The sequence below is a fragment of the Cynocephalus volans genome, chromosome X (assembly GCF_027409185.1).
Source record: "Cynocephalus volans isolate mCynVol1 chromosome X, mCynVol1.pri, whole genome shotgun sequence".
Taxonomy (NCBI): Eukaryota; Metazoa; Chordata; class Mammalia; order Dermoptera; family Cynocephalidae; genus Cynocephalus; species Cynocephalus volans.
In genome coordinates this window covers 69,704,727-69,993,084 of record NC_084478.1, presented here as the reverse complement: position 1 = coordinate 69,993,084, position 288,358 = coordinate 69,704,727, and the positions used below count along the sequence as shown (strand labels likewise).

Sequence of the window (288,358 nt, the reverse complement as noted above, 5' to 3'; positions counted from 1 at the left end):
CCATCTCACAAGGTTTAGGAAAGAATTAAAGCACCTAGTAGTGTCCAGCACTCAGTAAATGCTCTGTAATTGTCATTTCTTGCCTTCCTTAATACCTGAGTGTTTAATATTACTGTCACTATTGTAAATAGACTCTCCCTTTTCTGTCTGGGTGGCTCTAGGGTATAGGAAGTTAATAGAATCTTTTAGATTTATGTTCTGACACTGCAAAGATTTAGTGTGGGGGAACTGGTGAACTTTTTACATGTCTCTGAGTCACTGGGGGAAAAGCAGCTGGAACTGTTTTAGTTGATGACAAATTCTTACAGCTCACTAGTATCTTCTATCATATAACTTTGCAAAACTCTTTCGTTACCTCTGGTATTTGGGGATATGATTTTCATGGATGTGCAAATACATCATTTGCAAAAGCAGTATTTTTATTTCTACCTCTCCTATATTTCTACTTTTCACTTATTTTTTTTTTTCATTCATTATTAGAACTACTTTAAGATAGAATTTTAGCAGGGGCAATCTCTCATGGATCCTTTTTTTTAACCAGAATTAATCTAATATGAGCTTTTGTTTGGAAAGATGTACTTTTCATGTTAAGCAAGAGAAAAAACAACTGCAACATGCCCCAACCCCTGACATTTGAAGGATTAAGTGAAACTTTGCTTTCTCCATTTGTTCTTTCCTTGCTTCAAATTTTATTTCTCCTTACCTAAACTTGTTTGATTTATTTGTTCCCTTTTTCAGTTTTTTAGGCATGGACTTGACTGTTTCTCTTTTGTACTGATATAGGCTTTAAGGGCAATACATCCTCTAAATAGTGCCTGGCAATCTCCCATAAAGTGTTACTCCCATAAAATCAGTCTTACCAATTTTTCCTTTTGCTTCATGCTTCATTAGGGCTTGGCACAATACTGTTACTGAACCTCTGTATTAAAATTTTTGATATTTTGTTCATCGTGGGGTTTTTTGGGCATTAATTTTGATTTTTCAAAATATTGCATTAAAATATTATTTACCTTGGTTACTGAGTTTTTTGGCCCCTGAGGCAAGTACTTGCCTCACCACAGTCTAGTCCCGGCTCTGAAGTAACCTTCCAGACAAATTCTGCTCACAACTTTCTTTTGAAATGAAGGCAAGAAGACAGAGAAATTGAAACTGTTTGCAAGAGATAGCAAGCCAGTCACACCACCTGCCAGGAGAGAACCATGTTTTCCTCTTTTTCTGCTCCCGTTGTCCCTTTCCTACTATATGCAGGGCTCTCAGCTCAGCAGAAGTCCTTGTCCATTTCCATTTGCTGGCACTAAGCATGGCCACATTGCTATTGGGATGCCAGGGTTTCACTCTCCAGGAATAAACCTCAAGGGCTATTGAGCTCCTGCAGACCCTTGTCAGGGTCCTTGTGGCCCAAAGCATTCCTTTCTCTGCTGGAGTCTGTCAATTAGCTCTGGCAAAAATCAAGTTTCTTTACCGTGAACTTACCTCACTCACACACGTTTCCCTAGAAATTATTCAAAAGAAACTTATTCTTATAATCCTTAAATGTCAGAACTGGAAGGGCCCTTATGGACCATCTTGCCTCAACCCCCCTCATTTAACAGAACATATAACTTCCTTTGCTCTATTTCCACGTTCCAAGGAATCCCCAAGGCCACTTCATAATAAAAATCAGGAGCAAGGTAAGAGCCAAGTTAATCAAAGAAATAAACTACTATGGGACCCAGCTGTGCTCAGGGATGATTGAGTCATTAGAAATGCAGCCCTGGCCTTGGGATTTGTTTATTAAGGATTTTCTTCAAGGGCAAAGAGAAGGATCTGTGGTGGCTCAACTCCAAGGCTTTTCATGGGCTGAGGTGAGACTGGAAAATGTTTGATCAGCTTTCGTCTGGGCTGGAGAGTTTTAAAGGTCCTGCTCTGAAGGGGCCTGCCTTTGCTTCTATCCTACTAATCCAGGCATTGTGAGGAAGTTGGCAAAGTTTGCCTGTGTGCCTTTTACCTCCCCCCAAAAGTGTTTCTCTGGGTCCCATACTCAGAGGATCTTACTTTCAGTTCTGAAACAAATCAAGAGAGCACTCTCAACTGTGCTAGGAGGGGCTTTGAAGGTACAGCTTCCTTCACATATCTGCATTTGTTACAAGATTCACCCTGTGCAAAACACTATCACATCTATTCCACCAGTTTGACCTCTAAATACTGTAATTTTTAGCTACATTTTACAGATGAAGAAATAGGCTCAAAGTCTGGAGGACTGCCTAAGGCCATGCCACTAGTGAGGGCCAAAGCTTTGACTGTTGAGTCCAGAAGGATGTCACATCCTGTGCTTGTTCTACTAAGCCACAGCACCTCAAGGGTGCCAAGGCATGCCATGAGAGCACACAGCAACTAGCTAACAGAGGACCACAGGGATGAAACGACTGTCTTGATTTGTAATGAGTTTTAGCATTGCAGTTAACTTCTGGGAAGCATAGAACAAATCTAGGAACTTGGTTCTAGTCCCAAAGGGGAGGTTGTCCTCATGTCAGGACACTGGGACATTGAGACTCATGAGGAATTTTCCACCCTATAACTTTGTGTTCTGGAAAATTTTTCTTTCAGAGTGGTGGAAGACAAAGAAATCTCAATTGAAGGATATTAGTTATAAGGAAGCTTTACTAACATATGGGGGAAAATCAGATCCCATTGTAGTTCTGGATAAGTATTTAGCCATGTGCAGTGAACACTGCGGGGGAAAGGGGGTGGCAAGGCAGAGCAATGTCCATGGGCAATACACTTTTTTCAATTTGCTTTTCATCTAAGGTAGCCCATCTGCACACTCTTAACGTGAAAGTGGCATCTTTGGGATTAGAAAGGGGATTATCAAATTAGGTATGTGATTCTGGGAGAAACAGGGAGGCCACAGGTGCCAAAACTTTAGACTATGAATTCGAGATTACTTGGACAAACCAGATTACTCAGTGATTTGGACATCATTTATATCCCTGTATCTTGGGTGCTCAGAAAATAACCCAGAATGAGATCTGGACACGAATCCAACACTGTATCACCAGTCCTGGGAATTGGATCTATTCCGTCCCTTGCCTCAGATAAATCTGTCAAGAAAATAATGACACTTCTTTTTTTTTTTAAATTTTTTTTATTCATTTTCTAGCCCAGCTTGTCGGACACCCTGTACTGGCACAGTGTAACTGCTCAGATGTATTAGGAAATACAATCATGCATTGTGCAGTTCACTGGCCTGATGGTGAGGGGGCTCCAGCTGGGATGGAATGCTGCTGGGGGGAGTAGGATGGAGAGGAGTCAAAGGAGTTGTTAGCTCACAGGTTAGTGAGCAGCCAGTCTAGAAGTTGTTTTCTAGCCATGTTTCCCACGGCTTCATCCAGTTGTCGTTCCTTGGCAAACTTCATGACCTCTTGAAGAAGGTCTCCCACACTGTACCCCTTCTCTGCTGCCTTAGCTGAAACGTCAGGAAGCTGTGGAGAGAGCAGAGCTAGCTTGAGTCACCTGGTGCTTTTTGGAGGAAGGACCCGCTGGACAAAGTGAACACCCCACAGCCCTCACTCCTATGATTCTAGGATTAAAGATCTGGAAGGAGGCTGTTGACATAGCTTTCCTTTTTCCTTGAATCTTCTCTAATGACATTATCAAAATGCCAAAGGTACTTTGCTTTTGAGCTTTAAAAACAAACTCTGAAACCAACTGTGTTCATTAAATACTTCTCACCAGATGCTGGACCTTTCGGTTATTCTGTGCTAGTCAAGGTTTGGGGTAGACATTACCCCCGCCTCCCTAAGAAAGTATGAGATTGAGGGTTAGGAGATTACCTGGGTTCATCTCCTGGACTGAAAATAATTTGGTTAAGTATTTGGTTTCTCTGGAACCCATCTAATGTAAGAAATGCAGCTATGGTGTGTGTGTGTGTGTGTGTGTGACACACACACACACAGAGAATGTGTGTATGTGTATGAATAATGCTGGCCTTCATGGGATCTGAGGAGCAGGACGAGGGTGAGGCAAGTGAGGCACTGAGGGCATAAAATTTAAGGAGACAGGCACTTTCTGGGCACTTGTAGGACCTGTGAGTTTTGGGGAGGAATATAGAAGTCATAATGAGACTAGTTTTAAATTGTTTCTGGCCAAAGACAAAATGGGTCCATGACACTTCTATTACCTCAAAGGGGAGGAGCTCCCTTTTTCTTTTTTTTTCTCTCCAAAGTCCTTTGGGGATCTTAAAACTCAAAACGTAAGACTAAAAAATCACTCCCCAATGTTTTACCAAATAGTTTGTTGAAACAGTCACTGATAAAATGAGCAAATCTCAATCTCCTCCTCTTGGTGGAAATACACAGGCCTTGAGGTGTCCACTGCCCCACTTAGCTAGTGGCTCAGCACTTCTGTGTCTTTTTATGAGGTGAAAGTATTTCATGAAGCACATGGTACAGAATAGACTTGAAAAGAAATTGGATCAATCTTAGGCTCTAAGTACAAGGCTGCCTCCCCGCCTCTGCCCATTCTAACCCTCTTTCTTCTCTTGGTTTGATGCATTCCTTACCTTCTCCAGTTGTCCGTCATCATCTCCCATGAAGTAGAGCATGGGCACATTAAACTGGGAGGCTGCAATCCACTGCAGGACAGCCTGGAGCTGCTTCTGCAAGTTACTTGTAGAACACTGATTATTGACGATGACTTCAGGCCCAGGAGAGTCTTGATTGTTCTGTGACATCTCACCATCATGACTACATCTGGCCAAGTTTGCTTGTTCTTCCAATTCAGCAAGGGCTGCGCCATTGCTGCTATACTTAGCCATGATAAGGCACAGCTTCATCACAGATTCTACCAGCTGATCTATAAATTGCCAGCTCATTTGCTTCATCCCCCTGATAAAGTCAAGTTCTTGATTGTCCTGGCATTGTTCTTCCCCTCTGTTAGATCTCTTGGACACAGAAGCTGCTTTGCTTGCCTTCTCAGAACGCTTGTTCTCACCTTCAGATAGATCATCACAGTTGAAGGGGCTCTCACTAAGCAGTTTCTGAATCAGCGTTAGAACAATGTTTGACATATCCAGCTTCTCGGAGTCCAGCTGTTGATTTTCCTTTAGAGAGGTGGATGGTCCAGGAGCTCCATGAGTTTCTAGATGTTTCATTGACATTGCTTTGGCACTTTGGCCACTTCCACACTTTTCATACTGGGCACTCTGAGTCAAATAGTCCATGGTAGAACCAGGACAGTCTTCTTTGCATGTATCTTTGCCCTTGGCCTGCTGAGTCAGATGGTACTGGATCAGCATAAGGGCAGAGACAATTAGGTCCTTGGCCAGTGAATCTGTGGAAGGGCTGATCTTCTCTCTTTTCTCTTCTTTACTGGTACATGCTTTGGTAGTCATCTTACCTTGGTTTCCTTGCTTTTGGTTCCACATGGTCAGGCTCTCCTTGAGAATGTGTTCACCAACTTTCTCAGCACTGGTTAATGACTTGCATGGGTCTGGCTTCGTTTTGCCTTTGTCCTTCCCCTTCATTTCAGCTTTCATGGCTGAGAATTCAAGACTCTGGTTCTTGCATTTAGGATCATGGGACCCAGCTTTCAAAGATGCATATGACAGACTTTGAGACTTAGTCTCCTTCTTCTCGCCAAGAAGGGCACTAACCAGGCGCTTCAGTATGGCCTCCATGATGTCAGCAGCATTTTGTTTTCCATGGTTGAACAGATTCCTCTTGAGAGCCGAGACAAAATCTGAGTCGGTCATCAGGACTCCAGTAATATTATGCAAGTTTTTCATGCAGGAATCAATCAAATCAGACACAATTTCCTTGGTGTGCTTTAACAACACTCTCTTCAGGACCACACAGGCTGGAATTGGCTTGCCAGAACTGTGCACTTTCAAGGTCTTCATAACGGAAACCATCATGTCAGATGCTACCTGATTTGCATAAACCATGAGGCCTTTGCTGATAGAATCTGCAAAGTCTTTGCTATCTCTCTGGCACATCTGCTTGTCTCCACCCTTGTTCTTGTTGGATAATTCACTATACAGAAATGTCCTCTGGTCACCTTCCCTACACTCCTCCCCATTGCCATTCATTTCTGCAGAGGTCGCTTCCACAGCATCACGGGCCATTTCAGAAGCAATCTTGCTCACAGCACTGCGGGGGCTGTTTTTTCCTTTGTCCCCATGGGGTGGATAGATTGAATGATGAAGGCATTTGCTTCCACCTTCTAACTTCTCCTTGATTTCCTTACGGGCCATCTGGATTACCAGAGAAGATAGTCGGTTGACATAGAAGGAAAGGTCATCCGTAGAACATTCTCCTTCAGGGGAGATAACTGCCCTCTGGGTGCTAGGAGACTTGGCAGGAGGAGTCGAAGGACCTTGGTTATTGTTGGTGTTTTTGGTTGCTGTCATTTCTAGATGTAGGCTTTGAGGTCCGTTGGCCACATAATCCATGTTCAGCTGATTGGCATAGACACTGCAGCAGTTCCCAGAGGGTATTTTGTGATATTCGCCATCTGTGTTTCCTATCTTATGTTTACAGCTAGAGGCTGAGGGGCTCAGTGCGTGTTGGAAACCCAAGGCATACTTCTGGAGATCATTGAGAAGCCAATTGAGGACACTCATGGGATCAGAGGGAGTTTGTTTGAAAAGGCATACAGATCCCTCCATCTGAAAAAAGAACATCTAGCTATAAGAGTTTGGGTAGGCTACTTCTTTTCCCCTTATTTCATTTAGTAGATATATCTTCTAAATTGCATAGATTAGGGACTTGACCTTTTAGAATTGGCATGGGAACATAACATTCAATTATATCCATTAGTACACATGTAAGCAGAAGTGGCAGCAACGAAAGCTAACAGTATATACATTTGTACACTTAACTATATACAGGCTGATGGAGTTTGGATGTGTTGTCCCCTCCAAAACTCATGTGGAAATTTGATCCCCATTGTGACAGTGTTGGAAACTGTTTGAGTCATGGGGGTGGATCCCTCATGAATGGATTAGTGGTCTGCCTAGGTGGGGAGAGTAATGAGTGAGTTCTCGCTCTATTAGTTCCCTTCCCATGAGAGCTGGTTGTTTAAAAGACCCTGGCACCTCCTCTCTCTCTCTCTCTCTCTCTCTCTCTCTCTCTCTCTCTTGCTTTCTCTCACCATGTGATCTGCTTGTACCCACTGGCTGCCTGCCGCTTTCCACGATGAGTAGAAGCAGCCTGAGTCCCATGCCAGATGCAGCTGTCCCAGAATCATAAGCCAAATAATTGTCTTTTCCTTATAAATTACCCAGTTTCAGGTATTTCTGTTATAGCAACACTAAACAGACTAATACACGGGTGTTATCAATATGCTTGTCAGTACCGTATGAGTATGTGTGTTTATTTCAATGTGTGAATGTGACTGTTGTGTGTGTATATGTACATTGACATAGGAATTCATTTGTGTGAACATCTCAACAGATGTGAGAATGTATCAGTCTGTATTGTTAGTGTGTGAAAATGTGCCAGTATGTGTATGTGTGTGCATATGTGTGACCATGTGTAAGCATGCGTAATAATGTATTTTGACATTGTTACCCATTGTATATATTTACTGTATAGGTCAAAATGTGCATACTAGTATATCTATTTGTACTTGCATGTGTCAAGATATGAGTGTGTATGTCAGTATGTCTCTGACTATAAAAATGAGCAAGTGTCAATTTGAGTAGTCTATGTATATGTTTATGATATAAACTCACTAGTATGTGTCATGAAGCTATAAATTCATTTATGTATATTAAAGCAGAAATTTACACATTAACATACACATTCATTAATATTATAATAGATTGATACATTATATTAATATAGTATCTATTGATATATTATAGATTAATCTATTATAATATTAATGAATGTGTGTGTTAAAATATGGATATGTGTAAGTAGGTGATTGTATAATGACTGTGTACATCAATGAATTGGGTGCCAATTTATGCTATACTTATATGCTATGTCAATGCTTGACAGTGTGTGTGTCGGTGTTGCACATACCCTGGCATTTGAGTATGTGTGTGAATACATGAGTGGGTATGTCACAGCATTCATGTCAATGTGTGTATCAATGCATACAAACGATTGTGAAAGTGTATCACTTTGTGTAAGTTTCTATGTGTGTGTGTCAGCATGACTGTGTATGACCATACATGTCTTTGCATAGACATGTATATTAATATGTATGTATGCCAATACCTGAGTCCATATAGTCACTGTATTTTGATCAAGGCTAGAGTGTGTTAATGTGAGTGTATATTTATACATTGTGTGTAAGATGGGTGTTTATGTATACTACATGTTGACATGTCACTGCATCTGACTCTATATATGACTTCGTATATCTTTGTATATGTGTGTAAGTCCTTGTATATGAATAGATCAATATATTGAGTTTGATATATCAATGCTTGTATGTGTTCCTCAATCACATGTAGCCAGGCCTGTGTGTATCATTACTTGTATAAATTATCTTTTGTTAATGTATGTAAATGTATATACTGATGTGCGTGTCACTTTGTATAAATTTATATGTGTACATCTATGTCTGTGACTGTGTATGCCCATGTATGGGTATGTGTATATGTATTATGTACACAGTGTGCATTCATCAGTAAATACCATTGCCCTCTTTGCCCCTCGCCTTGCTTCCTCTCTTCTCTTTTCACTGAATTCCTGGAAGTGTGAGGTCATGATCAGGTTGACAAATGGGCTTAAGTTACAATCAAGGAGATCTGCATTGTGTGTAGGAAATATGGGCTGCTCTGTTAAAAATAAACACCAGGTATAATTTATGCTTTTCTTAAGACTCCAAAATGGAGTTGGCCACCCCCAACTAAACCCAAAACTCTTTGGAGAATGTTATGTAACGTTTTTTCCTTGCTCTCACTATAAAGGTCTCTGGGGTCAGAAATGATGTTTTGGTTATTACTTGTTAGCCTAGGGACACAGAACAAGAAATATTTGATTCTTTTGTGCTAAAGCCAAATATCTTGTCCCAATACCAGCGACTCCAGGCTTGTAGGGATGTGGGGGTGACTTGTTGTGTGCTCCAATGCCCTTCCCAAACCTGGAGCCTAACATATAATTTGGGATACTTACACAAAAACAAGAGGATTATGTATGAGACAGTAGTGTGCAAATCTAATTGTTTCTAACTTTAAGTTACCCAACAGCCTGGCTAATCTCTTAGACAACAGAGTGGAGACTAGGCACTCAAATTCTTGGTTGTTATGGATTTTCTCTGCTCCGTATCCCTCCTTCTTTTCTGTTGGATGTTGGGCAATATAGGGCACACAAGTCCATTACAAGCCAGCAAAGAACATTGCAAAAGATCTTGCTTATACACCCACATCTTTGTTAGGGTAAAAATAGCAAAATTCTGATTGGAGTAGGTACCTGAAAATCAGGAAAGGGCATTCTGAACCTCTGTGATTAGTCCCATTATTAAATAACTGGGTGTTGCACTTACTGTGGCCCTGAACTTAGGCCTGTGTTCTCTAGAATGTCATAGTGTTCAAACTAATGGGCCTGTTTGACCATAGTTTTCTTACCGTCTCTGAACCAGAGTCCTCAGACTTAGCATAAAGTATGGTTATTATTTGTGATAATAAACATGTTAATAATATTGATTTGATCAACACACATTGTGTACAGGTGATGGTAGTCAATGTTGTACCCCCTAAAATATGTATAATCCATTGTGCTTCAATTAAAAAAAGAACATTGGTCTTTTGTAATTAGAAGTGGTAGAATCTCAGAGGCTAAGTATACCTTAGACTGGTCTTGCTTCTCAGTGTCCTTGATCACGATAATCTCTTTTTCTTCCAGAGTCTCCAGGTTTAAGTCACCTTCTGAGCTGCAACCAGCAGCACCCTATGGAATTAAAGGGCGAGATTCTTATGAACAGATGCTTTTTGAGATTTCTCCAAGCTACCCCCCTAGGCTACCACTTCATGAATGTCATGTTTCCTATTATCCTTTTTCTTTCTGCAGGAGAGGTAGGCTTGTAATGCTAGCTAGTCTTTGAAGAATAAGACAAAGTTCCCTCCACCAATTACTACTTCCCCCTCCGAAGATGTTTACAAAATCATCAATCTCAAGGACCATATTCCATTAGTCATCATCCTTTTAGACAGGTTTTTTAAAGAACTTTTCTGACAGCTATCTTCCATGTTTTAGTTCTTTCAGCCCTACCATCAACTTAAGTGGCTTCTAAAATGAGACTTTATATCAAGAGTGACAGTAAATTAGGAACCAGGGATCCTGGGATCATGAGAATGATGGCTTTCCACCCTCTGCCACAGCTTTTCCCTTTCCTCATACTTGACTGATAACCCTTCTCAGCATTTTCCCACCCATTCCAACTCTTAGCAGAGAATACCCACCTCGGAGTCTTTATCTTCCACATTCAGGGTAGACACATCGACAAAGCATATCTGTATCAAATTAGGAGGATGAATTTAGAATAACTCTAGAAAAGGCTATTATTTCTCTTTCTGGGAGATGACAACAACAGCACTTACCTCACAGGATTCTTATGGGGATTAATTCAAGACAGTGCATGCAAAGCTTTTAGCGGAGTGCCTGGAACTTAGTAAGTACAGAGTAAATCTTAATATTGTGAGTATTAAGCAGACAGAATCTTAGCATTACTCTGTTTCTTAAATGAGAATACCAACCTGTCAGATAGAGGCCCAAAGTACAGTACCTACATGTAGTAAATGAGAAAACAGAGAAGAGAAGCAGCTTTTCCAAGTGACACAAACCCAAAGTTGAAGCTTGTGTTAGAATCCAGTCTCCCTGGCTTCTAGTTTAGGGTGCTTTCTACTACACTAGTGCTTCTCAAAATGTGATATTTTTACTGTTGATGATGTAGAAAATTTTAGGTGGTACATGTATAATCATTTCTGTGTTTAATAAGTGCATTTTTGTTGTGCATTGGGGAAAATACATACTAGAACTCCAAACCTGTGCTATTATTGGTAATGCTTAGGGTGATGGTGATTTTTAAAATGTAAGTTGATTTTGAAAACATTGCAAAAGCACATATTAAGTGAGTAATAGTATGAGTGGTACTTGAGCATGATAAAAAATATGAAATATTATGTAAATCACTTGAGGTTTGGGAAACTGAGCTTGAAGTATTTTGCACTCCCGAAGGGTCCCAGTGTAACTTACTGATAGTTAGGTGACGTTATTATGACTTAGGTCTTAAGGAATAGGGGTTAGTTATGAGGTAACCACTACTCTTCCCTCCCCTGTCTCCTCCCTAGCCCTCCCCTCTCCACCTCCCTCACCCTGCCCCACCCTTCATTTATCCCTGTATCATGCGTGAGTGTGTTGGCTATGACAGACTTTACTGAGCTTGGTTGCTAGGAGAAGTCACAGTATCACCTTGCATTAGTTTATCTTGGGCCCCAGGATATCTATACCCATATGGCATTTTTTTCTAATTTTTTGGTAGGAGTCCTTTTGTATCTTACCACTTTCCGGTCTTGATCTTTCTGTCCTGTTGGGCTGTAGAGATCTACCTTGCACACGCCCCTGCGGCTGCGTAACCAGTCAATATCATCAGACATCTGGAAAGAGAAATAAAAGAAATCTGAAATGCTTATATAGGGTTTTTAGAAACCGGGTCAGTTTGGATAAGAATCTCTGGAGAGGGTCCTGAACCCATCTCTGTGTTTTATATAGGTTTAGGCTAGGAGCTGGTAGGATGAGTAGTGGGGAAGGACACTGAAATGTTTGAACTTGATGCTCAGGATCATTATCTTTTAGCAAAACCCATAGTCTCCTTCAATTTAGACTCCCCACACCAAGTATTTGGAACCATGGGAGTATCATACTGACTTGGGAGAACATCAGTCAGGAAAAATGGTGGACCAGGGAAGCAAATTTAAAAAGAGGTCTAGAGACTGTAGGGATTACATTTAGTGATTTACTTCTACCCAACTTCATTAACTAAATATCACCTGTCTCCACATTTCTTTACCTACTTTTGGGCACCTTCAAAGAATCAAGCTCACCTCATCGCCCTCTAACTTAATTCTATCTAACTCTAGTCCAACCAGAGTCTCATTACATTGTAGAAAGTGAAATTAGATAAACAGCTGTAACACGTCACTCAGGGTTATTGGAAAAGACTAAAGTAATACCAGTAGCGTAAATAAACAGCCATTTTAGTTAAAACAACACATGAGATTCCAACATATAGAACAAGGTCCTGAATGCTGAGAAAACTCAGTCTAATAGCCATAAATATGCCAAGACACAAGTATCTGAGAGAAAACCAGACCTGATCCCATAGAATCAAGTTCAATTTTATTTTGAAAAGAAAAAATAATCTCTGCCAACTTACTTCTACAACCTTCCCCTGTCCCCCATCCCTACAACCTCCCAACTCAGCCTGGAGCTAAAAGGAAATGGCAGAAGCCAGTGATTGATTTTTGCTAAAAAAGACCTCAGATTTATCCTCGCAAGACACAGTTAAGAGCTCAGTAGACTTGTTTTGGTATCTGGGGCTTGAATTTGGTTTCTTTTTAAAATTTATCAAGAGAAATCCTTTTTGCCAAGTATTAAAGGGCTGTTGAATTCCTTTTTACCCTATATATATATTTTCCCCAAGCCTCTTTCAAAATTTAGACCTCCTTTTTCCTCTAGCCCTCCAAAACAGTCTCATTCTCTTCTCTCCCTTCCTCCCTCTCGCTTCCTCCCTCACCTCTCTCCCTTCTCTTCCCTCCCTCCCTCTCTCCCTCCCTTCTCCCTCTCACTCTCTCTCCCTCTTATTTCTCCCCACAACATTTTTATAGCAGCTATGCTTTCACATGATAATATTACTTTCCTACTCTTTACCATCCCTGCCACCCCCACTCCCAAGATATTTTTGGGCTTACCCTTCAAGAATCTCTATGAAACCTTGAAAAATTATAGGAAAAGCCCCCCCCCCCAAACACCCTCAGAAGAGGGAGTTTCTTTCCTTTTTTTCAAGACCTAGAAAACATTGGCCTAGAAAAAAAAGGAGAGGCATAGAGGTCCCTCATGTCATTTGGATCCAGCCTCAGTTCAAGTCCTAAAAAACTGTAAAAAATAAAAATTATGAACTCATTACCTTGATAATGTTCTTTTCAACTTTTGGCTGAAAATGTGCCACCCTGAAGGGAGATGTGCCCCTTTCGATGGAACTGGGCAGTGCCAAGTTCTTGGGCACCTGCAGCTGGCTGCCACCCCCGTCAGCTGCTGGACCAGAATGATGGGCCAGACACATCCCTGCTGGCTATGACCCTGAAGTATGACAATGCGGTTTGGTGGGTCACAATGCCTGAAACTACAGCAAGCTGAGCAAAGGTATGGCACACTGGCAAACTCAGCGCCTTTTCACATTAAAAGCACATCAGGTTTTCTGCTGCAGGGCAAACTTTTTATGTTATCTCTAGGATAAAACACATATTTCTTTCACACTTTCTTCAGCTCATGACTCCTCAAGATTTCCCTTCTCTTCCTTTTCTTGCTAGACCTCCAGGCCAATCTAATTATATTAGTTAGCAGTTTGGTGGAGATCTGTAGTTTTCACATACAGAATTACCACCAGTTTTTGTGAATAAAACTATTAATTTTCACATGATAGGTTATTTCTCTTTGAGTTTCTCACTAGAGAATCAGACTGTTGTGGCAAGAGATATCTGGATTGATGTAGAAACAGAGAAATGTTGACCAAAGTCTTTTCTGGATATCCCAAATAAAATTGTGAACACAGAAAGTTGTAGGCTTCCTTAACAGTTCTGTGGTTTCACCTCACCATTAAGACATCTCTTTAGCTAGTGAAAGACAAAAGATGTCCCTACCATTATAAGTATCAGAGTAGATTATTACGTAGGACCTTTGAATGATTTTTTCTTCTCAGTTTGGATGCTGTGATGACTCTTTGTCTGCCTCAACATGTTGCATCTTTCCTCAACCCTCCATACTTTTCTAAACCTCAAGTGCCAGCTGGTACCAGAAATTCTACTCCATGACATTACTGTTTCTATAGAGAACAGTGATATAGCAAAGTGTGGGGCTCTATTCTTAGGATTCTAGGTAATTTAAGTGGTCCAGCAAGCTCTGACCTTCACCATGAGACATAAGTAGGCCACAGAATGTCTGATCCAGTTGGTACAGGGTCAGCCTTTCACAGACTCCTCAAGCCATGAAAAGACTTAAGCCCCACTCATTCTTTTACATTCTGGCCAGTGCTGAATTAATTATTGGCCACTGTGTTATACTTTGAGAGGCCTTCAGTTTAGCCCCAGTTTGGAAACATTGGCCCACAGCCAAGTGGCTCTCACTGTGCCAAGTCTCATCTTGTCTTTCCTTGTCCTTTCTCTGTATGTCTCCACTTTAACTCCAGGTATGTGAATAAATGCATCTGAATTAAAAATCAGTTGAGATGATCTCCTAGATAATCGTTTCATATTCTTGGTTCTACCTCCATTTCTTCTCTCATGTTACCTCTGCGATTGCATGTGTTAACCCTGCTGTACAATTTTGAACCTGTTAGCTCATAATGTCAAAGAGAAACAGAGGCAGACATTTGTTAAAGGTGGCAAGACAGATTTTATTCAGGTCACTGCAGTAGGAGAGAGAGACTTTCGATGAGCAGAGCTCAACTCCACTGAAACAAAAGGTGGGGTATGCTAAAGGTATACTGAGGGACATGGGGGGAAGGGGGTGAGATTGGTCAATGTTATTAGGGCTCTGTGTTTGCTAACTGGTGCTTATCAAAGTTAGGCTCCTACTCTCCCACAGAGACTGAGAAACAGGGCCTTATCTTTCTTGATTATATTTCAAAGGGATGGCTCCCAGGTTCTTCAGAAAGACACTCCTGAGTTGTAGAAGATACATCTCAAAGGGACAGAGGAAGGATTTGTTATGGTAAGTTTTCTGAAGTACATGTTCTAAGGAAAAGGAGTCAGGGCCGGTAGTTAGGTTTTGGCTGGAACAAACAGTAAATTCTTTTGGCAGTGTTAAGCTTTCTCAGGCAAGCATTTTAAGGGGGCTGGGGTCATCATCCTAGGGACATGGCCTTGAGCTGATAGAAAGTATATCAGTGTTTTTTCAAGTGTCTTAGTGGGGAGGAGTTGGGAGAGGTGGATGAAATTGTTTGTGCTGAAAGTTGCAGTTTTTATGGGCCAAGGTTAGGGCCTAGTTGAGAAGTCGGCTCAGAAAACGCTGACTTAAGTTTGGTCAAGAAGAGAGTCTTTGTTAATGGTGATCAGCTGAAATTCACAGTACAGGGTACCTGCTTTTCCTATACCACCCTTTTGTCAAGAAGAAACTTCTGTGGTTAAAGACAAAGTTGGAGCTCCTGTGTCTGTATCATCTCTGTGGAATAAGAAGCAAAGGCAGAAAATGTCCATGTATTCTTCAAGCACCAGAACATATATCCCTAAGAGATCACAGAAAACAACAACAAAAAAACAAAAAACAAACTTTTATGTCTCCTGGCCCAGAAGAGAATGACCATGATTTATGCCTGGAAAATATTTTACCAAATCCCCAAATTACAAAGAGAGAACTGCTATGGATGATTAGAGCACTGTCCCATGGCACTCCAATCCTGTCATCCTGGAGGCTAACCAGGAGTAGACAAGCGCAGCATTTGGATGCAAAACCAATAAAGAAAATGTAGGGAAAGAATCAAGGCAGACATGGCTCAGTCATAGGTCACAGCATATCCCCTGTCTCTTCTTTCTCTTAAGCTGCTGAGGCTCTCAGACTGACCTGTACTGAGTGGGGGGGGGGGGGGGTAGGTGGGGGAGAAGGGATATTCAAGTAGTCAAAATAAGAAATACGTTGTAAGTACTGTGTGAATGTGTAAATAGTCTGTACTGAGGCTAGTCTTTAAGAGCTAAACATAGAGATGTTAAACACATAAGCCTTGGTTATCATTTTTTTCTAACCTTCTTCATCCGTTTTCTTACCTTGTTTATTCTACCCAAACATCTCTTTCACACAAACTTGTGAAAAACAGTACAAATCAACACTTTAAATGTGCTTTCAGTTTGTATTTGGCTTGAAAAAACTATTAAGATAATAAAAGTGGGACACACACACACACACACACACACACACACCACACACAATACACACACACACACACACACACACACACACACACACACGCAGCAGAGGGAGTTTTTGGGAGGTGATGGAACTGTTCTGTATCCTGTTCGTTGTGGCACCTACATGAATCTGTACATGTGTTAAAATTCATAGAACTGCAAACCAAGAGAAAAAAAGTCAGTTTTACTGGATAATAATTTAAAAAATAAATTTTAAAAAGGTGAAGGCTCTGGAGCTTCACTTTTGAACTTGCTGGGTTCAAATTCTGATGCCACCACTTACTAGCTGTCTGACCCCAAACAAATAACTACCCTCTGTGCTTTAATTTTTTCACCCCTCAAACAGGGACAGTCATAGTTCCTGCCTCCTAGAGGGTTTGCCGTGCTGAAGATTAAATGAGTTAATGCATATAATGTGCTTAGAACAGTACCTGACATAATAAATAAATACATTTCTATGTTTAGAAATTCTGGGGGTTGTAAATATTATTTAAATCCTATGTTATTTTTTTATCTTATATTTAATTCTGTGTTATTAGATGCTCAATAAATTTCTATGTCCAGTAGACAGTTCAGTATAAGGGCCTGGGATGCAGGAGACTGTTTGGAAGACTGAAGAAGTCACTGTTGGGTGTATTTGGGTGTTTGTAGCTATAGGAAAAATAGCAGCTGTGACCTTATATATTTAAGCCATGCAATCTGCCCAGCCACCATCCTTCCTCACTCCTTACCTCCTTCCAGTTTTCACGCAGTTCCTAACCCATGGTGCTCTCTCCATTTTGGCCTTCAGTTCATTGACTAGTTATGACCTCTCCAAACTAAAGTACTTTTAAAGCTGTTCTCAACTTTGACTCTGATCAAAGTCTCTTGGATATTTTGCAAAACGACTGAACTGTTAAAAAATGTCAATGTTATAAAAGACCAGAAAAGGGGCTGGGAACTGTTGTAGATTAAAGGACACTAAAGAGATATGGTAACTAAATGCAGTTGCATGGATCTTGGATAGAGTAAAGGGGAACAGCTATAGAGACCATTATTGAGATATTTAAGAAAAATTAATCTGAATTGTCTGTGGAAGAATGTCCTTGTTCCTAGGAGATACACAGTGGAGTATTTAGGGTTAAATATCATGATGTCTGCACTAACTTGCAAATGGTCCAGCAAGATAATGATAATTTTATACAATAATTATTATATATACACAATTTTAGTCAGTTGTGTGCTCGATAGATAAAACAAGATGGCAAAATATTAACAATTGGTGAAGGCAGATGGTGAAGCTATATGGGTACTCATTGTTCTAGTCTTATAATTATTCTGAAGGTTTTAATTTTTTCAAAATAAAAAGGGCTAATAGAACATCACTTGCAGAAACTTTGTCTGTTTGGTCCGTTATTGTGTCCTCAGAGTGTAGAACAATGTCTGTTACATAGCAGCTGCCAAATAAATATTAACTGAATGGGGGAGAGGAGAAAAAGTGGTGGACTACTGGGTACAAAACTATGCTATCGACCCTAAGTGAATCATCGTGTAGTACATGCATGTATCGAAACAACATACCATACCCCACAAGGATGTACAAATAAATGTTTAAAAATGTATAAAAAAGAATGAATGAGGTAATTTTGGCAAAAGAGATGCAAATACTGAAAAAAGAAATATAAAACCATCATTTTTTGCTAAAAATATGTCTCCTTACATAGAAAATAACGTAAAATTAACTGAGAAATCGTAATTTATTGAGAACAAAAAGAAAAAAAAAGAATTCAGCAAAGTGGCAAAATACAAGAGCAACATATAATAAACAATATTGTTTTTATACAACAGCAATAATCTGCTAGAAAAAGTAATAGATTGAAAAAATCCAAGTCACAATAACTCCACAACTATAAATGGCCTAGAGGAAAAAAATCTAACAATAAATGTATAAAATCTAGACGAAGAAAAATATATAATTTATTTTTATTTACTTATTTATGTATTTATTTATTTTATCAATACACAATGTAATTGATTTTCGTGTTTCTTTACTGATTCCTCCCTCCCCCTCTCTCTCCCCCTCCCACTCATCAGCATCATATCTGTTCACTTGTCTTAACAAGTTCAAAGAACTGTGATCGCTGTGTCTTCTTCCCTGCCCCCCGTTTGTTTGTGTATTTATTTATTTAAGAAAAATACATAACTTTATTGAAGGACATAAAGGAATATCTGAACAAAGTGATTGATATGTTATATTCCAACATGGTAAAACTCCCTATTGTAAAGATGTCAACTACCTAAAAGTATCTATAACTTTAATTTCAATAAAAAACCTAGCGATATTTTGTATAGAACCCAACAAAATAACTCTAAAAATCATCTGGGATAGAAAATGTTCAAGAATAGCTGAGAAAATTTTGAAAAAGAACAGTGGGAGGAGACTTACCCTACCAAATATGACAACCTAGCATAGAAGTATAGTAATTGAAATGATGTGGTAATGGAACAAAACTTAACGAATAGATCAATGAAACAGAAAAAAGAGCTCAAAACAGATCCAAATATATATGGGAATCCAGTTTTTTACAAGGGAGAAAGGATAAAGTATTCAGTAAATGGTATTAGAAAAATTAGTTATCCATTTAAAAATAAAGTTAGATCTTTACCTTGCAACTTTTATAAAAGTAAATTTTGATAGATTGAAGACCTGAACATAAAACATAAAATAAAAGTAATACAGGAGAGTGTTTTAAAACTTGGGGTAGGGTAGGCACAAAACGTAAAGATATAAGTAAATAAATTTGCATCAAAAATAGAAAACATCGATAAGACAAACACATGAAAACAAAAGTATCTCATAGTGGCTAAGGACCATCAGATTACCTAGTATTTGTTTTTTATGAGTTGAATATTAAAAAAATGATTTTGACAGATTTTCTTTTGTTTCATGCTTTTGTGCCATGAAGAAACAATCTTTGCCTTATGTTTCTTCTAATAGACTTCATTTTTTTAGAGCAGTTTTAGGTTCACAGCAAAACTGAGTGTAAGGTACAGAGATTTCCCATATTACCTTATGATTTTAGACAGCATTGTCTCTGTATGTGGGGACTATTTGAAAATTACAGTATCTATGTTCACGGAGAGAGAATTTTTTGTAACGATTAATAAACAATTGTGGGGAGCTTCAGAATGGCTGAGTAAGAAGCTTGGAAAATATTCTCTCCCCCCAAAAACAATAAAACAGGGAAAAATTGTCAAAAACAACATTAGAAATGTGACCAAAGGCATAACAACAAATTGAGAAGCATTTATTCAAGAAAAACCACGGGGCCTTGGTTAGAACAGTGAGAATCTAGAAAACATTACAGCTAATCTGAGATCTCTGTACAGGTTGGGGTAGGCAACAGACCAGCAGACTAGCTAGACATGTAACAGGAAGATCTGGGGAACAAGAAAGGCCTAGTGGCTTTCACATATCCCTGGTGGTCTATAAATCTGTGTGCTTGCACAAGGCGGCACACTTGCTCAGGAGAGACAGGAGAGGGACTTAGCTATCTACTTATCTCATGCTGAACACAAGGTCTTGCACACAAAGAAAATAAAAGCTTGGGCAGACTTGTAAGCTGCCTGAACTTTGAACGTGTTCACCAAACTACACACAGATTAATTGGCAAATGGTGGAAGTCTTGCTTGCTAAAAATGGTTAAGTACAACTTCTGAACAATCATATGCTGACCATTAAGCTATGTGTACTCAGTGATAACTGCTAGGAAGCCAGGCCATAAAAAAGAATGAAATTCTGCCATTTGCAGTAACAGGGATAAGGTTGGAGAAAATTATGTTAAGTGAAATAAGCCAGGCCTAGAGGGAAAAATACCATATGTTGTCACTCTTAAGTGGGAGCTAAGAGAGAAGGAAGGAAGTAAAGAAAAGACCACAGTGATGTGTTGTTGGTCCTGCAGAGGGAGAGAGCTTACATAGGGTTGCTGGGGGCTAGGGGAGGGGGCTGGAGTTCAGGGACTGGGTGAGAGACATGGCGAATAATAGCAATTTGTGGTAATGGGCATCCTGATACTATTAATCTGGGCATCACAATCTGGGCACAGGTGGTGATGGTCAGCTTTGTACCCCATGTGTATGCATAATCAATAAAATAAAAAAAACATAAAAATAAGGATAAAAAAATACTGTGTGGACATCAGCAGCTATATACCACAGGAGAGATCAACTCTACAAAATGAGTTCAAATAAGTCTAAGTGAACAAACCAACAGGAATGTTAACCACTGCTAGAGATGGGAATCAGAATCCAGACATTGTACAATATTTTATCTAAAATACCCAGTTTTCAACAAAAAATTAAGAGGCATGCATAAAAACAGGAAAGTACTAACCACACCCAGGGGGGAAAGCAGATAAATAAAAACTGCTTTGAGAGAGCCCAGATGTTGACTTAGCAGACAAAGACTTCAAAGCAGCTATTTTAATTATGTTCAAAGAACTAGTAGAAACAATGTTTAAAGAATCAAAGGAAGTATGATGACAATGTCTTATCAAATAAAGAATATCAATAAAGAAGCAGAAATTATAAAAGAAGAGAACCAACTGGAGTTGAAAAGTACAATACTTGAAATGAAAAGGTCACCAGAGAGGCTCAACAGTATATCTGAGCTAGCAGAAGAAAGAATCAGTGAACCTAAAGATAGATGAGTAGAGATTATACAATCTGAAAACAGAGAAGAAAAAATGTGAAGAAATATGAACAGAGACTCAGAGAAACGTGGGACACCATTAAGTGCAACAGCATGCACATAATGGGAATCTCAGAAGGAGAGGAGAGAAAAATGGCAGAGAAAAAAAAATTGAAAAGCCCCAAACTTGCTGAATTTTATGAAAAACCTCTCTATATACAAGAAGCTCAATGAACTGCAAGTAGGATAATTAAGAGAAAGAGATCTATACCAGGATATATCACAATTAAACTGACAAAAGATAAAGACAAAGAGTGAATCTTAAGAACAGCAATACAGAAGTGACTTACCATGTACATGGGATCCTCAATAAGATTAACTATTGATTTTCTCACCAGAAACCATACAGGCTGAAAGACAGTGGGAAGACATCTTCAAAGTATTGAAAGAAAAAAAATAATAAAAAAGCTGTAAACTTGGAATTCTATACCCAGCAAAAAATCCCTCAAAAATGAAAGAGAAATAAAGGCATCATCAGATAAAAAAAAGACTGAGAGAAATTGTTGCTAGCAGATCTGCCTTCAGGCTGAAGGAAATGACACCAGATTGTAACTCAAATCTATATGAAAAAATAAAGAGCATTGGTAAAGGTAAATACATAGATAAGTATAAAATAGAGTATAAATATATTTTTTCTTTTTTTCTCTTAACTGATTTAAAAAACAGTTGCATAAAGTACATATAAAATTATATTATTGGGTTCGAATATATGAAGATGTAATATATATGACAACAGTAGCACAAAGGAGGGTGAATGGAGCAAAGTTTCCTATCTTACTGGAATTAAATTGGCATTAATTCAGATTAGGATGTTTTATGTTAAGGTGCATATTGCAACTCTCAGAGCAAAGACTAAGGAAAAGAACTAAAAAATGTAGTAAGAAAGCAACCACAAAGGAATTAAAATGGAAAACTGTAAAATATCTATTTTACACACAAGAAGACAGTAATGGAGGAACAGAGGAACAAAACAGACTAGAGGCATATTAAAAACAAATAGAAAAATGGCAGATATAAATGTATTCATAAAAATGACATTAAATTAATAAAATCAAATGGCAGAGTTAGGCCTCTGTGGTACTCAGAATCCTAAGATGGCCCTTAATATTCCTACACCTGGTATGCACCCATTATATAATGCCCTCTCCTTGAGTGTGGGCAAAACCTGTGAATATGATGGGATTTTATTCCCATAATTAGGTGACTCTGTGTGACAAAGACGAAGGAATATTGCCACTGTAATCAAGGTTTCTAATAAGTTGAATTCAAGTTAATAAAAAGGGAGATTATCCTGGGTGGGACTGGCCTAATCAGATGAGTCATTAAAAGACAGAGTCTCCTGTTGGCCTTTGATAAGTAAGCTACCATGTTGTGAGAGGATCTATGGAGGAAGCCACATACTGTCTGTTGAGGATGGCCTCCAATTGCTGAGAGCAGTCCCTGGCAGATAGATAGCAAGAGGACAGGAACATCAGCTCTACAACTGTAAGGAAGTAAATTCTATCAACAATTGGTGAGCTTAGAAGAAGACCTTGAGCCTCAGATGAAATCACAGCACCAGCCAATTCTTTGATTTCAGTATGGTCATACCCTGAGCAGAGACCCAGTTCAGTGGACTGTATATTTATGTCCCCTTTGGCCCTGCAATGCATATGTTGAAACCCTAATTTCAATGTAATGGTATTAGGAGGTGGGGCCTTTGGGAGGTGATTGGGTTATGAGGGTGGAGCCTTCGTGAATGGGATTAGTGCCCCTGTAAAAGGAATCCTAGAGAACTCTCTTACCCTCTTTCTGCCATGTGAGGATACAGTGAGAAGTCAGAAGTTTGCAACCCAGAAGAGGATCCTCACCAGAACCCCACCATGCTGGCACCCTGATCTCAGACTCTCAGCCTCCAGAACTGTGAGAAATAAATTTCTGTTGTTTAAGCCACCCAGTTTATGGTAATTGGTTATAGTAGCCTGCACTGACTGAGAGGCACAGCTAACCTGTACCCAGAGGCTTGACCACAGAAACTGTGAGATAATAAATGAATGTTGTTTTGACCTTCTAAGTTTGCAGTAATTTGTTACACAGCAATAGAAAACTAATACAGACTTGAAGTTAGGTCTTTCTTACACTTAGTCTATACACTTAACCACTGCACTCTACAGCAAAGTTCAGACACTGGCTGTTCATGTGCCACAAAGGCCTACAGACATTTTTTGTTTGGCTCAGATGTACTTCAAAACATTTTTTTTGAATTAGCTGCCGATATTTAAATATCAGGATTTCACATACAAGTTCAAATTTCTGGCTTCACTTAAACAATTGGAAGACATGGCATCATTGGCCCATATTGCAACCTAGCGAGAACTGGCTGGAGGTCAAGAGCTCCTGTCTTCTTTAGACAGGAGCCCTGTAGATCAACACCAGCCCCCTCCATCCAAACGGTTTCATTCCTTTAGGTTACCCACATGGCTGCTGTTAGGTATTTGACCATGTAAGTCCTGATATACAAATTCAAGTTTATCATTGATTGCTTCAGTCTTGTTTCTAGTGTAATCACTTTTCCCATTAGCTCTTTTTTCTGAAACAGTGTTACAAGAGTTTAGATTATGAATCTTCTGGGAATGAATGCCCAGATCAGAATTGTATATTATTTTGCTTTGAGAAGAAAAAAATGAATGTAGGTGTTACAGATTAAATTAAGTTTGGTAGAGACTGGTAAACTCATCTTTTCACTAAATTTCTTATTAGTATAAGATTTCAATTTGATTAAAAGCACGCTTTTGGCCTTTGAAGAATGTAAGGTAAAACCAGCAGTGAGGGAGTTTTGGTGTGTTGTCCCCTCCAAAACTCATGTGGAGATTTGATCTCCAATGTGGCAGTGTTGGAAACTGATTGAGTCATGGGGGTGGTTCCCTCATGAATGGATTAATGCTCTCCCTGGGGGAGGAGGGGTAGTGAGTGAGTTCCCGCTCTATTAGCTCCTGTGAGAGCTTGTTGTTTATAGGACCTTGGCACCTCCTCTCTCTCTGTCTCTCTTGCTTCCTCTCGCCATGTGATCTGCTTGTACCCGCTGGCTGCCTGCTGCTTTTCTGCCATGAGTAGAAGCAGCCTGAGGCCCATGCCAGATGCAGCTGTCCCAGAATCGTAAGCCAAATAAACCTCTTTTCCTTATAAATTACCCAGTCTCAGATAGTTCTGTTATAGCAACACAAAACTGACTAATAAAAGCAGCATGTTTTGCTTTTCAGTTTTCGTTTTTCTACTGTGGGACATGTGTAGGAAAAAAAGGTTGAGGGCCAGTAGAAAGGAAGTCCATTGAGATAGTGCATGACAAAGAATGAATGGTTGTTAAGTTTTTAAAATTGGTGCAAATTAACATGAAATATAAAACATTTTTTGGAAGATAGGATAAGTAATGCCAATTGTGGCAACTCATGCTTTGATTTTTACTTTTTAAAGATTTCTGCTCAAAATTAATAGAAATGACTTGCATGAATTCAGTTTAACCCATGATCTTTGCACCTAGTTGTAAGGAAGTCTCTCAGAAAAACAAAAACGTGAGTGTATAGTATACGAAATATTTGTCTGTGCATGTGCAAACCATAGCTGACTTAGAATGGAGTTCTATACGTATTCAGTTTCAGAACTTGTTTTGAGTTTTAGAATTTGTAAAAGGCTGAAAACATTTTACTGTCTATATTAAACATTTTATTATGCTAAAGAGAACTACAAATTAATAAGGAAAAGACCGACATCCCAATGGAAAAATGAACAGAGGATATGAACAGGAAATTCACAGAATAGAAAACTAATAATGATCAAAAGGAATATGAAAATATGTTCAATCTCAATACTAATCAGTGAAAGTCAAATCAAAACAATGAGACTCTGCATTAGATTTTCAATAAGATTTCCAATTAGATTTTCAACCGAGTATTGATGAGGGTAAAGGAAAATGGATACTCTCATACACTGCTGGTAGGTATGTCAATTGAAGCCACTCTGAAGGGCAAGTTGGCAGGAACTATTAAATTTTATGAGAATGTATTTATGCATTACATGTGGAAATAACTTTTAAAATAAAGAGCCCATTCTCTGTTCCTCCAAACATCTCTAGCCACAGTGATAGATTCAGAAACATGATTTCAGCTTTGGCCAAGTCAATTAGCACCTAACAGTCACTTGGCCACAGTGATTGATTCCGGAGTGAGTATATGACAGAAACTGATCCAGTCTCAGAACTTTTGCTAGGAATGCTGAGTGAGGTACAGACTCTCTTGTCTGGCCATTAAGAAGGAAACATGTACTTGGGAGCTACTGACACTGTGTTGGGACCACTGAGGGCCAGCCTGCCTGAGAATGGGGCCAACACCAAGGAAGCACTGACATACCAAGCCTTGTCCAAACCCAACCCTGCCTCTGGTTTTGTTAGTCATATGAGCCAGTAAAATTCTTATTTTGTTTAAACCAGTTCGAGTTTTTCTATTACTTGCAATTGAAAATATCTTGGCTGATACAATAATCCTTGACCAATCGCAATTATCACGGCCCGTGACAGATCCTAAAGATCGACTCACACGATATCCATTTCAATCACCTTATTGTGTGCTTTCCTGTATGTCAGAGGCTGGAAAGCTCAAACCTCTGCTTTCCATATTTCCTTGTAACTGGATTCTGGATGTGACTTAAGTTCTACTAACCAAAACTAGTTCAAAACTTGAATTTGGATGTGAGTTAAGTGGGAGAGAGGCAGGACTCAAGGCCAAACATTTACTAGTGCAGATCATAGCAGAGATGGTGCAGTGTGGGAACGAGCTGCTATGGTGGTTGCTCTCCAGTTTGACAGATAGCTCTCTTCTACGGCAGGAGTAGCAGCTACCTACATAGCCCAGTTCTGTGGTGTGGATTTGGGAGCATTCCTGAAGCTCTACCTAGATCCTTTTTCTTCACTTCCACCAATGTTTTTGTAAGCCACTAAAATGCCATACATCCCTTTCTGCTGAAATTAACTGGAGATGATTCTGTTCTTTGAAAATAAACTCTGATCATACAGGACCCATCCAGCCTTTGATACTACACTCAGGGTTGTGAGAGCCAGATTATGTAGCAGAAATAAACCAAAAAACTTAAAAGTAAAAGTGTGCCTGTTTCTAGACATTTGCAGTTTATGTGCTATCTAGGCAGGTCCTAAGCTGGTCTAGTGTCCTAGTATTAGCCTCTGTACAGTTCTAGTGGCACCCTTTCCCACTAGACTTTTCCTACAACCTCCATCCTCAATGGTATAACAGACTTCTTGATAGAGGGGCATCCATTATTGTTACCAGCAAAGAGAATTATGGGGTAGAAGGACCCAGTAAGATGCCTCTGGAATCTGAATGTTCCCAAGCATGGACCAGACTGTCAATTTTCAGCTCTGCTTGTCTATAAAAGATGACGCCAAACAGTAATTTCCAGGAATCATTGATGCAGACAGTTTAGTAAATTACTCACATAGACCAATTTTCCCTGCCAGAAATTTAGCATTCAATTATGTTTTCAATTTATATTTTGTTTCTTTGTACTCTAGGCACAGGTCAGGGCATGCAATGAACAGTCAATAAATATATCCCAAAGAAATGAATTTTGTACCAGCTCTACATTTTAGGTTGATGGGGCTGATCAGAAAACAAAGTGTTTTTTTGTTTGTTTGTTTGTTTTTTTCTTGGCTCCATTTATTTTTTTATTTTTATTTTTTTTCAATTTAATTTTATTTCGTCAATATACAATGTGGTTAATTATTATGGCCCATTACAAGTTCCTATGCAACAAAACAGAAGAGCAAATTCTACCTATGCAGAAGTTAGGGCAGGTCACTTAGAAAAAAAGAAAAAGGAATCATATTAGCAGCAGCATTTAAGGTCCCAATTTCTAATGGCCAAACCAAGTTCTGGTTTTGCTTCTAACACCCAATATTCATTGATTCAATAAATATTAAGGAAACAAATAGTGTTAATTGGACAGAGCCAGACCTGGGATTTAGCCAACATAGCCAGGCTAAAAATGCAGTTGCACATGAGGGAGGGATGACTTTAATATATAGCCCCAATAAAAGCCTATTGTTCATTCAACAAATGTTTACCAAGTGTCAACCACAAAGTGCTGACGATGCAGAAATGAATAAGGCACAATTCCTCTCAGAAGACGTTCAGTGCAATATTGGATGACACACAGTAAACACCTTATTCCAATTAATTGTGATTGACACAGGGACTCACAAAGTGCAGTGGAAAGGAACCACTAACTCTACCTGCAAGAGTCATAAAAAGCAAGAGGACCCATAGGGATGGGACCAGAAGCCTGCCAGTGTGGCCTCTGGTAACACAATATCACTCACCTAGGGTAATAACTGGGTTACCTAAAGAAATGGGTGTCTAGGGCATCAGCAAAGCAGGGGCATCACAAAATGGAAATCAATTTTACATTACATATAAAATATGGGAAAATCAGAAATTGGTTAGCTTTCATTCCATTTATTTTATGGTTTAGTATAATTTTATTTTGAATTACATAAGGGGTGGGAAGTGGGAACATAACTTTTTCCAAAATGTATGTATTTTGAAAAATAATACACGCACGTAAGAATGCATAAAATGTACAGCTAAAGTCATTATGAAGTAAATGCCATGTGACCAGCACCCAAGAATGAAATAGAACATTTAATGCATCATCCGGGTAGCCCCACCCAGGATGGCAAACTGTCTTAGTTTGCCTTGCACTGTTTCACTTTTAGCATGGAAAGTCCCAAACCCCAGGAAACCCCTCTGTGGGATGTGGAAAGCCTCAGTTTCTGTGATGGGTACAGAAGATTGGGGGAAGAATAGAAAACCCATAAGATAACCCCCCAAATAGGGGTGAAAACAACAGTTTTTAGTGTGAAATGGATATGCCTTAGATTATCTGCCTTCCGTAGTGTCTGTGACCGTTTTGTTCTCCTAACTGCTGACATTGACAACCACGATATCTGGTTCACAATAATAGATTATCCATTGTTGCATCACTGTGAGTGATGCCTCTTTAGTGTGCAACTTAAGTGCATTGAAATCATGAGCTTTAGCAGTCCATCTTTGACTTTGCCTGTGGATCAACTGTTGTGCTATATATCGAGACAGTGCTGGTTTAACCTCTAACATCTTTAATATTGTAACCATGTGTACTAGTTTGCTCAGGCTGCCATAACAGAATACCACAGACTGGATGGCTTAAACAATGGAAATTTATTTTCTCACAATTCTGGAGGCTGAGTCCGACATCAAGGTGTTGTCATGTTTGCTTTCTCTGAGGCCTCTCTCTTTGGCTGGTAGGTGGCCGCCTTCTTTCTGTGCGCTCACATCATCCTTCCTCTGGCTCATGTATTCCTGGTGTCTCTTTGTGTGTCCAAATTCCCCCTTCTTATAAGGACACTGAACGGATTGGATTAGGGCCCACCCCAATGACTTCATTTTAACTTAATCACCCATTTAAAGGCCCTGTCTCCAAATACAGTCACATTCTGAGGTACTGGGGGTTAAGGCTTCAAGGTATGAATTCGGGGGGGGGGGCACAATTCAGCCCATAGCACCATGTTTTGTAAGAAAGCAGATAATGAAAATGAAAACTATTACACATCAATGCCAGAATCACTGAAGAAAAGAAGGCTGAACTACTGTGTTATTTTAATGACAGATGAAGAACACATACAACTGGATTAGGGAGGTAAATGACCTAAACAGAACACACTACACTGTACAGAGAAAACAATTGGGGATTGAGCACTGATGGAGAAGGGTGTGTGAAAGCACATATGGAGAGTAAATCTCACGAGTTCAGCATAAGACCCTCAAGTACTTCTATATCAATTAAAAGTCTCCCTGAAAGATGCCAATGCTCAGTTAAAAATAGTGGCCATGTTGGGACTGGCAGGTTAGCACAGTTGGTTAGAGCACAGCCTTGTAACACCAAGGTCAAGGATTTGGATCCACTCACCAGCTAGCTGCCAGAAAACAAAACGAAAAACTATCAAGGTCTCTGAAAATAGTGGCCAATGAATAATAATGGCCACATACCACACAAATGAACATGCATTATTGTCTTGTTCCCTTGATGGCTCTATGAAACTAAATAAAATTATATTTCCTGATCAGAGGTTGCCACTAAAATGTCCTGCAGGGGGAAATCTTGATGACAGATATGTTGGTCCCTTACACTATAGAGCTGATTCTCTCAGATCTTATCAACGATCATGGTTTCTTACAGTATATCAAAGAATGCATCGCACTGAAGCAAAAAAAAAAAAAAAAAAAAAAAAAAAAGGTCCCATCGCTATTAGATACTTTGATTTTTAAAAATGGAGTTTTGTATCATCTTGATTTCTTGAAGGTATTAATGAAACTGAAGAAAACATGAAACAGTACAAAACAGACTTTGCTCATCTATCTGCATATTAAGCAGACTGTAAAAATGTAAATTTTGGAAAATTCCATTCAGTCTATAAATTTCTTATTAAAGAAATTAAATGATCCCACCTGTAAAGTGTCATGTACACCTTGTACACAGTACACAATCCTGCTAAAAATGGATGTATTTTGCTTACCTGTAAAATCAAAGCTTTCATAATGAAAGTTTTGGGTCACTTTTTAATTTCTTCAAAAAGAAGACTTTTTACTTCATAGAAATGGAAGGAGCTAGCCTCCTTAGACATGTACCTACAAGATGTCTATCATTGTCACACCACAGAAAAAAATGTTAAAATGTCACTCATCATAAAATTATAATTACAAAGTGTGGGATAAGAAGAATGTCCTTCTCTAATTTGGAAATACATTGAGCATGAGAATGGAGGAAAAGGATCACAGTAAACACAAATTTATCTGCTGATCCTCTAAAACTGTCTGAAGGCCTTTGAAGAGGTCATATGGAAGCCTAGAAAAGGATGGACTGACTACAGGTAAAGCAGCAACATGAAGCAGTACTTTCTCAATTTCTTTAATAAAACTAATTCAATAAAACCTCAATTCACAAGTTCAAGTTACCTCTGTGCTTTAGAAACATTTTCCCTGAGAAAGAGAGGTTTGCTTCAGAGTATTTATAAATGATAGGCATGTTAAGACATAGATAGCTTGTATGATGAATTTGTAGACACAACAGGCTTGATTGACAAACAGCTGGTCTACTAAAACAATCCTGTAGACACAGAGTGGCTGGACTTGCCTATAAGTCTAAAAACCTGCTGTTGCTAGTAAGTTAAATCCTAAGTATTCAATGCTCAAACTTTTTTGTTGAAAGGCTATTTAGCTTGGTGTTATCACACTAACCTGACACCAAGAATCAGCATAATATGGGCTTGATAAGAGTAGAGCTGTAGGTCAAAGTGAATTTTATATTTGATTGTATAAAGTTTTACCACTACATAAAAGAAAAAAAAAAATGTCCTAATGGCTACAGACAGTTCAGAGTATTATCAGAATAAAACAAAACAAAACAGAAAGAATAAAAATATCCTACTGTATCATAGGACCAAAAGAAACATATCTTTGCTATTTTTAAAAATCAAATATAGGTAATATCTGTTCAATTAGTCCTATTGTATTTGTGTTCTCTTTTCTAAAAAGTTTTATATTTATGTACATGAGGAACACAGAATAACATGGCCTACAACATTTAAATATCTAGTAAAAAGTTAAAAAAAAGAGTTAAAATAAATTGGTGTATCAGAGGGACAGAAAGAAACATCATAAAGACATTATATTATATTTTTGCCACACATATTATTTGTTTTATTAGTCTTACTATTAACTACTACTAATTACCACTGTTAACTGGTCCTACTACTGTCTCATTTAAACAATAGCATTGGTATACAGAGTAGTAAGCAATAACATAATTTTAAATAAATACCTTTTAAAAATATTTTTATGTTAAGATAATCCATGTATAATTATTTATTATATATCATTATGGGTTTCTTTTTGGGCTTTTATCACTGTGTCCAGGTTGGTTCTGTAAAATGTTGGTCAGCAAACCACCACTACCACCACTACCACTACCCCTGAACTGTAATCTTTATATTATTAGTCTTAATTTGGCTTTGACCTAGGGTTTGAGAGTGGAGGGTGAAGTGTACACTGAAATTTGTCAGGCTAGTAATCTCAGGAGGCAAGTCTATTCCTCTCTCTAGGGAGAGTCCTAATTGTGAGGGAAAAAACAGGAGCTAGAAATCAATACTTGTGACCTTCGGTTCTGCTACTCTCCACCTGAGCTAAGGCTCTGAACTTTTGTGGACTCCATTCTTATATTAGTGAAAGGCAGCTCCCTCCTTCCCTGTGAGAGTGGCAAGGGCTCAGAAATGTAGGGGCCACTCTCTCTTGCTCTTGATCTCTCCCTCCTCAAGTAATATCTCTTCTGCTTGGGGAATCACTAGATGTTTATTTGGTAAGTCTGCAGTGGGGTGAGAGATTTTTACTCCTTAAAAATCAAAGTCTTCATTGTGCAAGGGGACTAATGTTTGTGCAGGTTTGCCTGCAAGGGCTGGGAAGGACAAGGCGGCTAGAGTTGGTGAATAACAGGGATCTAGTTTCTTCCTGCAGAGAATACTCAGATTAGCTAACAGGAGAGTAGCTTACTTTACTGGGTTCCGCCTATAGGGGGGAAATACACTGCAACTTCAGGGAAAACGCACAACCCTTAAGAACCAGTAGCCAAAACGTGGCTGTGGGTCCAACCAGGAAGTTGGACCTTCCCTGCTGGCAGTTCTTCCTTCCAAGCTGTTGCACTTCGCCTACATAGACAGGAGAAAATGGGTACGTCTGAGGTCCTGCTGCCCAGGAATTATTCCTTCCTCAGCTTTCCATGGCACGCTGTGAAGTGGAAAGGCACTGGCAGGGAAGCCGGGAGACTGAGCTTTCCACTTTCTCATTCACTCCCTGCTCACCCCCACCCTATCCTTTTCCTTGCTAAGAGGTATATCTGCAAAATGGGGCTGATAATACAGACCTCACTGGGTTGGTGGGATGATTTGCTGCCATTGTATTTGAAGGGCCTGCACACCAGATGCTCAAGTCCTGTTGGCTGTATGGAAATCAACGATGCCAGGACCATGCCCTTGAACGCCAAGACCTTTGCCCTCCTTTCCATCCACAATGAAGAAAACAGTTTACACTTACCACTTTTACTATATTAATACATTTTAACCCTCTCAACAATCTTATGAGTTAGGAAATATTGTTCCCATTTACAGGGAACCCATAATGTGGCATTTGAGACACAGAGAGTTGAAGTGACCTTCCTAGAGTCACACAGCTAATAAGTGATGGAGTCACTATTTGAACCCAGGAAGTCTGGCTGCAGTGTCTTTTCTCTGGGAGGAGTCCAGGCTGATTGTGCCCCCAGCTCTTGCCCATTTGTGCACAGTTCACTTCCAGGACAACGGCAGTACTTAATACCCCCACCTTGCAGGCAGAAGCATGCAGACTGCCCAGAGGCTCCACTTTGCTGCGCTGGTCCTTTCTGGGCCAAGTAAGCTTATCCCCACCCCCACCCTCACTGCCACCGATCCACGAGATCACAGTTAAGCTAAGTTTTGGGCCCTGGACCTGCCCCAATTCACGTTTGGGTCAAGAAATCCAAGTCCTTGTGGAGAAAAGTGCGGAGGGAGGGAGGTTATGGCTGAGGCTAATAAGCCCCAAGAATGATAAGATTAACTCCTGCTGGTTCCAGACCCTCCCTGGGGCACCAGCGTTCCACCCTCCAGGGTTCCAGCTCCCCTCACCTGAGAAACAGACACTGCGAAGTAGACAAAGAGGCAGGTGGCGGAGGCGATCCGAGATAGCTTTGATTGCAGTGGTGAACCCTAAGGAATTGCACGATTTGGCTCTCCCTCCCCTACTAGGTCCTGGAGCTGCCTCTTCCTGGCCCTCGGCAATGTCCAGCCTGCAGGTGGATGAATCTTCCCTGTGGAACCAGCCTGGCCAGGGTTGGGGGGCAGTGGGTCGTGGTGGGGAGCCGGCTACTGGCTGAACAGGGCTCCAGGGGTGGCCGAACAACCCTCAGACTGAACACTAGCTAGTCCTCTCCTGTGGCCTGCATACCGTTCTACCCACACAGAAGTTAGCAGGGAAAATTAGTTAAGAAGATAAATCTTTGGGGTAGGGAGGAGGAGGGTGTTGGCACAATTGTTCCACGATGAGGAGCTGAGACTACCTAGCACAGGATGAGGCTTTCCTCAGAAAGAGCACCATTTAATAAAGCCTGTACACAGTCAGATGTTTAACAACCCCTTGGAGTAACATTACTAGCGAGCTAACTGGATATAGCCTCCCCTTGGTCTGGAATGAAATACTGATACATATGCTATAACATGGATGAACCTTGAAAACATTATGCTCAGTGAGGGAAGCCAGCCACAAAAGACCACATACTATATGATACCATTCATACGGAAGTTTCCAGTAGGGAAATCCATAGAGACAGAAAGTAGATTAATTGTTCCTTGGGGATTGGGGGAGGGGACAGGGGAACAGGGGAATGATAGTTAAATGGTTTCTTCTTGAGGTGATAAAAGTGTTCTAAACTTGACTGTGGTGATGGTTTCACACATATGCTAAAAAACACTGCACTGTACAGTTCAAACGGGCAAATTGTATGCTATGTGAATTATATTTCAATAAAGCTATTTTTTAGAAAAGAAATCAGGGACAAAAGGTGTGAGAAATACTTATTTAAACCAAATAAAAATGAGCAATAGAAGGCTTTTCATACACACACACACACACACACACACACACACACACACACACACACACAATGCCCTTCCCACTCACTTGCAACACCTAGAATAGGTCCCAGCATACATAGTAGGTGCTCAAGAAATATTTGTTGAATTAATGCATATAGTTTATATCTAAAAAATGGAAGTATTGGGGACGGGCAAAAGGAGTAGTACAGAAGCCAAATGTGTCCACTGGGGGGAAGAATGGTGGCTAGATGGGCCTGGGGTGTGGGGGGTGGCCACTACCGGTTCTCATTCTGCATACATTTTATCAGCCTGGCAGACAACTGCTTCCCTGAAACCCGGGGAAACACTAGTTTCCAGCTGCTCCACTGTAGCCTCAATCACCACTTTTTCTCTAGTCAAATCCTTTTTCTTGCCAGCTGCTCCATCATACTTTGCACCTCCCAAGGCCATCATCTCCTTTTCCCTCTTCCAGTCCCATTACCTGGATGACTCTTGTCCCATTAGAAATAGAGCAGATCCTACAGCAAAAGAGCTGCCTTGTGAGGTAATAAGCTTCATGTCACAAGAGGCGTTTAAGCAGAAGATGGAGATCTACTGTCGGGAGTTCTGGAGAGACAATTCCTGTGTAAGATTCCATCACATCCTGTACAAGCATGGTTGACTCACTTAACATCACTAAATTGCAACCTCCTCATCTGTGAAATGGTTGTATGCATGTGCACACACACCCCACAAAATTTCTACCAGAACTTAGATAGCCCCTGCTTTAAATAAACCCACAATAAAGAATTCTGGGTTTTCAAGCCAATAAACTTTCAAAGTTATAGGAAGGATATAGATTTTAGAAAGGAATAAAAAACATAGTATTGGACTTATACGCCAAAGTATAAAATACATGAGTCCATGCTGATATAAATAAATAATTAAACAAATAAATAAATGGGGGAGATGAAACAAATCTTCCTTACAGAATGATTCCAAATAATATATCTAGACACTCCTTCCAGGAGGTGGAGCTTAATCTCCTCCCCTTTCAGTGTGAGCTGGACTTAATAACTGGCTTCAAACCAATATCTACATAGGATATAAAAGTGTATAGAAATGGAAACATAGTAACTTTATGTGGAGAAACCCAACAAAGACTACCTCGGCAAGGTGATCAAGGTTATCACCTGTGATATCATGTGGATGTCATGTAACCCCTGATACCATGACACAAGAAAGGCACTTCACCTCTGTGTTATTCTTCCTGAAGACCCATAACTTTAGAGATGAGTAAAACATCAGACAAACCCAAAGTGAGGGGCTTTCTTCAAAATGGTCAAGGTCATGAGAACTGAGGAAAAAATGAGAAACAGACAGATCAGAGGAGACTAAGGAAAGACAATGACTAAATGCAGTGTGGGATCCTGGATGGAATTCTGGAACAGAAAAGGGACATTGGTGGAAAAACTGGTGAAATAGGAATAAAGTCTGTAGTTTAGTTAACAGTCATGTAACAATGTTGATTTTTAAAAAATTTTTATTATGAATATTCATGAGATACAAAGCTGATTGTCCCCCCTCCTGCCCATGATGTGGGGGCCAGATTCATATTGGGGGCATACCCATTACCAGAAATTACTTTCGTACCCTTTGTCCCCTTCCAATTATCCCCCAACCTCCCTCCCCTTCCCCCTCTCCCCTCAACTCCAATTTGTAGCCCTAGGAATGTTCCCTCCCTCTGTTGGATCACGGCACTAATGTGGTCTTTCTTTCCTGCCTTCCTTTCTCTCTCAGCTCCCACATATGAGTGAGCACATGCGGTATTTATCCCTCTGTGCTTTGCTTGTTTCACTCAACATAAGTTTCTCCAGGTTCATCCCTGTTGTTGCAAATGGGAGAATTTCATTCTTTTTTTATGGCAGAGTAGTATTCCATAGTGTATATGTACCACAGTTTCCTTATCTAGTCATCCATTGATGGACATTTAGGTTGGTTCTGTATCTTGGCTATTGTAAACAGAGCTGCAATAACCATGGGAGTGCCGATATCTCTTTGACATGATGCTTTCCATTCCTCTGGATATATACCCAGAAGAGGGGTTGCTGGATCATATGGAAGATCTATGTGTAGTTGTTTGAGAAACCTCCAAATTGTTTTCCAAAGTGGTTGTACTAATTTACATTCCCACCAACAGTGTAGTAGTGTTCCCTTCTCTCCACACCCTCGTCAGCATTTGTTATTCACCATCTTTTTGTTTATAGCCACTCTAACTGGAGTGAGGTGGTATCTCAATGTGGTTTTAATTTGCATTTCCCTAATGACTAGTGATGTTGAGCATTTTTTCATGTATCTGTTGACCATTTTTATGTCTTCCTTTGAAAAATGTCTATTCCTCTCCTTTGCCCATTTTTTAATTGGGTCATTTATTTTTTTTACTGTATAATTACTTAAGTTCTATGTATATTCTGGATATTAGTCCCTTGTCAGATGCATAGTTGGCAAAAATTTTCTCCCACTCTGGATAGGTTGTCTTTTCATTCTATTGATTCCTTCTTTTGCTGTGCAGAAACTTTTTAGTTTGATATAGTCCCATTTGTTTATTTTTTTCTTTTGCTGCTTGTGCTTTCAGGCTCATGTTCATAAAGCCTGTGCCCTAACCTCATGCTGAAGTGTTTCACCTATATTTTCCTGTAGTAATTTTACAGTTCTGAGTCTTATACCTAGGTCTTTAATCCATTTTGTGTTGATTTTAGTGTATGGTGAGAGATGCATATCTAGTTTCATTCTTCTGCATATGGATATCCAGTTTTCCCAGCACCACTTGTTGAAGAGGCAATCTTTTCCCCAATGTAGATTTTTGTTGCCTTTGTCCAATATTAGATGGCTATAAGCCTGAGGGGTGATTTCTGGGTTCTCTATTCTACTCCACTGGTCTGAATGTCTATTTTTATACCAGTACCCTGCTGTTTTGGTTACAACAGCTTTGTAGTATGGTTTGAAGTCAGGCAGAGTTATGCCTCTGGCTTTTTTTTTTTTTTTTTTGATCAGGATTGCTTTGGCTATTAGGGGACTTATATTTTTCCATATGAAAGGTAAGATTGTTTTTTCCATTTCTGTGAAGAATGTCATTGAAGAGGATTGCATTGAATCTGTAGATTGCTTTGGGTAGTTAATTCACAATGTTAATTCTTCCGATCCAAGAGCATGGAATATCTTTCCATCTTTTTGTGTCTTTAATTTCTTTCAGAAGTGGTTTGTAATTCTCATTGTAGGGGTCTTTCACCTCCTTGGTTAAAGTGATCCCTAGGTATCGTATTTTTTTGGTGACAATTGTAAATAGGCTTACTTTCTTTATTTCTCTTTCTGTTAATTCATTATTTGAGTATATAAATGCTGCTGATTTATTTTGTGTCCTGCAACATTACTGAAGTTATTAACCAGCTCTAGGAGATTTTTGATAGTCTTTAGGTTTTTCTATATCATCCGCAAATAGGGAAAGTTTGACTTTATCTTCTCCAATCCAGATTCCCTTTATTTATTTCTCTTTCCTGATTGCTCTAGCTAGTACCTCCAGTACTATGTTGAATAGAAGTGGTGAGAGTGGACATCCTTGTCTTGTTCCCATCCTTAAGGGGAAGGCCTTCAATTTTTCCCCATTCAGAGTAATACTGGTGATGGGCTTGTCATAAATGGCTTTTATTGTGTTAAGATATTTTCCTTCTATACCTAATTTGTTGAGAGTCTTTATCATGAAGGAGTGTTAAATTTTGTCAAACGCTTTTTCTGCATCTACTGAGATAATCATATGGTCTTTGTGCTTGAGCTTGTTGATGTGATGTGTCACATTTATTGACTTTCAAATGTTGAACCATCCTTGCATCCCCGGGATGAATCCCACTAGGGCATAGTGTATAATTTTTTAAGTATATTGCTGTATTCTGACTCCTAATATTTTGTTAAGGATTTTAACATCTAGGTTCATCAAGGATATTGGCCTGTAATTTTCTTTTTTTGTTGTTTCTTTATCTGGTTTTGGTATCAGAGTTATGTTGGCCTCATAGAATGAGTTTGGGAGAGTAGCATCAGTTTCAATTGTTTGGAACATATTCATGAGAATTGGTATTAACTCCTCTTTAAATGTTTGATAGAATTCAGCTGTAAAGTCATCAGGACCCAGACTTTTTTTTGTTGGAAGATTGCTAATTACTGCTTCAATCTCCTTACTTGTTATTGGTCTGTTCAGGTTTTCTATCTCTTCTTGGTTCAATCTTGGTAATTTGGATGTGTCTAGAAAATTATCCATATCTTCCAGATTTTCAAATTTGTTGTCATACAGTTGTTTATAATAGTCTCTAATGATTCTTTGTATTTCTGTGGTGTCAGTTGTAATGTCTCCCTTTTCATTTCTGATTTTTGTTACTTGGGTCTTCTCTCTCCTTTTCTTTGTTAATTTAGCTAATGGTGTGTCTATTTTGTTTATCATCTCAAAAAAACAACTTTTAGTCTTGTTGATCTTTTCTATTGTTTTTGGGGTCTCTATTTCATTTAGTTCTGCTCTGATCTTAATTATTTCTTTCCATCTACTAACTTTAGGTTTGGATTGTTGTTGTTTTTCAAGTTCTTTGAGGTGTAGCATTAGGTTGTTTATTTGGAGTCTTTCTATTTTTTTGATATATGCATTTACTGCAATAAATTTGCCTCTTAGTACTGCTTCTGCAGTATCCCACAAGTTTTGGTATGATGTACCTTTATTTTCATTAGCTTCTAGAAATCTTTTGATTTCCTGTTTAATTTCTTCTTGGACCCATAGGTCATTCAGGAGCCTATTATTTATTTTCCGTGTATTTGTATAGTTTCCAGTGATTTGCTTATTGTTTATCTCCAGTTTTAGTCCATTTTTGGTCTGAAAAGATTGTTGGAATGATTTCAATTTTTTAAAATTTGCTGAGGCTAGTGTTGTGACCTAATATGTGGTCTGTCCTGGAGAATGTACCATGAGCTGATGAGAAGAAAGTGTATTCTTTAGCTGTTGGGTGAAATGCTCTGTATATATCTGCCAAGTCCAGTTGGTCTAGGGTGTAGATTAGATCCTGTGTCTCTTTGTTAACTTGTTGCCTGGAAGTCCTGTCCCATACTGAGAGAGGGGTGTTCAGATCACCCACTATTAATGTATTAGTTCCTATCTCCTTCTTTAGGTCTAAGAGTGTTTGCTTGATATATCTGGGTGCTCCGGTATTGGGTGCATACATGTTCACGATTGTTATGTCTTCTAGCTGGAGAGTTCCCTTTATCATTATATAATGGCCTTCTTTATCTTTTTTAATGTTTTTTGGTTTAAAGTCTATTTTGTCCAATATAAGAATAGCTACTCCTGCTCGTTTTGGGATTCCATTTGCATGGTATATCTTTTTTCCATCCCTTCACTTTTAGTCTATGAGTGTCTTTACAGGTGAGGTGGGTCTCTTGAACACAGCATATACTTGGGCCTATGTTTTTAATCCAGTCAGTTAGTCTGTGTCTTTTGAATGGGGAATTTATTTTATTTATTAATTTTTTTTTTTTGTCTTTTTCGTGACCGGCACTCAGCCAGTGAGTGCACTGGCCATTCCCATATAGGATCCGATCCCGCGGCAGGAGTGTTGCCGTGCTCCCAGCGCTGCACTCTCCTGAGTGTGCCACGGGCTCGGCCCTTGAATGGGGAATTTAGTCCATTCACATTTAGAGTAGTTATTGAGAAGTGTTGTTTAATTCCTGTCATTTAATTGCTACTTGTTTAGGTGGTTTAAATATCTTTTGATAATTATTTCCCCTTTTATTTCTCTTCTTCAATGTGAGTTGGGAGTTTGAGGTGGAATGATTTAGCTTCTTTCTCTTTCGTGCTGGCATTTTTGTTTTAACTGTAAGTTTTGCTCTTTCTTGTGTATTTGTGATGATGATCACCATTAATCAGATTCCAGATGAATGACTCCTTTGAGAATTTCTTGCAGGGCTGGTCATATGGTGGTGAACTCTCACAACTTTTGTTTGTCTGGGAAATACACTGTTTGTCCCTTGTTTCTTTTTTCTTTTCTTTTCTTTTTTTTAAAAGATGACCGGTAAGGGGATCTTAGCCCTTAGCTTGGTGTTGTTAGCACCACACTCAGCCAGTAAGCCAGCTGGCCATACACCTATGTAGTATCCGAACCCATGGCCTTGGTGTTATCAGCACCACACTCTCCCAAGTGAGCCACAAGCTGGCCTTTCTCCCTTGTGTTTAAAGGAGAGCCTTGCTGGGTAAAGAATTCTCGGCTGGCAGTTTTTTTTCTTTTAGTATTTTGAATATATCATTCCACTTTCTTCTGGCCTGAAGGGTTTTGGTTGAGAAGTCTGCTGTTAGTTTGATGGGGGTTCCCCTATAAGTGACCTGACGCTTTTCTCTTGCTGCTTGCATAGTTCTCTCTTTGTCTTTGAGCTTTGTGAATTTAACTATAATATGTCTTGGGGAGGGTCTTTTTGGGTAGAATCTGTTTGGGGTCCTTTGAGCTTCCTGGATCTGAAGGTCTGTATCTAGCCCTACAACTGGGAAGTTTTCTGTTACTATTTCCTTGAGTAGGTTTTCAGTACCTTTTCCCTTCTCCCGCCCTTCAGGAATACCCACAATTCGAATGTTAGAGTGCTTGAAATTACCTGCTATGTCTCTTAGGTTTTCCTCATTATTTTTAATTCTTTTTTCCTTTTTTTGTCTGCCTTAGTTATTTCAAAAAGACCACCTTCAAGCTCTGAAATTCTCTCTTATGCTTGCTCTACCCTGCTGCTCAAGCTCTCAGTCATGTTTTTTATTTCATTGAGTGAGTCTTTCATTTCTAGAAGTTCTGCTACACTCTTTTTTATGACATTAATCTCTTTGTAGATTTCCTCCTTCATATTCTGGATGTTTTTTCTTGTTTCATTGTGTTCTCTAATTGAGTCTTCCTTTCTTTCTTCAAGTTTTCTTAAGATCATTGCTCAAAATTCATTTCCAGACATTTCAAGGATTCCCTGTTCCATGTAGTCTGACTTTGGGACATTACTGTATCCTTTTGGTGGTGTCATTTCTTCTTGACTCTTTGTACTTCTAGTGTTTTTTCACTGATACTTGGTCATTTGGTAGGGGGTTTGCTTCTTCTATTACACTAAGGTTGGCTGTGGAGTGGCCTTGGTTGCTACTGTGGGGGGTGAACTGTCTTTGCTTGGCAGTAGGTGTGGTAGTGGTTATGTTAAACCAACTTGGCTCCTGTTTGAGACTCTGTCGTCATAGAATGAGCCCGTAGTGCATGGAGTTCTGCTGGGACAAACTCAGTGGGTCAGATCTGTAGACTGGTGCTCCCCCCTGAGTCTGAGGTGCGATGAGAGGCCACATGAAGCCACGTGATTCTGCTGGCTGGCTGGTGCCAGCATGCTCACTTGCACAGTGGTGGTTCAGGGTGCCAGGGTGGGGCCTTGAGCTCCCCCCTGCCTGGGTCCAAGGCGGCGGGTGAGGGGGCTGCGTGGAGCCATGTGGTAGCGCTGGCGGGCTGGCACTGGCAGGCTCACCTGCGCGGTGCAGGTTCAGGGCGCCAGAGCAAGGCCTGATTTTTTAATTTTGACAAAAGGACCATGGTTATATAACATGTTAACATAAGGGGAAACTGGGTAAAAGGTTTATGTGAATTCTCAGTACTGTTTTTGCAACATCTATGTAAATCTAAAATTATTCCAAAATGAAAAGTTTATTGAAGAGAAAGAAAGAATAATCTCAAGATTTCTTTAACAGGATTTAAAAGACCTCAATTCAACCATATATCCAAGATTATTGTAGAGAAAGGAAGTAGAGCATAATAGTTAAGAGTTGGCTCAATTCCAGCTCTGCTGCTTACTAGCTGTATGACCATGAGTAAGTGACAACCCCTCTGTGCCTCAGTTCACTCATGTCTAGAATGAGGACAATAATAGCAACTACCTCATGGGTCAACACGAAGTTGGTATTTGTTAATGAGTTAATATTTTAAAGTGCTTAGAATAACGCCTAGCACTAGTATATGCTATATAACTGTTTATTATTAAATAAAATATCAAGTAATACTGCTACAAAAATTCCTGATAGGCCCTGCCTGTGCAGCAGCCCATCATATACCTCAGTACACATCCACTGGATTCATACAATATGTTCAGAGTACAATTTAGGGCTATTTATAAAATTAGCAACCTGTGAAGTAGCCTTCATGATCCCAAACAGATGATCAGAGGAGTCACTTTTGAATAACAGGTTGCCTTGGGGACACTGGGCATAGACTGGCAGTTAATTGTAGATGATGGTATGTCAGAGAGAAACCTACCAGACTCAAGTGTGTCCAAGGAAGTATTTGTATTCCATCCTCCACATATTTGCTTGAGTTGTTTTTTGTCTTCCAATGCTTTCCCCACTTACTCTATGATTAAGAACTTCCCTTCCTTTAACACTCAACTTAAATCCTACCCCAGCCTTTCCTCTGAACTCCAATAGTGCTAGCTCATTCCTTCAATGGTGTTTTAGTCTGTTTTGTGTTGCTATAACAGAAATACCTGAAACTGGGTAGTTTATAAAGAACAGAGGTTTATTTGGCTTACGATTCTGGGACAGCTGCATCTGGCACGGGTCTCAGGCTGCTTCTACTCATGGTGGAAAGTGGCAGGCAGCCTGCGGGTACAAGCAGATCCCATGGCGACAGGAAGCAAGAGAGAGAGAGAGAGAGAGAGAGAGAGAGAGAGAGAGGAGGTGTTAGGGTCCTTTAAACAAGGAGCTCTCACAGGAACTAATAGAGCGAGAACTCACTCATTACTCCCCCCTCCCCCAGGGAGAGCATTAATCCATTCATGAGGGATCCACCCCCATGACTCAATCAGTTTCTAACACTGCCACATTGGAGATCAAATTTCCACGTGAGTTTTGGAGGGGACAACATATCCAAACTCCATCAACTGGGCCCCTAAAATATGCTGCCTTATTAATTTCTCTCTCTCCTCAATTAGAACTTGAGTACCTCAAGGGCAGGCACTGCCCTCACAGGCACATTTCTCACAGGACTGGTCTCCCTTCCCCTGCCCCTGTAGGAGGTGAACCAACAATTAGTGTTCAAGACAAAACAGAAAGTCCACTCCTCCTTTCATTCATTGAATACTTACTGAGCCTGTGCTTGGGGTGGGGGAGCTGGATTCATTGTCCTCAGGAAGCCCACATCTTGGATCAAAACTTTACACCCCAAATTCATGATAGTGTTTGCCTCTGCTGGGGGTAGGGAAAATGGGGCAGGGGAAAGGAACAAAGCAGTCTTTGTTTGACTTTATCAGTACGTAATGTTCTTTTATCCATAATTTAATTATCTAGGAAAAGGGAAAAAAAAGTCTCCAGAGGGCATGAAACTGAGGCAAAGGTGGGAGGAAGGGGGAATTCCTATGCGGGGGGAGGGGGGAGAGAGAGAGAGGAATTTGGAGCTTGGGGAGGGAGGTTAGAGAAGCAGGAAAGGAGACATAGGAAGGTTTGACCCTTCTTCCCCCAGTTTCTCCATCTTCAGTAGATTCTGCTCCTCATCCCCATTTTGTTTTTCAAATAAAAGCTTTAATGCCATTGGATTGCTTATGGAAACCAGAGAAAGATATAAAATGCAAAATGAATGTGCCCCGTCTCCGGAGTCCTGCCACTGCAGCTCTGCGTTTATGACTGCCATCTGCATAGAGGTGGCCAGTGGAGAGCCAGGTGCTAGTGATGAGGCAGGGAACATGACAGACAGTGCCAGCCCACCTGAGGCTCACAGTCTAGGGATGAGACTCCTCATGAAAGCGCAAACAGGTAAATCCATAATTGCAGATTGTGATAACTGTTAAGAAAACAGAGAAAGTAACAGGGGAGAGGGTTTACTTTAGACTTGGCACACGGAGAAAGCCTCTCTAAGGAGGAAGTATTTAAGCTGAGACCGAAAGACTAAGTTGCTAGCAGTGCAGATTGGGGTTGGGGGTTGGGGAGAGTGTTCCAGGTGAGGGGAGTGAAAAAGTAGAGAAAGATTTTTTTAAAAAGAAGAAAGCATGAGTAGAAATAGTCAGTAGGAGATATTATGTACACTGAGACTCAGGTTAAATGGCCTGCTCAAGATTACATAGCTAGTCAGTGACAAATGAGAGGATTAATGAGCTCCATCCTGAGAGATAAAATTGAACAGAAATCTTCTTGAAGTTCAAGGTAGAATCTGGCCAGAGTCCCGGGGACAAAACAAGGACAGGAACTCAGAGAAATTCTTTTTAAAAAAAAAAAAAATTAAAAAATACATGTCTGTGTATGTATGTATGTATTTTTATTGTATAAATTTAAGGTTTATAGCATGATGTTGAGAACTTTCTAATATTTTGGAAATTTTTTCAATATTTCGGTGTTAGTGATTTTTTTAAATTCCTTTTTGTTTCTCTTGAAGAGGCTGACAGCAAAACCCTTGAATGAAAATCATGAAAAGTACCAGTAAGAATTTCCCATGGGCCAGGCCATGGCTGTTTGTCTTTAGGGGCAGCAAAGAAGGGAGACCTGTAGGCTTGGATCCCACACCTCAGTCAATCTTGGGAAAGCTGAAGCCTGAGGCAGAGAGTGAGGGCTGACAGCTCCTGAAGGAGAGAAAAGCAAGCTGAATGTCTGGGTTTGTGGAAGAATTCAAAACGTGGTGCGTGGGTGGGTGGGTGGCTGGGGGGCTGGCTAGATATTTGGAGATGTGGTGGGGAGTTGAAGGGATAGAAGGGGCTTATAGTTTGTCAGAAGGCCACGTGGATCTCCTAGAAAATGGCTCAGACAAATCGGTTATCTTGCTCAAGGTCACATAGCTAGCAACTGGCAAAACCAGGAGTGGAACCCAGGTCTGACATGTTCACAGTCTTTCTATTAAATCATCTAAGTTGATTTTCTCTACAACTTTTTCATGTTGCTGTTACATTGTTTTTAGAATGCTATTGTTTTTTTAAAAAAGTGTGTGTGTGAGAGAGAATATGTATTGAGGAGAGACCTAATTAGCATAAATGTGCTTCTGCTCTTGTATTTGTATATTTCCCCCATATTTACTTATGACTTGGTGGAATTATTAGATGAATGTATTTCTTACCGGTGAAACAACCTAATTCCAGAGAATGCAGGGGAATCTCTAAACCTGAAGAGCGGGGCCTGAGGGGTATTAAGAATATCCTTCCGGCCAGACCTTTGGAACCTGAGGACAACTGAGCAAGGGTGGAAGGAAGCATCCAAAGGTGTCCATGGGGAGTGCAGGCTGAGCTTCCATGACTGAGCTTTTATGAGAATAGAAATCTGGAAGCAATGTCAGACAGTGGCAGAGGAAGAGACACTTGTTTACCAGTGTCAGAAAGAGACCAGGTCTGAGTAGCTTGCCATCTTTTCCCGAGTTATCCTTTCACTGTGTGGATTCCGTCAATGGAAAGTGCTATCAACTTCAAGCTTCTCAAACAGCATAGGTGATAAGAGCATGAGCTCTGAAGTCTCTAGTAACCTTGGCAAATCACTTGATCTCTTTGAGCCTGGGTTTCCCCATGTGTAAAATAGTGGTAGTGACAGTACCCACCTCATAGGATTGATGATGAGATTAAGTGGTATGAAAAGCAATGGGAGCAGAGCCTGGCATGCAGTAGGCCACCAGTACATAGTACCTATTACCATCTACATAGTATCTATTATATACTTCTTTGAAGCCAAATTATGGAATCTCTGGGCTGGAAAAAATGTCAGAAATCTGTCGTTCTCTCTTAATTTGACACACAAGGAGCCTAAGACCCAAGGGAGACAGGTGCATTTGAGGAAAAGAAAAAAGCCTGTGCAAAAGTAACAGGTGTGAAAGGGAATGATAAGGGATTCAAAGTGGCTGCAATGCTGGATGAGTGAGTGTGTGTATATGTGTGTCGGAGGCGTGGGGAGAAAGGGGAAAGACTGGAGGGGAAATAAGGTTATTTAAAAAAGCAAAGACCAGAATATATTTGCTCTAGTGTCAAAGTCAGGAGTTTGGACTTTACCTAGACCAGCACTGTCCATTAAGAATATAAAGTGAGCCACATAAGCAATTTAAAATTTTCTAGTAGCCACATTAAAAAAGGAAACAAGAAACAGGTAAAAATCAACTTTAATATTGTAATTTAATCCAATATATCAAAAATTTTATCATTTCAACATGTAATCAATATAAACAAATACTAATGACTATTTTACATTCTTATTTGAATAGTAAGTCATTTTAATTTGAACTAGCCCCATTTCAAATTCTCAAGAGCCACATGTGACTAGGGGCCAGTGTATTTGTCAGTGCAGACCTAGGCAATAAAGAGCTACAAAAGGCTTTTAAGCAAGGGAGTGCCATGGTCTGATGCGTGCTTCAGAACACAACTCTGGGGGCAATGGGAAGGGTGGGTTGGAACATGAGCCAGCTACTCAGAATTGCTACGTGTAGTTGTGCAGGTTGTGTGCTGTACAAGGGGCATGAGTGGGGGCTGCAATCCAGTCCACGTTCCTCTTATCAAGCTAAGTACACTGGCACAACACCGCCAGCTCAGAGAAAAGTGAGCCTTTCTCGGGGAAGGGACTGCCTCTTCAGCAAATGGTGCTGGGATAACTGGATATCCATATGCAGGAGAATGAAACTAGATCCATACCTCTCACCGTATACTAAAATCAACTCAAAATGGATTAAGGATTTAAATATACACCCTGAAACAATAAAACTTCTTAAAGAAAACATAGGAGAAACACTTCAGGAAATAGGACTGGGCACAGACTTCATGAATACGACCCCAAAAGCACGGGCAACCAAAGGAAAAATAAACAAATGGGATTATATCAAACTAAAAAGCTTCTGCACAGCAAAAGAAACAATTAAAAGAGTTAAAAGACAACCAACAGAGTGGGAGAAAATATTTGCAAAATATACATCTGACAAAGGATTAATATCCAGAATATATAAGGAACTCAAACAACTTTACAAGAAGAAAACAAGCAACCCAATTACAAAATGGGCAAAAGAGCTAAGTAGGCATTTCTCTAAGGAAGATATACAAATGGCCAACAGACATATGAAAAAATGCTCAACATCACTCAGCATCCGGGAAATGCAAATCAAAACCACATTGAGATACCATCTCACCCCAGTTAGGATGGCTAAAATCCAAAAGACTATGAACGATAAATGCTGGCGAGGCTGCGGAGAAAAAGGAACTCTCATACATTGTTGGTGGGACTGCAAAATGGTGCAGCCTCTATGGAAAATGGTATGGAGGTTCCTCAAACAAGTGCAGATAGATCTACCATACGACCCAGCTATCCCACTGTTGGGAATATACCCAGAGGAATGGAAATCATCAAGTCGAAGGTATACCTGTTCCCCAGTGTTCACTGCAGCACTATTTACAATAGCCAAGAGTTGGAACCAGCCCAAATGCCCATCATCAGATGAGTGGATACGGAAAATGTGGTACATCTACACAATGGAATACTACTCAGCTATAAAAACGAATGAAATACTGCCATTTGCAACAACATGGATGGACCTTGAGAGAATTATATTAAGTGAAACAAGTCAGGCACAGAAAGAGAAATACCACATGTTCTCACTTATTGGTAGGAGCTCAAAATTAATATATAAATTCACACACACACACACACACATGAATCTGTACATGTGTTAAAATTCATAGAACTGCAAACCAAGAGAAAAAAAGTCAGTTTTACTGGATAATAATTTAAAAAATAAATTTTAAAAAGGTGAAGGCTCTGGAGCTTCACTTTTGAACTTGCTGGGTTCAAATTCTGATGCCACCACTTACTAGCTGTCTGATCCCAAACAAATAACTACCCTCTGTGCTTTAATTTTTTCACCCCTCAAACAGGGACAGTCATAATCCCTGCCTCCTAGAGGGTTTGCCGTGCTGAAGATTAAATGAGTTAATGCATATAATGTGCTTAGAACAGTACCTGACATAATAAATAAATACATTTCTATGTTTAGAAATTCTGGGAGTTGTAAATATTATTTAAATCCTATGTTATTTTTTTATCTTATATTTAATTCTGTGTTATTAGATGCTCAATAAATTTCTATGTCCAGTAGACAGTTCAGTATAAGGGCCTGGGATGCAGGAGACTGTTTGGAAGACTGAAGAAGTCACTGTTGGGTGTATTTGGGTGTTTGTAGCTATAGGAAAAATAGCAGCTGTGACCTTATATATTTAAGCCATGCAATCTGCCCAGCCACCATCCTTCCTCACTCCTTACCTCCTTCCAGTTTTCACGCAGTTCCTAACCCATGGTGCTCTCTCCATTTTGGCCTTCAGTTCATTGACTAGTTATGACCTCTCCAAACTAAAGTACTTTTAAAGCTGTTCTCAACTTTGACTCTGATCAAAGTCTCTTGGATATTTTGCAAAACGAGTGAACTGTTAAAAAATGTCAATGTTATAAAAGACCAGAAAAGGGGCTGGGAACTGTTGTAGATTAAAGGACACTAAAGAGATATGGTAACTAAATGCAGTTGCATGGATCTTGGATAGAGTAAATGGGAACAGCTATAGCTACCATTACTGAGATATTTAAGAAAAATTAATCTGAATTGTCTGTGGAAGAATGTCCTTGTTCCTAGGAGATACACACTGGAGTATTTAGGGTTAAATATCATGATGTCTGCACTAACTTGCAATTGGTCCAGCAAGATAATGATAATTTTATACAATAATTATTATATATACACAATTTTAGTCAGTTGTGTGCTCGATAGATAAAACAAGATGGCAAAATATTAACAATTGGTGAAGGCAGATGGTGAAGGTATATGGGTACTCATTGTTCTAGTCTTATAATTTTTCTGTATGTTTTAATTTTTTCAAAATAAAAAGGGCTAATAGAACATCACTTGCAGAAGATTTTTCAAAATATGCATGTCTAGTTGCAACACAAAACTAAGGAACTGAGAGTTTTCCTGCGTGGGGGCAGGCTGGAAATCTACATTTTAAAAGTTCCAGGACCCCAGGAAAGAAGTACTATTGGGAGGACTCCATCTCACACCTTCCTCTGCCTTCTCTGGTTCTTGATGTCTTTCAGGAACCAAACCCTAGCACTAGTTCCCTTTGGTAATGTCCCACCTGGGCCTGCCTCCAACCCTCTGTAAAGTGGGTGCAGCTAGGGATTGGGGGTGTTGAAAAGAGCAGTGAGGCGAGGATAGATCCTGGGGTACTCCAACATTTATCAGATAGGCAGAGAAAGAGTATTCAATGAGAGAGACTGAGAAGGAAGTGCCAGGGAAGTAGAAAGGAAACCCCAAGAGTAGACTCAGAGGAGAATGGAGAAACATGACAAGTCATTCTTGGTGTGCCTGGTTAGAATTGCATCGGAATGAGGAGAACTAAGTGGCTGTATCAGTTCACAAGTAGACCATTTGGTGCCAGAGATTTCCCTGGCAATCCCCCATTCCCTCTAGCAGATAGTCTGTGTCACAGGACGGGCTGACAAAGACACCTGAAATCTCCCAACAAGATAAATTTCTTTTCCGAAAGCAAGGGCTCTGGAAGCCATATGCTATCAACCCCCCACCCCCCAGAAGGTTAGCAGGTCAGGGTGTTTGCCTTTGCTTCCCCCTCCTGCTGAGTTCTGGCACAGGATTTATAGTTTCTGGGAGGAATTGCGTGAAACCACTTCAGGGTCAGAGAAAATATAGCCATGTGTTACTTGGGAGTGGGAGAGATTCTGGAGTCTGGAGTCCACTGTTCCTGGCATCTGGTAGGAGTGAGAATGGCGAACACAGGCATGAGACAAACTGCAGCCTTAGAGAAGGAAAGTGAAAACCTGCTACCCTCCCTTTCACCAGTTGTGTCCATCATAGCTGGGGTTTCCCAGCCAGTCATAGGGGCACATTTCACCTCCCCCGCCTGCCCCCCAAGGGGTATGTTGGCCCAGGTGTGGAGAGATCCTTTTAACCTAAAGTCCAGTGAGGCTGGCATTGTAAAAAGGAATAATGAAAGGAAGAAAAAAAAAAAAAAACAAATAAAAAGGAAGTCAAAAACAGTTAGTTGAGCAGCAGACCACTCCCTCCAATCCAACCTTCTTACAGCAGACTGAGTGAACCCAAATCTCACTCTGGAACTGAGGGCTCAAAGCCTTCAAATGGTGAACAGTGGAAGGGGAATTATTTTCCCTATAGGTATTTATTAAATTTAAACATATTTTACATCGACTTTGTTGAGATATAATTTGGATAGAATAAAATTCACTTATTTTAAGCATAGAGGTTGATGAGTCTTGAGAAATGTATATACCTGTGTTAAACACCTCCCTTATCAAGATTTATAGAATATTTCCATCACCCTAAAATGTTCCCTAGTGACTCTTGCAGTCAATTGTGGTCAGGTATTGTGTAGAATGTCCCTAAATTTGGGTGTGTCTGATGGTTTTCCATGATTGGCCTGGGTTTAGGGGTTTTGGGCAAGAATGCCAACAAGGCGATATGCCCTTCTCATCACATCCTATCAGGAGATACATGATATCAGTATGTCTTTACTAGTGATGTTAACCTCGATCACCTAATTAACATGTGGCTGACAGGTTCTACATTGTAAAGTTTCTATTTTTCCCTTTGTAACTAATAAATATCTTGGGGGACATATTTTGAGACTATCCCATAAAGATTTAAATTGACATTACTTAAGACCTTTCGTTGAATTAGAGAGTGCTGTTTAGTTTTACCAGTCAGGAGCATAATCCGGTTTTTTGTTTATCTGTATTCCTTTATTCTTCTCATTTGTGTTTCATAGTTTCTTCCTTTAATAAGCATAGATCTGGGTTAATAGATGGTGTGACAGAATGGAAAGAGCACAGTATCTGACATGAGGCAAATGCGGATTTGAATCCCACCTCTCCCACTTACTGATTGTATGACCTTGAAAAGGCATTTAAGCCTGAGCCTCTAAATTCCAATCCATAAAAAGCAGCTAAGAAGAAACCATCTCACAAGGTTTAGGAAAGAATTAAAGCACCTAGTAGTGTCCAGCACTCAGTAAATGCTCTGTAATTGTCATTTCTTGCCTTCCTTAATACCTGAGTGTTTAATATTACTGTCACTATTGTAAATAGACTCTCCCTTTTCTGTCTGGGTGGCTCTAGGGTATAGGAAGTTAATAGAATCTTTTAGATTTATGTTCTGACACTGCAAAGATTTAGTGTGGGGGAACTGGTGAACTTTTTACATGTCTCTGAGTCACTGGGGGAAAAGCAGCTGGAACTGTTTTAGTTGATGACAAATTCTTACAGCTCACTAGTATCTTCTATCATATAACTTTGCAAAACTCTTTCGTTACCTCTGGTATTTGGGGATATGATTTTCATGGATGTGCAAATACATCATTTGCAAAAGCAGTATTTTTATTTCTACCTCTCCTTTATTTCTACTTTTCACTTATTTTTTTTTTTTCATTCATTATTAGAACTACTTTAAGATAGAATTTTAGCAGGGGCAATCTCTCATGGATCCTTTTTTTTAACCAGAATTAATCTAATATGAGCTTTTGTTTGGAAAGATGTACTTTTCATGTTAAGCAAGAGAAAAAACAACTGCAACATGCCCCAACCCCTGACATTTGAAGGATTAAGTGAAACTTTGCTTTCTCCATTTGTTCTTTCCTTGCTTCAAATTTTATTTCTCCTTACCTAAACTTGTTTGATTTATTTGTTCCCTTTTTCAGTTTTTTAGGCATGGACTTGACTGTTTCTCTTTTGTACTGATATAGGCTTTAAGGGCAATACATCCTCTAAATAGTGCCTGGCAATCTCCCATAAAGTGTTACTCCCATAAAATCAGTCTTACCAATTTTTCCTTTTGCTTCATGCTTCATTAGGGCTTGGCACAATACTGTTACTGATCCTCTGTATTAAAATTTTTGATATTTTGTTCATCGTGGGGTTTTTTGGGCATTAATTTTGATTTTTCAAAATATTGCATTAAAATATTATTTACCTTGGTTACTGAGTTTTTTGGCCCCTGAGGCAAGTACTTGCCTCACCACAGTCTAGTCCCGGCTCTGAAGTAACCTCCCAGACAAATTCTGCTCACAACTTTCTTTTGAAACGAAGGCAAGAAGACAGAGAAATTGAAACTGTTTGCAAGAGATAGCAAGCCAGTCACACCACCTGCCAGGAGAGAACCATGTTTTCCTCTTTTTCTGCTCCCGTTGTCCCTTTCCTACTATATGCAGGGCTGTCAGCTCAGCAGAAGTCCTTGTCCATTTCCATTTGCTGGCACTAAGCATGGCCACATTGCTATTGGGATGCCAGGGTTTCACTCTCCAGGAATAAACCTCAAGGGCTATTGAGCTCCTGCAGACCCTTGTCAGGGTCCTTGTGACCCAAAGCATTCCTTTCTCTGCTGGAGTCTGTCAATTAGCTCTGGCAAAAATCAAGTTTCTTTACCGTGAACTTACCTCACTCACACACGTTTCCCTTAGAAATTATTCAAAAGAAACTTATTCTTATAATCCTTAAATGTCAGAACTGGAAGGGCCCTTATGGACCATCTTGCCTCAACCCCCCTCATTTAACAGAACATATAACTTCCTTTGCTCTATTTCCACGTTCCAAGGAATCCCCAAGGCCACTTCATAATAAAAATCAGGAGCAAGGTAAGAGCCAAGTTAATCAAAGAAATAAACTGCTATGGGACCCAGCTGTGCTCAGGGATGATTGAGTCATTAGAAATGCAACCCTGGCCTTGGGATTTGTTTATTAAGGATTTTCTTCAAGGGCAAAGAGAAGGATCTGTGGTGGCTCAACTCCAAGGCTTTTCATGGGCTGAGGTGAGACTGGAAAATGTTTGATCAGCTTTCGTCTGGGCTGGAGAGTTTTAAAGGTCCTGCTCTGAAGGGGCCTGCCTTTGCTTCTACCCTACTAATCCAGGCATTGTGAGGAAGTTGGCAAAGTTTGCCTGTGTGCCTTTTACCTCCCCCCAAAAGTGTTTCTCTGGGTCCCATACTCAGAGGATCTTACTTTCAGTTCTGAAACAAATCAAGAGAGCCCTCTCAACTGTGCTAGGAGGGGCTTTGAAGGTACAGCTTCCTTCACATATCTGCATTTGTTATAAGATTCACCCTGTGCAAAACACTATCACATCTATTCCACCAGTTTGACCTCTAAATACTGTAATTTTTAGCTACATTTTACAGATGAAGAAATAGGCTCAAAGTCTGGAGGACTGCCTAAGGCCATGCCACTAGTGAGGGGCAAAGCTTTGACTGTTGAGTCCAGAAGGATGTCACATCCTGTGCTTGTTCTACTAAGCCACAGCACCTCAAGGGTGCCACGGCATGCCATGAGAGCACACAGCAACTAGCTAACAGAGGACCACAGGGATGAAACGACTGTCTTGATTTGTAATGAGTTTTAGCATTGCAGTTAACTTCTGGGAAGCATAGAACAAATCTAGGAACTTGGTTCTAGTCCCAAAGGGGAGGTTGTCCTCATGTCAGGACACTGGGACATTGAGACTCATGAGGAATTTTCCACCCTATAACTTTATGTTCTGGAAAATTTTTCTTTCAGAGTGGTGGAAGACAAAGAAATCTCAATTGAAGGATATTAGTTATAAGGAAGCTTTACTAACATATGGGGGAAAATCAGATCCCATTGTAGTTCTGGATAAGTATGTAGCCGTGTGCAGTGAACACTGCGGGGGAAAGGGGGTGGCAAGGCAGAGCAATGTCCATGGGCAATACACTTTTTTCAATTTGCTTTTCATCTAAGGTAGCCCATCTCCACACTCTTAACGTGAAAGTGGCATCTTTGGGATTAGAAAGGGGATTATCAAATTAGGTATGTGATTCTGGGAGAAACAGGGAGGCCACAGGTGCCAAAACTTTAGACTATGAATTCGAGATTACTTGGACAAACCAGATTACTCAGTGATTTGGACATCATTTATATCCCTGTATCTTGGGTGCTCAGAAAATAATCCAGAATGAGATCTGGACACAAATCCAACACTGTATCACCAGTCCTGGGAATTGGATCTATTCCGTCCCTTGCCTCAGATAAATCTGTCAAGAAAATGATGACACTTTTTTTTTTAAATTTTTTTTATTCATTTTCTAGCCCAGCTTGTCGGACACCCTGTACTGGCACAGTGTAACTGCTCAGATGTATTAGGAAATACAATCATGCATTGTGCAGTTCACTGGCCTGATGGTGAGGGGGCTCCAGCTGGGATGGAATGCTGCTGGGGGGAGTAGGATGGAGAGGAGTCAAAGGAGTTGTTAGCTCACAGGTTAGTGAGCAGCCAGTCTAGAAGTTGTTTTCTAGCCATGTTTCCCACGGCTTCATCCAGTTGTCGTTCCTTGGCAAACTTCATGACCTCTTGAAGAAGGTCTCCCACACTGTACCCCTTCTCTGCTGCCTTAGCTGAAACGTCAGGAAGCTGTGGAGAGAGCAGAGCTAGCTTGAGTCACCTGGTGCTTTTTGGAGGAAGGACCCGCTGGACAAAGTGAACACCCCACAGCCCTCACTCCTATGATTCTAGGATTAAAGATCTGGAAGGAGGCTGTTGACATAGCTTTCCTTTTTCCTTGAATCTTCTCTAATGACATTATCAAAATGCCAAAGGTACTTTGCTTTTGAGCTTTAAAAACAAACTCTGAAACCAACTGTGTTCATTAAATACTTCTCACCAGATGCTGGACCTTTCGGTTATTCTGTGCTAGTCAAGGTTTGGGGTAGACATTACCCCCGCCTCCCTAAGAAAGTATGAGATTGAGGGTTAGGAGATTACCTGGGTTCATCTCCTGGACTGAAAATAATTTGGTTAAGTATTTGGTTTCTCTGGAACCCATCTAATGTAAGAAATGCAGCTATGGTGTGTGTGTGTGTGTGTGTGTGTGTGTGTGTGTGTGTGTGACACACACACACACAGAGAATGTGTGTATGTGTATGAATAATGCTGGCCTTCATGGGATCTGAGGAGCAGGACGAGGGTGAGGCAAGTGAGGCACTGAGGGCATAAAATTTAAGGAGACAGGCACTTTCTGGGCACTTGTAGGACCTGTGAGTTTTGGGGAGGAATATAGAAATCATAATGAGACTAGTTTTAAATTGTTTCTGGCCAAAGACAAAATGGGTCCATGACACTTCTATTACCTCAAAGGGGAGGAGCTCCCTTTTTCTTTTTTTTTCTCTCCAAAGTCCTTTGGGGATCTTAAAACTCAAAACGTAAGACTAAAAAATCACTCCCCAATGTTTTACCAAATAGTTTGTTGAAACAGTCACTGATAAAATGAGCAAATCTCAATCTCCTCCTCTTGGTGGAAATACACAGGCCTTGAGGTGTCCACTGCCCCACTTAGCTAGTGGCTCAGCACTTCTGTGTCTTTTTATGAGGTGAAAGTATTTCATGAAGCACATGGTACAGAATAGACTTGAAAAGAAATTGGATCAATCTTAGGCTCTAAGTACAAGGCTGCCTCCCCGCCTCTGCCCATTCTAACCCTCTTTCTTCTCTTGCTTTGATGCATTCCTTACCTTCTCCAGTTGTCCGTCATCATCTCCCATGAAGTAGAGCATGGGCACATTAAACTGGGAGGCTGCAATCCACTGCAGGACAGCCTGGAGCTGCTTCTGCAAGTTACTTGTAGAACATTGATTATTGACGATGACTTCAGGCCCAGGAGAGTCTTGATTGTTCTGTGACATCTCACCATCATGACTACATCTGGCCAAGTTTGCTTGTTCTTCCAATTCAGCAAGGGCTGCGCCATTGCTGCTATACTTAGCCATGATAAGGCACAGCTTCATCACAGATTCTACCAGCTGATCTATAAATTGCCAGCTCATTTGCTTCATCCCCCTGATAAAGTCAAGTTCTTGATTGTCCTGGCATTGTTCTTCCCCTCTGTTAGATCTCTTGGACACAGAAGCTGCTTTGCTTGCCTTCTCAGAACGCTTGTTCTCACCTTCAGATAGATCATCACAGTTGAAGGGGCTCTCACTAAGCAGTTTCTGAATCAGCGTTAGAACAATGTTTGACATATCCAGCTTCTCGGAGTCCAGCTGTTGATTTTCCTTTAGAGAGGTGGATGGTCCAGGAGCTCCGTGAGTTTCTAGATGTTTCATTGACATTGCTTTGGCACTTTGGCCACTTCCACACTTTTCATACTGGGCACTCTGAGTCAAATAGTCCATGGTAGAACCAGGACAGTCTTCTTTGCATGTATCTTTGCCCTTGGCCTGCTGAGTCAGATGGTACTGGATCAGCATAAGGGCAGAGACAATTAGGTCCTTGGCCAGTGAATCTGTGGAAGGGCTGATCTTCTCTCTTTTCTCTTCTTTACTGGTACATGCTTTGGTAGTCATCTTACCTTGGTTTCCTTGCTTTTGGTTCCACATGGTCAGGCTCTCCTTGAGAATGTGTTCACCAACTTTCTCAGCACTGGTTAATGACTTGCATGGGTCTGGCTTCGTTTTGCCTTTGTCCTTCCCCTTCATTTCAGCTTTCATGGCTGAGAATTCAAGACTCTGGTTCTTGCATTTAGGATCATGGGACCCAGCTTTCAAAGATGCATATGACAGACTTTGAGACTTAGTCTCCTTCTTCTCGCCAAGAAGGGCACTAACCAGGCGCTTCAGTATGGCCTCCATGATGTCAGCAGCATTTTGTTTTCCATGGTTGAACAGATTCCTCTTGAGAGCCGAGACAAAATCTGAGTCGGTCATCAGGACTCCAGTAATATTATGCAAGTTTTTCATGCAGGAATCAATCAAATCAGACACAATTTCCTTGGTGTGCTTTAACAACACTCTCTTCAGGACCACACAGGCTGGAATTGGCTTGCCAGAACTGTGCACTTTCAAGGTCTTCATAACGGAAACCATCATGTCAGATGCTACCTGATTTGCATAAACCATGAGGCCTTTGCTGATAGAATCTGCAAAGTCTTTGCTATCTCTCTGGCACATCTGCTTGTCTCCACCCTTGTTCTTGTTGGATAATTCACTATACAGAAATGTCCTCTGGTCACCTTCCCTACACTCCTCCCCATTGCCATTCATTTCTGCAGAGGTCGCTTCCACAGCATCATGGGCCATTTCAGAAGCAATCTTGCTCACAGCACTGTGGGGGCTGTTTTTTCCTTTGTCCCCATGGGGTGGATAGATTGAATGATGAAGCCATTTGCTTCCACCTTCTAACTTCTCCTTGATTTCCTTACGGGCCATCTGGTTTACCAGAGAAGATAGTCGGTTGACATAGAAGGAAAGGTCATCCGTGGAACATTCTCCTTCAGGGGAGATAACTGCCCTCTGGGTGCTAGGAGACTTGGCTGGAGGAGTCGAAGGACCTTGGTTATTGTTGGTGTTTTTGGTTGCTGTCATTTCTAGATGTAGGCTTTGAGGTCCGTTGGCCACATAATCCATGTTCAGCTGATTGGCATAGACACTGTAGCAGTTCCCAGAGGGTATTTTGTGATATTCGCCATCTGTGTTTCCTATCTTATGTTTACAGCTAGAGGCTGAGGGGCTCAGTGCGTGTTGGAAACCCAAGGCATACTTCTGGAGATCATTGAGAAGCCAATTGAGGACACTCATGGGATCAGAGGGAGTTTGTTTGAAAAGGCATACAGATCCCTCCATCTGAAAAAAGAACATCTAGCTATAAGAGTTTGGGTAGGCTACTTCTTTTCCCCTTATTTCATTTCGTAGATATATCTTCTAAATTGCATAGATTAGGGACTTGACCTTTTAGAATTGGCATGGGAACATAACATTCAATTATATCCATTAGTACACATGTAAGCAGAAGTGGCAGCAACGAAAGCTAACAGTATATACATTTGTACACTTAACTATATACAGGTTGATGGAGTTTGGATGTGTTGTCCCCTCCAAAACTCATGTGGAAATTTGATCCCCATTGTGACAGTGTTGGAAACTGTTTGAGTCATGGGGGTGGATCCCTCATGAATGGATTAGTGGTCTGCCTAGGTGGGGAGAGTAATGAGTGAGTTCTCGCTCTATTAGTTCCCTTCCCATGAGAGCTGGTTGTTTAAAAGACCCTGGCACCTCCTCTCTCTCTCTCTCTCTCTCTCTCTCTCTCTCTCTCTCTCTCTCTCTTGCTTTCTCTCACCATGTGATCTGCTTGTACCCACTGGCTGCCTGCCGCTTTCCACGATGAGTAGAAGCAGCCTGAGTCCCATGCCAGATGCAGCTGTCCCAGAATCATAAGCCAAATAATTGTCTTTTCCTTATAAATTACCCAGTTTCAGGTATTTCTGTTATAGCAACACTAAACAGACTAATACACGGGTGTTATCAATATGCTTGTCAGTACCGTATGAGTATGTGTGTTTATTTCAATGTGTGAATGTGACTGTTGTGTGTGTATATGTACATTGACATAGGAATTCATTTGTGTGAACATCTCAACAGATGTGAGAATGTATCAGTCTGTATTGTTAGTGTGTGAAAATGTGCCAGTATGTGTATGTGTGTGCATATGTGTGACCATGTGTAAGCATGCGTAATAATGTATTTTGACATTGTTACCCATTGTATATATTTACTGTATAGGTCAAAATGTGCATACTAGTATATCTATTTGTACTTGCATGTGTCAAGATATGAGTGTGTATGTCAGTATGTCTCTGACTATAAAAATGAGCAAGTGTCAATTTGAGTAGTCTATGTATATGTTTATGATATAAACTCACTAGTATGTGTCATGAAGCTATAAATTCATTTATGTATATTAAAGCAGAAATTTACACATTAACATACACATTCATTAATATTATAATAGATTGATACATTATATTAATATAGTATCTATTGATATATTATAGATTAATCTATTATAATATTAATGAATGTGTGTGTTAAAATATGGATATGTGTAAGTAGGTGATTGTATAATGACTGTGTACATCAATGAATTGGGTGCCAATTTATGCTATACTTATATGCTATGTCAATGCTTGACAGTGTGTGTGTCGGTGTTGCACATACCCTGGCATTTGAGTATGTGTGTGAATACATGAGTGGGTATGTCACAGCATTCATGTCAATGTGTGTATCAATGCATACAAACGATTGTGAAAGTGTATCACTTTGTGTAAGTTTCTATGTGTGTGTGTCAGCATGACTGTGTATGACCATACATGTCTTTGCATAGACATGTATATTAATATGTATGTATGCCAATACCTGAGTCCATATAGTCACTGTATTTTGATCAAGGCTAGAGTGTGTTAATGTGAGTGTATATTTATACATTGTGTGTAAGATGGGTGTTTATGTATACTACATGTTGACATGTCACTGCATCTGACTCTATATATGACTTCGTATATCTTTGTATATGTGTGTAAGTCCTTGTATATGAATAGATCAATATATTGAGTTTGATATATCAATGCTTGTATGTGTTCCTCAATCACATGTAGCCAGGCCTGTGTGTATCATTACTTGTATAAATTATCTTTTGTTAATGTATGTAAATGTATATACTGATGTGCGTGTCACTTTGTATAAATTTATATGTGTACATCTATGTCTGTGACTGTGTATGCCCATGTATGGGTATGTGTATATGTATTATGTACACAGTGTGCATTCATCAGTAAATACCATTGCCCTCTTTGCCCCTCGCCTTGCTTCCTCTCTTCTCTTTTCACTGAATTCCTGGAAGTGTGAGGTCATGATCAGGTTGACAAATGGGCTTAAGTTACAATCAAGGAGATCTGCATTGTGTGTAGGAAATATGGGCTGCTCTTTTAAAAATAAACACCAGGTATAATTTATGCTTTTCTTAAGACTCCAAAATGGAGTTGGCCACCCCCAACTAAACCCAAAACTCTTTGGAGAATGTTATGTAACGTTTTTTCCTTGCTCTCACTATAAAGGTCTCTGGGGTCAGAAATGATGTTTTGGTTATTACTTGTTAGCCTAGGGACACAGAACAAGAAATATTTGATTCTTTTGTGCTAAAGCCAAATATCCTGTCCCAATACCAGCGACTCCAGGCTTGTAGGGATGTGGGGGTGACTTGTTGTGTGCTCCAATGCCCTTCCCAAACCTGGAGCCTAACATATAATTTGGGATACTTACACAAAAACAAGAGGATTATGTATGAGACAGTAGTGTGCAAATCTAATTGTTTCTAACTTTAAGTTACCCAACAGCCTGGCTAATCTCTTAGACAAAAGAGTGGAGACTAGGCACTCAAATTCTTGGTTGTTATGGATTTTCTCTGCTCCGTATCCCTCCTTCTTTTCTGTTGGATGTTGGGCAATATAGGGCACACAAGTCCATTACAAGCCAGCAAAGAACATTGCAAAAGATCTTGCTTATACACCCACATCTTTGTTAGGGTAAAAATAGCAAAATTCTGATTGGAGTAGGTACCTGAAAATCAGGAAAGGGCATTCTGAACCTCTGTGATTAGTCCCATTATTAAATAACTGGGTGTTGCACTTACTGTGGCCCTGAACTTAGGCCTGTGTTCTCTAGAATGTCATAGTGTTCAAACTAATGGGCCTGTTTGACCATAGTTTTCTTACCGTCTCTGAACCAGAGTCCTCAGACTTAGCATAAAGTATGGTTATTATTTGTGATAATGAACATGCTAATAATATTGATTTGATCAACACACATTGTGTACAGGTGATGGTAGTCAATGTTGTACCCCCTAAAATATGTATAATCCATTGTGCTTCAATTAAAAAAAGAACATTGGTCTTTTGTAATTAGAAGTGGTAGAATCTCAGAGGCTAAGTATACCTTAGACTGGTCTTGCTTCTCAGTGTCCTTGATCACGATAATCTCTTTTTCTTCCAGAGTCTCCAGGTTTAAGTCACCTTCTGAGCTGCAACCAGCAGCACCCTATGGAATTAAAGGGCGAGATTCTTATGAACAGATGCTTTTTGAGATTTCTCCAAGCTACCCCCCTAGGCTACCACTTCATGAATGTCATGTTTCCTATTATCCTTTTTCTTTCTGCAGGAGAGGTAGGCTTGTAATGCTAGCTAGTCTTTGAAGAATAAGACAAAGTTCCCTCCACCAATTACTACTTCCCCCTCCGAAGATGTTTACAAAATCATCAATCTCAAGGACCATATTCCATTAGTCATCATCCTTTTAGACAGGTTTTTTAAAGAACTTTTCTGACAGCTATCTTCCATGTTTTAGTTCTTTCAGCCCTACCATCAACTTAAGTGGCTTCTAAAATGAGACTTTATATCAAGAGTGACAGTAAATTAGGAACCAGGGATCCTGGGATCATGAGAATGATGGCTTTCCACCCTCTGCCACAGCTTTTCCCTTTCCTCATACTTGACTGATAACCCTTCTCAGCATTTTCCCACCCATTCCAACTCTTAGCAGAGAATACCCACCTCGGAGTCTTTATCTTCCACATTCAGGGTAGACACATCGACAAAGCATATCTGTATCAAATTAGGAGGATGAATTTAGAATAACTCTAGAAAAGGCTATTATTTCTCTTTCTGGGAGATGACAACAACAGCACTTACCTCACAGGATTCTTATGGGGATTAATTCAAGACAGTGCATGCAAAGCTTTTAGCGGAGTGCCTGGAACTTAGTAAGTACAGAGTAAATCTTAATATTGTGAGTATTAAGCAGACAGAATCTTAGCATTACTCTGTTTCTTAAATGAGAATACCAACCTGTCAGATAGAGGCCCAAAGTACAGTACCTACATGTAGTAAATGAGAAAACAGAGAAGAGAAGCAGCTTTTCCAAGTGACACAAACCCAAAGTTGAAGCTTGTGTTAGAATCCAGTCTCCCTGGCTTCTAGTTTAGGGTGCTTTCTACTACACTAGTGCTTCTCAAAATGTGATATTTTTACTGTTGATGATGTAGAAAATTTTAGGTGGTACATGTATAATCATTTCTGTGTTTAATAAGTGCATTTTTGTTGTGCATTGGGGAAAATACATACTAGAACTCCAAACCTGTGCTATTATTGGTAATGCTTAGGGTGATGGTGATTTTTAAAACGTAAGTTGATTTTGAAAACATTGCAAAAGCACATATTAAGTAAGTAATAGTATGAGTGGTACTTGAGCATGATAAAAAATATGAAATATTATGTAAATCACTTGAGGTTTGGGAAACTGAGCTTGAAGTATTTTGCACTCCCGAAGGGTCCCAGTGTAACTTACTGATAGTTAGGTGACGTTATTATGACTTAGGTCTTAAGGAATAGGGGTTAGTTATGAGGTAACCACTACTCTTCCCTCCCCTGTCTCCTCCCTAGCCCTCCCCTCTCCACCTCCCTTACATCACTCCTCACCCTGCCCCACCCTTCATTTATCCCTGTATCATGCGTGAGTGTGTTGGCTATGACAGACTTTACTGAGCTTGGTTGCTAGGAGAAGTCACAGTATCACCTTGCGTTAGTTTATCTTGGGCCCCAGGATATCTATACCCATATGGCATTTTTTTCTAATTTTTTGGTAGGAGTCCTTTTGTATCTTACCACTTTCCGGTCTTGATCTTTCTGTCCTGTTGGGCTGTAGAGATCTACCTTGCACACGCCCCTGCGGCTGCGTAACCAGTCAATATCATCAGACATCTGGAAAGAGAAATAAAAGAAATCTGAAATGCTTATATAGGGTTTTTAGAAACCAGGTCAGTTTGGATAAGAATCTCTGGAGAGGGTCCTGAACCCATCTCTGTGTTTTATATAGGTTTAGGCTAGGAGCTGGTAGGATGAGTAGTGGGGAAGGACACTGAAATGTTTGAACTTGATGCTCAGGATCATTATCTTTTAGCAAAACCCATAGTCTCCTTCAATTTAGACTCCCCACACCAAGTATTTGGAACCATGGGAGTATCATACTGACTTGGGAGAACATCAGTCAGGAAAAATGGTGGACCAGGGAAGCAAATTTAAAAAGAGGTCTAGAGACTGTAGGGATTACATTTAGTGATTTACTTCTACCCAACTTCATTAACTAAATATCACTTGTCTCCACATTTCTTTACCTACTTTCGGGCACCTTCAAAGAATCAAGCTCACCTCATCCCCCTCTAACTTAATTCTATCTAACTCTAGTCCAACCAGAATCTCATTACATTGAAGAAAGTGAAATTAGATAAACAGCTGTAACACGTCACTCAGGGTTATTGGAAAAGACTAAAGTAATACCAGTAGCGTAAATAAACAGCCATTTTAGTTAAAACAACACATGAGATTCCAACATATAGAACAAGGTCCTGAATGCTGAGAAAACTCAGTCTAATAGCCATAAATATGCCAAGACACAAGTCTCTGAGAGAAAACCAGACCTGATCCCATAGAATCAAGTTCAATTTTATTTTGAAAAGAAAAAATAATCTCTGCCAACTTACTTCTACAACCTTCCCCTGTCCCCCATCCCTACAACCTCCCAACTCAGCCTGGAGCTAAAAGGAAATGGCAGAAGCCAGTGATTGATTTTTGCTAAAAAAGACCTCAGATTTATCCTCGCAAGACACAGTTAAGAGCTCAGTAGACTTGTTTTGGTATCTGGGGCTTGAATTTGGTTTCTTTTTAAAATTTATCAAGAGAAATCCTTTTTGCCAAGTATTAAAGGGCTGTTGAATTCCTTTTTACCCTATATATATATTTTCCCCAAGCCTCTTTCAAAATTTAGACCTCCTTTTTCCTCTAGCCCTCCAAAACAGTCTCATTCTCTTCTCTCCCTTCCTCCCTCTCGCTTCCTCCCTCACCTCTCTCCCTTCTCTTCCCTCCCTCCCTCTCTCCCTCCCTTCTCCCTCTCACTCTCTCTCCCTCTTATTTCTCCCCACAACATTTTTATAGCAGCTATCCTTTCACATGATAATACTACTTTCCTACTCTTTACCATCCCTGCCACCCCCACTCCCAAGATATTTTTGGGCTTACCCTTCAAGAATCTCTATGAAACCTTGAAAAATTATAGGAAAAGCGCGCCCCCCCCACACACACACCCTCAGAAGAGGGAGTTTCTTTCCTTTTTTTCAAGACCTAGAAAACATTGGCCTAGAAAAAAAGGAGAGGCATAGAGGTCCCTCATGTCATTTGGATCCAGCCTCAGTTCAAGTCCTAAAAAACTGTAAAAAATAAAAATTATGAACTCATTACCTTGATAATGTTCTTTTCAACTTTTGGCTGAAAATGTGCCACCCTGAAGGGAGATGTGCCCCTTTCGATGGAACTGGGCAGTGCCAAGTTCTTGGGCACCTGCAGCTGGCTGCCACCCCCGTCAGCTGCTGGACCAGAATGATGGGCCAGACACATCCCTGCTGGCTATGACCCTGAAGTATGACAATGCGGTTTGGTGGGTCACAATGCCTGAAACTACAGCAAGCTGAGCAAAGGTATGGCACACTGGCAAACTCAGCGCCTTTTCACATTAAAAGCACATCAGGTTTTCTGCTGCAGGGCAAACTTTTTATGTTATCTCTAGGATAAAACACATATTTCTTTCACACTTTCTTCAGCTCATGACTCCTCAAGATTTCCCTTCTCTTCCTTTTCTTGCTAGACCTCCAGGCCAATCTAATTATATTAGTTAGCAGTTTGGTGGAGATCTGTAGTTTTCACATACAGAATTACCACCAGTTTTTGTGAATAAAACTATTAATTTTCACATGATAGGTTATTTCTCTTTGAGTTTCTCACTAGAGAATCAGACTGTTGTGGCAAGAGATATCTGGATTTATGTAGAAACAGAGAAATGTTGACCAAAGTCTTTTCTGGATATCCCAAATAAAATTGTGAACACAGAAAGTTGTAGGCTTCCTTAACAGTTCTGTGGTTTCACCTCACCATTAAGACATCTCTTTAGCTAGTGAAAGACAGAAGATGTCCCTACCATTATAAGTATCAGAGTAGATTATTACGTAGGACCTTTGAATGATTTTTTCTTCTCAGTTTGGATGCTGTGATGACTCTTTGTCTGCCTCAACATGTTGCATCTTTCCTCAACCCTCCATACTTTTCTAAACCTCAAGTGCCAGCTGGTACCAGAAATTCTACTCCATGACATTACTGTTTCTATAGAGAACAGTGATAGCAAAGTGTGGGGCTCTATTCTTAGGATTCTAGGTAATTTAAGTGGTCCAGCAAGCTCTGACCTTCACCATGAGACATAAGTAGGCCACAGAATGTCTGATCCAGTTGGTACAGGGTCAGCCTTTCACAGACTCCTCAAGCCATGAAAAGACTTAAGCCCCACTCATTCTTTTACATTCTGGCCAGTGCTGAATTAATTATTGGCCACTGTGTTATACTTTGAGAGGCCTTCAGTTTAGCCCCAGTTTGGAAACATTGGCCCACAGCCAAGTGGCTCTCACTGTGCCAAGTCTCATCTTGTCTTTCCTTGTCCTTTCTCTGTATGTCTCCACTTTAACTCCAGGTATGTGAATAAATGCATCTGAATTAAAAATCAGTTGAGATGATCTCCTAGATAATCGTTTCATATTCTTGGTTCTACCTCCATTTCTTCTCTCATGTTACCTCTGCGATTGCATGTGTTAACCCTGCTGTACAATTTTGAACGTGTTAGCTCATAATGTCAAAGAGAAACAGAGGCAGACATTTGTTAAAGGTGGCAAGACAGATTTTATTCAGGTCACTGCAGTAGGAGAGAGAGACTTTCGATGAGCAGAGCTCAACTCCACTGAAACAAAAGGTGGGGTATGCTAAAGGTATACTGAGGGACATGGGGGGAAGGGGGTGAGATTGGTCAATGTTATTAGGGCTCTGTGTTTGCTAACTGGTGCTTATCAAAGTTAGGCTCCTACTCTCCCACAGAGACTGAGAAACAGGGCCTTATCTTTCTTGCTTATATTTCAAAGGGATGGCTCCCAGGTTCTTCAGAAAGACACTCCTGAGTTGTAGAAGATACATCTCAAAGGGACAGAGGAAGGATTTGTTATGGTAAGTTTTCTGAAGTACATGTTCTAAGGAAAAGGAGTCAGGGCCGGTAGTTAGGTTTTGGCTGGAACAAACAGTAAATTCTTTTGGCAGTGTTAAGCTTTCTCAGGCAAGCATTTTAATGGGGCTGGGGTCATCATCCTATGGACATGGCCTTGAGCTGATAGAAAGTATATCAGTGTTTTTTCAAGTGTCTTAGTGGGGAGGAGGAGGGAGAGGTGGATGAAATTGTTTGTGCTGAAAGTTGCAGTTTTTATGGGCCAAGGTTAGGGCCTAGTTGAGAAGTCGGCTCAGAAAACGCTGACTTAAGTTTGGTCAAGAAGAGAGTCTTTGTTAATGGTGATCAGCTGAAATTCACAGTACAGGGTACCTGCTTTTCCTATACCACCCTTTTGTCAAGAAGAAACTTCTATGATTAAAGACAAAGTTGGAGCTCCTGTGTCTGTATCATCTCTGTGGAATAAGAAGCAAAGGCAGAAAATGTCCATGTATTCTTCAAGCACCAGAACATATATCCCTAAGAGATCACAGAAAAACAACAACAAAAAAACAAAAAACAAACTTTTATGTCTCCTGGCCCAGAAGAGAAAGACCATGATTTATGCCTGGAAAATATTTTACCAAATCCCCAAATTACAAAGAGAGAACTGCTATGGATGATTAGAGCACTGTCCCATGGCACTCCAATCCTGTCATCCTGGAGGCTAACCAGGAGTAGACAAGCGCAGCATTTGGATGCAAAACCAATAAAGAAAATGTAGGGAAAGAATCAAGGCAGACATGGCTCAGTCATAGGTCACAGCATATCCACTGTCTCTTCTTTCTCTTAAGCTGCTGAGGCTCTCAGACTGACCTGTACTGAGTGGGGAGGGGGGGTAGGTGGGGGAGAAGGGATATTCAAGTAGTCAAAATAAGAAATACGTTGTAAGTACTGTGTGAATATGTGTAAATAGTCTGTACTTAGGCTAGTCTTTAAGAGCTAAACATAGAGATGTTAAACACATAAGCCTTGGTTATCATTTTTTTCTAACCTTTTTCATCCGTTTTCTTACCTTGTTTATTCTACCCAAACATCTCTTTCACAAAAACTTGTGAAAAACAGTACAAATCAACACTTTAAATGTGCTTTCAGTTTGTATTTGGCTTGAAAAACCTATTAAGATAATAAAAGTGGGACCTGTGTTTGTAATGTAATTGTTATGAATAATGGCAAAAGGATATTAAATGAACTCTCAGCCTTCATGAAATCACTGTCTGCGTGTTAGTCCTGCTGAGTATCTTCCAGCCTCAGATTTAGCTTACCTAATTTAGTTTGTGTGATGACATTGTGACTCTTTGAAAAACGGGCAGTGATGCCAATGATTATGAGACACTGTTAATTGTGAACCGCTATAATTGGGAACACGACTTCTTTTCCTCCTGAATTGTTTTCCAGCCATGAGAACGCACAATGTCATTTGGAGCAGCTTCATTCAACTATACTAAAGTGAAAAATTACAGATCTATTCTGAATATCTCGGCAATGGTGCTGCATATTACTTCTGTCAGGTATGGATACTATACCTGTATTGTGCATATCTATTCTTTTCTATGAGTGATTGAAGGAGTGGAGGGAGAAAATTAAGGACTTTAAAAATCTATAAACATTCTCTCTCTCTTTTTTTTTAAAGTTCAGGGGGCAGCTGTTAAAAGTAAGTGAACTCTTTGGTATGTTGGGGATTCCTTTATAGGCAGGGGCTTAATTAGGCAGCTAAGGTCTGTTCTATTGCCATGTTGTAGAAAATGCCTTACAGCTATTTTTGAGGGGTGGGCTGGGCTTGGCAGGGCAGTCGCCATTTCTAGTCAGGCGCCTCCTTCTCTAATTGTGAAATTTCCCTCCTCTGATTTCCGTGAACATTTGCTTATGGTCAGTATAATTCATCTGACATTTACTAGATCTGGCCTTTTAGAGTTAATTCACTTTTCATGTTCCTGGATCACCTACATTGCAAGCCTGGAGGGCAGCTTTTGTTTTTCACTGTATCTGCCTCAATATTGGGCGCACAGCTGGACTCAAGAAAAAAAGTGACGGCTTTGGAATTTCAGGCAGTAAACAAAATTCAGAAGCCACGGAGTCATGGGATCTGTACTAATGGCCAAAAAACTTGGTTAGCTATGAGTGAGCAGGCGTCTTCCTAGAGCAGTCATTGTCACACTTTAACGTGCATCAACATCACCTGGAGGGCTTATTAAAACAAGATAATTGGGCCCCATCCCAGAGTTTCTCATTCTGCAGGTCTGGAGTGGGGCCTGAGAATTTGCCTGGTATTGTGTTTTACATGCATCATCTCATTTAATTCTCACACAGTCTTACTAAATGGGTATCATTTTAATCCCGATTTTATGAATGAGTGGCAGGAACCCAGAGGGCTATCTATGGCTGGTCATCCGGCTAGATCTGGTACTGGCCACTTCCATCGTCTTGGAGGTGGGGGGTGCATGTGTGTGTGCGGAGATTAGTACACCTTTTCTTTCTTCCAGGGTCTGGAGATCCAGAAGAGAAATTCCCTGAGAAAAAGTACAAAGGGTATCTACTCTGATCTTCTGGCCCCATCTGGTGGTTTCAAGTCTGACTGAACAAAGCGCTGATTCGTTATCCCCCCCTGCTGGTGAGAATGGTGGGGTCGTCCGGCCGCCTCTGGGAACCATTTTTTTTCTGACAGGAGCTTATTTCCGGAGGCGATTATTCCGAAGCGGTTGCTCTGAGGCGGTTACAGTGAGGCGGTTACAGTGAGGCGGTTAGTACCCTATCCCTCCGCCCCTCATCCGTGTTTTGTTTTGTATTGTTTTGTTTCCGTTTCCGACTGTTGGAGAACTTTCCGATGCATAGCTTTTGTTCCAATCCACCCGTGGCTTGCTAGCCATTACAAGAGCTTTTTGCCTTATATACTTATAAATATCTATGTATACATATAAAATATATCCGTGTCAGGGCTGGAGATGGAGGAGAAAAACTGGCGGAGGGAACTAGCCTGTTAATCAGAATTCTTTTCTTGTCAAACCAACAAACTTGGTCGGAACATCTGACAAAATAACCTTTAAAAAGTACTTAGATATTGTGTTAATTGGTGACAAAGTCTTTATCCTTTCCTCCAGATAGTGTCTTTATCGGTGAATAAATATTTTAAACATTGTGAAAACCGTGAAGGAGAGGAAGGGGATCTGGAAGCATGAAGCCTTTCAGACTCCCTCATATCATAGCACTTGTAGGCACCCTCCCCCCAACACATGTCCCTAAGGATTCCCCTGGTTTTAGGGATATTAAAATAGGGCGAAGATTGGCCTAAGTCCTCAGTCTTGGCAAGTAGTCGCGCTGTGGGGGATACAGGCTTAGACCTCCTGTGCCTCTTGCTCTCAAATCAAGGTGGCGGGATCGGGGTAATAAGTTCTTGTGGCCACTAGGAGGTCGCAGCTGTTAGAAACCGTGTTCCCACATAGTACAACAGCACTCCATACAAAAGGCCATTTTGAGGAGGCATTCCTCAAATTAAAAGGGAAAACTGGTGATTCCTTCTTGATAGAATCATTCCCCATCCTAAAAACTGCATTTTTGTGTATGTTGTACTTATTGATACATTTCCTTAATATTTCCTTCGTAAAGATGTGTGTAAGTTCAAGGAAAGCAGTGACTGTCCTAACTCTCTGTGTAGACCCTAACAATGGCTCATGTGCTTATTATTATTATTTTTTTTTTCGTGACCGGCGCTCAGCCAGGGAGTGCACCGGTCATTCCTATATAGGATCCGAACCCGCGGCGGGAGCGTCGCCGCGCTGCTAGCGCAGCACGCTACCGAGTGCGCCACGGGTACTTAGACACTCAGTAACTATGGTTGGTGATGTCAGGATAATTATGACAATTGTGATGGTGTTGACAATATTAGCGGGCTCAACAATATGTGTCCTCTGATATCCTTAGCAGTTTTATATTCACCTTGTGAATTTATAATTCAGTGATCACATTCTGCTTTGTGTTGTAGTTATTTTGTTATGAGCTTTATCTTTTCAAAAGCGGAATTCTTGAGAATGACTGTGATTTACCCATTTGCATTTATCCTGCAAAGGATAGCACAAGGTTCATATATGTTAATAAGTGCATAAAGGTATTCACATAATTGAAAATTAATGGTAATGCTTGCTCAAGAATTGCTATGCCCAGGACCATATAGAAGTGCTTGGCCAAGGCCAAGAATATTGGATCATCTTGATCCAAATTGCCTGGATTATTGTAATAGCTTTCTAACTGGTTCTATTTAGTCTTCCTTGCCACTCTTCAACATATCTTTTTTGAAAAAAGAACTGATGATACATTTTATTAGCTATTGTGTTATTTTTATAACAGCCTTATAGAAATGTAATTCACATACCATATAATTCACCCGTTTAAAGAGTACAATTCAATAATATTTTAGTATATTCACAGTGTATTACCATAATAAATTGAGAATTTTTTCATCATCCAGGAAAGAAATCCCATACCCTTTAGCTATCACCCCCCAGATCCCCTACCCCTATAGGCAACTACTAATCTACTTTCTATCTCTATAGATTTGCCGATTCTGGAAATTCAAATAAGTGGAATCATACAATATGTGGTCTTTTGTGACTGGCTTCTTTCACTTAGCATAACTTTTTCCAGCATGAAGTTGTGACAACACATGTGAAATGCCTGAGAGAAGCTTATTAGAGATTCAGTGAAGGGTTTTTATCGGGGCTTGGTCATGCAGCTACCCTCTGCCTAGTGCATACCAAGATTTCAGACTCCCAGGAGGAAAACTGGTGTTCAACATACACCATAAAGCAAATTGTACTAGTCTTAGGGTGGTGGGAACCCTCCCCAAATCCAAGTTCCCAGATGCTAGCCAAGGGCCAAACTTGCAAGTAGGATTTTCAGATGATAGCATTCTCAGGCCTGATATGTTAACTCTTTTCTGTATAGATTTTGATAGGGATTGTGTTGATTCTGTAGATCAATCTAGGCAGGATTGTGGTTTTAACAATATTAAGTAATCTGATCAGTGAATACTGTGGATTGATTGAATTGTGTCCCCCAAAGTTCACGTATTAGAAGCTTAACTCCTACTGTAACTGTTGAGTGTGGGAAATCCTATTATGGTAATTGAAAGTTGGGCTCTTGAAGAGGTGATTAGATTATAGGACCATGCCATAGTGAATGGATTAATAATGGTGATCAGGGGCATGGTTCTGAGGGCTTTAAAAGGAGAGAACTTGAGAACCTCTCTCTTTTTTGTGCCCCAGGATCCTCATTTGCAAAATGGGGATATTATCACCTCAAAGTATTGTTGTGAGTGTTATAACGGTGCCATACATATAGTAAGCAATTGATAAATATGAGCTATTATTAATGCTAATCACTGGAGATAGAACACAATATATATGATCCTTGCCATTATGGACTTTGTCTTCTTGAGCAAAGAAATAGGTAAAAAAAAATTACAAATAGCAATAATTACTCGAAAAAAAAAGTAAAGGGGCTGAGATATAGAGTATAACATAGCGGGAGGAGGGGGAATCCTCCTTTAGATAACATGGTCAGGGAAGGCCTTTCTGCAGAGGGGACATTTAAGCTGAGACTTGAACCTGGAAAATAAACTAGTAATTTAAAAGATGGAGGAAAGAATGTTCCAGGCAGAGAGAACATCATATGCAAAGATCCCAAAGGAGAGGGAGTTTAGTATATGAAAAGCTTTGAAAGACGACTGTTATGGCTGGAGTGGAGTGAATGAGAAAGGGAGTGGTATGAGATGAGGTTGATGAGGTAAGCGGGACCTTGTAGACCAGGGTAAGGAGTTTGTATTTTATTTCAAGTTCTGTGGGAAACCACTGAAGCAAGAGAGGGAGATGATACTATTTTTCTTTTTTAAAAAGATTGCTCTTGTTGCATTTATATTAAAGAAGGGTAAGATTGGAAAAGGGGGAGAGCAGCTAGGAGGCTCTTGACATTGAGCCAACAAGAAACTAGGTGGCAGTGGAGATGGAGAGAAGTGGATGGGTACAGGATATATTCTGAGGTAGAATCAACAGGACTTGTTGAAGGATTGGATATGGGATGGTAAGGTGATGGAAAAGAGTTTGATTCAAAGATGATACCCAGGTTGCTGGCTTAAGTCACAGGTTTGATGTGGTAACAATTTCGGAAATGGGTGACTTTGGGGATAATTAAGAGTTCTATTGTTGAGTTTGAGGTATCTGTTAGACATCCAAGTGCAGATTTGGAGTAGTAATTTGGATTTATGAGTCTGGAGTTTAGGGCCAGCTTTTAGATGATTAAAGTTGTGGATCTGGTTGAGATAACCTAGGGAGATTAAAAAGAGGGCCGGGGATTGTATGACTGTTTTGCCTTTAATATAGAGGCTATGAGATACTAAAAGGTGAATGGGCTAATAATAAAGCTAGGGATGTAGCTCAGTGGTAGAGTACCTGCTGTATATTCAGGAATGAAGTCCTAGATTTTATCCCTGCTGTCTCCATTTTCTCTTTCATTCCTCAGAGGACAGGTAAGGGTTATAAATTCCACAGGTGTTTTGTCAATTTCTCATATACGTTTCTTCTGGTTCCTAGCATAAAAAAGCAGGTGCCCAATAAATATTTGTCACACAACTGAACTAATGTATGAATGAACTGAAAGAAAGTATCTAGGTTGTAGTACCTGCCTTGCCACAATTTAGCTGTGTGATATTGGGCGGTTAGCAAGCTACAATTTTGTCATCTGTAAAATGGCAATAATAAAAGTACCTATCTTTTTGGACAGGATTTAAAGCAATAAAAAAATGTATAGCAATTAGTACAGAGGTAGTGCTGAATTAATGTTAACTGCTATTAGTTCCCTGCACTTCGAGTGCTCATTCATAAAATAGGGGCAATTACTTGTGCCCTGCTTCTCTCACAAGGCCATTTGTGAAGCAGGAGTTAATGTTTGACTCTATAAGGGTTATTAACATTAATTGGTCTCAACCTCCATTATGCAGCTGCTCTGCTCTTCCCATCCTCCAGCAGGATTATTTAAATGAAAACGCGTCTTTAAAGAGACCCAGTACCCACCGCCTCTCAGCCCAGCTTGGTCCAACCAATTGTACTCGAAGCCACGCCCCAAGCAAAGTCCATTAGCTGCAGAGTTCAATTAAAAAATACCCAGCCCCGCCCCTCCTTGCTAGGCTTGCGTACGTCGCAGCTGTTCATGTTGATTGCCCCCTTCTGGCCAATCACCACTGCACTTCCTCCTGGGCTTTACTTTTCAAAATCCCCTACTGGGACTATTGGAGGAAGCACCAACTAGGTTGAAACTGACTCGATCGCAGCGACGAAGCGCCGTTCATTTCCCTGGCCTCTCCTGATCTAGGGGTGCGTCCATGGTCTTTCCTGTGTGTACTATCTCCGTGCGAGGTAGGGGCCTTTGGGCTTGTACTGCCGACTCGAGGGTCTGGCTCTGTCGCCTGCCGCTCGGTCCTTGGGCGTGATTCCAGCCCGTTACACTCTTGCCAGGATACACGGTGTCCCTGCGACGAAACCTTTGTCTCATTTGTTCTCCTGTCAGCAGTGTGTGGAGGGAGCCCTGTGCGAGATCGGGTAAGGGATGTGTATTAGGGGGTGAGTGAGCAAAGTAAAGGACACTGGGTTCCAGCATTTAGATGGAGCAACCGGTGTATGTACCTGTACTTTTACAAAACGCCTTTTCACGAGTGAAAGAGTGAAAGATGGATTTCATCTACAAGTGCTGAGGGACCAGACGTATTTAAGACAGAGAATGCTACTTATAGGGTATCTTTTAAGCTACAGGTTGGAGGATATGAAGGGAGGATGGAAACGCGTCTTCGCTCCCTTGTTATCTCTTTGCAACCCGCTTCATCACTTGCTTTCCCACCATCCTCTGCTATGGTCCGCTTAGAATCCTGGAAGGTCAGAGGTCGAAGGGACCCTAGAACAGTGCCTCTTAAACTTTAAAGTACATGCAAATCACCTGGTGATACTGTTAATTTGCAGATTCTGATTTGGTAGGCCTGGCTTGAGGCCTGAGATTTTGGACTGCCAACAAGCTCCCAGGTGGTGCTAATATTGCTTGTGCATTGACCACACTTTGAATAGCAAGGAGGCTCTTGTCCCATTGTCTCATTTTAAGTGGGAAAAATGAGGCCCAGAGAGGGAAAGGGACTTACCCAGTGTCACCCGGCCAATTGGGGGGAGGGCCAGAACTAGTCCCTAGGCATCCTTCCCAGCCCACTGCTGCTTTATTGACACCACAATGCATTCTCTCCCCAGTGCCTAGCTGTCTGTAACCTGCCTTTACGTATAAAATGAAGTTTCCACTTCTTCCTGTAGACTGTCCTGATTAGCTTAGCTCTGCTGCCCCTGTATGGGTTTCAGCACCAGCCCTGGGAGACTGTCGGGCTGGGTCACAGACTGTAGTGGATTGAATTATGTCCCCCCAAAGCTCCTTGAAGCTTGAACTGTGTCCAAGTTTTATGTATTAGAAACTTAGACCCCACTGTGACTGTTAAGAGGGTGTGAAATCCTATTATGGTAATTGAAAGGTGGAGCCTTGAAGAGGTAATTGGGTTGTAGGACCCTGCAGTAGTGAATGGATTAAAAACGGTGGTTAGGGGTGTGGTTCTGAGGGCTTTAAAAGAAGAGTCTTTCTCTGCTCCCACCATCTTGAATGTGAGACCCCTGAGTCACTGTCACCACTACCAGATGGACTCTGGATCCCCCAGCCTCCAACTGTAAACAATAAATTTCATTTTTCTTTATAAATCACCCAGTTTCAGGTACTTTGTTATAAGCAATGGAAATGGACTAATACACAGACCCTTCACACCCATTGTGCAGACTGGGTCACCGACCCCTCATATACAGGTCACGAGCTAGGTTATTGGAAAAGATCCTGGGAGCCGGTGGCATGGTTGACATGCTTTATTCAGATGCAAGCTCAGTCCCCAGCTTCCTCAGCAGCAGCCCTAGTGACCTACCGGGGGGAGAAGGGACATCCTGGGGGTACTGTTGATCAGAGCCGTTCGTCCTTTATACTTAAGTCAGATAACCAAGGAACAACTGGGTGCACATGCGCAGTTACATCAGACAATAGCCCAGGAACACCTGGGTGCAGTTAACATATGTACATCAAACAGGCTAGGTCATGCTCGGCAAGATTCTGAACATCTGAGGGAGCCTGATCATTTGTCCATTTTCTTTACAGATACCCAATGGGGTCTGTAACACTGTTTAGTGCTTATGTAGGGGAGATGGAAAGTCTGAAAAGGGGAAAGGATTCTAGTTTTCTTGTCCAAGTAAGGCACAGGGTTCTGTAGGTGGTAGGAGTAGAGAGTGTTCTGCAGTGTCCTTTTATGAAAGGATGTTTTTGAGGGTGTCAGTCCCTTCGTCTCCCTATCCCAGGGGCAGAAAAACTAGTTTACCGAAGTGTGTGTTCCCCAAAGCAAGTGATCAGTGTTAGGATAATCAATTTGATATATGACCATCATCTGAATAACCTTATTTTCTCCGAGGTTTAGTTAACCTGTAATGTCATCAGCCAAGAGTTTTCTAGACTGTTGACTCCAGATTTCTTCTTTGCCTTTGAAAGGTAAAGGTTTCAGAGCATAAGTCCTTGGTCATTCATAAATTTTATGGGGCATGAATAATGAAAGTGGAGTAAGTGGTTTTCCTACAGTGCAGTTAAGGGTGGGTGTATCCAATTTAAGTTTATTGCTGCTTGGCTGAGTTTTGAGGGATGAGGTGGAAAATAGGTTTGAATTTGAGGGTTGAGAAGGAGAGGAAGATGCAACATTTGAGTGCCTACCATGTATCAGGAATACAAATTTACATTTGAGCCAAAGAACTCCTCCGCAAGTAAGCTGTGTTATAGCTGTTTCGCAAATGAGGAAATTGAGGCTCAGAGATGCTAAGTTGGATGGTTTAGAAGCCCAATTGCTAAGACTCCAAAGCCTATGCTCATTCTACCTCCTCAAACTACAGTCTTTCACTTTTTTGGAATGTTTTTCAGTATGACCAGAAAGACTCTGGTATTTTAGAAAGAGCTGGGAGTTCTATGTCACCTAATAGTTTGTCCTGGGTAGTAACTTATCTGGGACCATAATATATAATTATGATTTTTCTAAGGTGTAATGTTATCTGAGTTACAAAAATAAATGTTTTTGTTTAGGATATACATGCTGAAGTCTGTAAACTATTTTCACATGATAGCGTGAAAAAATGTGCACATGTGCATATATATCTCTATATAGAAATAGCATCTATGTAATAAAATATTAATACTTTTTAATATGAGAAAAAAATGGGGAGAATTGTATTTGCCCTCCTTACCCTCAGTTTTGTTGTGAAGATCAACTGAGGTAATAAATGTGAAGGCACGTACTTGTACTGGATTTTCTTCATCCACAAAATGTCTATACTTCTCCATCCAAAGCAAAATCCAAATCATCTTTGGCTTTTTTTTGTGTGTGTGTGTGCCTGGAAAGCTCCTTAGTCTACTTGGGAAACTGGTTGTCATTTATGTCCAGATCAAATGTTACCTCTTCCATGAAACCTTTCTCCACTCCATTCTGACAAGATTACTGACTTAGCATTATGTTTCTATAGTACTGTCTTAATTCAGGCTGGTGTAACAAAGTGCCACAGACTGGGTGGCTTAAACAACAAACATTTATGTCTCATAGTTCTGGAGGCTGGGGAGTCCAAGATCTAGGCACGGGCAGATTTGGTGTCTGGTGAGGACCCGCTTCCTGGTTCATAGATTGCTGTCATCTTGTTATATCCTCACATGGTGGAAAGGGTAAAGAGATCTCCCTGCGGTCTCTTTTATAGGGGTGCTAATCTTGTTCATAAAGCGTTTCATTCTCAGACCTAATCAGCTCCTAAAGGCCCATCTTCTAATACCATCACATTGGGGGTTAGAATGTCAACATATAACTTTTGGTGGCATACATTCAGTCCATAGCAAGTACTTTGTATCTACCTTTATTAAATAATTTGTCACATTTTTATGTTAACATTAGAGCTGTGCATGTGAATACTTCAAGAATAGGATCTGTGATTTGTGTTTGTGTCTCCATTGCCTGAAGTATCTGGCATATGGTGGTAAGTTTGTTGCATCCCCCATTAAGGTCTCTCCTAGGGAAGCCTGTTCTTTGTTAAAAGCAGCTGAACTTGGAAATTAATTGTGGATGGGGTTGGAAGGGCAGTTATATCTGAGGGGAAAGAGTGAGTCTCTCGTGTATCCAGACAGTTATTCCTCCTAATAATGTATTTGTAAGACACATTCATGTATACTAATTATTGAGGACTCACCAAATAAAAGAATCTTAAAGAATATAACATGGAGTTCCACACTGAGATGGGGCAAAGATAGGACTCTCTCAAGGGTGGTTATGACTATTAAATTCTTATGTCAAGTGATTTGCAATAAATTAGTTCCTTCTGCCGTTATCTCATTTTTGAACTTTTTTTTTTCCTACCAGGTGTCTGGAACTGGATTACAGTTTCTTCTGATTGAATGCAGCTTTTGAATATTGTCTGGACTATTTATGCATACATGTGTGTGCAGTCATTCTCTGTAGGGTCATTATAATTGCTGTGACCAGGACCCCTTGCCTTTTAAAAAACATTAATTCTGCCAGATATTAATGTTTTTTAAACAAGCCGTCGTGCTCTTGATTGTTTTTAGTACAAAACTCTCATGTAATTTGTTCTCAACATTGCTAAACCTAAACTAGGGGCTAGGCCATAGTCCCAGTGCCCACAGAGGATGACAGGCACTGTGCTGGGCTTTTTACGTAGAGTATCTCATTTAATTTGAACAACACCCTGAAGAGGTAGGTATACTTATCTCGATCTTATGGATGAAGTAACTGAAGCCCAGGGAATTTGTCACTTGCCCAAGGTTAATTGTGATAAACCAAGATTTGAACCCATATCTGCCCAACTTCAAAGTCTGTTTTCTCACTGTTAGGGATGCTATAGAAAGACTGGGTTTTCTTAAGAGTTTCCAGAGAATTCTGTGATATTTCTGGAAATTGGTGTTTTAAAGAGTCCCTTTCTTATTGCAGCTCTACCTTGAACAAGACACTGCTGAATCTGTAAGAGATGCCACCACCACTACCACCCCAAAGCTCCAAACCTGAGACTAAGAAATCTCAGTCCAGCAAAATTGTGCCCAGTGACCATGACCAATCTGAAAAGGTTAGAGCAAGGTGTCTTTCCCAACAGTGTCTTGGGTAGTCTCTTCCTGTGGCTCAGTACCTATCCTCACTCCTGAATCTTTCAGAATATATCTGGTTTAATCTGAGGAGGTGGGGAGGAGAGGCAGTCCTTGAAATTGGAGAATACCAGCAAGTTAGAACTTCAGGAGAAAGTGTGATATGATGGCTCAAATGAAGTCCACCCTCCACAATGTTCAGAACCAAACAACACTCATCCCTCTAAATGATCACATGTATACTCTTACTTTCTCTGAGAAGCTCCAAGCACGTTGCTGGGAAACTGGTACATGCTGGGAAGAGTATGAAGAATGTATCAGCAAATGTATTATCACACTTTTTACAGCTATTAAATTTGAAGAATGGGCACATTTTGACTCTGCTTTTTGACCTTATGGATATTTTGACATTGTCTTTTTGACCCTGGATATTGTATGTTCCTCATCATACATATTTTAATCAGAAGTATACTAACATTGATGAATTGCCATCAGAGAGTATTTCCTGGAGCAAACATCATTAGGTCAGTTTAATTTACATTAGTTTTCTCTCAGCAAAGATAAACAGTTTCTAATCATTTTCATTTTTGTTTTACTAAAATGATTTTCAAGTTGGGGCCAAGTTTTTTCTCATGTAAATTTATCAAGAAAGATTCGATACATTGATCAGGTTTTTGTCCATATCAAGTTTTCTGATTAGAGTTCTGCCATCATAAGTTTTGTTTTGTGGCAGTTATTTTTCCAAACCCAACTTTCTTGGAGCATATTTTGCAAATCTAAGTTTTCTTGAGTTCATTTTCAGCTGTTAATTTTATTTTGGGCTGATTATTTCTACCAGTAACATTAAGTAGGAAATAGACAACAGACTGATGTTTATTTCTTAGCTAACTTGTGAGAAAATATTTTTTTTCTAATTATTCCTACTAGAATTATTTATAATGGGCTAGATAAAAGACTAATAATTATTGCTTAGCTTAATCAATTATAAAACAGAAGTAATTCTTCTCAACTCTTCCAGGATTGCTCTATTGTGCTGGAATGGTTTACTGTATCATGAACCCACTTCTGTAGATTTTTGATTGCTCATTGTATCATGTACTAAATGTTAATTGTGGAGCTGGAGAAGAGAGCAAATGGTCTGATCCCAGTGCCCTGCTTCACATTATAACAACTCTCTGATATAGGTAGGGCAGGATTTGTTCTCAGAATTTCATATGGGAAATCTGAAACTTAGGAGATTCACCAAATAAAAGCTGTTCAGGGGTAGAAGAGCCCTACAGTGTGATCTGCCCTGACCTCTAACCCCATAGAGGTGATCTTACTTGATTGGGAGTGGGGTAAGGCATGCAGAAATACATAATACCTAGAAAGAAAGCACCCTGTGTTCGAAAATATTCACCTCTCCTCCCTTCCCCCATCCCTCTTTTATATACAGTAACAATTAGAGATTAATCTGGATCACCAAACTCCTTTCCTAAAATACAGATATTACCCTGTGAGGTTTACAATCATATTACACTATATGCTTTTAGATATTAGTTATGTCTATTAAAAGTTTATACAGACTTTTTAAAAACATGTATTCTCTCATTTGGTCCTCAGGGACTCTGTAAGGTAGGTTATCATTCCAATTTTACTGATAATAAAATTGTGGTTCAGAGATTAAGTGACTTGTCCAAGGCCAACAGCTAGTAAAGAGCTGATCCTGAACCAGTATCTAGTTATGTGCACTATTGTCCTTATTGGAAATGTCTTTAAAAAGCTACTTAACAGAAGAAATACCTTAATGTTAAATTATTGAATTGATTTACCTGAAAGCATCCATATTCAGGGTATAACTAGGAGTGCTGGGGGTGGTGGTGGCTCAACCTGAATAAGGATAACTATAGTTATGAGAGAAGTAAGAGGAAAACTTAGCTTCATTAAGCTATTTTCCTTTTTGCTTCCTCACAGCCTTGTCCCCATCATCAGTGAATAATACCTTTGGGGACTCTATAAGCAGCTTTGAGTGCCTTTTGTAGTTTTTCAGGGTTTACCATATGCATCTCCAGTTACTTTGAGATTCTGGAGTTCTCCCTGAACCCTGAAAATAACCGAAAGTCCCTGAAGAGACTGTTTATAGTTAGATATACTCATTTACCTCTTTTACTTTTTTAGAGGAGAGAGAATTACCAGGCAAAGCTATCTCCATCTTCACCTAAGGGAGGACTCAAAAAAAGATCAGCTTTTGAAGATCTCACCAATGTGAGTATGCTAGTCTAGTTCTCTGCTATGGTTTTGTATAAGGCTTAGACAACCTTTTCCTTGAAGGACCTTTGCAGTTACCGGACCCTGACTCTCTCTGGAATGTTGAGAGCGGATTTTTTGTGTGTGTGTGTGTGTGAATCAATGGCCCAATTTCAGAAACTGCAGGGGTTCTTTTACTGGCACATACCATCTAGGTCAATTAGTGGAGTTTTCTGGAAGCAGCAGAGTGATTATCAGATATAAAATTGTAGATAACTATGAGAACTATGGGTTATTGCATTTAGATAAAGACCAGAAGTGGCTTAGCTGGCTGTCTAGGCCTTGGAGGTAAGTACTTTGGTAGAATCATTGTAGTTCAGGGCAGTGTTTATCAATTCGAGCACTATGGGCATTTGTGGCAGGATAATTTTTTCTGTTGTGTAGGGCTGACCTCAGCCAGCATCTTTGACCCCTAGGTACTAAATTCTAGCAGCAGCCCAGTCATAGTGACAATCAAAAATGCCACCTTATGTACAGGATCATTGAGAAGGACAATTCCATGATCTGGTTTTCAATTATGAGGATCTAGAAACTCAATTTTGACTAGAATTCTTGAGTTCACTTCCAAGTTATCTCCCTTCTGGTATTATTAAGGTGCCAACAAAAATTAGAATTAATAGAATGTTGCTAATTGAATACAGAATGAGACCACAGGTAATCTTTGGTCTTAGAAGATAAAAATAACTGATGCCTACTGAGTACTTACCATGTGCCAGGCATTATTCTAAGCACTTTTTCCTGTATCAGTTAATCCTCATATAAACTTGTGAGGTAGATACTATAATCATCTCTATTTTATAGATGAGGACTTGCCCAATGTTGGTCTTGAAGTCTATTTCACTTAGGCTACAGAGAAGCCAGGTGAACTATTCCTGCCCTGCACAATAGAGTGTACTTCTGTGGCTACCAGAATACTTGTATCTACTAGATAATGTTTTACCCCTTTGGGCAGGATTGGATAAGCATCAACAAAGTTCTGTCCTTTGGATCTCTACTCTTTAGATGCTGTATGACCACCTTTCTGCTAATGCAGTCTCTTCTCCATGCAGATTACAACATATATCTTTGTTATAGCTTTTTGCATAATTTCAGATTTACTATTGACTGGTAGAAAGAGCTCACTCCCGCACATACCTGTAAGATTAGATTCATTTCCTGACCTATTGAACCATGGATCTACAAACTTGGCTGAAATAAGGTAGCCACACAAACCAGGAACAGATGCAGTGCATTTTAGTGTAGCTTCCCTTGGCCCCCAGAGTCCCTGATGTGAGCATAGTGACATTGTGCAAAATAAGTGTCTTAGTCTGTTCAGGCCACTATAACAAAATACTTTAGACTGGGTAACTTATAAACAATAAAAATTTATTGCTCACAGTTCTGGGGGCTGGGAAGTCTAGGATCAAGTTACTGGCAGATTTGGTATCTGGTAAGGGTCTGTTCCTTGATGGTGTTTTCTAGCTGTGTCCTTACATGGTGGAAGGGGCAAACAAGCTCCCTTGGGCCTCTTTTATAAGGTCACTAATCCCATTTATAAGAACTCTGCCCTCATAACTTAATCACTCCCAAAAGGCCCTGCTTCTTAATACTATCACATTGTGTATTAGGTTTCAACATATGAATTTTTGGGGGGTAGGGGAGGACACAAATATTCAGATAATAGCAGTAAGGTATCATAGCATGTGAAAAACTGACTTTCTTGTTACATCTCGGTTCCCCCCCCCCCCTTTTTTTAAATGAGGTTTGTTTCACTATTTGGAAAGAACAGACACAAATGAACTGTACCAATAATAGGAAATCCATGTAGATGTCCAAAACCTTCCTGTTTCTCCAACTGAATTGAACACATGTTCAGCCATATCCTAATCAGGGGGATGCGGGGGGAAGGCATTCCTGATCAGTATCGCTGCCTCTAGCTTTCTAGCAGCTCAGAAAGCTCATTTATCTTTTACATTCAAGTTCTGAAGATTCACCTTGAATGGTCTTTGGTGCTTTCCAAAGAAAGTTTCATCATTACAGTGTACCTAAGTCATTCCTAGGGCTAGGCATTTCTGCAGATATCTGAGCTCATCTGTTTGAATGTTGAGGGTTCCTTTCTTGAATTTTGGGGATTCCCTATATGATGATTTTCTTCTTCCTGTCAGTATTACTAGGTCTTCATGTCTCTGTCTCTGTCATCCTCTTAACATTTGCCACAGTGAGGTCCTGGCCTGCCAAAAAGTTGATCTGTTTTTATTAGTTAATCCGCTGTGAGTTTTTATTTCCCTCTCCTTTGTTATTTCCATCATGAGAATTCTGACATATAAGAACTACTGCTAAGCTAGTAGACAAGGAGATAGGGCCTATATCCATGTTTACCTAAATGGTTTTGTGTCAGTATGATCTTCATCTCTATTCTCCTATTTCATGGTGAAAGAATTTTGGGGTAGTACAGGTAAAGGTCCCCTTGAACTTAGATCTGAAATTATCAGTACTTTGAACCTGCACATATGACAAGTAGAGTTTCATCTGGTGTGGTAAGTTCTCTACCTCTCTCCTGCCAGGAATGTGCTTCTTTTCCCATTCTGAATCTTGATTATGCTTATAGGGAATTTGTAAAACTTTAGGTGAAGTTAAAGTGAAAACAATGCCAAGCTCTTTAAAGAGCAGAGGTGAATGATTTAAGGTCCTGAGAAATAATTCCCTATTGGATTGTAGTTGCTTATTATGATCTGATGATACGAAGACATTCTTTTTTTTCTACATTTCATTGGGAAATAATTTCAAATTTACAAAGTGTTGCAAATATCAAAAATAGTACAAGGAACACCCATATATCCTTTACCTAGATTACCTATTAACAATTTTTTCCATTTATCATTTGCTTACATACATCATGGCTCTTTGCCCCTAAGTACTTCAGTGTATATAGGAAATTTCCTATAAGAATAGGAAAATTGTCTTATCTAACTACAGTACAATTATCAACTGTATACATTTACATTGATATAGCACTTTAATTACTCATTCATATTCCAGTTTTGTCAGTTGACCTTACATTATAATAGTTTTGGTATGGCATTTTTCTTCCTCCAGTTAAGGATCCAGTCTAGGATCGTGTATCACATTTATTTGCATTGTCATTTTATCTTCTTAATCTGGAACATTTCCATAGCCTTTTTTTTTATGTTGCCATTTTTGAAGGATATAGCCCCACACAGCTCCCCTCTTTTTAAAAATAGAACAAACATCATTTTGTTTGTCTGTTTCTTTGTGATTAGGTTGATGTTATACATTCTTGGCTAGAATACTATGTAGGTGGTGTTCTATCCTTCTCAAGGTATCACATCTGGAGGAACACGATGTCTGTCTGTCCCTCATTGGTGACGTTAATTTTGATCATCTGGTCAAGATGTAACCTGGCTTCTCTACTGTATAATTACTGTTTATTTTTTTCCTCTTGAAACTAATAGGCAGTCTGTAGGATATACTTCTAAGAGCCTGCAAATAACCTGCTCTTTATCAAAATGTCCCCTAGATTTAGCATTCATTGGTGATTTTTGCCTAAATCAATCTTTATTATTATTTTCTTCCCACTTTAGCACTCACTCCCCATTTACCAGTCTGCCCTTGGAATTCTACTACAAGCATGAGTCTTCCCTTCTCTTCTGTTTATTATCGGAATGGGATCATGAATTCTTATTTTATTTCATTTTTTGGCAGCTGGCTGGTATGGGGATCTGAACCCTTGACCTTGGTTTTATTAGCTCTGTGCTCTCCCAAGTGAGCTAACTGGCTAGCCCTTAGAATTCTTATTTTTTCAGTGGCTTATTGTTCATTATTGTATTTTATTTTGGTTCTGAAATTGTCCCAGATTTGGCCAGTAGGAGCTTCTTCAGTCTGACTCCTATGTCCTTGTGACATGCTGTCATAATTTTTTTTGAGCATTTTCTTCCTAGCATAAAAAGATGTTCCAGGCTCATCTTTATACCTACTCTGTCCCAGCCCTGGAGTCAATCATTTCTCCAAAGAGTTCTAGTTCCTTTTATTGGGGGATGGTATTAGATATCAAGATCTCAGTGCTAAGTGTACTACTGGGGTGTCTGCTTTTTCTGCCCTTTCAGCAGATAGAGCTAGGAAATATCTGTATGTATATACACATACATACACACATATATTTAAACATACATAGACACATACATTTATATGCACACTTATACCTATATACACAGATATATATACATATACCTATATATACACACACCCGTATTTAAGAAATCATGAATGTGCACAGCTCCAATTCTAATGCACAAGTTTCTCTTGCATTCCCTGGTCCATATTTGTATGTATGTTCCTCCTTCTACAGTGAGAACCCTGATTACCAAGGACATCAACACATTTACTTGAAATTACTTTATCTGTATCCTGTAATAAATAAACCTATTAAAAAGAGTTCCAGATTTATTTGCAATATTCACTCCCAGCAAACCCATCTTAAGAATGTACACTTTGAGGGTATATAGTCAAATACTGTATTTATAAGTTACTTGGATTGGTTGTTTTTTGTCTTCTCTTTTCTTCTATTTTTTCCTTTAGTGTGGTTATGGTATTTATTTGAAATATAATTAGGTTCATTTGTTTTATTCTAAAGACATAACAAGTTTATTATTACTTACATTATTCATAGTCCCATGATTGCTCCTACTATTTGAGTTAGTCAGAATTAGAGACTGTGGTGAAACTCCCCAGAGCCCCGCATTAAATGAATACCATTCAATGAGATGGCATAGATATATCACAAGTGGTATTGTGTTATATGTCTACCCTGAAAAGCAAGTTGATCTTGGCATACCCAGACAGCAAAGCCAGTCATTTTGCCTTTTTTCCCCTATGAACATCTTATGAGGTCAAAGTGGAATGTGATGTTAACAAGGCTTCTTTTCAGTTATTTTCCAGCCAGTATGCCTAGCACAGAGATCAGAACTATATCCTATATTCCTTGGAAGTACTTAAGGCTACTATTTAGCCATTTTGTACCAGTGCTGCTGCACTGGTTGTTTGCTGCTAGCTTCCACTGTGATTGGTTGTCTCAGTGCCATACTGGTTGTGAGATGTTTGGACTATCACTCCTGGGAACACCTAAACAACCTGTACGTGTGGGTCAGGACTTCCCTTTAAGAGTCACCTGTTGGGTAATTTGTGGTTTTTGTGGTTTTCTTCATTTCCCTGCCTCTTTCCCCCGTCATCCCACTTTTTTTTTTGCAGGCTTCTCAAAGTCAATCTGCCCAGCCCAAGAAGGAAGCCAATAAGGGGGTTATAAAAGATGTCCCCAAGAAGATAAACAGGAACACACATGCTCTTGGGGTGGCCAAGCACAATGATATGAATATAAAAAGGTGAGTAAGAGTGAACTCAGATGCATTGTTGTAGATGGTAAAGAAGAGTATGTGACATCCTTTTGACCATCTTTTGTCCCCATTGAGAACATAATTTAGTGAGCCACAGTGGTGACTACCACATTAACCTTGGGTACTGAGGTGGGCCCAACTGTGGTTGCTGAGAAGTTACAGGTCTTTTCTCTCTCTCTCTTCTTCCGTGGTGTGTATGCATATTGAAAGAGCTGTTGTCATTGGGGAGGTTCCCAAACGACCTTGAGCTCATCTTTTCCCTTGTAGTAATTCAGTCCCTGTTTGAACTACTCTGTGCTTGGGAGTGTAGGGACAATTTAACTTTTCAGAGACTCAGCAAATGGCTGCTAGCTTGCCAGTCTGCTCATTTTATTTGAAGCTTTAGGGGAAGTTTGTCCCTCTTTGCTGAAGAGAAATTACTATCTCCGTAAGCCAAAAAGATGTGTCTTCCAGCTGTTAATGGTAACCATTTACAGGTTCTGCAAGTAGAGATGAGCATTCCCATCTAGGATTGGAAAAAGAATTTACCCCTAGGAAAACTTTTATTGGAAGAAGACTTAGAAAGTAGAGTGAGACTTTTCTGTATCTTCTCATTTCGGCACGAGACTGACCAATCTGCACTTGAATAGATTAGGTAGATGGCTATAGCAGGGCTAAGCATGAGTTCCAAAGGCTAAGGTAAAAATGTTAGAGAATTCCAGAAAATTAACATGCAAGGTCCGTAGGACATTTTGCTAATTACCCAGCAGAAGGAAGATCAGCCTTTAACCCCACTTTGTTTCCTGACAAAATGGAATTCCTGGGGTTTGTATGCATATTTTGACCTTAATTTCCTACATTATTTTCTCCTGAATTTCTTTTATCATTTTGAAAGCAGGGAAACCCTTACAAATGCCATAAACATTCTTCCCTTCATTCAGTATTCAGTGGAATGGACTCTAATATTAGTACTAGAACTAGTACCATTTATTGAGAGCTCACTATAATTCACAAATATAATTACTAAGTCTCTTTTTTGTAAGCTTTATTGAGATATAAGTCACATACCATATGATTCACCTATTTAAAGTGTACAATCCAGGGGCTTTTAATGTATTCACTTATGCAGCCATCACAATTTTAGAATGTTTTTTTTATCAACCCCCAAAGAAACCCTGTACCTTTAACTATCACCTCTCATCCCCCCATCTTCCTCAGCTCTAGGCGACCACTGATCTACTTCCTTTCTCTATAAAGATTTCCCTGTTCTGGATATTTCATATAAATGGGATTAAACAACGAGTGATCTTTTGTGTCTGGTTTTTTTTACTTGGCATAATGTTTTCAAGGTTCATCCATGTCATAGCAGGAATCAGTATTTCATTTCCTTTTATTGCCAAATATTTCATTGTATGGATATACCATATATTGCTTATCCATTCATTAGTTGATGGACATTTGGGTTGTTTATACCTTTTAGTAGTTATGAATCCCACTTGGTTGTGATGTGTAATCCTTTTATATGTTGCTGAATTTGGTTTGCTAGTATTTTGTTGAGGATTTTTGCATCTGTGTTCATAAGAGGTATTGGTCTGCAGTTTTCTTGTGATGTTTTTGTCTGTGTTTGGTAGGAGAAGAATACTGTCCTCATAGAATGAGTTAGAAACCCTTCCCACTTTTTCTATTTCTTGGGAGATTTCATGAAGAACTGGTATTAATTCTTATTTAAATATTTGGTAGAATTCACCAGTGAAGGCATCTGGACCTGGACTTTGTGGGTAGTTTTTTGATTATTAATTGAATGTCTTTACTTGTTATAGGTCTATTCAGATTTTCTATTTACTTCTTGAATAAGTTTTGGTAGTTTGTGTTTTCCTAGGAATTTGTCCATTTCATCTAAGTTATCTAATTTATTGGTGTGCAATTGTTCATAACATTCCTTTATGTTAAATGTTTTTAAGCATATTGTTGAATTTTTACAAGACTGTGAAGGAGGTATTATTATGATCCCATTTTATAAGTGAAAAAACTGAAGCACAGAGGGTTAACTTACCCACAGTCAGTCACCCAGCCAGTAAGTGGAGGAGCTAGAATTTGAATCAGGGCATTCTAGCTCCAGAATGCATGTTCTTATTATAACTAGACCATCTAAAGACTACCTCTAAAAGTTCTCATCAGGAGGGACCTTGAGCCTATCTGGTCAGACAGAATCTTTTGAGGCATTTGCTCTTAAAAAAAAATAAATTAGTGGTTTTTATTCCTAGTGTTTTACAGCCATCACTACTATCTAATTATAGAACTTTTTCAATACCCCCAAAAGAAACCCATACCTATTAGAAGTCCCTTTCTTTTCCCAGTCCCCCTTCTCATCCCCATTCTGTTCCAGACTCAGGTAACCACTAATCTGCTTTCTATTATGGATACGCCTCTATGGATATGTCTATTCTGGACGTTTTATATAAATTCAATTATATGATATCTGGTCTTTTGGAGGCATTTACTCCTCTTGTTCAGACTGGTGATTATATTTGCCTTCAATTCTCTTTTCTTATTCTGATTTCTAATCTTCCAGTGATTTGGTCACACTAGGTTAGTCACTCTAATTGGGCTTGAAATCCTACTCAAAACAAAACTTTGCATCTGTCACATGTGACAAATTTCTGTTTTGGTCTTTTGTCTCCATTGGGAAAGCATTTCCTTAGTAGCCCAAGGTGAAGGGAATGTGGTTAGATACCACCAGTGCTAATTACCAGCCCACCTCTCTCATTAGCCTGCAAACAATATTAATTTCAACTTGCACTTTACCAGATACCTGGTGCTGATAGACAAAGACAAATAAATGCCGCTAGAGAGGGAGACTGATACATGAGCAGATGACTCATCCAATGTGATAAGTATTATAATAAAAGCCTTTATATATAAATAAAGGCAATAAATCACATATGAGAAAGCATAACATGAATTTCAGGGGAAAAACTGTAGAAAAGTGTAGTGACCTAGGCTGTGGAAACCAAATAGTGTGCTACGTACTTGATTTGCTATGGTACCCATTGATATTTTACCCTCTAATCTGTCTCTTGGGATTGAAGCCCTTTCCCCGTCCATACTTTCAGTAAATATAGCAACAAAATGAGATAGTAGATGAGAATTTCAGGAACTACATTCTTCTTACCCAGACATTGTTTCTTTTATAGGTATAAGCTGGAACCCTCACCGGTAGTAGACTCTACCACTTTGGTACCAAACGTTATGGAAAAACCACTCATTCTGGAGATATCTTCCATCTCCAAAACACCCACCACTGAGGAGGCACCTCTCTTCAAAAAGCCATTAGTTCTAAAAGAGGAACCCACTACTGAGGAGACAACCCTCATCAAGAAGTCATTATCTTTAAAGAAATACACAAATAACAGAGAGATGTCCCTTTCAGAGGGACCACTGTCCTTGCAGGAGGAGACTGACAATGATGATGAGTTTGTTATAGAGCAAGCGACTTTTAGGAACAAACATAAAACTGAGGAGGCAGCCATCACCAAGAGAACATTATCCTTAAAGAAGGAGATGTGCGTATATCAGGGGAAGCAGTCCTGCTGGGAGGAGTCATATGCCTTGCAGGACATCAGTGTTGAAGAGGATTCCTTCTTTATGGAGCCAATGAATTTTAGGAAGAAGCCTAAAACTGGGGAGTCACCCCCCACCAAGAAGATGTTATCAGTAAAGAAGTGTACCAGTCAGGGTAAGAGGTCCCACTTCAAGCCACTAGTATTGCAGAAGACCATTTCTGGAGAGGAGTCACTCACTAAAGAGCTGTCGTCCTTTAAAAAGGAGCCTACCACTGATGAGGAGTTTTTCTTCCAGGAGTCATCTATGTTGCAACAGAAGCACACCACTCAGGGGGAGGTAGATCTTTTGAAGAAGCCATGGGCATTGCAGGGGAATAGTGACAGTGAAGATAACTCTGTTATGGAGGTAGCTTCCTTTAAAAAGAAACATACTACCAAGAAGTCAAACCCCATAAAGATGTCATCACCTTTAAAGAAGAAGAAATGCACCTCACAGGGGAAGAGGTCCCACTTCAAGCCACTAGTATTGCAGAAGACCATTTCTGGAGAGGAGTCACTCACTAATGAGCTGTTGTCCTTTAAGAAGAAGCCTACCACTAAGGAGGAGTCCCTTTTCCAGGAGCCATCTGCACTGCAAGAACAGAACACCACTCAGGAGGAGGTATCAACCTTGAAGAAGCCCCTGGCCTTGCAAAAGTCTACTGAGGAGGAGTCACTTTTTAAGCAGGCTTTGGCTTTTAAGAAGCATACCACTGAGGAGGCAACCCCCACCAAGAAGCCTTTACCTTTGAAGAAGCAGCAGCATACCATTCAAGGGACAATGTCCCACTTGAAGAAGCCACTAGTATTGCAGAAGACCACCTTTGGAGAGAAGTCACTCATTAAGGAGTCATTGTCCTCTAAAGAAGAAAAAGTGTCTTTAGAGAAAAAAAAATGCGCCACTCAAGTGATTTCCGTCTGTCAAGAAATGTTGGACTTGCAGGATGTGTTTGGCAAAGATAAAAATTCTTTCTTTACAGAGCCAGTGTCATTTAAGAAGAATCCTACAACTGAGGAGGCAGTTCTCACCAAGACCCAATTATCTCTAAAGAAGAAGCAGATCACTCAGGGGAAGGTGTTCCCCTTAAAGAAGCCATTGGTCTTGGAGAAGACCATCTTGGAAGAGGAGTCACTCTCTAAGAAGCTGTTGCCCTTTAAGAATAAAACTACAACTCAGGAGGAGTTCCTCTTCCAGGAGCCACCTGCACTAAAAGAGAAGCACACTACTCTGCAGGAGTTGTCTCTCTCAAAGAAGCCATTGGCCTTGCAGGAGAAGACTACCACTAAAGAAGAATCATATATTAAGGAACCATTGTCCTTGAAGGAGAAGCCTACCACTGAGGAAGAATTCCTTTTTCAGGAGCTATTCTCATTGCATGTAACTCCTGCCAACGAAGAAGAGTTCTTCTTCCAGAAGGCTTTGGTCTTGCAAGAGAAGATTGATACCAAGGAGGATTCCTTGAAGAAGCTGTTGGTCTTGCAGGAAAACACCAACGATGAGGAGTCCCTTATTAAGCAGCCACTGGCCTTGCAGGAGCACCCCAACATTGAGAAGGAGGGCCTCTTCAAGGAGCCCTTGGCCATGCAGGAGAAGCCCAGCATTGAGAAGGAGGCTGTCCTCAAGGAGCCCATCACTGACACAGAGGCTAACTTCAAGAAACCTTTGGTCTTGCAGGAGAAGCCCAGCATTGAGAAAGAGACCATCTTCAAGGAACTCTTGGCCTTGCAAGAGAAGTCCACAATTGAGGAGAAGGCCATCCCGAAGGAGCCCTTGTATTTTGAGGAGAAGCCCAGCACTGATAAGGAGACATTCTTCAGGGAGTACTTGGCCTTGCAAAAGCTTCCCGTGATGGAGGAGGAAGCCATGCTGAAGGATCCGTTGACCTTGCATGAGAAGCCCAGCATTGAGAAGGAGACCCTCTTCAAGGAGCACTTGGCTTTGCAAGAGAAGCCCAGAATTGAGAAGGAGGCTGTCCCCAAGGAGCCCTTGGCCCTGCAGGAGAAGCCTAGCATTGAAAAGGAAGCCCTCTCCAAGGAGCTGTCATCATTGCAGGAGGCATTCCTTTTTAAGGAGGTAGTAGCCTTGAATGAGAAACTCACCACTGAGAAGGAGTCGTCCTCCAAAGAGCCATTGGCCTTGGAAGAGGATCCCACCTGCAAGGAAGACACCTTTCTCAAAACATTCTTGATCCTCCCAGTTGAGACCAGTCCACATGTGTCCAGCACTGCCCCTGAATCCAGAATAGGCAAGTCCAGTGCTGCTACCATGTCCAGTGTGGGCAAGTCCAGTCCTCCCAGCAAGTCCAGTGCATGCGAATCTGGTTCTAACAAAACTGTCTCACTTCAGGGCAAGAGAACACAGGAGGAGGTATTCATCTATCTTTTTAAATTAGATAAAGTATTATTTGTCCTGGAGGTGACTCCTAGCAAAGATTTTTTGCCTTCCTAAACAATCAAGCTTTATATGTAGAAAGTTATGGGAGGTTCCTCCACCTAGAGAAAGGGTGATGTTTCTTGGGTTTACTTCTGATTTTATTTAATGATAGGTGATGCAGAATCATCTCTTTTCACCTTTACGATATGGGATAAATTTACCAGGCTCTTTGGCATTTTTCTTTTAAATCAAGTTGACCTTATAGAATCTCTTAACTTATTGATTCGCATAGTGATAGATCTATGCAATCATAAAATATTTATTCCAGGAGTACTGACAAGGGTCTGGCATATTGTGCTGTGTACTCACTCAGGCTTTGCAATAGTGGTTAGATTATTTCATTCAGGAAATTGCCTTTCTTAGTAATTGCAATCTGCATCACAGTGGGCTTTAGTCACAGGTGGACAAAGTTCACAGGGACATCTCCCAAGGAAGGTGGTCTTTGAGTTGTAAATTACAAAATGAAGCTGGAGAAGAAATATCCCACTTGGTGGGAAAACAACCTGGGTAAATGTGTAGAAGGGAGGAAAAGACTACCAAGAAGAGGAATTGGGCCAGATCAAAACATTGGGATGTAACAAGGGACCTAAGAAGACAGGTGACTTAGCTCAAATAATAAAACAGGAATGTCTTTCTTGGAGAGTCTTGAGCTTACCTATAAAAGAGTGCCTTGTTCTTAAGGGCAAAGCAGGCATATATGAGGTGTCTTCAAAAAGTTCATGGAAAGATTCATATTATCTTTTAATTCTGTTTTTCCACGAACTTACTGAAGTACCCTAAAACAAGAAAGACTAGGCATTTCTTGATCACTGGACAGTATGAGGATTGCAGGGCCCAGGGGTGCTGTTATAGCTTAGGATATATGAGGCTTGAGGAAGACAGTAGGGAGAAAGGAGTCATCCTTGATGTGTATGTGCTGAGCCTTCCTTGGAATCTTTCTTCTCCTCATATGTCTTTTTGGTGATTTCCAAGCAGATGACCCCACTGGAAGATATTGAAAAGGACCTCAGTGATCCATTTTTCAATTCAACGTATGTCAAGGATATCTTCAGTTACATGAAGGAAAGAGAGGTGTGTAGGTGACTGGGGTAGGGGACTATGATTTCTAGTTCTCATTTCCTCATCATTCCATCCTCCAATATGCAAGTTGAAAGGGGAGGTAATAATGATAACGAAAATAATAATGTGAACATCTAACATTTATTGGTAGCTTACTGTGAATTGGACATTGTGCAAAGGGATTTATAGATATTATCTTATTTAATCCTCCCAATAACTTTATGGTGGTAGGTATTATTACCTTCTACAGATAGGGGAAACTTCTCAGAGTCACACAACTAGTATATGGTAGAGCTGGGATATGGACTAAAGTCTGATTAACTTGAAGACCATAATCATGCACCTCTAATTGCTGAGGAGACAGTCTCAGACTCATAAATGGTGAAGTAGTCTTATTCTGAGTGGTTGCTATTGGAGATCTTTTTTTTTTTTCCCCTCTATGCATGTTTCTGGCATTGTATGTAAAATCATACCTTTTGTTTCAGCTTTCCAACCTGGTGAAATTTTCTTTCTCCTTTGAAATCTGCCAGTCTCCTTTATCACTAATTATCAATTACAAATCTTCTATCTCACAATGGAACAGATTTTCTACCAAGTAGAATTTTTAGCAGGCCATGTGTAAGAGGGTGGGTGAATATCTAGTCCTCTCTATAGAGAGTGATTAACTGTGTGATTCCAAAGCCCAATGCTTTTTCTAGTATACCTTGGAAGAAGTAAGAGGCAACCTTTTTATTCTAGAAGTGTGAACCTTGGCTCAGTAGTAGCAATTTCACTTGGGATCTTGTTAGAAATGCAGAAACCTAAGCCCCACCCCACACCTTCTAAATCAGAATCTGATTTTTTTAAAAGATCCCCAAAGTAGTACATATGTATGTTAAAGTCTGAGAAGCACTGCTCTACACTGCATGGTATTGTGCTTTAGGCTGAATTGCAAAGAAAGGGCAGAACCATCTGGGTATTCATCTATAGCCATAGGCGTGTCCCTTATTCCCCCTGGACTCAGTATCCACTCGACACCTGAATCATCGTGTGTGTCTATTTCCTATGGATAACTGGAACTTGTCTGGAAAGAATACTTTGATCTGCCCCTGTCTGATAAGCGGGTGAAAATAATGAGTTAGAACCATGTGGGAGAAGTTAATTGTTCAATTAATTGTGTGGTTTTGAACTGGAAGAATTAACATTTCTTTCTCATTGCTGCCAGGAAAAGTTCATACTTAAAAATTACATGAACATGCAGGTTGACATCAACAGTGACATGAGGGCCATTCTTGTGGACTGGTTGGTAGAGGTACAGGTAAGCCTGATGACTTCTGCTTTAAGGAGCTGGTATTCTCTTTTTCATTCAGCATTGCAGGCCAAAACATAGTAAAAATTTACCAGATCTACAGAGCTAAATAAGCCATGGCAAGGAGCTTATGGTTTAGGGACAGGATAAGACATGCAGGCAAATAAGTATAATACAAAGTAGAATATATTAAGTACTATAATAATGTTATAAATAAAATACTATGAGAACCCAGTGGAAGGAGAGACTATTCTAGAATAGGCAGTGAAGGTATGGTGATTTTGTCATTCTCAAAGTCTTGTAAAGGTGTAGCTAGTGATTTGGATTGGGGTCAGTGCCAAACAGGGTCTTTCAAGCTTTGGGTGGTGGGATGGGTGATAGGAATGACAATGTGGCACCAGACGTGGCAAGTAGCTGTTTGTCGGGGGATAGATATTGAGGGAGTATTGCTATGGATACTCAGTAATTATTTTATATTAAGGAAGGAGAGCTCAGAATAGCACTTGGCATATAGTAGGGAGTCAATCAGTGTTTGTGGAATGAATGGAATTGAATGAATTGCCATGGAGTTTGCAAGGAAACATAATGCATAGTCAGTCTGCGCCCAGAAGAGTCTTACTATATAATTGAGAAGAAAAGGTGATATAGTATTATATCCTTTATTAAGTACCAGAGGATTGGTTCAGGCTCACTTTTGAGTGACAGATCAGGTAAATGTGGTAGACACAATATATATGGATGGCAGCAAAGCACAAAAATGTCTCTCATCTTATGGAAATGATGGAGAATAATTAGGTAAGAATAGAATTCAGGTAGGTCTTAAATAAGTAAAATAGAACCCAAAGATTGTTGATTATTACTGAGCTAGAAAGAGATTTCTAGTGGACTTCCATTGGACTTTGTTCTGATCAACATTCTCATTAGTGATGGGAACAGAGAAGATCTACTCATCAAATTCCTAGATGACGTGAAACTGGGACTAGGGATAGGAAACAAATGGATAACAGATAAAATATCTCTACCAGCTGGAATGATGAACTATTTTTAGAAAAACTTTTGTTTATTTTTATTTCAAAAATATGCACATTTGTTATAACAAAGTAAGAAATACCCATAACCACTGTTAACATCTGTATGAATATATTATCCTCTTATCTTTAAACAATGATTATCTACTAGGGGTGCACCTCAGAATCACAGATGCCCAGGTCTCATCCCAGTCTTATCCAATCAGAGTTGTGGGGATGTGTGTGGCCCAGGCACACATTTTTATAAAGATCTACAAGTGATGCTAATGTGTACCCCTTGATAGAGAATTGCAGTTCTAGAAAATGTCATATTGTTTTTATAACTATAGTATTTATATTTTTAGGTAATCAGACAGTAAAATTGACTTTTGTGGTATACAGTTCTATGAAATTTTAACATGTTTTGAAATAATTCACAAGTTGCAAAAAAAACTGTACAGAGAGATCCTATGTGCCATTCACCTAGTTTCTCCAGACAGCAACATCTTGAACAATGGTAGTATAGTGTCAGAATCAGGAAATTGACTTTGGTGTAATCTACAGATCTTATTTAGATTTCACCAGTTTTACTTGCACTCATTTGAGCTTGTGTATATTAGGTCTATTTTATCACCTGTGTAAATAGACATTTAGCCTACTTTATCACATGTAAATTTTGCAATAACCACCACAGTTAACATACAGAACTATTCCATCATCACAAAGATTTCTTGTACTACCTTTTATTAGCCACAAGCATATCTCTCTCACCTTCCTGTCCCTGACAACTAATTTGTTCTCTGTCTCTATAAATTTGTCATTTCACGAATGTTATTCTCATATAAATGGAATCATACAGTACCTTTTGAGCTTTATTGTTACTACTCACCATAATTCTCTTAAGATTCATCCAACTCGTGTACCAATAGCCCATTCCTTTTGATTGCTGAGTACTATTCCATGGTATGGATGTACCACAGTATGTTTAACCCTTCACCTATTGAAGGACACTTGGATTGTTTCTAGTTTGGGGCTGTTAAGGATAAAGTTGCTATAAACATTTGTGTACTTTTTTTGTGCACATGGTTTTTATTTCTCTGGCATAAATGCTCAAGAGTATGACAGTTCCATGAATTTTAGCACATGTATAGATTCATGTAAACACCACCATGGTTAGGATCAGTTACACAGACATTTTACCACTCAAAAACAAAACAAAACTTCCTCATGCTGTTCCTTTATAGTCACACCCTTCTCCCAACCCTAACCTCTGGCAACCACTGATCTATTTTCCATTACTTTGCCTCTTCAAGAACATTGTATAAAAGAATTGTATAGTATGTAACCTTATGAGACTGGCTTCTTTCATTTAGCATAATGCCTTTGGATATATCACATCATTTGGACATATCACAGTATGTCTATCTGTTCTCCTGTGGAAGGATATTTGGGTTGTTGCCAGTTTTTGACAACTGTGAAAAGAACTATACGTTCACATACAGGTTTATATGTATGTGAATATATGTTTTCATTTCCAACCCAGGAGTGGGATTGTTGGGTAATCTGATAAGTGTATGCTGAACTGAATAAGAAACTTCCACAGAGTGGCTGTACATCTTGTGGTCTCATCTGCAATATATGAGAGTTCCAGTCGCTCTGAATATATGAGAGTTCCAGTCGCTCTGTATCCTTGCCAGGACTTGGTGTTAGTATTTTATTTTAGCCATCTGTGTGTGGAGGAATCTCATCATAGTTTTAATTTGTATTTCCTAAAGGGCTAATAATGTTAGCGATCATTCTTACTTGTCATCCATAATCTTTGGTGAAGTGTTTGTTCAAGTCTTTTGCCCAGTTATAAATTGGGTAGTTTATTTTCTTAGTATCAAGTTATAAGAATTCTTTACATATTCTGGATACAAATTCTTTGCTGAATATGTGATTTACAAATCCTCCCAATCTGTAGTTTTTTATTCTCTTTCACAGAGCAAAAATTCTTAATTTTGATAAAGTCCATTTTGTCAATGTTTTCTTTATGAACTGTGCTTTTTGTGTCATGTCTAAGAACTCTTTGCTTAAACCTAGGTCATGAATATTTTCTCATATATTTTATCTAAAAGTTTTCTAGTTTTATTTTTTAAACTTAACTTAATTAATTTATCTTTGATTATATATATTTATGGGGTTCGGAGTCAACTATCAGGTTTTTTTATTGGTTATGAATATTCATGAGATTCAAAGCTGATTGTCACCCCTCATGCCCGTGATGTGGGGGCCAGATTCATACTGGTTGTATACTCATTACCACAAATTGCATTTGTACCCCGTGTCCCCCACCCAATTATCCTCAATCTCCCTTCCCCTCCCCCTTTCCCTCCCACTCCACTTTGTAGTCCATAGTATGTTCTCTCCCTCTGCAAATCCGATACACTACTGTGGTCTTTCTTTCCTTAACTATCAGTTTTTTAGTTTTAAGTTTTACGTTAAATCTATAGTCTTTTTAGTTTTTATGTAAGGTATGAGGTTTAGGTCAAGGTTCATTTATTTGCATATGAATGTTCTTTTTTTAACACCATGAGTGGGGGGAAAAACCTATACTTTCTCCACCGAATTGGTTTTGCACCTTTGCTAAAAATAACTTTTATTGGTTTATTTTTGTATGCTGTTTCAGTGATCTCTGTGTCTATCCCCTAGTTAATATCACACTGTCTTTATGTCTGTAGTTTTATAGTAAGTCCTAAAACTGGGTAGTGTGATACTTCCAACTCTATTCTTTTTCAAAATTGTATTAGCTATTCTAATTCCTTTGCCTTTCTATGTACACTTTAGAATCAATTTGTCTGTATCTGCAAGAAATCTTGCTAGGAGTTTGGTTAAAATTGATTTATATTTTGTGCAGAAAAGAGTCAGTGTAACAGATCTGATATTGCTATCCTTTAGAAAGGCCTGTTTGCAAGGTTGGCTCTTGTGTGGTATCTGGAAACTTAGCTGGTAAACAGTTTCCTACATTGATATAAAACCCTCCCTAAATGATAACTGTGGCTCACTGTGCCTAAACTCTTTGTGCTAACAATGTGGTTTATGCTGAACACCTGCTTTCCTTCTAGGAGTCTGGAATTTCAGAACATGCTAGGTAGAGTGTTTATGTGACCAATTCCCAGTAAAATTTTGGGCACTGAGTGATTAGCTTATATGGTAGACAACACTTCATATGTGTTGTTGCAACTCATTACTGGAGGAATTAAGTACATCCTGAAGAGATTCTACTGGGACAAAACTCTTAGAAGCTTGCTTGAAGTTTTCTCCAGACTTTGTCCCATGCTGCTTTTTCCCTTTGCTGCTTTTTATCATTTCTTTGCATACAGGATTTTATTTTATTTTTATTTTTTACATATTTATGGGGCACAGAGTTGACTATCAGTCTTTGTGTACAGTATGTGATGATAAAATCAATATTAACATGTTCATCATTACAAATTATAATTGTTCTTTGTATCTTTTACCCAATTACTCCCTATCCCCCTCCTCCTCCCCCTTTCCCACCTCTAGTCTGTTTTCTCCTTCTGAAAGTTTAACATTTTATTGTGGTCTGTCTTCTTTCTTTCTTACTTTAAAGCATTCAATCTTCATAAATGCAAATAATATTTTAAAACTTGCATGTTTTTTCCTTGTCTCAAAGCTGTAGGTAGCTGTAAAATTAAATAAAGCCTACAGTATTTTAATTTTTATATGTGTCCTTCCAAACATCTCCAAAAATACATTTCCGGAGGTAGGGTCCATATATAAAATGTTTTTCTATTGAGTTTTCATAAGTCAAATTTCCTTGTTAATTTTCTTCAATCTTATAAAGAAAGTAAAACTATTTCTTATTTTGTATGTGTAAAGCTATTGATATTCATGGTGTATCAAGAGTTAACTTAAAGACTACAGTTCTGATTTCAAAGAGACTTGACATCTGACGTAAATAAGAGGTCAAGTCTCTTAGATAAATTGATTTATGATTGAAAAATATAGGACTGAAGATTTCTAAGGATAGTATGGTTGAGCTATTGGCAAAGCCATCAAGAAAGGGCAAAGATTTACATATGAACAGTTAAGGCAACTACTGTATTTGAATGATTCATATCACAAAACTTTTGCCTAATTTTCTTTCCTTCCTTCCTTCCACTTATGAGTGAGGACATGCAGTGTGTCACTCTGTTTCTCTTGCTTATAACAAAATACTTGAAACTGGGTAATTTATAAAGAAAAAGAAATTTATTGCTTACAGTTTCTGAGGCTGGGAAGTCCAAAGTCCATCTGGTGGTGGCAACAGTGACCCAGGGGTCTCACATTCAAGATGGTGAAAGCAGAGAGAGACCCTCCTCTTCTTCTAAAGCCCTCAGAACCACACGCCCTGACCACCAGTTTTAATCCATTCACTACTGCAGGGTCCTACAATCCAATCACCTCTTCAAAGCTCTACTTTTCAATTACTGTAGTAGGATTTCCCACCCTCTTAACAGTCACAGTGGGGCTAGGTTTCTAATATGTAAAACTGGGGGGACACAATTCAAGCTTCAGTGAGTTTTATGGGGCCATAATTCAATCCACTACATGTAGTATTTCTTTTTTTGTCTTGTTCACTTTACATAATTTCTCCAAGCTCATGTTACTGAGAATTGCAGAATTTCATTATTTTTAATGGTTGAATAGCATTCTATTGTGTATATATACCACATTTTCCTTATCCAGTCATCTGTCGATGGACATTTAGGTTGGCTCCATATCTATAGATCTGTGATGAACATGGGAGTTCAGGTATCCCTTCGACATGATGATTTTCATTCCATTTAGGTATATGCCTAGAAGTGGGATTGCTGGATCATATGGTAGTTCTATCTGTAATTGTTTGAGAAACTTCCATACTGTTTCCTGTATGGTTGTACTAATTTACTGTTGCACCAGCAATGTAGAGCAATTCTCTTTACTCCACATCTTCACCAACATTTGTTATTCTATCTTTTTGATAAAAGCCAGTCTAGTTGAGGTGTGATGATATCTTGATGTGGTTTTGATTTGCATTTCCTGATGACTAGTGATGTTGGGCATTTTTTCATGTATCTGTTGGACATTTGTATGTCGTCCTTTGAAAAATGTCCATTCAGCTCCTTTGCCCATTTTTTAATTGTATTATTTGGCTTTTTTTTTTTTTTTTTTTTTTTACTGTGAAGTTGGGTTCCTTGTATATTCTAGATATTAATCCCTTGTTGGATGTTTAGTTTGCAAATATTTTCTCCCATTCAGTAGGTTGTTTCACTGTTAATTGTTTCACTCTTAATTGTTTTCTATAGGTTTTTTTCATTCTGTTGTTTCCTTTGCTATGCAGAAGCTTTTAAGTTTGATATAATCCCATTTATTTTTTCTTTTGTTGCTTGTGCCTTTGGGGTCTTATTAACAAATTATTTGCCCGGTCCTACATCCTGAAGTGTTTCCCCTATGTTTTCTTCTAGGAGTTTTATAGTTTCAGGTCTTTTAAGTCTTTAATCTATTTTGAGCTGATTTTGGTTTATTGTGAGAGGTGCAAGTCTAGTTTCATTCTTCTACACATGGATATCTAGTTTTCCCAGCATCATTTAGTGAAGAGGCTGTACTTTCCTCGGTGTATGTACATGGTGCCTTTGTTGAAGATTAGTTAGCTGTAAGACCTGGGTTGATTTCTGGGTTCTCTATTCTGTTCCATTGGTCCATGTGTCTGTTTTTATGTCAGTATCATGCTGTTTTGGTTACTATACCTGTGTAGTTATAGTTTGAAGTCAGGTAGTGTAATGCCTCCAGTTTTATTTTTTTGTTGTTCAATATTGCTTTGGCTATTTGGGGTCTTTTGTTGTTACACATGAATGTTAGGATTGTTTATTCTATTTCTGTGAATAATGTCATTGGTATTTTGATGGGGATTGCATTGAATCTGTAGATTGCTTTGAGTAGTATGGACATTTTCACAGTGTTAATTCTTCCAATCCATGAACATGGAATATCTTTCCGTCTTTTAGTATCCTCTTTAATTTTTTTTTTTTTAGTAGTGTTTTGTAGTTCTCAGTTTAGAGATCTTTCACCTCTTTGGTTAAATTTATTCCTAGGTATTTTATTCCTTTGGTAGCTGTTGTAAATGGGTTTGCTTTCTTGATTTCTCTTTCTGCTTCTTTGTCATTGGTGTATAAGAATGCTACTGATTTTTGCATATCGATTTTGTATTCTGCAACTTTACTGAATTTGTTTATGAGCTCTAGGAGTATTTTGGTAGAGGTTATGGGTTTTTCTATATATAGGATCATGTCATCTGTGAACAGTGACAGTTTGACTTCATCTTTTCCAATTAGGATGCCCTTTATTTCTTTCTCATGCCTTATTTCTCTGGCTAATACTACCAATACTATGTTAGTATTAGTAATAGGAATGGTGAGAGTGCGCATCCTTGTTTTGTTCCTGTTCTTAAAGGAAAAGCTATCAGTTGTTACCAAAACCTACAGGATACTGCAAAAGCAGTACTAAGTGGGAAGTTTATTGCAATAAATGCTTACATCAAAAGAATAAAAAGACTTCAAATAAACAATCTAATGTTAAATCTCAAAGAAGTACAAAAACAAGAACAATCTAATCCCCAAACTAATAGGCAGAAATAATTAAGATCAGAGCAGAACTAAATGAAATAGAGACCAAAAGAATGATACAAAAAAATCAATGAGACAGAAAGTTGGCTTTTAGAGAGTAAAAATAGAGAAGCCATTGGCCAGACTAACTAAAAATAGAAGACCCAAATAACAAAAATCAGAAATGAAAGACATTATAGCTGATACCACAATAATACAAATAATCATTAGAGAGTATTATGAACAACTATATGCCAAGAAATTTGAAAACCTGGAGGAAGTAGATAAATAGCCACATGCGAACTACCAAGACTGAAACAAGATGAAATATAGAGCCTGAACAGACCAATAACAAGTAGTGAGATTGAAGCAATAATCAGCAGTCTCCCAACAAAGAAAAGCTTGGGATCGGATGGCTTCAATGCTGAATTTCACCAAACCTTTAAAGAAGAATTAACACCAATCTTTATCAAAGTATTCCAAAAAATTGAAACAGAGGTCATTCTCCCAAATTCATTCTACACGGCCAATATAACTCTCATACAAAAATCAAAGACACAACAAAAAAGAAAGCTACTGGCCAGTATCCTTGATGAACATAGACCCCAAAATCCTCAACAAGATATTAGCAAACAGAATAGAACAGCACATCAAAAAGATTATACACCATGATCAAGTGTGATTCACCCCAGGGATGCAAGGATAGTTCAGCATATGCAAATCAGTAAATGTGATACATCATATCAACAAATGCAAGGACAAAAATCATGATTATCTCAGTAGATGCAGAAAAAGCATTTGACAAAGTTTAGCATCCTTTCTTGATAAGCACCTCAATAGACCAGGTAGAGTAGTATCTGAATACAATAAAAGCCATAAATGAGAAATCCCTGTGCTGATTTTTCTGTGTGTTCTTTTGCTATAATAAATCATAGCCATGAATATGACTCTATGCTAAGTCATTCGAGTCCTTCTAGGAAATCATTGTACTTGGAGTGGTCTTAGGGACCCCTGATACACATGTGTAGGTGAATTTGGATAAGACTGACACTTTACTATGTGAATCTTCCAACCTATGAACATGGTATGTCTCTCTATTCAGGTTTTCTTTGATTTCTTTCTCTCACTGTACAGATTCTGTACATGTTTTGATAGATTTATACCAAAATATTTTTTCTTGGGGCTATTATAAATGATATTCTTTAAAATTTAGGTTTCTATTTGTACATTGCCAGTATGAAATGTGATTGATATTTGTGTGTTCACCTCGTATTCTATGACTTTGCTAAAACTCACTTATTCTTTGGAGTTTTTTTTTATAGATTTCTTGGGCTTTATCTACATAGACAATTGTATCATCTGTGAATGGGGACAGTTTTATTTTTTCCTTTCTCATCTCCATCTCCATGTTTTTTGTTTAATTTTTCTCTTATTATACTAAGACTTCCATTATGATGTTGATATAAGAGTAGTAAGAGTGGACAACCTTGCCTTGTTCCTGATTTTAGGAGAAAATGATTTAGTTTTTGCCATTAGTATCATCTTAACTGTAGGGTATTTGTAGGTACCCTTGATCAGGTTGAGAACATTACTTTCCCTTCACAGTTTGCTGATACATATTTTTATCATGAGTAAATGTTGAATTTTGTCAAATGCTTTTTTTCCTGCATCCATTGATATATATATATATATATATATATATATATATATATATATATATTTTTTTTTTTTTTTTTTTTTTTTTTTTTTTTTTTTTTTTTGCTTTAGACTACTAACATAGTGGGTTACATTGATTTTTCAAAGGTTGAAGCAGACTCATAATCCTGGGATAAACTCCACTTGGCCTTGGTGTATTCTTTTTATATATTGCTGGATTTGATTTGCTAATATTTTGTTGAGGATTTTTACATGTATGTTTATGATGAATGTTTGTCTATAGTGGTTTTTTATTTTGTACTGTCTTTGTCTGATTTTGGTATCAGAATAATACTGGCCTTGTAAAATAAGTTGGGAAATATTCCCCCTTCTTTTATTTTCCAGAAGAGATGTGTAGAATTAATGTTATTTCTTTAAATGTTTGGTAGAATATGCAAGTGAAAACATCTGAGCCTGGAGGTTTTCTTTCCAAAAGGTTTTTAGTTAAGAATATAATTTCTTTAATAGTTATAAGATTATTCAAGTTATTTATTTCACTTTGGGTGACTTTTTGGTAGTTTATGGTTTTCAAGGAATTGGTCTATTCCATGTAAGTTGTCAAACTTTTGTGTATATAGAATTGTTCATAGTATTCCCTTAGTATTCACTCTTATTTCTGATACTGGTAATTTGTGTCTTCTCTCTTTTGTTCAGTCTTAGAGGTTTATCAATTTTGTTACTCTTTTTAAAGAACCAGGGTTTGGTTTCATTTATTTTCTCTACTTTTCTGTCTATAGTTTTCTGTCTATATCAGCTCTAATTTTTATAGTTTATTCTTGGTTTGGGTTTAATTTACTCTTTTTTCTAATTTCTTAGGGTGGAAGCTTAGATTATTGATTTCAGATCTATTTTTTTCTCTAATATATGCATTTAATACTATAAACTTCTCCCTAAGCACTGCTTTACCTGCATGTCACAAATTTTGAGAGACTTCTTCCTTGATCCTTGGGCTATTTACAAGTTTATTGTTTAATTTCCAAGTGTTTGGAGATTTTACTATTTTTCTGTTATTGATTTCTAGTTTAATTCCATTTTGGTCAAAGAACACACTATATATGATTACAATTTCTTAAAAATTGTTAAGATTTGTTTTATGACCCAGGATATGGTCTGTCTTGGTAAATATTCCATGTGCACTTGAGAAGAATATGTATTCTGCTGTTGATGGATGGAGTATTGTGTAAATGTTGGTTGGGTCCAGTTAGGAGGTGATGTTTTTCATTTCTTCATTATCCTTGCTGACTTTTTGTTTACTCATTCTGCTACTGAGAGAGGAGTAATGAAGTCTACAACTATAGTTGTAGATTTGTTTATTTCTCTCCTCAGTTTTGTATTTTTGCTTTGTGTATTTTGAAGTTTTGTTGTTAGGAACATATACACTTAGGATTGTTGTGTTTTCTTTATAGTTATCTGTGACTAACTTTTTCTCACACAGCAATGTTTATGTAATTGTGAACATCTTTCCTGGCAGTATAGTATTCTTCATCTGTCATACCCAACCTCCTAGTAATGGACACTTGGGTTATTCTCAAATATTGCTCTTACAAATAACTCTGTAGTGAACATAGATACATATGTGTACATTTTTCATAATTTTACTGTTGTTTCTCTGGAATATGACTAGGAATAAAATTATTAGATTAAAACATATGCACATTTAAAACTTTTTGTACGTATTGGAAACTATTCTTCTGAGATGTTATGCCCATTTATATTTTTAGCATGAAAGTGCCCATTTCCCATAATCTTACCAACACAGGAAGTTATAAGTATTTTTTTGCCAACTGATAAGTGAAAACTTTTAATGTGTCATTTTAGTTAGATGTACAAGAGCATTAGCATGTTAAGTAGTCAGATCTTTTTTTTTTTGTACTTAAGATCTTTATTTTTGAAGATAATTTCTTTTTTTAAAAATTTTATCTTGTCAATATACATTGTGGTTGATTATTGTTGCCCCTTACCAAAACCTCCCTCCCTCCTCCCTGTCTTCCCTCCCCCGCAACAATGTCCTTTCTGTTTGCTTGTCGTATCAACTTCAAGTAAGTGTGGTTGTTATATCTTCTTCCCTGCCCCCCCCCCGGTTTTTTGTGTTGTGTGTGTGTGTGAATTTATATATTAACTTTTAGCTCCCACCAATAAGTGAGAACATGTGGTATTTCTCTTTCTGTGCCTGACTCGTTTCACTTAATATAATACTCTCAAGGTCCATCCATGTTGCTGCAAATGGCAGTATTTCATTCGTTTTTATAGCTGAGTAGTATTCCATTGTGTAGATGTACCACATTTTCTGTATCCACTCATCTGATGATGGGCATTTGGGCTGGTTCCAACTCTTGGCTATTGTAAAGAGTGCTGCGATGAATATTGGGGAACAGGTATACCTTCGACTTGATGATTTCCATTCCTCTGGGTATATTCCCAGCAGTGGGATAGCTGGGTCATACGGTAGATCTATCTGCAATTGTTTGAGGAACCTCCATACCATTTTTCATAGAGGCTGCACCATTTTGCAGTCCCACCAACAATGTATGAGAGTTCCTTTTTCTCCGCAACCTCGCCAGCATTTATCGTTCAGAGTTTTTTGGATTTTAGTCATCCTAACTGGGGTTAGATGGTATCTCAGTGTGGTTTGAATTTGCATTTCCCAGATGCTGAGTGATGTTGAGCATTTTTTCATATGTCTGTTGGCCATTTGTATATCTTCCTTAGAGAAATGCCTGCTTCGCACTTTAGCCCATTTTTTAATTGGGTTGCTTGTTTGTTTCTTGTAAAGTTGTTGGAGTCCCTTATATATTCTGGATATTAATCCTTTGTCAGATGTATATTTTGCAAATATTTTCTCCCACTCTGTTGGTTGTCTTTTAACTCTGTTAATTGTTTCTTTTGCTGTGCAGAAGCTTTTTAGTTTGATATAATCCCATTTGTTTATTTTTCCTTTCGTTGCCCGTGCTGTTGGGGTCGTATTCGTGAAGTCTGAGTCCAGTCCTATTTCCTGAAGTGTTCCTCCTATGTTTTCTTTAAGAAGTTTTATTGTTTCAGGGTGTATATTTAAATCCTTAATCCATTTTGAGTTGATTTTAGTATATGGTCAGAGGTATGGGTCTAGTTTCATTCTCCTGCATATGGATATCCAGTTATCCCAGCACCATTTGCTGAAGAGGCAGTCCCTTCCCCAGTGAATAGGCTTGGTGCCTTTGTCAAAGATCAGATGGCAGTAAGTGTGTGAGTTGATTTCTGGATTCTCTATTCTATTCCATTGATCAGTGTGTCTGTTTTTATGCCAGTACAATACTGTTTTGGTTATTATAGCTTTGTAGTATACCTTAAAGTCGGGTAGTTTATGCCTCCAGCTTTATTTTTTTGCTCAGCATTGCTTTGGCTACGTGTGGTCTTTTGTTATTCCATATAAATGTCTGGATAGTTCTTTCCATTTCTGAGAAAAATGTCTTTGGAATTTTGATGGGGATTGCATTGAATTTGTATATCACTTTGGGTAGTATGGACATTTTCACAACGTTGATTCTTCCAATCCAAGAGCATGGGATATCCTTCCAACTTCTTGTATCCTCTCTAATTTCTCTCAGCAGTGGTTTGTAGTTCTCGTTATAGAGATTTTTCACCTCCTTGGTTAACTCAATTCCTAAGTCTTTTATTTTTTTGGTGGCTATTGTAAATGGGCAGGCTGTCTTGATTTCTCATTCTGCATGTTCACTATTGGAGAAAAGAAATGCTACTGATTTTTGTGTGTTGATTTTGTATCCTGCTACTGTACTGAAATCATTTATCAATTCCAACAGTTTTTTTGTAGAGGTTTTAGGCTGTTCGAAATATAGGATCATGTCATCTGCAAACAGGGACAGTTTGACTTCATCTTTTCCAATCTGGATGCACTTTATTTCCTTCTCTTCTCTGATTGCTCTGGCTAGTACTTCCAACACTATGTTGAATAGGAGTGGTGAGAGTGGGCATCCTTGTCTAGTTCCTGTTCTTAAAGGAAAAGCTTTCAGCTTTTCCGCATTCAGGATGATATTGGCAGTGGGTTTGTCATATATGGCTTTAATTATGTTGAGATACTTTCCCTCTATACCTAACTTATAGAGGGTCTTTGTCATGAATGAGTGCTGAATTTTATCAAATACTTTTTCAGCATCTATAGAGATGATCATATGGTCCTTGTGTTTGACTTTATTAATATGGTGTATCACATTTATTGATTTGCGTATGTTGAACAAACCTTGCATCCCTGGGATGAATCCCACTTGATCGTGATGAATAATTTTACGTATGTGTTGCTGTACTCTGTTCGCTAGTATTTTAGTGAGGATTTTTGCATCTATATTCATCAAGGATATCGGCCTGTAGTTTTCTATTGGGTTATATCTTTACCTGGTTTTGGTATCAGGATGATGTTTGCTTCATAGAATGAGTTTGGGAGATTTGCGTCCGTTTCAATCTTTTGGAATAGTTTGTAAAGAATCGGTGTCAATTCCTCTTTGAATGTTTGGTAAAATACTGCTGTGAATCCATCTGGTCTTGGGCTTTTCTTTGTTTGCAGCCTTCTGATAACAGCTTCAGTCTCCTTTATTGTTATTGGTCTGTTCAAATTTTCTACGTCTTCATGGTTCAGTTTTTGGAGCTTGTGTGTGTCCAGAAATTTATCCATTTCCGCCCGATTTTCAAATTTGTTGGCATATAGTTGTTTATAGTAGTCTCGAATGATTCCTTGTATTTCCAATGAATCAGTTGTAATATCGCCTTTTTCATTTCTAATTTTTGTTATTTGAATCTTCTCTTTTCTGTTTTTTGTTAGCCATGCGAATGGTTTGTCAATTTTATTTATCTTTTCAAAAAACCAACTTTTTGATTCATTGATCTTTTGTATTGTTTTTTGGGTTTCAATTTCATTAAGTTCTGCTCTGATCTTAATGATTTCTTTCTGTCTGCTAACGTTAGGTTTGGATTGTTCTTGTTTTTCTAGTTCTTTAAGGTTAAGTGTTAGGTTGTTCACTTGCCATCTTTCCATTCTTCTGAGGTGAGCATTTAATGCAATAAATTTCCCCCTTAATACTGCTTTTGCAGTATCCCACAGGTTTTGGTATGATGTATCATTATTTTCATTAGTTTCAAAAAATTTTTTGATTTCCTGCTTGATTTCTTCTTGGACCCATATGTCATTAAGTAGAATGCTGTTTAATTTCCATGTGTTTGTATAGTTTCCAGAGTTTCGTTTGTTATTAATTTCTAGTTTTAATCCATTGTGGTCTGAGAAAATACATGGGATAATTCCAATTTTTTTGAATTTATTGAGACTTGATTTGTGACCTAATATGTGATCTATCCTGGCGAATGATCCATGTGCTGATGAGAAGAATGAATATTCTGAGGTTGTTGGATGGAATGTTCTGTAGATATCTGCCAATTCCAATTGGTCTAGAGTATTGTTTAGATCTGTGTTTCTCTACTGATTCTTTGCCTAGATAACCTGTCTAATATTGATAGTGGTGTGTTTGGGTCCCCTGCTATTATGGTATTAGTGTCTATTTCCTTCTTTAGGTCTAATAGAGTTTGTTTTATGAATGTGGCTGCTCCAACATTGGGTGCATACATATTTATGATTGTTATGTCTTCTTGATGCATCAGTCCTTTTATCATTAAGTAGTGTCCCTCATTGTCTCTTTTTATGGTTTTTAGTTTAAAGTCTATTTTGTCAGATATCAGAATAGCTACTCCAGCTCGTTTTTCTTTTCTGTTTGCATGGTAAATCTTTTTTCCATCCTTTTAGTCTATGTGAATCTTTATGGGTGAGGTGGGTCTCTTGTAGGCAGCATATAGTTGGGTCCTCCTTTTGATTGGGGAATTTAAGCCTTTTACATTAAGAGTTGTTATTGAAAGGTGTTGATTTATTCCTAGCATTTTATTGGTTGTTTGGTTGTCTTAGGTGTCTTTTGTTCCTTGCTTTCTGATTTACTGTTTTGTTCCTGTGTTTGTTGGTTCCTTAGGTTGAAGACAGTGTTTTTGTTTGTTTGTTTTCTCTTCATGAATGCCATTTTTATTATACTAGTGGGTTTTGATTTTTCTTGTGTTTTTATGGCAGTGGCAGTTATTTTTCAGGAACCAAACCCAGTACTCCCTTGAGGATTTCTTGTAAGGTGGTCGTGTGGTAGTGAACTCCCGCAGTTTTTCTTTGTCTGAGAAATATACTATTTGCCCTTCATTTCGGAAGGATAGCCTTGCAGTGTAGGGTATTCTTGGTTGGCAATCTTTGTCTTTTAGTGTTTTGAATATATCATCCAATTCCTTTCTAGCTTTTAGGGTTTGTGATGAAAAGTCTGATGTTAGCCTGATTGGGGCTCCCTTATAGGTGATGTGACACTTCTCTCTTGCAGCTTTTAAGATTCTCTCTTTGTCTCTGAGTTTTGCCAATTTGACTATAACATGTCTTGGAGAAGGCCTTTTTGGGTTGAATTCGTTTGGAGATCATTGAGCTTCCTGGATCTGAAGATCTGTGATTTTTCCTATACCTGGGAAATTTTCTGCCACTATTTTGTTGAATATGTTTTCAATGCAATCTCCATTTTCCTCCCTTTCTGGGATACCCATGACTCGGATATTTGAGCGCTTAAAGTTATCTGATATCTCTCTCAGATTTTCTTCAATGTCTTTGATTCTTTTTTCTTTTTTTTTTTTTTTGTCTGCTTGTGTTATTTCAAACAGCCCATCTTCAAGTTCAGAGGTTCTGTCTTTAACTTCGACAAGCCTGCTGGTTAAACTCTCCATTGTGTTTTTTATTTCGCTGAATAACTTCTTCAGTTCGGCAAGTTCTGCTACATTTTTTTTCAGGACATTGATTTCCTTGTACATTTCCTCTTTCAGGTCCTGTATACTTTTCCTCGTTTCATCATGATGTCTAGCTGAGTTTTCTTGTATCTCATTCAGTTTCCTTAGAATTATCACTTGAAATTCCTTGTCAGTCATTTCAAGGGCTTCTTGTTCTATAGGATCTAGAGTTTGAGATTTATTAACTTTTGGTGGTGTACTTTCTTGATTTTTTTGTATTTCTGGTATCTTTTTTTTTGATGTTTATTCATTGTGGCAGGGGGTTTCACAGTCCACCGGTTTGAGACTATTGACTAACTAAGATGTTGCTGTGGTTGTCAATTTGGTATGGCTACCTCTGTGACTACTCATTTGGCCTCTAGTGCCTTGTGTGTGTGGTTGCTTTGGGTCTTTGATCGCTCCAGGGAGCCACCCCTCTGGTCAGCTTGGACTCTGCTGGGCTGCTGGATCATGGGGCGGTACCGCAGGGTGTGTGGTCTCTGCTGTGCTTCCACTTCCCATGCAGGACTTCTCCCTGTTCCGTGCGCTCTGGCCTGGGCTGCTGGGTCACGCAGTGGTGGCCCCACATGGTGTGTGGTTTCTGTCGAGTCTCCGCCTCCCTAGCCGGACCTCTCCCCACTCTGTGCACAGTGGGCTGGGCTGGGATGTGTCTTCTGCAACCCTCGTCTATCAGCTGAGCCTTCAAGACCCTGCTTGGCACTGCCTCCCCCAGGATGTCTACCAGGTTTCTGCTAGGCGCAGATGACCGGTCGCTCTGGGTGCCTTTGTAGCACTGTGTAGATCTTTCTAGGGACTTATCACCTTCCTCCTGGTATCACGGTTATTTGTGTACTTGTCTTATCTCCCACACCAGAGCGTGAGCTCCTCTGGGGAGGAGCCTGCAGCACACGGTTCACCTTTGAATCCCCCCGGCGCGGACCGACCCCGGTGCCCGCCCACAGTGAGCACTCCAGCAGGTTCAAGCGAACTTGGGAACTCTCCAACCACACTATACCTAACCAGAAATTCGTTAGGCATTTTTCTGAACTGGTGGCCACAGAGATGATATCTGCCTCCCGGTCACAGGAAGTTTACCGGGGGCCGGAGCCCAGGGTGCGGTGGAGTGACAGTCGGCCCAGCCCGTACTTCCTTGCCCTCCCGACGCTGGCCGGGGACGCCCCACGCCACCAGCCCCACCACAGAACCATGGAGGGAGTATGAGGGGAGGCCAGCCCGCAGGCCCTGGGAAGCCCCGCGTTGGGGCAAGCAAGTGGGAAGGCTCAGTGAGGAGCCGAGCTGGGCAAGGAGGACAGGCTTGGCCGAGCTGGGCTGGAGCCGCCACCACCTGAGAAAATGGAGGCAGCCTCCGGGGCCGGTGAATGGCCTGGTGGGGCAGGCGGAAGCCGAGCGGGTGTCCGCCGCCCTAGCAGGGCCGGGCCGGGGGTCACTCACGGCGCTGTGCCGGGCCGTGTGGCTCCCTCTCTGCTTCTGCATCGTCGCCGTCCCCGTCCTTGGCCACCGCCGCCTTGGGCTGCTCACTCGGTCATGTGGCGCAACTCAGGCGCTCCCAGGAATCTTCTTTTATGCCGGCCTGAAACCTCGAATCCTGAATAGGGCAGCTGGCCGCCTTCAGCGCGGCCCCAGCCTCCGGGATCCTGGCAGCGTCAACAGCGGCCCGGCGCCACGTTCCCTGTTTAGAGACTCGCTTTTGCAGCTAAGAAACCGTTCTTTTCCTGCTCCATACTTCAAAGCTGTTGCCTGTAAACGAGGCAGCCTGTCCTGCCAAGGGCAAAGTGGCGGTCAGCCCCCACGACCGGCCACCAGCAGCGGTCCTCCCTTAAGAGATGGCAAGAGGAAGGTCCACAAGTTTCCTGGCTGCCTAAGGCCCAGTGGCCGCCTTTTCCACCTCATCTACTCCACTCCAACTGCCGCAGCCACCACCATCTTGAATCTAAGGAGTCAGATCTATCAGTTCTTTTCTTTATGGCTTTAAGATGTGTTTCTTACTTAGAAAAGTCATCTCCAGTCCAGAATTATGTAAATATTTCTCTGAATTTTTTCTGGAACATTTATGTTTTGATTTTTACTTTTAAATCCTTAGTCTGTTAGGAATTTATTTTGGATTTTGTGTCAGCATCTGAACACCTTCCCATAATGATTATTCAGTTATTCTAACACCATTTATTGGTTTTCATTATCCACTGGTTTGAAATGACACCTTTATCATATATGATTGGGTTTGTTTATAGTCTTTCCAATTCTCTTTAATTGATCTGTTTGTTTATTCTAGCAGTAGTGTTCTGTTTTTATTATTATGGCTTTGTAATACATTTATTGCCTCTTTATGTTTACTCATCTTTTACAAAATATTCCTGGTTGTTATCACACATCAGTCCTTTCAGGTGAGCTGTGGAATAATTTTGTCAAGTTTTCAAAAATATACTATTGGGATTAATTCATGGAGAATTGACAGATTTTACAGAATTAAAGTTTCCAAGTCAGTTATGTTGTGTCTTAAACAGACACAGGTCTTCTTTTACAATTACCAGGTCTATACTCTGGTTTCTCTTCAGATCGCATAAATCTTTCGCCTTTTACAATTACCAGGTCTTTTACAATTTTAATTTAATTATTTTTATTTTAGTGTTCCCATTTGTTCTGTCTTTTATCCCTTCACATATATTTCACATATGGTGTTCCATATTCTTAGCAGCAACAGTGCAGGTAACATATACTTACAACAGGTCTTCATGAATAAAACCAAATAAAAAGGTAACAGCTCCTGGATTTCCCAGTAGAATAGTTCCTACCATTGAAATTTCCAAACAGCTATGCAGTTTGCTCCTCACAGCTATTAAACAGTGCAAGCACGTGGAATTCAAATAACCATGTAAAGTATTGCTACCTATCAGACTCGGGATGAGAATCAAATTTTGCATTCTCAGCAATGTATTAACATTTAATTCTCATATTCACACTAGTTATTATCACTATTTCCATAAAAAATGAAACTGCCAAAAGTAAAAAAGCTTATAAAAGTAGTTTATGTATAAGATCAAGTCTTTTTACTGACCCTTTTAAAGAAGTTTATTCATCTGATTTTCTTACTAGTCTTGTGTTTAATTAATTTTTTCCACATTCATCCCACTGACTTAATGTTTCTCTCAGGTATTGAAGATTTTAAAAAAATGTTATTAGTGTTTTCACCTCTCGCAGAGTGAAGGAGACAGAAAAGATTACTCAGAGCCCATGTATTCTGAGCAGTGAGAAGCCCAAAGGGATTGCACCAAGGGAAAAATCCTTCAAGAGAGGAGAGCCCAGGCACAGCCTTGAGTCAGTTTTTGCTTCAGTTTTTATTGTAAAGACAAAGTCACAGAAGAAAAACAGATGGTTAATCAATCATAGTGAAAACAGACTGGCTATATGACAGTCTTCATTAAAGCAAGTGTAACTTAAATTAGTTCAAGCAATTTACCATCAAAAGGAGTCATAAAACTAAGCTATGTGATGTACAAAAAGAAACAATGAGATAATCACCAAAGCACTTAACTCCCCAAGAAACTCAAACAGGGGAAGATGTGGAACGTCCCCCAAGTGCTAACTAATCTAGCAGAATATCCTTGAAGATCTTAGCTTACATACTTTCCCATCATTTAGGTTTAGCTGCACCAAGGGCAACTGCCCCCAGCGCAATCACTTTTTGCTATGCTTCAATTCTCTTATCTATATCAAAGGCTTTAGTCCTGTGAAAGTTTTCTGGTCTCTCTTAATCTTAACATTTCTACGTGTTTTTCTAAAGGGTTGGGCTTTGGCCCCCTAAACTAGAGGCTTTGGCTTTCTACACTAGGATTTTGGTCTTCTAAACTACATGTATTTTCTTTCTATCTCATTCATAACTTCTTAGTCAATATCCTCTACAGAGTGTCATCCTTTCTCCTTTAATTTTTAAATTTGTGGTTGTATTTTGGGAAAGCAATTGATATTTATTTTGCATTCATCTACTTTGCTGAAGTTAGTCATGATTAATTTACTCTTGAATTTGATGTATTTATACTTAGACTTTTTGCATGTTTATTCATAAATAAGATACATTTGTGAGTTGTTTGTGGAGGGTGCTGTCTTTATTAAGTTGTAGCACAACTTTATAAAGCATTTCTTTAGCTTCTTAACAAGGGAAATTTTCCTACAGTACTAAGTTTAACACAAGAATTATATTTTCCTTGAAGAACTTACCAAAGAACCCATTGATACATGGTACCACTTATGTATGTGATTCTTTGACTTTTTTCTAATAACTTCAATAGTTATTGGCCAACTAAGGTTTTATTACCCTTCTTTAGTCATTTACTTCTTTTTTTTTACATTCTAAGATGTTGCGGAGCAGTTGGGGTAGAGGGGGAGAGGAAGGGGAGGAGGATGGGGGAGGGAGGATGATGAAGCAGGTGCATGGTTGAGGCCCATGCAATCCCCTCATTCTGGCAGAGGAGCCCAGGAGGCTTCCGGTGGTGGTTTGGTTGTGGCTGGGCTGGATATGGATGTTAGGGGAATGTGGCTGAGGCCCTCAGCTTGCCCCCCACCAGGTTGGGAGCCTGGGTTGCTTCCAGTGGCAGCCTGGTGGTTGTTGCTGGGGTGGATGTGGATGTGGGGTGCTTGGCTGAGGCCCTTGGCCCCCTCCACTCCAGCTTGGGAGCCTGGGGCACTTCCAGCAGCAGCCTGGTGTTTGTTGCTGGGCTAGACATGGATATTGGAGGGGCTTAGCTGAGGCCCTCAGCCTCCCATCACCCTAGGTTGGGAGCCTGGGGTGCTTCTGGCAGCAGCTCAGTGGTCATTGCTGGTCTGGATGTGAATTTCAGGGGGTGTTGCTGAGGCCCTTGGCCCACCCCCACCCTGGCTTGGGAGCCTAGGGTGCTTCTGGTGGTGACCTGGTGGTCGTTGCTGGGCTGGATACAGATGTTGGGGGACTCTGGCTGAAGCCCTTACCCCCTCCCCCCCTACTGCCCTGGCTCGAGAGCCTGGGGAGCTTCTAGTGGCAATCTGGTGGTCAGTGCTGGGCTGGTTGCATATGTTGTGGGGGGTGTGGCTGAGGCCCCTGTCTCCCTGCCCCCCCACTCTGGCTTAGGAGCCTGGGCTGCTTCTGGTGGCAACCTGGTGGTCATTGCAGGGTTGGATGCAGATGTTGGGAGGGCATGGCTGAAGCCCTCAGCACCCCCTACCCCAGTTTGGGAGCCCTGGGTGCTTCCAGCAGTGGCTCAAGTGGTCATCACTGGGCTGGATGCAGATGTTGGGGGGGGCCTGGCTGAAGCCCTTGGTCTCTCCACCCTGGCTTGGGAGCCCAGGGTGCTTCTGGTGACAGCCTGGTGGTTGTTGTTGGGCTGGATGAAGAAGTCAAGGGGCACAGCTTGACCCCTTGGCCCACCCCCACCATCTCAGCTTGGGAACCCCAGGGGGCTTCTGGTGGGAGCTCAGTCATTGCTGGTCTGGATGCGGATGTCAAGGGGTGTGGTTGAAGCCCTTGGTCCTCTCCCCACCCCTGCTTGGAGCCCAGGGTGCTTCCAGTGGCAGCTTGGTGGTTGTGGCTGGGCTGGGTGTCGGTGTCATTGGGGGGGGTGTGGCTGAGGCTCTTGGCCCCCCACCATCCTGGCTTGGGGGCCCGAGGCACTTCCTGTGGCAGCTTGGTTGTTGTCACTTGGCCACTTGTGGGTGTTGGGGGGCATGGCTGAGGCCCCTGGCCCTCACCTCTTCCTGGCTTGGGGGCCCAGGGGGCTTCCGGTCCTAGGTTTTATAGGTGTTCTTTGGTAAAGTGAGATCTTTACTAGTTAATATCAAACTTTGTCTCTGGTCTGTGGGTATTTTTTTTTTTCTTTCAGTTCTGTGTTGGATTATTCAGTTTCCACTCCTTAAACTCTGCATTGGAACTAATTTGTTGTCCTTTGCTTACTTCTAAAATGGAGGAATTTCATGTGGGGACCAGCACTTGAGCCCTTTGGTTGAGCTAAATTGTTGCTTTGCTAGTGATTCCCTGGGGAAGGCTTTTTGTGCAGCTCAGCTTTTAATGGTTGATTTAGGTACTTCTGGTCTCATGAAGTCCGGTACTCCTGGGTCGTGTAGAAACTCTGGTCTGGACCTGAGTCTTTTCATCAAACTGCTCCCCCTGCAGTTCTATATTCCTGCCCAGTCTACACAGAGTGGGCAGATCAGCTGTCCTTGCTGTGCCCCAATGTTCCCCTGGTGGCCTGTCTCCCCCACTGCCCACACTCAAGCACTTCCCATGGGATGGGCCATGCTCTAGTCCCTTGCAGTGACTCACCGGCCTCTGAGTGGTTCCTTTTCTCAGTTGTGGCTCCTTGCTCCTGTGTGGGTCCATGGGAACCCTGTTAGTGGTCTTGCTGGCCTAGGGGCCACCAAGGCCCTCTTCTACTGTGCTGCCTCCAAGCAACTTCATAGGAAGGGCACAGCTGCACCTTTCGCCAGCTCTTGCTCCATGTGCTCACCAGCTCCAGCCTTGAAGTGGCTGGGGCTCAAAATGGTAGGAGACGTCCTTTCTTTCTCTCATGGCAGCTTCTCCTGCCTTCATGAACTCTGTAGGTCTCTCTCCTCTTCCCCTGGGCTCTATCTAGCATCCTCAGCTTGGCAGTTATTGCTTTTTAATAGTTGTAAATTGGTTGGTTGTCTATTGTTCATATTTTCCTAAAAAAAAAAAATAATAATTTCATGGATATTTTCAGTTATTATCATAGATCGTACATGATATTCTTTTATAATCCATTGTAGTGATTTCTCATTCATAGTGTGTGTGCTGGGTTAGTTTCTTCCCATGTACTTGCATACATTTACATGCTCTCTTTTCCTCATGAGTGTTTTTTATTTTTAAAAAAATTTGTTTATTGAATCAAAGATGATGATACATATTTTTCGGGTTCAACATTGAGATATGTTGATCAAATCAATATTACTAGCATATATATTGTTGCAAATTGTAATTATTCTTTGTGCCGCTTTTCCAAGCTCTTCCCATCCCCTTCTCTGTCCTCCCTTCCCCCCGCCCCCTCTAATTACCCTAGATTTCTTCTCTCCTTCTGAAAGAATAATGGTTACTCTGTTGATTTGTTGCCTAGATGATCTGTCCAATGCTGAGATGTGTGATCAGGTGCCCCAATATTATCATAGAGCAGATGCTTCTTTTGTCACTCTGAAATGGGTTTGGTGGAGAGAGACACCCTCTCCTTTTCTTTATCTCTGTTGGTGACTCTCCTTGTGTCAATGCACTCCAGTGGGTGGTGGACCATCTTAGTGGTGGTTGTGGCATCTGGCTGCTTTCGCGGCAGCTATGGTTATTGTGGTGGCTGTGGTAGGCCACTCACATGGAGGTGTTGTTTTTGGCATGCTCCTTCGTGCTGGTGGTATGCCTGGTTGAGGGGTGTGTGTGGTCCTCGGCTCCATGCCTCTGGTCACCGGGTGGGCTCTGAGGCACTAGTGAGGTGTGCGTGGCTATGGGAGGGGGGTCTGGTCCCTAGTCCATGCCTCAAGTTACCGGGTAGGCCCCAAGGTGCTGGCGTGGTGTGCCTGGTTGTGGGAGGGGTGTCTGGTCCCCTTCTCCATGCCTTGGGTCCCCAGGTGGGCCCTGAGTGGCTGGTGCAGTATGCCTGGATGTGGGAGTAGGGTCCAGTCCTTAGCTCCAAGCCTCCGGTTCCCAGGCAGGCCCCAAGGTGCTGGTGGTGTGCCTGGGCCGGAACTAATTTTTTGTCCTTTTCTTACTAATAAAAGGGGGGAACTTCCTGTGGGAACCAGTACTTGAGCTGTATGGCTGAGCTAACTTGCTGCTTTGCTGCTGTTTCCCTAGGGAGGGTCTTTTATGCAGCTCAGGGTTTAATGGTTGACCTTACAAGTACTGCCGGCTCTCCAGAGATCCAGTGGATCTGGGTTTTGTAGAAACTCTGATCTGGGACTGAGTTTTTTTCATCAAACTGCACCCCATGCAATTCTGCATTCCTGACCAGTCTCCTCTGAGTTAGATCGGCTGTCCTTGCTGTGTCCCAGTGTTCTCCTGGTGGGCCTGTCTCCCCCACTGCCCATGCTCCAAACACTTCCCATGGGATGGGCCCTGTGCCGGTCCCTTGCAACGACTCACCACCCTCTGAATGGCTCCCATTTTTCATTTGTTCTAGCTCCTCACTCCTACATGGGTCCACGGGAACCCTATTAGTGTTCCTGCTGTCCTGGGGACCACCAAGGCCTTCTTCTCCCCTGTTGCCTCCAAGTATCTCCATCTGAAGGACACAGCTGCAGCTTCTGCTGGCTCCTGCTCCATGCTCTCAGTAGTTCCAGGTTAAAGCAGCCATGGCCCAAAACCCACAGAGCAGTTTTTTCTTTCTCTCATCATGGTTTCTCCAGCCTTCACGAACTCCATATGTCTCTCCTCCTCTTCCCCTGAGCTCCAGCGGCCCCAGCTTGGCTGTTGTTACATTTTTATAGTTGTAAATTGGTTGATTTGTGGGAAAGTGACACTGGGAACTGTCTATTCCACCATCTTGACCAGAACTCAGTGTTTTATTTTTAATACTCTGGTTAGCTCATGGATAAATGTATAACTTTTTCTTCTTTTTAAATATTAACATTTGCCTTTCTTTATTTTATTGTTTTACTAAGGCTTATTTTGTTTTTGTCTGGCTTCCTGAATGGAATGCTGCCTATTTTAATTATTTCTGACTTCATAATAAAAGCTCCAAAGATATGTATTTTCTTCTAAGTATAGTTCTGACTATATCCATTAGTTTTGAAAGATAGTGTTATAGCTCCCTTGATTTTTCTTGGTAATCTGCAGTTGCAGTGTTTATTTCCTTTTTGACCCAGGTTTTTTTGTTTGTTTTTTTCTTTAGAATAGTGCTTATCAGTTTTTTCAAATACTTTTCTTTAGTTTGGTTTATCCTTTTATTGCCAATTTCTAGATTTATTACACTGTGTATAGAGAATGTGACCAGAATGATAATTTCTGCTAACTTAAAGTTAATGAGATTTTCTTCATGGTTTCAGATATAATAAGGTTTTATAATTGATTCACTGTATCTTGTAGAGGATATAGTTCTTCAAAGATCATTATATCAATTTTGGCTTAATTATATAATTTCTATGCTAATTTATTTTTTCTGCTTAATATATCAAAGTCTAAGAGCAGTGTAGTAAACACCCGCAATCATTGTGTAGTCAATTTCTCCTGGCATTTCATCACTCCTGCTGTCCCACTTTAACCTCCCTGCCCAATACAATTTTTTTAAACTAATGTTTATGGTATGTGTGTATGTGTATGTATTTGTATATATGTGTCTGTTTATGTATGTATATAATCAACAACCCTTTTCTCCTATTCTTACTCTCCAGGAGTAACAACTATAAATCATTTAGAGTATATCCTTCTAGTTCCTTTTTTGTTTCTTTTTACTTTTATTAAGTTTTTCACTGTCCTTTTTTTTAAAAAAATCTTAAGTTACATGAGTAATACATGAATTCATACATGAAATATGTTTTTAATGGGTGTGGGTTTTATATTTTTGCTATATGAATAGGTCATGCTAGACACATTGCTCTGCAACTTGCTCTCTTCTCTTAAGAGTAAGTCTTAGTATTTTTCCATATAAGTATAGATTTGCCACATTCTTTTAAACTGCTGCATAATATTCTATTATATGAATATAGTCTTTATTTAGTTAATTAATGCCTTTGGACCTTATTTGTTAATTTCCCCTCAAGTAAGATGAGATAAATTGCATATTTTTAGTTCACTTATTCTTCTGTTTTTAGTTAAAACAATCTAGGCTTATAGATCAGATTATTTTTGTTTAATACATTATCTTCCCTATGATTATTTTTGACATTTCTAGATGTGGGCCTGCTTTCTGTAATTTTGTCTGGTGTATTATGAGTCCTTTCAGTTTAAAGGTTCAGTATTTCTTTGGCCCAGAGAAATTTTTGTTATTTTTTTTTTAAAAAATATTTTATTTATTGAATCAAAATCAATTATATATATTTTGAGGGTTGAACATTGAGATATGTTGATCAAATCAGTATCAACAGCATATACATTGCCACAAATTGTAATTGTTCTTCATGCCTCTTGTCCAACCTCTCCCCTTCCCGCATTCCCTCCCCTCCCCTGTCTAATTGCCCTAGATTTTTTCTCTCCCTCTTAAACAACAATGGTTACCCTGTTAACTTGTCACCCAGATGATCTGTCCAATGCTGAGAGATGTGACCACTCTGAAATGGGTTCTGTGCAAAGAGACACCCTCCTCCTTTCTCTGTCTCCGCTGGTGACTCTTCCTGCGTGAATGCACTCCAGTGGTTGGCAGACCATCCGCGCAGTGGCCGCGGCATCTAGCTGCTTTTGCAGCAGCCATGGTTATTATGGTGGCTGTGGTGGGCCACCCACGTGGAGGTGCTGTTTCTGGCATGCTCCTTGGCACTGGCGGTATGCCCGGTTGTGGGGTGTGTTTGGTCCCCTTCTCCATGCCTCTGGTCCCTGGGCAGGCCCAGAGGTGCTGGCGCCATGTGCCTGGTTGTGGGAGGAGGGTCCGGTCCCCTTCTCCTTGCCTCGGGTACCCAGGTGGGCCCTGAGGTGCTGGTGTGGTATGCCTGGTTGTGGGAGGGTGGTCTGGTCCCCTTCTCCATGCTTCAGGTCCCTGGGCAGGCCCTGAGGCACTGGTGCAGTGTGCCTGGTTGTGGGAGAGAGGTCCAGTCCCCTTCTCCATGCCCCAGGTCCCTGGGTGGGCTCCAAGGTGCTGGCATGTTGTGCCTGGTTGTGGGAGGGTGGTCCGGTCCCCAACTCCATACCCCGGGTCCCTGGGTGGGCCCAAAGGTACTGGCTCAATGTGCCTGGTTGTGGGAGGATGATCCAGTCCCCTTCTCCATGCCTCCAGTCCCTGGGTGGGCCCTGAAGTGCTGGCTCAGTGTGCCTAGTTGTGGGAGAGAGGTCCATTCCCCTTCTCCTTGCCTTGGGCCCTGGGCAGGCCTCAAGGTGCTGGTATGTTGTGCTTGGTTGTGGGAGGGGGGTCCAGTCTCCTTCTCCATGCCTTGGGTCCCTGGGTGGGCCCTGAAGCTCTGGCATGGTTTGTCTGGTTGTGGGAGAGAGGACCATTCCCCTTCTCCTTGCCCCAGGTCCCTGGGTGGGCTCCAAGGTGCTGGCATGTTGTGCCTGGTTGTGGGAGGGTGGTCTGGTCCCCAACTCCATACCCCGGATCCCTGGGTGAGCCCCCAAGGTGCTGGCTCAGTGTGCTTGGTTGTGGCAGAGTGGTCCAGTCCCCTTCTCCTTGCCTCGGGTCCCCAGGCAGGCCCCAAGGTGCTGGCGTGGTGTGCCTAGTTGTGGGAGGGGGGTCCAATCACCTTCTCCATGGTTCAGGTCCCCAGGCTGGCCCTGAGGCACTGGTGCAGTTTGCCTCGAAGTGGGAGTGGGGTCCGGTCCCTAGATCCAAGCCTCCAGTTCCCAGGCTGGCCCCAGGGTGCTGGTGGTGTGCCTGGGCCAGAACCAATTTTTTGTCCTTTGCTTCTAACACAGGAGAACATCATGTGGGAACCAGTACTCGAGCTGTGTGGTTGTCTAAATTGCTACTTTGCTGCCGTTTCCCTAGGGAAGGCTTTTTGTGCTGCTCAGGATTTAATGGTTGACCTTATAGGTACTTCCGGCTCTTCAGAGACCCGGTGGATCTGTGTTCTGTACAATCTCTGATCTGGGCCTGAGTTTTTTCATCAAACTGCACCCCATGCAATTCTGCATTCCTGACCAGTCTCCTCTGAGTGGTCCTGTGCTGATTGGGGGGCAGATCAGCTGTCCTTGCTGTGTCCCAGTGTTCCCCTAGTGGGCACGTCTCCCCAACCACCCATGCTCCAAACACTTCCCACGGGATGGGCCCTGCACCTGTCCCTTGCAATGACTCACCAGCCTCTGCATGGCTCCCCTTTTTCAGCTGTTGTGGCTCCTCTCTCCTGCGTGGGTCCACGTGAACCCTATTAGTGGTCTTGCTGTCCTGGGGGCCGCCAAGGCCCTCTTCTCTCTTGCTGCCTCCAAGCAACTCCATCTGAAGGGCACAGCGAGGCTTCTGCTGGCTCCTGCTCCATGCACTCAGCAACTCGAGCCTTAAAGCAGCCACAGCCTGAAATGCTCAGAGCAGCTTTTTCTTTCTCTCATCATAGTCTCCCCCGCCCTCATGAACTCTGTAGGTCTCTCCTCCTCTTCCCGCAAGCTCCAGCAGCCCTGGCCTGGCTGATGCTACACCTTTATAGTTGTAAATTTGGTTGATTTGTGGGAGAGAGTGACGCTGTGGACCGTCTATTCCACCATCTTGAAATTTTTGTTATTTCTTCGATATTATTACCCTTGTGCCTTTTCTCTTCTTCTTCTTTTTTTTTTTTTTTTTTGGTGTGTGTGTGTGTGTGTGTATCTCTACACAGATGTCTCAAGTTTTTGTTCATTATCTTCAACTTTCTTTTTACCTGTCAGTTCTGGGAGAATTTCTTAAAGTAGCTTTTGGAATAATTGATTTGGTTATTGGCAGTATCTAACATGCTGTTCACTGCCTCTATTACATATATTTTAATTAAGTAATTTATTTTTCATAAGAAATTAGTCTTTCTGGATCCCAGAGTGTTTTTTTCATAGATTCGATATCCTTGCAGATCTTGTTGAGAGTATACTTTTTAAAAGTTTATTCCAGTTCCTTGGAATAAAAAGGTTTCATAGGCACTTGCTCTGATTCCTCAGAATGTTTCTCCTTTATAAATTACTTATTCTTTTTCCTATATCTGGTTCATTTTCTCTACTCATCTTTATAGAAGATGGTCTTTGAGTTTTGGAATTTGAAATGGGTTTTGCCAGATTTGTCTCCTAGTACAAGACTAAGAATAATCTTTATATATTCTATAGTTTTGATTTATTTATCACTTCCCTTTTGTTTGTTCTTACCCATCTCCAGATAAGAAGAATAATTCTTTATGAAGAATTGGAAGAGCATTGTAGCCAGAGGCAGTCAGGAGGGAGGGTGAGGGAGACTCTCCCCTACTGTGTTAAGGGGCTTCTTGTCCGCATTTCTTGTAGCTGCTAATGTTGTAGCACTGCTAGTCTTCTCAAATTGGCACATATAGAGCCTGATGCTGAGGGGACTGAAACCCATATCATGTGAAAAATATTTACAGGAAGTCAAGTTATTTGGTCTAGAGTGGGGAAGATTTATAGGAGATATAATAACTGTCTTCAGTAGCTGAAGGGCTTTCACAGGAAGGATTAGACTTGTTCCATGTAGTTCCAAGTGGTAGAATTATGTTAGAAGCGTATCGTCTTACATTCAAGGAAGGAAGATTTCTATGACTGACACAACTGCTGACTTAAGTATTTATTGACTCCAGATTTCAACCATTCATTCAGATATTATCCACACATTTAGATGTTACCATTTGATACCAACATGCACGCATGGATGGCCAAGTGCCTATGTGAGGTACTGGAAGGAGACTAAACAAGCACTGGTTGTGTCATTTGCTCAAAGAGGCATTATCCTCAGAGAACTGCCTTCTGTTCCTACCTTCTTTCATTTTATTTTTTTAAATTACCTGACTTCAGTTTCATAATACTTAAGGTGGTAGTCATTACCTTTCATCTGCATGAGCTCTTCCCATCCCTTTCTCATGATATTCCTTTGGACAGTGTGGTAGGCAGAATAAAATGTCCACATCCTAATCCCTAGAACCTATGAATATATTACCTTACATGGTAAAGGGGAACTAAGGTAGCATATGGAATTAAGGTTACTGATCAGTTGAATTTAAGATAAGGCAATCATCATAGGTTATCTGAGTGGGCCAAATATAATTGCAAGGGTCCTTAAATGTGGAAGAGGGAGGCAGAGGGTGATGTAATGTGAGAAAGACTTGGTCGGCTACTGTTGGCTTTGAAGGTGGAAGGGGCCACAAACTGAGAAACGTGGGCTGCCTCTAGAAGCTAGAAAAAGCAAGAAATGGGTTATTTACTAGAACCTCCAGAAAGGAATACAGCTCTGTGGACACCTTGATTTTTAGCTCAGTGAGACCCATTTTGGACTTCTGACCTCCAGATCTGTAAGATAATGAACTTACGTTGTTTTAAGCCACTAAATTTGTGATAATTTATTACAACAGCAATAGGAAGCTAATACAAATAGATTTCTGAGAAGATCGAAGTTCATATTCCAGAAACAGTAAGAATTGTTTCCTGGTATTTCTGTTATTCAGAAACTTAACGTGTGTATTGCTGAACTGTTGTATTCAACCATCTTCTGATAATCATTTGGTCATGCAAATATATATATATTTCTCCAGTGCTTCTCATTGACTTACTTTTTTAGTCATCTAGGTTCCAGTCAATAAGAGTAATCTGTACAAAAAGAGGCCCACAGTAAAGAACTACTCCCTTTTTCAGGAGAAACTACAGCCCTACAAAAGCACAGTGGCTATAGGATGGAATTTCATGACAGCCACACAGATGGCCTGATAGAGGTGGCCCCTCTAAAATGGAGTGCAGTGTATGTACAGGAGCCAGTGCCCACATCATTGCCTGAGAATGACCCTCCTGTCTCAGGATGTGACCCCCACAACCATGTGACCATCAAGTGGTCTTAATGTCCTGGATTCTAAGGGGGACTCCAGATTCAGAGCAGAGATTTGCTGATATCTTTACTGCGAATCACACTAGGGAACCCTTGTGGGGTGAGGCAGTTGATGAGTTTGGTTTTGGATGGTGGGATAAAAGAGCTTGAAATTGGAGATTCCAATTGTTGTGCATGGGGACATGACCATGTGAGGAGCTGGCAGGTGGGAGATTTGTCACTAATGTTGCTTCCAGTGCTGGACACATTTGCCAGACTTTTGTCCTTCTGAGTTTCTGCCAGGATCATCAAGATGCTCATTCCCCCAAAATTGCCTCATTTTTTTAATGATGAAATTTTTTAATGTATATATGTCTATATTAATACTCTTACAGCATCATGTGGAAAATAAGGAAGAGACAAGGATTCAGAAGTTAAAATAAAAACAAAAGCCCAATGAAGTGAAGCTTACAGGGAGGGTGATTCCACTCAATATAATTGCACTTTCTTTCACTGAGTTAAGCCTAATTCTGAATGGGGAACCTTGTGTGACTATCTTTCACAGAAAGAATTTTCTGTCAAAAATATTCAGAGAGAGACTGGGTGGTATTAGGTTTGTGTGGCAGGAACTAAACATTTTGGTGGAAATGTTAGAGAGTATTCATGCATCAAATTTCATCATTCTTGAATCTTAAAAACCTGAGGGGTTATGAGGAAGAAGGATCACTGAGGATTGGGTAGGACCCCTGTGTGCAGCTGGGCAAATTGTGACTGCACAAGGAAGGCCTGCAGTAAAGGCAAAAGTAGCCAGTGGAATCCACTTTGTTTATCAAGCTGTACATTCTGGCTGTGGGACTGATGTGCCATGTGGCAGGGGCATCTTTTGTAATTTATATAAAGGCATTGTATACTTGATAAGACATGTGCTTGCAGAGCTGTATTCACCTAACAAAGGCACTGTCTTTCTTATTTGCACAAAGGTGCCAAATGAGCCATCACAAACCCTGAGAGTATGGCTACAGGAGTTGTTTGTTCGAGCTGGTGAAGGCAAGACAAGGATAAATAAGAAAAAGGAAGGAAGAGGGTTAATCTCACTGTGGCTTCTCCAGTCCCTCAGCTTACTCCCAAATGGTGCTATTGGTACTTGCTCCTAATTGATAGTATTTTAATAGTATATCTAGTTGGGATGATAAATTAAGAAATAAACTAAAACAAATCTCCGTATTTCAGAGCTAAATAAACACTATCCCTTTTGGGAGTTCACTGTACAAGTTAGTAGCAAATGGAGAGAGCAAGCATCTAAATATTGGAGATCAAGTGGAGAGGGTATGTCCACTCAAGGTGCTCAGATGGCAGAGCATCACTTTCTGGTTTGTAAGACTTGTTATGTACTCAAATGTGTAAGGATAGATAATGCCAGGATTATCAAAGGCGTGGGAGATATATGCAGGCACTTAGCTGAAGCAGTTTTCACATTCCTAGCTGGGTCCCAGCTGGTCAGGTCTGGGAGCTCCACTGTCCTTGATGCTGCAGACAGTCCAGGTAGCTAGATCTATCTGGAGGTGGCTGTGGAGCTGAAAAATATGCATATTTCTGCCTTGTTTGTGTACTTCTCCAGATGAGCTTTGAGATGAGTCATGAGACCCTGTACTTGGCAGTGAAGCTGGTGGATCACTACCTAATGGAGGTAGTATGCAAGAAAGATCAGCTACAACTTCTTGGTTCCACTGCCTTTCTGATTGCAGCAAAATTTGAGGTGAGCCTGAGTCCCTAAGTCCTAGAGAGAATTTCTAATCAGATTTCTACTAAACCAGTAAGTGAATATATAAATTTATATATACATACATATATAAACACATACATATATATTTGTGTATATGTGTGACTATGTGTGTATACAGTTATATACATATGTATATACATACAAATAATTTTTTCCTACCAGATTTTTTGCCTGTCTTCCAAAAGCAGGGAAGCTGGTGTTGGTTGGCCATGGTGGTATATTTGTTTCCTGGTATCAGCAAGGTTCTTCCATTTCTTCTTTGAAGATGTGTATATGTGGACATGTGCCTAATTAAATGAGTAGTTGTTTTGAAAGCTTCCTTCTGGTCCATGATTCTCTGTCCTCCACCCTTGTTCTGCCAACTCCATCCCCATCTACTGGAGTCTTGATCTGCATATACAACAAAGCATTTCTAAACTAGGGTGTGGAGACATTTCAGGGAAAATGGCTTAGTATAGATGGTAGTGAGTCTAAGTGGTCCAGATAAAATAGTTATTTTTGAAGTAGCAGTATTGAAGTGAATAGCTGGCCTTTTCTTCATGACCATAATCCATCTAACTAACTACTTTGATTCTTTTCCCCTTACTAGGTGCTAACTGATCTTGTTCAACTCTCATTTTTCCTTCAACTATGCTAGTTGCGCAAAACCTTAGAGTTTGGGTGCAGAGAAGTACCAACTTTTACTAAGGAGTTCAGAGAACTTTGGAACTGTGGGGTTGGTTTTTTTTGGTTTTTGTGCTCCTTCCCTTCCTCCTTCCGTCCCTCCTTTTCTTTCTCCCTGGCTTGCCCCTCCCTCACCACCCCCTCTTTCTCCCACTCCCCAGATTGCCACGTCCCCACCTAACTGCCTTCCTTGCTAGCCCAGGCTCACGCCCTTTCTTCTTCCCTCCCTCCCTAGTCTGTTGACCCCTGCCTCCCTTCCCACTCGCTCCCTCCATCCCTTAGTCCTTTCCTCTGTCTCTCCTTCCTGCCCTTCCTCACTAGCCCAGCTCTCTCCCTCACCGCCCCGTCCCCATGTCACTTTCTCCTTCTTTACCTCCCTGGCTCTCTCCCTTCTTCTCCCTCTCTTTTGTAGGCTTGACCTGTGGCTTGAGGAGATACCGTATGCTTAATAACCCCCTGTTAAGAATGTCCCTGATGAACAGAAAGGGGAAGGGAGAGTAGAGGAAATAGAGAAAGAGAGGGAAGGGTACTTCATAGCAAATCTTGGAACCAGGAGCACCCCTCCTCTGGTGGCCAGGACAGAGGGTTCCTACTAAGTCCTGTGGAGGAGGGATGTTTCCCCTTCACAGAATTAAGTACAGAGAGACTTTTTTATAAGGAGAAGTGAGGAGATGTGATGAAGAGAGAAGAAAGGAAGGAGTGGCTTGTGAGTAGAGCAGTGGAAGGGAGAGGTTCTTGCCCTGGTATTGCCACACTGGCTTGCTGTATGAATCTAAACAAGCTACTTCTTTTCTCTGGGCCTCAGTTTCCTTGTTTGCAACACCAAAGGGTTAGTCCAGTCTGTGATCTGAAAATGGAGTGAGAGAGAAAGGTGTGGGAAGAAGGATAAGGTGGACAGTGAGCTGCAGGTAGGGAAAAGAGTCAGGGGTCTTCCTGCCTTTTTATCGTCTCTTCAAAACCAAGATTCAGTCTCCATAGGGCAGAGCATGGGAAGTCACACCCAGGACAGTGGTTCCTTTCACCTTTAGCCTGGCCTGGACCTTTCTTGTCCAGGCCCCATGCACATGCGCACATTCTCCCCCACCTGCAGACCTTTGTCTCTGTTAGGCTCTCTCTGTACCTGTCTGCCTCTCCCTGCTCTCTCCTACTGCCTGGTACCTTGGTGGTACCCCCTCCCAAACATCCTTACTCAGTACTTAGACTAGGACACAAAGTGTGGGCTTATTTTCTATCTCTAGCTCCCCTTTCTGTGGGCTGCTTCTCTCCCTCCTCCAGAGCAGGCCTTAGATTTCCCATTCCTGATTCTTACTCATCAGTAGGGCAGATTGCTGCTTCTGAGCCCTGTGCCCTATTACGTTGCTTTTGGCACTGTGAGAATCTACCTCACAAGGCCCTATGCTCTCTGTGGTGGTAGTACAGTTTTGGGGCAGGCCTCTCCTCTCCTTTCTCTGGTTTTGTTTTTCTGATGAGCCATCCAGATCAACCAGAAGCTGGCTCTCAGAGCTACTCTGCGGGTGTATGCCAGGAAGTGTGTTGCCTTTTATCTTTTACCTCTTTCCTCCTCTGCCTGTCATCTCTAAGCAGAGAGGAGAGGGCTGTCTGCCTTGTTGTGCCTGTCTCTCCTTCCTCTTCACTCATAGGAACCCTGTGAACCTTGTGTGGATGACTTCCTGTACATCTGTGATGGTACTTATCAGCGACATGAGATGCTCACCCTGGAAATCGGCATCCTGAAAACCCTCAAATTTGACATCAACATTCCCACCGCGTACCACTTTCTGTGCAGATATGCTAGGGTAAGAGGGAAGTGGCACATCTTCATTCTTCCACTGCAGGGTTAGTTCCCTCTTTACTCAGAGTGGCTACCTGCATAGTAGGAAAGGGAAAGTGATGACTGGGGACAGGAGAATTTTCTCCTTCGGTCCAACCTCCTAGGTTAAAAGTTGTCAATCTTTATAAAGTACAAGGGGATGGGGCAAGTTGCAGATTTTCATGGTGTGCCTATAAGGTTTTGAGGTGAGGGCAGAGTAAGGGGGGGGAAAAGATTCTTTGATTAGGAAGGGACACATGGGAAGTTTTGGGGGAATGCTGGCAATGTTCTTTTTGTTTTGGTATTGTTATAGGAAAGGTCACGTTATAATCATTTGTATTCTACAAGTGTGTGTTGTGTACTTTTCTTTTTGTGTGTTATAGGTTATATATACACATAATATATATACATTATATATATTATATATTTTTTTATTATATATACTATATATATTTTATTATATATATTATATATATTTTTATATATATTATATATTTTTTAATTTATATATATTATATATTTTTTTAATTTATATATATTATATATTTTTGTTATATATATTATATATATTTTGTTATTTATATATATTATATATATTTTGTTATTTATATATATTATATATATATTATATATATTTTATATATTTTTTTATTTATATATATTTTATATATATTTTTAAAGCTCAGATAAGAAAAGGGAAGGGGTTATTTTGGATCACGGACCACCTTCTAGGGTGGAGCCAGGTATAACAAACTCACAGTTGGGGACTTCAGCTCTTCAAAGAATGACTTGAACATGAAGGGGAGGTGGGAGGGTACCACCAACACACTTGATAATTCGGTAAAAAAAACCCTAAAGGTGGCAAATTTCCCTGCTAATTTCAGAATTTTCCCTGACGAGTCTGTGGTTATGTGGGTAGGGACCTTAGGGAGAGTCATGGTGGCAGGAGAGGCACACTACTCAAGCAGAGATCCATTTAGGCTTGCGGTGAGATAAATGGAGAGGGAGTCTTCTGCTTGGTGCCAGTTTTCTGATTTGATTGCTGTACCAGTCTTCTTATTGCCTTTAGTGTGTCCGTGCCAGCATGAAGACACTGACCTTGTCCCGCTTCATCTGCGAGATGACCCTGCAGGAGTACGACTATATTCAGGAAAGGGCTTCCAAGCTAGCTGCTGGTTCCTTGCTCCTGGCCCTCTACATGAAGAAGCTCGGACATTGGGTAAACACTTGTGGGAGGGATTCAAAAGCACAGGGTTGGCTGAAGGGGAAGGTGTAAATGAGAGCTGTTGTGGGAAGCTCTTGGTGACAAAACTGTCAGGTACCCACAGTTAGGAATTCTTTAACACCTGGACAGTTTAGGGGCAAGTTTTCTGCAGCAATAGTTTTGAAATATTTTGTTTCATTTTTCTTAGTCACAGTACCTTTTGTTCCAAAGAAAGCTTACCTGTAAGTCCAATATTACAAAACAGATTAATGTGAAGTTATTCTGGTTGTCATGGGGATGGTGGGGGGTGGTGGGCCTACTACTTATCCCTGCCCCGTTCCACCCCTGCCCCTTGCAGTCCCCTCAGCAAAGTTGGCACCTGAAGAAGCTCATTGGAAGAGGGTTTGAAAAACACTGACCCAGAGAACAGGGTAGTATAAGCAACTGTCCATGTATGTAATGGGGCACTCATTGGCATGACTATAGTGCTCTCCTCTGAAGAGGAAGGCCTCCAAAGCCTTCTACCCCAGTGCAATTAAAATTCATATTTGATACTTTCTCACTTTTATGAAAAGTTGTGCAGAAAAGCAACTTTAGAGAACTTTGAGTTCTTACTGATGTGTAACATGCAATCGAAGTAGAAAGAGTATGCTTGCAAATGCAGCCTCCCTGCCCAGTTGCTCCTAAGCCCCACCTACCCAGAAATCCTAGAGCCACTACTGATAGGAAAACCTCTGTGTGCTGAGAAAGAACTGCATAAACAGTTGTGAACTTGGACAAGTCATATTGTAATTTCTTGGGACAGAGAAAGTATTCAATAAATGGTAGTGATAATGATGAAAAAAATAGAGTAATAATGGCTAGCATTTATTGAGTGCTTAGACAGTGACCGAAGCACTTTGTGTATTAATTCATTTAATCTTCACAACAACCCTACACGATCAATAGTATTATCATTATTTTACAGATAAGAAATAACTTCTCATGTTTACACAGCTAATGAGAGGTGGAGCTAGGCTTTGGGAACTAGGAGTGGTGTTCCAAATCCAAACCTACTGTATAATCAGAATGGGTGTGGCCATATCTCTGGAGCTCTGGTCTTGGAGGCCCCATGCTGAGCCAGGCTTTGTCCCTTGCATCCTGCAGAAGTCCAGTGGGTCTCCAGGGAGACATTTGAGGGGTCCAGCGCAGCAAACTGTACGCCAATTAGGATAGAAATATTTCAGTGTTTTAACACTTGGTGGCTAAACCGTGAATATTGGCTAATATCCCTAATCTGAACTTGGGTAGTCTGGCTCCACAGTCCTCTGTGTTATGTATACTGCTTTTCCTATAGATAAGGAAGCTTCACAGAAAAGGTGACTTTTGAGTTAGGTCTTGAAAGATGAGTAGGAATTTGTGAGAGCAGATATTCTGGGTAGAAAGAGCAATAATCAAAAAGACATGAAAGCACTAAGGAAGGAGAATGATGTGTTTGGGGCAGAATAAGACATCTCCTATGGATAGAGCAGAGGGAATATTAATAGGGAGTGGTGGGCCGAGCCCGTGGCGCACTTGGTAGAGTGCTGCGCTGGGAGCGCGGCGACGCTCCCGCCCTCCCGCCGCGGGTTCGGATCCTATATAGGACTGACCGGTGCACTCACTGGCTGAGTGCCGGTCACGAAAAAACGACAAAAAAAAAAAAAAAAAAAATAGGGAGTGGTGAGAGAAGAGACCAGAATGGCAAGTTGTGGTCAGATTATGAAAGGATCTTATATGCTATACTGAGAGACTCACTTTATACTAAGGCATTGAAGGTTTTTTTTGGGGGGGGCAGGGAAGTGACATACTCCTGTTTGTATTTTGGAAATAGTACTAGCACAGCAGTATAGAAGGTATATTAGATGAGAGAATGTATACAAGTGGGAACACCAGCAAGAAGGCTGTTGTAACAGTCAAGGTAAAGCATTGAGGGCCCAAACTGACAAAGTGGCAGTGGGGCTGTTTAATCTTAATTTAACAGACCCAATATACTGTGTTACCCTAGTGTGTTACTCTCCTGCTCAGCATGCCGGTGACCGCCCTTTGACTGTGGCATTGGTTTCCAAACAGTATTTGGGGAGCCCTGGGTTTCCTGCAGAAGTGTCTCAGGGGCTATGTAAAAGGTAAAGGGATCCAAATTGGTGGGTTTCTTAGCCCCTACCCCCACTTCTGGGTAAGATATTTGGGCTTCCAGATAAGATACTTGCAAGAAAAGGAGTGCAGGGAAAATAATTTGACATTTTTAGAAAACCACTGGATTATAGAATAAATCCTCTTCCTTTCTCTGCCTGCTGAGCTCCCACTTGACTTTCAACATCCACTGCAGACTTCTCCTCCTCTGAAGTTTTCTGTGACACTCTCAGCTGGAGTTCATGGGTCCTGCTGCTTTCCATGCTCACTTCCATCATAGCACTTCCCACATGTTTTGTAACTCTCTGTTTGCATGTCTGTCTCCTCCACTGGACTACAGACTCCTCAAGGGCAGGTGCCTTATTCATCTTTGTATTCCCAGCCTCCAACATAGGGCTTGCTAATGTTAATCTAGCTAGCATTGTTTGGGTACTTACTCTGTGCTAGACTCTATTCTATGTGAGATATATACACAGTTATTTAACTCTATGATGGAATTACTGTAATGATCTCCATTTGGCATATTTAACCAAGAGGCTAAATAACTGGCTTAAGGCCATGCTGTTGGTGGAGCTGGAATTCGATCTGAAGCATTCTGCTTCCACAACCTTTGCTCTTAAACATTGCTGTATTGCTTCTGCCCCATGATAGGCATCCTTAGAGTTGAATGAGAAAATGAATATATGGAATGATATCTGTTAGAGCCACAGGGGAGGAACAGCCTTAAGTTCCTGCTGGCTGTTGAGTTGGAACTTCAAGTTTGTTCTAGGGTTTGCCTAGCCATTGGCTCTGGACCTGAGAGTGAGTAAATTACAAAATCAGTTCTGATCCTTAGGATTTTGGTGGATTTCAGCTTATATGAACACTTGTGATCAGGGCTAATATATAACTGGTACATATGAATATAGCCATCCTTGTAGTTTGTGGCTTAAACCTATTCTTCTAGATAGTACCCTGTAACAATTGGTCAGTATCTGTTCTGGATGAGTCTTGGAATGTTTTGAATATCATTCCTGTCTATATTGTGGGTGGGAAGTTTAGACTTGGTATAGCAGAGATGGAGGGAAGGGTATGGTTCTTGTAGTAGAAGTTACTATTCATGCTGCTTCTTTCAGGCCCCTGCCCTGGAGTATTATAGTGGCTACAAGACCTCTGAGCTTCACCCCTTGGTCGGGCAGCTGAACATCCTGCTGACTTTCCATTCTTGCCGTAGTCTCAAGACTGTGTATTCCAAGTATTCTCAGCAGTAAGTATCAAGCCCTGGTTGGGTTGGATTTATGCTCATTCATGGGGAAGCTTTAAAACACTAAGCTTAGACTAGCCTCTCTTAAGAGAAAAGGATTCAGAGACTTTCTACCTTTTCTACTCTAGGGTTAAAGCAAAATAGAGAACCAAGGTCCCTATGTCTCACTTGTTCCATAATGGCTGTTTGGCTCTGGCCTATTTTACACTGAGCATATCCCTCTTCCTTTTGCAGGGTCTTCTTTGAAGTCACCAAAATCCCCCCCTTGGACATGTTGAAGCCGGAGGAGATTTTGAACTACTAATTGTGAGGCTGAGGGCCTGGTACTCAGACAGCAGCCACCAGGGCCAGGCAGGCATGTTAACAGGCTATATTTATTCCATGCTTGAATTTGTCATTTGATCACTGTTCTTTACTTTTCCTCTCTGTTTATATTTTCCCAAATTGATAATGTTATAAATATTTAAATTGTTTTTATAAAAGAGAAGAAATTATCATATTTGACTAGAAACTTAATAAAAAAATTAATGGTTGTTGTTACATCTCACCTTCCTTCTTTTTGCTCAGGACCCCCATGCACAGCCCAAGAAACTCTTTTCCTGCATAGAAAAGGGCTGTCTCCAGCATCTAGCTTATCCAATTTCCTCCTCTGTTTGGAGGCTTTCTTCTCGTGAAAAAAGGAATTGAGCTAAGTGTGAATTTCATAGATGGGTCTGTAGAAGGAGGGTCCTGGGGGGTGGCACTTAGTCCAAGGAGAAAGCCCCCTACCCTACAGGCGGGGCTCAGTGTTCAGAGCTGGGGCAGCTGGTAGTATAGGGTAATACCCTTTAGTTCCAACTTCAGGTTGCTTGCTTTTCTTTGCCTCTTCCTCTGTGATGAAAAGATGGGGATCAGGATTTTAACCCAAATGTAGCCCTACTTTCATAATTCAGCAGCTTTCTGTAGTCTAAATTTGAAAAAAAAAAAAAAAACTACTTGGAATGGTGTGTAGAAATCCTTTTTGGCTCTTATCTTCCACCAAGAGAAGAAATTTCTACCTGTAAGAGAAGCAAGATGTCCCGTGAATACAAGCCCAATCAACCACTTGCCCAATCTTCCACTTATTTATTTATTTATTTTATTGGTTATGAATATTCATGGAGTACAAAGTTTATAAAGCCTTACGAAGTTCTGCTCTCTTTCTTTCTATCCTATCTTTGGGATGATGTGTACTGGGACAGTTATTTCAGTTGTTAATAAAGGAATTAAACATTTTTCATGACAGATGTTCAAGAGCTACTGCCTCATTCCCACCTCTAGGACCTCCCCACAATTGAGCAAGCAATATCTACCACAGCAGGAGACCTCCAGGACTCTATTCTAGTATTGTAGCTGGCAACTTTCCTGATAGGTCTGTGGCCATATGTTACCACTTGTCAAATATTTTGAATATCAGTCCTGGGAGGAGACATCTGTTGGAGGGTATAATAAATGAAGAAGCTACGGGGAAAATACCTCCCCAATTCTGTCCCGAGACTCCCCATGCTATTCTGTTCACCTCACCTTTTCTGATGAGTTGGGGACAGGAGGGTGAGCATGCCAAACCCTTAGGTGTCTCAATGCTTTATTTCCCTTTGAATCAGTTTTCCATTTTCCCAACTTGCTTTGCCTTGGAGACCACACATTATTTGGTTGCCTCCTTTCTTGTTCCACTGGTTGCAACATGAACAAAGGGTACAGCCAGAGAGGTCCAACCTGCTTGGCAGTAATTCCATCAACACAGACAACTTTGCATAAATGTGCTAAAAGCACTGGGCTGGAAGCCGACTTGCAACTCTCCAGCTTCACAAAAAAGTGTCTTGTACTGTGCTTTTCAATTCTGGAGCTTCACAACAGGGGAAATGATTAACCAGTTGAATTATTTCCCCCCTTTTTTCCACTACCGTTTTTGGGGATGTTGATGAAACCATTATTTTTGTTGTTGTTGCAAATGCCTTTAAATTTATTTTATAATACTCATCACTACTTCAAAATTAAAATAGCTATTAGAATTGGATATTGTTATTTAGTGCCTTATTAAAGAAGCACATCTATTTCTTTATGAAATTTGTTTTTGTATTTTGATGACTTTAGTTCAATTAACTGGTTTCCTTTGTAACCTTATGTATTTTAACAATTGTATTAAGATATAATTCACCCTACAGTTCACCCGTTTGAAGTGTAAAATTCAGTGGTTTTTAGTATATTCACAGAGTTGTACATACATCACTGCAATCTAATTTTGGAACATTTTCATTCCCAAAAGAAACTCCAGACCTATTAGCAGTCAGTGTCCATCCCTCATCTCCGACCCGTGCAAGACCTAAGCAACCGCTAATTTATTTTCTGTCTCTATGGATTTTGGACATTTCATATAAATTGAATCATACAGTGTGTGGTCTTTTGTGTCTGGCTTCTTTCACTTAGCATAGTGTTTTCAAGGTTCATTTATGTTGTAGCATGTATCAGTACTTAATTTCCTTGGATTGCCAAATAATTTTCCATTGTATGGACATATATACAGTTTGTTTATCCAGTCATCATTTGGTGGAAATTTGGGTTGTTTCCACTTTTTGGCTACTGTGAATAATTCTGCTATGAACATTCATATACAAGTTTTTGTGTGGACATGTTTTATTTTCACTTCCCTTGGGTGTATACTTGGGAGTGGAATTGCTGGGTTGTATGGTAACTGTTTAACCATTTGAAGAACTGACAGACTATTTTCCAACATGGCTGCATCATTTTACATTCCCATCAGTAGTGTATGAGGGTTCCAAATTCTCTAATACTTGTTATCTTTTAAAAAAAAATCATTATAGCCATCCTAGTGAGTGTGAAATGGTATCTTATTGTGATTTTGATTTGCATTTCCCTAACAGTTAATGATGAGTATGTTTTTATGTGCTTATTAGCCATTTGTGTGTCCTCTTTGGAGAAATATCTAACTAAATCTATTGTCTGTTTTTAATTGGGTTATTTGTGTCTTTATTATTGAGTGGTAAGAGTTCTTTATATATTCTGGATATATATGATTTGCAAATATTCTCTCTGATTATACGAATTGCCTTTTTACTTTCTTCGTGATGTTATTTGAAGCAGAAAAAATTTTAATTTTGATCAAGTCTAATATATCTGTTTTTTGGACATTTTTTACTTTTGGTGTCATAGCTAAGAAACCATTGCCTAATCCAAGTTTGTAGAGATTTATCTTTGTGTTTTCTTCTAAGTTTTATACTTTTAGCCTTTACATTTAGGTTTTAAATCTATTTTGAGTTAATTTTTGTGCATGATGTGAGGTAGGGAGTTCAACTTCATTCTTTTACATGTTTATAGTCCCAGCATCATTTACTGGAAAACTCTATTTTCCCCCACTTAATTATTTTGACACTGTTGTTGAAAATCAACTGTAAATATGAAATCTCATTTCTGGATTTTCAGTTCTATTCCATTTACCTATATGATGTCTATCCTTATGCCAGTACCATAATGTTTTCTTTTAAGATTTTTTTAATTGACAAAAATTGTATTATTATAGCTCTGCAGGTAAGTTTTAAAATCAGGAAATGTTAAAACTCCTTAAAGAAAACATAGGGGAAACACCCTAGGAAGTAGGAGTGGGTACAGACTACATGAATATGACCCCAAAAGCACAGGCAACCAAAGGAAAAATAAACAAATGGGATTATATCAAACTACAAAGCTTCTGCACAGCAAAAGAAACAATCAAGGATGAAAAGGCAACCAACAGAGTGGGAGAAAGTATTTGCAAAATATACATCTGACAAAGGATTAATATCCAGAATATACAAGGAGCTCAAACAACTTTACGGCCAAAAACAACCCAATTAGAAAATGGGCAAAGGAGCTGAATAGGCATTTCTCAAAGGAAGATATATGAATGGCCAACAGACACATGATAAAATGCTCAACATCACTCAGCATTTGGGAAATGCAAATCAAAACCACTTTGAGATACCATCTCACTCCAGTTAGGATGGCTAATATCCAAAAGACTGAGAATGATAAATGCTGGCGAGGTGTGGAGAAAAAAGAACTCTGACACTGGTGGGAGTGCAAAATGGTGCAGTCTTTATGGAAAATGGTATGTAGGTTCCTCAAACAATTACAGATCTACCATATGACCCAGCTATTCCACTGCTGGGAATATACCCAGAGGAATGGAAATCATCGTGCCAAAGGGATACCTGTACTCCCATGTTTATTGCAGCACTATTTACAATAGTCAAGAGTTGGAACCAGCCCAAATGTCCGTCATCAGATGAGTGGGTAAGGAAACTGTGGTATATCTACACAATGGAATACTACTCTACTATAAAAGAATGAAATACTACTATTCGCAACAACATGGATGGACTTAGAGAAAGTTAAGTGAAACAAGTCAGGCACAGAAAGAAATACCAACATGTTCTCACTTATTTGTGAGAGCTAAAAATAAATATACAAATAAAGGGTGGGGGGAAGAAGACACAACAATCACAGCAATTCCTTGAACTTAAGTGAACAGATATGGTGTAGTGGCGGGGGGGAGAGAAGGAAGGGGAAAAGAGGAACAGGTAAAGGGACACAAAAATCAACTACAATGTATACTGAGAAGTTAAAATAAAAAAAAAATCTTAGAAGTCATCTTCCAAAAAAAAAAAAAAAAACTTGGGAAATATGGATAAGTATTTAATAGATGTGTCAGAGCAATTGAAGAAAAATTGCAGTAGGTACATAGAAAACTAAGTTAAATTTTTGAAAAGAGGTAATCATTAGCTTCAGGTAAAACAAATGATTGTATAAAAAATGGAAACAGTCATAGGGATATTTCTTGGTTCAGCCAAGGCCATTCATGCAAATATGTTCAATCAGATACAAGGAGAGACTGAAAGGGGTGTGTGCATCAGTGTATGGTATAAGGTAATTAAATCTTCATATTTATCTTCACACACAAAGGAAATGTGAACCCTACAATTTTTTTCTCTTCAATATTATTTTGCTTATTCTGGGTTTCTTGCATTTCCATATGAATTTTAGCATCAGCTTGTCAATCTCTGAAATGAAAGTCAGCTGAGATTTTGATAGGGATTGTGTCAAATTTGTAGGTCAATTTGGGGAGAAATCTTCCAATCTGTGAACATGAGATGTCTTTCCTTTTATTAAATCTTTAATTCTTTTCAGCAATGTTTTGTAGAATATAGATTTTATATTTTGCTATCTTTATTCTTAAGTATTTTATTTTTTGATGGAGCCATCAGTCTTGGGTTACTTTCAATTTCTTACTTCATTCCCTATGAACATATGTTTTACCTCTGCACCTATCTCAAGTATCTATATTTTCTGTCTTAGAGGATGGACTGACCCACCTCCTATTCAAGGCAACTCATCTACCTTGGGACTTTTCTTCATCAATTTTCCTTACTTTTCTAAGTCTTCTTGCTTTTCCCTGCCTTCATATCCTGCACCTTTATTCTCTTCCTCTTTTCTAGTCACTTCTAGCTTAAAAATATGCTCAAACTCTCTTGCCACACCCACACAAAATGAAAACCAAAGCAAAGTAAAACTCTATCTGCATTTCCCTCCTACCTGCTGTCCAGTTCATCTTTTCTTACTAAACTTCTTTTAAAAGTACACAGATTTACTGTCTCCGTTTACTCATTTTCCATTCAATCCTTAAACCACTGTAGTCTAGCTTTTGTCCTCTACCACTTCATTGATGTGCCTTTTACAGAGGCCATTGATTATTTTCTGGTTGTCAAATCCAGTAGACAGCTTTCAGCTTTTATGTCCCTGGGCCCCTTTTGCTACCTTTGACACTGATGTCCTTTCATTTCTTCTTGGCATTCTCTAGTCTCTTGGTTTCTGGGCCACTGGATTTTTCTGGTTTTCTCATCTTTCTGACCATCCTTTTCTATCTTCTTTGTAGGCTGTTCTTCTACCTTCTGCCTCTCAAAAGTTGGTATTTCCTTGCTTTTCAGCTTTGCCCCCTTGGTTTATTTCCATGGGTGATCTCAGCTATTCCCATAGCTTCAATTACCTCCAGACCATTGACTTTTGAGACTTGGTCTTCAGCTCAAACCTGTGGGCCTAGGTTCTGACTTATATTTACCTTCTGTTGGCCATATCCATCTGAATGTTTCACAGTTACCTTGAATGGAACATGTCCAAAACCCAATTTTTTTCCTCCTAACGTGGTTCTATCTCAGTCATTGTCCACCCGGTCACCCAAACCAGGCACTAAGGAATTCATCTAGACTCTTTTCTCTCCTTAGCAACAGATCAATCAATCATACTGATTTTTTACCTTCTGTCCCTAATTTTAAGCCTTGCTTTCATGTCTCAGACTTACATGTTTCAATTATGGACTTATAAGAGGGCAACCTCATTAAATCTTGTCAATTTTACCTCCCAAATATTTCTTGAACTGGCATGCTCATCATAGTCTCTCCTACCACCATCCAGATTTAAGATCTCATCTATTGCCTGGATTATTATAGTAGTTTCCAAACTGATCTCCCTACCCTGTCTTTTTCCCTTCAAATTCACCTTTCATGCGACCACCACAATGAGTTATTTAAAACTCAATTTTAGGATTACGGTTCTGGGTAAAATGGTTAAGCATCTGCCAACCTTTGCCTCCCACTGACACATTCATAAAACCTGGACAGAATTCATGGCAGAGCTATTTGAGAATTCTGAAAAGTAGACAGCAAGCAGATTAAAGAACAACACCAGAATTTGAAGAAACTAGAAACCAGTGGTGAGTTTCCTACGTTTTTTTCCTCTGGGATTTCCTGGGTTGAACTTAATCCAGTCCAAAACCTGGAAGTGAGCTCTGTGGTACAAATGTAGAGCTCTAGGAGAAGCCCTCTAGTTCTGGCTTGAGAAGTGGGAGAGGGAATTCCTAAAACAGAGAGAGAGGAAAAACCCATTTTTTCCCTTTATTTCTCTTCTCTCACACTCCAGCCCCTAGGAAATCATGCAGTGGTAGCAATGGGAGCCTTCAGGAACCAACAGTCTCAGGAAGGAGACCCATCATCTCTATTTGACGGAGCTGTAGCCCCAAGAGAGCAGACACACATACTATTGCTTTTTTATTTCTGTCTTCCCACTTCTCTCCAGGTGAGGCACAATTGCAGAAGTGAATGATTTCCCACTAGAGGACTGAAAGGGAAGCATCAGGAATTGGGTAGTACTGGAGAGATAGGTGCTCAGGAATGTGACCCCATAAATTTTTGTGTGCTCTTGAGTGTGCACCACCAACCTGTACAAGTGTTGATCAGATCATAATTAGCATACAAAAGAATCTGAGAACTGAGCTAACCTACATCCATCTAGGTTCCAGACTGGTGACCTAGTGACACACACACACCAGACTCAAGTAGCACTACAGAGGCTTTGAAAACTATAAACACTTTCTACAGAATTTAAACAAGACCTACAATCTTATAATGTCAGATTCAAAATGTCAAATATACTCCAAAATTACTAGGCATATGAAGAACCACAAACGTTTCAACTTGTATGGAAAAAGACAATTAACAGACATCAATGACCAGAGGATATAGGTGTTGGAATGATCTGACAAAAGACTTTAAATCAGCTAAAAAAAAACCCTCAGATGAACAATTGCAAATGCTCTTTGAACAAATGTTAAAATACAAAGTCTCATGAAATAAATAGAAGATATAAAAAAGAAACATGGAAATTTTAGAATTGAAAAATACAATAACTGAAGTTAAAAAAAAGCTTGATGGACTCAGCACAAGAGAGATGAGAAGAAAGAGTCAGTAAACTTGAAGGTAGATAAATAGGAATTATGCAATGTGAACAATAGTGAGAAAAAAGATGGAAAAAAATGAACTGGGACTTGTGGGACAATAACAAAAGGTCTATCAGACATGCTGTTGGAGTCCTAGAAGGAGAGAAAAAAGCAGTGTCCAAAAAAGATCTTTGAAGAAATCTTGGCTGAAAAGTTTCCAAGTTTGGTGAACGGCGCTAACCTATAGATTCAAGAAAATAAGTGAACACCAGGCAGGATAAACTAAAAACAAAACAAAATAAACAGAACACTAGATAAATCATGATCACACTGCTGAAAACTAAAGCATCCAGAGAGAAATGATGTATTATGCATAGGGAAACAATGATTTTGAAACTCTGTAAACCAGAAGGAAACAAGACACAATTTAAGTGTTGAAAGAATTATCAACCCACACTTCAATATCCATCAGAAAATGTCTTTCAAGAATGAAGGTAAGTTTAAAACACAATTTCAAATGAAGGAAAACTAAGAAAATTCATAACAAGCAGGCCTCTTCTAAAAGAGTTGCTGAAGTGGTTTCTTCATATAGATATGAAATGATACCAGAAGGGAAATTGGAACATCAGGAATGAAGGAAGAGCAAGAGAAATGATAAATATTTGGGTAAATATATTAGACTATTGGGTTTTGTAAAACATTTGATCTAAAGCAAAAATTACATTTTTAATGAAATTTTCAATGTATGTCAATGTAACGCATAAGATAAAATAGCATAAAGGGGAGAGGGTAAAGGGCCCAATATGCTGATGAAGTTTTTGCTAGCTTTTTTTTTTTTTTTGGTAAGAAAACAAAATTTATTGCTTACAGTTTCGGAGGCTGGGAAGTCCAAAGTCCAGGAAACACATTTGGTGAAGGTCTTGGTGGTGTCTTCAGTGACCTAGGGGTCTCACATGGCAGAAAATGGCGGAGCAGAGAGCTTTGTCTAGCTATTGATGTGGTAAAATATCGATTCTAGGTAGACTGTGAAAAGTGTATCTGTTGTAATCCCTAGAGCAACTACTAAAGAAACATACACAAAGAGATGTTAAAGCCGCAATAGATAGTTTAAACAATAAATAAGTTTAAAATAGGATACTAAAAATTCAAGTAATCCTAAAGAAGGCAGGAAAGGGGAAATAAGAATGAAAAACAGGGTCCAAACAAAATAAATAAAAAGGCAAGCGTAAGTCCACTTATGTCAATAATTACATTAAATGGTCTAAACATACCAATGAAAAGACAGATACTGTAAGAATGGATTTAAAAAGCATGACCCAAACATATGTTGCCTACAGAAACTCATTTCAAATATGATGATACAGGTAGGTTAAAAGTAAAAGGCTGAAAACATACTATTGAAAATCCAAAGAAAGCTGGGTGGCTATATTAACATCAGAGTTGACTTCAGAACAAGAAATTGTCAGAGATAACAGGGATGTCATATATTGATTAAAGTGTCAACTCACCAAGAGGAAATAATAATCCTAAATGTTTGCTCCTAATAACAGAGGTTCAAAACACAAGAAGCAAAAATTGATAGACCTGAAAAAAAAAAAAAAGAACAAATCCACAATTACAGTGTCAGTAATTGATGGAATCTAGCAGACAGGAAATCAGAGAGGATACTGAAGAAATATCTATTGTAGAAAATATATTGAACAGTACCTTCAACCAACTGAATCCAACTGACATTTATAGTACACTCCACCAAACAGCAGCAAAATACACATTCTTCTCAAGTATACATGGAACATTCACCAAGATAGACCATATCCTAGGTCATAAAAGAAATTTTAACCAATTAAAAAGAATTGAAATCATATAGTGCGTGTTCTCTGACTGCAATAGAATTAAACTACAAATCAATAACAGGTAAATAATAGTAAAATCTCCAAATTAAATTGGAAATTAAATAACATACTTCTAAGTAATCCATGGGTCAAAGAAACTGGAAACCACCCAAAGGTCCTAGGGTGGGTGAATGGATAAACAAAGTGGTGGATCCAAACAATGGAATACTATTCATCAATATAACAGAGCAAACTATTAATTCACACAACAACTTGAGAGAATATGAAAGGCATTATGTTAAGTTAAAGAGGCCTGTCTCAAAAGGTTACATGTTCTATGACATTCTTGAAAGGACAAAACCATAGTGATGGAAAATAGATCAGTGAGTAAAGTTGTGACAATAAAGGAATAATATAAAGGAGATTTATTAGGCAGTGGAAACTGTTCTGTATCTTGATAGTGGTGGTGCTTACATGAATTTCTACATATGTTAAAATTCCTTGAACTCTACGCCAGGAGGAAAAAGGGGATTTTATTGTACGATGATTTTAAAATAGACTTAAAAATTCAATTCTCATGGTGCTTCACTAGCCTCCAGGATGCAGCACAAACTTCTTTACACGGATTACAGGGCCCACCCTGGGTAGCTCCTCAACAACAGGGCTGTTTCCCCTCATAAAACCTAAGAATATCATTTTATGAGGGTAGGCTGAAGTGTGGTTCTGAGTGTCACAAATGTTTTGTCCCTAAATAAGAGACAGTTTTTAGTATTGGGAAGTCAAGTACTTGGAAAACCTCAGTTTTCACCCTGGTATAGCATGTTGTGGAATTCTGGTCTAGTGAAGCCTCAGTTGCCTGCCTGTGTGATTAATGTGATTAATAACTGGCTCCCCAGGGTCACTGTTAGTAGGGAAAAAATTGGGTGTAACCAATTTTGCATCTGAAGAGAATACCCCTTCCCACCTCAAACCCTTCTGGAGGGGAGAGGACTTTGTGATGTATGTGTTGGGGGAACAGATTATCTTGTCAAAGTTTTTTGAGGTGTTTTATGCATCTATCTGGCTGGGCTGTACTCCATCCCACTTCCCCTCTCTAGTAACGTTCATTTAACTGAGATCTGTATTCTGCAGAGAATTGTCTTTTAGAATAATTACAGTGGCAGGTATTTCCCCACAGAATTGTCATGAGTTGCAGCTAGGTTTTAAAATTCTTCGTGGTAGCTCTTGTAGTGTTATGATCAACCCTGATGGAGATTCTTGGATTGTGCTGCTGTTGTCCTCCCTCATCTGCCATCCCGACCTGCACATGGCTTGTTTAGATCTTGGATGACCACCTGAGGCTGCCCCTGCCCCCATTTCCACCACCATTCACTTTCTCCCATGCTGAGGTAAATGATGAGGCACTGGCGTTATGTTTATCCATTTATTAAAATATTTTAAGAAGCAATACTTTATTAACTTTGAGGACTGGTGTTCCATTTTGGGGGGGAAGAGGAGTAAGCACACTTTGTGGACCTTTTCTTTCTGCTTTTTCCTGTTACCTTATGACTACCCCATCTTCCTCCCCAACCAGCCCCTGGCCCTTCTGCTTATTTGCAGGGACCTCTGAGAAAACAAAAAATACAGAACAGAAAACAACAATGGACTACAGATTAGCAGACAAATAGACAAATGCAATTCCACAAATTATATAGCCAATCAAGGTTCCTTATAGGATGAAATGATGCTAATGGGTTTGGTTACCTATTGTGAAACTAAAATTATTCTACTTGTGTCCTCAGGGAAGATGATAATGACCCCACCTGTTTCTTCTGGTCATCCTTTAATCTAGTTTATTAAATTGACAATTTTTTCTTACTCTTCCCTGCCCTGTTGGACACATCACAGGGCCTTTTTGGAGAGGGAACTGATAGCTGCTGACCTCCTATATTATTGACACCAGAAGCAGTTGGTGGCAGTTCAAATCTATTGGCTTTTCCTTCCCCACTGTTCTGGCTGGGAATTGCCCACCCAATCAATACCTCAGGAAGTGTTACCAAAGAGGTAACCAAACCCCAGAGCTTTGGCTCTTAATGGTGTCTCTGAACATAATCGAGATGGATATTTGGTGTCTGGTCCCACCACCCAAGCAATTCTATTACTGCGAGTAGTTAATGAAATCTGGAAAGGAGGTTATGCTCCCAGGGGTTAAGACAACTCCCTTGAGAGATGGATCACTTCTCGCTCTGTTTCCAAGCAAATACATGCAAGAACAGGTGCTCAGCAAGAGGTCTTGTTTTCCAGGAAGCAACTGGTAACTTAGCAATTTAGGAGGTAGCCAAGCGATTTAGCAAGTCACACCTGTTCCTGGGCCTCATCATCTATCAACTCTACTCCATGAGCTGACTCTAGCCTCAAGTCCTGGTGGTTTCACTCAATATTATTCTGACGCAAGGTGGGTGAAAGGGGATCCAGATGGTACAACAGAGCAACAGCAGCATTAGTGTACAAAGACCTATAGTACTTCAGCAAAGTAAGCAGAAAAGATGGAGTCCTAACAGGACTGTCATCAGTGATAAAAATAATTACAAGACAGCTCTGCTTAGTCACTGCCAAGATAAGGCTACCCTCTCCCTGGACTTCCTTCTGTTTCCTTAAATTTGCTCATTTGCAGATTTTCTCTTTCAGAAAAAGCTCTTCTGAGAAAAATGCAACTTGGTTCCCAACTCTGAGTGTGTGTGCAGGTGTTAATGCATTCAGCCATGGAGGAGCCAAGTTAGACTGCAATGGTGACCTTGCCGATTTGATCTAATCCCTCCTCCTGGGAAGAAAGAGTGATGCAGAGAAAGACAGACACAGCAACAGCACACTCCCCACATAAATACGTACATTAAGTTAACACATTCTGATGCTTAAATAAGTTTTAAATGTTTTCTGTAATCTTTTTCCATTGAATTTCTTCTCTAGTTGTAGAGCTAGGACTTTTTTGTTTGTTTGGCAAAGCAATCAGACATTTGGGGACTATCCCCTTGATAGTATTTTTCCTCACCCCTGCAGAGGTGGAACACAGGTGGCTGGTTTAAGTGGGTCAGGCTGGTGGAGTTCCAGAGCTGAGAACCAGCACTTGGAGTCTGGATTGTGCACCTCAGTGAACCAGCCATCGGACTGAGTCAGGTAATTGAGCACGCTAGGTTTGTCTGAGAAGTGGGGAGAGGCCAATTTTCTGGTTTTCACTTTATAAATGGGAAGGGACACTTACCCTAAAGGCATGAGTTGAGGGTTGGGTTGGGGATTCAAGGCAGATCAGAGAGAATTTCTCTGGGCACTGGGGTTTGATTAGATTTGCCTGAGTGGTAACAGGCATTAAAAAAAAAAAAAAAGAAGAAGAATTTGAAGCACTTTAAGCCTAGTTCGTTTTTGTGAGAAATTTGGAAGAACCATGGGGAAGCAGTGGCTTTTAGCCTTTGTTTCCCCAGGCCCATGTTCTTTCTGGTCACTCTGAATGCCCCCCTGTACTCAAGGGAAAGGGGCAAAATGGGAGATTTGAAGGTGATTTGGGGACTGACCCAACAGCCTGTCCAGAAGATACAGGCCAAGATGGAGCTTGTGGGGAAGGGCCTAGGCTGTGACTTGTCAGGCAGTCCCTAGCTCAGGCATCTAAGTCACAGAGCTCAAGGCCTGGTTGCTCCATATAGTCTTTTTACTGGGGAGAGGAACAGCACAGGTTGGGGCAGTTGCTGATGTAGAGTCCAGGACAAATAGAACAAAAAAGGCAGCATGCCAGCTTAGCTCCCTTCTCCAGGGCATTGGTGTTTTTGTTCCCCTTTCCATGGCCTGGCTCAGAATTTTAAGGGGGCATCAGAGTCAGCTGGGCTATAGGTAGATACCAGCCACCTCTAAAACACTGAAAATGCACCAAAAGATTAGAAGCTCCACCAAGAACTAGGGCAGTTAGTAGAGGAGTATATATGTGTAGGGTAATGGGCAGGTGAGGAAGGATTCCTGGGTTAGCACAATAAATTATATGGTCACTTAGAGGTTGAGTTGTATTTTCAGTTCTTAAAAATATATGTGTGTGTGTGTGTGTGTGTGTGTATATATATCTTTATGTTTCTATACATAATCTATACTGCAGCACAGCGGCAAACATTTAGTTTAAAAATCCAGCAAGAATGCAGGCAAACACTCCATGGAGTCATGCAGGCTAGAATCAAGGCAATAGGGGGAGAGCCTATATGGTCGCCATGAAGGGTGAGTTCCAACCAATGGGCTCACCCAGCCACCAGAGCACCACCTGGATATGTGCAAAGACATACATGCACACATGGAAAAACACAAGGGTTTGCAGAGAGTGCATGCCAGTGAGTGAGTGCGTGGTTACCACATCTACAAGAAAAGGTTTCACATGGACATTGTAACAGGCAAGTGGACAAGCCCCCAGGATCTAGTTCTCATTTTAATGAGCCAACAAGAAGGGATCTCCTGAAGTTGCAAGTTGCAGTTGGCAGGGATTGGGGGAGAAACACAACCAAGCCTGGCTGTCCTGCCCCCTCTCTTCATCTTCCTGAAAGTGTTTCTTTTATTCATTCATTCCTTAGCATCGTTTCTCTGCCAGTCAGAGAAAATCATTCCCAAACTCCCTGAAGAGGTGAACTCCGCTGAATACTTTATAGATCCCAGGCCATTCATAAAGAGCTTATCCCAATAAATACTGTAGTTGCTGAAGATGCACAAAGAGGAGAACTGAACCAGACAACTTGGAACAAGAATCTTTGGCCAATGAGAAAATGTAAACCTCTAAGGAGACCAGATTGAGTCCAGGAAAAATGTACTAAAGAATTGGAGGGTCTTTCTTGGTGGTGCTCATGTTTGTTCCGAAATAATTTAATCTAGCCTGTATTGAGGTTTCAAGAATTTTTTAGTATAATTCTAAATGTGGTGAGTTCTCCTTCCAGCTTTCAAGGACTACAGTTGAGATCTTGATGGTGTTGGAGGATCATCATCTTTTGCTTCATCTTCACGATTTCTGCGATGCCACAAATTGCCTTCAGAGAAAAAACAAGTATAGGAATAATGAGGATAGTACATTGCCAAATATGTGAACCTCAAAGAAAGCAAAGAGTCTGTTAGGAGACAGACTGGTTTATTCCTGTTGTACCAACCATCTCTGAACAATCAGAGGAAACCAGCTGACACCATGTGAACCAAACACAAATGGGATGAATTCTCAGAAAATGATAATCTATAGAAATGTTATTGACCCCATCAGAGTCTTCAGCAATACTCCCAAACACCGTGTTCTCCTAACTGACAGATTCTCAGGGAATCAAACCAGTTGGACCATTCCTGAGAGAATACAGCTTGGTCTAAGAAATTTTCTCTTGACATTTGTGCAAAATCCTAGTTCCTCGAAAACAAACCAAATTGCTATCCACCTTTCCTTTTTTCCCCATGTCCACTATTGCTATAACTCTCAAGCTTCCAGGTTGTCTAGGCCCCAAACAGGAGAAACCATGGACATCAGAATCAGCACCACTGACAACTGTAAGAACCTTTTGAGTCCCACTGACATATCAATAATGCTTAGGACCAATTCTGAAGAAGGAAGAGGTGGAACCAAAATTCAAACAATAAAACATATAGAAACTTTGCATTTCCAGGGATCTACTATAACAGATAGGTGGAAAAAAGGTGTTTAGATAGGTCGTGGAATCTATTCCTGAACCTTAGGAATGAGTTAAGCAGAAAAATAACTGCATGTTTACATTTTTCTTTTCAGTTGTATATATCATAGAAGACTGCACAGCATTTCTACTTCTCAGGTTCTCCCCTTACCAGTGTCCATATCACTTTCTAACTCACACCTTGTCCAAGGTTGGCTCCCAGCTGGCTTCCCCCTCTATCATCATCATGCCCGTATATATTTCTAGTGAGGGCTTCAGGTCCCTTTGGTACCCAGGCTACCGAAAGTCTTCATGACTGCTATACATGTGCAGGAGACTTACCAATAAAACCCTGAATTCCATGGCCTGATTTAGGCTTGTCTTCATCTTCTAGCTTCTTCCTTCCCAATTTGGGAAACTTAACTTTCAATCTGAGGCTTCTACTGTCAGTATCTGAAGGTTTTTCCTGGGAAACCACAGCAAAAGGAAGGTCAAAATGTTAGTTGCCTAACATTCAGAAATAATTCCTAGAGGCCTGGCAAGGTGGTAGACAAGGATGGCTGCAGAAAGCAGGCAGACCTGTTCTCTATTTAGGTATGAGAGACACCTCTAATCACTGGTCACATACCCTAGGAAAGCAACTGATCTTTACCAAGAGCCTATTCTGTGACAGGTGCCTTGCTAGATACTTTAATAAATGCTTTCATATAAGCCTCAAAACAACCTTGCAAGGTGGCAATTATCATCCGTGTATTAGAAATGAGGGAAAAAGTGCTCAACATCACTAAGTGTCAGGGAAATGCAAATCAAAACCACACTGAGATACCATCTCATGCTGGTTAGATTGGCCATTATCAAAAAGACAGAATAACAAATGCTGGTGGGGATGTAGAGAAAGGGGAACTCCTCTTCCCTGTTGGTGAGACTGTAAATTAGTGCAACCATTATGGAAAACAGTATGGAAGTTCCTCAAACAACTACAGATAGAACTGCCATATGATCCAGCAATCTTGCTGCTGGGTGTATACCCAAAGAAATGGAAATCTTCATGTCAAAGGAATACCTGCACTCCCATGTTTATTACAGCTCTATTTACAATAGCTAAGAATTGGAACCAACCTAAATGTCCATTGACAGATGACTGGATAAGGAAAATGTGGTATATATACACAATGGAATAGTACTCTGCCATAAAAAAGAATGAAATTCTCCTATTTCCAGAAACATGGATGAACTTAGAGAAAATTATTTTAAGTGAAATAAGCCAGGTACAGAAAAAGAAATGCCACATGTCCTCACTCATAAGTAAGAACTGAAAAAACAAAAAGAAAAAAAGAAAAACACAACAATCACAACAATTCCTTGAACTTTCAAAAGGAGAGAATGGAACTGAGGCCACCAGAGTGGGAAGGGGGGGAGGGTAGAGAGAAATCAGTAAAAGCCACAAAAAATGTTTACATTGTGTAATGATAAAATAATAATAATAAAAAAAACCCACAAGAAATGAGGAAGCAGATGCTCAGAGATGCTAAATATTTTACTTGAGGTAATGTGGCTGTGGATAGGAAAGGTGAGATTGCTAAGGCCACTGTTAGCTCATATGGCACCTCAGTGAAACCCCTTCCTTCAGACATACGGTTTGGTGAGCCCCAATTCACCCCCTTGGCCAAATACCTGCCTATAGGGAAGACTGCCTCCCAGGCCACCTGCTTCCCTGTCTGGAATGCAAAGAGGGTTCTGTAAACTTGGTTCTTAATTATGAATATGAGTTCTCTGCTGTGCAGATCATGCAGGCTCTGTAATTCCAGTTCAGCATCCCAGTCTCTCGCTCCTGCTAAACTGCGCTTGTTTTACTACTGGTGTCAGTAAAGCATAATTCTGAGGCTAACTTTGTTGCCAGAAAATCAAGCCAAACATATTCCAAGAAGTTTTGGGATTATCTTCCTTTCAGGATTACTTATACCTCCAATCTCCTCCATTAGGAGAAGAGTATAAACCTGTCCTCCTCCTCTTACCGCTCTAACTCCAGCTTACTCTCTGTCCTCTAGTACTGCTCCTGGCCTTATACAATGGCCTTCAGTATTGCCTTTCAGGAGCAACCTCAAGGAAGAGCTCAGGACCTTTTCCTCAGCCAAAGCCTTGGGAAGCTTAATGAATAATTGACTCACATTCTGCTTTTCCCCACCAAAGTGGATCAGAATCTTTTGTGGCCTTAAGGTGGGCAAGTCTGGCGTCAAGTGAATGAGCAACGTCTTCCTGGCTTTCTTTCAGTCCACTTTGCCCTTCTTCAGAGCCTCACTCTTCATCTCTATGGAAATAATGGGGCCTAGAAAAGAGATTATGTCCCAGGCCAGGTAGACTCACACACAAAAGTACTTCAAAAAGTTCATGAAAAGATTTGTATCATCTTTTAGTTCTATTTTTCCATGAACTTTTTGAAGTTCCCTTGTATAAATTGGGACCTCGAAGCATGGACTGTGTTTGACTCATTTCTGTCAATATCCAGCCCATCTTTCAACAGGAGCTTGGTGAGAAATAGCTAAACTGGATAATAATGGAAGGGGGTGCAACAAGAATATGCTTCCTTCTCTGCCTAACAGTATGTTTGTCTACCCTAGAGGGCTACTGATAAAGAACGGTAGGCCACAAAGGGCCTTGGGAAGTGCTTGAGCTATCAGCAAAGGCACATGAAGAAGTTGGTAACTTGTTTAAGATCTGAATTTGTATATGGCTTTTTCTATGAAATGGTAGCCTGATTGTTGTTCTCGTCCAAACATGACCACATTGCTTGCTCACATGCATATAACTGGTCCATGGAGCCAGAAAGCAGGTATAATGAGTAGGGGGGCCAGGGATTCCAGCAGGTTGAAATAAGTGGTTCTATGGTGGGAAATTTTCAAGACAAGACCTATGAGACCATAAAGGGAATAATTTACCTAGTGATAGGTAGACATCTTTGGGTCATTTGGTTTATGAAATGGGATTACTTTTCAATCTTAGGAAAGCACTCGGAGTTGTCAAAAAATGACAGCATCCCTATAGCTATATAGTAGCCACTGCTGTCATGCTTGATTTTCTTTTAAGCCACATACCTACTAGGGGGAAGCACTGAGAGAGCCTGCTAACCTGTCAGAGGCGGAATAACAGGAAGTATCAGGGAGAAGTGATATTTGGAAGATTTAACTGCCAGTATGGCCTGGGTATCAACCATTCAGAACAGATGGTGGCTGTAAACAACTGATACAGGTCTGTACCAGCCGCAGTTCAGTCCTGACAGCAGGTACTGAGCAGGGAGGGGGAATATGCAGCCAGAAAAACAGAGAAAAAAAAATCTTGTTTATTCCTTCTCCATCATCTCTTGCTACAGAGTGCGTCTCTTTTCTGGTTATTTTCCTGCAGTCACCTAATTTTTCAACAAGTTTTCTGCCTTGTCCTGTCCAATTCTGATGAGGACATGGGGGGAGGAAGCTCCATTAAGTTAAAGCTGAAAGCCAACACTGGACTCCCTCTGCTACATCAGTCACTGTGTTATCAGTGTCCTGGCCCACACTGGAAGGTAAGGCACCAAGGAGGAATCCCTCTTCCCCTTTATTTCCCAATCTTCAGGTTACACACCTCTGGAACAAGGAATGGATTCATCCAGTTGATCTCAGATAGCTTTTCAAACTCCTTATTCATGGCATCCAGGGTGATTTGTAGTGTGGCCTCATCCTCAGCATTTCTCAGCTGGTACAGACAGGAAAAAGAGTGAGTGTCCAATGCTTAGCACTCTTCCTTTGGAGATTCTTGCCCTCTCCCCCACTCCCAGTCCTTGCTAGTGGCCAAGAGACTACAAGGTGCCACCTTGTATTTCCTTTGTAGCCAGCTCTTTTCTTTCTCAATAGGGAGTCCAGCTATAGACAGCTCTCTTCTTTCTCAATAAGAAGATCCAGGAAACAGCCAGATGGTGGGGCTCTACTTGGGGCTGAGCATGCTCTTAGTTGGCAAGCAGAAAGGCCTTTTGACCAGTATCAGTTAACACTAAGTTTTACCTCCTACAGCTTAGGGTCCAGGACAAGAGTCTGACTCTTGACCTCAAGTCCCTGAAGACATTGCAATGACCCCCTAAATAACAGTTATCAAGTTTTGAGCACATACTACATGCCAGACACTGTGCATACATAATCTCATTCCATCTTCCCAATATCCTTACTATTGTTCTCATGTCATAGGTGAGATAACAGACTCGAAGTTTAGTGCTCAAGATCACACGGCTGGCTAGACAGAATCCAGATCTATTTAACTCTATAGCCTACTCTCTATGCAACACTGTCCCAGAAAGGATATGTGGGGTGGCCAAATGCTGGGAGGAGTCTTTATTACACACTTACTGTAATGTAAAGGCTGTTTTTTGAAGCAAAGAGATAGGGCTAAAGAGAGACTGGCTCAAATTTTCCCTTCCTGGCAAAGAGAGTCTGCCTCCTCAGGCTGTGCTTTAGCTCCTAGCTAGTAACTCTTAGTAATTAAGAAGTGATTTCCAGATGGCTTGTCCTTCAAGTTTAGGAAACAAAAGCTTAAGTACTGTCTAGTAACACCTAGCACCCACAGGATGAACTCTGTACAGTCCATGGGAGACTTAAAATGGATTCTTTTGGGACCATCTCTAACTCAGAAGACCAAGTTCTAGACCAGCAACATAGGTGAGATAGTTCATGTTCCAGTAAGTAGTGAACTGGGAGAACAGATGCACAGTAATATTTTCAGCCCTGTCATGCTTACAGCCTCACCTCACCTCCCCAGCATGGGCTGTACTTTCAATCTGGCACTTATGTGGCTTTTTGCTGTGCATGGGCCACTTGCTGCTCCAGTCATAGGTACAGCCTTGCTAGCTGTCACAAATGTGTGGCAGGTGAATGGGCAGGGGATGGGGTGGGACGTTATGGCCAGTCAGGATGGGATATGAAGAAGAAACGAGTCGGTGCTGACAATCTCTTTTGCTTTACAACTGATGACTTAGGACAATACAGAGTAGCCCAGATACACAGGACATATATGTGCCAAAAAAGGGAAATGGGAGTTACTCAGTGGGACTCATTATAAACCTATATGCCTTTGCTAACACTGAGCTCCTACTGCCCTCCTTCTTCAAGGGGAGGGATAACACCCAAATAAAACAAGCCTTATCTCCATCCCACCTCTATGACATCCTTTCTGGAGATACATGTTCATTTTTAGTTAGCTGCTGCCTGGCCCCTGGCCTCATTTGGATGTGTGTATGTGTGTGTTTAGGTGTGTGGGTTGGGGGGTGTCTCATCAGGTTCTATGTGGTGGGATCCTTCTCAAGTGTTGTATGTACTCAAGTTGGGTTCTTGTCTGGCACAAACCAATTTTCAGGCCACGAGCCTCAAGAAAGCTTGAGTGGCAATAACAGAACAAACTCTCATATTTCTTGCAGCCCAAACTGTCAAGGACATTGAATTCTGCCTATATATAGAAGGTACTTCTGTTACTCTTATCTAAGACTCTAGCTTGAGTGTCAGATGTTGGATCAGCCTGGCTTGATTGCCTTAGCCACTCTGTCTCCTATGCAGTATGCCAATTAAATGTGCAAATGAAAAGGGGAATGGACGCACTTCTTGCAATATTAACTCAGAAGCCCCTCTTCAAATAAACTTTAATTAGATGAGAGGCAAGCACAGCACCTGCTTCAGGGCCTTGGCAGCCAACTCCAAAGTGGGGTGGTCATGATCAGTTACCTCATCAGAGCACAGTCCAAGTATGCCCATGGACTTTGCATTCTGAGAAACATGCAACTAATCTTGTAGCCAAGAAACAGAGCCTCAGTCCATTCTCCCTAGGACTAATAAAAGCTATTATCTATTAAGCTGCTACTATGTCCCAGGCTCTTCTAGGCACTTAATGTACAAGTTTGTTTAATCCTCACAACACCCTGGAGAAATAGGGACTACAATTCCTGTCTTGTAGATATGGAAACAGACCCAGATTGGTGAAATTACTTTACACAGCTAGTGTTATGTGTTGAACTGTGTCCCCATCCCCAGAAAGATATGTTGAAGTCTTAACCCCCAGTACCTCAGAATGTGACCTTATTTGGAAATAGGATCATTGCAGATGTAATTAGTTGTTAACTTGAGGTCACACTGGATAGAGTAGGCCCTAATTCAATATGACTGGTATCCTTACAAGAAGATGGCCATGTGAAGACAGACAGACACAGAGAGAACATCATGTGAAGATAGAGGATTGGAGTGATACATCTACAAGCCAAGGAACACCAAAGATTGCCAGCAAACCATCCGAAGCTAGGAAGAGACAAGAAAGTATTCCTGTACAGGTTTCAGAAGGAGAATAGCCCTGCTGACACGTTGATTTTGGACTTCTAGCTTCCAGAACTGTGAGACAATAAATTTCTGTTTTAAGTCACCTAAATGTTGGTACTTAGTTATGGCAGCCTTAGGAAACTATTAAAGGTAGTAAGTGGCAGATTTGGGATTTGAGCCCAGAGCCCACAAATTTTCCCATTCTTCCACAGTGCCTTCCCACATTGTGAAAGAGGTATGTAGAAACTTGAGAGATACAGAGCAGCTAAAAAGAGCTCACCCTTTCTACTGCAGCTGTATCAGGTAGGATGAGAACACCCTAATTTTGATCGGCCTGGTCTGGACTCAGGAAACATTTGCCAAAGGAGAGAGAGAGAGACTTTCTTTCTCTCTGTGGATTAGCATAACCTATGAAGTAACATAGTCAATGACAATCTTGAGTGACACAGCAGGAACTGCCAGGCAAGCACTTAGCCAAAATGCTCCCACATGTTTCCAGTGCCCTAGAACCAAGCAAAGACTGTGACTATCTTCAGATGGAATACTTTGCCCTCCCATGCTCCAACCCCCTGCACTCACCAAGTTTTCATCCAGGAAAGCTTTGGTGTCATCGTAGAGCCCCTTAAGACTAAATGTAACATCTACTGCATCATCTCTGCTTAGAGTCTGAGAGGAGAAGGAAGGAAAAGAAAGGAAGGGAAAGGACAAAGATAGAGGAGTTGTTGGTTAGTAAGCATGCAGCTGGCTTCTCCGTGGGAAGATAAGAGCAGGCCAGTAGGACGTGGCTATAGACGAAAAAGTAATATTCAAAATATAGCACAATTAGTACGGCATGGGCACCAACCAATCAAAACTGATGCCAGCTGTCAACTACTGGTACAGCTGTATTGGTGTGTCCCACAAAGTGGTACAGCACAACTTGGCTTTTGGCATTATTGATTAGGTGCAGTGGGCATAGGAAGATAGGAAATATGCAAACCAGAGAGTAAATTTGAGGCCATTTATTGTCCTTAGTCTAAAACCACCTTTCTCATGACAAGTGGAGTTAGGCCCAACCATCTCTCTTTTTGAAACTCCAGGCCTTGAGCCCCAGGCCTTCTCCAACTAAGATCTGGCTTAAAATAAATTTCACATTTTAGCAGGCCCTGACACTATTGTATGTTTCACCTAGCACTAAAGTTACTTTTTAAAGCATCACTTAAATCTTCTGGCCCTGAGTAAAGCCATGGGATGGCACATTAAATATTAAGTGTCCTGATCTGGACCGTTCCCTCAAGAGGGAAACAAGGCACCCTGGAGCTCCATAACAGGTGTCACCTTATCAGATTATACAGGGATTCACCTGGGATGAGGAAGGGCCAAGGCCAAGTTTCTCTCCATTCATTGGCCATTTCTCCCCCGAGGCTGGTGTGGTGGATGGCTATCAGGGAAGTGGGCTAGCTCTCAGGCTGATGAAATCTGCTGAGAATCCCCCAGTAGTCACCCTGGACCTGTAACAAGTCAAGGAATGCCTACCTTCGCATCCACTCTATCCATCAATTTCCTGACATATCATTTACCCAGTTTCTCCAGCCATCCTCTGGCTCAACTTCCTTCCCTTTCAGCCCCTTTTCTATCTGGTTTCACTCCTTTCCTTCATCCACCCCTTCCCCTCTTACCTCAATGGGAGTACAGGAAGCTGTGCGTGCCTCATTGCTATTATCTTGGCCATAAAATATATCATTCAGGATGTTAGCACTGGCATTCACAGAATCCATGAGGACAGACACATGCTGGTGGACCTTGCTCAGGTCATTAAGTCTGTAATAAAGCAAGGAAAGACATATGAGTCAGGAATTCTGAAGGACTTCTGGCCTGGGGTACTGGGGAGGGTTGAGATAGAGGTAGAAATGAAAGCCCTGGGTGCCCAACTTGGACTCTTTACTCCCTCATGTTATTTCTGTTCGTTTCTAGGTAGTTACCTGTGCCAGAAAATGTTTCTATTCTTCTCTAGATATTTACCTTTGACCATCCTTGTCTCACCTGAAGTTAGATACTGGGAAGCTGGGGAGGGTGGGAGTCTAGAATAGAGGAGGGCAGGTGACTCTGGGAACTCCCAGGCCCTCCTGATATTTAAGGGCAAGGATAGACATTCTCAGTCCTGTTGGATCTGGGGCAGCAAAAGGAGATCAAAATTCATCTCTGGGCCTAATCAGAGATGTCCAAGCTGGCTTACTGCTGAGCACAAAAATTTTTCCTGCCTGCATTGTCAAGGTCCCAGTCAATCTTCAGAGCTCTAGGTGAGACTCCTGTCTGAGGCCAGGCTCCCCAGTGACCAACAGACACAAATTAGCTTCTTCGTCCTATCCCTTCTTGGGATTCCCATCCCTGTATCTAGGCCAGTCCACCTACCTGCTAATGAGGTTTTCTGCTAGCTGAGCTAAGTGCTGCATCTGGACACACTCCTCATCAGAGAGGCTATCTTGAGATTCCTGGGAGGCTAACTGGGGTTGAAGAACAGCTTGAATTCCAGTATGCTTGCACTCCCACATTTTCATTGAGTTCTCAAAGCCCTGGAAATGAATACAATGGCAGATCCTAATGATTGCTGTAGTTAAGAGGGCACCAGACAGTCTGTCTGTGAGTCTGACATTTGTGGGTAATGTGTGGGTATAGTGGGTAAAGGAGAAAGAGGGCCCCCCATCCATTCCCCTATATACCCATCTACACATCTATCTATTATTTTATTCAATGTCTCTTCTGTACTAGGCACTTTTAGTTTTTGTTGTTGCCAGTATTCTGGGTTTTGGGATACTAGGCTTGAATCAGACAGATGTCTGCCTTCTAGAAGCTCCTAAATGAGATCATGATGACTGATAAGACAGTGGAGCACCTTTCATGCTCCCTTCTTTGCCAAATCTAGGCAATATGTTGTGAAGCTGTTAAGAGCCAGACATATCTAATTTAATTTTGAATCATGATTCTGTCCTTTACCAGTTATGTAACCCTTAGCAAATTATTTAACCTCTCTAGTCCTCATTTTCCTCATTTGAAAAACGGGAATAAGTGTATTCAGCTCATAGGATTGTTGGAAGGACCCACATAAGAGAATATATGTAAAGTGCCCAGCACAAAGCAGGCAGTTTATAAACTGGACTTCCCCTCCCCTCTCTATTGCTGTTTCTATGGACTGTTCTCAGGTCAGAGTGGAAGATAGCTTCCAAGCACTGAACATCTGATCAATAATGGCTCCTTTCTAAGCTTTAGAAGGTTTAGGTGAAGTGGGCAACATCTGTGAACCCAGCATTTTAGGGAACCTTAGAGGAACCTAAATACCACATTCAAAGCAGAATCTGTTGTTTTAAGAGCAGATTTTTTCCATAACCGCCTGAGACCTTTAGCTCTCTGTGCAGTGGACAGAGGAGGATAACCTTGTCCAAAACCATGGGAGGGAGCTCCTTGTCTCACTCTTGGACAGTGGTTTACAAATGTCAGTATATATCAGAATGTCTTGAGGAGCTTGCTTACAAATACAGGTTCCTGGGAACTACCCATCCCCATTCTTTTTAGTGGGTCTGCTGTGGGACCCAGGAATGTGCATTTGTAATCAGCACCTCAGGTAATTCTGATGCAAAGGGTGTGCAGACATCTCTTTGAGGAATTCTGTTTGACTGAAAGTATTCAGTACTCAAGCGATAGCTGTGGATAAGGCAGTGTAGGAGCCCAAGACGATCCTTTCCCCTCTTACCCGATCTCTCATCAGCATCTGGGCAGCATTCTTGTACCTAATCTTGATAAGGCCTGGCTTCTGAACCCAGGCCTCCCCATCCACCTGTACTGGGATACCTTCTTCACCATCAATGGTTATCATCACCTCACGGCACTGCCAGAGAAGAGAAAGGAGAATGGGGGAGAAAATGAGGCAACTGCTGTAGATCAACCTGATAATCTCACAGTCGTGGCCTGAATGTGTAGCTGAAGCAGCACTGGCAAGGATGTGAATCAGATTATCTCAGGGAGAAACACCTATTTTCTATGAACTTTTTGCTTCTTTGGTCCCTGCAATCTCTGTCTCCAACCTCAGCTAGCACCTTGCTGCCCACCAGATAACCTGCTTCCTCCACCTTTGCACTCTTTTACCCAGTTAATTCCTAGGACTACCGCACATCCTGGGTTGCAGCCAGAAAACTCAGCTCTTTCATAGTGCCTACCCAGCCCGTGCCTACCTGGGCAATGCGATGATGATGTAGGTTGATGATACGGGACATTGCCATCTGCACAGAACCAAAGATTGCCACTACCTCCAGCTTCCCATCGTCTATTGCAGGAGCCTCATATTCCTGAGGAAGAAGAACTATGTCACATCTCCCACCCTTGAGAAACCACACCTTGTCTATAATGAGCAGATGGGCTTTAAAGGCTCCTGGTGAGAATTTTTCTAGTGCACGCAGAGGGAAAACTGCATTATTAAAAGGGAAAAAGATGGTCAGGAAACCAATCTGGGAAAAGGGCACTGAGATTGCAACTCTTAGCCCCTTTTGAGATCAAAACTCTTAGCTGGTTCTCTCCTTGTCCAATCCAGCATCATAAATCCCCAAGGCCAGTCTTATTGGCTGAGGCCTTTTTGGTTGAGCTCAGAAGAAAGGGGTCATGGGTAGTTTCCCAGGGGATTTTACTGACAGACCCCCCCTTGGAGAAAAGAGCATGGCTTAGGTAACCTTTCAAGGATTTGTCAGGCCTGACGATTGGAAAATTCAAAGCCCAGGCAACATCTACGAGGTCTTTGGTTGACTCTTGTACTCCGGGATGGTAATTGCCTTAAAAACGGTTCATACAGCTGCTGCTAATAAAGGTTCCTAGCCTACATTTTCTTCCCCCATTGTCCACTTTCCACTCATGTTAGCCCAACTCTCCTTCCTGAGAGACCTTAGAGGGGCCATGCCTTTCCCTCTCCCTCTTCCTTATTTCATACTTACTGTGGTTGCCGTGTTGCTTCCCCAGAAGTTGATACCTCCAGCATAGCTGGTAATGTTGAGCACTACAATGCCTTGCAGGTTTGGCAAGGAAATGACTTCTCCATCACACTGAAAGAAAAGGGTAGCTCTAGTTGACTGGCTCTTCAGGTACCAATGTGAAGGGACATTTACAGAGATGGGGAAAGGCTCTAAGTCTCTTCATGCTATCATTTTCTTATCCATAAAATGGAAATCTATCTTCATATCTTCCATGAACTGTGTATGAGGATCATGGAGTTAAGCTCAGGAGGAACCAAGGATATAGGGGAAAGTTGATTCCCAGGGCCATAAGATTTCCTTTCTCCATGCCTAGGAAGGACCACCCCCCTTTCCACTAACCTCCAGCTGCACTCGTTCTTCCAGTTTCCTGTAAGAGCGCTGCAGAAGTTCTTTGCTTCCCAAAAGGCCATACCACATCTTGTTCTTAAGGCGGCTACTAAAGGGAAATAAGGGAAGAGGAAGATAGTCAGAGGGTGAATAATACAAAGACAAATGGATGTGGAAAGATAGGAAGGGAAACCATCTTATTTCCCAAGTGCCTTCTTACAGAGAAGAGCCATGCTGAGTGGTAACAGGACTCAAGAGGGGCTGCTAGAATAGTGTAAGTTGTATCCCCATGCAAAGAGTTGCAAAAATGGGTTCATGGGTCCATTTAAAGCCTTGGCATCCTATCAATGGGCAAATTTCCCACTTCTCCTTGCTGATAATATTGTTTCAGACTTGGAAGAAACAGGCTGTATTCAGAAAGCAATATTCATAAAAAGCTGTGAGCATAGCTATCTGGTACACACCAGCTACTCTGGCAGTGCCACTCCAAGAGCGCAAGATTTCAGCTGCTTGGAACCAATTTCATTTGAAACATCTGACTCTTAGACTGCAATTTCCTTGAAGCAGTGTCTTTTCTGGCAAAATAGAGGGCTTTTCCAAACACCAGACCCATATATTAAACACTTAATTCGGTGCCATAGAACAGAGCTAAGATTAGTAGAGAGACTTCAGAGGAGGAGCCAGTGGAGAAAATATGAGACAGTCAAGGATATCAGGAGACTTGGAGTGGAGGTGGGAAGAACAGGGTCCTGGTGACCATAGGATCTCTGATAAAAACAGGCGGGGAGTTTACAATCACTAGAAAGACTGGATATAGTTTACTATGAGCTTTTAAAGTAGACACATCTTTGAAATGAGTAACCACAAGGAATGAGTTTTGAAATGTAAGAAGGCTGGCACAAAATTATTTGGATTCTGTTTGAAACCATAAGTTCTCTGGGCACTTTAGTTTTTCATCTATAAAAATTAGGATTATATAGAAATGCAAAACACCTAGAACAACCAAAACAATTCTGAAAAAGAACAAAGTTGAAGGACTTTCATCCCCCAATTAAAAAAATTACCATAAAGCTACAGTTATTAAGACAGTGTCGTACTCGTGTAGGATAGCCACATAGATCAACTGAACAGAAGTGAGAGTCTAGAAATAAACCCTTACATTTATGGTCAATTGATTTTCAACAAAGGTGCTAATACAATTCATTGGGGAAAGGGTAGCTTTTTAAAAAAATGGTGCTGGTGTAATTGAGTATTCACATGCAAAAATGGTGGACGCTTACTTCACACCATACACAGGAATTAACTCAAAGTGGATCATAGATTTAAATGTAAGAGCTAAAACAATACAAATTTTAGAAGAATACTTAGGAGAAAATGTTTTAAGACCTTGGGTTAGACAAAGATTTCTCAGGTATGGCACCAAAAGTGTAGTCCATAATAATATGAAAATTTAATAATGATATGAAAAAAAATGATCAATTGGACTTCATAAAAATTCAAAACATTTATATTTCAAAAGATACCACTAAGAGAATGAAAAGACCGGCAGAAATATTTGCAAATCCCATACCCGATAAAGTACTTATTACTCAGCCCAGGCCTACTCTGAGAAAGATGTTTTAGTGGCAGCAGCAGGGGCGGGGTGGGGGTGGCATGCTTCTTTTACTTATAGTAAAAAGTTTCAATTTACCACAAGAATTCTGAGGCTGCCTTAGTGTTTGTCTGTAGTACAACAGTACCAGAAACTTGCCAAGCAGGTTTGGGGTAAAACTGGATGGGGTAAAATCAATGGGTCCAAGGGAACGAGGTTAGGAACACCAAGAACAAAACAGACCCTATTGGGACCTGGTTAAGCTCTCACAGACAGAATAAAGATAGGCCATTTGCTAAATCAAGTCAATGAAATCTGTTCTCAATAATAGTAACACAGGTAGCTGTGTTTACACAGCAATCCACAGGTTTAGACTGTGAAGGGAGCTCCAAATTCAGGATGCCAGTGCAGTCATCATAGACCAGCCCAAGATCTGGGGCAAGCTGTCCCACTAGGCTAGTCTTGGGACTGAATCATTTTACTTCCAAAGGACCTCTTTCTTTCTGTTTCTTGTCTGAGATGTAGGGAATGTAGGAATACATATGTGTATCGTGGTTGTGTTTGCATGTAGGGAGAGGAGTTTCTTTTGCTTACTTGTATTGTCCTGGGTGTTCATCTCTTCTGGTGTTGAACTCCAGAGAAATTTTAGCATCCAGTCCAATTCCAAAGTAGTTGTTCATTACACATTTTTCTTTGAAGCGACTGAAATTAGCCAAAGAAGAGGACAGATATTGGTGCAGGAAAGAGGGCCGCTATCATTGGGCTGCAGACTTCATCTGCATGATGGAAAACCACTGAAGGAAGGCTCCTCCACCCTGGGCACCAACCATAATGTTCTTGAGAGGCACATGTAGATGTCCTGCTGTGTTAACAACAAGCTTATTAGTTGTAAGATAAGGTTCCCAGCCAGTTGAAAATCTTCAGTGGGATTGGCACTCATAATAAAGCAGCAAAATTCATGATCTTAGTTATCTTTGGCGGCTCAGATATGAGTGGCCCATATTTTCTCCACTTATAATAACGGAAAATACAATCACTAGCTTATTCCTATAAAGAACTTCTGAGTATCCCAGATATGAAATATGTTATGAGAATTAAGTATGCTACTGCTCTCAGTGATGTCTGATTCCTTCATAGTACTTTCATAGCAAAAGGCAAAGTGATCACACATCTAGGGGGAAAGACTGATAAAAGAAGATAGATATATACACACACAAAAAAACGCCAAGCAGTCTTTTGAGTCTCCTGCATCCATCTAAGGTGTCAACATCAAAACCAGTGGTGTGCTAGAGCCAGTTTGTACCAGCTCATGTAAACTGATTATGCATATCTCTTTTCAACTCTGCATTCAATGGCATTATATCAGTAGCTTGAAATAGGCCACAGTGAGAGAGTTTACACCAGGAACAAATCTGCCCCCCACCCCCAAGAGCTCACTATTGATTAAAACTCATTAGGGAGGGCTGACCGGTTAGGTCAGTTGGTTAGAGCACAGACTTGTAACACCAAGGTCTTGAGTTTGAATCCCTGTACTAGTCAGACACCCCCCCCCCACTGCAAAAAAGAGACACATTAGGTCTCACATGAGAACTCAGATATAAACTTAAACCCACGGTAAAGGGGAGGGGAGTGGAAGTTGGAGATAGGAATAAGAATTGTTTTCTTAGATAAATTATTTAAGAAAATGTAAATGATTGCTAGCTGTGTCTTTCTTTTGAGAAACTGAAAATGGGTAAAATTTAGCTATTTAATCATAGATAACTTTTTTATTCATTACTAAACTGTCCCTACATCTCTCACATACGATTTGCCTTCCTCCACCACAGTGCAGAAATTGGAGTTTCTCTAACTGATGTCCAAACTGATCTTAATGGAACTCAAAATGAGTAAATGGGGCAGAACTTGACCACTGGGAAGATTCTAAAGAGGTAGGACTGGTGAGACAGATGTCCTTAGATTTGCTACCTAGTCCCCTAATGACCACTTATTTTTTTAGTATCGTCAGCCATTTACTGTTACAGGCAATAGTGGAAAAACAAGTCCTCTGAAATAACAATTAACATCTATTAAGTGTTTATAATAATAATAACTGCTAACACATGTAACACAACTACAGGTGTCAAGCACTGCTTAATGCAAGTACTTTTTATATATAAACTCAAATAATATAAGAACTCTATGTGGCAAGTTCTACAATTATCTCCATTTTACATGTGAGGAAACCGAGGCTCAGATTGGTTAAGTTACCTGCATATGTCATACAACTAGTAAGTAGAGTCAAGATTTGAGTCTGGATATCCTGTGATTGTGCTCTTAGCCAGGGAAAGGAAGAAGCCATTAAAAGGTGATAGGGTTAAGTACTTACATAGTTTCAGATGTGAAATGTAAGTGTTCCAAGTTGAGGTTTTCTAGGTCCTCGTTTTTGAGAGAGGATATAGGAGACAAAGTGCCACCATGAGAACCTAGATGCAAAAGACATCACCTTCGTGTTTGTTAGATGCAAACAAAGAAGCCCTTTCCCACTACATGTATTTCATCTTATTTTTATTAGGTCGTATGAGAACCCTTTTGGCTGCATCCCATCATGGCGCTGGCTACCCTTCTCTTCCGCCTTCTCCTTCCCGCCGGCGCCACAATACCTTCCTGCCAGTTCGAATCATACGCCAGTCAGCACAGGCTCCCTGCTCCTGGCCCCTTAGCAATGCAATCCATCCAATCCCTGAATGCCCCGTGTCCTCAGCAAACCTATCGGCTCTCTTCTAACCCTATAAAAGCAGATGTGCCCACTGAATAAAAAACCTTCTACGGTGAGCTGCCTTGCGTTTGTGTCTCATCCTTTAACTGGTGCTAAATTTTATTCCTTTCATTGGTGCCGAAACCCGGGACAGGATTGTCCACTGTGGACCCCATCTCCATCTCAACCAAGGTGGCTTGCCCTCGTCCACCTTTTCAGGTGCTGGCTCTTCACACTCACCACCGCTTCCACCCTTGGGTAAGTCTCCCTTATAGGGCTGCCACCCTCCTCTGGGCTACAGCGGAGCAGTTATCAACCAACTAGACTCTGACGCCCTTAAGAGGTGTAAAGTTACACCCCATTAAGACCTTTATGGTTGTGATGGACCCTCCGGCTATCCACTCCCTTCTGTCCAGGAGCCTTTGAGCATGAGGGTTCAGGGTGGAGGCTCCTTTCTGCTTCTCTCTCTCTCTCTAGACACTAAAATGGGTTCCAAAAATCCTAGTACTAGGTTCCTTGTGGCCTCTGGCACTGTGCCTCCTGGGAGCTTGAAGTGTGGGTGACGACCCTCACTCTCCTCCTAATCCGGTTCCTATAGAACCTCGGTGGCTCACAAACTCCTCGGGGGATGCCTCCTGGATTTTGCTGACCCACTTCCGGCCCGGGGATTCATTTCCTCATTTTCTTTTTCTCTACCTCTTGATTTCCTTATCTCTGTCCAGTTCACAATGGGAGCCTCCTCATCCCTTCTGGAAACCTTGCCCCTCAAATGCTTACTCAGAAACCTTACTGTACTCTCCCTTACGCCAGATATTAAGCCAAATTTCTTGATCAGATTTTGCACTCAAGATTGGCCCGAGTACCCCCTGGACAACCAAAACCATTGGCCTTTTGAGGGATCCCTAGACCCAGACCTCCTTCGCGACCTTTTTAACTACTGCCAGCACCTCAAAAAGTGGAAGGAGATCCCCTATGTGGAGGCCTTTTGCCTCCTCAGACAAAATCCCCATCTTTGTTCTTCATGCTCTCCCTCCCAAGTCCTCCTGGCCTGTAAGTCTCCACCCCTTCTTGACCCTCCTACTTTCGATCCTGCGGATGAACCACCCACATATTGCCCGCCTCCCTCTGCTCCCACTTCCCCCTCTGCCTCAGTTTCCTCTCTGCCATCTTCCATTTCAGCTTCCTCTTCCACTCCAATTCCACAGCTGCCCCCCGTTTCCCCTCCTCCCCCAAAACCTTTTAGTCCTCCATGGACTAGATAACAGGGGCTCCCTCCGGTCCCTCCCACTATTGCACCGCTTCAAGAGGTGGCTGGCCCAGAAGGGGTAATCAAAGTTCATGTACCTTTTTCCATCTCTGATCTCACACAATTAGAGAAGAAACTGGGCTCCTTTACCCCTGACCCCACCACCTATGTTAGGGAGTTTCAGTGGATCCTGCAGGCTTACAGTCTCACACACCATGACATATACATGTTGATAGCTAACACTCTCCTTCCTGAGGAGCGAAGGCATGTATGGGAATTGGCCCGAGCCCATGCAGACGAAACACACAGGACTAATCCTAACCACCCTACAGGTCCCCATGCAGTTCCAGAACAGGATCCCCAATGGGATTATAACACCCCTACTGGCATAAATTCCCGTGAAGTTTTTGCTTCCTGCCTTGTAGCTGGCCTCAAATGGGCTGCTCGAAAAGTTGTAAATTTCCAAAAGGTGCAGGAAGTAATACAAAAAAGGGAAGAAACCCCTTCCGAATTTTTAGACAGGTTAACCAAGGCCCTTCAACAATATACCAATCTAGAGCCAGAAACCCCAGATGGTTGTCATGTTTTAATGACCTATTTCCTAGCCCAGAGCTACCCCGACATTAGGGCTAAATTAAGAAAGCTAGAGCAGGGGCCCGCTACTCCTCAGACTGAAATTCTTATGGTGGCTTTTAAGGTTTTTCATAATAGAGAGCAGGAAAAGGAACGCCGCAAGCAGAGAACTGATCAGGCAAATTTTCAGATGCTTGCACAAATAATCCAAGGACAGCCGCAACCCAGGCGCCCACAAACCCATAAGCCGCCCCCTGAAACCTGCTCTAAATGTGGAAAAGAGGGACATTGGGCAAAAGCCTGCCCCTCTCCTCGGCCTCCAACCACTCCCTGTCCCAAATGCCACAAAAGGGGCCATTGGGGATCTGATTGCCCTGCCACCTGAAGGGGAGAGGGGCCAATCACCCCACAATCTAAGCCAGACCTGTTGGGACTAGCAGGAGAAGATTGACGGGGCCCTGGGTCTCTGTTCCCGACCATGACCATCACGACACAGGAACCCAGGGTGCGGCTTGTGGTGGATGGGTGCCCCATTTCCTTCCTCTTAGACACTGGAGCCACTTTTTCGGTCCTGAGGGAGTTCTGGGGCCCAACTACACCTTCCACCTCTCCTATTGTCAGGGTAGGAGGTAAACAGATTTTCCCTCGTAAAACCCCCCTATTAACATGCACCATGCAAGATGTTTCCACACCCTTCTCACACTCCTTCCTTGTCATGCCCCAATGTCCCATCCCTCTACTGGGAAGAGATATTCTCTCCCTTCTCAGGGTTACAATCAGCATCACCTCCCATGCCTCCCTACCACACAGTTTTTTATAGCACTCCTGGCCGACGACTCGGACTCACGGCCTCCTTTTCCAACATTAACTGAGCCTGTCAACACAGTTGTCTGGGACACGTCAAGTCCCTCCACTGCAAAGTGTTCTCCAATACACATTAGGCTTAAGGACCCCACTAAGTTTATATGCCAGGCCCAGTATCCCCTGACCACCAAAGCCCTTCTTGGCCTTTGCCCCATCATTCAGGATTTACAAAAAAAGGGCCATCTCCGGCCCACTCACTCACCTTTCAACACCCCTGTACTAGCTATAAAAAAACCTAACGGGACCTATCGCATGGTGCAGGATTTGCGCCTCATTAGCTCCTCAGTCATCCGTATCCATCCCTTAGTGCCCAATGTCTATACCCTCCTTTCTAACATCCCAGCCACCACAACCCATTTTTCGGTTTTGGATTTAAAGGATGCTTTCTTCTCTATACTTCTAGAGCCAAGCTCTCAAGATATTTTTGCTTTCACTTGGACTGATCCTCACACCCGACACTCCTGACAATTTACCTGGACTGTTCTCCCACAGGGATTTCGGGACAGTCCTCACATCTCTGGCCAGGTCTTAGCCCAGGATCTCACTGATTTTTAAGCCAACCACCCCGATTCCATGCTTCTTCAGTATGTAGATGGCCTTCTCTGGTGCAGCCCCTCGTGGGAGCAATCTCAAACAGATGCTGCTCACCTGTTAAATCACTGAGCTAATAAAGGATATCGGGTCTCCCCACATAAAGCCCAAATTTCCCAGTCAACGGTAACCTACCTCGGCTTTCTCCTTTCCCCAGGGAAAAAGTCAATTACGCTAAACAGAAAACAATTTCTCATGGACCTTCCCATTCCCCAAACAAAGGCTGAAATATTGTCATTTTTGGGATTCGCTGGATACTTCAGAGCCTGGGTCCCAAATTATTCCCTCCGGGCCAGACCTCTGTATAACCTAACTAAGGGTCCCCCTGATGAACCCCTACTCTCCTCCCCCTGCCATCCCTTTTTAAAATTGCAACAGACCCTTGTACAGGTGCTGGCACTTCATCTCCCTGATCTCTCTAAACCTTTCTTCTTGTACGTCCATGAGAAGGGCGTACAGGCACTCGGGGTGTTGGGACAAAATTATGGACCCACCTTTGCTCCCGTAGCATACCTTTCTAAGCAGTTAGATCCCACCGTCCATGGATGGGCACCCTGCATAAGGGCCCTAGCCGCCGGACAGCTCTTACAAAAGGAGGCATACAAATTAACTTTCGGGGTACCATTAACTATCCTTTCCCCCCACCACTTAAAGGATCTCCTGAGATACATGGGACTTCAGTCCCTCCCTCCGTCCAGGGTTTTGTCCCTTCTCACCTCCTTCCTCAAAAACCCTGACATCACCTTTCTTCCGTGCCCCCCCTTAAATCCTGCCACTTTACTTCCCATACCTTGTCCTTCAGGTATAGGCACCCCTTCCCATGATTGCCTGGAGGCCCTAGAAAACTTCCTGCCCTGTCACTCCTCTATTTCAGAAGGACCTCTCTCTCATCCCGATTACATTTGGTTTACTGATGGTGGTTCTTTCAGACAGGACTCTGCCCATTATGCAGGATATGCCGTAACCTCTCTCACTGAAATCATAGAAGCCAAACCCCTACCCCCAGGCACTACCAACCAACAGGCTGAGCTTATAGCAGTTACAAGAGCCTGTATTTTAGCCCAAGGTAAATCCCTCACGCTTTACACTGACTCCAAATACGTTTTCCACATCCTGTTGTCCCATGCTGCTGTGTGGAGGGAACGGGGCCTACTCACCACAAAAGGAAACTCAATCACTAATTCATCCCTTATCACCAAACTTATAGAGGCCTCTCGTCTGCCCGTCCGGCTAGGGGTAGTTCACTGCAAGTCTCATCAGAAAGACAACTCCCCTATCACACAGGGCAATTCCAGGGCCGACGCGGCTGCACGAACAGCGGCCATGAATCCCGAACATAAACCTGCTCACCTTTTAGCCGCCCTCACTGACATACGCCCCGCAGACAATACGGCCCTGTTCCAGCTTCTACATGCTCTCTTCCACACTAGTCCCCAAACTTTAACAATCTTTTTACAAACTTTCTTTACGCTCACCCCTTTAGATAAAGCCCTCCTACAGGAAATTTCCCTTACTTGTAAAGTCTGCCAGCGCTCTAACCCCAACACTCCTTTAAAACCTAAACCTTTCCCCTCCCACCAGGCCAGAGGTCACACACCTGCAGCTGATTGGCAGGTGGATGTCACTAACATGCCGCCTGTACGACGCACCAGATATCTCCTAGTGTTTGTAGATACCTTCTCTGGATGGCTAGAGGCCTTCCCCACATCTAATAAAAGGGCTATTACAGTGGCGTCCATCCTTCTCTCTCAGATTATCCCTAGGTTTGGAATGCCCACTTCATTACAGTCAGACAATGGTCCTGAGTTTATCTCTCAGATTACCCAGAAATTTTCCCAAGCTCTCTCTTTTCAGTGGCACTTACACTGTCCCTATCGTCCCCAGGCTTCCAGAAAGGTAGAGAGATCCAACAGAACTCTTAAAAATATTTTAACAAAATTATCCTTAGAACTACACCTGGACTGGGTTCAGCTACTCCCGTTGGCCTTACTCAGGATAAGGGCTCTTCCAAAAAAACCCTCTGTTGTCTCCTTTTGAAATAATGTACGGGCGTCCCCTCTTACCTCCAGGGCTCACTCCCTCACAGGGTCCAATACCGCCAGACCTCAATTTACCTCTCCTTTTCCATCTCCACTCTGAACTTTGGAAATTTCAAGATTGGCTTCTTCCTGATCCTGCTTCCTCTCAAAACTTCTTGCCTCTCCACCCTGGACAACTAGTATATTACAACTCCCCGGAAGACAAAGGACCTCTCACGCCCAAGTGGGAGGGCCCCTACCCAGTTGTTCTTTGCACCCCTACAGCCGCCAAACTCTCTTTACCTGGTAACCGTTTTACTCCCTGGATTCACATTTCTAGATTAAAACCAGACACCCGGAACCTCGTCCCCACCGGCGTCCAGGATATCTCAGAAGAGTCCCGAGGCTCCCCTCCATCTACTCCTTCTCCCTCTTATTCTTGTACTCCGGACCCATCTAATCCCGTGAAATTGCGATTTTCCCGCATTCCTGCTCTTCCTCCCTTCGATCACAAGGATGCTCCCTCTTAGTATTCTTAACACTTTTAACATCCTCCTCCTCTTTCTCTTTATGCTTCCTCAAAGTTCCTCTTCTTCTCCGTCTTACGTATGGAGATTTAAGGTGAGAGAGTCATACACACACACAAAAAAAAAACACCAAAGTCACCCATTTGGCCGCTACTGCGGACTGCTCCATCAAAGGTTGCTCCGAGGCTGTCACTATCACTCTTTCCAATTCCAAGTTAGTTAAACAAGCCAACCGCCCTTACCTTTGCTTCCTCTTTGATCAGACCCGCAATTACTGCCGCTGGTGGCCTGACACCTATGGCGGCTGTCCGTATTGGTCATGTAAGATCCACTGGGGGTTAAGGTATATGGGACAGCCTACTGGTAGGAGACTTTTTCAGTGTGACGGCAAACGACAGTGTTCTTTAGCCATCCAGGACTCATGGGAGAGCCGATGGGCTACCAGGGTCCTTGCTTCTGTTTACTGTAATGGCTATGCTTCACACCCCTGCAGAACTTTTGAAATATCCCGTGAGTATGTTCCTCTTCACGACCCTATATCTCTTGTCTCTACAGACATAAAACATCATGAACAGAACATCATATCCTCTTTAGAAAATGCCCCTTCCCTTCATGCCTCGGGCTCCCCTATATATACTTGGCTACAGATCATCTCCGATACCCTGTCCTTTTTAAACCAGACTGTTCCATCCATTTCCCCCAGAAATTGCTTTTTGTGCGCCTCCTTGGCTCTCCGCCTGCTTGCCGCTGTCCCAGTCAACAACACCAACTCACTCCTTCATCCAAACCCTTCCCAGGCCCCACTGCCCTCTTCACCCCTACCCTATGTTCCTTTGTGGGAGCCTGAGGACAGCAACCACACCCTCCTCCCTAGAACATGCCTTTGTGGCCCCACTATTTCCAAATCTTTCAATGACCCCTTTTGCCAATACAGTCTTAACCTCACAAATACCACTCATGCATCGCCTGGAACCTTTTTTTGGTGCAATGGAACCCTTATCACCACTCTCCTCCCCAACATAACTTCTCCTTGCCTTCTCGTAACTGTTGTTCCCCAGCTCACCCTATACACCAGCTCAGAAATGTTTCACCTTCTTAATTCCCCAGACCAACAGAAAAGAGAGGCTTTCCTCCCTATCTTGGTTGGTATGTCTTTAACCATTTCCGTCGCCAGTGCCGGCCTCTCGGGAGGAGCCCTGGGCCACTCTCTGTGGGCTGTCGAAGATATTAAATCTAGGTTAGAAAGGGCCCTCACATCCACGGCAGAATCTCTAACCTCCCTACAAAAGCAAAGAACTTCTTTGGCCCAAGTGACCCTCCAGAACAGGAGAGCCCTTGATCTGCTCACAGCGGAAAAAGGTGGCACCTGCCTCTTCCTAAGAGAAGAATGTTGTTATTATATTAACGAATCGGGTGTGGTAGAAAATAACATCATTAAACTCACTGAATTAGCTGCCAGCCTGCGTGCCCCACCAGACTCCAGCCCATTCTCCTCTCTAATGTCCAACCCTCTCCTAACCTGGGTTTGGCCCATCCTCGGCCCCCTCTCTGTAATCCTTCTGGTATGCCTTTTTTTTTTTTTTTTTTACCTTGTATACTCAAGTTTTTACAAACCCAAGTGGGCAAAATTTCTAACCAAATTTTTAACCAGCTTTTACTTAGAAACTACCAGCTCCTAGCTACTGATGAACCCTCCGCCTCTTCTCAGAAACTCCTCCCCACATGCTGATGAAACCTACAGGACGCGATGGATGCCTTCCTAGATGCCCTTTCCTCCGATGCCTGGCTACTACACCCGGTTTTTACACATCAGGAGTGGACTCAACAGATTATCGACTTATGGCTGCAGGGAACTTTCATCCATTTCACCCCCCAGGAGGTTCTTTTATATTCCACCATATTATGGGGTCTCCTGACCATATTCCTCCCTGACACTCCAACCCCTTCCCAAACGACGCCCCCTACCAGCCGGAAGTAGCCAGAAAGAGAAACGTCTCCCTTTTCCTAACAAAACAAAAAGGGAGGAATATTAGGTCGCATGAGAACCCTTTCGGCCGCGCCCCATCATGGCGCTGGCTACCCTTCTCTTCCTCCTTCTCCTTCCCGCCGGCGCCACAATACCCTCCCACTGGCGCGAATCGCATGCCAATCAGCACAGGCTCCCTGCTCCTGGCCCCTTAGCAACGCAATCCATCCAATCCCCAAACGTCTCGTGTCCTCAGCAAACCTATCAGCTCTCTTCTAACCCTATAAAAGCAGATGTGCCCGCTGAATAAAAAACCTTCTCCGGCGAGTTGCCTTGTGTTTGTGTCTCATCCTTTAACTGGTGCTGAATTTTATTCCTTTCAATTTTTATCTGTAGGGGCAGGGTCAAGCTCAATGACTTTCTCCTAGATAACATTCAGGGTTCTCATTCCAAAGAGGAATCCTCTTGGATGGATAGGGACTAACAGAATAGTAAGGTTGGGTTGCATGCTTGCTAGCAGTGAAAACAGCTTCAAATTTTGGATTTCATCAGGCCTTTTCAAAGTGCCTAATGGGTTTATTACTCTGGACACTGGCATGGGATCTAACAGTGTGAGGTTTCTGGGAAAGAAAGAGGTGTTTACTGCAGAGTAGAATTATGGCTAAAGGAAGATGCATAAAAAACATACTTATTCTTTGGGAACTAGATGACAGTGATGAGGCTAGAATAAGAGAGGAAGACAAAGATCCTTACGGTGTCTTGGGCTCATCCGGTCAATATCCTCTGAGTCATCTCCCAGGAACAAGGTTGAAGCAAAGTTTTTAACTGATATTGTCTGTCTGCTTTCCTCATCCAGAACTATAGAAAAAAATGGAAGGAAGGAAGGAAGGAAAGAAAGAGGGGAGGGAGGGAGGGACAGACAGAGGGAGGGAAGATTGGTTACATTCATTGAATATTTATTGAGCATCTATTTTGTTTAATTAATGCTAGTCAGTATGTAGGTAGACAGTGGGCTCCCTTTTGACCATCACCTCTTCTCCATGATGCTGTATGTGGTCTTAGCTTTCTTACAGTGTTGCTGCCATGTCTTTTCATATCTGTACCCGAGCCTCCTCTGTTTTACTGTTTACACTTTTTCTGTCACCCAGTACATGTGATTGTGAGCAAAAGCTTGTGGCAGGGGATGGGGGTAGCAGGGTGGGAAACCCTCTGCTCTTTACATCCATTTTGTTAGTTCATTTACTCACATGACTTTTGTCCAAAATTTAGCCTCTAGGACCATGCCACTCTTTCACTCAAATGTTTCACCCATACTCAGAACATTTGAGAAGTCTTCTTTCTTTTCATTGGCCTCTATGTTGTAAAGCTCAGGTGCTAAGCCTGTGCTAATGTTCTCAGATTCAATCCCTACCCTAGCAGGGGAGCCTTGCTCTGTACCATGGCTATAAGCTGCACCTCTAAATCTGACATATGTATTGATGGAGCAGACTCAGGGTCAGTTGTGACAGAGTTATGGTTACATCAGATTAATCTGCTCCCCACTACTTGGAAACTAATTATAAAAACAGAGGCAAACTGTTTAATTCTTTCACAGTGCAGAAGGGAGATTTCCCTTCTTTCTTGGAAACTTGGCTAAAGTTGTACCTGAAGTTACCAAGGTAGGGGGAAGTACCATGGCTAAGTCAAAGGCCAACCAAAGTGACTACCTTTCTGCATTTGACTTCTGATCAATTCCAACAGCTCAGTTAGAACACACTTGGTCTTATACCATCTTCTGAACTGTTTTTCAAAGAAGCATTGTGGGAAAGAAGTGGTCACCAAAATGTTAAATGCAGAAGTTGGAGGAATTGAAAGAGTTTTCATACTGATTTGGAAGTGTGCACACTGCTATGAGTTCTGGGCAAAGACAATGTCAGAGTTGCCGGGACCACTTTCAAGGCCCTCATGCTTGATTAATACTGTGTGAGACATGCAGAGATGAACACCATTTTCTTTGTAAATTAGTCACAGGCTTGGTGATTGGAAAGAAACAGGAGCAAGTGGGAAAAATTCCATGGTGGGTGGTGGAAGATGACAGAGCTTTGGGCCAGGCCACTTAACATCTGTCATATTTTAGAATGAGAGTGCCAAAAATAAGTGAGTAAGAAAAGTTGAGTGCCTGGGAGGGAGGAGGAGCCAAAGGGGCAGCTTATCAGGACTGAAGCTTTTCAAATCAGCAGTCTGAGGACTTACTTTGGGTCAATATGAATGCAGAATCTAGTCAAGTTTTGGAAGTGGAGTAAGATAGCAAACCCAGAGTGAGGGAGACCAGTAAGCCACCACTGGAACCTTCACTTTCCCCTACCTCAGTCACCACCACAATCCTGGGCACCTTACCTTGTTCAACTTGAAATATGATGAGTTTTAAGGATTTCTGGAGATTCTGAGCCTTTGTGGCCAGCTCCAACTTGCATTTGGCTATATGGTCTATTTGAGGGACGAAGGGCTTTTCATCTGCCACTTTCCACGTGCCACTGTCTGTACATACTGCAGCACCTTTCTCAACAGAGGTAGCTTCTGCCTCCTCAGCCAGGGCATCAATCAGGACACTGAGCTTATCATACATTAAGTCACTCTATATAGGGAGGAAGGAGATGGCACATTGTTATGAGGGACCGGTGCTTAAAAGAACAGAATGGAGAGTGGGGGTTGGCACGGAGAAAGGTGGGGAGGAGTAGTAGTTGGCCAGGAGCACTGAGCATAAACAGCCACACGTGGGGAGATGAAGTACGTAGGGAAAGAAATGTGTGGGTGGATGTGATGAGATACCAAAGGGTGTTAGGGGATCAAACATGTGTCATTTGTTTCTGAGCAGCCCCAGGCATCAATGTATGCTACCAAATCTTTCTCATGTCAGACTGGCCTGTAAAATGATGTGTAACATGGCAAACTTGAGAAAAGATAATCATTTCTAGATTGGTGTTTTCATGGGTATGCTCCTGTGGATGTGGATATGCCTTTGCTTGGGTGCTTGGTGTCTGCTTTTGTATGTGTGTATGTCTGTAGACATACATCTGCATGATTTATGGCTTTGATTTCCAGCTCCATCACTTAATAGTTTGTGACCTGAAGCAAGTTAACCTCTTTGTGCCTCTGTATTCTAGGACAGTTGTGAAGATTAAATAAATTAATATAATAAAAGCAATAGAACAGCCCCTGACACAGAGTAAGTGCTATAGAAGTGTTAGCTATTGTTATAGAGGTGAATGTGGGTGTATTTCTAGTGTGTATTTGTATGTACACATTTTATAGCATGTTCTGGTATACAACCATGTGCATACGTACTTGGTGTACACTTGTGTCTAGTTCTTGGTAGATGCTTGGCATATGCTTAGGTATATGTTACGTGTGTATGCACGCACAGTGCCATTCTTCATTTGGCAAAAGACAGAAATTTGATAAGGTTGGATCTTCGCTATCAGGGAGGCTCACTGACTGCCCTTCCTTGCCTTCTTTCATAATTTCCAGTGAGAGGCACATTTGCTTTTATTAAAAAGGGGCTCCTGGCTCCACAAAGAGTATAAGACAAAAGGAATGAAAACTTACTTTCAAAATCACAGACTCTATTGCTGTATTGTTCTGTTTTATCCGAGTCCAGGCCTTTACAATATCAACCACAAAATCTTCCACTGCTGAGCACAAGAATCTGGAAAGATAAGATAGATGGCATGATATGATATGGACCATGAGATCCAGAACCCTTCTCTCTTATAACTTCATCACTGTCCATCTTCCTTCTCCTCTGTCTCTTTCTTGATCTTTCCTTCCTAACCCCCAACCCCCACCCCTTCTCCTTTCTCTTTGTTTTTCTCTGTACATATGGTGAAACATGCTCCATCCCCCTTCAGTCCAGTTTCACACTGCTTCACAAGTCTAGTACCTATGAGAGTTTGACTAGAATTTCTTAGTCCTAATTCTCAATTTCCAAAAAAGAGACTTTACTTGGTTCGACTCAGGTCAGGTTTTCATCCTGGGTCAATCAGCTATGGTTCATGGGCCCAGCTGATTTAGTATAGACATAATGACATTGGGAGGACTCGCCTTGTGGGGTGTGTTTCTCAGAGGAGAGTGTAGTAGACTGGGCAGGAACCTCCTAAGGAGATCCAGGAGGAACAAATGACCCACATATTTAGAAGTGGGGAATGTTTTGCTCAGGTTTTGAGAGAGCAGCTATAGGTAGGTACTGTAGAGACTTTTGCTGGTGTCAAAGATGGAAAACAAGGTGTCTATACTGTAGGGAGCTATGCTCCCTTGAGTGGTCTGGAATGGTCTGGAATGTTATGTTTGCCTTCTGTAGGCCTCTGTCCGAATCTCTGGCTTGCAATTTTGTCTTTTTGGAGTAGCAGAAGCCCTCACCTCAATCTCATCTTTTTTCCCTAAACTTTACATTCAGGTGGTTTGAATTGGGAAAAACTCAATTTGGGAAGATAAACATACTTTCCTTGGCCTCAATACCCTGTGCTATCAAAATGACTCCCATATCTGACCTGGGAACAACTTGTGGGGGACCAAAACACCCCAAATGATTAGAGCTAAAGGAAGACTGACCTCGTTGCGATGATCATCTCCGTGGGGTACTTGGCCTTCAGGATTTTGCTCAACTCAGTGGCTGCAGATTCTAAGTGGTGGATGGCAGCAGCCTAGAGGGAAAAGGAGTGCTCAGCTCTGGAATATTAGCACTGTAGCATAGTATGCTGCCAATCCTCAGCCCCCACAGACTCATTATTTGCTGCTGACTATGAACAATTCGGCTGCTTCTCTGGAAATAATCATAATCAAAAAATTCTTATTGAAGATTCCCAGAGATAATCTTAGATCTGTGGTCATTAAAAAAAATGAGAGATGTATTTTATTTTCTCTTATTAATAATCAAAATCTCATATGAAGGAGGTACTGTTTGTTCCATGTTTCAAATGAACAATCTTACACTAAATAATAGAGCTGGGATTTGAACCCACATCTTTCCAATGCCAGACTGTCACTTCTTAAATAATAATATTACTAATAATAACAGCATCCTCTTATATAGTACTGATTATGTGCCAGGCTTTTTTGTGAGTTATGTATGTAATTTTTTCATCTACTCCTCATAACAACCTTATGAGATAAAAATTTTTATTATCCCCATTTCACAGAAGAGAAAACTGAGGCAAAGAGAAGGAGAAGTTAATAAATGGCAGAGTCAGGATTTGATTCCAGGTAGTCTGGCTCTTGAGTCTGTACTCTAAATTACAACTTCTACTCCTCCCTACCAACGTCTACATTCAAACATCTACCAAGTCCTGATGATTCTGTTTCTTCAGTAGGTCTCAAATATGTCCATTTCTCATTCCTGTTATCACTTCACCAGTCCAAATCACCGTCATCTCTTGCCTAGACAACTAGAGCATCTTGTAGCTTTTCTCCTTGCCTTTAGTCTTTATTCCTTCCATTTTTCTCAACAGATCATGAAACTCCTCTGCTTAAAATCCTTCTATTAGCAGAATGGATAGATGACTGGATATGTGATAAAGCAAGTATAGTGAAATGTTAATGGTAGAACCTACCATTTCAACTTGCCTGTATGTTTGGAAATTTTCATAATAAAATAAGAAATAAAAAAGCTTCTATAATTCTCACTACTCTTAGGATAAAAGTCCAAACTTCCTCCCATGGTTTGGCCTTTCCTGGTCTGGATCCTTATTACTTCCCCAATCACATCTTTAGTCACTCTTCCTGCAGGCCCCCTACCTGGCCCCTGTGCCCCGGCCATTATGAATGTATTTTAGTTCTGTGAATACTCCATGCTCTCTCTTGCCTTTGGGACAATACAGTCTGTTCTATCTGTGTAGAACAGGCCTCCTGTTTCTTATTCTCCTGGTTAACTCCCTCTGGGCCTCAGGTCTCTTCTGAAATGGCACTTCTTTTGAGAAGCTTTCCCTGATTCCTACCAGACTGAGACAGATAACCCTGCTGTGTGTTCCCAAGTGCCTCTACTTCCTTATATATTAATACTCATACTACTTGATTAAAACAATTTATATTTCTATCTCTCCACGTAGACTATGAACTCCATGACAGCAGGGACTATGTTATTCTTCTTTACCCACAAGCATATAAGAACAGCTCCTAGAACAGTATCTCACATATAATAGTTACTCCATAAATATTTCAAATGAGTGAACAGGTAAATGGCTGAATTAATTATATCCCCAATGCCTAACACAGTTCTTGGTAAATAGCTGCTGACTAACATGTTCCAAGTCCTCAATGATCTCATTCTCATTGAGCCCTTGTACAATACAAAAACATCTCTCTAAGCTTTGTGTATTATTTTACTGTGTAATAAAGATGTTGGCCTGAACTATAGCTGGGCAATAGTTACCTCAAATTGTTGTATATCCATTTCAACCTGTCCTTTTAGCAGAGGAGTTTGTCTAGGAGTCTCACGGATCATCACACTCCATCTGAAATGAAATTCAAAGACAGTTATTTAGGGGTCTCTTTCATCACAGATTGGAATCACTGCTTCACAGGTCAAGAAAGAGGTCAAGTGTTTATGTGGTGGGGGAAGGTGGGTTGTAGGGGGTTCCCAAGCAATCTCTGGTCACCTTATCTCAAGGTATACCACAAGAGGGGCCTCTGCCTCATGACTTCTATAGGCCAGTGTGATGGAAGGAATTCCCTCAGAGTACTCTGCTTCTCAACCAGAGGTAACCATCAAGATTACCTGTGGTACTTTTGTGAAATACACATACCAGGGCCCTGCCTAAGACCTATTGAATAAGAATATTTGTGGTTGGTCCCAGCTTGGTATCTTGAAAAACCTCTGCAGGAGATCCTCATGAGCAGCCAGAAATCAAATGCTCATATGTCCCAGCATATAAAGTCCTTTTTTTCCCCCTCAAGACATATGATGACAATTCTCTCTCTTCTCTAGAGTAGAGACAATCTAAGCCAGTTGGTTCCGACCCCCCATTTTTCTTAATTTCCTTGAGAACCTGATGAAACTATAGACTCTTTCCCAAGAAAAAAATATGCTTACATAGATAATTGGCTGTGCAATTTTTTTTCTTCTTTTTATGACTGAATAATAATTGATTATTCATATTTTGGGGGTTCAATGTTGACGTATGCTGATCAAATCAATATTACTAGCATATATATTGTTACAAATCATAATTATCCTTTATGCCCCTTGTCCAATCTCTCCCCATCCCCTCTCCCTCCCCCTCCCCCCTCTAATTACCCTAGATTTCTTCTCTCCTTCTGAAAGAGTAACGGTTACTCTGTTGATTTGTTGCCTAGATGATCTGTCCAATGCTGAGAGTTGTGTTCAGGTCCCCCAATATTATCATAGAGCAGATGCTTTTTCTGTCACTCTAGAATGGGCTTTGTGGAGAGAGACATCCTCTTCTTTTCTTTGGTCTCTACTGGTGACTCTCCTTGTGTCAATGCACTCCAGTGGCTAGTGGGCCATCTGCACAGTGGTTGTGGCATCTAGCCACTTTTGCGGTAGCCGCAGCTATTGTGGTGGCTGTGGTGGGCCACCGACATGGAAGTGGTGTGCTCCTTGCCTGGTTGTGGGAAGAGGGGTCAGTCCCCAGCTCCATCTGTTTTTACATTCTAAGACATTGTTGCAGGTGGGAGAAGGAGGAAGGAGGGGGACGTTGTTGAGGCCCATGGCACCACCCCCTCATTCCTGCAGGGGAGACCAGGGGGCTTCCAGTGGTGGCTTGGTTGTTGCTTGGATGAATGCAGATGTCAGTGGGGTGTGGCTGAAGCCCTCGGTCCCCCACTACCTTGGCTCAGGAGCCTAGGGTGCTTCCCACAGCAGCTCAGTGGTCATCACTGGGCTGTGTGTGGGTGTCAGGGGGGCGTGGCTGAGGCTCTCAGTCCCCCCCCCCGCGCCCATCCTCGTTCAGGCGCCTGGGGCACTTCCTGTGGTGGCTTGCTGGTCATTGCTGAGCTGGTTGTGGGTGTTGGGGGGCACGGCTGAGGCTCCCGGCCCTCCACCCTCCCTGGTTTGGGGGCCCAGGGGGCTTCCAGTCCTTCTAGGTTTTATAGGTGTTCTTTGATGAAGTGAAACTTTTACTAGTTAATATCAAACTTTGTCTCTGGTCTGTGGGTATTCATTTTTTTCTTTCAGTTCTGTGTTGAATTATTTGCTGTTTCCACTACTTAAACTCTGCACTGGAACTAATTTGTTCTCCTTTGCTTACTTCTACAATGGAGGAACTTCCTGTGGGGACCAGCACTTAAGCCATGTAGCTAAGCTAAATTGCTGCTTTGCTGCTGATTCCCTGGGGAAGGCTTTTTTGTGTAGCTCAGGTTTTAATGGTTGACTTTGTAGGTACTTCCGGTCTCGTGAGGTCCAGTATTCCTGGGTCGTGTAGAAACTTTGGTCTGGACCTGAGTCTGTTCAGCAAACTGCTCCCCCTGAAGTTCTATATTCCTGCCCAGTCTACATGAAGTGGGCCTGTGCTGATTGGAGGGTAGATCAGCTATCCTTGCTGTGCCCCAGTGTTCCCCTGGTGGCCTGTCTCCCCCACTGCCCACACTCCAAATGCTTCCCATGGGACGGGCTATGTGCTAGTCCATTGCGATGACTCACCAGCCTCTGAATTGCTCCTTTTTTCAGTTGTCTGTGGCTCCTTGCTCCTGTGTGGGTCCATGGGAACCCTGTTAGTGGGCTTGCTGGCCTGAGGGCCACCAAGGCCCTCTTCTCCCCTGCCGCCTCCAAGCAACTTCATAGGAAGGGCACAGCTGTGGCTTTTGCCAGCTCTTGCTCCATGTGCTCACCAGCTTGAAGTGGTCCCTGAAGAATCCTTGAAGCAGCTGGGATTTGAAATGGTAGAAGTGATCCTTTCTTTCTCTCATTGTGGCTTCTCCTGACTTCATGCACTCTGTAGGTCTCTCTTCCTCTTCCCCTGATCTCTAGTGGACCCAGCTTGGCTGTCATTGCTTTTAATAGTTGTAAATTGGTTGATTTGTGGGAGAAAGTGACACTGGGGACTGTCTATTCCGCCATCTTGACCAGAAGCTATTATGCAATTTGAAGGAGGTTCACAGAACTCTTGTGGCCTCTGCTCTAGGATCTTTAAGATTTGAAGAGGGGCTTCAGTGATGTTTGAAGGATATATGGTAGACCCTGGCTTCCCAAGATACAAGATCCCCAAAATTTCCCTGCATTGAAGCCAGGAAGGAAATGAGGCTTTGTGAGAAATTAGAGTATTCCTGATTGAGGCGTTATAACTAGGAGTAACTGGTGCAGGACTGAAGGAGGCACAAGGACCTGGTCTTTCAGCCACTCACCTGTCTAGAATCCTCACACTAGCCTGCTTCACTCTGTTGAGGATGTCCAGAGGTGACTTGTTTTTGTTCCAGAATGCCCCCCAGCCCAGGACACGGGCCAGATCATTGCCGGTTCCAAGTGGGATGACTGCCAACTGACACTGCAAGAACAAAAGGAGGCACACTTTTCAGACAGTCCTTCCACCAAGCTTCACCCATGAAAGAACCCAGAGGGTGCTCTTTGGGAAGAATGAGGGACTTAAAGCCAGTGGGTTTATGAAACTGCATATTCCAGGAAGTATAATGGGGAATGTTTGAAGTTAGGTGAAATTTTCCCTAAGGAGTTGGACCCCACTTTTAGGAATATAGAACCTACCCAGTAAAGGGGGAAGTTGCTGGAATATGTCAATATTCATAGCTATACTTACATAAGGGAAATATCACCACAGAATTCTATCTGGGCTGGGCCAACCAGACAGGGTACCTCAGGAGACAAATCTACTAGAGTCAGAAGAGGAGGGAGCTGCCTAGGGAGAGGGTAAAGAGGTAGAGGAGTTTCTGCCACTCTTGAGACTTGGGGAAGAAATTCAGTGGTCTCAGAAGGGGAAGGAAATTGAGGGCTGAATGCTGTCTGAGGCTACTTCTTTTTTGCTTGCTCTCCTCCCCTTCAACTCTTCACTTTGAAGCCTGGAGCATAAAGCACTGCTCATTCTTTCTGCCAACTCCTTCATTTCTCCTTTGCATATATAGAAAACCAGAAAATGGTCTTGGTGGGCAGGATTAGATTGGGAATCTGCCAGTCAGATTGATTATGAAACTTGTGGGAAATATATTTTACAGACAGGGAGAGTGCAGACTTGGGATTTCTGAGGATGGGCAGCTCTACAGCCCTACTCTCTCTAGCACTGGCTAATCTGAGTCAGCCAGGGACTTACCCTTTCATTTAATCCAAAGGCATCAATCAGTGATAAGACCCAGCTCACACTGCCATCTCCACCACAAACCAGAACACGAAAGCGAGCAAAGTTCTTGAACATGCACAGTCTGGAAAGAAGAAGGGGAAAGGGAATCATTTCACAAAAAGCTGGGTGTGGAATATACTATAAAGCAAATGTACTTCACAGGGCCTGGTTTTCCAAAGTCTTGCAGTTTCAAATATTGACCTTGCGGAGGACTGGAAATTTTCCTCAGGCTATAAGTCTCTGGTGTAAGATAAAGATTTGTGGCACAGCAGGTTGCTGGCTCAAGGACAGACTAGTTACTGATTGTTATGTAAAGATACTGAGAAATTGCTCTAAGATCACTTAATTGCTTTACTGGAATGTCATCTGACTTGTTTCACTGAGAGTTACCAGCCTATATTGTTAAACTAGAACCCCACCTCTGTTTTCTTCCTGTAACTTCCTGGTCTGGAAAATAAATGCAGGAAGAGAACCCCAATTTGGTGTTAATTTCCTGAGGAAGGGTTGTCTCCTGCTGAAGGGTCCCAGGGAAGTTAACACTTTGGGGCTTCTTACTGCTCAGAAGAGATGGGCTTTGAGTAATCCTTTGTGTCTCCATCACTCAGGGGAAGAGGGGTGACAAATCCGTAGGGGGCGAAGCAACACAAAGCAACAGCTGGGTTTTACATCTCTTTCCCACAATGTGTCAGGACCCAAGGACTGCTGCTTTGGCACTCTGCTAACAAGCGTTCTGCCTTCTTTCTCTAAGCTCCTATCTTTCTGTGTACCTAACACCACTGGCAATTTCCCAGATGCAATCCCAGAGATCAGGAATTGCCTCAACTCACACTCCTCTGTGCCCAACCTTGCTCTGGAAGCCACTAGCAACCTGGCCAAACCCATTTGCTGAGGCCCAGGAAGAATGCCTTGCATGGTGGCCAGTGGCTCACAGGAACCAGGACTGAGCAGCCAGATAGTCCCCAAATAATACAGTCTTGTAGTAGAGGTATATCTATTTGGCCCTGGGGAAAAACAAGAGTGATGGCAGGAAAGGTAGAAAGCAATATCCATTTGCCTCTTCCTCTGAGGTCAGGAGGCATAGTTTTACTTCTTCTAACCAGAAAAGGTGAAGCAAATCTGAGAACAGGACAGCGATTTCTGAGAGAGGGCTACAAGTCCTCCAACCAGCCACCCTAAAATGCTTTGGAGTTATGTATTTGTGTCCTGACTTGAGAAAATAGCTCTTTCCTGCCCAGGCACATGAACTGATTCCAGGAAGCCTATCGTAGTCTAGAATGTATAGATGGAGGGGTCCCGTCTACATACCCAACTATAACCCTTACCCCATGCTTACCCTGCTTTGGGTCCGCCCTTTGATAGGTCAAACACTTGAGACGGGTTAAGGTACTGCTTGAATTTTCGGAGGAAGACGATCCCTTGATGATCGCCGCTTTTGGAGTTGATGAAGATGAGCAGGGGACATGAACAGGCAGATGACCAATCGAGATTCCAGAAGTCTGAAGATACTACTAATTGGCCTGTTACACACATACACACACAAGAGAAAGAAACAGAAGAAAAAAATAAAAAGAAAAGGGCCATTGAGATGGAAACAAGACATGACTTCGCATCACATTTTGCAAGGACTTTTTGAGAACCAGTTCCACTCTCCTGAGACTGAGGAGCAAAAGGAAAGTCAGGGCACCATCAAAAAGAACTTAAAAGTCTTGGTGCAGCTGTTACCAGGCAAAAGACATTTGCTGGGCATCTACTACATGCCAAGCATCATGCTATAGACTCCTAGGCATATAGTCTCTGCCCTCAAGCTGGGGAGATAGACCCATACACAAGAGTGTGTTATAACACAAGGAATAAGGAAACTGGTGGAACTTCCAAGGATTAGTAAACCTCTGTGGGGAAACTGAAGAAGGAGAGGACTGAGAGCCCAGGAAGAGAACCAGCATACCAACTAGTTTTCTCTCTGCCTGTGATAGCTCAATTCTCACAGTGAGAAGATACCAGTTCAGGAGAGAGTGGGAGGAAAGGCTGTCATGTAGCCAGAAGCTAATGAGAGAATACAATGTGGGGTGAGGCAAAGAGATTTAATCACTTCTCTAAGGTTCTGGCAGAGCAATTTGTGTTATCACACCAACTTTCAGGAGAAACAAGACTATAGGGAAATTGTCTGAGCAAGAGAGGAGCTTTTAATAATCCCCAACACTGAAGTTACCCCACAGAGAAGTGGGGTTATAACAGTCTAGATAGCCAAAGCCTGCCAACTCATGCTAAATCTTAGGGCCTGTTGGCAGGGAAACAAGCAGTGAGCAATGGTCCCACGGGAGCCACTAGACAAACAGTGAGTGTCCCAACTCTTTTGAGAGATGCCACAGCAAAAATATATACACAGGGAAAAAGGCACATGGCTAACTCCTGAACGGGGTTGGGGGTGTTGAGATGTCCCATTTGTTTAACCTGGGTGAAAGGGGGCCTGAAAGAAATCTGCTTGAGTAGATTTCATGGCTTTTTTGCCTAAAATTACCTAAGTCAGGCTGCTTCAATGGGCCAATTTCCACTCACTGGCCAGTAGAACTTAAAGGTATCCTAAGCCAGCTAGCCAGTTATGCACCAAATTTTCAGGGCTTCCCAGGACTTACAGCTATAAGGAGAGTCTGCTGTGTCTCCTCAGTAGAATGGCTTGGAAGTAGTTACTTTCCCCGAACACATCCAAAGGTAGTACCCTTTTCAACATTTTTTTTTTTTTTTTACAAAAGGTAATATGTTGACACAATGGTAGTTAAGACACATTAATTAATTCATTCAACAAATATGTATTTAGTGCCTTCTCTGTGCCTGCCATTACTTTATGTTCTGAGAATACAGTGGCGGACAAGATTGAAACAGTCTCTGCTCTCGTGGAACTTATATTTTAATGGAGGAAGATAGACCATAACAAATAAATATAAAAAAAAATGTGTTATGAAAAAAAGTAAATCAGAGAAGGGAGAGAAGATTGAAGGGGATGTTATTTTAGACAGAGTAGTCAGGGATGGCTTCTCTGGGGAGGTGACATTTGAGATGGGACTTGAATGAAGTGAGAGAGTGATCAATGTAGATATCTGCAGGAAGAGTATTTTTTGAGCAGGAAGAAGTATAACCTTGAGAAGGGAAACTGTCTGGGGTGTCTGAGGAACAGTGAAGAGAAAAGCATGGCTGGTGTGGAGTGAAAGATGGAAGACTGACAGATGAGGTCAGAGAGGTGACAGGGGACAGATAAAATAACAAGATGTTAGAAGATGAGATTTCCAGGAGATGATGGACTAGAGGTGCCCAGGGTGTGTTCCTCTTGCAGAAGACGATCAAAATGGGCCCACTGCCATAGCTGCTGGAGCCATTGTCCAGTCCCAGAGCCATTGCCTATCACAGAGCAGTTCCCCACAGAGCAGCACTCCTGCAGGTTGCCCATCACTGATCCACAGACTTTGCAGGCACGAGGGAGATAGCTGCAACCACCATTGCCATTGTCTTCACTGTGAGGTAACCCTGCTGCCACCAAGGACACTGCATATGCAAGGGACATGGCTGCAGCTGCCATCACCACTGCCACTGCTACAAGATAACCCCACTGCTGCCAAGGACACAGCAGACATGAGGGAGGAAGTTGAAGCTGCTGGTGCCACTGCTGCCCCCACAAGGTAACCCTGCTGCCACGAAGGACACTGCCAAGGACACCACAGATGCCAGGAAGGCAGTTGCAGCCACTGGTGCCACTGCCACCCACACAAAGTAATCCTGCTGCTGCCAAGGACCCGACAGACACCAGGGAGGGACTCGCAGCTGCCACTGCCACTGCCACTGCCACAAAGTAACTCTGATGCCACTGCAAACACTGTAGCTGTTTGGGCCAATACCACATACACCACAGACAAGCAGTTGGCTACTGCAACTACCACTGCTGCAGTTATGACCACTGGCTCCACCAGGCAGCCACCATTGTTGGGTAAGCAGTCTGCTACTGCTGGAGCCTCTGCTGCCACATGGGCAGCCCACCAAAGCCACCTCCACAACCACCACTGATGGAAGGGTGGCCTGTAACTGCAACAGCAGCCACAGCAGCCATTGAGGCTGTGCAGGTGGACCGCTAACCCCTCAACTTCATTGACACAAAGAGGGTCACTAGTAGAGTCCAGGGAAGGAGAGTAATAGAAGAAGCAATGGCTCTACCAGATGACCAGACATCAATGTAGAGATACTAGAGATATGAACAAACAAGAAAATATGAGTCCACCAAAGGAATACAATAATTCTCAAGTACCAGAATCCATAGACGAGGAAATACTTGAAATGACTGAAAAAGAATTCTGAGTAAAAATCTTAAGGAAACTCATTGAAATACAAGAAGATGCAGTTAGATGATACAATGAACTGAGCAAAACTATCCAGGATATGAAGGAGGAAATTTATAGATTAATACTTGAGAAAAGAAAATAGCAGAACTCATGGAACTGAAGGAGTCATTCAATGAAATAAAAAACACAATTGAGAGCTTAAGCAGCAGGTTAGAGCAAACAGAAGAAAGAATTACTGATCTTGAAGACAGTCTTCAAAATAACTCAGGCAGACAAAAAAAAAGAAAAAAAATTAAAAATGAAGAAAATCTAAGTGAGATAGCAAACAACCTTAAGTGCACAAACATCCAAATAATGGGTATTCCTGAAGGGAAGGAAGAAGGAAAAGTCATTGAGAAAATATTCAATGAAATAATAGCAGAAAACTTCCCAGATATAGGGGGAGACACAGGCCTTCAGATCCAGGAGGCTCGAAGATCCCCAAACAGATTCAATCCAAAAAGGTTCTCTCTGAGGCACATTACAGTCAAACTGGCAAAGCTCAAAGATAAAGAGCAAATCCTAAAAGCAGCAAGAGAAAAATGTCAAGTCAACTATAAGGTAGCCCCCACCAGACTAACAGGAAATTTCTCAACAGGAACACTACAAACCAGAAGAGAATGGGACAATATATTCAAAATACTAAAAGAAAAAAAAACTGCCAGTCAAGAATACGATACCTAGCAAGGCTATCCTTCAGAAATGAGGGAGGAATAGTGTATTTCCCAGACACACAGAAACTCCAAAGGTTCACCACCATACAACCAGCCCTACAAGAAATCCTCAAGGGAGTCCTGCATCTGTAATCCAAAAGTGATAATCACTACAATGAATATGCAAGAAAGAACAAAACCCACTGAGTGGGTGCAATGCAAATGAGAAAGAGAAAGAAACTGTATCTTACCACCTCCAAAACCCAACAAACACCAAAGACAAAGAATAAAAGGGAAAGGAACAGAAGATATTTAAAACATCCAAATGAAAATTGATAAAATGCCAAAAGTAAGACAATGCCTTTCAGTAAGAACCCTAAATGTAAATGGATTAAATCCCTCATTGAAAAGACACGTACTGGCTGATTGAATTAAAAAGCTAGACCCAACTCTATGCTGTCTACAAGAGACTTACCTCACCTGTAAAAACACACAGACTAAGAGTGAAGGGATGGAAAAAGATATACCCTGCATATGCAACTAAAAAAGGAGCAGGAGTTAGCTATTCTTATATCAGATACAATAGACTTTAAATCAAAAACTATAAAAAGAGACAAAGAAGGACACTATATAATCATAAAGGGATCTAGCCAGCAAGAAGACATAACAATCATAAATGTATATGCACCCAACATCAAAGCACCCAGATATATAAAGCAAATATTATTAGACTTAAGGAAAAAGATAGACCCAGATACAATAATAGTTGGGGACCTGAACACCCCTCTGTCAACATTAGACAGATTGTCTAGGCAACAAATGAACAGAGAAACACATGATTTAAATCATACTTTAGACCAATTGGACTTGGCAGATATCTACAGAATATTTCATCCAACAACTGCAGAATATACATTCTTCTCATGAGCACGTGAAACATTCTCCAGGATAGACCACATGTTAGGTTAGAAATCAAGCCTCAACAAATTTTAAAAATTGAAATCATTTCAAGTATCGTCTCAGACCACAATGTATTAAAACTAGAAATCAATAACAAGTAAAACTCTGGAAACTATACAAACACATAGAAATTAAACAATGCGCTACTGAACATATGGGTCCAAAAAGAAATTAAACAAGAAATCAAAAAATTTCTTTAAACCAACTAAAATAAAGACACATTGCATCAAAACCTGTGGGATACTGCAAAAGCAGTACTAAGAGGGAAGTTTATTGCAATAAATGTTTACATCCAAAGAACAGGAACATTATACAACCTAATGCTACACCTCAAAAAACTAGAAACACAAGAAAAATCAAATCTCAAAGTTAGAGGATGGAGAGAAATAATTAAAATCAGAGCAGAACTAAATGAAATAGAACCCCCCAAAATGATACAAAAGATCAATGAAACAAAAATCTGGTTTTTTGAGAACATAAACAAAATAGACAAGCCATCAGCTAGGCTAACTAAAAAAAAAGAGTAGGGAAGATCCAAATAAAACTACAAGTGAAAAAAGAGACAACACAACTGAAACAACAATAATAAAAAAAATCATTAGAATCAAATATTCAATACAAAGAATATTATGAACAACTATATGCCAAGAAATTCGAAAACCTGGAGGAAATGGATAAACTTCTGGACACATTAAAAACTACCAAGACTGAACCAAGAAGAAATACAAAACCTGAACAGACCAATAACAATCAATGAGATTGAAGCAGTAATTAGCAGTCTCCCAACAAAGAAAAGCCCAGGACTGGATGGCTTTACTGTTGAATTGTATCAAACTTTTTCAGAGGAATTAATACCAATACTCTTCAAACTACTCTAAAAACTTAAAACAGAGGCCATTCTCACAAACTTATTCTATGAGCCCAGCATCACCCTGATACCAAGACTAGACAAAGAAATAATATAAAAAGAAAACTATAGGCCAATATCTTTGATGAACATTGACATAAAAATCCTCAATAAAATATTAGTAAATAGAATACAGCAACACATCAAAAAAATTATATGCCATGATCAAGTGGGATTCATCCCAGGGATGCAAGGATGTTTCAACATACACATGTTAATAAATGTGATGCACCACATCAACAAAATCAAGGACAAAACCCATCTGATTATCTCAATAGACACATGAAAAGCATTTGACAAAATTCAACATCCCTTCATGATAAAGACTCTCAGGAAATTAGATATAGAAGGAAAGTATCTCAATACAATAAAAACTATATACGACAATCCCACCACTAATATCATCCTGAACAGGAACATACAAGGATGATCACTATCACCACTCCTATTTAACATAGTATTGGAAGTACTAACCAGAGCAATCAAGCAAGAGAAAGGAACAAAGGGCATCCAGAGTGGAAAAGATGAAGCCAAATTGTCCCTGTTTGCAGATGCCATAATCCTGTAAATAGAAAAGCCTAAAGACTTTGCAAAAAAAATTCTTAGAGTTGATGAATGATTTCAGTAAAGTTGCAGGATACAAAATCAACACACAAAAAAATCAGTAGTGCTTCTATACTCCAACAACAAACTAGCAGAAAAAGAAATCAAGAAAGCAAGCCCATTACAACAGTCACAAAAAATATAAAATACCTAGGAATGAATTTAACCAAAGAGGTGACAGATCTCTATGCTTAGAACTACAAAACACTGCTAAAAGAAATTAAAGCAGACACAAAAAGATGGAAAGACATTCCATGCTCTTGGATTGGAAGAATTAACATTGTGAAAATGTCCATACTACCAAAAGTGCTCTACAGATTCAATGTAATCCCCATCAAAATACCAATTGCTTTCCTATTTCACAGAAAAGCAATCCTAACATTCATATGGAACAACAAAAGACCCAGATTAGCCAAAGAAATCCTGAGCAAAAAATAAATAAATAAATAAACCAGAGGCATATCACTACCTGACTTCAAATTACACTACAAAGCTATAGTAACCAAAACAGCATGGTACTGGCATAAAAACTGACTCTTGGACCAATGCAACAGAATAGGGAACCCAGAAATCAACCCACAAACTTACAGCCAATTGATCTTTGACAAAGGAAACAAGAACATATATTGAGTAAAAGGCTGCCTCTTCAATAAATGGTGCTGGGAAAACCAGACATCCACATGCTGAAGAATGAAACTAGACCGGCACCTCTCACCATGTACTAATATCAACTCAAAAATGGATTAAAAACTTAAATATAAGACATCAAACTATAAAACGACTAAAAGAAAACATAGGGGAAACACTTCAGAAAGTAGGACTTGACAAACAACTTATGAATATGACCCCCAAAGCACAGGCAACAAAAGGAAGAATAAACAAATGGGATTACCTCAAACTAAAAAGCTTCTGCACAGCAAAAGAAAGAATTAACAGAGTGAAAACACAACCAACAGTGTGGGAGAGAATATTTGCAAACCATGCATCTGACAAAGGAATAATGTCTGGAACATGTAAGGAACTCAAACAACTTAGCAGTAAAGAAACAACCCAATTAAAAAATGAGCATAGGAGCTGAATAGACATTTCTCAAGGGAAGATAAACAAATGGCCAAAACACATGAAAAAATACTCAACATCACTCAGCATCAGGGAAATGCAAATCAAAACCACATTGAGATATCATATCACCCCAGTTAGACTGGCTATATTATCAGAAAGATGGAGAATAACAAATGCTGGTGAGGATGTGGAGAAAGGGGAGCCCTCCTATACTGTTGGTGGGACTGTAAACTAGTGCAGCCACTATGGAAATCAGTATGGAGGTTCTTCAAAGAACTACAGATAGAACTGCCATAGGATCCAGTAATCCCACTGCTGGGTATATACCCAAAGGAGTGGAGAGCATCATGTCAAAGAGATACCTGCACTCCCATGTTTATCACAGCTCTATTTACAATAGCCAAGAGTTGGAACCAACCTAAGTGTCCATCACTGAATGACTGGATAAGGAAAACATGGTATATATACACAATGGAATACTACTCTGCCATAAAAAAGAATGAAATATTGACATTTGCAGCAACATGGATGAACTTAGAGAAAATAATGTGAAGTAAAATAAGCCAGGCACAGAAAGAGAAATACAACATGTCCTCACTCATATGTGGGAGCTAAAAAATAAACAATTAAATAAGTATAAAGAAGAGAGAAAGATACAAGAATCACAATAATATGTTTAACTTTCAAAAGTAGAGAACAGAACTGAGTTTACCATGGGTGGGAAAGGGAGAGGGGGAGGGGGTTAAGGGAGGAATTGGTAAAGGGCCACGAAAGACAATTACATTGTATAATGTTGAATATACTAATTATCCTGATTTGAGCATCACATATTACACACAGATTATGATAGTCAACTCTGTACCCCACAGGTATGTACAGTCAACTATGTTACAATAAAAAAAAAAAAAAGATGTTAGAAGAAGCAGTACACAAATAAGAGTGAGACTGTTCAATATGGAATTGAAACATTAGGGTTTAGGTCATAAAACATATTTAAAAAATAGTCAAAAGGTGGTATCTTTTTATATGTTTGCTCCCTTACCAATTAACAAGGCAGGCCCCAACTCATGGCCTGGTCCCAGGCTTACCTCTCCTTTTTTTAGAGTCTAGCTCTGCTCTGTCCTTCCCTTCCTCACCTAGAAACCTCCTGTGAACACCCTCTAGATGACCATGTGACTTTGGTATGCACCCCAATTAAAGGACTTGTGGAAACAACTTCCTGCCAATGTTTGGTCAACTTGCGAGGTATGGTTGGAGGCAAGGACTCCCCCTGCTAGAGGTCCTGGAATAAACCTATGACCCCACTGTTTTTTAACAGTGTCAAAGGCCCTCTGGGGGTAGTCCCTCTCTAAAAGTGAGGCAGCAGTGGCAGTGAGACCAAGTACTGTGTGGTACTTGGGCCTCAGTTTCCTTATCTGCAAAATGGATCATTCAAAAAAACTAACTTGTTTCCCAGTGCTTAGATGAAAACGAACCTTTATAAAGCTAGCCATTACACTGATGAGAAAATAAAATATAACTTGGCTCTTAAAGATGAAAAGATAATCAAACTTATTCATAATAAGAAATGTCTAAATTAAAACTAAGCCATGGTACCGACCACTTTTTTTCTTGTCCAGAAGATCGGGATTTTTCAAAAAAATTATATAACATACTTGATTGAGGAGGCCATGGGTAAAAATGTACTCTCATACACTGAGGATGGAAGTGTGAAGTGACACATGTCCTGTGGAGGGCAATTTGAAGTATCTATGAAAATAACAAAGGCATATGCGTTTTGACCTGGTAATTCTACTTCTGGGAATTTTTTCTATAGATGTGTATGTAAAATGATATGTGTGGGGCTGTTCGTTGAAGCATTGTTTGTAATAGCAAGAGACTTAAAATTACCAGATTATGCACCAACAGGGGACTGGTTAATTAAGTTATGATATACCCATATGATGGGATATCTTGTAGCTATAAAAAAGTGAGGAAGCAATCTTTTGTAGATATGGAAAGATCTCCAAAATACACTGTGAAGGAGAAAAAGAGAGGTGCTGAACAATGTGCATAATATTATAAAGGGGGGATATAAGAATATTTATTTATATTTACTAATATATACATGAAGAACTACTGGAAGGTATTCAAGAAACTAATGGCAGTAGCTAACTGTCAGTAGAGATGTGGAAGGGCTGTAGGAAACTGAGAAGATCAGACATAACAGCAAGGTTTTTCACAAGTAATGTTTATATATGTGTATTTATTTTTGAATCATGAATATATTAACTAGTCAAGAATTAAGTTAATAAAAAGGAAAAAAGAATTATGCTAATGCTATCTGTAAGTTAAGTAATCATCAGAGTGTAGCTGAAACCATTTTTAGATCTATTTGTCAGCTTGGAGTCTGAGATGCTTTCTGTAGTATACTTCCGTAAGAGAACGCAGCTGTGTGGTACAGATGGTTGCCCTCCAGGTTTATTCACTAACTAGAGCAAACATCTTAACTATCCCTTTCTCCATATGTATAATAGTAGCATGTTGCAATGATTAATAGAATAATTCAGGGTGGGGAGGTGGGGATGAGAAGCTGCTAGATAAAGAGAAAGTTCTGTAATAAAGGGAACTCAAACTTCAGTGTCAAACCTCATTTGGTTACAGATGCAATGACAACAGGAAGCAGCACTGGCCAGAAGCCAGTCCTAGGGGAATACAGGGGTGGCCGCATATAGCATTTCCCCCAGGGGCAGAGAATTTGAGGAAGGCCAAGTTTGTCAAGGGAATCTGGTAAACTAGATGACAAAAATGGGAGCAATTGTGGGCTGGAATGTAGCAATATTAGGCAGATTTATAACCAGGTAAACAACCCTGGCCACAAGGTTGCTTTTGAATAGACTGATGTTAATCATAAGGGAGTGTCCTGTACTATTCCACAATTTTAATCAATGATTCAGATGAAAACACAGAAGGCTGGCTTGTGAATTTTGAAGTACCCAAAGCTGGAGGAAGAGCTACTGGATGATAGAATCAACATTGAAAAATGATCTCAACAGGCTGATGAGTCAAAGTCAACAGATGAAATGTAAAGGGAATAAATGTGAACTTGGCCTTTAGGCTCAAGGACATAAATTGCACCAGAACAGGACAATAGGGACTTGGCTTAGCAGCATCAAGTGTAAAACGGGCTTAGGGGATTTAGTTGACTTTAAGCTCCAGATGAATCAACAGCCTGAAAGAACCTTTCAAAGAAAGCTCATGCTTCTTTGAGCTGCATTAATACAACTGCAGTGACCCAAACCAGGGAGCCAACAGTCTCACTCAAATTTGTTCTGTTCATTCCACAGAGGGATGCTCAATTGGTATAAGGTTGGCTTACTGTTTGTTCCTCTTCCTATACTTTTAAAATCGTCTTTTACAAATGTCAATTCATTTTAACCTTTATAACACACCTGAGTACAACTATCATTCCCTATTGGCAGAAAACAAATGACAAATGAAGCACAGAGAGGTTAAGTAACTTGTCCAGGGTTACACAGTTAGTAAATGATGGAGTGTGCTCCTAGAACTAATAGCATCAGCAGCATCTGGGGACTTGTTAGAAATGCAAATTCTTGGGCCCCACCCAGATTTACTGAATGAAAGGCTCTGAGGGGAGGGCCCGGAAATCTGTGTTTTAACAAGCCTTCCAGATGATTCTGATGCCTACTCATGTTTGACAACCACCGCACTACACTATTTTGCCTTCATATAAATAAGTGATGCTGTCTTAGTCATCTCTTATTCTCTAGATTGCTCAGCACGGAGCCTTACATACAGGTAGTATTCATTAAATGTATTAATGAATCCATGCAAAAAATCTTGACTGCATATACCGTATACCCAGGTCTGAATTAAGTGCTAGGGATACAGAGAGTTTACTGTCTGGGATGGGAGCCAGACATGTGTTATGTGTTAGGTGCTCAGAGATATGTGTTCTTGGTTTACAGCAAAGGAAGTAATTATTTTTTTCTGGCAAAGTGGGAAGAGGCCATTACAGAAGCCATCAGAGAAGATAATGCTTGATTTGAGCTGGACCATTAAGGATGAGAGAAGGAATTTACCAAGCAGACTGGGTAGGGAAAAGGGGTAACTGGAAGGCATTCTCAAAAATTGAAGTCTGATGACAGAATAAATGGATGTGTGAATAGATAAATGTTACTCAACACTGGCAAGGGCTTCCTCAGAATGTCGGTAGCTGGATGCCCTCACCCTGGACACTGGAGAAGGGATTCCCTAGCCTGGCTGGAGGTTTGGGTCAGATCATTCTTAAGGACTTTACCACCTCTTAGTTTCTATGACTGGAAAATTCAAAAAAAGATTCCTCTGGAGTGGGACTTCCCAACAGGGAACCTACCCATTTACCTAGGCCAAGAACCCAGGAAGAGTCAAGAAGATAGGGAGGTCTTAGAAGACTTTCCTAAGAAGTTCCAGGCCAAGTAATGAATTATAGAAAGAAAGGCTCTCAGAGAGTCAAATTCATTTGCATCAAGATTTCATATGCCTAGGAGGAAAGGCTAAAAGCTAACTAATGGGTCATAAATGAGACAATTCACAAAAGAATACCTTAGCTAAGGTGCTTTTAAGTGATAATATTATATCATTGGTGGAAAGCAAAAGAAAACAGCAATGCCATTAGTTGATTAACTATAAAGAGAATAAGAAGTGATATAGGATAGGAAAAAAAATGAAAACAACAACAACAACAACAAACACCTCAACTTCCACAAGGACGGTAAGCACAGAACGTATTTAGCCTGGTTACAAAGGAGAGGTAGCATCCTCCTTACCACCTATTTGGGGTGATTTGTGGGATGCTGAGGTGGGCCCTCTGCTCAAAGACATTTTCCCTAGGTCCCTGTGGGGGTGAGTAAAAAGTCTCAGATTCAAAATTAGGTTAACTTCATTAGCAGCCTGAGAAATCAGCTGACTAGTTTGCTACTTTTCCTCTTTTATCAACCCCTTCTTTCCCTAGTTACTTCATTCTCCTATCCAGTCAAGCATCTCTTATTTACCAAGTCATCAATCTCACCACTATTTGGTGAATGACTCTATGTGGATAAATACTTGAGTAGATCTGGGAATAATATATGCATGTATCCCTAAGTTCTGCTTTGTGTCTGTACATGTCATTATGGGGACATATGAGTACACTTGCCTGCAGAAATCTGTGAATGGCTCATTCCATGTACTAAGGTCTATCCGTCACTGTGTTAGGGTTGGAAAAAGAACTGAAAGAGACTAGCATGGCTGAGTTTTACATGTGTGTGTGTATGTGTATGCACGTATATGAGCACACATGTACACATGTGCTTTGTCTAGTTCTAAGACTGTTGTAATGGCCACAGGAATTCTTGCCCCCTTCTGTTCTCTAAGGAAAACATATACTTTCTTTTCTTTTCCTTTCTTTGCTTCCAGCTAATGCTGGCTCTTCCCTGGCAATGAAGTGAGTAGCAAGCCTCAATATGTGAATACTTTTTAAGTCAATGAAATGTTGGTTTATTAATCACTCCTGGACCAGTGGACATCCCATGTGTTAGAGATGGACAGATTAGCATATTAGAGAAATATAGATTAAAACATTCCAGGAAGGATTTAAACTTTCCTCCAGTAAGTGACATTGACCATATATAGAGTGAAACTAACCAAACACAAACTGAAATTAATGAGCAGTGTATCTCTTCCCTAGCTTACTGAAATAGTAACATGTCAGTGGTAAATATATTAGATTTCTAAATTTCTTCGTATTAGTAAATTAGGTCAGGTCATTTTAGCTGTGATATGTGGTTTTGATCTTGACAGCTCCAACTCTTTAATAATGTGTAATGGGAGAAACAAATGAATAACTTGAAGGCAGGAAGGAGAGTCTCTCAGAAGCAAATAAATAGTAAGGGGGGAGAGGTGGACTAAAAAAGGCATCCTTAAAAATGCCAAAGAGTGAATCATCCCTGTGGGATCTACAGTTTCCATTAGCCTGGAAGACAAGGTATTTAGTTGTCCAAGACTAGGGATTTAATTTTGTGGTCCTTTGGGGCTATGTTTATAGATACTTAGGCCCGTTCCATATTATAATTTATCCTTACAGTAGACAGTTTCATTACCATTTACAGATGGGGTAAGCACTCAGAGTATGTAAGTGACTTACTCAAGGTCACCTGGCTAGTAAGTGACTAAAAATCATGGTTTCCTGGCCCTTTGTTTTGTTTCACTTTGTTTTTCCTTACACCATGCTGCCTCCATATCTCATCTATTATTAAAAAATCAACACGAAAACTAAACAAAACACCCCCTCCTTTGCCCCTGCTTTCTCTATTGTAACATTACTAGACTGTTTGATAGAATACTCTATACAAAGTTTACTCTTGCTGCATTCATTTCATTACTACTTCCTTTCTGCTCAACCTCCCACACTGGTTAACACTCCTAACATTTTCTGACCTCTACGTGTCTCTACCATTGCTTCGGCAATTGTTATATTATATCCATATCCTGGATCCATAATAATCATTAACTCTGACAATGTCCATGTCTTAGATCTCTCTGTTGCCTTCAAGCACCTTATAAATAGTTCTCAACAGATCACTAGTGTCCAAGATTTGACAAAACATCAATGAAGAGTTTGGGGCAATGATCACATTAGTATCAGATTTGAGAACAAATTGGTGTTTGTTTCCATTTTAAGATAACATAACTTGGTCCTTCATGTAGTTCTTCCTTGATTACCTGGACACAAACAAACTTACTTTATGGATTACTTACTGTTTGGAAATATTAAAAAGCTTAAATCAATTCTGATCAGCCAGAAACAATTTGACAGAGGCTACAGAGAACATGCCCACATATATATACACCAGAAAGATCAACATTGGCCATCCTAAAGGTCTAAAGAGAACCACAAGCAGTCTATACACACATGCACGTTCCTACTCTCCCAAAATGTTTGAGTGGTTGAGAATAATAATTTAATTGCAGTCCTTCTTCCCAGACTTTGCACCCTCCTTCCCCTCACAATGTGTTTCTGAGGTTAGGGTTTAGCTACTCACCATTGCCTTTGGGGTCGCTGAGAGCGGTGGGAGGGATGACTAATGAGCGATGACTTCCAAAGCAACATTCCTTGGAAAACCGTCTCCTGCAGTCATCATGTACCTGAAACGACAAGAGAAGAGCAGAGAAAAAGGAGGGAGGGAGAGAAAAGGATAACATTGATCAGTCTTGAGTTCCAGTCCCCAAATGTAGATCATTAGTATTCAAATCTCGCTTTCTGGGATGTGGTGTCATACGTGTATCCCTAACTCACCTGGACACCTCCATTTCACCCCACGCCTGCACTGTTGCTGACTGAGGCCTCAGAACTCTGGTCCCTTCAAAGGTGGCTTTCAGAAGATACCCATCTACAGGTACTGAAAAGTCACCAGTTCTACGGCACAATCCTGTGGCGTACAGAATAGGGAGCTTACTTGCAGTATGAGTGCTAATTCTGATATTCTGCTTTTACCATTCAACCCTTACAATAACTGTGTGTGGTAGAGAGAAGACCTTATTAGGTTCATTTTAGAATTTAGGTTCATTTAGTATGAGGATATCAAAGCTCAGAGAGATAAAGGGTCTTACCCAAGGTCAAATAGATGGGAAGTGACAGAGCTGAGATTGGTTTTCCCCAGATTCCTGAGATCTTCAAGTACAACTTCCTAGACAATTACACAGTTTCTAGAGGATATGAACCTGGCCTGGTTATTCAAAAGCAATTAAAAGAGATCCAGAGGACAACTAGAGACTTCTAAGAAGAAGCTCGTACTTTAACTTCTTCTGATCTAGAAAACTCAGTTTGAGAGAAGCATCTAAAAGGCTAGAAAGTCTAGATCAGGGTTTCTTAACCTTGGTGTTATTGATATTTTGGGCCAGATAGATCTCTGTTATGGGAGGCTGTCCTGTATTGTAGGAGGTTTAGCAGAATCCCAGGCCTCTACCCACTAGATGCCAGTAGCACTCTCCCTCCTCCACCCCCAAGTTGTAACAATCTAAAATGTCTGCAGACATTGCCAAATTTCTCCTGAGGGATAAAATTGCCCCCAGTTGAGGGTCACTTGTTTAGAAGCATGGTAGTGTTATAATTAAGAACATTTTCTTTGCAGAATTATGTGTGATTTATGATTCTTTTGCTTACTGGCTGCATGACCTTGTGCAAATCACTTTACTTTTCTGAATCTCACTTTCCTCATCTGTAAAATGGAGACAATGAGGCCTGGTTTAGGGTTGTTGTAAGGATTAAATGAAATCATGTATATAAAACGCTCAATACATAGTGGCAATAATAATGGTTAACATTATTTTTATAACCATTATTACAAGCATTTTTAATAGTGTTTTATAACCATTATTAATTAACAAAGATTACAGGTTCCTAGGAAACAGTAAATGAGGAAAGGAGAAGGTTTCTTATGGGAAGACTCAGAACTTATTTTTTAATTGCCCATAGTGCCATTAGAGAGTTCAGCTTTCCAATTTGCTAGTAGGCCTTACCAATTTAAAACCATCAAATATAAGAGTCTTAACTCTTTCTCCCAAAGACTCTAGCCAGTTCTGGAAAGGCAGGATATGGAGCTCTATACTATGGAACCTATATAATCTATTTTGTATAAGGGTCACTGAGATTTCTATCTATGTGCATGCACTCAAGCTTCAATTCATTTCTTCTCCAGAAGTCAATTTCTCTAAGTATCAAGAAGATGAGAAGAGTCTTACCGTAGAATTACACCAAAGACAGCGGAAATCTTGAAGTCTTTGATAACTGCCACATCTCTCATGACATACTGCACACTGAGAGCTGACAGGCATGTTTCCTTCTACCCATTGATGGGGCATGGTCTGCTGATGGGTAAAAAGAGACAACACGAAGTTAGAGATACAAGGAACGGAAGGTCCAACTGGAATAACTGTACTACCCCATGAACGACATTAGGTGAAGGCCCCAAGTTCCTCATGATCCTGTCCTCCCTGCTGCAATACTAGTGACCAATGAGAGGTGGGAGTGCGGGGTTTTCATTCTTCCACATTGATTGGATTGTGAGCCTGGGGAAGAGACCTACTTTGCTTGACTAGAGACAGAAAGAAGTCGTCCTTTCTCTTCAAGTCCTGGCTGAAGAGGAGATGGGAGAAGGCGACTGTGGGAGGGCATAACAGGTACTTACTACTTCATCTGCAGGAAGGAGGAGGTCATCAGTGATGGACAATGTATTCCACTTGCAGTCTTTGCTTGCTCTCAAAGCACATAATCTGTGAGATTTCACTTTGCACACTGTGAGAAGAGGGAGAAAAAGATGGTGTGAATCTGGTGTCAATGAAGATTCTAATTCCTTTCCCTAAATTGCTCTTAAAGTTAAAATCCAGATGCATTCTAAGTAGTTCTGATCCACCTCCAAAGGCCTATTTCCAATATGATCCTGTTTTTTTCGTTCTTACTGGCTAAACTTTCTACTATCTAACTTGAATGGAAATTGATGATAAGAATGAGGTGATTTCTGTCTTTGCAACCCTTGTGACTATATAATCCCATCTCCTACACCCAAATACCCAACCCCCTATTTCTATTCATGAGAATTACCCCTCAGTCTAGTATCCTTCCTGCCCCTTTCCTCAGTCAGGGTTAACCTCACACCAGAGTCAGTGACCTAGTGTGAGTCAATGATACTAAAATCACATGAGCTCCCTTACTGCATCTTTACCCACTGAGCTCAACTTCTTAAAGGAAACAGAAAGGTACCTTCACAGATGATAGCATCTCTAGATAAAGCAGGAATGCTCTCTCGACAAACATTGCAGTGCTGGGTTCGAGGGCTGTACTTGGAGTACCAATAGTGCATTCCAACAAGGAAAGGGTTGTTTTCTGCTGCAGGTATCTAAAATAAATCAGAGATGAAAGAATGGAAGGTTAATCACAGAGATGGATTAGGGAAGGCCAGAAAATCTGCTGCTAAGGCTAAAATGGTCTACTATATAGGTGTCAGAGTGTGTAGAGGGGAAGACTGAATGTTGGAGTCAATACCTGTTTTATGTTTTTGGTTTTCTTTTGTTTTGCCAGTCATTTTAGAAAGTGAAAAGAATAGAGCGGCAGATCCTGGACTAGGAGCTGAAGGCAGGAGCCATGATCTTTATACTGCTTGACCAACCACTGTACTGGTTTAGTCCAACCAAAATTTGTTCTGTTAGCCTTGGCCTTGGTTCTTTTTAAATAGTAAGCAAAATGAGATGGTGAGTTAGAAATTCAGTGATATCCAAATGCTCTGGCCAGGGAGAAAAGGGAAGAGGACGGGCTCTGACTCTGGGCTAAGAAATACTTATCAGACTTTCACTACCTCCTGGAGATATATACTCCCCCTTGTGGCCCTTCTGTGACCAGGCAAGCAGAGCATTGCTTTTCCTGGACAAGTTCATCTCAGGAGCCTCTTGCTCAAATATTCTTTTCTGAATACCATGCTCTGACTGTCTACAGAAGTTTCCTATTAATCAACTTCATTCATTTAACAATTCATTAAACAAATATTTACTGAGTAACTACTATGTGCTTGACACTTTTTAAAGCACTTGGGATATAGTGATGAACAAGACAGAGTCCATGCCCTCATGGAGTGACATTCTGTTTGATGTTCTATTTTGCGGTATTGAATTTGATATTTATTGTTAATCTGCCTGTGAATGCTGCATTTGTAAATCACAGTCTAACTCTCATGATTGTGGGGAAAGCACAGGGTATATCAGCAACTAGTTTTGGGTTGAAAGCAGAAGGGAGGAGTGGGCACTGAAACCCCACAAATTTGTTCTGGACATGCCTTCCACAGGACTCTTCCAACTTTCTCTGATTCTGTGAATGTCAGAATATCTCCTTCTCTCTCTCCTCTGGAATTTAGACATAAGCATACAAACAGCTTTTTATTCTTGGCATTATAATGGGCTGGGTGTATAAAGACATGCGAAAACTTTAAAAAGAACTATATATTCTCCCTGACCGTCAGCTGATATTGAAAGAGAGCTGTTGAGGGCTCTGGCATATTATGTGTTCAACCTTGATCAATTTACAGGAATTAGCCATCCAAGACATAGCCTGCACATAGCACTCTCTCATCCCTCCTTCCCCCTTCTGGCATGCTGGCTATGTGTTAAGCCACTGCTGGAATGACCTGGAAGCTTCTGGGAGAAAAAGCTACTTTGATGAGCTAAAGGTTTGTGTGGTCTGGGATTGCTTTGTGATTGCAATGTTTATTGTACACTGAGACCCTGGAAAGCTCTAGGAAAATCAGAGTAGAAGGTGGAGAGTCCTGAGGAAGTGACATAGTCTTGGCTTTGGCATTCTGAATTTTCAGCACTTTTCTATCCCCCAAGCCACTAGATTGTAACTCTACAAAAGCATTTTCCTTCCTTCCTTCCAATCTCCCTCCCTCTTCCAATAATTACTAAGAGCCTACTGTGTGCCATATACTATGCTAGGCATGGGACCTGCAGAGATGAATAAGTCACAGTTGTTTCTCTCAAGGAGCTCATATCATAGTATACTTGAGGAAACAAATTCTGAAACAGATCATTCCAGTACAGAGTAATAAGTGAGCTCTTCTAAAATGTGAAGGGTTCTGGTTCGGCCCCATGGCTCACTCGGGAGAGTGCGGCACTGGTAGTGCTGAGGCTGTGGGTTCGGATCCTATATAGGGATGGCTGGTGCGCTCACTGGCTGAGCGTGGTGTGGACTGCACCGTGCCGAGGGTTGCGATCCCCTTACTGGTCAAAAAAAAAAAGAAAGTGTGAAGAGTTCTACAGGACCAAGTGGAAGAAATGCAGAGCTCTGTTGCGGTAAAATATTGAATTACATGGCTTGATTGGCTACAGAATATAAAGGAATATATAAAATGTTGAGGAGATGGAATTTATATTCCTTGTGTACATCCTATTCTATAAGGAAACTTTGATGCATCCAACCCTGGATGAGTTTGTGTACTGGGTTGAATTGTGTCCCTTTCCCCCACCAAATATGTTAAAATCCTAACCCCTGGTACCTGTAAATGTGACATTATTTGGAAATAGGGTCTTTACAGATGTAACTGAGTTAAGATGAGGTCATACTGGATTAGAGTGGGATACAGAGACACACACAGAAGAACACCTTGTGAAGATACAGAGCACACAGACGCAGGGGAGAGCATCATATGATAATGGAGGCAGAGACTGAGGTAATGCATCTGCCAGCCAAGGAATGCCAAGGTTTGTCTGCAATCATCAGAATCTGGGAAGAGGCAAAGAAGAATCTTCCCCCAGTGCCTTCAGAGAGAGCAAGGCCTTGCTGACAGCTTGATTTTGGACTTTTAGCCTCCAGAACCGTGAGAGAGTACATTGCTGTTTTAGTTCACCCTGTTTGTGGTTATTTTTTACTGCAGTCCTAGAAAACTAATACAGGTTTTGGTACTGGGAAGTGGGGTGCTTCTGGAACAGATACTTAAAAATATGGAAATGACTTTGGAACTGTGTAATGGATAAAGGCATGAAGAATTTTGAGGCACATTATAGAAAAAGCCCAGATTTTTTGAACAGAATGTTGCTATAAATATGACCTTTAAAGTTATTTCTTGTGAGGCCTCAGATAAAAATTAGGAGCATATTATTGAAAACTGGAAGAAAGGTGGTCCTTTTTGTAAGCCGGCAGATAACTTGGTTGAATTTTGTTCTACTGTTGGGTGGAAAACAGAATGTGTAAGCAATAAACCTGAATATTTAGCTATGGGTATTTCCAAGCAAAGTATGGAAAATGCAGCTTGGTTTCTCTTTGCTATTTATAGGGAAATGCAAGAGGAAAGAAATACACTGAGGAAGAAAGTTTTATTAGTCTGCTCAGGCTGCCATAACAAAATACTGTACTTGTAGGCTGGGTAGTTTAAACAACAAAAATCTATTTTCTCACAGTTTACAGCTGGAAAATCTAAGATCAAGCTGTTAGCCAATTTGGTTCCTGGTGAGGGCTCTCTTCCTGGCTTGTAGATGGCCACCTTCTTGCTGTATGGCCTGTAGTGGATTGAATTACGTCCCCCCAAAACTCATTGAAGCTTGAATTGTGTCCCCCAAGTTTTATGTGTTAGAAACTTAGCCCCCACTGTGACTGTTAAGAGGGTGGGAAATCCTATTATGGTAACTGAAAGGTGGAGCCTGGAGGAGGTGATTGGATTGTAGGACTGTGCAGTGAAGAGATGAAAAATGGTGGTCAGGAGCATGGTTCTGAGGGCTTTAAAAGGAGAGAAGAGTCTGTCTTTCTCTCTCTCTGATCTCTCTGCTTCCACCATTTTGCAATGTAAGACCACTGGGTCACTATCATCACCACCAGATGGATTTGGAATTTCCAGCATCAGAAACCGTAAGCAATAAATTTTGTTTTCTTCATAAATCACCCAGTTCCATGTATTTTGTTATAAGCAACAGAAATGGACTAATACATGGCCTTTCCTCAATGTGTACATATGGAGAAAGAGAGAGCAATTTGTCTCTCTTTTCCTCTTCTTATAAGGCCACCAATCTTATTGGATTAGCTCCCCACCCTTATGACCTCATTTAACCATAATTACTTCCTAAAAGTCCTATCTTCAAATACAGTCACATTGAGGGTTAGGGGTTCAACATATTAATTTGAGTGGGTGGGCAACACAATTCAGTTTATAGCAGAACAATTAAGTGAAAAGTCACCAGAACTTGAAGATTTGGAAAATTTTTAGCCTATACATATTGCAAAACACAAGAAAATGTGCTCTGGAGAGAACACCAAGGGTATGGCTGGACAAACTTTCACTGGAAAGATTTGGTATGGATCCAATTAACTATTTCAGCTTGGACTGAAAGGGACAGACATGGAACAAAATGAAGGAAGATTATCAGATTTCTGAGATTCTATAGGCGTGAGACAGACTGATAATGTTACCCAGCTGTGAATATATGTTATCCTTCGAGAAAATGGAAGAATGGCTTCCAAGTGTGACTCAGAGGCCAGGAAGGCTGCTGAGAGAGGCTCAGGGGCTAAAGGTGCTGCTGTTGTCACCACAGGCCTAAACAGTGCAAGCCCAAGGGGTGGGGGCATTGCATCCTTAGTTCCAGAGAATGGGATTGCCTCCTTGGCTCCAGAAAGGGGGTCCACTTCCTTGGTTATAGAGGGGAAGGGGGTGCTACTCTTGCGGAATGAGAAGGTGGGGCCAGAGAACAGAACATCCAGCCACAGAGACTTATTCCCAGGCCTGGAAACCTAATGGAATTTGCCCCACTGGTTTGCCAACTTTATTTAGACCAGTAACCTTTTTATTCCTTTCATTTTCTTCATTTCAGAATGGGAATATCTACCCTATACCTATCCTGACATTGTATTTTGGAAGCAGATAAACTGTTTTCTAAATTTCACAGGTCCACAGAAAGAGAGAAATTTTTCCCCAGGATGGGCCCTACCCAGAGTCTCTCTCATACCTGATTTAGGTTATTTAGAAGATGAGATTTTGGACTTAGAGTTGATGCTGGAATGGGTTAATTCTTTGGAGGATGTTGGAATCGGGTGGATTTATTTTGAACATGAGAAAGGCATACATTTTGGGGGGCCAGACAGTAGGCTGTTGTGGGTTGAATTGTGAGTTCCCAAAAGATATGTTTAAATCCTAACCTCCAGGACCTGTAAATGTGACCTTATTTAAAAATAGGGTCTTTAAAGATAAAGATATAATCAATTTAATATGATGTCATACTGGATTGGATAGTTCCTAATCCAATGACTGGTATCCTTATAAGAAGAGGGAAACTTGAACATTGATACACACAGAGAGGAGAACACTATTTGAAGATATAGAATAGACAGACACAGAGTAGAGCACTATGTGAAGATGGAGGCAGAGATTAGTGTCATGTCTGAAAGCTAAGGAACATCAGGGATTGCCAGTAACCACCAGAAGCTAGCAGAGGCAAAGAAGGATACTCCCCCAAAGCCTTTAGACAGATCACAGCCCTGCTGATACCTTGACTTTAGACTTCTAGCCTCCAGGACTGAAAGATCATAAATTTCTGTTGTTTTAAGCTACAAAGTTTGTGGTAATCTGTTACAGCAGCCCTAGGAAACTACTACAGCATGTCATTACAGACCTTTCTACTTGTTGACAGAGATTAAAAACCCATTTTAAAGACAGATTCAAAACTATGGCATGTACACAAACAACTGATCTTTAAATTCTGAGGAAGACAGTTTTACTTAAAGCTTTCAGTGTGTGCTTCCTGTGTTTTGTGTTTGATTTTTATCCTCTCTAAAATACTTAGGTGAATACATTCATGCAGAATCCATTGTTCCAATCACATTTCTCACTTGCAGTGGGCTGAATGTATGTGTCTAAATTTATACGTTGAAATCCTAACCCTTGATGTGGTGTGGTAGGTGGGGTTTTTGAGAGGTGCTTCGGTCACGAGGGTGGAGTCCCTCATAAATTGGATTAGTGCCCTTTATAAAAGAGACCCAGAGACCTCTCTCACTTCCTTTTCTGCCACATGAGAACACAATGAGTAGATGGCTATTTATGAACAAGGAAGTGGGTCCTCACCAGACGCTGACTTTGCCAGCACCTTGATTTTGGACTCCCCAGCCTACAGAAGTGTGAGAAATAAATGTTTGTCTTTAAGCCATCCAATCTGTGGCATTTTATTGTAGCAGCCGAAGCTGACTAAAACAGGAATTGGTACTGAGAAGTGGGGGTACTGCTATAACAAATACCCAAAGATGTGGAATGGCTTTGGAACTGGGTAATGGGTAGAGGCTAGAAGAGTTTTGAGGTTCATGCTAGAAAAATACTATATTGCCTAAAATTGAATGGAATTTTAAAGGTAGTTGTGGTAAGAGCTGATAAAGAGAAGAGGATTGGTGTAGCAAAAACTTCTATCTTCTTAGAAAATACCTAAGTAATCATGAACAGAATCTTGATAGAAATATGGACAGTAAAGGCCATTTTGATGAGGTCTCAGATGGAAACAAGAAACATGTTATTGGACAATGGAGAAAAGGTCATCCTTGTTATAAAGTGGAAAAGAACTTGGCTGAATTGTGTTTGTATTCTAATGTTTTGTGGAAGGAAGACCTTGTGAGTGGTTAAATTGGATACTATCAGGAGATTTGGTTTCTCCTAACTGCTTATATTAAAATGTGAGAGGAGAAGTGATGTCAGCAAGATGGAAGAATAGAAGCTCTCTAGCTTCATCCCCCCTTCCCCAACAGAAATCCAATTAGCAATGATCCACAGGCAAGAATACCATTGTGAGTATCCCAGAATTCAGGAGTGAGGATGAGACACCCTTTTGGACTGCAGAACTGAGAAAAGCCATGATCAGACAATAGGAGGAATGGTTTACTTTGACTGTGTTGCTCCTCTCCTAAGCCAGCACAGTGCCACACAGAGAGAATTCCCGTGGACTCACAGTTTCTACAGTGGGAAAAGAGAGTTGGAGGCAGAAATTCAGCTTCCCCACCATTCTGGGACCCTTCTCAGGAGGCTCACTTCTTTCACATCCGAAGGGAAACATTCCAGCAGGGCTTGACCACCTGGGGTCAGTTAGAAACAAAGAATGGGAGTAGGGCTCACAGTAACCAGTGCACAGATCTTGGTTGTTGCTCTGCATTCCAGCCACCAGAGGCACCACACCAGAGAAACTATCCAATAGCATCATGCTGCAGGAAACATGGTCCACTGATCTTCCAGTCTCAAATCACTTGCTGGCTTACCCACTCAGCCCGGGTATTGTCATTAAGTGTTCCCAGGTCAAGAGGCAACTATAGGTCAGTGATTTACTCATGGAGGGAGCACCTGGCCCTGCCCTACACTAGTGGCAGGGAGGTGATCCAACTAATTTCTGTTGCTCACATTAAGCCTTTCCCAGATCAGGAAGCAACTGCAGGTCAGCACATATCCATGCAGGGAGAATCTGGCCCTGCACAACCCTAGCAGCAGAGAGATAATCCAACTACGTTCCAGTGCTTGCATTAAGTCTCCCCCAGATCAGGAAGCAACTTCAGGTCAGTGATTACCCACAGAGGGAGCATCTGGCCCCACCCAACTGCAGCTGCAGAGCAGTGACTCCACCAAACCTCAGTGCTCTGCTTAAGCCTACCCTATGCTAGGAGGCAAACTCAAGTCCACACATATCTGTGGATCACAGCCTCTTGTCCTGCCCACCCAGTGTGGCTTAGCAGCAACCTGAGGCCTCACCCAGCCTCAGAGCCCTTCATATAGCCCTGCCCAACTACAGATTCCAACAACAGTACCACCCAGTCAGGAAAGACAACCTTAGACCCTGCCTGATCAGAGATGATTGCAGAACCCAGGCAGCAGCTTCACTTGACAGTGATTTCACCAGATAAGAGAGAATAGCTAGAAATACTATTTGATCTCAGAGCACAGAAAATGGCCCTGCCCAACTATAGAACCTAATGTCAAGGACTGCCTGTCTGGGGTTGCTACTAGCCAACCCTTGCAGAATCCCAGGCTAGACTAAATAGTAAAGTTCTACCACCAGCAAAGAGCACTGGCAAAGGCTAGACAAGGTGACCATTTCCTAAAATGTGCAGGCATCAATGTAAGGATACAAGGATTATGAAAAATATGACACCACCAAAAGAAACTAATAAAGCTCCAGTAATGGACAGAGAATAAATGGATATTTATGAAATGAATGACAAAGAATTCAGAATAATCCTTTTAAAGAAGTTTGAGGAACTGCAAGAAAATAAGGATAGGAAATTAAATGAGATTTGGAAAATAATTCATGAACAAAATGATAAGTTTGAATGAAAACTAGAAACAATTTAAAAGATCCTAAAGGTAAAGAATACAAAACTGAACTGAAAACTTCAATAAAAAGCTTCAATAGCAAATTCAACCAAGTAGAAAAAAATCTGTGAGCTCAAAGACAGGATATTTGGAATTATCTAATCAGAGGAGTAAAAAGAAAAAAAAAAGAATGAAGAGTCCTATGGGAATTATGAGATACCATGAAGTGAACTAACCTTTGCACAATAAGAATTTCTGAAGGAGAAGAGACAGAAAAAGACCTAGAGAGCATTTTAAAGAAAATAATGGCCAAAAATTTACCAAATCTGGTGAAAGATGAAAAAATCCAGGTACAGGAAGCTCAGAGGTCACCAAACAAATTGAACCCAAAGAGGAGTTCACTAAAACACATCATAATCAAATTATCAAAAATCAAAGACAAAGAAAGAATATGGAAAACAGCAAGAGATCAGGAATATATCACATCTAAGGGAACCCCAATACAGCTTTTAGTGGGTTTCTCAGTAGACACCCTACAAGCTAGCAGAAAGTGGAATGATATATTCAAAGTGCTGAAGCAAAGAACAACAACAAAACTGCCAACATAGGATACTTCACTCAACAAAGGTATCTTTCAAAAATGAGGAAGAAAGAAAAACCTTCACAGAAAAACAAAAGCTAAGGGAATTCATCACCACTAGGCTTACTTTACAGAAATTTCTAAAGGGAGTTCTTTAAGATGAAAGAAAAGTCTGTTAATTAATAACAAAAAATAAAAATAAAAATACATAATGATATTAGTAACAAATAGTCATACTCTGAATTCTCTAATACAGTAAGGGTAGTGTGTAAAGCAATTTTATCCCAAGTAGGAGGGTTAAAAGACAAAACTATTAAAAACAACTGTAGGTACAACAAGTAGTTATATTGTTGCTACAACAGTACAGTGGTATTGTAGCTACAATAAGCTACAGACTGTGTCGTTAAGGGATAAAAATTATTTAAAAAAAGCAAATTTTGACATCAAAATTATGGAGGGGAGGAAGTGAATTTGTAGAGTTTTTGCATGTGATTAAAGGCATGTTGTTATCAGGTTAAAGTAGCCTGTTCTAAGGATAAGATATTTTACGTAAACCATGTGGAAACCACAAAGCAAAAACATATAGTAGTTGCACAAAATGTAATAAAGAAAGGATTCAAAGCATAAAACCACAGAAAATCATCAAACCACAAAGGAAGACAGTAAGAGAGGAAGAAAGAAACAAAGGATCAACAAAACAATCAGAAAACAAAATACAAGATGGCAGTAGCAAATACTTACCTATCAATAATTACTTTAAATGTAATAAATGGATTGAATTCTCTAATAAAAAGACAGAGTGGCTGAACGGATTTTAAAAAGTCAAGATCCAACCATATGTTGCCTACAAGAGACTCACTTAATTAGTAAGAACACACATAGACTGAAAGTGGAGGGATGGAAAAAGATACTCCATGCAAATGGAAACTGAAAGAGCCAAGGTAGCTATAATTATATCAGACAAAATAGACTTTAAGTCAAAAGTTATAACAAGAGACAGAGAAGGACGTTACATGATGATAAACACATTAATTCACCAAGAAAACATAACAATTGTAAATATGAGGGTATTTCAAAAAGTTCATGGAAAGATTTGTATTATCTTTTAATTCTATTTTTCCATGAACTTTTTGAAGTATTTCGTATATGTGCACCTAACATTGGAGCACCTAAATATATAGAGCAAGTATTAAATGATCTTGAAGGGAGAGATGGACTGTAATACTATAACAGTGGGGACCTCAATATCCCACTTTCAACATTGGACAGATCATGTACACAGAAAATCAATAAAGAAACATTGGACTTGAATTACACTTTAGACCAAATGGTCCTAACAGACATATACAGCAATGGAATACACATTCTTCTCAAATGCACACAAACATTTTCCAGGGTAGATCATATTTTAGGCCACAAAACAAATCTTAACAAATTTAAGTGGATTAAAATCATATCAAGTATCAGATTTGAATCACAATTGGTTGGAACTAGAAATCAATAATGGGGGCCGACCCCGTGGCTCATTTGGGAGAGTGTGGCGCTGGGAGTGCAGCAGCGCTCCCGCCGCGGGTTCGGATCCTATATAGGGATGGCCGGTGCCAAGGGTTGTGATCCCCTTACCGGTCACAAAAAAGACCAAAAAAATAAAAAAATAAAAAATAGAAATCAATAATGGGAGAAATCCTAGAAAATACACAAATATATGGAAATTAAACAACATTCTCCTAAACAACCAGTGGGTCACAGAAGATATAAAAAAGGAAATCAAAAAATACCTTGAAATGAAAATGAAAACACAACATATCAAAACTTATTGGATGCAGCAAAAGCATTCCTAAGAGGGAAATTTATATCAAAAAGAAGAAAGATCATAAATAAACAATATAATGTTATACCTCATGGAACTAAAAAATGAACAAACTAAGCCCAAAGCTAGCAGAAGGAAGGAAATAACAGATCACAACAGAAGTAGAGACTAGAAAAGCAATAGAAAAATTAACAAAACTAAGAGTTGGTCTTTTGAAATGATAAAATCTGCAAATCCTTGGCTAGACTAACTAGGGAAAAGAGAAAGACTGCTAAAACAAATAAGATCAGACATGGAAGAGGAAACATTACAACAGATACCACTGAGATACAAACAATCATAAGGAACTACTGTGAATAATTATATGCCAAAAATTTGTATAACCTAGAAGAAATGGATAAATTCCTAGACACATACAACCTACCAAGACTGACCCACTTGAAAATCTGAACAGACCAATAATGAGTAAGGGGATTGATGCAGTAATAAAATCTTCCATCAAAGAAAAGTCCAGGACTGGATGGCTTCACTGCTGAATTTTACCAAACATTTAAAGAAGAACTTATAAAGAAGAATTAATGTCAAACTCTTCCAAATTATTAAAGTAGAGGGAATACTTACAAACCCATTTTATAAGGCTAGCATGACACATCCCCATTGTAAGTCAAGGAGCATCAATAATTAGGTGTAAATTTAACCAAAAATGTCAAAGATCTGTATACTGAAAACTACAAAATACCGTTGAAAGAAATTGAAGAAAACACAAATAAATGGAAAGATATCACATGTTCATGGAGTGGAAAATTAATATTGTGAAAATGTTCAGACCAATCAAAGTGATCTACAGATTTAATGCAATCCCTATCAAAATTTCAATGTTATTTTCCACAGAAATGGGGAAAAAAAACCCATCCTTAAATTCATAAGAACAGAAGATCATGAATAGCCAAACAATCCTGAGCAAAAAGAACAAAGCTGGAAGCATCATACTACCTGATTTCAAAACATTATAGATCAATTGTATGACACAGTCATAAAAAGAGATGCACACTCTTTTTTAAAACAGTATGGCACTGGCATAAAAAGAGATGCATCAACCAATGGAAGAGCATAGAAAACCCTGAAATAAACCCAAGCATTTATAGCCAACTGATTTTTGACAAAGTTGCCACAAACACAAAATGGGGAAAGAACAGTCTCTTCAATAAATAGTGCTGGGAAAACTGGATACCCATATACAGAAGAATGAAATTAAACCTTATCTTACACCATGTACAAAAACAAACTCAAAATGTATTAAAGACTTAAATGTAAGATATGAAACTGTAAAATCACTAGAAGAAAACATAGGGGGAAAGCTCCATGGCATCATTCTGGGCAATAATGTTTTAGATATAATTCCAAAAGCACAGCAACGAAAGCAAAAATAGACAAATGAGATGGCAGCAAACTAAAAAGCTTTTGAACAGTAAAGAAAACAATTAACAAAAGAAAGAGATAACCCACAGAATTAGAGAAAATATTTCCAAACCATACATCTAATAAAGGGTTAATAACCAAAATATATCGAACTCAAACAAGTCAATAGCAAGAAAATAACCCAATTAAAAAATGGGCAAAGGACCTGAACAGACATTTCACAAAAAAAGACATACATATGACCAATAGGTACATTAAAAAATGCTTAACATCAGTAATCATTAGGGAAATGCAAATTAAAACCATGTGAGATATTACCTCATACCAGTTAGCATGGCTTTTGTGCAAAACACGAAACATAAAGAGTGTTAGAGAGGTTGCAGAGGAAAGGAAACCTTTATACATTGTTGGTGGAAATGTAAGTTAGTACAGCCATTATGCAAAATGATCTGGAGGTTCCTCAAAAAAGTGAAAATAGAATTAGCATACAATCCAGTAATCGCACTTCTGGGTATATATCCAAAGGAACTGAAATCAGTATGTTGAAAGTATATCTGTACTTCCATATTCAGTGAAGCATTATTCACAATAGCCAAGATATGGAAACCTAAGTGTCCATCAACAGATGAATGGGTAAAAAAAAATGTGGTTTATGTGTACAGTGGAATACCCTTCAGCCTTAACGAAAGAGAAGTTCTGCATTTGTTACAACAGGGATAAATATGGAGGACATTATACTAAGTGAAATAAACCAGGCACGGAAAGATAATTAATGTATGATCTCACTTATATATGGAAACTAATAAAGTTGAACTCATAGAAGTAGAGAATAGAATGATGGTGACCAGAGGCTGGGGCTTGTGATATGGAAGGAGAGAATACAGAGATGTTGATCAAAGGGTACGAAGTCCTGAATAGATAGGACAAATATATTTTGTGATCTATTGCACAGTAGGGTTACTACAGTCAATAATAATGTATTGTATATTTCAAAATAACTGAGAGTACATTTCAAATGTCTTAACGTTAAAAATGTTAGGAAGGAAGGTGATGGCTATGTTAATTAGCTTGATTTAATCATGCTACTTTGTAAACACATATCAAAACGTCACAGTGTAGACAATAAATGTATACAATTGTGATTTGTCAATCGAAAATAATCTTTATAATAATTAATTAGTTAATCATAAATTTTATCTCATAGAAGAGAGCAGAATGGTGGTTATCAGAGGCTGGAAAAGGGTAGGAGAGAGGGGGGACAGTAAGGGGTAGGTTAGTGAATATTAAATTACAGTTAGATATGAGGAATAAGATCCACTGTTCTATTGCACAGTAAGGTGACTATAATTAACAAAAATTTATTATATATTTTCAATTCGCTAGAAGAGGACTGTGAATGTTCCCAACACAAAGAAACAATAAAGGTTTGCAGTAATGGGAAAAAATTAGTGGCTTCCAGTGTTTCAGGGGAGGAGGGAGAGGGGGAGGGAGGAATAAATAGGTGGAGCACAGAGGATTTTTAGGGCAGCAAAACTGTATAATACTGTAATGGTGAACACATGACATTATGAATTTGGCAAAACCCATAGAACTATACAACACAAAGGGGGAACCCTAATGTAAAATTGAGTTAATAATAATATATCAATATTGGTTCATAATTGTAATAAATGTACCACACTAACGTAAGATGTTAATAATAGGAGAAAGTGTATGTGTGGGGTATGTGGTATGGGAACTATCTGTACTTTCTGCTTAATTTCTCTGTAAGCCTAAAACTGCTATAAAAATAGTTTACTACTTAGAAAAGTAATATTAATAATAAATTTTCAAAAATTTAAAATAAATAAAATAGCTCAAAATCATTATCTAAACATTTTTAGTTTTCATGTCAAAAAAATCAAACCTTCTTCCTTTATATATTTTCATGCTGTGTGCACTCAGGATCACGATTATTATATCCTCTTGATGAATTGCTTTGTTTATAATTATTATTTTATTTTATTTTTTATTGGTTATGAATATTCATGAGATACAAAGCTGATTGTCACCCCTTGTGCTATGATGTGGGGGCCAGATTCATGCTGGCAGCATACTCATTACCACATATTGCATTTGTACATTGTGTCCCCCACCCAATTATCCCCAACCTCCCTCTCCCTCTCCACCCCCCCCACTCTACTTTGTAGCCCAAGGAATGTTCTCTCCCTCGGCAAGTCCAATGCAATACTGTGGTCTTTCTTTCCTTCCTTCTTTCTATCTTAGCTCCCACATATGAGTGAGTACATGACGTATTTATCTCTCTCTGTGCTTTGCTTATTTCACCCAACATAAGTTTCTCCAGGCTCATAAATGTTGTTGCAAATAGGAGTATTTCATTCTTTTTAATGGCAGAGTAGTATTCCATGGTGTATATGTACCACAGTTTCCTTATCCACTCATCCATTGATGGACATTAGGTTGGTTCCATGTCTTGGCTATTGTAAACAGAGCTGCGATGAACACAGGAATGCAGGTATCCCTTTGACATGATGATTTCCATCCCTCTGGGTGTATACCCAGAAATGGGATTGCTGGATCATATGGAAGATCTATCTGTAGTTGTTTAAGGAACCTCCATACTATTTTCCATAGAGGTTGTACTAATTTACAGTCCCACCAACAATTGTAAGAGTGTTTTCTTCTCTCCACACATTAGCCAGCATTTGTTATTCACAATCTTTTTGATTATAGCCAGTCTAACTAGGGTGAGGTTGTATCTCAGTGTAGTTTTCATTTGCATTTCCCTGATGACTAGTGATGTTGAGCATTTTTTCATGTACCTGTTGGCCATTTGTATGTCTTCTATTGAAAAATGTCTATTCAGCTCCTTTGCCCATTTTTAAATTGGGTTATTTGTTTTTTTACTGTATAATTGCTTGAGTTCCTTGTATATTATGGATATTAATCCCTTGTTGGAGGCATAGTTAGCAAAAATTTTCTCCCACTCTGTAGGTTGTCATTTCACTCTGTTGATTGTTTCCTTTACTGTGCAGAAGCTTTTTAGTTTGGTATAGTCCCATTTGTTTATTTTTTTTCCTTTTACTGCTTGTGCTTTCAGGCTCATGTTCATAAAGTCTGTGCCCAGCCCTAGTTGCTAAAGTGTTTCACCTATGTTTTCCCTTAGTAACGTTACAGTTTCAGGTCTTATACTTAAGTATAATCCATTTTGAGTTTAATCAATTTTGAGTTGATTTTAGTGTATGGTGAGAGGTGCATATCTGGGTTCATTCTTCTACATATGGATATCTAGTTTTCCCAGCACCACTTGTTGAAGAGGCAGTCTTTTCCCCAATGAAGACTTTTGTTACCTTTGTCCAATATCAGATGGCCGTAAGCCTGAGGGGTGATTTCTGTGTTCTCAATTCTACTTCACTGGTCTAAATGTCTATTTTTTTCCACTGCCATGCTGTTTTGGTTACAATAGTTTTGTAGTATAATTTGAAGTAAGGGAGTGTTATGCCTCCAGCTTTATTTTTTTGCTCAGGGTTGCTTGGGCTGTTCAGGATCATTTTTTGTTCCATATGAAGGGTAAGATTGTTTTTTTCATTTATGTGAAGAATGACGTTGGTATTTTGATGGGGATTGCATTGAATCTGTAGATCACTTTAGGTAGTATAGACATTTTCACAATGTGAATTCTTCCAATCCTAGAGCATGGAATATCTTTCCATCTTTTTGTATCTTCTTTAATTTCTTTCAAAAGTGGTTTGTAGTTCTAATTGTAGAGTTCTTTCACCTCCTTGGTTAAATTGATCCCTACGTATTTTATTTTTTTGTGACAATTGTAAATGGGCTTTCTTTCTTTTTTTTCTCTTTCTGTTTATTATTTAAGTATATAAAAGCAACTGATTTGGAGGTATTTTTTTTGTATCCTGCAAAGTTACCAAAGTTATTAACCAGCTCTAGGAGTTTTTTGATAGTCTTTAGGTATTTCTATATATAGTATCATATCATCTGCATATAGAGAAAGTTTTACTTCATCTTTTCCAATCTGGATTCCCTTTATTTCTTTCTCTTGCCTGATTGCTCTGGCTAGTACCTCCAGTTCTATGTTAAATAGAAGTAGTGAGAGTGGGCATCTTGTAGTGTTTTGTAGCGGGCATCTTGTAGTGTCTTGTAGTGGGCATCTTGCAATGTCTTAAGGGAAAGGCCTGTTCTTAAGGGAAAGGCCTTCAGTTTTTCCCCATTCAGAATGATATTGGCAGTGGGCTTGTCATAAATGGCTTTTATTGTGTTGAGATAGTTTCCTTCTATACCTATTTTGTTGAGTGTCTTTATCATGAAGGGATGTTGAATTTTGTCAAATGCTTTTTCAGCATCTATTGAGATAATCATATGGTCTTTGTCCTTGAGTTTGTTGATGTGATGTATCACATTTATTGACTTTCATATGTTGAACCATCCTTGCATCCCAGGGATGAATCCCACTTGATCACATTGTATAATTTTTTGAACATGTTGCTGTATTCTAATTGCTAATATTTTGTTGGTGATTTTTGCATCGATGTTCATCAAATATATTGGCCTGTAATTTTCTTTTTTTGTTGTGTCTTTATTTGGTTTTGGTATCAGAGTTATGTTGGCCTCATAGAATGAGTTTGGGAAAGTAGCTTTTGTTTCTATTGTTTGGAATAGTTTGAGGAGAATTGGTACTAACTCCTCTTTAAAAATTTGACAGAATTCAGTTGTAAATCCATCCGGACCCAGACTTCTCTTTGTTGGAAGATTGCTAATTACTGCTTCGATCTCCGTGCTTGTTATTGGTCTGTTCAGGTTTTCTGTCTCTTCTTGGTTCAGTCTTGGTAGTTTATATGTGTCTAGGAACCTATCCATATCTTCCAGATTTTCATATTTGTTGTCATAACATGTTGTTATAATTGTTTATAATAGTTTCTAATGATTCTTTGTATTTCTGTGGTATCAGTTGTAGTGTTTCCCTTTTCATTTCTGATTTTTGTTATTTGGGTCTTCTGTCTTCTCTTTTTTGTTAACCTAGCTAATGGTTTGTCTATTTTATTTATCTCCTCAAAAAACCAACTTTTTGTTTTGTTGATTTTTCTATTGGTTTTTGGATCTCTATTTCATTTAGTTATGCTCTGATCTGCACTGTTTCTTTCCATCTACTGCCTTTAGGTTTGGATTGTTGTTGTTTTACAAGTTATTTGAGGTGTAGTGTTAGGTTGTTTATTTGAAATCTTTCTGTTCTTTTGATGTAAGCATTTATTGCAATAAATCTGCCTCTTAGTACTGCTTTTGCAGTATCCCACAGATTTTGGTATGATGTATCTTTACTTTCATTAGTTTCAAGAAGTTTTTTGATTTCCTGTTTAATTTCTTCTTGGACCCATAGGTCATTCAGGAGCCTATTATTTAGTTTCCATGTACTTTTATAGTTTCCAGAGTTTTGCTTACTATTAATTTCCAATTTTAGTCCATTGTGCTCTGAAAAGATACTTGGAATGATTTCAAATTTTTAAAATTTGCTGAGGCTAGATTTGTGACCTAATATGTGGTCTATCCTGCAGAATGTTCCATGTGCTGATGAGAAGAAAGTATATTCTTTAGTTGCTGGGTGAAATGTTCTGTATATATCTGCCAGGTCCAGTTGGCTAACATGTAGTTTAAGTCCTGTGTCTCTTTGTTGATTTGATGCCTGGAAGATCTCTCCCATACTGGGAGAGGGGTGTTCAGGTCACCCACTATTAACATATTAGGGCCTATTTCTTTCTTTAGGTCTAAGAGTGTTTGCTTTATATATCTGGGTGCTCCAGTATTGGGTGCATATATATTTATGATTGTTATGTCTTCTAGCTGGATAGATCTTTTTATCATTATATAGTGGCCTTCTTTGTCTCTTTTTATGTTTTGTGGTTTAAAGTCTATTTTATCCAATATAAGAATAGCTACTCCTGCTCGTTTTTGGTTTCCATTTGTGTGGTATATCTTTTTCCATCCCTTCACTTTTAGTCTGTGTGTGTCTCTATATGTGAGATGGGTCTCTTGAAGATAGCATATACTTGGGTCTAGCTGTTTAATCCAATCAGTCAATTTGTGCCTTTTTTTTTTTTTTTTTTGGTGTATTAGGAACATGGTCTTTGAAGTTAAAGACCTAGTTTATTTATTTATTTATTTATTTTATTTTTTTAAATTTTATTTTGTCGATATACATTGTGGTTGACTATTGTTGCCCCTTACCAAAACCTCCTTCCCCCCCAACAATGTCCTTTCTGTTTGCTTGTCGTATCAACTTCAAGTAATTGTGGTTGTTAAATCTTCTTCACGCTCCCCCCCCCGGTTTGTGTGTGTGTGTGTGTGTGTGTGTGTTTGTGCCTTTTGAATGGAGAGTTTAATCCATTCACATTTAGGGTGGTTATTGGCAGATATTATTTAATTCCTGTCATTTAGCTGCTTTTTGTTTGGATGTTTTAAATATATTTTGATCCTTACTTCCCCTTTAATTTCTCTTCTTCAATGTTAGTTGTATATTTGAGGTGTCATGATATAGCTTCTTGCTCTTTCTCATTGGCATGTTTGTTTTAACAGCAAGTTTTGCTCTTTCTGATGTATCCATGGTAGTGACATTCACGGTTCAGATTCCAGATGAAGGACTCCCTTGAGAATTTCTTGAAGTTCTGGTCATGTGGTGGTGAACTCCCACAATTTTTGTTTGTTTGGGAAATACACTGTTTCTCCCTCATTTCTGAAGGACAGTCTTGCTGGGTAAAGAATTATTGGCTGTAAATTATTTTCTTTTAGTGTTTTGAATATATCATTCCACTTTCTTCTGGCCTGTAGGGTTTCAGTTGAGAAGTCTGCTGTTAGTCTGATAGGGGTTCCCTTATAGGTGATTTGATGCTTTTCTCTTGCTGCTTTTAGAATTCTTTCTTTGTCTTTGAGCTTTGCAAATTTGACTCTAATGTGTCTTGGAGAGGATCTTCTTGGATTGAATCTGTTTGGGGACCTTTGAGCTCCCTGGATCTGAAGGTCTGCATCTCTCCCTACCCCTGGCAAGTTTTCTGTTATTATTTCCTTGAATAGGTTTTCAATACCTTTTTCTTTCTTCTCCCCTTCTGGAATACCCACAATTTGGATGTTAGAGTGCTTGAGGTTGTCTACTCTCTCTCTTAGATTTTCCTCATTATTTTAAATTCTTTTTTCCTTTTTTTTTTTTTTTTTTGTCTGCCTGGGTTATTTCAAAAAGACCATCTTCCAGATCTCAAATTCTTTCTTATGCTTGCTCTAGCCTGCTGCTTAAGCTCTCTGTTGTGTTTTTTATTTCAATAAGTGAATCTTTCATTTCTAGGAGTTCTGCTACATTCTTTTTTAAGGTATTAATCTCTTTGTCAATTTCCTCCTTCATATTCTGGATATTTTTTCTTGTTTCCTTGTGTTCTCTAATTTAGTCTTCTTTTATTTCTTCAAGCTTTCTTCAGATCATTGCTCGGAATTCTTTTTCAGGCATTTCAAGGATTCCCTGTTCTATGGGGTCTGGAATTTGAGCATTACTGTGTTCCTTTGGTGGTGTCATATCTTATTATTTGTTTGTAGTTCTAGTATTTTTTTTTGATGTTTGGTCATCTGATAGAGGACTTGCTTCTTCTGTTACTCTGGGGTTGGGTATGATGATAAAGACTTCCTCCTCTATTTGCAGGCTCTACTGGTGACTCTTACATCAATGTAGTCAAGTGAGTGGCAGGTTGCCTGTAGGGTGGCTCTGGCTGCTACTGTGGTGGTGAACTGTCCTTGTGGTGACAGAAGGTGTGGTGGTATCTATATTACACCACCTTGGCTTCTGTTCTAACTTTCTGTGGCTGTAGACTGAGCCCCTGGTACCGTGAAGTTCTCACCTCACCTTGGTGCCTGCTGTGCTGTGTGCACGTCCCTTCCCCCTGGGGCCTTAGACTGAGCCCTGGTGCCATGTGGGTCTTGGCTCATCTCGGTGGCTGCTAGGCTATGTGCGCTTCCCTCTGGGCCTTAGAGTGGGCCCAGGTGCCACAAGGGTCTGGTCTCAGCTCACCTCGGCAGCTGCTGGGCTTGTTGCTTCCCTTCAGTCCTTAGACTGAGCCCCAGTACCTCAGGGGTCTCGTCTGGGCTCACTTTGGTGGCTGCTGGGCTGTGTGCACTTCCCTCTGGGCCTTAGACTGAACCCCAGTGCCACAAGGGTCTTGGCTCACCTCAGGGGCTGCTGGGCTGTCTGTTGTTTATAATTATTGACCCTCTTTATTGTTAATGAAACTTTGGCATTAACTTAAAAAATCATTTTTATTTTGATTATAGTTGAAATGATAATGTTGTGGATATATTGGCTAATAAAATATATTATTAAAGTGAAAAAAAAGTGAGAGGAGAGAAATGAATTGAAGATGGGATTGTTAAGCAAAACAAAACTAGAATTTAAAGATGGGGAAAATTCTCAGTCTTCCATATTACAAAAAATGAGAAAGCTGTATGTAAGTGTGTGGCAGACTTACCATTTGATAAGGAGATTAGTGTGGATATGAACCACAGACTTAATCAACCATCTTGACAAAAGCCAAGAGTACAGATGGGATTATACTAGCAAAAACACTGCCAGCTGGGACTAAAGGAAACCAAGAAGATGGGACAAAATGAAGATTGTCAGACTTCTTAGACGCTACATGACGAAACTATAAAACTATTTGGCTGCAAACACATGCTATTCTTCAAGACAAGGAAAGAAGAACCAAAAAGGTGATTGAGAGAGATCATCAGGGCTGCCACTCCCATCACAGGCAGAGAGTGCATAGGCCTAGGGGACAGGTCTGCCTCCATCTCAATTTCAAAGGTTGGGACCAATGTCCAGCAGGAGCTGTGGGGATGGAGCAACTTGGCAGAGCCCTGGGAGCATGACCCCCACCCCAGTGAAGAACCTTGGCAGGGATGGGACGACTGCAGAGAGTCACAGCATTGGCAGTGCCCTGCTGCTCTGTGAGGGTGATGTTGCCACCCCAGTGAATATAGGAGGTGGATCCTCCACCCCCTTGGGTTTGGAAGGAGGGTTTGCTACCCTTGTGGGTCTGGAAGGCGGAGCATCAAGCCAGAGAGGATTATTGTCAAGCCTTAAGATCTCATGAAACATGCCTTGTTAGGTTTTGGACTTGCTTGGAGCTCATCGCCCCTTCTTTCCTATTTCTCCCTTTTAGACAGGGAGTGTGTATCCTATATCTGTCCCACCGTTGTATTTTGGAAGCACATAATTTGTTTGACTTCACAGGTTCTCAGTTGGAGAGGAATTTTGCCTGAGGACGTCTCACTCATATCTGATTTAAATATTTAGGTAATGCTTTGGACTTTAGAGTTAATGGTGGAATGAGCTGAAACTTTTGGGATTGTCTGGATGCAATGAATGTATTTTGCATGTGAGAAGAACGTAAATTTTGGGGGGCTAGGGAAAGATTGCAATGGACTGAAGTTTGTGTCCCCCCAAATTCATATTGATAGTCTAACCCCCAAAGTGATGATTACAGGAGGTGGTGGAACCCTCATGAATAGGATTAGTGCCTGTATAAAAGGGATTCCAGAGAGCTTTCTTGCTCCCTTTTCTTTTCTTTTCTTTTCTTTTCTTTTTTTTTTTTGTGACCGGTAAGGGGATCATAACCCTTGGCTTGGTGTTGCCTGCACCACGCTCAGCCAGTGAGCACACCGGCCATCCCTATATAGGATCCGAACCTGCGGCCTCAGCACTCCCAGCACCACTGCGCTCCCAGCGCCGCACTCTCCCGAGTGAGCCACAGGTTCGGCCCTCTTGCTCCCTTTTCTGTCATGTGAGAACACAATGAGAAGACAGCCATCTATGAACCAGGAAGTAGGCCCTCACCAGACACCGAATCTGCCAGCACCTTGATCTTGGACTTCCCAGCCTTCAGAACTACGAAAAATAAATGTTTGCTGTTTAAACCACCCAGTCTATGGTATTTTTGTTATAGCAGCCTGAACTGACTAAAACATTGCTGTTCTAGGGCATATAAGGCTATTTTCCCTAACTCCTGAATCCCTATTAGCATAATACAGAGCTCAGATATGTATATTAGTTGTCTATTAGTTAAATGAGATCTTGCTAGTTCAGGTGTTTTGTAAACTCTAAAGCACTATCTGAATGTGAGGATTTAATAATTTTAAGTGCCTGCAAAGTGCATAAAAGTCTCAGGTGAAACATCCCATAGAGCACAAAATCTTCTAAAGATGTAATTCCTTAAAGGAATCTTGTTTGGGATAGATTATATAATAAAAGATTGACTTTAGAAAAAGTCAGTGGTTTGTTGCTGTAATGTGAACTCAACTGCTTGGATTTTCAAGGTTAGGGTAACTACAGAAGAATGTTAGGACCTCCCATGTTGGACATTGGTCGGGTGTCCATATTGTCCAAATCAGGACACTTTTAACAATGTAGGGGGAAGCTATTAATAGTTATGCCGGGACAAATGTAAACTGGGTTCATCCTTGACAAACCACTAGCCGTGGAGACACTATGCATGAACTAGAGTCATTTAGCGACTTTGATCTATTTGTTGATCTGTATAATTCAGTTGTCTAGCTTAGTGATCCTACCCCATAATCACAAAGGTAGGAACTAGGGGTGAGAAAGAAGAGAATTAGGCAGAATTGAAGATGCCTTCGAAGAGCATAGTTTAAGAGTTAGAAGAGCTAAGATCTCGAATCTGCCGGAACAAACTGTGATTTCAGGCAAAGCAACTGAACCTCTCAGGCTCAGTTTTGTCATCTTCTTAATGAAATCTTGGAATTATAAGCCTTTCAAGTTGAAAGGAGTGTAGTTTATCTCATTTGACCACCTGATTTTCTATAAAACCACCTGACAAGCAGTTGTTCAAATAGTTTGCTTGTAATAATTCCAGTGACTGGGAGTTTTCTACCTCAAGAAGCAGCTCACAGTGAATGATAGAAAGTGCTTTCCTATAGGACAAAGTCTAAGAAAAACTTTCTAAGACTTAGCTTTAGGAACATTGAATGGACTCTTCTGCAAGAAACTTAGTTTCCTATCTTTCGAAGGATTCAAAGAAAGGCCACATGACTTATGATCTCCAGATGTTCTAGAATCTAGAATCCGGAGTCGAGATGACTTTTAAGGTCAATTTCTATTCCCATAGTCAATGGTTCCACTACAATTTATTAGAAAGAAATAACCTTTTAGTTTTCCAAGTAGCTCCTTATTTCAAGTTTTCTCCTTTCTATTCTTTCTTTAAATCCTCCAAGCTCAAACCTTTCATCTGACCGTGATGCCTCTCTCTCCTTTGCCTTTCTAAAAGTTCTCCCCTGCCCTTAACTCAGTATCTACTATTTGTCTTCTCTTATCATCCTCATTCTGAGGCTTAACTCTGTCTTGCCTGAGTTAATCTATGGCCTCCTCTTTGAACTTCTGGCTTATAGTTTTTCCCTTGTCTAATCCACCCTGTATTTGTAAAGTATCCCTCTGATTGACTCACTTCCCTTTCCAATCCATCCTTAAACTGAACTTTGATCATATTGCAAATCTTCCCCACTCTTTATCCTGGCATTGAAAATCCTCCACAATCAGGCCCAACCCACCTCTCTAGATACACTTCTCAGACTTACTTTTTCAAACTCTTCTGGTAAAATGGATTCCCTCTTTCACTGTATTCTAAAAAGTTTCTGTTTTCCTGTTACTCAGCTTTTTCTTATACCAGTTCTGCTTAAGACTTTCTTCTGCCCCCAATCCCCTGCCACCAATAAAATCCTACCTATATTTCAAGGTCAGTCTCAAATCTCTCTTCTGTTAACTCTTCCCAGAGGACTCTAGCCCATACTTATCTCTTCTTCCCATGAACTCCTATACCACTTTATTGTGTTTCATTCATATAGCAACCAATCATCCATTGCCTCGTAACATCTCTGAAAACCGTTATTTATCTTAAGCACTATGATTTAACTGTTTCTTTTGTGTATATCTTGTCTCCACAACTACCTAAAATGCTCATGAGGCCAGGAGCCAGGATTACACCTTCTTTTCAACTGTTTATGGAACAGAACTGGGCACCTTGTAGGGGCTGGCTCATTAAAGTGTACTGACTAGTTTCCAATAGATTATCCAATTACTTTGTCACTACTTTAATAGACCACTAAGTCCATGATTAATCTTCTCTTACCCTATTTATAAGTTGTTAGTGGTGACAGAGGATAGAAGAGACCATTAGAGATAAGGTACATATGGGAGAAAGCATATTTGACTGTTTAAGTCTCCAGTAACATGAATTGCTAAATGTTGGTGGCAAGACATTTTACTGTCAGCTATAAATGTTCCCTAATAGATTTAGGTTCCTGGAGTAGCTCCACAGAGATTGTGATTACAACCTGATACAACTCTTCCAAGAGAGTAAACAGGTATATTATTTTTTCCTTTCTAATTTGTGCTGGGTAGTCAATACCTAGGCATCTAATTCAATAGAGTCAGGAATGGCAAACCAATTCTCTGATGACTTTCTCTAGCAATTTTTAAATTGCTAATAATTAAAATTCATAATATTCTGTGTGAACCATTATGCCTAATCGAGAATGTTACATGATTCATGAGAAGCACTTCAGTTTGAATCAAGGTAAGCCAAGGGAAGGAAAGGGATTGGTCCATGGGGGTGAGGATGGGAGAAGAGCATGGAATTCACAACTCTTTGTGGCTACCTCTAATGCTGTGTCATAGTGACCTCACTGGGGGGGGGGGGGGGATGTGCTGCTCCATAAGGAAAGGAAGAAGAAAATAACAAAGTAGTGAAATGCTGAGTGCTAAGTCATATGAAGACCATCATCAGATGCTAAGCAAAGGATCTTTCAATTAAGCATACACAACGCAGGCCTAGGAGAGGCTTTAATATGTGGAGAGGCCCCAGGCCAGCCAACTTGTCATGTTCCTCCATCATATCCATAGGTAGCAGAATCTGTAGTTATGACACTTAGTGGTCAAAGCCCAAGAAGTTCTAGGGGAGTGGGGATAGGTGGTTCTTCTCAATGGCACCATTATTACCAAGCCACATCACACAATGCCTAGAACAAGCCTCTGCTCTTTGCTAGTTATTTAAGACATCAGGTTCTGCTAAAGGCTGGATTCATCTTCTCCTTTATCTCCAAGACTTTCACAGCAGGACTTTGCTTTGGGATGAAACATGTTTCATTCTCTCTCCAAACCCTGGCTCCAAGATTACCCTCAGAGTCATCCGTTCATTCAACAAAAATTTATTGAGCCTCTACTATGTGTCAGACACTGCTCGAAGTAATAAATGACACAAATCCTTCCCCTCTTGCAACTTACATAACTTCTAACTGTGGTAGATCTATGAAAGAGAAGGCTGAGGGTACGGCCCAGAGTTTGAATGGTGGCACCACTTGTTGCAGGAGTAGTGGCCAGAGATTTGGTATTGCCAGGGAGAAATAGAATCCTGCTAAGCTTTGGGGAAGATTGCTTCTTGCTCTTCTCTCTACATTTTTTTTGTGGTAGACAGGAAACAGAGAGGCAGAATGTCATGGTGGTTAAGGACATAGTCTTTGGAATCACACAACCTGGGCTGAAAGCCTGGCTTTGCTACTGACTAGTTATTTCACACTAGTTTAATTCCTCCTTCTTTCTGAGCTTCAGTTTTCTTACCTGTTACTATAGTCATTCAGCACACCCAAGTCAAAACTACTGATTGCAGCTTTCCTAACATAAGGGCATCTAAGTTAGCTGCTCCCACACATCTTGAGTGCCTCATCCATTGGGCACACAGTAATATTTACATATCAAGTGATTGTGTACAGAGGTATCTAAATCACATGCTTATCAAGGTCTGAGTCTAAGTGAATTACTCGTATTTATGAATAGTTCTAAACAGGTTTCCTAATGATATCTATCTGTAATTCCTGGCCAGATAGTTTCTGCTTCCATCTTATTATTTCCCTGTTTGAAAGGTGGTTTAACTAATACTATCAATTAAGTATTTACCCACGAGAGTTGTGTGTATTCTTTATTTCCTTTACCTTACGAATTTCTCCTTGTTGAACAGTTTTTATGACATTAATCCATTCTTCCATGTCTTTCCGGTTGGTTGCAGCCAAGGTGACTTTTCGTTGTGGTGTGATAACCTAAACAAAAAGCCATAGTATTAGCTGTTCTCACTCCACAACTTTGCCCCATATAGGGCACGTAAACTCTCTAAGAAACTATACAGATCTACCAAGCACAACCTAAGCCACTTCTTGAATATAAGACAGAAGTTCCCAGGGTCACTTGCAGCTCCTTAGATATCCACCCATAATAATAATAATGATCACAGTAATAACTAACATTTTAGTGGCACTTACTATGTGCCAGCAGCTATTCTAAAGCACTTTATGTATATTATTTCATTCAATCTTTATTATAATCCCATGAGATGGGCATTGCTCTTTTTCCCATTTCATAGCCAGGAAAACCAAGGCAAAGAAAGTTAAATGACTTGCCCAGGATCATTCGGCAAGTAAAAAGCTAAGCCAGGATTGAAATCCAGATTTTTTTGGCTCCAGAGTTCATGCTATTAAACACTAAGCTGCACACCCATCTATTATTCAAGTGAGGTTGCCTAAAAACCCTACTTGCTTACTGCTGCTCTGTCTACTTGAGTGGTAAAAGAGTATAAGCTTCATCGGGTGTGCCTCTCTGGGGGAAGAGTGAGATGTCAAAAAAATCTAGTTTCTTTCTTTCTTATGGGCAGGGACAAACTGAAGAGAATTTTAAAGTTGTCTCTCTTAATCCTGCTTGGTGCAAGAACCCAGGCAAGAATAATAAGAAAGTCATGCTGAAGGTCTAGCAGACCTGGACCATAGGCAGGACTTGGTCTTTTCCCACATGGCAGGAGGGAGCATGGATAGCTACAGCACTAGTCATTGCTTCAACGGCCCTACTTGCTTTTACTACCAGCACCCCAAATCTTGGAGCTGGAGTTCACCACATTAACAAGCAATTTCTTTCTTCTTTTGTATACAGCATGGTGTGATTCTGCGGTAGATGGGAATAGGAGCTACTTGGGATTGTGATAACAGTCACTCCTTTGGTCCAAACCCATTCTTGGGTGGAGCTGATGTGCAGTGCCTCTGTGCTTTAATTAGGCTAAGGGGCAGCCTAACCCTTAGGATTTCTTTGTAGAATGGAGATCAAAAACATTAGCCTGTAGGCTCATCACCCGAAGGTTCAGCTTTCTAGGACTGGTCAACAGACTCCTCAGCTTTACCCTTGGTCAGTGTGACACAACGAGAGAGAAATGAAAGCAGGGTCTCCTTCTTAAATACAATTGCTTTCCTTTCAAAGGAGAATGGAACATGGACCAGCCATGGAAGCAGGATATTGAGTCTGTAGCTCTTTAGTCTGCTAAGTACCATTCCCTACCTAACTGATGAGGAATCCCAGTCTCCATCACCCACCATTGAGACTGGGAGAAGACAGTTCTGGGAGGAGATAGGTAGGAAAATTCCAGGGCCAATGGACTTGCCATTTTTTGGTGAGTTTTCTGGTCAGGATTGAGTTGCATGACCAAAGCCATATGACATTTCAGCCTCACCAAGCTTTTGAATACTTCCCCAGAAAGTCCTCTGCTTTCTTGGAGGTACTCTTGTCTGTAATCTCAGCATGGGGTAGATTTCACTTTGGATTTAGGTTCTTATGCACCTCATTAAAGGAGAGGATGATGCCCTGTGACTCAATTATCCTGATATTTTCTATAACATATTAGCCGTCTCTTGAAAACCTCACAATGATAGTCTTCACCAGGAGGACTGATTTTTATAATAGTCACACACAGCCTGTCCTCTGAAATCTGCTTAGCTTTATACCAGGCTGGTAATAGGGAACACGGTCATCACTTTTTTCTCCCCTATCAGTGGGCTGGTAGAAAATGTTTACATGAATAATAACACTTTGGAATCAGAGGAGACTTGGGAAACCTAAAGAACAAAGAGGAAATAAGTAGGTATAGCAAACCCTCTTCCCAGCTAGACCTCACCCCTGCCCATTTAGTCATTCCCAATCTTACTTACACAAAAACTGTGGCAAAGGTTTCTACAGCTGCTTTCTGCCAAGGCGACCTGAGACAGATCAATTGTTTCAAAGCGTGCAAACTGGAAAGATGTAAGAGGGAGAGGGACGAGGAACCATTTGGTTAATGAGGCAAAGAGACATTAAAAGATACACATGCACGCACACATACACACAGAGACAGGCACTTTTGGCAGTCATGGCCTAATGATTTCTTTGACTTGAGGGCTGTGATTTATTTAGCAACATGATTTTTGTTGATATATCATGTGACAAATAAAAACCAAACCAAACCAAACCAAAACACAACTCTTCCCAAAACTTTTATGTGGATTTATAGAAAGGCTTGTATTGGTCAGTTCAGAATTATTCAAATATAAATGTTTATGCTGGAGAAGATAATGGGATGTGGCCTAGTGAGGGGCCTAGTGAAGCAGATTGTTATTAGCTCCTGTTTTATTGGGTGGTGGCCTTTAAATGTGTTGCTAGTCCCATCCAGTGTGAGGCCTATGTCTCCTTATACACTGGCCATAGTAAACACCACCCCCCCGGCCAGCAGCAGGAAATCAGTACTACAAACAGAGACAGGGCTGGTTTCACTGGTATGCAACCCGTGCAGTCACACAGGGTCCCATGTTCAGAAGGGCCCCACACTTGGTTTAATGTTCTGCTGTTGCCATCTTGAAATTCTTAAAATTTTATCTTTGCACTTGTGTTTTGTAAGTGAAGTCCAATGGGACAATGGATCATGTCCAGAGGAGATATGTACAATTTGCAAATCTACCCCATGTCTTGTCACTCCATTTGCATTCATCATGCCCATGAGCATAGAATTCAGTGGACCCATGATGCATGGGAGTTCAGTGAGACTCAAAACAAAACTGATTAAGTTGGGGAGCTGCCAGCCCCGAGAGGCCACACTTTCTGTTGGAACCAGAACTTACTTCAAACACAGAAAAACGGCAATGGTGTTCTAAGAAACATGAACAGCCAAGGAGCCCTACTGTATTCTTTCTTACTTGTATTACTTCCTTGTGCCACCATTTATGCTAAAAATGATGACATTGAAGGAAAGGAAAAGATAGGGCAACCCATCATTCCTTTTCCTTTAAGTCAGAAAGTGTTAATAGAATGTGCAAGTATCACAAAGTGAAATAAAAACAGTTGAGCTAATTTTGTGCAGTTTTGCCTACTGGTGAGAACAAAATACATCTCATGTATGAGCTACCAAATACAGATTATATAATTTTGGTGATTCTTCATGTGAATTAAATGCTCTCATATTTGCATTTAAAACCAGCATTGTGCCATGTACAGGTGAATGGTAAAATGTATGCTAATTATTTAAAATTCTATTCTTCTTTACTTAGAATGACATTAAATAGCAAATTTTAAAAATATCATGACAAATCATTGCTTTATATTTTAGTATGAATATATTGGTATCTTTAATAGCACTTTCCCCCTGCTTTTTGTATAAGGGGCCCTACATTTTCATTCTGCACCAGGCCTCACACATTATGTAGTTGGCTCTAGGTGCAGAAGCCAACTGAGGAATCTATGAGACAGGAAGGGGAAAGGAGAGAAAAGTGTCCCCCATTTGTCCCCAAAGGACAAGTTAAAGGAAAAGTAGAGGGTTTTGTCTTTCACCCTAATGTTTGCCAACATGTCTCTACCTCCCCATCTCCCAACAGAAACATTTCCTGGCACCCACTCACTAATCCAATTGACAAGATACTATATGTTACCGCAGGATGGTGTGCAAATAAGAGCTTCTGCTCTCGAACAAGAAAGTATCTAAGCTTCCATCTCTTGAAGGAGCTACAGTTCTTCAGCAGAGGACCTTCCTTCAGTATTTTCTGGAAGACACAAGCATATCATTGAGTAATTAAACCAATTTGTAACACTGTATTACTTGTTCTCTCATATGGGAAGATTAGATATCTAGAAGGCTTGATCTCTGTCACATATCTGAGAAATGGCCTGAAGACCAGGCAAGAGCACAAGGAAGTTAGTTCAATCAGAAAAGACACCGATTACCCTTGGATAACACATTCTCGATAATATAGGCTTCAAGTTTCTTAGGATACATAGCTCTAGAACCATGGAAAAAAATCTGCATTTATGGTAAGAGACTAGAGAAGAAGGACATGAACACATAAATACAAAAATAACATTATTAGATAAGAACAATTGGTAGGGGAAAAAGCTGAGTTCAGTAAAGGCAGATTTTCTGAAAGTGTCTAGGTTGTAGCTCTAGACAGGGCCTTCTTGTCAGCTCTTTTAGAGTGTTTCTTTTAGCATGTTAAGTTGGATCATGTCCCTTCCCTGCTCACAAAGCCTCCGACATCCTCCTAACACTCTTATAACCAAATCCAAAGTTCTTACCATGGCCTTTTGGTGACTCATGATCTGGTGAGTGAATAAAGACATAAAAATGGCACCAAAAGAGAACTTACCTTGTTATTACTTTCTTTACATATCTCAGTCTGACCACTGATTTTCTAGTTGCTTGCTGAACAGACTGACCCTAACCAAGCATAGATTTTACTTACTATTTTCACCACTGAGGAAGTTCTCAGTTACATTATAAGATAGAAAACCAACATGCAAGACTGCCATTTGGGAGAAGTACTTACCCCCCACCAAGCTAGAACCAAACCCATATTTAATGGACAAAGAGCCAGACTGAATTTAAGTCAGCAAACCAAGGCCCTACCATGAATTCCATCCATCATCTAAATTAGAATTCACGAATGAGTGGCCGTGGAAGTGTTTTGTTTGGACCATCTAGTGTTTTTCAAAGTTTTTAATTAGTTGATAATATTTAAAAGGTAGAAAATTTCATATAAAAATCCAGGTTTCCTATTTCTTTTTAAAATGAGAACATCTGGTAACAGTGGACTTATATTCTTACATAGCAACAATCTGCTGGAACTGAGTGGCAGCTGCCCTCTTCACATGGGGTGCCTGACTCCAGCAGGCATTCAAGTTTGGGACCCTGATCTAAACAATTCTTTGCCACTCCCATTCCCCCCAAACACACATGTATCTATACAGTCTGTTCAATTCTCTAATTAATTAGATAGTACTAATGGACAGAGGCTCTGCATGTCAACTAAAAAGTTAGTTCATGAGCAATCGCAATTACCTAAGTCTTCTTGATAATTTATGGAAGTTTCAAGGTTATTGTCCCACCCTTGAGATGCAAAAGAATGGTGCTGAGGAGTCAGGACAAAGAACAATAAGCTCTTGTGGGAAGCGGAGAGGTTGCACAGATTCTGTCTTTTATTCAAGTTATTCTGCTCTGTTCATTTTTAAATGCTTCCTTCACGGTTCTTATTTTGTCAAATATTATGTCCCCTGTACTAGCTCGTTTTACAGTTTTTGGTTGGATATTTTCCCCTCCCATCCATTTTCAGTTTAAAGCCTTGCAGCTCAGACTGGCAGGTGTCTACAGAACTATATTCTCCTGGCCTCTTCTGAGAAGCCCTCACCCTTAAAGAACTCATTTTTCAGGCATTGCAAGCCATTGACCAGTAAACTAAGACCTCCCACTTTATAACCTATGAATATGATAGCCCAAAAAGGCTCAGATTTTAGCTTAAGCATTTACCAAGCTCTTTCATATTACTATGAGCAAGAAAGATAATTGATCACCTTTCTTTAAGTTCCTATTTTATCTGCCTATACACCACATCTCCTCCCCTGGAAAATCATCCTACATGGCTATTCAGAGCCCATTCCCAATAAACTAGCACCCACCCCCTATTCAGGGAAACTTAGCCAAGCTCCACCAGTAACGGAACCAGAAGAGACAACAGAAATATATAGGAATAAGGTTTCTATATCTCACTGTAACTAAGATAGTATAAGTCTGAAATAGATTCTGATAAGTTAAGATGCACATTGTAAGCCCTAGAGAAACCACTAAGAAAATAACTTAAAACATATGTTAAAACCTCATGAAACAACAATGAAATACCACTACACATGTATCAGAATGGCTAAAATCTGAAACATTGACAACACCAAATGCTGGTGGGGATGTGGAGTAACAGGAACTCTCATTCATTGCTGGCAGGAATGCAAAATGGTATAGCCAGTTGGAAGACAGTTTGGCCATTTCTTACAAAATAAAATATAATTTTTACCGTATGATCTAGAAATTGCAATCCTTGGTATTTATCCAGATGCACTGAAAACTTATGTCCATGCAAAAACCTGCTCATGAATGTTTACAGCAGCTTTGTTCTTAATTGCCAAAACGCGGAAGCAACCAAAATGTCCTTCAATAGGTGAATGGACAAATAGAATGTGGTACATCCATTCAACAGAATATTATTCAACAATAAAAAGAAATGTGCTATCAAGCCACATAAAAACATGGAGGAACCTTAAATTCACATTGTTAAGTAAAAGAAGCCAATCTGAAAGGGCTCTATACTCTATCAATCCAACTACATGACATTCTGGAAAGGCAAAACTATAGGGACAGTAAAAAGCTCAATGGCTGCCAGAGGTTCAAGGGGAGTTAGGAAAGGATGAATAAGTGGAGCACAGGAGATTTTTTTTAGGCAGTGAAATTACTCTGCATGACACTATAATGATGGATACATGTCATTATACATTTGTCCAAACCCATAGAATGTACAATATCAAGAGTGATCCTTAATGTAAACTATGAACTTCAGTTAATATTGATGTAATAATAATAATCATAACAATGGCTCATCAATCATGACAAATGTACCACACTAATGCGAGATGTTAATAAGAGGGGGAACTGAGAGAGAGTGAGGGGGTTCTTTACTTTCCACTCCATTTTTTAGTAAACCTAAAACTGCTCAAAAAACTATCTATTAATTTTAAAAACATGAATAAGAAAAAACAGCCAGGGAAATTCTGAAAAAGAAAAGTAATTAAAAGGGAACTAACTGCTGTTTAGATTTTAAAACCTAGTATAAAGCTACAATCATTTAAAAAATCATTAAAGGAACTAAAACGTTAAAATTATTAAAGGAATGTAAACAAGTATCCATGTGACGTTGCAGGGGCATGAATGTGTAGAATATTCATTCAAAAATAAAACAAACAAAAACAATGTCTACACTTGTCTATTTAGGGAAGTGGCTGTTTGAGTTCTTTAAGGGGAGAAGAGATGGCAGGAATGAGGCCACCTCTTTTATACCTCATACCCAGGATGTGAAGGCATGAGAAGGGGAGAGTTTCAATGTGTGTCTACTACTGTAAATGGAGGAGGATTCCTGAAGTGAGTGGTAAGGTCACGGAGGTGCCTTGCAATAATAAATAATTCTAAATAATAACAATAATAAGAAGAACAATAATGGATTATTATTATTATGAACACATTTTAGATCAAGTCTGGAACTACTCTGGCAGATGATATAGCTTGTCAACACAAAATTTATATTCCCTTGGCACCAGAACATGGTTGGCAGCCTGTGGGAATAGATCTTCTTTTGCCTATCAACTTACTTTGTTTCTGTCAAAAGCTAAATTACTATCTAGAAGTGGGAGGGAATAGTCAACTGTGACGGAAACAGAATGTCAATGTTAGGGAGTAGGTAAGCTCTGTGGTTCTCGAATTGTTTAGGTTACTAAACCTCTTTACCAAGTTAAAAGACCCAAGAGGGCATTGACAGAAGAAACCAAATGAAGTACTAGTGCCTCGAATAACATAATAATAAAGCTAAAACCTGGTTTTTGTTCTGTACAAGCAGATTTGACCCAATACACCTTACATTATGGAGATTAACACTACATGAGGCCAACTTTCAGGTTATCTGGAAACAAGTAAGCAGGGATCATACATTTTAAAAACTACTGATTCCTTTCCATCTTTATAACTTTTAACCCTGTGTTCCCCAGAGAAATGCTGCAAAAGACCCCTTTTATCCTCCTTTCAACTGCCTTCCCTTCCCCACTACTGCCACAACCAGCTCTCTCCTACTCTTGTTCCTTTCAGGGGTAGGATGGTGGGAGCGGGAGGTGATGAAAATGTGAGGAAAGAGATTTGTTTCTCTGAAAGATTCCCAGAACCCTGGACCTTCTGGTTCCTCCAGAAAATTCCTGGACCATGGTGATTTGAAATACTTACTGAAAGAAGCAGAATTCAGCCTCTTCTCCCTAGCTACTTCCTTCAATCCACCTTTAGTAGTAATGATCACTCTTTAATTCCCCTTCCTAATACTTAAGAAATGTTCTCTTTTTCTTCCTTCACCTGTGCCCTGCTAATTAATCACATCCTGTTTTCCATCCAAGGATTCAGCAAATCATTAAAATCTTCAGTTCTCGTTCTATGAATCTAGCATTTGCCACAGTCAAGAAAAGAAGGACTTTGCGATGCATCTTTCATTGGATGGACTGCTTCATCTATCTTTTCCCAGTTCCTATTGTTGACTCTACCTTTTGCTAGGCTCTGTCAGGCAGTTAAAGAAGTTGCAGGCATGTTCCCTGTCTCAAAGATATGGATGATAGGAGTGGAGGGGAAGGGACTGATAATTCCTGTAGTGAAACATAAAGTAATGTGAGCTCAGAGAATCATTCAGAAGAGCTATGGGACCTTCATGTTCATTGCCCTAAATGCTTACCCTCTGATTCAAATGAGGGGTTCCACCAAAACAGTGGCCATCCACTCATATACCCTGTCATTGGGTATACCAGCCAAATCCCAGTGATCTCCTGTTTGTCTCATGATATTAAACTGGTCACTTTTGATGCACAAGCTTAAAGTACAGGGCTGTCTATTCAATGCCATTAGAAGGCTAGTTGGTAATAGAAAACTCAACAAGACCTAGTCAAGAGTGTGGAAAACTGGAGGGCCCAAACCCAGTTGCTACTAAGTTCTAGGCTGCCGTGTTTGAATGCTGAACAGCGTTACCAGCTCATTACATTCTTCAAGACAAGCTGGCAATCCAGGTTTTTTTTGTGTGAAATTTTGTAATTTTGAAATGTTAGCAACTAATTAAAATTAGGAAAAAAAAAAAAACTGTAAGAGCCAAACAAAACATATATGCAGGCCAAGGATGGCCTATAGGGAACCAGTTTGAAACCGCTGAACTGTCATGTCAGAGACATGACTTTGATAAGCCAGTCCTCAAATCCATTACTCCCAGAAACTTCCACAGCATGTGAGTTCAGAGCTTGTGTATGAAGAGCCTATACATGTGAGATATACATTACCAAGCTGGGAACAGATAAATGTTGATGTGATTTATGTATAGTAGGGAGAAGGTTAGAATGCCATAGTAAGAGTTTCGTAAGTTCTAAACACAGGCTCTGTATCGTCAGCTCTGAACTACAAATACCCAAACCCAGATCTCGGAGAAGGTAAAGTGCCTGTATTCCTTTTCTTTATAAACTCTGTCTTCCTTTAGGGAAAATTATCTACTAAACCAATTAAACAACAGTTTATTTAGAAACCCAATAAGAAGCCCCAGGAAGCCAATTTGGACAGGCAGAAGCTAAAAATAAAATACGTGCACACGAAACAACCTTTACCTGCTTAGGGCTACTAAACTGAAGAAGGACCTGAGATGAAAATTGGAAGAAACAAGCAAATAAGCAACACATCCTGCAAAAGGAGGTATTGGAGGAAGAGCCCTTATCTATCCCCTAAGAGGATTTGCACAGTGCTTCCTGGGCCCTGACCTCTTGCAAATAACATCATCTCATTGCCCTCTTAGATGCTTGGACATTTTGTTATTTTGCTCAAAGACCCACAATTATGAAATTCTGGTGGACTCTGTGCTTCCTCTTCCCATGGCAAGGCAACTGGGAGTGCCTGGTTAATCAGTATGCTCATGACAGGGTGAACACATACCCCACCCCACATCCTGCCAAAGTTTGTCCTGAAAGACAAGACCATAGATAGCTAAGAATTAAAAAGTGTTCTGTGAACAGCCCTGAATACTCAGTACTAGAACTGTTAATGAGTTTGCTTCCAAGAGGTAGATGGTAATTCTAATTTTTCTAAAGACCTAAAGTTCCATGGTGAGCAAAAGGGGAGTTCTCCGTTTATATATTTTTTTTAAGTGACTGTCCAAGATTGACTGGAAGAGTAATTAGAATTCACATATATACAGCACTTTGCAATTGATAAAGTGCTTTTACTTTTGTTGTCGAATCTTCTCAGAAGCCCTCTGAAGTAGGGCATCTTCCTCGATTCTGTCCTGTGAAAGACACTCTGAACTTAGTTTCTTTAAGTGGCTTGCCCATATATTTTTATCTTTAAGACATTATTAAAGAATTTGAAATTTTTCCTCTCAAATAGATTGTCCATATTTGTTTTACACTTTTGAGACTTTGCAGCGTCTCAGGGCTGAGTTATTTGTCGGAAGAAAACATCTCTAATGTTATGATGAAAGGCAATGAGGAATAGGACTTGACATGGGAAATGTTGCTTGCTGGCCACCTTTACAGGCACACGGCTATCTCAGAAAATAGGACACACCTGTAATCCTCTTGGTCCAAGCTGTCACATTCCTGTGGCAATATCTGTGATGCCGCAGATAGGGAGAAATTAGGAAGGATTGTAGGATCCTTGTACATACCTGAGGCTTCTTAAACCAGAAGGTTTCCTAATCCTTCCTGCCAGTTCTAGCCAACATTAAAGCCCAAATAACACTGTGGTCTCTACTATTAAACTCTCAAGCCTGGCTGTTTTGTAGTGGGAGTGAGTATGGTGCTAATTTGTGTATAGTCCCCTAGTTCAATCACCACAGAGATCAAATGTTTCTGCCAAAACTATGGCAGCCCTTGCAGAGAAGGTTTGAAAAGCTATGCTTCAGTTTCATTTTGGATCCTCAAATACATTACTCCCAGAAACTCCCTCACCATGATACAGGTAGTCTCTCTCCCTGATACTCTCTACAACTCAGCATGCATAAATTAATTGCCAACAGTGAGGGTAAGCATTTTCCTTTCCCTATATTTATAAAATATCTTCTATAAAATATCTCAACTGTAAAGCCACCAAATTGCCTATATAATTAACACCTGCCTGATGATTAATTGGGAAAGGTCAGGTATAGCTGCTGCAATGACCATTTCCTATGCTTCTCCCAAGTCCCCAAAGCTTCTAAAATCTATGTCTGTGTTTCTGTGGCTTGGTTGGTTTTTGATGCATGAGGCTTTGGGGAATCCTTTACTCTTTCCCAGCAAAAGGAACCCCTGCTACATAGCCAAATTAAATTCCACCCCCACCCAATCAAAAAGTAGGCAAGTGCCATGACATGCACTACTACCTGCTATTAGCTGGCTGTGCTTCTGTTTTAATTTCTCATGCTACCCTTGTGAGGGAGGCTGGATCAAGTTGGGGGATGAGCAGGTTATCACTCCCCAAGTGAGAATCTATGTGCTCTGTGGGGGAGGTCAGCTTTCTGCCTATGGCTCCTTCAGTCCAAAAACTTGGAACATCTATTCATTTTACTTTGGGGGTGGGGGTGATGGGAAGAAAACCGTTTCCTAACTCAAGCCTGCCAAAGTTGATTCAGTGCAAGTGTTTGATTTGGTTAGAATGCAACTCTGAGTGCTTTAGGCTTTAAGAAAGGTCAGACCCTCTGCTTCACTTAAAGCTTTTCATTGTCCAGGGTCCTGTTTAAGGGGTAGGAAATAGACAGACTGGCTCCAGCACTTACCAGCTGTGTGACCTTGGGCAAACCACTTAACCTCTCTGAGCCTCGATTTTCTTGTCTGTTAGATGAGGATACCCCACAAAGCATGTGCCTGCCACTCTTTACTTATTTTATTTTATTTTATTTTTCACCAAAAATTCTTTAATAAGCTCTATAGTTAGGTCCATAATATAATGATATATAAAGCATGTTAAAATAACAGAATGCTTCTCAAAAATTAAAGAAAATTCTAACTATATTCCATTTAATTTTAGCATTATGTGTATTTTATTATATTCTAGCTCTAAAAAAGTGGTGATCTATGTACAATCTACATATAAACAATTTTCAACTAATCTTTTTTTTTTAAATTTTATTTTGTCAATATACATTGTAGCTGATTATTGCTCTCCATCACCAAAACCTCCCTCCCTTCTCTCTCCCCCCTCCCCCCCAACAATGTCCTTTCTGTTTGCTTGTCGTATCATCTTCAAGTAATTGTGGTTGTGATATCTTCTCCACCCCCGTTTGTGTGTGTGTGTGTGTGTGTGTGTGTGTGTGTGTGTGAATTTATATATTAATTTTTAGCTCCCACCAATAAGTGAGAACATGTGGTATTTCTCTTTCTGTGCCTGACTTGTTTCACTTAATATAATTCTCTCAAGGTCCATCCATGTTGTTGCAAATGGCAGTATTTCATTCGTTTTTATAGCTGAGTAGTATTCCATTGTGTAGATGTACCACATTTTCCGTATCCACTCATCTGATGATGGGCATTTGGGCTGGTTCCAACTCTTGGCTATTGTAAAGAGTGCTGCAATGAAAATTGGGGAACAGGTATACCTTCGACTTGATGATTTCCATTCCTCTGGGTATATTCCCAACAGTGGGATAGCTGGGTCGTATGGTAGATCTATCTGCAATTGTGTGAGGAACCTCCATACCATTTTCCATAGAGGCTGCACCATTTTGCAGTCCCACCAACAATGTATGAGAGTTCCTTTTTCTCCGCAACCTCGCCAGCATTTATCGTTCAGTCTTTTGGATTTTAGCCATCCTAACTGGGGTTAGATGGTATCTCAATGTGGTTTTGATTTGCATTTCCCGGATGCTGAGTGATGTTGAGCATTTTTTCATATGTCTGTTGGCCTTTTGTATATCTTCCTTAGAGAAATGCCTACTTAGCTCTTTTGCCCATTTTTTAATTGGGTTGCTTGTTTTCTTCTTGTAAAGTTGTTTGAGTTCCTTATATATTCTGGATATTAATCCTTTGTCAGATGTATATTTTGCAAATATTTTCTCCCACTCTGTTGGTTGTCTTTTAACTCTGTTAATTGTTTCTTTTGCTGTGCAGAAGCTTTTTAGTTTGATATAATCCCATTTGTTTATTTTTCCTTTGGTTGCCCGTGCTTTTGGGGTCGTATTCATGAAGTTTGTGCCCACTCCTATTTCCTGAAGTGTTTCTCCTATGTTTTCTTTAAGAAGTTTTATTGTTTCAGGGTGTATATTTAAATCCTTAATCCATTTTGAGTTGATTTTAGTATATGGTGAGAGGTATGGATCTAGTTTCATTCTCCTGCATATAGAAATCCAGTTATCCCAGCACCATTTGCTGAAGAGGCAGTCCCTTCCCCAGTGAATAGGCTTGGTGCCTTTGTCAAAGATCAGATGGAAGTAAGTGTGTGGGTTGATTTCTGGATTCTCTATTCTATTCCTTTGGTCAGTGTGTCTGTTTTTATGCCAGTACAATACTGTTTTGGTTATTATAGCTTTGTAGTATAGCTTAAAGTCAGGTAGTGTTATGCCTCCAGCTTTATTTTTTTTTTGCTCAGCATTGCTTTGGCTATGCGTGGTCTTTTATTGTTCCATATAAATGTCTGGATAGTTTTTTCCATTTCTGAGAAAAATGTCTTGGGAATTTTGATGGGGATTGCATTGAATTTGTATATCACTTTGGGTAGTATGGACATTTTCACTATGTTGATTCTTCCAATCCAAGAGCATGGGATATCTTTCCACCTTCTTGTATCCTCTCTAATTTCTCTCAGCAGTGGTTTGTAGTTCTCATTATAGAGATTTTTGACCTCCTTGGTTAACTCAATTCCTAAGTATTTTATTTTTTTGTTGGCTATTGTAAATGGGCAGGCTTTCTTGATTTATCGTTCTGCATGTTCACTATTGGAGAAAAGAAATGCTACTGATTTTTGTGTGTTGATTTTGTATCCTGCTAGTGTGCTGAAATCATTTATCAATTCCAACAGTTTTTTTGTGGAGGTTTTAGGCTGTTCTATATATAGGATCATGTCATCTGCAAACAGGGACAGTTTGACTTCATCTTTTCCAATCTGGATGCCCTTTATTTCCTTCTCTTCTCTGATTGCTCTGGCTAGTACTTCCAAAACTATGTTGAATAGAAGTGGTGAGAGTGGGCATCCTTGTCTAGTTCCTGTTCTTAAAGGAAAAGCTTTCAGCTTTTCCCCATTCAGGATGATATTGGCAGTGGGTTTATCATATATGGCTTTGATTATGTTGAGATACTTTCCCTCTATACCTAACTTATAGAGGGTCTTTGTCATGAATGAGTGCTGAACTTTATCAAATGCTTTTTCAGCATCTATAGAGATGATCATATGGTCCTTGTGTTTGAGTTTATTAATATGGTGTATCACATTTATTGATTTGCGTATGTTGAACTAACCTTGCATCCCTGGGATGAATCCCACTTGATCATGATGAATAATTTTACGTATGTGTTGCTGTATTCTGTTTGCTAGTATTTTAGTGAGGATTTTTGCATCTATATTCATCAAGGATATCGGCCTGTAGTTTTCTTTTTGGGTTATATCTTTACCTGGTTATGGTATCAGGATGATGTTTGCTTCATAGAATGAGTTTGGGAGATTTGGGTCCGTTTTAATCTTTTGGAATAGTTTGTAAAGAATCGGTGTCAATTCCTCTTTGAATGTTTGGTAAAATTCTGCTGTGAATCCATCTGGTCCTGGGCTTTTCTTTGTTGGGAGCCTTCTGATAACAGCTTCAATCTCCTTTATTGTTATTGGTCTGTTCAAATTTTCTACGTCTTCATGGTTCAGTTTTGGGAGCTTGTGTGTGTCCAGAAATTTATCCATTTCCTCCAGATTTTCAAATTTGTTGGCCTATAGTTGTTTATAGTAGGCTCGAATGATTCCTTGTATTTCAGATGAATCAGTTGTAATATCGCCTTTTTCATTTCTAATTTTGGTTATTTGAGTCTTCTCTCTTCTTTTTTTTTGTTAGCCATGCTAATGGTTTGTCAATTTTATTTATCTTTTCAAAAAACCAACTTTTTGATTCGTTGATATTTTCAATTGTTTTTTGGTTTTCAATTTCATTCAGTTCTGCTCTGATCTTAATGATTTCTTTCCATCTGCTAACTTTAGGTTTGGATTGTTCTTGTTTTTCTAGTTCTTTAAGGTGAAGTGTTAGCTTGTTCACTTGCCATCTTTCCATTCTTCTGAAGTGAGTGTTTAATGCAATAAATTTTCCCCTCAATACTGCCTTTGCAGTATCCCACAGGTTTTGGTATGATGTATCATTGTTTTCATTAGTTTCAATAAATTTTTTGATTTCCTGCTTGATTTCTTCTTGGACCCATATGTCATTAAGTAGAATGCTGTTTAATTTCCATGTGTTTGTATAGTTTCCAGAGTTTCGTTTGTTATTAATTTCTAGTTTTAATCCATTGTTGTCTGAGAAGATACATAGGAAAATTCCAATTTTTTTGAATTTATTGAGACTTGATTTGTGACCTAATATGTGATCTATCCTGGAGAATGATCCATGTGCTGATGAGAAAAATGAATATTCTGAGGTTGTTGGGTGGAATGTTCTGTAGATATCTACCAATTCCAATTGGTCTAGAGTCTTGTTTAGATCTTGTGTTTCTCTACTGATTCTTTGCCTAGATGATCTGTCTAATATTGACAGTGGGGTGTTCAGGTCCCCTGCTATTATGGTATTAGTGTCTATTTCCTTCTTTAGGTCTAATAGAGTTTGTTTTATAAATCTGGCTGCTCCAACATTGGGTGCATACATATTTATGATTGTTATGTCTTCTTGATGGATCAGTCCTTTTATCATTAAGTAGTGTCCCTCATTGTCTCTTTTTATGGTTTTTAGTTTAAAGTCTATTTTGTCAGATATCAGAATAGCTACTCCAGCTCGTTTTTCTTTTCTGTTTGTATGGTAAATCTTTTTCCATCCTTTCACTCTTAGTCTCTGTGAATCTTTATGGGTGAGCTGGGTCTCTTGTAGGCAGCATATAGTTGGGTCCTCCTTTTTGATCCAGTCAGCCAATCTCTGTCTTTTAATTGGGGAATTTAAGCCTTTTACATTAAGAGTTGTTATTGAAAGGTGTTGATTTATTCCTAGCATTTTATTGGTTGTTTGGTTGTCTTAGGTGTCTTTTGTTCCTTGCTTTCTGATTTACTGTTTGGTTTCTTTGTTTGTTGGTTCCTTAGGTTGTAGATAGTGTTTTTGTTTGCTTGTTTACTCTTCATGAATGCCATTTTTATTATACTAGTGGGTGTTGATTTTTCTTGGGTTTTTATGGCAGTGGTAGTTATTTTTCAGGAACCAAACCCAGTAATCCCTTGAGGATTTCTTGTAAGGGTGGTCGTGTGGTAGTGAACTCCCACAGTTTTTGTTTGTCTGAGAAATATACTATTTGCCCTTCATTTTGGAAGGATAGCCTTGCAGGGTAAAGTATTCTTGGATGGCAATCTTTGTCTTTTAGTATTTTGAATATATCATCCCATTCCTTTCTAGCTTTTAGGGTTTGTGATGAAAAGTCTGATGTTAGCCTGATTGGGGCTCCCTTATAGGTGATTTGATGCTTCTCTCTTGCAGCTTTTAAGATTCTCACTTTGTCTCTGAGTTTTGCCAATTTGATTATAACATGTCTTGGAGAAGGCATTTTTGGGTTGAATACGTTTGGAGATCGTTGAGCTTCCTGGATCTGAAGATCTGTGATTTTTCCTATACCTGGGAAGTTTTCTGCCACTATTTTGTTGAATATGTTTTCAACGGAATCTCCATTTTCCTCCCCTCCTGGAATACCCAGGACTCTTATATTTGAGCGCTTAATGTTGTCTGATATCTCTCTCAGAATTTCTTCAATGTCTTTGATTCTTTTTTCTTTCTTTTTGTCTGCTTGTGTTATTTCAGACAGCCCATCTTCAAGTTCAGAGGTTCTCTCTTCAACTTCAACAAGCCTGCTGGTTAAACTCTCCGTTGTGTTTTTTATTTCGCTGAATAACTTCTTCAGTTCAGCAAGTTCTGCTACATTTTTTTTCAGGACATTGATTTCCTTGTACATTTCCTCTTTCAGATCCTGTATGCTTTTCCTCATTTCATCATGATGTCTAGCTGAGTTTTCTTGTATCTCATTCAGTTTCCTTAGAATTATCACTCGAAATTCCTTGTCAGTTATTTCAAGGGCTTCTTGTTCTATAGGATCTAGCGTTTGTGATTTATTAACTTTTGGTGGTGTACTTTCTTGATTTTTTGTATTTCTGGTATCTTTTTTTTTGGTGTTTATTCATTGTGGCAGGGGGTTTCACAGTTCACCGGTTTGAGACTAATGACTAACTAGGATGTTGCTGTGGTTGCCAATTTCGTATGGCTCCCTCCGTGACTGCTCAGTTGGCCTCTAGTGTCTTGTGTGTGTGGTTGCCTTGGGTCCTGGGCTTCTCCAGGGAGCCACCTTTCTGGTCAGCTTGGACTCTGCTGGGCTGGTGGATCACGTACCACAGGGTGTGTGATCTCTGTCGAGCTTTCACTTCCTGTGCAGGACTTCTCCCTGTTCCGTGTGCTCTGGCCCAGGCTGTTGGATCGTGCAGTGGCGACCCCACTGGGTGTGTGGTTTCTGTCGAGTCTCCGCCTCCCTGGCCGCACGTCTCCCCACTCTGTGCGCACTGTGCTGGGCTGGGGCGTGTCTTCTGCACCCCTCGTCTATTAGCTGGGCCTTCAAGACCCTGCTCGGCACCGCCTCACCCAGGAAGTCTACCAGGTTTCTGCTAGGCACAGACGACTGGTCGCTCTGGGTGCCTTTGTAGCACTGTGTAGATCTTTCTCGGGTCTTGTTCACCTTTGTATCCCCCCGGCATAGACCGAGTCTAGCACCCTCCTTCAGCCAGATCTCCGGCAGGTTCAAGCGGACCTGGGAACTCTCCTACCACACTGTTCCCAACCAGAAATTCGTTAGGCTTTTTTCCGAACTGGTGGCTGCAGAGATGGTATCTGCCTCCCAGTAACAGGAAGTTTACCGGGGGCGGAGTCCAGGGTGTGGTGGAGTGACAGTTGGCCCACCCGTACTTCCTTGCCCTCCCGACACTGGCCGGGGACGCCCCATGCCACCAGCCCCGCCAGAGAACCGCGGAGGGAGTGGGAGGGGAGGCCAGCCCGCAGGCTCCGGAAAGCCCCGTGCCGGGCCAAGCAGGTGGGAAGGCTCAGTGATGGCCGAGCCGGGCGGAGCTGCCCCGCACCTGGGAAAATGGAGGCAGCCCTGGGGCGGTGAGTGGCCTGGTGATGCAGGCGGGAGCCGGGTGGGCGTCAGCCCCCCAAAGAGAGCTGGGCTAGGGGTCACTCACAGGGTTGTGCCAGGTCGGGTGCTCACTCTCTGTCTCTGGTTTGTTGCCTTCCCTGTTCTCGGCCACTGCCGCCTCGGGCTGTTCAGTCGCGGCGCGGCTCGGGCGCTCCCAGGAATCTTCTTTAATGCCGGCCTGAAACCTTGAATCCTGAATAGGGCAGCTGGCCTCCTTCAGCGCGGCCCCGGCCTCCGGGATCCTGTCTGCATCCACAGCAGCCCTGGCGCCGTGTTCCCTGTTTCGAGACTCGCTTTTGCCGCTAAGAAACAGTTCTTTTCCTGCTCCACACTTCAAAGCTGTTGCCTGTAAATGAGGCAGCCTCTCCTGCCGGGGGTAAAGTGGCGGTCACCCCCCACGACCGGCCAGCAGCAGTGGTCCTCCCTTAAGAGATGGGAAGAGGAAGGTCCACAAGTTTCCCGGCTGCCTGAGGCCCAGTGGCCACCTTTTCTACCTCAGCTACTCCGCGCCAGCCGCCGCAGCCACCGCCATCTTGAAACCCCCCTGCCACTCTTTAAGTGAGTCTCTTGTCCCTTGTGGATTGTGGAGGCAGAGGCTGGTGCCATAGCTCCACTCATGCCACTGCCAGGACCTTCCCTCCCTGGCTGGCTAAGGGCAGCAGCAGAAGGATGAGGAATAGGATGACCAAATGTCCCAGTTTTCCCAGGAGAGTCACGGGCAAACCAAGACCTGTTGGTCACTCAAACACTGAGAAACCAGATCTTTCTACAGCCTAGGTCTGCAAGGACTGTAGGTGCGAATCCCCTCCCACTGACTGCTTCCTGTGCTAAGGAAGAACTACAGAGGAACATCCATGTCCCTGCTTTCTATCTGTGAAAGAAAATAAAATTGAGAATGATGCTATATTTACTTACTTTTTATGAATAGGCAAAAACTTCAGCCAGTTCCTTGCATATCATTCAAAAGATATTTTATACACATGAACATACATATACATATATTCTTTTTTCTTCACTTAAATCATAGCATTCTATGTACAATGTTTTGTTTCCTGCTTTCTATACTTAATATATCATGGAGCCACTTCAATATTGGTACATATTGAGTGGCTTCATTTCTTTTTACAATTGCATATAGCATTCCATTGTATGGATGTAACATGATCGATTTAAGTAGTCCCCTATTGATGGGCAGGGGTTTCAAATCTTATTCTGTTACAAACAATATTGCAGTGACTCTCTGTTTATATATGTTATTTTACACTCGTGTGAGTATATTGATAAGATAAATATCAAGGGCTTGTGACTTTACAACTAGTCCACTCAGACCATAAAGCCTATAAGTTTTGGGGGAGCCAAAAGCTTAGAAGCAGGAAATCTGGTAAAAGGAACAATGCAAGTAGAAGCTTAGCCTATAAGCCTGTGTCTTCCCAAATCTCTCTGCCCCCTAACCCTTTCCTTTTTCTATTACTGAAGTTTCCAAGGAAGGGTAAGGATCACTGATTGTTTAGGGGATGGAGAGGAGGTGAAAAATCTTGGCCCAGGCTGACAAAGTACAGAAAGTGGTGACCTGGCTCTTTGTAATAGGCCTGAGACTAGCAGCAGCCAGGAAAGGGGAAGAGCTCTGCTGAGCCCTCTAAGATTTATCCATAGGTTTGAATGCTGGTTTTGCTGCCTGCTAGCTAATGTAGCCTTGAACAAGCCATTTCACTGCTATGAGGGGGCCTTTAATAAGTTGGTAGGATGAGGATACAAGTTCTGGTCTACATAGTTCAAAGTTTGTGCTCTTGCCACAAAACTGCCTTTTAACCTTCCGAACTAATCTTGACCTTAGCAATGAGTGATCTTATCCTTCCCCACTCTGTTAGAGATGATGAAAATAAGGCCCCAAGAGGAGCTCCACTTACACAAGCCAAACAGCAAATTAATGGCAGAACCAGAACTGGGCTTCAGGGCATCCTATTTCAATGGTATTGGGATTCCTCACTAAGGACTTCTCCCCTAAGTGAGTAAAGGTGTCCTATAACTGCAGCCATTGAGTTTGCTCTGTATTGCAGTGCCTCCTGGAACATGCATAGAGTTCAGGGGCTCCATGGGAGTAGCAGGGAAAAGGATGAGAAGAGACCAGCAGGAAAATGGCTTGACTCCAATTGTGGGATCAAGCGAAAGGGCTGGGTCAGAGCTTTGGAAGTTTGAGAAGAGTGGCTTATGGAAAGCCTTCCTGCAGAAAGTTGGCTTTGCTCTGCAAATGCAGAGAAGACTAAAGATTACCATTAGGGGAAGGAGGATTGTTTTTGAGCTTTAGAGGAGCCAAAAGTTTAGAATCAGGAAATTCAGTGAAAGGAATAGTGTAAGTGGAAGCTTAGTGGGAGACCCCTATTGTTACAGCAGCAGTTGCTGCTGCCTAGAAGAGGAAGTTCTGTGATCACACAAACTCCCAGAAAGAAGGTATTTTGGACTCTGGTCCTCAACTTAACCGAGATCGTAGAGGCCAGGACACCAATTAGCTTATCTAGCCCCACTGACTTATAAAGAATGACAAATCAATGCCTGCTTCCAACTACCTTCTTCCCCATCCTTTCACTTGACCATCAGCTACCAGAGATGAGTAGCTTCTCTGACATTCTGTAGATGTTTCTTCTCTTGGGGACACTCCCTCCACTGCTTCTAACCCTGGGCTCCCACCACCAAGCCACATGCCCTCTTTATCCTAACCATCTGCTATGAGACCATTGGCTCTTGTTCTGACTCTGGTCCTCATTAGAAGCAGCAGCCATTGTTTCTCTAAGATTCTCTTCAACCTTCTCCCTCCAAAGGAAGAAAGTGGTTTCTGGTTGACAAATGCCTGCTATTTGTCCTTGCTTTACATGCATTATCTCATTTAATGCATGTGACAACAGTCCTATGAGGGAGGTGGAGATGTTGAGGCTTATGGAGGTTAAGTGACTAGTTCCTAGTCACAGTGAATAGCAGAGCTGGAATTTGAACCCTGATCTGTTTGACTCTACTGCCTGTTCCCCCTCCCCCTCCATACCAAACATCTACATGATAATGGTCACCATGATCTGACTTGGTGTCAGATCCAACTTGGGCATCGCTTTGGTCCACTTATTTTTTCCTCCAGGGGCCCCTATTTTACCCAGCAGGAAAAGTTGTGGACCAGTAATGTTTGTAGATTTCCCACTAGTTTAGCTGAATTTAAGAAGGAGAGCATGTACTGCAAATGATTTTATAAACGGGAAGGAAAAAAATCACAGTCCTTTGGAGAGGTACCTGAAATGTCATAATCTCAAATTTTGCATATATTGATATTTTGTAACAAAATGTTGGACCATGCCTAGGAACTCCTAAATCTGGAGACTTAAGTCTTTAGAGGGATTTAAAAATACTTGCGACCTAACACCAAAAAGGAATCTTGCAAATATGCAAATATGTAGCTCATTTGGCTACAACTCACTCAGACAGCAAAACAGTGAAGACTCAATTTTGGTGCTTTCTGTGCTCTGGTCTTTAAAAGTACCCATCCCTTCCCAATCATGGCTTTAAATATCTTTCAGAATGTGGGGGTGGTGAGATCATATCACTTAACCACATGTACTTGGGGAGTAACTATTTACCCCTGAGTTGGGGAAATTGCCTTAGTGCCAAACTGACCCCATGCAGACAGCCATCTAAAGGCTTGCACAGGACCTAAGAATACATACACTAGCTAGTCCTCTGGGGATGAAGTGGTTAGATAATAAAGAGGGGATGTGTAGATTTCGGTTTTGACTTTTTCTCAGACTTATGAAGTGGCATTGAGAAGAATCGTGAAGAGGGTAGACAGAAATTGATGCCAGACCAGTTGGTTCTGCTTGCTTCTTGTAGAAATGGTGGTTTAAGGATGATGAAATTCACTAATTCACTAGTGTTTGTGTGTGAATAGTGGGAATGGGAGGAGTGTGTGTGTGTGTGTGTGTGTGTGTGTGTGTGTGTGTGTGTGTGTGTGTGTGTGTGTGAAAGAGAGAGAGAGAGAGAAAATTCCTTGTCCATTCTGTCCCACCAGTGGTAGGTGGGAACAGGAATAGGTGTCAGGTAAGGGCACCTCAGGGGTGGGATTGGCTTGGGGATATGGTGGGTGATGACAGATCCATGGGAGACCCCACTAAAACTCTATGTTGTGGATAGTCTTGCTGCCTTTGAGTAAAGGACTGCCCCTGGATGAGCAAAAATTGCCTCACATGGAGGCAAGAGGTATGATAGTTTGACAGCCCACCAAACCTGGAGGGAAAAGGAAGGGAAGAGCAGTGATTGCAGGAGACACTGATCTGTCAAAGAAGAGACTATTGTGAGTCTTGGTTCTAGAAAAATCACTGCCCAGTTAACAAAGCTGAAAAACTATGCCAATTGGTAAATAGAGGCCACCAAGGACAAACTTCCTGGAGTAATAATAATAACAAGATAAATTGGTGACAGATGGTGAGTCCTTACTATGTGGGAAGGACTATGGTAATCATGTTACATGGGTTATCTCATTTGATCCTAACAATTCTAAAAGGTAGGTGTCATGATAATCCTCATGTTATAAGTGGAGAAACTGAGTCTTGGAGAGATTAGGTAATTTCCTTAATGGGTTAATAAATGGCAGAGGTAAAATCCCTTTTGGAGTTTTATAGAACACGGATGACTAGTTATTTCCTCAGTGTAAGAAAAAAAACTCAATGGCCTTATTGGAAGTTATACCCTATTGACAGGAGGAGACAGAATTGAGGGAAGATTGGTGGTGTGATTCACAGCTTGTTGGTTCAGTTTTGTTTTTGTTTTAATATTAAATGCTAAAGTAATTAAGGTAATAATAATACTTTAATTTATACAGCATTTTATAGGCTATAAAAATCTTGAAGATTCTCAGTTGACTCTGAAGACAACTCAGAGAGGTAGACAAAGTAGGTAATGCTATCAGCTTTTTTTTCCATATGAGAACACTGTAATTCAAGGAAGTGAAGTAAGTGACTTGCCCAGGGTCACTGTGTGGTAAACTAACTCTGCTCTCCTGACTTCTAGTACAAGGCTCTTTTCACTGTATCTCCACATTTTACATTTTCTGTGGTGCTTGATACCATTTTCAGGACAAGGGGCATAAAGAATAAGTACAATGTGTAACAATATATATGCTAGTAATATTGATTTGATGAACACATGTCAATGTTGAACCCCCAAAATATGTATAATCAATTATGACTCAATAAAAATGTTTTAAAACTAGTTTGTATTTCAAAGTCTGATTTCCCCTTTCCTGCCATTCTGTAATATAATTCTCTGTCATCACTGCTGGTAAAGAAGTATGACATAATCACGTGTGTCATTGGCAGGCATCTTCTTGGTTAATGAAGGTAATACCATAATGGACCCAAAGGGAAATTCTTCTCTGACCTGTACGGCTTCTAGTAATAAAAAAAAATTAACTTGGCTATGCAACTACTGCACAAAAGCATCCCACAAGGATTTTTCTGAGAAAGAATGAGAGCTGCTCTTACCATTGACTCCCCCTCCCAGGGGCCACTTCCCACAGATCGTTCGAATGCTTTACCCTAAAACCTGCTGCTACGCTTTTCACAGCTTTGGACCTTCATTTATTTCCCTGTTGAAACACCATCCAGATATGCTTCCCTTTTGTAACTCCTCCCTGCACGCTAACACCTGGTAAAATTACCCCCTCCTTCACTCCTCTCTAGCCAGGCTATGTTTAAGGGATTAGTGGCGCTCAACTTCTAAATGGCCACTAACAACAGTGATCAAATTGTAGCACCCACTGGCCAGGGATTAGAGCAAGGCTGACTGTTACCCTCTTGATTTTGTGCTGCTCAACTCTTGAGAGCTTATCCAGAAGGGGTGACCAGAAAATGCACTAAGGGAGAGGGAGAGAAAGGAAGGGAGAGATCGGTGGTATTATAACTTAATCTGACAGGCCTGGAAGGGGGAGGAGGAAGAGGAGTAGAAAAGAAATAAGAATGGGATGAGCATGTTACATTGGAAGGATGGCTGGGGGTGACAGCAAACACTCTCAGACTTGCATATGACAAGAGATGTTCATTTTCCCACCAATGACACATACCATTCCTACTGGTTCTGGAACAATCTGTGAGCCACCATTTTATTGGCTCTGCAGTTGTGCCCTAATCAGTGTGTGCAGCTCCCTGTTCAAAGCTGCTGGGGAGAAAGCAGCAGTGACTAAAATGAGAAGAGAAGAGTTATCAGCTGCGATCTGGAGGACAGCTAGTCTTGAATCGCACAAAAAATAAATAGTGGGTAAAATTGTCCTGGCGAGGGGAGCGAACTGTCCTTTAATTGGAAACAGGGCCTTAAAAAACAGGGCTTAAGAAAGGGAAGGAGCAGGGATGACAGAGGAGAGTCCAATTTAAAAATGAAGTCACTGGGCCGACCCCGTGGCTCACTCGGGAGAGTGCGGCGCTGGGAGGGCAGCGACGCTCCCGCCGCGGGTTGGGATCCTATATAGGAATGGCCGGGGCACTCACTGGCTGAGCGTGGTGCGGATGACACCAAGCCAAGGGTTGCGATCGCCTTACCAGTCAAAAAAAAAAAAAAAAAAAAAAAGGACAAAAAAAAGAAAATGAAGTCACTAACAGTAACGTGCATATACCAAAATTGAAACAGAGAAATACGGAGACACAGTTATGCCCCTCTTACCACTTTCTACCCCTTCATACATATGATAAAAAGTAATGCTCTTATGGCATTAGATGTCCACGACTTTTCTGAAATATCCTGCTAGGCACTTTTTATACATTAGTGCTAGTACTCACAACAATACTGCAAGGTAGATATTATCACCTTCACATTATAGATAAGGCACCAAATCTCAAAATGGTCAACCGACTTCTCCAAGATCACACACTGTTACAAAGGGGAGTGGTTTTAAACTCTAGTGTTTAAAGCCTAGACACATTTCTACTCATTATACTAGACACATGGCTTCTCTATTCTGGAAAGTGAGGATTGGTTTGAGGTCAGGGAGAGGGGGGATAATTTGCAAAACCACAAGATTTCTGAATGATCCCATTGTGAATTTTTGCAGAAACATTTGTACATGGGTACAATATGGGCAGCAATGTAGCACCTGGGAGAGACAGTGTGGGCTTAATGAACTCTGAATTCCATGGAGTTTGGCCACCAGCAAGTAATATGCTGTGTGAGTAAATCATATCATCCCCCTAAGCTTCCAACTCCTTGCTAGCAACTGAAGATAAAGATACAGAAATTTGACACTTCGATTATCAAGGAAAGCCAAGATATAATATAAAAAATAAAATCTATTAATATTGCTCAGGTCTATTGCCATAAAGTAGTCTCCTACCAAATTTAAAACTGCAGGGATAGCCCCTGAGCCCAGAAATAGAAACTACTTCAAAACTGAGTAAGTCAGCAAGGCAAACCCCAGTGTAAAATACTCTTGGTAAATCGCAAATACATGTCATAGCTGAGTTATGTCTGACAGGCACATTACCCAAAGTGCCACAAGTTACCCATAGTAGGCACCTGATGAGTGCTTACAAAGTGAAATTGAGTGGGGAAAACCACACCTGGGGAGGACAATGAGAAGGGATATCCTCAAATGCTCAGGAATCCATTTCCCATCAATTGCCTCCTAAAAGCCATGAAGATTCTTATATATCCAAGCACATATATTTAGGCAAAAACCAATTCAGTATGGTAAAAATGAGTTTAGATTCTGGACTGAGATAAACCTGGATTTGACACTCAGCTCCATCACTTAGTAGGTGTGTGTCCTTGAGCAAGTCATTTAATTTACAAACCTCAGTATTTTTATCTGTAAAAACACATATACTCATAATGTCACTCAACTCAATAAGAATCAAGAGAAAGCACAAAAGTGCCTAGCGTAAGGTAGAAATTCAATATATATTTCTTCTTTCCTTCTGTGGATATGGTGGCCATATTTTTTAACTCATAAATTAGAACACAAGGCTTGTCAAGTGTGAGTATATATATGGTTTCAACAGGGTATTGGGGACTCAACTTGAAATCAGTATTTTTCCCCAAATTTGGGAGCATAACTTACACATGAATAGTCTAAGCTCCTCTTTACCACCAGAGGTTAATGTGTTTTGATTTTTGTAGATTAGTCCCAAGTACAGAATCTGTCCTTTCCATGAGTAACAAAGCAAAGATCACTGGGGAAGGAAGCAAAGACTATAAATAGAAAGTCAAATTTAGGTTTGTAGAAGAATTTGTGCCTGCTGTTCCTATAAAGACACTCCTAGTGCTAGGACTTATGAGCTCCCCAGAATAAAAGCAGAACCTAGAGTATCAGAAAGGCTTCTGAAGGAGAGAACAGAACTGTGGTTGCTAGAGGTGGGAAATGCAGAGGGGGAGAGGGGTTAGGGAGAAATTTTTTAATTAACACAAAGAATGAATATGTTTTGTAATGATGAACATGCTACTTATCCTGATTTGATCATGTATTGTACACAAATACTGATAGGCAATTCTGTACCCCACAAATATGTATAATAAATTATATTTCAATAAAAAAAAGAAATAAAAACATGTTACCAAAAAAAAAAAAAAAGGAAGGCTTCTGATTATAGGTATGAAGATTTAAGGTAAGTTAAAAGAAATGTTGTATTTAAGCTTGAAAGAGAAACCAGTGATAGAACAAGTGGTGATCAGAACACTTAAGATTTGTGAACCCAAGTGTTTTTATCTCTTTGAATTTAGCACACAGACATTTCAAATTTAATGCTCTCTAATGTTTATTTGAAAACAGTGAGGCAATTTTTGAAGGCCCAGAAATATGAGTGAGTAGGTAAAGTCCTCTTCTGTTGTATTTCATTAGCCACAACTATAGGAAACAGCTTCAAGAGCTGCTATAATCTGCCATAACTACGGCATCACCATTTACCTAGTGGCAATTTACTTTACTCATAGTATATCCTAATTCCAGGCCAATTACATAGGAAGAAATCACTAGCTTTTAGAGTCTAACCTTGCAAACTCATAACTAGTTAAATTAAATAAAGGTAAATATCACAAGGCCATTTTTCCACATAAAAAGCTAAGAGCAGGGTTTTATTATACCAACTAACATAATCTATGACTTTGCTGGACAGGACCCAGAAATATACAACAATCTACATAACAGCTTCTGCTGTGCCCTTATCCTAAAACAAAAATCCAATTCTTCTTTATTCTACTTTGTCATTCATATGCTTTGGGTTCTCAAAGGAAGTCTAAGTGTACAGTTATATAATAAAAACTGGCAAATGCATCTTCTCATTTTATCTGCATACCTTTGAAAAGCTTAAGAGGGTTGAAGTGGAATTCATAGTCAAAAATCCATCTCCTTGCTCATGGCTATATGGAATGACTACATACCTAAGGAATCCCCTGTGAATGGCTGTTCTTAACTTTCTTAACAGTTCCTCCTCCTTCTTTTATCTTTGATGCAGAGAAAGTAATTGCTCATTGTATTTAGCTCTCAATTCTGCCAGGAGCAGCTGAAGATTTGCTATGCCAATGTAAGACCAGTGGAAAACCCACTCTTTTAATGCAGAGAAGTGAGTATAGAGTATGCAGACATACCCCATGCCAATGAACTCTCTCTGGTTATTACAAAAACATTAGCTATAAGGGAACTCTCTGTCTGTCTATAATCCCCCCATGGTTTTCCTGATGGGCAGAACTTCCACCTTGGTGTTCCCAACTTGCTGGGCTTTTTGATTTCTCCAGGTCTTTCTCATGTGGAGACATGATGAGACTCTTTTCCAGGCTGATGATTCACTGAACTATTTTTACCCAGGAGTAGCAAGTTACATAATGGATAATAACGGGAAATGTGAAATGAAAACCTCATAAACCTTGAATAAGTATGAAAGGAGACAGTCTTTCTGACCTCAAAACATTTGAAGTGCATACACATACTATCATCTCATTCAAGGACTCAGAGGTGTCTTGGGATCCCTTTGGTCTATTTCAGTTTCTTAACTGAATCCCACATATACATGTCTTCCAAATAGCATGTTTGAAGGCAAGAGTACATGCTTACTGATAGTTTGAAACTAGGGTGGGTAAACAGATATTTGGATAGGGAAGGTGTTCCTGGTGTGAGTGGGTAACAGAATCAAAGACAGAAGCAGTGATTAGAGAAAAAGCTGTCAATGAAAAGATTTCAGGAAAGCAAAATTCAGTGTGTAAAACCTTACTGTATGGAAAAAACTTATCAAGCACACTTTTTCCATGAAGCTTAAAATGTTTTATACACTCTGCCTGATTTGTCCTTTCAACATCCCATGAAGGCAATTGAGGAAGTAGGTTATTATTTTCATAACTCATTGCTCAATAGATACACTTAAAGAGTGCTTTCCCTTCCCCACATTTAAAGTGCAGTAAAGTGTCACATTTTCTCAATAGAATCTATTTCTAAGAATGTCAAAGTGTGTTACAGACCCATGTTCATTTTGTATTATTGCCACTTGTATGTTTTTTTTCAGAATGCGTGTGTAGATGTATATTAGCCTGAGTAACAAGCCTTTTAGTAAATTGATATAAATAAATAAAAATGATAAAAATGAGGTCATTTTCCTGAGCCAAAATGATTTCAGGGTCTCATTGATATAATTCAACAAAGGATCTTGAGAAAGTCTGTTGATAACATTCTTTATTCTCTTATTGAGTTCTGTATTCGAATGTAACCTATGACCCCAAAAGAGGCTTCTTGAATCAGAATGCTTAATTAATTTCCTCAAGGCAAATGTCACAAGTCTATTTCGTCACCTAATAAAAAGCCTAGATCAACTAAGAGCTAAGAAATATGTGAAATGCACATTTTTCAAGTCTCAAGACAAGCATTCTGCTTAAGTTGAGACTTTGCGTGAGTCTAAGATATAATGATACCTACTTTCTGAATGGAATATGAAGTCACTCAGGTGTATATAACCATATTTAAGCGAAAGCATAAAACATATTCCAAAAGCCAAATATAAGTGTATTTTGATTAGTCATGCCACAACTAAAAACTGATTATTACAAAATCCTAAACAAACAACTCTATTAAACCTGTCAATTAAAGTATAACAATGGGGCTGTAAAACTCTGAGCTCAGCTATGTCCAGGAAAAAATAATATATCAGGACATGGTCAGCAAGAGAAGTGTGAAGCTGCTCTTTTTCACCTCTTTGCCTCAGGATGATGAGACAGGTTGTAGGGAGTGGATCTGCGTGGGTTGTAGCCTTAACTCTAAGTGAAACCCTGTAGGGTATCAACGCATGTATTAGGTTTCTACTGCTGAGCAACAAATTACCACACACTTAGTTGCTTAAAAAACAACACCTGATTATTATCTCACAGTTTTAGAGGTTTAGGCCCAACTTGGTCAAGTCCTCTGCTTTAAAGTCTCGCCAGGCTGTGATCCAAGGGTCTGCCAGGGCTGTGATCTCATCAGAGGCTTGGCTGGGAAAAGATATACTTCCAAGCTCCCTCAGGTTGTTGGCAGAATTCAATTCCTTGTGGTTGCAGGACTGAGGCTTCTGTTTCTTGCTGGAGGCCATGCTTAGCTCCTTCAGGCCACCTGCAGTTCCTTGCTACATGGGCTTCTCCAATATGGCCACTTATTTCATGGCTTCTTACTTCTCCAAGGCCAGTGAAGGGAGTCTGTCTAGCTATATATATATATATATATATATATATATATATATATATATATATATATATATATATACTTATTTATTTATTTATTTATTATTAATTTATATTATTTATTGAATCAAAATTAATTGTACATATTTTTGGGGTTCAACATTGAGATATGTTGATCAAATCAATATTACTAGCATACATATTGTTACAAATCATAATTATTCTTTATGCCCCTTGTCCAATCTCTCCCCCTCCCCCCACCAATTGCCCTAGATTTCTTCTCTCCTTCTGAAAGAGTAATGGTTACTCTGTTGATTTGCTGCCTAGATGATCTGTCCAGTGCTGAGAGGTGTGATCAGGTCCCCCAATATTATCATAGAGCAGATGCTTCTTCTGTCACTCTGAAATGGGCTTTGTGAAGAGAGACATCCTCTCCTTTTCTTTATCTCTGCTGGTGACTCTCCTTGAGTCAATGCACTCCAGTGGGTGGAGGACCATTTGTGTGGTGGTTGTGGTGTATGGTTGCTTTTGCGGCAGCCATGGTTATTGTAGTGGCTTTGGTGGACCACCCACATGGAGGTGATATTTTTGGCATGCTCCTTGGTACTGGTGATGTGCCTGGTTGTGGGGTATGTCTGGTCCCTGGTTCCATACCTCAGGTCCCCGGGCAGGACCCAAGGTCCTGGCATGGTGTACCTGGTTGTGGGAGGGGTGCCCAGTCCCCTTCTCCATTGCTCAGGTCCCCAGGCGGGCCCCAAGGTGCTGGCGTGGTATGCCTGGCTGTGGGAGGGGGGTCCCTGACTCCATGCCCCAGACCCCTGGGGCAGTGAGATTGGATGTGGGAGTGGGGTCTGGTCACCTTCTCAATGCCTCGAATCTCTGGGTGGGACCCGAGGCTCTGGTGTGGTGTGCCTGGTTGTGGGAGTGGGGTCCAGTCCCCTTATCCATGCCTCAGGTCCCTGGGTGGCCTGAGGGGCTGGTGGTGCGCCTGGACCAGAACCAATTTTTTGTCCTTTGCTTACTTCTAAAACGGGGTAACTTCCTGTGGGAACCAGTACTAGAGCTGTATGGTTGAGTTAAATTCCTGCTTTGCTGCTTTTTCCCTAGGGAAGGCTTTTTGTGCCACTCAGGGTTTAATAGTTGACCTTATAGGTACTTCCAGTTCTCCAGAGACCCGGTGCACCTGGGTTGTGTAGAAACTCTGATCTGGGCTCATCAAACTACACCCCATGCAATTCTGCATTACTGACCAGTCTCCTCTGAGTGGTCCTGCACTGATTGGGGGCCAGGTCAGCTGTCCTTGCTGTGCCCCAGTGTTCTCCCGGTGGGCCTGTCTTCTTCAGTGCCCATGCTGCAAACACTTCCCATGGGATGGGTGCTGCGCCGGTCCCTCGTGATGACTCACCCACCTCTGAATACCTCCCCTTTTTCAGTTGTTTTGGCTCCTCGCTCCTGTGTGGGTCCACGGGAACCCTATTAGTGGTCTTGCTTTCCTGGGGGCCACCAAGGCCCTCTTCTCCCCTGCTGCCTCCAAGTTACTCCATCTGAAGGGCACAGCTGCGGCTTCTGCCGGCTCCTGCTCTATGAGCTCATCAGCTCCAGCTTTAAAGTGGCCACAGCCTGAAACACTCTGAGCAGTTTTTTCTCTCTCTTATCATGGCTTCTACCACCTTCATGAACTCCGTAGGTCTCTCCTCCTCTTCCCCTGAGCTCCAGCAGCCCCAGCTTGGCTGATGTTACATTTTTATAGTAGTAAATTGGTTGATTTGTGGGATAGTGTGATGCTGGGAACCGTCTATCCCACCATCTTGACTGCAACTCCCCTATATACATATTTTATATATATATATAAAACTCTGTGTTGTTATATATATATACATATATATAGTAACATTATCATGAGAGTGACATCCTATAACCTTTATCATATTCTGTTGGTTAGAGTCAAGTCACAGAAAGTCACAAGTCACAGTTCCTACACACACTTAAGAGGAGGGGATTATACAAAGAAGTAAACAACAGAAGGTGGGGATCATTGGAGGTCACCTAAGGGTCACAACATACTGACAATTCTACCCCAAGAACTCCATGTCCAATAGCATAAATCCTCCCATTTCCACCTTGACATCCCTACACCAGAGAATTAACATCTTTTACTTCAGAGGCTGTACTGTTTTTATATATTGTACTATGGTTAGGCACAAAAAGACATGGGTAGAACCAAAACAGGAATTGTTTTTTAGTACACAAAGTAAAGTAATTATACCCTACACATAAGACAAAATATATAGCATCCAAAAAAGTTACTACTGGATTTTTTAAAAAACATTTTTCTAAAATTTGAAATAATTGTAGATTCACAGTAAAGAAATGTGCAAAAAACTGTACAGGACAGTCCTATGCAGCCTTCACCTAGTTCTCCTAGTGTTAACATATTGCATAAGCATATGACAATATCAAACGCAGGAGACGGACATTGGTCCAATCCATGAAGCTTATTCAGATTTCACCAGTTAAACATGCAGTTATTTTGTGTGTGTGTGTGTGTGTGTGTTCGTGTGTGCATGTGTGTAGCTCTAAGCAATTTTATCACATGCGTAGCATTGGATAACTATCACCGCAAACAAGATACGGAACTGTACCATCACAAGACTCCCTTGTGCCACACCCACTCCCTCTGCCCCCTCTCATCCCTAATCCTTGGCAACAACAAATCTCTATAATTTGTTACATATATGGAATCATTTAATACGTATCCTTTTGATATTGCTTTCTTATACTCAGCATAATTTCCTTGGGGTTCATCAAAATTGTTGTGTTGCTGAGTAGTATCCCCCAGTATGGATATATCACAATTTGTTTAACAATTCACCCGTTGAAGGACATTTCAGTAGTTTCCAGTATTTGGCTATTATAAATAAAGCTGCTATGAATATTTATGTACACATTGATGCATGAAAATAAATTCTTGTTTCTCTGGAATATATGCCCAGTACTGCAATTGCTGGGTCATATGGTAAGTCCATTTGTAATTTTAAAAGAAACTCGCAGCACTCTTTACAATAGCCAAGAGTTGGAACCAGCCCAAATGTCCATCATCAGATGAGTGGATACGGAAAATGTGGTACATCTACACAATGGAATACTACTCAGCTATAAAAACGAATGAAATACTGCCATTTGCAACAACATGGATGTACCATGAGAGAATTATATTAAGTGAAACGAGTCAGGCACAGAAAGAGAAATACCACATGTTCTCACTTATTGGTGGGAGCTAAAAATTAATATATAAATTCACACACACACACACACACACACACACACACACACACACACACAAAACCGGGCGGGGGGGAAGAAGATATAACAACCACAACTACTTGAGGTTGATACGACAAGCAAACAGAAAGGACATTGTTGGGTGGGAGGAGAGGGAGGAGGGAGGGTGGTTTTGGTGATGGGGAGCAATAATCAGCCACAATGTATATCGACAAAATAAAATTTAAAAAAAATAAAAAAAGAAACTGCCTATTTTCCAGAGTGGCTGTACCATTTTACATATCCACCCGTAATATATGAGTAATAAAGTTTATCTACATCCTCTCCAGGATTTGGTGTCATCACTACTTTTTTACTTTAGCCATTTTAATAATTGTGTAGAGGTATCTTACTGTGGTTTTAATTATCATTTTACTAATGGCTAATGATGTTGTCATGCCTTTGGCAGCTTTTTGCATGTATGTGTGTGCGTGTGTGTGTGTGTATGGATGTGTGTGCATGTTTGTGTTGACTGGCCTAACTAGAAGAATTTGAGCTTATTGCTTGTGCGTAATTACTAATGCATATGCACTACAATGGAAGCTGAATACAATGCTACAAAATATATTATCATCTATCTAGTGAGTTTATTTACTGTGCCTGATGTGAGAAGCAGGAAATAGCTCATAAAATTATAATTCCTCTTAAAATTATACTGCTCTCCATTTAGAAAAAATAAATAGGGATGCATAATTAATATATGAGGTTACTTGAAAAAGCTCATGGAAAAACGGAATTGAAAGATAATACAAATCTTTCTATGAACTTCATATGTTTATACTTTTGTATGTGGTCATATACAGGAAAAAATCTAAAATCTAAAATTCTTTAACTTCTAGGAGAAGCAGTTTCTACTTTCATAGAAATTGAGACCCAAGGTCACTGTACAAGAAATGTTTGACACACCTACTTTAGTAAAACATCAACATGAATCAAAATTCAGTAAAATGGAACACAGCAGTACACTTGTTACAGGTGTTTCATACGAGGACAATCAGATTTTACATTGCCAAACACTAAGTTGTCATTATCAGCCAACTCTTGAAACCCAACTTGGCTTAAGGTAGGGCTACAGATTTCTGATACCTTATCTTAGTTTATATCAATATTTGACCAATTCCTGTAATTTGCACAACAATCCTTTGTGTTCAGGACAGATGGAAAGTCCTAGTGACATGCTTGGATTGCCAGAGGAAAATTCTCTCAGGAATGAGGGGGCAGTAACCCAGCTTTTCTGTATTCTTTTCAGAAATCCTTCAGGACACAAATGTTGCTTTCTTCCAAAGAAGTGACTTAAAGGTGATCTAAAAATAACTTAAGCATTGAAAACACTACCCCCATCCCAGAACATCTCCAGATAATATGGTTAAAAGTTTATTTGGGATTCTTAAACAAAAACATCAGCAAAGATCCTTTGACCCTTTGTTAAATGCAAAATAAACAGATCTCCAGCCACCTGGACAACTCTAATGCAAGAGCTATTTGTGTAGGATTTCCAAATATTGAAAGAGAAATTAGGCATCTGGCAGGGGCTATGTTCTTTTTTGGGTGAGGGGTATTTTTTAACCTTTTGCCAAATCCCCTTTCTTTCCTTCTCTCTTTCTATCCCATCCCCAGTACCTCCATCTTGCCGACTCTGACCCCAATACCTTTTCCTAGATCCCAAATGGCTAATCTGAAATCGGGCTAATCTTCCGGGAGCTCCCCAAAGAGTTCTGATTTGAATTGGTCCTTTTTGTAATCAGCCCAGTCTGCCTAGGGACATTTGGGGGTGGAAAGTGCTTTCTAAAGAAATTGCTCTATTAATTTTCCTGAGAACGTCCCTCACAGGACTTGACTAAAAAATACATAATGCTAGACTCCTACACAGAAACACTAACTCATACTGGTAGGAAGAGACACACACACACACATCAGCAGAGCAAATTCGTATGAATGTGTGTAAGAATATAGAGAGCCAGAAACAGACTCAATAATGCACTGAGGGGGTGAGGTAGGGGATGGTGGGCTTCGAAATAGATTTCCTGCTCTTTGAGGGTCTGTAAAATCTGCATAGCTATCAAGAACTCACAGTGGGCACTGGATGACCAACATCCTTTAATAGTGGTGACTCAGAAGATCAGGCACCTACTCAGTCACAGTTGAAGGTGACCCAACAGTGAACTAAGCTTCGTTCCACAAAAGATAAAGGCTCCCAGACCTGGAACTTCCCCTGCAGGATTCCCTAGGAATAGTGGTGTTCACTTTCCCAGAGTGACTGCAGGAACCTGTGCAGTGGGGAGGGATGAGGAGGTGCCTTTGTATTCACTCTGAAAAAAACAGTTGTCAGTATATTAGAATGAACTGAGTGGCATCTTTGGGTCTTTTCTCCTAGAGCAGGGGCAGGGTATCGAAGAGGTCATGACTGTCAGCCCACAGCCTCAATAGCCTACCTACACCAGCTTGGTTTCTTAAATAAATAAATAAATAAATAAATAAATAAATAAATAAATAAATAAATAAAAAGAAAGGAAGAAAGAAAGAACCAACAATCACAATAATACACTGAACTTTCAAAAGGGGAGAACAGAACTGTGGTTACTAGAGGTGGGGAAGGGGTTAGGGGAGGGAGGTTAGGGAGCAATTGGTAAAGAGTCACACAGAACGATTAAGTTTTGTAATGATGAATATAATAATTATCTCGATTTGATCATCATATATTGTACACAGGTATTGATACTCAATTCTGTACCCCACAAATATGTATAATTATGTTTCAATAATTTTTTTTTTAAATATCCATTTTCTTCTTTGTTGAGGTCACTACGACATTGCTACTGCTCGGCAGGAAGTGCAAACTCTGGAATGAGAATTACATACTAAACCACATGGTGACACCAAAACCCAAGAACCATGTGCCTCTTAGGGTGGCAGCCCAGGGAGTGACCAGAGGAACTAACAGAATCTGAGATATTACCCACTTGGAGCCTCCTCTCCTCCCTCACTCCTACTTTTTCCCTGCTCAAGTGGAAGCTAGGAAAGGCCTGCCCAAAGTTGATGAAATACTCAAATGCCCCATCAACAGCCATCCCACAAAGTAAATGTCTGCTGTGGTGGAAGCCTTGACCAAGACAGCTAAGACAAAGTTCAACAGCAATGGGACTAGAACACACTGAGGAGAGGGAAAGTTGACTACTTTGTTTATTTTTTCCTCCCTCTGCTGAGAGTTAGAAAGAAGCCACATGCCACAGAAGAGAAACCGTGTGCTGCCTCTGAGCAAAGAATGCAATTGATCATGCACAGACACCAGTTACCAGGCTCCCTAGAGAGAAAAGCAAATAATAAAGCACTGGGGCCTCAGAGCTGAGCTGGCTCACAACCACCCCTGTGCTACCGTTTATGCTATTGGTACTGTGCTTGACCTTGCTCAGACACACATAGTATGTAGAGGGATTTGAAAGCTCCTACAACTAAGATGAAGTTTTCATGGCTGACTACTTTAACTTTTCCCACAAAGCTCCCCTGGCAACCAAGAGTCAGTCCCTAGGACTGACTTTAGTCTAGGAAGAATGACTAGGTGTATGTGGTACTTCTTTTTCTTTTCTTTCCTCCAGATGATAGAAAATGTGTGCATCAGCCTTCTGTGATATGGACTTGAAAAACAAGGCACATACTGTTGTCCTTCATGCTGAAATGTGGTACAGGTGAGAGCGATGACTAGTCCTGTATACACGTGGTGCAAGTAAGTATTTCGGGGACAATCTCTTCCATGCTCCACACACAAACCCTATTCTTTTTCTTTTCTTTTCTTTTCTTTTTTTTTATGAACCCTATTCTTGAGGCCAACCTTATCCACTACTCATGATGCCAGGTGTTTTTCGTACTTTTGCAACTAAGATTCAAGTTTGGCTCAATATGAGAGTACTTTAGAAAGTTCATGGAAAGATTCATATTATATTTTAATTCTATTTTTCCACCAACTTTTTGAAGTACACTCATATGTAAAAAGGTATCTTGTTTCTGAGAGCTCCAGATTAGAGTGGCCTGCACATACACGCTCACTTGCTCAAAGTCCAAGTCCAAGCCAAGCTGTGTTTTGGTGTGCCTTAGAAGCTTTTATCTTCTAGGCTTCTGATGACCTCACCTGTTTAGTTTCCAGCTGCTGTTTATAATCCACACAACGCCAACTCAGATGAGTGGAGGTGCAGTGGGAACTTGGATACTGCTGTCCTGACATTTTGATATGGCTGTTCTTGTTCCATAGGTGGGCTTTAAGTGGCAGTTTTCCATTGTGTGTCAGCTGTGGACAGAACTTGATCCTGTTGAAGTATGACACATAAGCTGGATTTGCTTTATGCTTCCCAGAAGTGCAGTGCTGTCTCTGCATAGCCATTTATAATCATTTGCTTCTCTTCTGAGGTGTGTGCTTAGCAAACACAACCATTTAACTACAGCAGTGTCTACACGACCATCCGTATAATTCAAATGTTATTTTTAACCTACTGAGTCTAAGAATTTCCCAGAGGACAAGAAATGTGCTCTGCCATAAGCCTCTTCCTTGAAATGAAATCTCAAGGCTACTTGGCACCATGGATTAAACACCCAAATCTATCTTCACTTCACCTAGTGATGGAGAGTTGGTTATACACATCATTAACTATGAGGAGCCTTAGGATCTTGGAGACCTTCACAGGGTAGCCAAACTTGATGTCAGAGTTCTGGTCTCTTAACAGTAGCAAATGTTGTTGTAAGATCAGTGCATACAAAGAATAGCCTTGTTCCCTCCACTTTTTCTCATGGATATAAATCCACGCATCAGAGATTGTGTCTGCCATGTTTGCTATGCTGCAATCTCAAATTAAAAGGCAATTCTAGGAAAATATAGTTGTCAGCATTCTTTGGTGGCAGATTGAGAACAAGTCTTATCAAAAGGGGTGATGGGAGAGAAGGCAAAACAAAATAAGTTTTTTTCTCTTTCTAAGTGAAAAAAAAAATGATAAAAGGAACTTTGAAATTCAGTGGCATTTCTCTAGTCCTCCATATAATGGGAAAAACTCTATGTAGGTATTGAATTAATGCCTTTCCTATCTGCTCGAAAAATCTCCCTAGGAGGGCCTTCAAGTGAAAAGGGCCTCTTTCAGGACTTAGGTGTCTACAGCAATTTCTTCAAAAGTTGGAATAAAGTTAACACTAGACATTGTTTTGTTTGTTTTTAATTGAAACTTAATTGATTGTACATATCTGTGGAATAGAGCATTGAATATCAATACCTGTGTGCAATATATGATGCTCAAATCAGGACAATTAGTATATTCACCATTACATTTAACACTAGACTTTTTAAGCTCTCATTCCTTGATCTTGGAAGTACATCATCAGCTTTGCTGAGGGAAGCTCATCATCAGCTTTGCTGAAGGAAGCTCATCGTTATCCATAATGATGAAAATACATCATCATCCTTGATGATTGAAGGAAGATCACTCAGGTGCTACTGCTAATCTTACTGGAGGCCAGTATAAATTAAATAGGTGCCAATGTTTTTTCCCCCAGAGACAATAAGTATCCTCGTGTGTGTGTGTGTGTGTGTGTGTGTGTGTGTGTGTGTGTGTGTGTGTGTGTAAATGATAGTCATTAGTCAGAGATATTGGTAGCTCAGATGTCAGGAGAAATTGAGATTAATTATTGACTGAAAACTTAGGAAATCCTACAATTATTAATATCAATGAGATATCTGTCCCCCTCAATAAATTATGGCAAAAGGGGAGAGCTTATTATTAAAGAAGTCAGAGAGGCACATACTAAGTGCTCAAAATTACCTGAATTGAATTGCAAGTTTCTCTCTTGATATGCCCCCTTTAACCAGAAGAGGAAAACAGCAATAGGTAAAGAGGATATATGACTCCAATGTTAAGATACATTGTTAGGAAGCAATGATAGCTACCTTTGTTATTCCAACTTTTTCTTTATTGTGCGTGGGGCACTCACCCCTTTTGAAAGGGAAGGGGAGCAGAGGCAGTGAGCAAGCATAGCATTTGCTTGAAACAAAATCAGTGTCTTCCACTGGTTGCAGCAGCTACCTTTTTTTTTTTTTTTTTTTTTTTAAGAACAGACTAGGTACAAGGCACTGAACTAAGCACTTGATATGCCATTTGAACAACCCTACAAGGTGGGAATCATTAGTCTCATATGATAAATGAGGTAAACGAGACTCAGAGAGGTAAGTGAGGGTCTTTGCCCAAGGTCACAGAGCTAGGAAATGACAGAGCTGGGATTTCAACCCAAATGTATCTTACTCTGAAGCCTACTATTTACACTGCAACTCCCATGTTTAGCCTCACACTGTCCTCTCTGCGGGTACAGCAGATCTTAATAACTCCATTTTACAGGCAAGGACGTTAAGGCATAGGACAGAGAAGTATTATTCTGAAGAGTCTAAAACATTTTCCCTTCCACAATCCGGGCTTCACAGGGGGAAATGAAACAGAGAATTAGCCTTCTCCACTAGGCTTCTACCTTAGAAAAATCTCCACCCAGCAATATTAGGCTTAGTGACATACTACCCTACAGAAAGTAGTATGTGAGATGATCCAACTTGCTGTGGCAACACCACATTGTGGCAGAGATGGAAGCAGAACATAGTCCTGAGGTGCACCTATTACAAAACAGTAATAGGCAGGAAGAAATCTGTGCTCCAACTCTGTTTCCATATACTTTACTTATTTAAAAAAATATATTTTTATTTTGTTCATTTATTTTTAATTGGCATATAATAATTGTACATATGTATAGGGTACAGAGTAATATTTATATACATGTATACACTGTGTGATGATCAAATCAGGCTACTAGTTTTTAGTGAATGAATTTCACCTTGTATTAATGTCACATTCATTTTGAAGCTAAGCAAAGTGCTTTACAGAATTTGTAAGGCTTTAAAATACCTTTGAGTCTAGAATTTTAAAGTGCTTTTCAGATATTCTATGGTGGGAAATATGCTTATTTCTAAATAGATAAATAAGAAGTGAGAGGTTAAAGGATTTATCTCAAATCACAAAGGCACAGCCAGGAGTAGAATCAGCCTCTTAAATCTCAGTTCTGGGTCCAAACCACTAGACTGCTGTGTTTTTAATCTCTTAAGAATTGTAGAACGTTTTGAGAATTCTGATCTCAGTAAGTCTTAAACCATTTAAATGATGAATCATCATTATAAGCATTTTAAAGCATTTAGGTTTTTCGTGTATGTGTGACAACCATTACAACCACCTTAAAACCGTATGTCATCTGAAGTCTGTGGATTTGGTTAGCTTTAAAGAAGGTAAATAGTTCTAAAACAAAGGCAGGTAGCTCCCAGTATCCCACTTTGTTTAGAGAAACCTAGATAATTTCTGGCTCAAGGAGGCTGCTTTAAAAACCTTGTACTAACCAGCCTGAGGTGGATTAGGGATTTTTTTTTTTTTTTTTTTTTTTTTTTTTTTAGTTTGTAAAATTGACACATAATAATTGTACATATTTACGGGGTAGAATGAGATGTTTTGATATATACATACACATTGCATAATAATCAAATCAGAGTATTTAGCATTTTCATCATATTTGTGGTGAGAACATTCAAAATCCTCTCCTAGCTATTTTGAAATATACTATACAATATTAATAATCCTTCTGCACAACAGTGCACCAAAACTTATTTTTCCTGACTGTAACTTTGTACCTGCACTCACTAACATCTCTCCCCATCTCCACTATCCCCTCCCTTCCCAGCCTCTGGTAACCACTATTATACTCTCTACTTCTATGAGATCAGCTTTTTTAGATTCTGCTTATGAGTAGTATCATGTGGTATTTGTCTTTCTGTGCCTGGCTCACTTCATTTAACATAATGTCTTCCATGTTCATCCATGTTGCCCAGCCAGAATGATCATTATCAAAAAGACAATAAAATAACAGATGTCGGTAAGGATACAGAGAAAGAGGAATGCATACACACTGTTGGTGGGAATGTAAATTAGTATAGCCATTATGGAAAATAGTATGGAAGTTCCTCGAAAAACTAAAAATAAAACTACCATATGATCCACCAATACCATTACTGAGTATATACCCAAAGGAATTGAAATCAGTATGTCAAAGAGATATCTGCACCCCTGTGTTTATTACAGCTCTGTTCATAATAGCCAACGTATGGAATCAACCCAGGTGTCTATCAATAGATAAATTGATAAAGAAAATGTGGTATATATGTACACAATGAAATACTCTTCAGCCATAAAGAAGAATGAAATGCTGTCATTTAGTGATTGGTTTTGTAGTCAGGAGAGTTGGGCTTGAATCTTGACTCTGATCCTTAGGTGTTAAGTATGCTTTAGCCTCAGTTTTCTCATCTGCACAGTGGGGATGAAATTAATATGGATAACCACACAGGGTTGGAGTGAGAATGCAAGAACATAGGACACAGCAATTACGTGGCTATAATTTCTTTCAGGTAAATTGTAGTTATTGGCACAGTGCCCAACACAGAGTAGGTGTTCAATAAATGCTTTCAAATTATCATTACTTGAAATAAGCAGCCCACTGTCATCTCTCATGTGGGTTTCTGCAACAGCCTAAGTAATCTCCCTACCTCCTATCTCGTTCCCCTCTAATCTATCCTTTTCACTGTCACAATATATATCTTCAAAATAGTACTTTCATTATGTTACTCTCCTACTCAAAAACCTTAAATAATGTCCTGCTGTACAGAATAAGGCCCAAATCCCTCTGCCTCCCTCTCTCAAAGCTCTTTGATATCAGTTGAATAGAGTTCTTGCTGTTCCACGTCTTTGTGTGTGTTGCTCCCTTGTAGTGGAACGCTTTCTCTTCTCCACAGATCTAAATTCAATTGATCTCACCTCCATCATGTAGCCTTCCCCAATTACTCCATCCTTTATTGGTCCTCTTTTATAATTCTACAGCATTATTCTCTGTACCACACACGCTGTAACCAGATCATATCCGTGTGTTGTTATGTGCTTGTCTCCACATATTTTGTCTTCCAAATGAGATTGCAGACTTCACATCTATTTTGTTCTCCCAACACCAACTGGCAAAGGGGTAGGGACCTGCTAGGCCTTCAGTTCACACTTTCAAACATTTATCAGTTTATTCCTTGATTATTTTGTCAGGCCTTCCCTCTGTTTCCTCCAATGTCTGCAGCCATTTTAAGGGGCTTATTATTTAACTGAGACCTAAAAGACAAGGTTTACCTGGTAAGACCAGTTTTCTTTAAGAAAGTCTCCACCTTCCCTCAACATTTTCAGAGCAAATTGTATAATAACCTAAGTAAATCTTAACTTGCTGTCCCTGGAGTTCTTTTATTATCTATCTATCTATCATCTATCTATCTATCTATCTATCTATCTATCTATCTATCTATCTATCTACCTATCTATCTGTCTGATCTATGACTGCTTTGTTGTTCTATTAATTCAACAGTTATTAAGTAACTACTATGTGTGAAGAATTTTCAAATAGAATCTTTGATATAGAGAACAATATATTGTCATTATTTTAGCACAACAAACGTGTTCTCATGCTCCTCCTGTTAATAACTGGATAACTATTAACCTTCCTTATTGGCTTCTCTAAACACAATATACTCCTAGGCTTACAAATGAGGACTTGGGTAATAAGAGAAAAGCCATTTACATTCTATCCAATGACAACACATTAATAATATTCCCTCTCCTTTCAAAACCATTCAGAGGATTTTCAGCAACAAAGAGAAAATAGCCAAAGGAGAGGACAGAAAACTTTTTGAAAAAAGATTACTCAGGATCAACCCTTTAAAAGAAAATGTTCCTTAAAAACTTACATATTTCCTTCTTTCCCTCGTCCTCTTGCAATACTTTAATTCAGCACAGGCTGAACACCCCTCATCTGAAAATCTGAAATCTGAAATGCTCCAAAATCTGAAACATTTTGAAGGCCGACATAATGCTTAAAGGAAATGATCATTGGAACATTTCAGATTTCGGATATTCAGATTAGGGATGTTCAACTGATATGTATTCTGCAAATATTCCAAAATCTAAAAAAAATTGAAATCTGAAACGCTTCTGGTTCCAAGCATTTTGAATGAGAGATACTCAACCTATATATTTTTCCTGCCCATTTTCCCCCAAACATTATTTGCCCACATCCAGCTCCTTTCCCTTATCTGATTCTGCTGAATTAATTACATTGGTTTCAGTCCAGGTAAGGTACACACAGACACTTTCCACTCTGCCTAGCATGTGCCCTTTGGTCCTTCAAACCCATAAATTCTGGCCTTTCTCTAATCACCATCTCGAGCTCTGGCCTCATCAACACTTGAAACTCAAATTTTCTAAAACCAAACTCATAATCTTCCTCTACTTAAGCCTGCTCTTGCTCCTGTGCTCTCTGTAATTTCCATAACTCTAGGCTAGAAAGTTCAGAGTCGTTGTCCACTCTTCTCTCTCCCCCATATCCACACCAAATCAGCTACAAGCCAAATCCTGTCAGCATCTCTTTAACTACTTCTTTCCATATCTACTGCCTTAGGTTCAGGTCCTCAATATCTCTTGACTAGACTGTTGTCCCTTTCTCAGGAGTCTTCCTGAATAACTCATCCTATCTACTGACAGAATTTTTTTTTTTTTAAATCTAAACCTAATCATGTTACACTCAATCAAAAACCTTCCACGATACTCCACTGATGAAATAGAACACACATTCTTTTACCCAGCATTCAAGGCCCCCTGCACTTTAGCTCCTACCTGACTTTTCCAGTCTTTCTTTATGATGCACTAAAAGTTCCAACTATATCCTCTTTCTGTGGGATTCTCAGAGCACTGCCCTTTCTACCTCATTCATGTCTATGCTTAAGATATTCTCTCTGCCTTATGTGTCTCTATTTCCATGTCTGCCCTTCAAAATGCTACCTAGTCTTCAGACTCAGTTCAGATCTCACCTTCTTCAACTTCTGAAGACTGAATGGCTTCTGTCTCTATATGGCACAGCTCTTTGTCACTAGTAAGACCTTAATAAAGATTTGTTGGCTTGAACTCACATAAAAGCATGTAAACTTTAGGGAACTCATTTCCTATGGGAGTGAGACAGGCTGAAAACAGGTTAAATAGGACAGCTGGTCAAGAGGGTGGCACCACAGCGAACAGTCAGATCCTCTTCCTTTATATACTTCAATGTCCAGCTAAACCTCTTTTTATCACTGTGCATGTGCGTGCCTTCCTACCAGGCTGTTCAGCGATTGGAGTACTATACATATTTGGGTATGTTCCTGGGAACGATTGTACCAGTGTGTACCCATGGCTCTATGGGTATGCCTCTGCCTATGCCTGAGCCCTTTTAAATTCCTATTTCAAAGTTTTGTTACAGATCTCTCTTTTAAAATGATGCTCTAATTAAATGTGATATGGAATAGAATAGGTACTTTTGGAAATCAACTCTGAGGATCTGGTTTATAGGCTTTTAGGGAGTTGCTAAGGAAGCTGTTGTATTTAAATGCAAGGAATTAGTATTAGGGTCAGCCCATAAGACACCACTGGGCACTTCAAGAAAGGATTCCCTTTCTTAAAGATACTTTACTTCAATTTGCCAAAAAATCGTGGTAATATACTGATTTTGCTAGAGCGAGGCACTTGATTGCCATATGCCAAAGAATTGTTAGAATAAATGTATACATCTATTATGTCTACAATGTGAAAGGTGTCCCCTTATACATGGCACCCTCATATAGTATACAACCTGTGCAACTTTATGTGATGATCCTTCCCTGCAGCTATTCTAGAAAGTGTAGAAGTTTTCTATCTCTGTTAAGGGGAAAGTTGTTTTTTTCTGATTGGAAACAAGATGGCTCTTAGGCTTCCCTGCTGTCTGAGTAGAGATTCCATATTCTCCTTCCTGACAAGACAGTTTTCAAGCTCAAGGTGCTAATCTGATCTGAGGCACTGGCAAAACAAGTTAATGCTTTTCCTGTAGTTAGTCCAAAGCTATTTTGGATAAAACTTGAATTGCCAAAGGAACATCAATGCTTAGGTGCTGCTTCTCAGTCTTGACAAAAAAGGGAAAGCCTCAGAATAGTCCTGCTGACACCAAGCTCCAAATTCAAGTGCCAGGTACAGGAGAAATTTGACACCAAGGTAATGAATCAAGAGCTTTTTAATTAAAGTGAAAATAATACCATTAAATTAAATTCTGATTAACAGTTAAGATTAGTGAAGAGGATACCAAATGATACCTAGTTATTTGTTTAAACCTACTTTCTCTATTCCACACTTAAGTATTCTTTAGTGTTGCTATGTTTCAATATTTTAATAAATTTCCATTTTGTTTTTTTAAAGAAATGACTAGATAACTCACTATTCTCATTTTTATCCAAATTAACTGTGTTTATGACTGAAGACTAGTAATTCAAGACTACATGATCAATACAGGGCTGCTGCTAACACGAGGGGTGTAGATTTAAAAAATTCTACAGCCCTTTGAGAAGATATGAGGCAGCCCTGCCTCCCATCACCTACTGGTAATGCACCTGGATTGCTATGTCCATTTTTTGAGGGGTGAATATATTAAAACTTACCTGCATACCTAAAGATAGAAAGGGATGACAGCAAATATCATGGCATGTATACAAATGATACTAAAATAAACTAGCATTTACATATCTCTTTTTTTATTGTGGTAAATAAATATAACATAAGGTTTGCCATTTTAGGTACTTTTATTTTATTTATTTATTTATTTGACAGGTAAGGGGATCGCAACCTTCGGCACGGTGTGGTCTGCACCACGCTCAGCCAGTGAGCGCACCGGCCATCTCTATATAGGATCCAAACCCACAGCCTCGGTGCTACCGGCACCGCACTCTCCCGAGTGAGCGATGGGGCCGGCCCTTAGGCACTTTTAAACATACAATTTTATGGAATTAATTACATTCACAATGCTATGTGACCACTACCTCTATTTATTTCCAAAACATTTTTGTCTCTTAAGCATAAACTTCATACCCATTAAGCATTAACTTCTCATTCCTCCCCCCCACCCAGTTTCTGGTAATCTCTAACCTACTTCTGTCTCTGATTTTTTTTTTCTTTTTAATTTCTTTCTTCTTTTTTTCCCTGGTTTCCAAAGTTTATTAAAAATCAAAGAATAAAAAAACTTTACATAAAAATATGTCAATTTTACCTTCCACATTATTGTCCACACACACACACAAAAATTGAAACATGATTCCTTTGTGTTAAATGCTTTTGTATGTGAGCACAGTGGTAGCCAGGCAATTCATTTGGTTCGTCATGATGGAAATGGAACATGGTACCTGTGTCTATGAATTGGGCTTTAAAATGCACGTTCCATGGGACATAGCCTTAATTAACCCATGATTACTGTAAAATCTAATTTCTTATTTAGCCTTTATGATATTCTTCTAAGGTAGTTCTGCCACCATTTATTGAGTGGCAGACAGTATGCTAAGCCCTAAGGGCCTTGTTCTTACAGCCTAATGAGATACACAAGCTGATGATCTCAGTATATGGCAAATGAGAAGCATAGGTTTGCATAGGGTGCTACGGGAGCCCAGAGTAAGGGCACCTAGCCCAGATGGGATACCAGTGAAGGCTTGCTGGAGGAGACTGGTGAGCTGAGTCAGTGGCACATTTTGGCTCCATTTAAGAGACAAAAAAGCAAAGCCACAGAACGATTAAGCAATTTACCTCATATTACACAGCTACCTAAAGTGGAATCGTGACTAGAACCAAAATCAAGTGATTCCCTATCTAAAAAGAGTCTAAATTCTTTAACCTCTAGCTACAAGGTACCATGAAGCAAGGGTTTATCTGAGAAAGTTCCATACCACTGTGCCTCACAGATGCATACATAAGAATATTAGAAAAATGCAGGCACACCGAAGTAACCCAAGCCTGCAGCCTTCTAGGACAGCTAATTAACACCTGTACCACAATCATGGCAATGTTTCATTCTTCATTTTGTGGTTGCTGCAGCTTACTATAGGAAGATGTACTGCATCAGTTCAAACTTCTTCGTATACCAACTTTAAGAGGTCTGAGTCATTCAAATCATTCCCCAAAGTCCTTCAACCACCACAGGCAGCAAACAAAATTACTGCTAATTAAATGAGCAATTAGGGTTTATTATAACTAGCACCTATTAGTTTTAGGTCTCATTCACCACTGCTTTGAATTAGCTTTGTCCTATTTTTATTTGTGCTTAATTGTCCTGTTTTATATGCATTTCATTTTGTAAGATACTTCATATCCTTTTAGGATGTAGGCAGAGTGCAAATTTTCAATATATAATAAACAATAGATTAAATTTATGTATAATTGGCTCTTTTATGTGTTTCATATACAGCTTATAGTACACTGGGGTGCCTTACAAAATCAATGTGTATGACACATTTGTGCCCATTTTATAGGACTTTGAACAATTTTGCTGCTTTAAATGATTATAGAGGCTTACCATTATATATTAGCTTTTACTACATATTTTTAGTTATATCTACAATTTACTCGGTGTGATGTCATTGATCAGTGACACAATCCCAAATAATAATAATATTTCTACAATCAAAAACAAAGCACATTATTACAACTCACTTTATGAGATAGTTGTAACACATTCCAGGGTGGGGGGAGAGGAGAGAGGAACTCTTGTGAATGGCCATGTTTCCAACAGAATATTATCTACTTTCTGGAATATTATAGGCCAAATTTCAAACTCTGACTTGCTTCTTTTTCCTGTCTAATGTGCTCTGTCATCACCAACCTCCTTGCTATGGAGCCAGTAATAAACAGGGAATACAGACTCACTTTCCTATTAGCCTAGAATAAACATTTGAGAAGGAAAGTCCGTTACAAGCCCATTTTAGCATGGAAGAGGACTAATGAAGTACCACTTGTTTTATGTTAAATATTCAGCTTTCATTTATGAGTTCATTGAGAAAAACATAGATTCTATTGCTAAAAAGGTTTTAAAAATACTAGACTAGCTGATCTCCAAAGGCTCTTTCCAAGACATGCTATGGGTCTATAACATCGAAGATAAAAGGTTTCACTGGATTCCCGTCATGGTTTCTTACTTTAACTATAGAAGACACTGTGATATGAAATAGGAAAAGTATCACAGAGAAAGCAGACCAGACTCTTACAAAAGTGGAATGTGGGTCAAAGAAAGTGCAAAACAGTAGAAAAGGGATATTAGATGATATAGTAATTATTTTCTCCCATTTTTAGCTTTCATGATTTGAATTGGAACTTGGCATGCAAAGAAATTGAAAGTTAGTTAACTTTTAATTATATGCCCCATCAGCCAACCCTCCACTTCAGCCATGTCATACTAATCAACAGCCCTCTGTGGTTGAATTTCATTAATCAGATAATACACAAAATTGTGTCAGTTGCCTTCAAAGTTTCAATAGGACTTGCCCCATTTACTTTATGTTCCACAGTATTTCAATGTGTGCCCTATGATTCTATCAAAATGGCCCTTCTAATAACTCCATATACCAGGGTCTCAGTCTTATGTCTCCAGGCCTTGGATTCACTCGTCCAATTCAAGAATAACTTCACTTCTGATACTGATACTTTTCACTGTCATTACATAATTTAATATCAGTTTTCTCTCTAGGTTTGAGGACGATATATCATTCCCACTTACCTCAAACAACTTCTTCATCCCCCGCCCCGAACTTCTTATATCAAAGTGAATCTGCTATCAGGCAGTCCCTCGTATCTGAACCTAGTGCATCCCTGAAAACTTATTATATTGTAAATTTTGGGTTGTGGGAAACTTTATTCCATTATTTTAATTGGAAAAGCAATAATACATTTCCATTCCATCTGAAAACCCCAACCAATTTCTTCAAATATCACTAAAACATTCTTAAATACCCATGTAACAGACCTTCACATATGCATCACATTATAAGACATTTTAAACACCAATTCCCTTCTCATAGAACACTTAATGAAATAATTAGTGGATATATTTGCATATAGTTTACAATGATGCCACACTATACTGGATACAAAGAAACCTAAAAACAAAAAATAGCAACTTTTCAGGCTGTCTAAAAATGTCTTTGTTTTTTATTGCTAGAAGAAAAGATAGAAGAATGTGTAAAAAGTTTACACATAGTGCTGATGAGGGATGGTGGAAAGGCAAGTAAGGCTTTTTCAGGAATTTCTAGAAAGAGGACTCACTAATGAGAAGCAATATAAGAAAACCATGAAGAGAGCCACTAAACGGGTGCTTTAATTCCATGTGGAAGCCCCTCCCCCACAAAAAAGTCCTGGAGATTTTGCCACCAAGTTGAGTAAATGAAAGCAGAGGAGCCACAGAAATATCAGCATTATCATTTTAAGTAGTCTCAACAGCCAAGCAGAGTTAAGCAGTTTTCTATTAGAGGTGAGAGGGAAGAAAGGGACAGTGATATCCAAATTCTGGGTAAGAAAAAAGTTATGTTCCACTCAAGCTTGGCAGGAGGGAAATTGTCACAGTATGTATAGATTGAGGATAGTGAGAAGGATACCAACTTAATTTTCTGAAATCAAGAATCTTGTTCTGTAGCTTCATCTACTTTCCTCTTTACTGCTCATGCTTAGCTGTTTTACTAAAGCTACCTCACATTTTCCTTTATCCTACGAGAGACATGTACATGATGTAAATAAGCCATTAAATAAAATGTTAGAGGTACATAATAAATGCAAATGACACTTATCAAGGGAAAATTAACAAGCAAGATTATTAGAAACCGGGACTCAGAGACGACTGTTAGAGTTGGGTTCAGAGGATGGTGCCGTGATACTGGAACTGGCTTCAGGACAGTGAGGACTCAACTAACAGCCCATGGTTAAAAAAAACTTTCCTAGTTTCAAGTTACAGTCAAGGACCTTAACAAATTTTACTCAGCAAGTACCTTTTATATCCTGCCTCAAGCTGCAAAATCCCAGAAGAGAACATATAGAGACATTCGCTGCAGGAGAAAGCAAATGCATGAACATCCAGGATTGTGAACATTCTTAGCTGAGTCCTCCAAGAGGTACTTCCATCCCCCTCATATTCCTGGAGGCAGCAGTCCCCAGGCCCATTGCCTCTTGTTTTAGAAGAACTCTGCCGAGCTCTGGGTGGGTGAGCATCAGGCCTATCTCTCAGAATCTCACAGTATTGATTAGGAGCCTCCTGTTCCTAGTCCTATGCTTCAGGGAAACAGGGGGTGGAAATCCCTGTCCTCAGGGGCCAATATCTCTTTTACAGGCTCTTTAAAGCGAGAGGCTTAAACAGTAAATACCGGTAATGCTGTGGAAGATGAAAATCTCTAAGTGCTACAGACAAGGCTGAAGATTCTGATCTTACTAAATAATGCATTACACTTGCCTTTTAAATTTCTGATTCAACCTTGGTTGGATTGTATACAGTTTATTAACTCTCAATTTTCTACCACAGTTGGTTAATGAAAGCTGGCTGAATTAAATATTTCATCTCCTTATAATTGTTGATAATGTCCTTACACATATGTTTTTCCCTTCTAGGTAGGAGGTATCCAGCTGAGCATGGCATGGTAACTTTGTTACCATAAAGAGACAAATCCATCAGTCATTTTTTTTTTTTTTTTTTTTTTTAGCATATGGTTAAAAGTTACCCTATACGGTCGCAGAAATTGAGATATTCCTTTCGGGAATTTAACAGTGGGAAGAAGGTGGATTTTGTTACAAGTCTCCTTCTCCAAGGCCAAGTCCTAAATTCTAGCTGGACAAATGAAATCTAGGTGTCCAAGAAAATGCAGTAAGTAAATGTGAGATCAAACTGCCACTTGTATATGGGAGCAGCCACAACTACGTCTAAATAAAATGTATATTCTCATTGCTTTACACAGCAAATACATCCCTGAACAGAAGTCTCATCTATGTGATTTTATACACCGTTGAATCCTCAGTGCTTAGCACAATGAGCAGATACACAATTTAATTTTTAAATAAATAAATAAATTTAAACATTTGGAAAACATTAATTGAGTCTCATTCTTCTATTATAAATACGACTTACAAATTTTATGGATTTGTGAAAATCAAGCCTGCTAACACCCCCACAAGAACAGACATTGAAGGCAGCACATGATGAGAGAATCACTGTAAGATGGTTCACCCCCATTATGGAATTGGCTGAGGGTCCCTCCCTGCTAGATAGGGATTTGCGTCTAATTGGAAGTAAATAGCAAGAGTGTCACTGCTTAAGAGTTTATCATCAACTCTTTATTGTCTGTAGTATGAAAGGGGAACAGTTGCAGCTAATCCCCAAGCCATTTCTGTTTGGTTTGGAGAAGAGGAATATGATTTTTCCCCAGCAGATTTGCCTTCCTAGTTCTTTTTCCCATGGGCAGGGTTCGCCTTTCCTGAGAGTGCAGCCCTCTTGCCTGATGGGGAAGGTAACCAGAGAAGTTCTAGCGCAGAGGGAAGCTAGCCTGGGATTAAACATGTACCACCCTTTGATTTTAGGTACCGAATTTAAGCTTCACTGGCACCTTTGGAGAGGGATATTACCTTCTTCTCATATAACTTTTTCTTAGAAGACAGGCTTTTTTCTCTCTTCTTTATTCTTTCTTGTAAAAATCTCTTTAGGGGAAGAAAGTTCAACGATGTTCGTGAGATTATTTATGGCCAATTAGCCTTAGGTTAGGAGGATTTCTCTTCTTTTCCTTAATTTTTTTTTTTCTCATCTTGGGTGTGGAGAGAAATAAGGTCTACTGGTTTTAGTGAAGTTGAAGGCATCTTCTTTTACAAGGGAAGGATTTAAAAAAATATATCTCTGGGGCGGAGCAGGGGGAGAGGGGAGACTCCTTGCCTTTGGTGGGGTTGAGGGAGCACCTCTTTTTAGGTTTTGAGGATTTCCATTTTTTAAAAAATGGATTTTGTGGAAAGGTGCTACAAGGGCCACTGGCTCTAATGAGTTTGGAAAGCCCTCCCTAATATGATTTTTCCTTCTTTCCTTTTCTTTAGAGGAAACAATATATTTGAAAGAAATTAGATTGGGGACATCTCTCCTTGAAATAATTTCTTTCCTTTTTATTTTTTCTAAAGGAAATAGTGAAGGCTAGAAGATAAATAAAGTCCCTGGAATTGGGTGAAATAGGGTGCATCCCTCCTTGAAGAAGCTTTAGAAAGAGATTTTGTGGTTTTTTCTCCATTTTGGGGGGGGGGAGGGGTGGAGTGGATTGATCATCAAAAATAATATGCATTGTCTTCAATAAGGTGTTGGTGCATCTTCCCTGAGGAGAATTTCTTCCTTTTAGCCTCTAAAAAATTATCCCTTAATTTATTTTCTTCTCCCTCTCCTCTCCTCCCTTCTTCCCCATGCCTTCTCCCTCTCCCACTTTTTTCCCCTTTCTTACCCCCCTTTCTTTCCCTTTCTCTCTTTCTCCTTCTCTCCCTTTGTCCCCCTCTCTCCTTCTCACATCCCCTCTCTCTTGCTTTTTTGTTTTGAAGAAAATGTTCCAGGACTTTGGTGAGTTTGGGGCATCTCTATTCCCTAAAAAGGAGATTTCTTTTTAAAAAAAATCCTATTCATGTTCTCTTTCTTCCCCCCCCCCCAATTATAAATGTATTTGCTTGTTTTGAGAAAAAAGGGAGCTTTGTTGAGAGTGGGGACACTTTTCCTTAAGAGGACTTTCTTGGCTTTGTTTCCGTTTCTCCCCTACATTTTCTATTTATTCTTCAATTTTTAAAAAATCCTATATTAAGAATAAAGCTTTGGGGTTTTGATGAATTTGGGTCAATGGCTATTAAAAGAATTTTCTTTTATTTTTTCATCTTTTAAAAAAATTGCATTTGTTTCTGTTTTGTTTTGACAGAAAATTTCGTGGGTCTTTGTGAGGCTGGAGCACTTCTCTTTAAGAGGATTTTATTTTTATTTCATTAATAATATCCCCTCTACCAGCACACACACCTTTTCATTATTAATTTTCTTTTAAATCTTAAAAGACTTTGTTTTGTGAATAAGATTAATGTGCTTTGGTCATCTGGGGGGAAGGATATTTCTTTTGTATTTTTTTCCCCCTCTTTCTGAGAATTAAAAATTCAGGAGATTTGATACAATCAGGGACACTGTCCTTTAATATTTCTTTTCTTTTTTAATCAAAATGTGTGTATCTAGGGGGAAGGATTAGTAAATTTAATTGACTTGGATGATTTTGAGAGTGTCTGCCCTTAAAAAGACTTCCTTTTTTTTTTTTTTTTTTTTGCCTTTGTTTTAAAAAGTAAAAAGTTAGGGGATGATGGTGAAAAAAGATTATTTTCCTTGATGAGGTTGGAGGAGCAGCCTTAAGAGAATCGCCCTTTCTTTTAGTTCCTTTTGTTTTTATTTCTCTTTTTCAACTTGTTTGTTTGTGGGAGGGTACTAGGTTCATTATCTTGAAGTTGGGGGATAGTCTCTTTCATTTATTTTTAAAAATTGAGGTGTAATTTACATACCATAACATTTATCATTTTAATGTGTACAATTCTGTGGGTTTTAGTACGTTCACAAGGTTGTGCAGCCATCACCATTCTCTAATCCTAGAAGAACATTTTTATCAGTCCCCAAAGAAGCCCTGTACCCTTAAACCATCACCCCTCTGCCCCTTCCAATAACCCCTCAGCCCCTGGCAACCACTCAGCTCCTTTCGGTCTCTAAGGATGTGCCTGTTCTGGACATTTCATATAATTGGAAGAAATAATGTTAGGGAGCTTTGGTGAGGTTGGCAGACCTCCCTTTTGGAAGATTTATTTTTGCTGCATAATTTTCTCGAGGAATTGGGCATGGGCTGTAGAGTGCAAATAAAGTTTATAAATTTCAAGAATGTTTTAAAGTTAGAAATACTGTTTAGCTTCCGGTAATTTCTCCTTTTCTTTTCTTTTTCTTTCTTTCTTTTTTTTTTTTTTTTTTTTTTTTTGAGGGATATAAGCATCATGGGCTTTGGTAAGGGTGAGGAGCACTTCCCTTTAGAATTTATTTTTTCTTAAAATAATTTTCAGAGAAGGGATAGGTTTCATTATCTGGGATCATTGTCCCTTTCTTTTCTTTTTTTAAAATTCATAAATTTGTTTTTCTACATTGAAAGTAAGGTTTTTTTCTTTGGTGAGGGTGGAACATCTACCTTTAGAAATGGCTGTTTTCTTTCTTTTTTTAATCCTTATAATTATTTTTTCCCCACTGAAACAATTACAGTCAGTGGGCTTTGGAAAGGTTGGGCACCCTATCCTTAACAGGATTTCTATTTATTTCCTACCCCCCTCCAAAAAAAGGTCTTCTTTGTGAGTAATTGGTTCAGGGTCTCCTGCCTCTTCTCTTTCCTTCTCAGGCTCCTGTTCTGTAGGGGCCCCCTCCGGGAGCATGAGAAGTGGAGCAGTGATCACTGCTTCGGAAAAAAGTCAGAGCTAGTGAAATGTCAGCTAAAAGGCTGTTCTTAGACAAATGAGGCTCCTACGTGTCACAGAAAGCCATATGTTGGATATTTATTTTTACATCCACAGCATATAAATTAATCATCATATCCTATTAGCTGTCAAGTTTTACTTTTGGTCTTCCCTCACCCTGCTGCCTTCTTCAGGGGAATAAAAGGGTTAATAGTGCAGAGTAAAGCATTCTGTAAACTGTAAAGTGCCATACTAGCAGAGCAGAAGGGATTATTTAATCCTTATTATAATGCCCCTGAATGGTTTCCTAGCCTCTATGATTTTTTTCCTTTTTCTTGGACGCACTTTGGGTAATAGCTCAGCCTTTCCTTTTGGGCTGCAAATCTGCAGAAGCCCTAGTTGGGAGATTTTAATAAACACAAGACTTGTACTCTCAGAAAGGAAAGACCACAAATAAATACCTCATTATCTTTTCTAGAACATCCTGCAGCAAATGCTCAGGAGCTCTCAGAATATACCAAATAAATCAGATGGTATCATCAAAGCCTGGCTGGGAGACGGGGGGGGGGGGGGGGGGATCTAAGAGGAAAGAAAGTAATTTCATCCTGACCTTCAACAGGTTAAACATTAGAATCCATAATCCCAAAGCTGTTTACAATCACTGCAGATATTCTGTCCAGTTAGGAAAAAAATTTATTATCCCTGAAACCAATATCATCATCATTAGTCCACTGCTGCTGGGACTGCATGGGATAAGGACACTTTCCAAGCCATTTTTTTAAAATGTTATTAATTTGCTTCTTAATTATGGTTCCAATATCCATTCTGTAAATAGAAAGATTAACTGCATTTCCTTAAGGGCTATATATTCCAAACTATTTAAATAAGCATTTACTTCTCATTCTGAAACCAATGAGAACATATTTTTATTCATTCACAGCAGCGGCCTCTATGTTGCTGGAAATGGAATTGATAGGTTTCAAGCTTCAGCAAGTGTTTATTGAGCAAAAACAGGGAGGGCTGCCTTGCACTAGGCACTGAGAAAAACAGTTCCTACTTCTGAGAAGCTCAGAAATAGGTAAGATAATAAAATATTCAGGATAGAATTATCAGACTCCTAATAAACAGGAAAAAAAATACAGGACAATATATAAACAAATGCTTTTATTTTGCATGAAAATCTGTGCAACAAATACCAGTTTTGATGCAAAAACTGTTATGCTATGGTTTGGTGGTAAAGGTAATTACTGGGTAGTCATCTGGAGGGATACATAGACACCCCTTCTCCCCCGCAAATAAAAGCTGCAACAGTGTGTTTCTTCCCACATTTTTATCAATCACTTTAATGGTGTGGTTATAATTTCATAGCTGGTCAAAACCCAGTGGAAAAAAATATATAAACTCTTCAAGCACAGCTGAGAGCAGAGAAACAAATATGGTCCACTTCATATAAGCTCCATTCCCCCCAAGAGAGTTATAGCATTGTTAAAGAACCAATTCACACATCTTTACTCACACATCTTTACTTGCTGCCACCAGGTGGGAGACCATGGCTCATTTCCTGGTAATCAAAACATTTTAGAAAGGAAGGAAATAGACAGGTTTGATTCACAGACTGTGTTACCCTGGTAGCTATTTGGAAAGAAAATATGGGCCCCCTTTTCTCAGTCTTTACCCTTATGCTTGACATAAAATTGTAATCAGCAGGTTCTGAAACCTTACTGAAACTTCAAAAGAGAACAGACTACTAGCTGGAAGATGTTGGTTTTTAACTGCAATACTAGTCAGCAAAATTATCTGGGAGAAACTTGCAGACACATTTGAATACTTGGTTTTACTTATTTCGTCCTCTGAATTATCAGGCTAGTTTCCTGCTTGCTATGTAGGAACTCATTGTGTGATGAGACCTGTATCTTGTTTTGTTCCCTGAGATAGTGTGTGTGCGTGCACTTGTGCGCATGGTTGTTTTCCCCCATGATTGCCTTAAGGAGGCAGTGTCTGAGAACAAATGCCACCCCACCTAAGATGACAACCTGTTTTTCTTGAATGCTAAGATGCAAGTCAGCTGGTTGTAGGTGCTTTTTGCTTGAGGAGGATGCAGTAGAGAATAGTCCTATCACTGAAGATCAGATGTTCCCAACTGCACCAGAGAGCAATTGCATAGCGACAACGAGGGTGTTGGAGAAGGATTCAGCTCCCAGCAATCTGAACATTTACCCAGATCCTTTGCATCCTTCAAAATCCTCCTGACCCACTGGTTAGTTAATTCTTCATGGCTTTCTTGACAAATGGTCAGGGTTCTTAACCCTGTTCTGTAGATAAGTGATTGAACAAATGTATGGCTCTACCAAGGGAAAAGCCAAACCCCTGGGGTCCTGGTCTCCTGTCAGTGCAGCCGAGTGCCTGTGGGTCAGCCAGCCAGCAAGTGTAGAGGAAGTTAACCTGATTCCCCTTATCTTGATCCTCCTCATCTGTCTGGCTACAGACATTTTCCGGTCAAGCTGGTAGGAGATGCTTTCACACTAGGGGATGCTTTTCATTGGGGGTGGGGGTTGTCCCAGTCTTCAGTCAGTCTTCCAAAGGCCAAAGAGGAGATACATTCGCTGACCATCCAGGTAAATACGTCTCCAGGTGTCAGTTTCTCAGCCATGTTCCCAAAATTCCACTTAAGATGGCCACAGGTCAGGTGATTCCTGCTCATCTCCCTCCCACCAGCTTAATGCAAACTCTTCCAAAAAGACAAGAGCAAGCACCCAGGTTAGGATGACCTCCCATGTCTAGCTGCCCCAGGCTTTCCTTTCTTGAGATCACTGTGGGGAAGGGCTGCTGTAGGAAGGGGAGGGATCCACCCCCTGGTGAGAGCGGAGGTATTGAATTAAAAAAAAAATTGAGTCCCCTACCGTCCTATTTTATTTATTTATTTATTTCTAAACTTCTGCACATTTTTTTTCTCGGTGAAACTTTTCGCTTTAGCTTTACTCTTTTTCAGTTGTTTATCAACGCAGATATTTTGCAAACTTAAGCTTCCTTCCTTGGAACTCAGGAAGCAATCAGCGCTTCCACTTCTTGATGCCAACCTCTGTCCCTTCGCCCCCCTCCCCCCTGGCATTCTGCATTCTAGAAGTGTGAGGTCCACAGTAGAAGGGTTCCCAAGCCGTGACCCTATACCCAGCCAGGCCGCAGGATGGACGGGCATTGTTGGTGTGTTGTTTCTGTGTGTGTGTTTTTTTGCAGGGGAAGCTATGCTGAGGCATATGTATGCATTCACACGATTTTCAGTTTCGTGGAACGAAGTTTCGGGGAAAAGAAGAGTAGGAAGAGCACAGAGAAAGCAAGAAAGACAAACTCCCGCTGAGGAGCAAATGGGGTTTCAGGGATCCAAGGTAAACACCGAAAACCTTCTTCCTCCCTCCTGCCCTTTGGGCGGGTGCCCAAGGATCGTCGACTCATTTTTTTCCCGGCTAAGTGCAACGGTTTAGAAGGCATCGCTGCAGACTGGTAGAGATGAGAGTTCCCATTCACACGCTCACAAATCCCAACTCCTATTTTCGTGTCTCTAAACCAGGGTTCCTGTATGATTCCAGTTGGCCCCGGTGCGGGATTCCGGTTGCCCGTTTGTGACGCGGCGCATCACTGTATCACTGTTTGCACCTACCTTCCGGGAAATCCTGCAGACGGAATGGTGGCTTCGACATACGCATGCTCTCCCTCTCCTCCCAGGCGAACCCTGCCCTTCCCCTGCAGTGCGCGTGGGCGCCGCCCATCCCCTCATCCCCACTGGGAGTACCAGCGCCCAGCAGTCGGCAGAGGGGCCGGGCCACCTCCCCGGAACGCCGCCAGTTGCGCCCCGGCTGAGGCGCCCCCTCCCCAGTGGCAGAGAGGGGGCCGAGCAGGCGGCGGCTCCGCAGCCTGGGCCTCTGCGGCAGTGACCGCGGCTAAGAGGTGTGTCCCAGCCCTCTCACTCAATCCCATCCACTGTGTGCCCGGGACCAGCCCCAAACACTTCTCTAGGTCTTTTGCGCTCCCCGAGGGCGTCATCCTCCTCTTTTTCGAGATACTCATATAGTCGCTCAACGCACTGTGGCTTCTCCCCAGGTGGAAAACTGCTCCGACTCACGTCCCCTGCTGTCACCCCGGTTTCTAGCCCCAATCAGCCCACTCTCGCTTCCCACATGTTGCTTTCCACCTCCCAACCGTTCCCTACTTCCCCGTGCTCCCCCATTCCCGCATCGTTCTGAGCATCTTGGCCAGCTAGCGGCAGTCAAATGGGATGCAAGGGATACCCTGCGTCCCGCAAGTTCCATAGCAATCCGACCTCTCCTTGCTTCTTTTCCTCTCCCCAGGGGGTCTTTTTCTTACCTTTATTCTGGACCACGACACAGGCCTTCGGGGCGATTGTGAGGATGAGGTCGTTAGACCCCTCTCTCGAGCGACCACCGGACACTGCAATAGATATGGTGCTGCACTCGGCTTCGGACGGGACTCTGGGGCCGGCTCAGTGGCAGGTTCTGGGACCGGCTCGGTGGCAGGTTCTGGGGTCGGCTCTGCGGCTGACTCGCTGGTATGTTCTGGGACCGGCTCTGGGGCCGGTTCGGTGGCAGGTTCCGCGACTGGTTCTGGGACCGGCTCGGTGGCAGGTTCTGGGACCGGCTCTGGGGCAGGCTCGGTGGCAGGTTCTGTATCTAGTTCTGTGGCTGGTTCTGGGGTCGCCTCCGGACAAAGTCCTGGAGCAGGCTCCGGACAGGGCTCTGGTGCCGGTTTTGGCGAGGGTGCGGGGAGCGGCGGAGGAGCCGGCGGCGGCGGAGGCCACGGCGGCGGAGGCTCTGGAGACTCCTGCGGCTGCTCCCCATCCTGAGGCTGGGCAGTGCCCTGGGCCGCGGCAGCTCCGCGGTCCATGGCCGCAACCCGCCTCAGGTCTAGGCAGCCTGCGCCCTGAGCCTGAAGGGCTAAAGTACCCTTGGGCGCCCCGCCCACTCCCGTCCGACAACCCCTTGCAGGGTGCCAAACTTTCCCCCGCCCCACTCCATGGCTGGCTCCGCTCTGAGGTCTGACCGGGGGGCGCTCAGCCTCTGCCAGTGCTGGAACACGCCCCTCGGTGAGCGCACACCTCTTCGTAAGCAGCCACGGGTCCGATGGGCGGGAAGCAGAGGGGCTTGCGAACGCGGACTGGGCGGAGCGCTTGATGACCTCCTAGCGACGCGCGGGAAGGGAGGAGGGAGCCAAAAAGGGGAGGGGGAGTGGAGCGGCTTGTGGGGGAGGGCTTGGAGCCCAGCCGCGTTTAACCCTTTAGTGATGGGAATGGAAAAAAAAAAAAAAAAAAAAAGAATAAATAAATAAATAAATAAAAGAAAAAAAAAAAAAAAAATCCAGAGGCGAACTTGAGGGTCTTTGCAATCCACCTAACCACTCCGCAGGGAGCTGCTGCTCACAGGCTCCCATCCTGTCCTGCGTCTACTCTCTCACCTTCGCAGCAGGTGAGCCCAATCTTGGACCAACCCCTTCTCTGCCCCCACCCCACCCCACCCCACCCGCCCCGTCTCCAAGCCTGAGTGGGCAAGTAATCCCTTTTTATCTACCCCGGAAAAGAAATTAAGCAACACGGTGTGAGTGTGTGTGTGTGTGTATGTGTGTTGTTGTCGTCGTTGTTGGTGGTGGTGGTGGGTTTCAATCTCCTTTAGATCGAAGTGAAATTTAATCCCTCCTCGGTTTTTGCATCTTTGAATTTTGCCAGATCCAAGCGGTTTGCCATTGGGTACAGGGTTTGGGGTGCTTCAGGAAACGAGTGTAATGAGGGAGGGCTGGAGTCCTGGGTTTCTGCAGCCTGCGGATGTAGCCCCAAGAGCAAGATGAGAGCGCCCAGGCAGCGGCAGCTGGGCTGGGAGCTCCGGAGCTGAGACTACCCTGGTCTCCACAGCCATCTGGGCATCTGTCTGGCTCGCCTTTGCCATAGGAGACTGCCTTGTGTTTTTGCTGGATTTCTCAGGCATCGGCAGGACTTTTTACCAAACTTGTTAAAGAGTGTGTGTGTGTGTGTGTGTGTGTGTGTGTGTGTGTGTGTTGTGTGTGTGTGTGTGTGTGTGTGTGTGTGTGTGTGTGTGTGTGTGTGTGTGTGTGTGTGTGTGTGTGTGTGTCTTGGGCTGGGAGAAATTCACTACCACATCCACACCTTTTCCACCTCCTGAAGCACTCCGATATTACGAATCAGAGATTCTCTTGCGAAGAGAACGGCCAGTCCATACCACAGCACCCTTCCCACCACATCAGGGCACTTCAGAGCTCGCTCCATTGTTAGTCATGTACATATACATACAAACCATCATCTTAGTCAGACCTAGACTTCAGATTCCAATATACTGCCAATTACAACTAAAATGTGAAAAGACCAACTATCAAGCTGTGGATGGGGAGGGGGTGGGGGTGGGGCTGGAGAGAAGGAATACTTGTAAACCTAATTTGAAATATGACAAATGAATTTATCTACTACACACATAATGCTGCAAGTTGTGGATGGCAGCCCTCCTTCTGCAGCCCCTTCTCCGTCTCCTCCTAGACCATATGCCCCACTAGTCCCTCTTATTTGCCAACTGACACTGACCCACCCAGAATTTTCTAGAACCTGCAGCAATTTTCTGTTCCCTATAACATGTGCATCCCAACAGCAAATAATACCCACAACACAATCTCACCCAGCTCTCTCCAAAGACCAGGATCTGATGAGATCTGCATTTTCCAGATCCTTGCTGCAGCATCGCAACCTAAGCCCACCCTTCCAGAGATATGTTACACTGCTTGGCAGCTACTGATGGGAAGT

The 288,358-nt window shown here is 40.7% G+C and overlaps 4 protein-coding genes across 6 annotated transcripts; 1 reads left to right on the top strand and 3 right to left on the bottom strand.

Moving 5' to 3' along the window:
- Positions 1 to 3,305: 3,305 nt before the first annotated feature.
- On the bottom strand, positions 3,306 to 11,590 carry LOC134367501 (A-kinase anchor protein 4-like). Its single transcript, XM_063084245.1, has 5 exons — positions 11,495 to 11,590; positions 10,397 to 10,447; positions 9,783 to 9,884; positions 4,541 to 6,646; positions 3,306 to 3,461 (listed from the first exon to the last, which is right to left on the bottom strand). The coding sequence occupies exons 1-5, from the start codon at positions 11,588 to 11,590 to the stop codon at positions 3,306 to 3,308; spliced, it is 2,511 nt and encodes an 836-aa protein (XP_062940315.1).
- Positions 11,591 to 53,858: 42,268 nt separating this feature from the next.
- LOC134367540 (A-kinase anchor protein 4-like) lies at positions 53,859 to 62,181 on the bottom strand. Its single transcript, XM_063084281.1, has 5 exons — positions 62,086 to 62,181; positions 60,976 to 61,026; positions 60,362 to 60,463; positions 55,112 to 57,217; positions 53,859 to 54,014 (listed from the first exon to the last, which is right to left on the bottom strand). Exons 1-5 carry the CDS (start codon positions 62,179 to 62,181, stop codon positions 53,859 to 53,861), a joined length of 2,511 nt encoding a protein of 836 aa, XP_062940351.1.
- A 6,048-nt stretch (positions 62,182 to 68,229) lies between these two features.
- Positions 68,230 to 133,848, top strand: CCNB3 (cyclin B3). 3 transcript variants are annotated; one of them, XM_063083737.1, is made up of 12 exons: positions 68,230 to 68,288; positions 77,625 to 77,757; positions 79,931 to 80,017; positions 85,304 to 85,434; positions 88,620 to 91,395; positions 92,437 to 92,532; positions 93,725 to 93,817; positions 126,174 to 126,311; positions 128,642 to 128,797; positions 129,881 to 130,030; positions 133,282 to 133,412; positions 133,644 to 133,848. In XM_063083737.1, exons 2-12 carry the CDS (start codon positions 77,662 to 77,664, stop codon positions 133,711 to 133,713), a joined length of 3,924 nt encoding a protein of 1,307 aa, XP_062939807.1. In that variant the 5' UTR covers positions 68,230 to 68,288; positions 77,625 to 77,661; the 3' UTR covers positions 133,714 to 133,848. The 3 variants fall into 3 exon arrangements, with proteins under 3 accessions (XP_062939807.1, XP_062939808.1, XP_062939806.1); XM_063083738.1 differs by having other exon boundaries at positions 92,434 to 92,532; positions 93,761 to 93,817; XM_063083736.1 differs by having other exon boundaries at positions 92,434 to 92,532.
- A 14,120-nt stretch (positions 133,849 to 147,968) lies between these two features.
- Positions 147,969 to 286,443, bottom strand: DGKK (diacylglycerol kinase kappa). The gene is made up of 28 exons (XM_063084423.1): positions 285,907 to 286,443; positions 230,695 to 230,805; positions 228,949 to 229,029; positions 226,918 to 227,022; positions 201,019 to 201,154; positions 200,447 to 200,553; positions 200,001 to 200,123; positions 198,302 to 198,404; positions 184,025 to 184,208; positions 182,665 to 182,773; positions 181,751 to 181,890; positions 178,821 to 178,902; positions 177,005 to 177,096; positions 176,003 to 176,102; positions 174,794 to 175,031; positions 173,171 to 173,275; positions 164,264 to 164,360; positions 162,493 to 162,600; positions 160,320 to 160,416; positions 159,942 to 160,049; positions 159,192 to 159,305; positions 158,714 to 158,848; positions 157,378 to 157,538; positions 156,645 to 156,786; positions 155,566 to 155,652; positions 152,282 to 152,392; positions 149,009 to 149,132; positions 147,969 to 148,048 (listed from the first exon to the last, which is right to left on the bottom strand). The coding sequence occupies exons 1-28, from the start codon at positions 286,441 to 286,443 to the stop codon at positions 147,969 to 147,971; spliced, it is 3,717 nt and encodes a 1,238-aa protein (XP_062940493.1).
- Between the last annotated feature and the right edge of the window lie 1,915 nt (positions 286,444 to 288,358).

What these genes read in the sequence shown, in the direction of transcription:
- LOC134367501 (XM_063084245.1), bottom strand. Translation starts at nt 11,590, where the DNA reads ATGTCTGATGATATTGACTGGTTACGCAGCCGCAGGGGCGTGTGCAAG. An exon ending in AAGATCAAGACCGGAAAGTG is followed by an intron (nt 10,448 to 11,494) that starts GTAAGATACAAA and finishes AATTTGATACAG; the next exon opens with ATATGCTTTGTCGATGTGTC. An exon ending in ATGACGGACAACTGGAGAAG is followed by an intron (nt 3,462 to 4,540) that starts GTAAGGAATGCA and finishes CTCTCTCCACAG; the next exon opens with CTTCCTGACGTTTCAGCTAA.
- LOC134367540 (XM_063084281.1), bottom strand. Translation starts at nt 62,181, where the DNA reads ATGTCTGATGATATTGACTGGTTACGCAGCCGCAGGGGCGTGTGCAAG. An exon ending in AAGATCAAGACCGGAAAGTG is followed by an intron (nt 61,027 to 62,085) that starts GTAAGATACAAA and finishes AATTTGATACAG; the next exon opens with ATATGCTTTGTCGATGTGTC. An exon ending in ATGACGGACAACTGGAGAAG is followed by an intron (nt 54,015 to 55,111) that starts GTAAGGAATGCA and finishes CTCTCTCCACAG; the next exon opens with CTTCCTGACGTTTCAGCTAA.
- CCNB3 (XM_063083736.1), top strand. Translation starts at nt 77,662, where the DNA reads ATGCCACCACCACTACCACCCCAAAGCTCCAAACCTGAGACTAAGAAA. An exon ending in AATGATATGAATATAAAAAG is followed by an intron (nt 85,435 to 88,619) that starts GTGAGTAAGAGT and finishes TTTCTTTTATAG; the next exon opens with GTATAAGCTGGAACCCTCAC. An exon ending in ACTGGTTGGTAGAGGTACAG is followed by an intron (nt 93,818 to 126,173) that starts GTAAGCCTGATG and finishes GTACTTCTCCAG; the next exon opens with ATGAGCTTTGAGATGAGTCA.
- DGKK (XM_063084423.1), bottom strand. Translation starts at nt 286,443, where the DNA reads ATGGACCGCGGAGCTGCCGCGGCCCAGGGCACTGCCCAGCCTCAGGAT. An exon ending in CAGCGACCCCAAAGGCAATG is followed by an intron (nt 184,209 to 198,301) that starts GTGAGTAGCTAA and finishes TGTGTGTAACAG; the next exon opens with GCCAATTAGTAGTATCTTCA. An exon ending in CATATTTCAAGTTGAACAAG is followed by an intron (nt 173,276 to 174,793) that starts GTAAGGTGCCCA and finishes TTTTTTCTATAG; the next exon opens with TTCTGGATGAGGAAAGCAGA.